The sequence below is a fragment of the Rana temporaria genome, chromosome 6 (genome assembly GCF_905171775.1).
Source record: "Rana temporaria chromosome 6, aRanTem1.1, whole genome shotgun sequence".
Classification (NCBI taxonomy): Eukaryota; Metazoa; Chordata; class Amphibia; order Anura; family Ranidae; genus Rana; species Rana temporaria.
The window spans coordinates 40,004,602-40,292,959 of record NC_053494.1 but is presented as its reverse complement, the minus strand read 5'-3'; the positions used below and the strand labels follow the sequence as shown (position 1 = coordinate 40,292,959).

The 288,358-nt window shown below is 41.9% G+C and overlaps 2 protein-coding genes across 3 annotated transcripts in view; one reads left to right on the top strand and one right to left on the bottom strand.

Moving 5' to 3' along the window:
• Positions 1–1,861, bottom strand: part of LOC120944392 — a 4,712-nt gene extending 2,851 nt beyond the window's left edge. The window contains exon 1 of the mRNA XM_040358451.1: positions 1,392–1,861. Coding sequence (XP_040214385.1) covers positions 1,392–1,743 — 352 coding nt within the window. The 5' untranslated portion in view covers positions 1,744–1,861. The remainder of the gene's footprint in view (positions 1–1,391) is intronic.
• A 72,012-nt stretch (positions 1,862–73,873) lies between these two features.
• ELFN1 (extracellular leucine rich repeat and fibronectin type III domain containing 1) lies at positions 73,874–234,866 on the top strand. 2 transcript variants are annotated; one of them, XM_040356692.1, is made up of 3 exons: positions 73,874–74,004; positions 171,876–172,013; positions 231,011–234,866. In XM_040356692.1, the coding sequence occupies exon 3, from the start codon at positions 231,401–231,403 to the stop codon at positions 233,819–233,821; it is 2,421 nt and encodes an 806-aa protein (XP_040212626.1). In that variant the 5' UTR covers positions 73,874–74,004; positions 171,876–172,013; positions 231,011–231,400; the 3' UTR covers positions 233,822–234,866. The 2 variants fall into 2 exon arrangements, with proteins under 2 accessions (XP_040212626.1, XP_040212627.1); XM_040356693.1 differs by lacking the exon at positions 171,876–172,013.
• Positions 234,867–288,358: the final 53,492 nt, after the last annotated feature.

Here is a 288,358-nt window from a genome sequence, read left to right as displayed (position 1 = left end):
TTACCGACCCCCCTTTCGGAAATGAGAGGTGGTGAATGAGTCTGAACTTGTTTGGTTCCTTCTTCGGTACCACCCCCAACGGTGATACCACCAGACCCTCCAAAGGGGGGGATTCAAACGGGCCCCCCATGCGGCCTAGCCCCACTTCCTTCCGTAATTTCTCAGAAACCACTTCGGGGTGTTGGAGAGCCGAACGCAAATTCTTGGACAGCGGCGGAACCACCGTCAAGCTACAAGGAATACGGAACCCCACAGTAAAACCTTCCTCCAGGAGCTGAGCCGCCGCTCTGTCCGGATACCTACAGAGAAACGGCAGCATCCTTCTCACCATCACCGGGGTGCTCCCTCTTACCTGAAGAATCCCCGGGACGTCCCTTGCCCTGCTTGAAGCAGCGGGAAGAGGGGTGATTACCCCCACACCCGGAGCACTCATGCTTGTATCGGCACGACCCCCCAAACTTGCAGCTACCCTCGTTGAACTGCCAACAAACCCCTTTTTTCTTTCCGGCCGACTGTCCCAGAGAAGAGGCTCCGCCGCCCCCCCCCCCCCTGAAAAAACGGCGCCGACGTCCTCGGAGCCGTCATAAGCCGCATCCAAAGGCTAATGTCCTTGGCGTCCCAACGAATTTCCGGCCTGATCGCCCGACATTGCCTGAACTGTTCGTCATATCTAAGCCAACCTGTGCCCCCATAGCACCTGTAGGCCTCACTGATCGCCTCCTGGTAACTGAAGAGCGCCGAGCAGTGCTCGGGGTTCTTCTCGCCAATCACACTGGCCAAAATGGAATACGCCTGCGACCAGTTTGCAAACGTGCGAGGTATTAGCCTGTACCTCCTCTTCTCCTCATCTTCCTTCTTAGAATCCTCTGGTTTTACCCTGTCCAAATTGAATTTTTCCAGCGGTAACAGCGCAAATATCTCCACGTACTCGCTCTTCCAGATCTTTTCCCCCAGCGGCGCATCGTAACAGGTGTAAACCTGTCCCCTAGCCTCATCCGCTAACCGTACTAAATCCCGTTTTTTTGAAGCGGCCCCCGCTGACTCGGCGGTAACCGCCGGCTGCACTGATGCCCCGGCCCCCAAGCCGCCCCCACTTGCCTCCTTTCCAGCTACCACCAACGGCGTAGTGGCAGCCGCCACCGCCGCCGCGGCCACCCCCGTAGCTCCCCCGACCGGCCCCCAAGCCGCCGCCGGGCTTGCGGGAGGTCTGTCCCCCCCTTTTAGCTGACTGACCAGAGCCTCTAACCCCGACAAAAACCTTTGCAAACCCACATCACCTCCAGCAATACCCACCTGTGCATCCGTAACCTGGGACGCCGGTGCAACAACCACATTCCTCTCAACCACATCAACACATTGCCTATTAGAAACATCAGTGTAAAATGACTTACCGGGCTGCGTGGAAGCAATCCCATCAGCCGACCGTCTCGAATCCCTCGTTGCTGGTACCGTCCTGGGCAAGACCTCGTCCTCAGATCCCGACCGCTCTCCCTCCGACCGATCCTCCTCCTCCGATGATGACCCACCGGGCGGCTCGGTCCCGGAGGCCGAAGGCCCAGGGCCGGATTCACTCCCCCTGCGGGCCCTGGACCCGTGCGGCGATTTTGCCGAAGCTTTCCTGCTTGGCGTAACCCTGTTGCTGCCGACGCGCTCCACCTCCTGCAAGTGGCTAGCCGAGGAAGCTGGGGGGCTAGCCACCGTGGCCTGCGATCCCACTCGCCGAGACCCCACCACCGGGCCCATCACTGCCTGATCCACACGCCGGGCGGGCAAGGCCGCCGCATCTGAGCCCCCTGGCCGTCCCCCCCTTGCACCCACGCTACTCCTGGTGCCCCCGGCTGGGCCTTCCGACACAATACCCGCCGCCCCGAAGGGGCCCTGCTATGTCCACTATCCCCCCTCTGCCGTCCCGGAGATATACTGGGCGAATACCGGCGGGGGGGCGGGACGAGCGCGTCCGCAAGGCCCCCCGGCCTATGTGACTAGGCTCCGACGACGCTGCTCCCACGCCTGTGTGATCAGGCCCCGATGCGGCCTGAATTGTGTCCCCGTGTGCCCGCACTGCTCCCCGGACCGACCGTTCAGGCCCCGACTCCGCCCGCACCACACCTGTGTGCTCCGGCCCCGATGCTGCTTGTCCGGTCTGGACGCGGCTAGGCCCCGACGCCATGCGCCCCATGTCCCCTCCATCCTGCGATAAAAGCGCCCCCAACTGCCTCTGCAGCCAGTCCTCACCCCGGATAGCCGCCTCCGCCCTCAATCTCCCGAATAAATCCTCGATCGCAGCCATCGCCGTGACAATTTGGGACAAGCGAATTCCCTGCAGGCTGAGCAGACACAGCAGCAACTTCGCTCCCCCACGCTGCCTCTGCCCGGGAAACTGAGAGTAAGAGATATCTGTGATCTCTCCTCCCCTCCTCTGCTCCTCCCCCCACAGCTACTAGGGTTTCTGTTAACCCTGTCATGGCCGGCCCTACACTGACTTCCAGTTGCTCCGGGCCTAACTTTCCTCAAGCCACTGGGTTGCAACTGCAGATAAAGGGGGAGTTTGGCTAGTGGACACCAATGGCCCCTTCTTGTAATTAGCAGTTGTTATATTAATTACTTGGTATATATTAGTTTTGGTTATTGTAAATTGAAACTGTGAATTGACAATCAGGGGAGAATAAAAGCTCCTCCTACAAGCTTTAACCAGACTTAAAGGGGTTGTAAAGGTAAAAAAAAAATAATCCCTAAATAGCTTCCTTTACCTTAGTGCAGTCCTCACTTATCTCATCCTTTGATTTTGCTTTTAAATGTCCTTATTTCTTCTGAGAAATCCTCACTTCCTGTTCTTCTGTCTGTATTGCAAGGCTTTCCCCCTGGTGTGGAGAAAGCCTCTTGGGGGGGCGAGCAGGAGTGTCAGGACGCCCACTAACACACAGCTCCTTTCTCTATCTGCAAAGTAGAGAGTGTCCTGACTTGCCTGCTCACCCCCTCCCCCCTCAAGAGGCTTTCTCCACACAAGGGAGAAAGCCTCGCATTACTGTGTGTAGTTACAGACAGAAGAACAGGAAGTGAGTATTTCTCAGAAGAAATAAGGACATTTAAAAGCAAAATGGAAGGATGAGGTAAGTGAAGGAGGACTGCACTAAGGTAAAGGAAGCTATTTAGGGAAAAAAATTGTAAATTTACAACCCCTTTAACCTGGGTTTAGTAACACTTAAGGCTTTCTGATATTGGCCAATGGGGCAAAATAGATATAGTGAATCGTTCTAGTTGGGGATGCAAGCAGTAACAAAAAAAATTTTTTTGGCCAGAGATGCACTATATATAATACTGATATTTATTTTAGTACAAATCCTTTATAAATGCCCTTATCATGTACAATAGGGAGTAAACTATCCCATATATATATAGTAATGCACAGAGTACCCCCCCCCCCCCTCCATCTTTGAAAGCAGCTTTTCTCTCCCTCCCTGTTTTTGTTAGAACAGCAGAGCAAAATCAATCTTCATTGACAATCACTGCATAACATTTCTCGTGTGGCTGTGGCCAATGCACCTGGAGCCGATCCCAAATGTCTCTCTGCGTATTAATGCCCCCTCGGCAGCTTTCGCAGGTCCTGCTTTCATCCGCAGGAGTCAAACTTTTCATTTCGGTTTGATGGATGGCCGTGGATCCATGCCAGTGGGTGTGAGGAATGACAGAGCAGCAAAATATATTCACCATTGCCTTGCGCTTTATGCCTTCCTCCATTTCTAATAACTATGGGAATCTACGCAAATAATTCACTCTTTATAGTGCTGACTATGTACACAGCACTGCCCAAAAGCCTTTAAAATCTAATTGATGATGTCTGAGACAGACTTCCTTATAGTCGCAAGAGGTTAGGACATTTTTTTCTGCAGAAAATGTGATGCTGTTTTTGCTCACCTTTTATGAGAGAATAAACACAAGGTGCTCTGGCCAGCAACAACCAGGGGACACTTTCATAGTAGTTGTTTCTGTAAATTGTAGTAAACTGTTGTCTTATTTAACCACTTAAGCCCCGGACCTTTAGGCAGCTAAATGCCCAGGCCAGGTTTTGCGATTCGGCACTGCGTTGCTTTAACAGACAATTGCGCGGTCGTGCAACGTGGCTCCCAAACAAAATTGGCGTCCATTTTTCCCCACAAATAGAGCTTTCTTTTGGTGGTATTTGATCACCTCTGCGGTTTTTATTTTTTGCGCTATAAACAAAAATAGAGCGTCAATTTTGAAAAAAATGCAATATTTTTTACTTTTTGCTATAATAAATATCCCCCAAAAACAAATATAAAACATTTTTTTTCCTCAGTTTAGGCCGATACGTATTCTTCTACCTATTTTTGGTATAAAAAATCGCAATAAGTGTTTATCGATTGGTTTGCGCAAAATTTATAGCGTTTACAAAATAGGGGATAGTTTTATTGCATTTTTATTAATTATTTTTTTTTACTACTATTGGCGGCGATCAGCGATTTTTTTCGTGACTGCGACATTATGGCGGACACTTCGGACAATTTTGACACATTTTTGGGACCATTGTCATTTTCACAGCAAAAAATGCATTTAAATTGCATTGTTTATTGTGAAAATGACAGTTGCAGTTTGGGAGTTAACCACGGGGGGCGCTGTAGGATTTAGGGTTCACCTAGTGTGTGTTTACAACTGTAGGGGGGTGTGGCTGTAGGACTGACGTCATCGATCAAGTCTCCCTATAAAAGGGATGACTCGATCGATGCAGCCGCCACAGTGAAGCACGGGGAAGCCGTGTTTACATAAGGCTCTCCCCGTTCTTCAGCTCCGGGGAGCGATCGCGACGGAGCGGCTATAAACGAATAGCAGCGCCGTCATCCCGGATCGCTCCCCGAGGTAAGCCGCCCACCGCACGCAGTGGGGGGGTCTCGATCGGACCCCCTACCCGCTAGAAGGCAAGGACGTATATATATGCCCATCTGCCTGTCCGTGCCATTTTGCGGACTTAAATAGTCGTGCGGCGGGCGTTAAGTCGTTAAAAGAGTTCTTATGGATGTTTAAAGCAGAACTAAATTGTATCTGAGCACCACAAACCGAAAAAGCTATTTAATTCATTTTTAATATTTAAAGTGAACTCCTTCATCCATCTATGTCTCCATGCTTTATTTTGTTGAGAAATCACTTTGAAAAACATCCCTCTAGCAATTTCTAGTCATGGTCATCTTGAGTAAGGGCAGATGACTTATGTAGCATTTACCTGCCCTTAGCTCAGACATGCAGGTGTTCTGTCAGATTAGGAAACCCGTCAGGTCAGGTTAACGGAAGTGACGTTCCCTCAGCTGACTAACCACATCGGGAGTATTCTGTCCAGTTCTGGTCACCAGTCCTCAGAAGGGATGTGCTGGAACTAAAGAGAGTCAAAAGAAGGGCAACAAAACTAATAAGGGGACTAGAGGACCTTAATTACGAGGAAAGACTACAAGCACTAAGGACCAGATTCACAGACAATTACGTTACTCCGCAGCGGCGTAACGTATCCCATTTGCGTTACACCGCCGCAGGTTTACAGCGTAAGGGCCTGATTCACAAAGCTCTTACCTGTAAACTTGCGGCGGCGTAACGTAAATGCGCTCGGCGGAAGCCCGCCTAATTCAAATGGGGCGGGCACCATTTAAATTAGGCGCGTTCCCACGCCGAACGTTCTGCGCATGCTCCGTTAGGAAATTTCCCGACGTGCATTGCGCGAAATTACGGCGCCCCGACGTTTTTTTTTTAAATGCGACGTGCGTTACGGCGTTTTGTATTCCCGGACGTCTTACGCAAAAAAAAATATCGGAATTCGACGCGGGAATGACGGCCATACTTTAACATGGCTGATCTAAAGATAAGCCATGTTAAAGCAGGTGTAACTTTGCGACGGGTAAAAACGACTAGCGACGACGTACGGGATTGCGACGAACGCGCGGATCTTCGTGGATCGCCGTAACTAGTCATTTGCATATTCTACGCCGACCGCAATGGAATCGCCACCTAGCGGCCGGCCTAGAATTGCATCCTAAGATCCGACGGTGTAAGTCAATTACACCTGTCGGATCTTATGGCTATCTATGCGTAACTGATTCTATGAATCAGTCGCATAGTTAGGACGGGCGGATCACAGAGATACGACGGCGTATCTCTTCTGTGAATCTGGCCCTAAATTTCTTCTCACTAGAGAAAAGACGCTTGAGAGGGGACAGCGATTTACAAATACCTTAACCACTTCAGCCCCGGAAAAATTGGCTGCCCAATGACCGGGCATTTTTTTGCGATTGGGCACTGTGTCGATTTAACTGACAATTGCAAGGTCATTCGACGTTGTACCCAAACAAAATTTACGTCATTTTTTCCCCCAAATATAGCTTTCTTTTGGTGGTATTTTATCATCTCTGTAATTTTTTTTTTTTTGCGCTATAAACAAAAAAAGAGCGTCAATTTTGAAAATAAATAAATATTTTGTACTTTTTGCTATAATAAATATCCCCAATAAAAAAAAAAAAAAAAAGGCAAATTTTTTCTTAGTTTAGGCCGATATGTATTATTCTACATACTGTATTTATTGGCGTATAACACTCACTTTTTTACGCTGAAAATAGAGGGAAAAGCTGTGCCTGCGTGTTATACGCAGGGGGCTGTGGAAAGTTTTTTCCTGAAACTTCCCTCCTAAAGTTAGGGTGCGTGCTATACGCCTGTGCGTGTTATACGCCGATAAATACAGTATTTTTGGTAATAAAAATCGCAATAAGTGTATATTGATTTGTTTGTGCAAAAGTTAGAGCGTCTAGGGGATAGATTTATAGCATTTTTAATATTATTTTACTAGTAATGACGACGACAGTGTGAGGGGACCGCCCTGTCATCTGCCGGCTCAGCGGGGGTCAACAGAGCGATCACCGCTGAGCAAGCGGAGGTTCACGGGGCGGATCATTACTGATCAGCCCCGTGTAAAAGGGGCCTACGAGGGAATTCACCTCACATTGTAGAAATTTCCTATCACTTCCTGTTGCATCCCAAGGGCAGGAAGTGAGGGGAAAGCTCCACAACAGGACATAGAGCCGAACAAAAATTAACTCAGAAGAGGGTCTCTGAAATCTGGTACCTAACTTTGTTTCTGAAAACTGGTATTTAACATCTTCTATGTAGGGCCTCGTTCACACGTGTGGTAGTTCTAAAAACACCTCTGAAAATTGATCCCCTTGAATGCCTTTCTTTTTCGATCCCAAAGGTGGTTTTACATTGAAATACCATCTCGCAAATGCAAGCTAAGCACTTGGCACATGGTTGCCATGTGATCCCATTAACTTCAATGGATGTGTTTGGCAAACAGCCCCGGTGCCTAATGCAACATGCTATATAAAATTTGCAACAGTGTGTAAAACCTGAGTCGCTGTCATGTCTGCTTATAGATAGACGGTACAAATGTTAATCAGCGGCCTGTTTTTATCACACCCTTTGTCTAACAGTAACACTCTGGGGTTGATTTACTAAAGACAAATAGACTGTGCACTCTGTAAGTGCAGTTGCTCCACAGCTTGGTAAATGAGCTGAAGCTCTGCTGACTTCCATCATCCAATCATGTGCAAGAAAAAATGCTTATAGGAATAAAGGGATTGATTTACTAAAGGCAAAAAGGCTGTTCACTTTGCAAGGGGAATTTTCCCAGAGCTTAAAAAATGTGGTGAAATTTCACTTTCCAAAGAATACCCAACCACTTGCAAGGAAAAAAAACAGCATTTTGGCTTGCACATAGTTATAAGATGGAAGTCAGCAGAGCTTCACTGTATTCATTGACTGCTTGCCGATCAGCCGCTGTCATTATACTGCAGCAGGTCGGCTCGTTCCCATGAATCGCCGTACTGGTGTGGTGTTCCCTTTAACAGCTACAGCTGCACAAAGTGGGATCTGATGCACGTGGCCGGCGGCAACAATGTCCACCAGCCACCCGCGATTGCTTCACAGAGAGCCAGAATGGGGATCTGTCAATGAGAACAAACAGATCCCTGTTATGTCAGGGGAGTACAGAGTGATCATCTGTTCCTAGTGATTAGGAACACCGATCTCTTTCTACTCCCAGTCAGTCCCCTCCCCCCACAGTTAGAAACACCTCCCAGGGAACACTTAACCCCTCGATCGCCCCCTAGTGTTACCCCCTTACCTGCCAGTGACATTTATACAGTAATCAATGCATTTTTATAGCACTGATCACTGTAGAAATTTCACTGGTCCCAACAAATTGTCAAAAGTGTCCGATCTGTCCACCGCAATGTCCTGCTAAAAATCGCTGATCACCTTCACGAATTTTTAGGTAGAAGAATACATATTGGCCTAAACTGATGAAGGAAGTTGTTTTTTTAAAAGAATGGGGATATTTATTATAACAAAAAGTAAAAAATATTGGTGTTTTTTTTTTCAAAATTGTTGGTATTTTTATGTTTATAGCACAAAAAATAAAAACAGCAGAGGTGATCAAATACCACCAAAAGAAAGCTCTATTTGTGGGGTAAAAAAGAACATCAATTTTGTTTGGGTACAATATCCCACAACCACGCAATGGTCAATTAAAGTGACGTAGTGCCGTATCGCGAAAAATGTCATTGCGGGGGAAAATCTTCCGGGGCTGAAGTTCTTAACCACTTGACCACTGGGCACTTAAACCCCCTTAATAACCAGACCAATTTTCAGCTTTCGGTGCTCTCACATTTTGAATGACAATTACTCAGTCATACAACACTGTACCCAAATGAAATTTGTGTCCTTTTTTTCCCACAAATGGAGCTTTCTTTTGGTGGTATTTAATCACAGTTGGGTTTTTAATTATTTACGCTATAAAAGAAAAAAGACTAAAAATTCTGTAAAAAATGAATTTTTCTTTGTTTCTGTTATAAAATGTAGCAAATTTTTCATTTTTCTTTTTAAATTTTGGCCAAAATGTATACTGCTACATATCTTTGGTAAAAATAAGTACAAATTGGTGAATATTATTTTGTCTTTGTGAAAGTTATAGCGTCCACAAACTATGGTGCCAATATCTGAAAATTGTTCGGGGGTATTGTTCGGGGGTATTGTGCAGTGGTATTGCAGGGTATTGCGCAGGGGTATTGCAGAGTATTGTGCAGGGGGTATTGCAGAGTATTGTGTGAGGGTATTGCAGAGTATTGGTGCGGGGGTATTGCAGAGTATTGCGCAGGGGTTATTGCAGAGTACTGCGCAGGGGGTATTGCAGAGTATTGAGCAGGGGGTATTGCAGAGTATTGTGCGGGAGTATTGCAGAGTATTGTGTGGGGGTATTGCAGAGTATTGCGCAGGGGGTATTGCAGAGTACTGCGCAGGGGGTATTGCAGAGTATTGTGCGGGGGTATTGCAGAGTATTGTGCAGGGGTATTGCAGAGTATTGCGCAAGGGGTATTGCAGAGTATTGCACAGGGGGTATTGCAAAGTACTGCGCAGGGAGTATTGCAGAGTATTGCGCAGGGGGTATTGCAGAGTATTGCGCAGGGGGTATTGCAGAGCATTGCGCAGGGGGTATTGCAGAGTACTGCGCAGGGAGTATTGCAGAGTACTGCGCAGGGGGTATTGCAGAGTACTGCGCAGGGGGTATTGCAGAGTATTGCGCAGGGGGTATTGCAGAGTATGGGTATTGCAGAGTATTGTGCGGGGGTATTGCAGATTATTGTGCGGGGGTATTGCAGAGTATTGCGCAGGAGGTATTGAAGAGTATTGCGCAGGGGATATTGCAGAGTATTGTGCGGGGGTATTGCAGAGTATGGGTATTGCAGAGTATTGTGCGGGGGTATTGCAGAGTATTGCGCAGGGGGTATTGCAGAGTATTGCGCAAGAGGTATTGAAGAGTATTGCGCAAGGGGTATTGCAGAGTATTGCACAGGGGGTATTGCAAAGTACTGCGCAGGGAGTATTGCAGAGTATTGCGCAGGGGGTATTGCAGAGTATTGCGCAGGGGGTATTGCAGAGCATTGCGCAGGGGGTATTGCAGAGTACTGCGCAGGGAGTATTGCAGAGTACTGCGCAGGGGGTATTGCAGAGTACTGCGCAGGGGGTATTGCAGAGTATTGAGCAGGGGTATTGCAGAGTGTATTGCAGAGTATTGCGCAGGGTATTGCAGGGATGGCTGAGCAGGGATGGCTGGATCTGTGACTGCAATAGTCACAGATCCAGCCCAAGTTAAACTTCCCTTACAAAGTGAACAGTCTGTTTGCTTTTAATAAATGAACCCTAGAGGATAGATCGGTCACGACTCCGACTCATTCACTTATGTGTGTAAATTTCAGCTAGAACTCTGTGAACAGGCTACTTTTAACAAAGCAACTAAGCAGATGGAGGAAAATACGTGAAAAGTAATTGATAACTCCCCCTGCTGGCATCATATGCAAATACTGACTATTCATAAGCAATATTTCATTTTACCTAACTGAAAAAAGATTTAAAAAGAAACAAAATGTTTCCAGACACCATAATACAAAAGACAAGGGGTTTTCATCTAAAAAAGTAGTTCTAATTTAGGAAAACAGGTGTAAAGGGAAAATAAGGCAGCTGTCCTTAGTATCTAGTTAGCTCTAGTGTTTAATTTTTAATTTCTCTCTAAACAATAAGCAAGGAATCTGAGTGGTTAATATGGGCTATGGCCCTGCTTTGCAAATTATAGCATATATCCAATCTAAACCATTTCCTATCTGCAAATGAATACTAATGGAGGTCGCATATGCCGCATGTATTAAGCATGCATGCGGTGTGTATTAAATGTTTAATATACAGTAGCCGGAGGACACAGTAGTAATTATCATTTCCTCCACTTTTTCCATGGTATGCAATCTATATTTTAATATATGTTGCAGCACACAAAAAAAAAAACACACCGTAAAATGCTGCTAATATGTTAATCCTGATTTATAAAATGTCCACTATTTATTGTACTTTTGTTACTTTGATCCTCTTTTGCTTGCTGAGAATCAGCTTGGCACGACCTTTGTTGGCCCTTGCGGTGCCAGCCTTCAGCTGAGTTCCTGGTAATGCCAGTTTACGCATCATATGCTGCCTTGCGCTGGTAAATAATCCAGTTTTATCGGTTGTATCAACATGATTGAAAGGCGCCAGGAGCTGCAGCTTTCCCACAACAGGGCACAGTTGGTGCTTTGTGAGATTTCCGCAGTCGGAGCTTCCCCTCAGCTGCTTCAAGTCAATGCCAGTTTATAATTCAGCTGTTCAACCCTTCCAGTTTAGGAATGCCATCAATTGCTGCTAAGGAGAAGTGAGAGCAGCTTCACAGCGGCACAATATGGGGATTGCCCCAGGTAATATTCCAATAAAGTAAGATTCCGTGCAGTGGTGCCCTTCTGCTTGGCAAGTGGGATTCTTGCAGAGGCATTCAAGGCTTGTTCCAGCTGCCTACCTTCCTGTCATCGTTCCAAGGACGGCATCATCGCTTAACTCTTTACTGATGGGAGCCTGAAAAACATTTATTCCATATAGCACATGTACACCATGAGCTGCCATTCAAATAATGGCTAGACCAGGTTACAATTACTAATGTACATACACTCTAGGGGGGAAAAAAACACAATTTGATCCAACATTTTCTAAAGCCATTTTTAAAAACAAGCTTTGTTGTAAAAAAATAACAGCTACATAATGAAAATACACATATAGGAGTTGTTTTAACTACCAAAGGACTTGTATTTCTGTATAGCCAGTTTGGAGATTTATGCAACTCTACACTACAGTACAGCAAGTCTCTGATCTGCCTTTCCCTACTACAGTTGACTTACTTATGGCAAATAGGCTGTTGAATTTGCAAGTTAAAGCAGAGTTCCGGCCACAATTTCACTTTTTAAATATAAATACCCCTGTAATACACAAGCTTAATGTATTCTAGTAAAGTTAGTCTGTAAACTAAGGTCCGTTTTGTTAGGTTGTTACAGCATTTAGACACTTTATAAAATAGAAATTGACTGGGGCCATCTTAAGTGTGGGCATCATGAAGCCAGACTGTATGACTTCCTGGATTTCAGCCTTGCAGATCTCACACATGCTCAGTGCTGCACAAGCAGTGTAATAGGTTTCAGATCAGGTTTCAGCACCTGTACTGTCCAAGTCACATGATTATTCGAGACTGGGGAGTGCACAGACTCCTGGAAAGTTACACCCACTACATTCCCAGGAGTCTGTGCGGTGTAGGTTAAGCACCTAGGTGCAGGAAGAGGGAAGATTAACTATTCTGCCTAGCAACAACACTTTGAAGGCATCTAAAAAAAAACAATTTTCTTAAAGGACTAATGACATTTTTTTAAAACTACTGATGTAATGTTATATTTATGGGTGGAACTCCACTTTAAGATGTAGTTTACAAGGAAATTTTCCTTAGAGCTTAATGAATGGTGACAATTTACTGTGCAAAGAATATCCAATCAGGTGCAAATAATAATAATAATAATAATAATAATAATAATAATAATAATAATAATAAAAAACAACTGAATTGTATTTACACTTGATTGAATGATATAAGTCAGCAAGGTTTTGCCTCATTCACTGCTTTTGGACATAACTCCCTTGTAAAGTGCAACTTCCCTTGCAAAGTGAACAGCAAATTTGTTCCTAGTAATCAATTCCAATGTGTCTTTCTGTGTAAAAAACACACAATATAAAGTTTGGAAGAACAAAGGAGCCTTTAAAAAGTCCCCATATGTGCTCATAGTTGCAATTCCATTGAAAGAGCTTGTTGACCATTCTGTTTCTCTATTGATAATGCACAATTCCAGTGCCTAGGTGACAACGTATCTCTGTATCTACCATTGAAGGGTTGAATGGCTTATGCCGTGTACACACAATCGGAAGTTTCGGCAAGAAAAGTTTGATGTGAACTTTTGGTCTAAATTCCAATCGCGGCATTAGCGTTGTGTTTTACTTGCATCTATCTAGCAAGGTTACTTTGCGGTATAAGCAAGGAAGCTCAGACCTCTGCAGTGTACAAATGTGCTTTTAATGCTGTACATATACAACTATTACAATATTAGGAATACAAATAAAGACTGACAGATGTCTATAGCAAGATGCCTAGCAAATAAGCAGAAACTATGGTCTGTAACAGTAGAAATACACTTAAAAGTTACTTAACTCTGGTTACTGTGTGTTTGAGATCTCCGTTGACAACTAGGACTCAGGCTTGTTCTTTGAGCGATCAGGTACCTTCTTCTTGGCTGATTACAGATTGTCCTTCTGGTCTTAAGGTACGATGCAAGTCTTCTAGTCTTACAGATTGACTTTTTTTTCTGGTCTTAAAGTGGATGTAAACCCCCCAAAAAATGTTTTTTATGTCACAATGTAGAGTATAAGATTTCCTATCATCTGTGCCCAGTCATGCCACACAGAGTTAATCCAGCTCTGAGCAATCCTCTTTTATTGTTCAGTGAAATACAACAGACTTCCAGATAAAAACCAAAGTCCTTGCTTCTGAAAAAAAGTGCACAATTCACATCCCCTCCCCTGTGTTTTGATTAAATGTTTTCGAAATATGGGGTGAGTCACAGTTCAGTGCCATGAGAAAATGCAACAGCCATCAGAATATACATAGAGCTGGAGGGAAGAGGGGAGGGGGGTGTGAATTGAGCACTTTTTACAGAAGCTGTGTATGTCTGCAAGCAGTGCACGAGATATGTAAATAAACTGTCACTCAAGCAAGGACTTTGGTTTTCATCTGGAAGTCTGTTTTATTTCCCTGAACAATAAAAAGAGGATTGCTCAGAGCTGGATTAACTCTGTGTGACAAGACTGGGCACAGATGATAGGAAATCTTATTCTCTACATTGTGGGGTTACATCCACTTTAAGGCATGATGCAAGTCTTCTGGTCTTACAGATTGTCCTTGGTTCTAATGCATGATGAAGTCCCTCATGTTTAAGGCATCATAAGTCCTTTTAAATGTCAGGTTATTTACCATTACAACCGACTAACAGACATCTCTTTAGCTTTAGGCCCCTTTCATACTGCAGCAACTTAAAAGTCGCTTGATTTCACCATGATTTTGCAGCGATTTCAGGAAATGCCTGTGTAAACTTGAGGTCTATGGACCTCAACTCACATGCAAGTCAGACCAAAGTAGTGCAGGTACTACTTTGAAGTCGGCACGACTTAAAGTGGAGTTCCACCCATAAATATAACATTACATCAGTAGTTTTAAAAAAATGTCATTAGTCCTTTACGAAAAGGATGCCTTCAAAGTGTTGTTGCTAGGCAGAATAGTTAATCTTCCCACTTCCTGCACCTAGGTGCTTAATGCTTCCTAACCTACACCGCACAGACTCCTGGGAATGTAGTGGGTGTAACTTTCCAGGAGTCTGTGCACTCCCCAGTCTCAAAGAATCATGTGACTTGGACAGCACAGGTGCTGAAACCTGATCTGACACTGCTTGTGCAGCACTGAGCATGTGCAAGGCTGAAATCCAGGAAGTCATACAGTCTGGCTTCATGATGCCCACACTTAAGATGGCCCCAGTCAATTTCTATTTTATAAAGTGTCTAAATGCTGTAACAACCTAACAAAACGGACCTTAGTTTACAGACTAACTTTACTAGAATACATTAAGCTTGTGTATTACAGTGGTATTTATATTTAAAAAGTGAAATTGTGGCCGGAACTCCGCTTTAAAGTCACACCTATATGAATGGTTATCATTGGAAATCACGGGGAACGAATTGTCATGTGACTTTGCAGTCCCAAGTCACAGGATAAGTCGCACAAATGTGAAAGGGGCCTTACGTTTGAGAGACACTCTCTTACCTATAGCTATAGAGACAATAGACCGTTCAAGCTGTCAACTGAATACAATAATGGTATCTACATTCCCATTGTATCCAACAGCATTTGTTTGAGAAGTTCTGTGTCTGTAAAACCAGAATGCTGTTCCAGTCTTATAATAAAAAATCATATTTTAAATCAAATGCAAAACACGTTGTCAGCACTCAGAAGCTTCCTGTCCCATTAAGATTTTCACGTGTCGGATACTTCATTCTTGTCATTCCTGACAACCAATCACCAACCAATGGTGCCAATCACAACAGTGCCTTGTTGTGATTGGCACCATACAGCTTATGTCACTTACAGGTCGTGCTGATGGTAGTGGGACACATTACCCAGAGGGTAAAAAATATAAGGTTAACTAACACACTACAGCCTCCCCACCCCATCGGTTCCTGCTGTACTTACCTCCATGGGTGATGAGCAGTCTGAACCTATGCAGATGATGCAGCAGTCCGGGGATGGAAAATCCTCAGTCTTCTCCCCCTTCTTTCTGCAGGGTTTCTGGATTGAATCAGAACAATTCAGATTGGTTAACGCTGGCACAGAGCATTGCTCTGATCCCTCCCAGAAACCCTGCAGAAAAAAAGGGGGAGAAGAGTGGGGATTTTTTTAAATACCTGTACCACTGAACCAGCTTGGTCATTGGCAGCTGATCACCCATGGAGGCAAGTACAGCAGTGATGGGGTGGGGAGGAGATAATGGGGAGACTGTAAGGTGTTTGCCTTTTCATATTTTTTGAGATAGTGAACTACTGTACTAACCCTTCAAGCAGTGTAGCTGGGTCAGCTTCCTTAGAGAAGGAGCAACAGTAGACTAATGCCCTCTGCTCTTTCCTTCTGCCAGTATGGAAGATTGCGGGAGGCTGAAATCAAATAAAATTCAGGTATTTTCAGTAGTTATCTTAAAAAAAAAACAAAAAAAACAGTTAATGATTTATGAAAAATACACAACTGCATTCATTGTTTTTTGTTTTATTTTATCTGCCTTGAGTTTAGATTTAAGCTACACTGTGTACTTTCCTTTTGTCTTTCATTTTATTCTCATTCTCCCCTAAAAAAAACAATAAGGGGCTCTAGGTCATAAAGTGTTTTAGGGATGTCATTGCTTTTTTGTGAAATTAAGGCTGTTCTCTCGTAAATATTAGCATAAAAAAGTATGAAAAGGCTAACTAAAACTATCTGAGAGCATGCACAGTAGGAGGGGTTGTTAATTACACACCAAATGCAAAGTATCCCAGCCATTTCTCCGTTAGAGCCAGCAAGAAATATAATTAAATATGTTAGTACAACAACAGGTTTTAGCTGATTTTTGAAATTTATAGGCAAACTCCATGCCAACTGCAACGTGCTTCTGTTCAACATTGATCTAGGTTGGCAATGTATGGAATAATGATTACATTGAAGTGGTTATAAAGGCAGAAAGTTTTTTACCCTAATGCATTCTTTGCATTAAGACAAACTTCAGTATGCGCCCCCCCAGCCCCCCTTTATATTTACCTGAGCGTGATCTTTTGGTTCTCTCCCTCTTCATTGACTCAGACCCAGCAGCGAGCGCTGTCAATCACAGTCAGTGAAGAGGGACTGTGGGGAGCAGGCTCTTAGCCACACTTTGTGTGTCTATGGACACACAGAGCCAGCTCGGGATCGAACCAGCAGTGAATGCCCCCATAGCAAGCAGCTTACGAGTGGGGGGCACTCGGCAGGGGGAGGATCCAGAATCAAGGCTGCTCTGTGCAAAACCATTAGGCCGCGTACACACGGTCGGTCCAAACCGATGAAAACGGCCTGAAGTCCAGTTTCATTGGTCCAAACCGACCTCGTGTATGCGGCCTTACACAGAGAAGGTAACTTTGGCCAAAGTAGGTAAAAAAAATGTGTTTGTTTTTTAACCTGAATGGTTAGAATGGCGATGAGTATAAATTTGCCTGTATGCCTGTTAAATTTAAATTAAATTTAAGTAAAATAAAACTTGCTTTTTTTTTTAAATACTATAGAGAATAGTTATAATCCCTTTCTAATTATGATATGTTGCCTAGGTGCCATTGGGGGGATTTACTGTTGCCTTTTCTCCCACAGACACAAGAGACACAGACACAACAGGAAGGCAGAGGGATGCTTTATGATATGAGAGAAATCCTCTTGTATATAGCTGTCACTGCTACAGGTGTCTTCAATGGAAAACTATTTCTCTATTCCTGTTTTGGTGACAACTCATAATTTTGTATTATCATCTTCAGACCCACTGCCAGTGGAGATCACTGTGTCCCTTTGAGATTTGGTGACATATCAAATTCTGGAATTTCCTTAAATTTCTGTCCTGGTGACAGTTTAGAGAGCAAATCTCCCCAGCGTGGACACAGACGGCAATAAAAACAAATCTGGGACTCCAAGCCCTCTGTCTTAGAGCTCTTGTACATGGCCATATCTCATCATATAGTGTACATTCTAGCATTTTTGCCCATCTGGGTGCCTACAGGTGCTGTGTACCTATAGAGGTCAATGGCTGGACATAGCACTATGCATGTGTACAAAAGTAGTTGCAAAAAACATGTGTATGTGTATGGGTGTACGGGTGTACAACCCTGTATGCAGATTCATTTATCCAGGTAAGATCATGTTCAACAGCTGTATACAATAACTAAAAAAAGTTTTGACTTTAAATTCACTTGCAAAGACCAGGCATTCTTAAAAACAAATTTTTAACATTAGAGCCAGCATAGTAAGGGCATATACTTTCGGCAGGTTTTTTTTTTTTTCTCCGTACTTACCTTTATATTCTGATTTGGTCATGGGCTTCCGCGTTCTGATGACTCCGGGACTGGGCGTTCCTATCCTTCGGTTCGATGATTGATGGCTTGTGAAACAGGTGACCTGTCGCACAACGCGCGTCACCAGATTTCCGGAAATAGCCGAGCTGCGAGTCAGCGCTATACGGCGCCTGCGCCCGCCGTGTAGAGCTGACTGCTCAGGCGCCGTAGTGCCGACTCGCAGCTCGGCTATTTCCCGACATCTGGTGACGCTCATTGTGCGACAGGTCACCTGTTTCACAAGCCGTCAATCATCGAACGGAAGGATAGGAACGCCCAGTCCCGCAGTCATCGGAACCCGGACGCCCTGGACAAAAACAGAATATAAAGGTATGTACGGAGAAAAAAAAAACGCCGAAAGTAAATGCCCTTACTATGCTGGCTCTGCTAGATGTAATATTAGAATTTTTTTTTTGGGTGAACCCCCGCTTTAAAGGGGAAGTCCACCCTAACCCTAAAATCTGGAAATCTATAGGCATCCACAATCTAAGACTAACTTATCTAACCCTGTAAAGAAGAAAACGGTATACATACCCTTTTTGAAGCCACTCCAGCGGTGAAAGCTCTGCAGAGGAGACAGCCAACAATGGCTGAGAAATTAATGGGAAGTGACGTCACCCGTAGACTTACTATGGGGCTTCCTTTATCCATTACCTCTGCACCCACCTCCACAGCGAAGCCACCGCTGACAGCTCAACGCGGGGCCTGACCGAAGCGGCTTAAAAAAAAGTATGTATATCGATTTCTTCTTTACAGGGCTAGATAGGTTAGGTCTTAGATTGTGGATGCCTGTAGATTTACAGATTTTAGTGTTAGGGTGGACTTCCCCTTTAAGTTTTCTTCAAATGTTACACGTATATGCATCTGATAAAGTGTTTTATTCATACACAACTAACCTGGGAGGTGCACAGTGCAAGGGGTTTTTATTTTCAGAAATATCAGCACAGGCCTGTCATGACAGGTTCTTCTTAATTATCAGCATCTATAAAGTTTGTCCAGAGCTGTAGTCAGTCTCGTGCTGACTGTCCCTTAAAGCAGATGCTTGCAAGCTTTGTGCATTGCTGTTCGCTGATTATGTTAACATATAATAGCCCAGTTTAAAATTATGCATATAAAGTGTATGCTTATCAAGGCCTGCAGGGTAACGACAGAAAAGTCCTTAAATAAACTGCATTACTGTGGCACTAAGTAGCTTGAACTATACATCAGCTTTAATCAGTTTCTGGTCTAATGCAGAGTAGTCAGTACTAAGCACAAGGTTGCTTTTGAAAGCAAGCTTCAGAAAAATAATTAACATTCCCAGAGTACACGCTGGGCTGCAGGACTTTGCCGTAATAACATTTTCTTCTACAGAACAGTAATATAAGGTGTTGTAGCCTCACCTTGCTGCAGTTTTATTATTTTACAGGGCTGAACTGCTCCCGCAATGTTTGTACAATGCAGCCAATGAAGTCTTGCTGTACTTTGGCCAGTACGTTTTACCCGGGGCTGTAGAGACTGTTCTAAAAGAGTTCCTACTTCGTAATCACAGACATTGAAAAAGTTGGACTGAATTCAATATTTTATATTTTTTCAGTAGAACCGTTACAAAGTACTAAAAAGTCAATGGTGCAACAAAGTTGGGTTTATTTATTATCCCAACCAGGGACGCCATGGTCATGGTTCCTATACAAGCGTTTGCAGTATATACAACAATCTCCTTAGGCGATGCTTAAAAAAACATTTACAGTTACCAGTTTAAAGTTACAAAGAAAGTCTAGAGCCAGAATTATTGATCTTGCTATAACGTTTGAGGCAATACCTCACATGTGTGTGAACATTGTTTACATATGCATAGGCAACCTATGTTTGTGTTTGTCTCTTATCACGAGCTTGAGGGGGGGGCTTTAAAAAAATATATATTATTTATTTTATTTGAAAAAAAAGTATGTATACACTGTTTAAATTCATTTTTTTGCTTAATCACTTTTAATTGCTCCTCTGTCCTTAAAAGTATGAGATAAAAAATAAAAAATCATTGAACTCACCCCCCCCCCCAAAACAAATAGCTCCCAAACTCAGTCCTCAAGTACCCCCAACGGGCCATGTCTTCAGGTTTTCCTTTAATTTGCAGAGCTGCTTTAAATCAATATCAATGGCATGGTATTGATAAGAACTATTTTATCTAAGGGAAGTTCCCAAAACATAGCCCGTTGGCGGTACTTAGGGACTGAGGTTGAGAACCACTGTCTTAAACCATAGAGAACATCAGAGACGATCTGGTCTCTGGTCACCTCTATTGTCATTGGCTGCAACCGCCGGATTGTATTCCGGGCTCCGGGTGCACTGGAAAGCAAGGTATGGGCACCTGTAAGCTGCCACTTTGATCACTTTTATAGTGTAGGGAATGGCTGGCTGAATTTTTTTAGACCGGGGTTATGGCTGACAGCTTCAGCCAAAACACCATTATAACCACTTGAAGTCAATCACAACATGTGGAAATAAGATCTCGCGCCAATATAAGAATAAATAAAGTGAAAAATTAACTAAAAATCTAAATATATAACCAAGCTGCTCTCTGTGAAATTACATAAATGCAATTTAAACAGTGGAGTGAAATATAGAGGCGCTAGGTAATGGTGTGTAAACACTAAAAATATTATGCATACATGCCTAAATATAAATGAGTGAGTGTGAAGTAAAAATAAACATATAAATAAATAGTGACCATATATAACAAAATTAGCCACAATAATTGTTAGAACAATCAATAGATAATAATGCACAATAAAAAGTGAAAAATGTGCCAAGAAATAAATTGAAATAGAATAGAGTCCATATATGTATAAATGATGAATCTTCAATAATATAGACAGAAGATCTTCCACCTTCACCAAGATATAGAAAGACCACCAAAAGTGCTCATGGATGGCACCTTACCGCAAATAATGGACCACTTTAACTAAAAAGAGGTCAATTAGGCAGATTGGAGATAATTTTCCAGGCTTAGATCTCTCAGTCTCACAGTCTTGATAGAGCAACACTCCACGCCACATGAGGTATTAAAACAAGAGAAGGAAAAATCGCCATAGAATAATATTGTTTTTATTGTATAAAACAGAAGAACAAACGCCAAATGGCCTCTTACTTGATGGGGTGCCTAGCCCCGGCACTGAGGTTGAAGGCGTGGGTATTATGGGGAGAAGAGATGGAGTCCTGTCACCGGCATAAAACATGCAGAGCCGCAATCGCGTTGTTGGCGTGCGTTCCACCCTCCAAGGTTGGAGAACCAGCAGGACCAGGAAGTGGGTGGGTCGAGCGTGACCTGTAAGCCTCGACGTATGTTTCGTGATGATGTCACGTCGTCAGGAAGCATAATTATAATTATTTTTGGGCACAAGGTAGCTACTATAAGCAAATAAAGGGGGTAGCTATGGGGGCTCGCTATGCCCCCAGTGTAGCTAATTTGGTTCTCAACAAATGGGAGGAGGAAACCATTTTTAGAGACAATAACCAATCTATGTTACTCTACAGGAGATACATAGACGACATTGTAATATTATGGGAAGGGTCTAAACTAACACTGGAAATTTTTTTGGCTAAAATGAACATCAACGTATATGGTCTCAGTTTCACTGCCGAGTGCAGCCAGACCTCCATTAATTACTTGGACCTAACTATAACCAAAAATGGTAACCAACTGACCACGAAAACGTTCTTTAAGTCCACGGACCGGAATGGCTTTGTCCCTTTGAGTAGTTGCCATCACCCTAAGTGGTTGGGGGCGATACCAAAGGGACAATTCATGCGACTTCGACGCAATTGTGATCAAATTGCAGATTTCAAAGACCAATCAGATCTGTTGACGGATAGATTCGTGGAAAAGGGCTACTCACCATCTGTTTTATCTAATATTAAAAAAGAAGTGCTTGATATGGACAGGGAATCCTTATTGGTACCTAGAGAGAAATTGTTACGGCATGATGAAGTAGCCTTTCTCTCAGGATTTCACCAACAATATAGGAGTGTTGAGAAGATTTTTAAGAAGTTTTGGCCGATTCTATTAAAAGATGGGGATTTGGCCAAAATTTTACCGCCCAAACCTTCTTTTATCTATAGAAGGGCACCAGGGTTGCGAAATAAGATCGCAGCAAATGTACCAGACCCTCCGGAAAGACCCTTGACATTTCTGGATGGGTCAGGGTTCCACTATTGTACCCGCTGCAGATCATGCAAAACCACTTATAGACAGGGGAAAAAGAGATTAACCTTTAAATCAAATGTAACAAATAAAGAATTCACCATAGAGCCACTAATTACATGTCACTCCAGGTATGTCACATATGTCCTGGAGTGCCCTTGTAAAATGCAATATGTGGGTCGCACCACAAGGGAACTCAAGGTGCGCATAAATGAACATGTGGCCAATATCCTTAAAGGGTACCCAAACCATAGCATGTCCAGGCACTTTGATGAGTGCCACAATAGAGACCCACGAAAAATGACTTTTTATGGTATTGACAGGATATCTAGCCACTGGCGGGGTACAGATATGACCAAGAAGGTTTCCCAGAATGAGACCCAGTGGCTGCATAGATTGCGTACGATGCGCCCATTGGGTTTAAACATCGAGTTAGACCTAAACTGTTTTTTAACCAATGAATAGAGTCTTTTCTGATTAAATGGACTTTATCCTACTTATTTTATGACTTTTATCTTATAATAAAATTAAAATTTATAAATATACCCTCTGGTTAGGCCATAAGGATAATTTTAAATGTTTTAATATATAAATATATTTTTAATATTTCTAATTATTTTTTATAAAGTTTATAACTTGATTGGATTAGATTGACACTTATCTTTTTTACATGTGTCATGGGTTTATGTATGGGATAGACACACTGTCAATTAGACATAGCTGATTACTAATATATGTGCATATTTTGCATTCTTGGGGTTTTTCTAGCATATGTCTAATGGCTATCCCTTTTGAAAATATCATGTCAATTTTATTCCATGCATCGCTTGATTGCGACAATTATTGTTATTATTGTTTTCATTAGTTTTTGTTTATATCTAGTTTGCTGGCATATACGCATTGATTAGTATAATGTCCAGGTTTGTTTGATCCGGGACTGAGTGTTGCCGCCCCTCTGATCCCCTCCCACTTTAGTTGATTGATGGGCCTTTAAGACAGACCCTGAGCGCGACGCTGTATGCTTACTGACGACGTGACATCATCACGAAACGTACGTCGAGGCTTACAGGTCACGCTCGACCCACCCACTTCCTGGTCCTGCTGGTTCTCCAACCTTGGAGGGTGGAACGCACGCCAACAACGCGATTGCGGCTCTGCATGTTTTATGCCGGTGACAGGACTCCATCTCTTCTCCCCATAATACCCACGCCTTCAACCTCAGTGCCGGGGCTAGGCACCCCATCAAGTAAGAGGCCATTTGGCGTTTGTTCTTCTGTTTTATACAATAAAAACAATATTATTCTATGGCGATTTTTCCTTCTCTTGTTTTAATACCTCATGTGGCGTGGAGTGTTGCTCTATCAAGACTGTGAGACTGAGAGATCTAAGCCTGGAAAATTATCTCCAATCTGCCTAATTGACCTCTTTTTAGTTAAAGTGGTCCATTATTTGCGGTAAGGTGCCATCCATGAGCACTTTTGGTGGTCTTTCTATATCTTGGTGAAGGTGGAAGATCTTCTGTCTATATTATTGAAGATTCATCATTTATACATATATGGACTCTATTCTATTTCAATTTATATCTTGGCACATTTTTCACTTTTTATTGTGCATTATTATCTATTGATTGTTCTAACAATTATTGTGGCTAATTTTGTTATATATGGTCACTATTTATTTATATGTTTATTTTTACTTCACACTCACTCATTTATATTTAGGCATGTATGCATAATATTTTTAGTGTTTACACACCATTACCTAGCGCCTCTATATTTCACTCCACAATCACAACATGTACTATGCAATTTGGTGGCAAGTGGATAATATCCTAGACCAAAACAGAGATTAATAAAAATGCAGAGTTGCGTATCTAAAAATGTAGTCAGACCATAGATGCCAACTGTACCAGATTTGCCCCACACTTGGACCTCTTTCAAATTAATGCTGTGTCTGGACGATGTCCTTAGATCACTACTTGAGTTTCTGTGGATGTTTAGTTACACAATAAGCCATTCATTGAGATGATTGGAGACCATGAGTGGGCAGTTCCCACATAATTAGAGGCAGGGCTTGGGTAGGCCCCTTCAGAAGGTGGGTAGTCCTGGGTAGGCCCATTAATCACTATATATATATTTATATATAAAATATATTATCATTTCCAGCTTAGAAATAAGTAAAGATGATTCATTCTTTAAAATACTCCCCAGGCATTTCAGTAAAGGCAGTTAATAATTAATGTTTTGTCTTTCCTCACTATGATAGACCTCCTTATTGGTTTGAAAAGTGCCTGGGGATTGAAAAAATTGATTTGATACCAGCCATTGCAATATCATTAAATGCATTAATAATTCAGCCACATTCCTAGAAATTAATATATGATCAAGTGACGCAGCAAAAACATCTCTTATGACACACTCTGCAGACAGAGAGTATTAGCAACTATGAGCGGATGCCAGTGAGATCTAAAATATAATCTTTTTACCTTAAATAAATAAATATATCCCTGTATATTAATATATGCCATATTAGGCTATATCATTTAGTAATAAGCTTTTTAAATTAAAGCCACAACTAGTTTTCCGCTTTTTAGCATTACAAGTGATTGCTTATTGCCAGAGGAGACAGTCTAGAGGTTTCCACTTTTGAAAACAGAATACTTGCACATGCTATGCATTACCTTTTTATGTACAGTTCCACAGGGAAAGACATTAGTACAGCTGTGATAATGAAATGGGGCCCCAAAAATACAAAGGAGAAACCATGTTAAGGGCAAAGCGGTAAAGAATGGCATGACTAAACTCAACTGGGGACCAATGTAAAAAATATAAGCCAAGCATACATGACTTTTGCTCACGGCCAATATTAACCACAAAATCCACTAATACCACACATAACAAAAAAAAAGCATTAAATTAAAGAAGCCTTGATGGATTTAGAGAATTGTGCAGATAGAAATAGTATTGATGTTCAGACATCTTATGATGCATGCAAGTAACCCTGTTAGTCATCATATAGATCTATGTATCCCAATGGAATAATTTTGATTCCGGAACCAGGATGCACACAAGACCTCAAAATTTTTCCAAGAATCCCCAACTTTGCCCTATTGTTTAGATGTCAAAGCCTCTATTGTCTACTGGGGTTCTGGCATTTGACAAACGAAAATAACAGGGAAAGAGCATATAACTAGTAAGGTCAGGACATATGAAGGACTGTGACATTCCTACACTTTCTGGCAGGCTGGCAGGATGGCAAGGAGTGTGTATGTGTATAGAAAAACAATGAAAAGCCAGAGGTGCGTTAATTGTTTCTTTATACAATGCCTTCTACAGTTTTTGACAGCCTAGCTCCAAGAACAAATAGGCTACACTGGTTCTTTTAAGAAATTGATCACTGCCAGTGGACACTGATGAACTATCAACATAGAGATAATAAAATAAAACGAACATAGCAATTATGATGAAGGATGAGGTAAGTGCTGAAGTTTACAAAAAATTGAGTGTAGAAAATAGTGGCAGATGCCGTGAAATCTTAAATTGGAAAACCATTGCTCCAGGATCTCATGGTGGGTAGTGTCTACATATCTGGTGACGTAAAAGGATGACCATAGATTGACTGATCCTCTCCTTTATCAGAGATCACTTGGCATTTGGTCACCACAGGATCCAAGAGCAGCAGTATGTCAAGCCAACATAACTATAGTATTGCCACTGTTAACATTTATATTTTAGCGAGTGATACCAATGGGTTTAGAGATCTTACTTTGCCAACAGGTTCACCTTAAGGTGCACAAAAAGAAACAACATTTTCTAAACTTTTCCGAACTCCTGCAATGTTTTTTTTTTCTTTTTTTGGGTTTTCTGCTCAGACAAATAAGCTTCCTAGAAGTGATAAGAACAGTCAGGCTCTGGATCAAAATGAGCTCATTGAAAACTGATGTGATTTTTCATTTCCTAGACGTTCGTAATTCTCTAGAACAGGCCTTAAAGGAATTTCCATGTTTATTATACGAACATTCATAACATTGTAATAGCCTTTTTATGCCGCCGTCCTGTTGGAACGTGTTGAGCATTGTTCGGCTAATTGCATGCACCTGGTTGGGTGTTGCAGGAGAGGGGCCATTGGCACTCTCTGACATCATTTCATTACCAGAGAATAATAGACTCCATTGAACTCAACACATTCTTGCACTCAGCTATGAATAAATATTTCATACAATGAAAAAGAAAAATATTCATTGCTTCGAAGAACTAACTATCAACAGTGAGAAAAAAAAACGCACACAGGTCAATCTAGGAAATATACCAAAGAGCTAAATATTGAGAGCATAATAACGCACACAGGTCAATTTAGAATGCGATCAGAGACTTATGTACAAAACAAAGCAGATCTATGTACTGTGTAACAAAAGTTTATATTTGCATTCCTAAGCGCGTGCTGCATTTTCTTTTAATGATAATTATTTTCACTTAGAAAACATGATTTTTTTTTTCTCTCTCGCTCCTTAGAAAACAATTATGTATTAGTTGCTTCTAATGGAGCTCCAGATTACCATAAAATACCAGTGGATGCTTTATTTTATTTTCGATTTTTAACAGTGGGAAATGGTATAATAGTGCCATTATTATCATAAGTGCTTTTTTTTGTTTGTAGTGTTATTATTTCTGACGCTGCTGTTAATGAAAATGATACAAGCAGTCGGAGTATAGAAGAATTTAGAATGTATGGAAAGGAGGTAGGGAACAACCATGTGTGAATGGAAGGCGTAGATTAGCACAACGCTTACATAGGAAGCTGTTTACACCATCCACAAATAGAGTGTGGTTCCTTTTACAGATCTTTATGATCAATGTACAGCAAGTATAAACACTTTACTATAAGTGCACATGAGTATAGCTTAAACCAGGGGCCTGCAACCCGACAATCACAATCTACCAGTTGATCATGGCCAGGTGACTGGTAGATCATGCCCTTGACTTAACTACCCACCTTCCACAGAGCCTCAAACACAGTGGAGTCATATAGAAGCAGTGGGACTATTTCTTTATTTGCGCCAGAGCCGGCCGTGGACAGATCTGGGGGCCGCATAAAAAAGAAACCAATGCTTTTTTTGTAGTTCTTTTGTAGTTCTAGCTGTAGTTCCAGGCGGAGTGATATCAACTGCACTGCACCTCTGTCAGGGACCGATGTGACCAGAAATATGTGGACTGTCACAGAAAATCCAAGCACAGGTTTAGTATAAATAGAATTTATTAAAATGTAAGTGAATATACAAAGTAAAACGCACGTCCAATATGGCAAACAGTGCACAAACCAGCAACCAAAACCACAGTGACACACAACAAATGACTACCAAAAACAGATGTATATATATATATATAGGTGTGGGATACAATCGTTATCGTAACAAGCCCAGGTCAAACATGGGGCATGAAGCAGATAGGGTTGGGAGGAAGACTGGACAGGTAGAGGGTAACAGGAGACAGAGAGAGCAGGCGGGAAGGGATCCGGCTGCAGGGCAGGGGTCACGGAATGGATACAGGGTTCAGGAACAGATGCAGGGTTCAGGATACAGGATTCAGGCTACAGGAACACAAGTCTGGGCACATGGATAAAATACCAAGGCGAGGTGTGCTAGTAATCACCAGGTTTAAATGTACTTCCTGCAATCAGTATCAGGTGATGCCTGATTGCAGGAGATGATGTCAACTCCAAACTGCCGAGATTCACCCATTGGTGGACGCTGGAACTGCAGCCCGTAGGTTTGAGATCCACAGCACCACCAGCAGGTGAAACCTTTTCCTGTCAACCTCTCTGTATCCTTGTCAAGGCAAGGATACAGAGAGGTGGGGTGCAGTTGACATCACTCCACCTGGGACTGCAGCCAGATCCTTGCTAGCAGCAGTTGCAAGAGAGAAAATATAAGAGCTCCATGGTGTAATCACAGTGGACTCCTGTATTATCTTGTTCAAATTAATGTGTCTTACACAAACAATACTGAACTGAGAACAATACCATCTATAACAGGGAATGCAACTATTATAGGGGGCTTAGGACAATAGACACTTGAGTACATTTACGAGTTGGGGGAGGTAAAGCCTCCCGTTGAGCTGCAGCAGGGATTATACTCCATGTCACACTTGGCGGGTTCAGTAGCACCCGTCAAGCATTCCCCAATTAAATTAAATAGGGCAGCTCTGCAAGTGCCCTGCAACCTTGTGCAGTACAGCGAGAAGGGTTAAAACAGGCAGTGATGAGGTGTCGTATCACCTCCTCACCCCCCCCCCCTCCACCACCTCCTTTAAACCCTTGGACCCTGCTGGCGCAAGCTGCGGGGCTCTTGCAGCGTGGCCCCATTAATTAAATAGGTTGCAATCACCCGCCCAAAGTGACAGGGGGTATAATTCCTGTGTTATCTTTGACTCCTCCTATGTTAATCAGGCCGATGTCCACCTCTCTAAGGTTGCCTACTCTTGGGTTAAACAATTCATCTTGTATTTGAAGTGAGGAAGGGTTAAAATGTGTCAGTTCATTTTTTCATGTGTCCCATAAGGGAATATATAGTGTAATGTCGGGCATTATCTGAGGACAATTTTTGTAGAAACAGTTATCTGTAAAATTATCGGCGCCATCTACAAGGGCCACCTGCAGCCATGGATTTGTGTTGGCTTCATACCCCATCACAAGCACAGGGCAAGAAGGATCTGATCTCTCAATTATATACTGCATCGCACATGCCAGTTATCACTACCACCCTGCTACTGTTCAAAGCTAATGGTCGCAAAAAATGTCCCAGTTAACTGAAGAAGTGAATGGGCAGAGGCACTTCAGTTCAATTTGTTACTTTCCCCTTCTCTAACTTATTTATCCCTAAAATATTTTGATAGCCAGTGAATGCCAGGATATGTGACCATGATTCCAAATCTCACTGGTAACATAAGTAACATTAGCTCCTGCCTCGAAACTTTGTTTATTGCTCAACTTAATGAGTCACTTAATTGCAGCAACGGTACAGCACTAATATTGCCGCTATATATATATGCATGTGTACATATTGTTCTCGACGCGTTCAATGGAATTCTGGTGTGAAGCTAATTCCACAGCGGAGACAATTTACATGTCTTCACTGCAACATGCTGTGGCTTGTAGATTTTATAGTCAAGTCGGCATCTTGAGATTTGTAATGTAAATGAGAAATTGCGCTGCTTCCGTAATTGACTATATATGTTTATGCATGAATAGAGGGACACTTAGATGGATAAGTCCACGGGGGTTATTTGCTATGAGCAGAAAAAGTAGCCTGCAAATTAAAGAAATAATTTTTGTAGAGATACAAGTTCATTCCCACCGTAAGGCAAAGTGACTATTTTGTCCCCAGTGGCACCCCCTAGCTGATTGCTGAGGGTATGCGAGATGTGGGAACTGCAGAGTAGCAGGATCCATAGCCCTACACTTATGGCTTATGTATTAACCTGTTATTTGCTGGAAAATGTTGTGGGGACATTTTTAAAGCTGAACCAGGGAATTAAGAAAATTCACCCTTGTATGTTTGCCCTGGCACTGTAAAGCCTCGTACACACGATCGGTCCATCCGATGAGAACGGACCAATGGACCGTTTTCATCGGTTAACCGACGTGCTGAAAAAAATGAAGTTTAATGCTTCCAAGCATGCGTCGACTTGATTCTGAGCATGCGTGGATTTTTAACCGATGGTTGTGCCTACTAACGATCGTTTTTTCCCATTGGTTAGGAATCCATCGGTTAAATTTAAAACAAGTTTTTTTTTTTTTAACCGATGGTTAAATAACCGATGGCGCCCACACACGATCGGTTTGGACCGATGAACACGGTCCATCAGACCATTCTCATTGGTTTAACCGATCGTGTGTACGCGGCATTAGAGGTCTGGTGCTAGAATTATTGCCCTGACGTTCACAGCAATACCTGCTCCTGTGTATTGCGATTGCCGTTTACAGGACCAACACATGCGTTCACTTTGCGCTCCAGCATGGGGGGAAGGGGGTGTTTTAAAAAAAATTACATTTTATTATTTTTTTTACTTTATTTTTTTTATTTTTGCACTGCTTCTTACCTATTTTTTTTATAACTTGTATGGCTGTTTACATTCCTTGTGACAGCAATAGGCAGTGACAGATAAGTTTTATAGGGAGATCTGGGGTCTATAAAGACCCCAGATTTCTCCTCTGCCCTTAAAAGCATCTGATCACACCAAGAACAGTGTGATCAGATGCTTTCACAATTAAAAAATGGCACTATTTACATCTGGGGAAACCAGTAGTGATAAAATACTAGTCGCTTCCTGTTTCCTATACCATAAGTAAATTCAGAGATCCAGGGCCGATCCTAGGGTCACAGGCGCCTGGGTGAAGAAATATTTCTGGTGCCCCCACGTGGTCATTTTACTAACTCCTCTCCTTTAAAAATCTTTCTATGGCAATGACTCAACCACAGAGATGCTCCCCCACAAAGTCTTCATTGCATGATCTCTGAACAATAAACAAAATACGGGAAGAGAAGCAGAGTACTTTTTTGGGACCTGGAGGGGGGCCTCTCTAATGGACACAGAGAGGGCTTCTGTTAGAAAGAGCCCCCAGACATACTACAGACATGATACAGGAGATGGTCAGAGACTGCAGACATGATACAGGAGACGGTCAGAGACTGCAGACATGGTACAGGAGATGGTCAGAGACTGCAGACATTATACAGGAGACGGTCAGAGACTGCAGACATGGTACAGGAGATGGTCAAAAACTGCAGACATAGTACAGGAGATGGTCAGAGACTGCAGACATAATACAGGAGACGGTCAGAGACTGCAGACATGATACAGGAGACGGTCAGAGACTGCAGACATGGTACAGGAGACAGTCAGAGACTGCAGACATTATACAGGAGACGGTCAGAGACTGCAGACATGGTACAGGAGATGGTCAGAGACTGCAGACATAGTACAGGAGATGGTCAGAGACTGCAGACATAATACAGGAGATGGTTAGAGACTGCAGACATGGTACAGGAGATGGTCAGAGACTGCAGACATAATACAATATATACAATAATATAAAACTGTCAGTGTGAAAGGGCTCTTGTTACATCTCATTATACATCACATCTGTAGATGAACTACTGAGTCGCAGGAATGGGCAGGGGCTGTGTATCCTATGCAATCTATCATGCCATAAAACATCTAGAGCAGGGGCAGCCCAGAACACATGTAAAGGGATGCTGGGGATGCCATCCCCCAGCATACAGCACACCGAACACTGTGATTTACCTTGGTTCTCTCTCTGTGCAGCCCGAAATAGAGATGGGAGGGGAGGCATTCCAATTGGAGTTGGTGGAGACAGTGCAGGATCCAAGACTCCCAGTGTGAGGAATTCATTCCTGCACATCAGCACTCAGCAGCCACTGAAAACTATAACCCTTGTGTCAGGAAGAGGATCGGTCCCTCCCCCGAGCACTGCCAGGCTGGACGGGCTGCCCTATGCTCACACATCAGTTTTGGATGGACACACACCTATGCTCAGAACACTAGTTCGGGATGGACACAAACAAGGAGAGAAGGAGGGAGGGGGGAACTCTGGCACTTCGGTGCCCCCACCTCTGCAGGTGTCTGGGTGCAAAGCACCCTGTGCACCCTGCCTAGGGTCTAAGTATAACCAGGAAGGTCAGAGGACAGATAAACAGCAGGGAGAACAATAGAGGAAGAATCATAGTCAGGAAATGTAAGGGGTCTCTAACCAAGAAGACAACCAGAGTGAGGTATAAAATAAAAACAAAGTGAGGTCAAAAGCTAGCGAGGGTCAGTGCGGGCAGCATTCAGGATAAGGTCAGGTAAGAAAGTAAGGTCAGCAGCAGATAATCAAATGAAACATACCCTTAAATCACTGAATGATGCTTTGTTACCAGTAGTGTTCACAGGGCAAAGAGTCCTATGAAGTCCACGGCAATCACATTGTGTGCGTAAGGCATAAATGGCATGGTCACATATGGCTATGCACCCATAGACATGTTCCCAGACGCCAATGGGTGAGCGTCGTCTGATGCACTATTTATTTCAAAGGAAAAGCAGCAGACTGTTGGAGAAGAGCCAACTGTATAATGCCATGTGACAATGCATAAATAATAAAAAGGTAGCATATGTTGACAAAGCGTTGTGACAAGTAATACAGTAGCAACTGTTCCCACGGTGTAGATGATGACAGGAGTGACCATGATCATGAGGAGCAAGCTTTAAAGCCAGTGTAATGGATGGCAATTTAAGTGCTGCCTTAGGCAGATCAATTTCTGGATTCAGTGGAGCAAGGCGTTGGTACTACACCCCTTATCCTTGTAGGAATATGGCTGCCAAAGGTAAGACTAATAATATTATATGCAATGGTGTTATTAGTGGAGGTGGCTAAATGTCCGTTTCCTGCCATCCAAACATCTCATGCCTGCGGGTGATTGAAGGCACTGCTGACCAAGAATTTTAAGAGAAATATTGATCAGGCAGATTAGAAAAAATGTCCAGTCACAACTGTTTTTGGTCTTACGCAGGGCCGTCTTTAATGTTGATTGGACCCTGGGCAAAAATTGTCTTGGGGCCCCTCCCATGCAATTTTGCTCTCTGCCTGCTCTGAGACATACAAATAATATCAGCTAGACTTAAAGTCAGTTTACTGTATCAGATCAGGCAGTGATTGCGATTGGTTGCCAGAGGCTACAGCATATCATTACCACTTACTGACTGGTTGCTAGAGGTTACAGCACACATTACAGCTCACTGATTAGTTGCTAGAGGTTACAGCACATGATTTCTTCTTGTTGATTGGTTGCTAGAGATTACTGTACAGTAATACTGCTCACTGATTGGTTGCTAGAGGTTACAGCATATCATCTCTTCACTGCAGAGGGGCATGATATACATATGAATGCCACCTTTATTTACATATTAATGCCGCCGGCCACAGCTATTTACATATGAATGCTGCCGCTATTTAAATATGAATGCTCCTATTATTTATATATGAATGGCGGTTATTTACATGGAAACACAGGGTCTGCAGGTGAGTCATCTGAACACAACAATAGGGCAGAGTTGGGCAACATTAGTAGCAGCACATCACACTGAGATATCAGGACACAGCACAGAACTATAACTTCAAGGGACAAGGGAATTTAAACTGGGATAGTTGGCGAGTATGGAGCAGCTGCTTTGGGCCCCACAACAATGGCAGGGCATATTCCCCCTTTTTCCCCCTGGTCTTATGGCTTGTCTTGGACACTGGTCAAGCAGTGTCTCTCCTAGATGGCTTTTAGTTTATGATGACTGGACTCATGGGGGCAGATCCTCGTACAGCGGCGCATTTTTGCGCCGGGCGTAGCGTATCTAAGATACACTACGCCGCCGGAACTTACTTTTTTTTCAAATCCTGAAAGAATCCGCGCCGTAAGTTACGGCGGCATAGTGTATCAGCATAATGGCGCCTAATTCAAATGGATGTAATGGGGGCGTGTTTTATGTAAATACGTCATGACCCGACGTAAACAATGTTTTTTTTTAACTGAGCATGTGCCGTCCGTAGGGGTATCCCAGTGCGCATGCTCGAAATTAACCCGGAAAAAGACAATGCTTCTGACGGTGTCGTCATTCTACGCAAATCCCTATTCGCGAACGACTTACGCAAACGACGTAAAAATTTAAAATTTCTACGCGGGAACGACGGCCATACTTAACATTGAGTGCGCCTCAGAACAGAAGCTTTAACTATACGCCGGAAAAAAACGAACGAAAACGCCGGAAAAAAATGCGCCGCCGGACGTACGTTCGTGGATCGCAGTAAATAGCTAATTTGCATACTCAACGCGGATTTTGACGGTAACGCCACCTAGCAGCCGCCGAAATATTGCACCTTAAGATCCGACGGCGTACTAAGACGTACGCCTGTCGGATCCCTCCGAGATGCCATTGTATCTTGTTTTGTAGATACAAAACAAAGATACGACGCAGGAACTTTAAAATTACGCCGGCGTATCAATAGATACGCCGGCGTAATCCTTTTGTGGATCTGCCCCGTGGTTACTAAAATGGAAATGGAAATGTAATGCATTGCCGCTAACTAGTCCTTATATATAGGGTCTGCATTAGCTTACTTTTTCAGGCTCTTTTTCCTTATTTCCACCTGGTGATCTGATTAATTTATTAATTTATTCTGGCTGTGTTTTTTTCAGCTCATCGGCTCCTCCCCTAAAAATTGCCTTGATGGGTTTTTTTTTCAGCCTGTACATGCCTATGTGTGCATGGACACATTGGGCTAGATTCACATAGATCAGCGGATCTTTAGATCGGCGTGATCTATGTGATTTAAGATCCGCTGCCGCAAGTTTGAGAGGCAAGTGGGTAATTCACAAACCACTTACCTCCAAACTTGCGGCGGCGAATCGTAAAACCCCCGGCGGAATTAAAATTCCGCGGCTAGGGGGAGTGTACTATTTAAATCAGGCGCGTTCCCGCGCCGATTTAAATGCGCATGCGCTGTCCCCGAAATTTCCTGGCGTGCATTGCTCCCACTGACGTCGCTAGGACGTCAGTGGTTTCGACGCTTACGTAAATGACGTCCATCCGTATTCGAGAACGACTTACGCAAACGACGTAAAAAAATTCAAAATCGACGCGGGAACAACGGCTATACTTAACATTGGCTGCGCCTCATAGAAGCAGGGGTAAATATACGCTGGGAAAACTGCTACGGAAACGTAGTAACAACACTGCGTCGGGTCCGCATACGTTCGTGAATTTGCGTATCTCGCTGATTTACATATTTCTCAGCGTAAATCAGCGAGAACGCCCCCCGCGCCATTTTTAAATTGCAGGTAAGATCCGACGGTGTAACACAGTTACACCTGTCGGATCTTAGGCATATCTATGCGTAACTGATTCTATGAATCAGGCACATAGATACGACCAGCCTAACTCTGAGATACGACGGTGTATCAGGAGATACACCATCGTATCTCTCTCTGAATCTGGCCCCTAGGCTAACATTGTAAAATGATGAGAGTACCCGCCCTATGATTGTGTGTATCCCACTAACTATAAATGATATTGTATAAATGATAATGATATAGCAATAACAAAATGATAGTTGAAGCTGCTGCTCGTGTAAGGTCAAAGACCCCCTAATTGACAATAAACAAAATTAAACTTAGCGCTGCTTCTATATGAAACATGTGTACTATAATAATGGAAACGTTCATCCATGGGGAATCCCATCCAGAAATCTATTACGTTTTGCACTTTGCTTGCATGGATGAACATTTCACTTATTATTGCACTATGATGGACTAGAGATTGCACAGGCACTTTATAAGTGTTTATTTAGTACACATGTTTGATACAGAAGTAGCACGAAGTTTAATTTTGTATATTGACATAGGCTAACATAGAAGTGCTTTTATGAGCTGAAAACGCTCAATGCCTGTAATCAGGGCTGCTGTTGGAAATCAAAGGCCTCATTCAGCCTACTTGACAGGGACCTCCTCCACAGCTGAAAGTGACTGGGGACTTATCAGTCCCTTTCTCTGCAGCCTCAGCTGTACAGATAAATAAATAGGAAACGCTCTAAGGCTTCAAGCTCAGTAAACACGCTTTAATGTGTTCAGTGATGAATGGAAAAAGCAGTGATTGATACCAATCGCTCCCTGTGTTCATTCAGGAAAACAAAGGACCAGTAATTGACATATTTACTGGCCCCTTCCCCCGCTCTCCATCCTGAAACATCTCCCTGTGTGCCCACAGAAGCTGCCTGCGGGAGAGGAGGGAAGCCGGCTGCGCTACTGGGGAATGAGGCACACAGGGGGGGGGGGGGTGGACAGCAGCTAGAAGCACTCCTCTTGCAATGCAGCCGAAGGGAAAATAGGAGGAGAAGCTGGCAGCACTGCAGGGGGAGGCAGACAAGGATGGTGTCTGCAATAAGAAGGTACAGCTGGTCGTTTAGCTCAGCAGGTGCCTGGTCCCCCCTTTTTGAATGATGGGGCCCTGGCCCAGTACATGAGGGTTGGCTGTACTGTCGTTTCAGCAGCCCTGTCTATAACAGGGGCATTTTGTAAGCTCTGTGGGGCAGATCCACAGAGATCTGCACCCGCGCAGCGTATCAGAGATACGCTACGCCGCCGTAACTTTCCCGGCTTTGGTTCGAATCCTGAAAGATTGCGCGCCGAAAGTTACGGCGGCGTAGTCTATCTCTGGCGGCGTAACGGCGCGTAATTCAAATCGGCGATTAGGGGGCGTGTTTCATTTAAATGAAGCGCATGCCCGCGCCGAACAAACTGCGCATGCTCCGTTTCTAAATTTCCCGCCGTGCATTGCGCTAAATGACGTTGCAACGACGTCATTTTTTTTAACTTAGACATGAATTACATCCATCCCGATTCACGGACCACTTACGCAAAAAATAAATAAAAAAATTAAAAATAAACTCGCGAACGACGGCCATACATAACATGGCAGATCTAACTATACGCGACGAAATACCAGCTTTAACTATAGGCCGGAAAAAGCCAACTAGAGACGCCGTAAAAAAAAGCGCCGGCCGCTCGTACGTTCGTCGGAAATAGCTAATTTGCATACCCGACGCGAAAAACGACGTGAACGCCACCCAGCGGACGCCGAAGTATTGCATCTTAGATCCGAAGGCGTACGAAGACGTACACCTGTCGGATCTAACCCAGATGCCGTCGTATCTTGGTTTGAGGATTCAAATCAAAGATACGACGCTGGTAATTTGAAAGTACGCCGGCGTATCAGTAGATACGCCGGCATACTCGCTCTGTGGATCTGGCCCTGTGTGTATAAGGACTTATACTTGTTTTTTTTTTTCCAAGACAAGCTTTTGGAGAACTACCCCCTTTCTCTAGGTCCAAGCTATAGAGCGTATCAGCTTGTCTTTACCAATTAACTGTTACTAGTACTAATAAATATAGAATCACCAATAGTACTCAAAAGCATTGTAGAAAAAGCTGTGTTGTCCCTTACACATTACTGGCTGCAGCACATTTCTGTCTCTAGCTGGTGAACTCTCTATGACTGCCTACGTATTATTTGGGGGGGGGGGGGGGGGGGTAAGAAATGAACACAGGCTTCACTCCCCAGCACTCGATGCACAAGACATGCATTAGGCCAGAAGGCTCATTACAGACAGGAGCTCAGTGAAGCATCTGCATTGTGCTACTTTACATTTTATTTATGACATCCTCTGATGCTCATTCACTGGTGTTAGTTACTCCATTGGAATAAATGTCCATATAGTATATGTAGGGGATGTGCATCTATATCCAGCACCTGAGTGCGCTCAGCCAGAATTATGGTTATGGTTCACATACACAAATTTTGCAAAAACAACGGAATCTTTGACCAGTTTAATCTCTTAGGCCGGGTACTAACGAGCAAACATGTACGATGAAACCGGTCCGTCGGACCGTTTTCACCGTACATGTCTGCCAGAGGGCTTCTGTACGATGGCTGTACTAACCATCGTACAGAAGTCCCCGCGTAAACAATACGCGGGCCGTGTCCGCGTCGTCGCCGCGACGTGGGCGGGCCTGCCATTTAAAGGCTTCCACGCATGCGTCGAAGTCATTCGACGCATGCGAGGGACGGCGGGCGCTCGGACATGTACGGTAGGTCTGTACTGATGACCGTACATGTCCGAGCGGGCAGGTTTCCAGCGGACGGTTTTAAAACACGTCCAGGAATATTTGTATGCTGGGAAAAGGCCCGGCGGGCAAATGTTTGCTGGAATTCGGCCCGCTCGCGCCTTCACACGACCGAACATGTATGCTGAAACTGGTCGGCGGACCAGTTTCAGCATACATGTTTGGTCGTGTGTACGGGGCCTTAAAGCCCAACACTTTTTTTGTAAAGGGAAGGAAAAAACATCTCCTGTTTTATCGTGGACTCCGCATTAGGAAGATATATCCTCCCACCCCATACCAATCATAGGGCATCGCAAGGACAAGATAAGATAGGATATCTCTCTGATGGCAACAAAAGCACATTTATTTAGTAGAGTAGAGAATGGAGTAAGAGCAGCCTTTAACATGAAAGAACACTTGATACACTATAAAATGCCACGTACACGTGACCCTTTTTTACTGACGGAATTCCGCTTAAACTGTCTTGCATACACACGGACACACCAAATTCCGACAAAACGCGTTGACGTACAACACTACGACGAGCCTAGAAAAATGTAGTTCAATGCTTCTTAGCATGCGTCAAATTGTTTCAGAGCATGCATGTTTTTTTTCTCCGTCGGAATTCCATACAGATGAACGGAATTTCGGACATCATTTTTTTTTTACGTCGAAAAAAAAAAAAACATGTTCTCTTTCTCGGTCCGTCTGAATTTCTGACAGAAAAAGTCAGTTAGGGCATACATACAGTCGGAATATCCAATGAAAAAATTCCATTTGACTTTTTTCATCGGAAATTCCAACCGTGTGTATGCGGCATAACTTTTAGGTCTCAGGGATTCCCTGCTAATAATTACTATAGCTCATGATAAAATAGTATAATCAGTAGGGATGAGCTTCAAATTCGAGTTGAACCTATGTTCGACGCGAACATCGGCTGTTCGACCGTTCACCGAATTTCGAACATTATGGGCCGTTCGCGACAAATTTGAGTGGCGCGTCACGGCCCATAATTCCCTGCGGCATCGCAGTGCATTGCTGGCTGATGATTGGCCAAGCATGCACTATGACCCGCATGCTTTGGCCAATCACAGCATGGAAAAAACGGAGAGCCATAATTGGCCAAAACCAGGGTGGCAAAAATCACTGCTCCCCAAAAAAATTAAATTTTTAAAACTTTTTTTTGCATTGATACATGTTCCCTGGCGCAAGACCAGGGTCCCCAAACCCTTTTTAGGACAATAACTTGCATATTAGCCTTTACAATTAGCACTTTTGATTTCGAACGTTAGAGTCCCATAGACTTTAATGGGTTCTAAAGTTTTCGCAAACTTTCGGTCTGTTCGCAGGTTCTGGTGGGAACCTAACCGGGGGGTGTTCAGCTCATCCCTAATAATCAGTAAGTTGCAATAAAACAATAAAAAAAGAAATTAGGAAATGTTAGGTACTTAGGGCCAGATTCACGTAGAAGTGCGGCGGCGTAACGTATCGTAGATACGTTACACCGCCGCAAGTTTTCATCGCAAGTGCGCAAGTGCTTTCATCGCAAGTGCCTGATTCACACTTGCAATGAAAACCTACGCTGGCGGCATCCGGGGTAAGCCCGCGTAATTTAAATGGGCGTGTGCCATACTTTATACAGCACATACATGAGCTGTGTATAGTTAGGGCACCCAAAACGACGACTAAATTTGTGACGGGAAACTAGACTAGCAGCGACGTAGCGAACGCGAAAAACCATTGTGGATCGCCGTAACTCCTAATTTGCATACCCGACGCTGGTTTACGACACAAACTCCCCCCAGCGGCGGCCGCGGTACTGCATCCTAAGATCCGACAGTGTAAAACAATTACACCTGTCGGATCTTAGGGCTTTCTATGCGTAACTGATTCTATGAATCAGTCGCATAGATACTCTGAGAGATACGACGGAGTATCTGAGATACTCCGTCAGATCTCCTTTGTGAATCTGGCCCATAGCGCATTTGACACACAATATGATAAGTTATTTGCAGTAATATTAATTAAGTTAAAGAAAATATTATGATGTCCAGAAAAGAGATTTAGGCATTTAAAATTAAAGTGCTTCCTAACATCGGTGGTCAGTTGAGGAGTGTTGTCTTGTTATGATGGTGGCTTCTCATTGGTCAGTGAACTGCAACCTTTCTTTGGTAGTCAGTGAAATTAAACTTTGCATGGGTTGTCGGTAGAAAGACACCCTCACCTATTAGTGATCAGTTGGGTAATGCATTTCAGTGCAGCAGAGCGAACAGGAGGCTAGGAGAATATTTGATTTCAGAGAAGGTCAATGGGTATTTTTTCTTCTTTTTTTTTTAAACCCAAGGAAGTGTTCATATATTGGAAAGATTTATCAAATATATGTTTTTTTTCTTTTTCTTTTGCTCTGACATACACTTTAAGATATAGAGATGTAGAGAAAATCTCTTGAATTACTCCTTGTAACACATGTGCCAGCTTGTGTGGATTTTTAAACCCGCCTTGCAGAAAGCTGACCCTAATACTTTATCAGACTCTTCCACACACGCTCATATCTCATGTAGGATCTAAATGAAATACATGATGGTTTGCTCTTTGCTGAAGGATCTGATTACAGGCAGAAGGATCAATCGGGAGACGTGCTTATCAAGGTGCTAAGCTTTGTTAGAGCCTTCAGTCCTATCTCTGTATGTGGTTCAGCAGGGCACTGTAGTCAAGCTAAGGCCTCGGAGTAACATACAGCCTATACTTTTCTCCCTGTCCCTCCTCACAGCATAGAATGTGAAGCGTTAAAGGATAAATCTATGATGCAGCCACTTAAATCCAGTTGGCCTGGGGACAGAATGCTGATGTTGTATCTAGAGAATAGAGTCATAGACAACGCTGACTCAGCAATTTGAGCAGATTATGCGAATGTGACCATTAGCAGGATTAATATACACTAAATGCGTGCGCTGGTTTGGGTAATGCAAACAGGCTTCATAATTGCTAGGAAACCCTTATGGGGAAATTGCAAAGAAAGAAATAACACTGGCCCCAATTTGTATTATTTACAAAATACATAGTTGCATAAATAGGCAAATTTTCAGGAATTGTGCAGAGCAGAATAGTTATTAAAGCAGTTCTTGCTTACAGCATTTCGGAGCTAATAGAGGAGCACATACTATTATAATATACAAGTATTTTGCCGCATACACACGACCGTTTTTCATGACAAGAAAAATGCCATTTTTTTAATTGGGTGTGAAAAACGGTCATGTGTATGCTCCAGAGCATTTTTCTCAACGAGAAAAATGCCCGTTAAAAATTTAGAACCTGCTCTATTTTTTCTTGTCGTTTTTCATGTCGTTCTTTTCACGTTGTAAAAACAGTCGTGTGTACACTTTAACGAAGGGGGGAAAAACACGCAAGCTCAAAAGCAAGTTATGAGACGGGAGCGTTTGTTCTGGTAAAACTAGCGTTCGTAATGAAGATAGCACATTTGTCACGCTGTAACAGACTGAAAAGCACGAAGGCTGAAAAGCGTGAATCGTCTCTCACCAAACTTTTACTAACACGCGGTAACACGTAATCAGCAAAAGCAGCCCAAAGGGTGGCGCCATTCGAATAGAACTTCCCCTTTACAGTGCCGTTGTACGTGTTGTCGTACGTGTTGCTTTTATATATATATATATATATATATATATATATATATATATATATATATATATATATATATAAAACATTGGGGGGTATATTAATCTTTTTAATGGATGGTTTGTTTTCAGCTCCAATACAGACTACAGACACGACTTCCAATCATTTAGATCAGGGATCTCCAAACGTTCTAAACAAGGGGCCATTTTACTGTCCTTCAGACTGCACTGTTGTCAGAAACCATGAATCAGACGGAGACAGAAGTACAGTTAAATCACACTTGTTTAATAATAATAATAATAGTATGGCCTCGTACACACGATAGGATAGCCAGAGGACAACGGTCTGAAGGACCGTTTTCATCGGTCAAAACCGATCGTGTGTGGGCCCCATAGGTTAGTTGACCTTCGGTTAAAAAAATTGGAACTTGCTTTAAAATTTAACCGATGGACGGCTAACGATAGGTCAAAACCGATCGTTAGTAGGCACGACCATTGGTTAAAAAACCCATGCATGCTCAGAATCAAGTCGACGCATGCTTGGAAGCATTGAACTTAATTTTTTTAAGCACATCGTTGTGTTTTAGGTCACTGCGTTCTGATACGATAGTTTTTTTAACTGTAGGCACATCAGACCATCAGTCAGCTTCATCGGTTAACCTAAGACAACGGTCCTTCAGACCGTTGTCCTCTGGCTATCCTATCGTGTGTACGAGGCCTAAAAGGTAAACAGAGCAACATAGTCAAATCATAGTTCGGTAACCGGAACGTATAGTCAGACAAGCTGGGATGTCAGGGAGCCAGAGATCAGCGTATTTCAGGCCACTCCAGGAAATCATTCTTTATAGGGCTTTAGTCCTATTTGCAAGCTCTATATAAAAGATGAAAAGGAAAAAAGTGCAATACAAGCGACCAGATTTAAGCATATTATATTTAATGTTGGAAATGGAAAGCTGGCAACCCGTTCATATGACTATGATGATTTTATTAATGCAGGTAGAGTACAATAAATTCTGTAGTTAAAGAACCAAATGTACATTTAGTTTTGCAAATTCTTACAGTTTATTTCAAATTACTGTTTGTGTTATTAGTTTCTGTAAGCCAGAGAGTACAATAATAGACCATCACAATTTATCAATTTGTTTGATTTACATTGAAACAAACAGTACACGGAATTAAATTTAGCAATGTTGGAAATGTTCCCCATATTTATCACAGGACTTCTAAATTACTTTTGCAGTGCGTGACGGCCATGTATTTTTACTAGCTGAAAAGTGCAGCTTATTTGTTTCAAACATTTTTCTTTAATGCACATCTACGATTCTTACTAGGGTTATAGTGAAAAGCGTTTAAACGTAGTAAAGACTGCCTATATACACTAAATAAAATCCATATAACATATGAATAATATTACAAGCTGTAGGAGAGGATATCTTAACATTAGCTCTGTGCTTTTCAGTTTATAGAAGCCATTAAACACGTGACACTTGATAGATGAGATGCCTGGCTGTACATGGTTGTCTCCACAGCACAGCGGAAAGCACATTTGTGATCTCAGCCCTGTTTGCAGGATGGTCATTTCAGCATGAAACTTTGGATATATTATTATCGTAAAGTAAAAGAGTAATTGGCCTCTTTTGCGGTGCTAAATAATATGTTACTTCACATTAACTTCCCTGCAGGGTCTAGGTATGAGCTGTTATTGAGAACTGGGCAGCTTATGGACATAAATTTAGCAGGAACAACATAAAGTGAAATAGCACAGCTTTGTGCTCACTGATGGTAAAATAGAATAGACAACAGAAGGCACATTAAAGGGCCAATCTAGCCAAAACTAACATTTTGGTAGATGCTGGAGAATTAATCATCCTATTATTTTTTTAATGACTCTTGAGGTCTCCAGCAGGGAGATCAGTTGAGTTTCCAGTTCTGTACACCTTCCATAGCCACTGTGATTCAATCACAATCTCCCTGTGTTGTTGAAAATGTACTAACAAGCCAGGTTTTATGTATTACCTTGGGGAGATGCAGACTAGAATAATGCAATCACTGAGCAGCAGATGATATCACCTGTGATGTATTTCAGTTATCTTGCAAACCTGGCCTGTTAGTGGGACCTGAGGACAGGGTTGATGACCACTGGTCTAAAGTATATGTTGTTATTTGTGTGATAAGGCGGTGAACATCCATGAGAAGGGTTGAATTAATGAGCACCACCACCATATATGTAACAGTGGGCCCACGCCTTCCTTGCATCGCCAACATTTGGACGAGACTGAAGGATAGATCTTGTGTAACCTAAGGGGGGTCCTGTACCATCTGGAGAAGATTTTAAATCCATTTTCCTGTGTTGAAACATTAATTGTTCCCTTGTGAATGTGTGTGTAAATCTGTTCCCATTCCTCTTTCGTGAGGTCCAAAGATAGCTCTTGCTCCCATTTATGGCTCGCTATTAGATTGGGGATTATGGTCAGAAAACAGCATTGATTATTAGAAATGAAATGTCTTTGCGGTTCATGTTTACTACATATCGCTTCGAATGCCATGCTTTAGCAGGACCATGTCGGCAGTAGTTTAGGATTGCTTAGGAATGCATTAAGATCAGGGCTCAAGTCCTGCGGGAACTCGTGGGAACGGAGTTTCTGCACTTTTTTCACAGCAGGAACTCAGTTCCCTTTGCAGGACTAGAGCTGCCAAGCCGCCCGAGCCAATCCTTCATTAAGCGGCGATGCCCAGCTCGAGTCACTGTCAGGGGCAGGCGAACCTTAGTAATCCTTTATGTTAATGGCCGCTTCCTGTATATGGAATCATCAGGTAGTGTGCGGGTATTCCGTCACTTCCCCGATGTCTCCTGAGAGCTTTTGTCATTTTCTTATTTCTAAATCCCACGATAACTTACGGCAGACCTCCGCAATGTCTCCTGGGAACAATGACAAAAGCTCCCAGGAGATATTGCGGCATCGAGGACGTGACGGAATACCTGCACACTACCCGATGAATCCATATACAGGAAGCGGCCAGTAACGTAAAGGATTACTAAGGTACAGTGGATCGGAAAAAAAAACATGCGGTTTAGTAATTATGCATATGAGCGTATCATTTTTTTTTTTCGTGGGGGAGTGGATCTTGGGTGGGAGTTCCCACACTTTTTTCCCCAGGACTTGACCCCTGATTAAGATACAAAGCCTTCTGTGAGCAGCAGCTCCCCTAATACTTACCTGAGATCCATCTAGATCCAGCGATGTTGCAGGAGTGTCTCGGCTGCCCGGGACTCCCCTCCTCATTGGCTGAGACAGCAGCATGATGCCATTGCTGCTGTGAATCAAAGTCAGTCAGCCATTGAGGAGAGAAAGGGGCGGGGCCAGGCCGCAGCTCTGTGTCTGAATGGACACACAGAGCTGTGGCTCGGCTCGGGTGCCATCATAGCAAGCTTATTGGCACCGACGGGGAACTCAAGAAGAGGATGATCTAGGCTGCTCTTTGCAAAAAACACTGCAAAGAGGAGGTAAGTATGACTGGTTTGTTATTTTTAATTAAAAGAAAACAAGCCTTTAGTATCACTGTAATATGCAAAGCTACTTGAGTTCTTTCATACCAAACGTATCAGATTATGTCTTTATGGACCTGGCTTTGTGCACAGAGGCACAGTCATGATGGAACAGACAGTCCTTCCTTAAACTGTGGCTACAAGGTTGAAAGTGCACAATTGTCTATGCAACAGCATACAAAGGATTTTTTTTTTTTCCTAATTTTGTCTTTGGTCTTAGGCCTCGTACACACGACCGAACATGTCTGCTGAAACTGGTCCGCGGACCAGTTTCCGCGGACATGTTCGGTCGTCTGTACGGCTGACCGGACAATTTTCCGGCAGATCAGACAGGTTTCCAGCGGACAAATGTTTCTTAGCATGCTAAGAAACATGTCCGCTGGAAGCCTGTCCGTCGGACATGTTCGGTCGTCTGTACGACTCACCGGACATGTCCGCTCGGCCGAAAGCCCTCGCATGCGTCGAAGTGATTCGACGCATGCGTGGAAGCATTGACCTTCCAGGGTCGCGCACGTTGCCGCGTCATCGTCGTGGCGACGGCGCGGCCACGTCACCGCGTTCGCTGTCCGCGGGAAATTTGGTCTCATGGTGTGTACAGCCATCAGACCAAAATCCGCCAGCGGACAAGTCCGATGAAAACGGTCCGCGGACCGTTTTCATCGGACATGTCCCTTCGTGTGTACGAGGCCCAAGTGTTTCTTTTACTATATTCATATACTGTACATCTGATTTTGATAAGGTTTTTAAGGAGAATGTAATAAAGATTTAATATCTAAAATATACTTTTAAAGCAGGATAAGGAAGAGACAATCAAAACGTTTCTCTTTTTTACATTTTCTTCAAACTTTCTTTTTTTTTTGTATGTCATTATGCAAATATTTTATTAAATATAATTATATAGGAATAAAAAAATAGTACTCTCTACTGGAAACACTTGAATTTAACAATTTGGACAGTGTTCACATAATTTAGGCCATAAAGAATAGGTGTGATGGTTATGTGTGTGCAAACTTTTGGTCGTAGGCATTAACTAAGGGTTCTATTTATAAAAAAAAGCTGCTTAGCCATTAATCTGCATGTCCATCTGTGTAGATTTAGACATAAACTAATGTTGCTTAGGCTAATTTATCTTCAGAACAATTTTTTTTTTTCAATAGAATTTATTGAAGAAATCAAGTTTACAAGAGATAAGGTGCATGAAAAATCAAAGGGGGGGTTCACACTGGTTTTCAGCATTTTTACAAATACAAGAAAAATTAGCAAACAAGTATGAATAGAGGTAAATCATAAAATCATACTAATAATGTCAGTACATGTGTAGATAAACACCTTGGTAAACAAGAGAATACGACAAAACAGGCAAACTGGATGGATCATTTCTAGCGAGCAAGTAGGGGGGAGGGGGATTGAAGAGGAGATATAGGGGAGTACAAATGTTTTGTTGTAGGTAGTAGTAAAATACCACATGGCCACTAAATGGAGCTTAGGAGCATAATACATACAGTACGTCCTTATAACAAGAAATACAACATAACAATTCTAGAGATCATCATTGAGACCATGGCCTGGTATATTCTTTGAAAACAGTTCATGCCCAAAAAAAGTTTATGCTCAATAAAAGTATGGGAATGCTGGAGGGCTCTGGATGGGTATGAGTGTCATTGTGGGGTAAATGGGGAATTTGAATAGGATTAGGGGTCTCTGCTGTATACTTAGTGGCCCTGTTTGGGAAGAGGCTTTTGGAGGGGGGTAGGGTCTCTCCAGGAGGTTAAGGACTTTACTGGGGCACTGTAGGAGACTGGAGGGCGAGGAGGCACTGAAGGACACCATATGTGGTTGGGGTTCGTTGTAAGGGAATTGGGGGCTGGAGGTTCTGCAGCAGGCTGGATGGCAACGTAGGTGGTTGGGGGCATTGTGGGGGTTGAGTCGCACTGTGAAAAATTATAGGAGGTTGGAGGCACTATGGGAGCTGATAGAAACTGTGGTAGGTTAGGAGATCTGCAGCTGGCTGGAGGACCAGGAAGAGGGAGGGCACAGTCGACAGCTGTCACGGCCCGGTGGTTGGGAACCACTGCGCTGGAGAATATTAGCAAATAAATGTAACCACTAGCAAATCATCATAACTTTCGTAGGCAATGAAACATTGGGAATATTCAAAGCTTGTTTCCTGCAGAGATTTGTAGCTCCCCAAAAGCTAGAGAGCCATGCTTCTTGCTTTATTTAAAAAATGAAGGTCAAGGCATTTCATCCGCACAGCCAATCAAATATAACTCAAAGATATTGCAGTAGTGTATGTGAATCCGTTTGACCTAGTCAGACAGCACTAATAAATTGTGCATCTCTGCTCACTAAAGGAATAATGCAAAAACTAATATAACCAAGATGTCGCCCACTGCATTGCCGCTCTTCTTCATATCATATAGAACTTCTCGCAGCTGCTAAATCCCAGAGATCAAAGTTCACATCTTCTGCCTAACCTTTTTTCTTCTGCACAATAATAGAACGGGTATAATAGCGACAATAGTTACAACGGCTTCACACAAGAAGCATTAATTATAATAGGAAGTAACTCTTCTGTAGAGAATGTTGAAATTGTAGCTCTTACAGCGCAGTGAAAAGAAAGAAAATCACTCACAAGCACATTTGAATGTCTCAAAAAGACTGAAGAATACTTAGAACTTGTAGAAACATACTATAAACTCGAGATTGCAATACGACTGAGGATTCTGGGTAATACTTTACACAGCTGCCAGTTTCAGGCCAAATGAAAGCAGCCGTGCCAAAAAACCTCAATAGAACACTTTGGATGCACACAACTAAATATGTTTTGTTTATCACCAAGGCACGTAGTTATAAGGAGCCTGAGGACTTATGGGAGTATAATAAAATAAAGCAGAGAGCTACAGTGTACAGCAAGTCATGACTACCAGTTACACTCACCTTTTATCACTAAGCCTAAGAAATGTTAAAACGGATTTTGTTTTGGTTGCTGAGGGATACAGCAGTGAATTAGTGAATTTAAACATTTAAAGATTTTGGCAAGTCAAGCCAAAAATCCCAATTTTTAATGCTTTACCAATTCTGTCCTCTTCCACTTTTCGGAACCCTCCGCCTCCCCTCCGGTGTCACATTTGGCACCTTTCAGACGCAGCAGATACCTGTGTAATCCAGGTATTTACTCCCACTTCCAGGTATAGGTCGCCACAGCGACCTACGCCACGTCCGGACCCTCCTCCACCCCCCGCTGTCTTCTGGGAGACACACGGGTCCCAGAAGACAGCAGGGACCAGTGGGATCGCGCAGCGTGACTTGCGTATGCACAGTAGGTAACCAGGAAGTGAAGCCGCAAGATTCCTTTACCGAAGATGGCGGTGCCTCCACCCGAGAGCCGAGGGACAGATCGGCTTTCGGGTGCCGACATTGCGGGCACTCAGGACAGGTAAGTGTCCATGTATTAAAAGTCAGCAGCTGCAGTATTTGTAGCTGCTGACTTTTTGGCGGAACTGAGTTTTAAGAACTAATTGTACTTTTCAAGGTCAGCCCACCCAGAACTGATGTTTCCGCATGTAGTAAATGGTGAATAGTTAAATTAATATTAAACTCAAAGCATTTTTTTAAAGTGGTTGCACGGGAGCTGCCGGTAACGGCACACTGACTGAAGCTACGGCACATACAGGGGACAGGGGATATCTCCTAAACCGTGCATGTTTAGGAGATATCCTGGGTAGCTACAGGTAAGCCTTATTATAGGCTTACTTGTAGCATAAAGTGGTTGTAAAGGGGTTAGGGATTTAGGAGTATAACAATTTTGAGTATTTTGGCCATGCATTATAGGTGACAGAAATAGCCTACAGATATGGTATTCGCATCAAACAATATTTTTACAAAAGGTACAGTGTATTCTAAACTACTGGGGGCCCGTTGCTTACATGGGCAATTTTATGTAAAAAATTTGAACTAAAGCCTAGTACACACAGGTCAAATGCCCATGTGTACTAGGGCGACATTGTCTGGTTCAACACAAACCGGCCAACATTCGGCCTGTGTGTATGGCAGCAGGTCTGACAGAAGTCAGCCGTTTAATCAGCTTCTCTCGGTTTTTTTCTGCTAGTTTTTTTTTTTTTTCATTCAACCCGCTGGGCTGAACGTGAAAAAAAAAACTAGTGGTGTGTACCAGGTTTTAGGCTTTAAAATTTGTCAATAATTAGAAAAATGTAATAATGAGTTGCCTCTGCTAGGGAAATGACATTACAGAAAGTATAAATTCCCAAGCACAGCCACCCATATCCCTCTTCTTTTCACATATAGTCCTTTTAGATGAATATTGCAAATCCAAAGTATGAAATCCTAGCTGTGCAGTTTTCACACACAAATGGTGCCGTAGAGGCCCTCCACCAAGAGTACAGTACACACTGACCCTTACCTTCAGTAATGGACCATTCAATATAATGGTCAAACACGTTCAATTAAGCCAACTCCAAACCACAAGATCCATAGGATCCACAGATGTCTTTAACCACACTTTTTCCAAGGGAAAGGGGACCTCAACTCATGCAGGGTATAAAGATAAATAGAGGATGCTTCTTTGTGCAGTATTACTGACACTCAAAAGGTTTATGAAAAATAATCCAATGTTCTCACAAGCATAGGTATAAAACTCATACATCAATCCATAAAAAGCTGCAATAAAGTTTCCAACCATAAAGATGGCTAATTTCCACAGGGCAGCGACGTCACGTGACCAAGCTCCACCCAATGCGTTTCGTCATATAGACGTTATCTGTACTGGTTGATATTACAAATGCATTGCAGGACTCTCCAAATACATACATTTATTAAGAATATGTAAAGGAAATGTTGCAATGGAGTGTTGCAAAATGGCACTTGAGCATCATTCATTGGTACTGCAACGTCATTAACAGCCCCACCATTCACCATAAGGACTTGGTTCAATTGTGAATGCCTTGTTCTAAGTACAACTCAAGCATTATCTATTTAACATGGTTAAATAATCTGTCTTTTGATAAAGAAGCTTATGCGCAGTGACTGTGTGCCTTGGCTGCTTTCTTGTCTTTATTGTTTGTGAGGTTATTTGCAGATCTTTGTCAAATACCCAGTCACCTAAGATCTGAGCATTTTGGTTATATATGAAAACAACATTATGTTAGAGATAAGAATAAAGACATTCCGGAGAGAAATAATGGTTTCAGTTACATAGAGCAGATTGACTTTCCTAGTCGCTACAGATACGCCAGTATCAAATAACATGGAATAAAGTCAATGAACAGTGGATTTTATGAAGCATTGCTTTTATTATTGAGATAACATTAAGGCATTTTCATTGTCAAGCAATATCCTGTTTGCTCAGTCTGTACACTAATGCAGTTACTACTTACTGCTCTCATTTGACAAAACTAACGGAGCCCAGAGCTCCGAAGGTCCAACAAAGGACAGGATATCCTGAATTTTTCCTTTTAGAGTCTGAGAAATAGAGCTCAAGATTATCAGGCCTCAAAGGACCCTTAGCAGTATGCTTTGTCATAGCTGAAGGAAATATCATCAATGGTTACTGTATATTCAGTAAAAATAATAATTTTTACAGGCATAGCGTTCCTTTTGCCAAAATCCCTAAAAAAAAATTTGAGGCTAAATACAAAATAAAGTATACAAAATACAGATTGCGACAGCATTTGTATGTTTTACTTAACAACATACCCTCACAATAATAGGGAGCTGTTTTAACTGCTAAAGGGTTTGTATTTCTGTCCATCTGCCACAAAGCACAGCTCAGTTAAGCAGGGGAGGAGACCTCCTGTAATTCAGTAACACATATAAGTCCCCCCCCCCCATCATTTGACTGGATGGTGAAAGGAGAGTCAGCAGAGGCTCATCTCCCTGTCACTCTGCTCTCCTCCTATCAGCATAATCCTTGCACTGTAGAATAACTAATTGGCTCCTTGTGCTGTTTCCCCCTCTACCTATCTATGCTATGTTGTTCAGGGTCTGCAAAATACCACACTGAATTCAGAACTACTGGCATTAAAAAAATGAAGGAGGTATTAACCACTTAAGAAGAATTCTCCCTCTTAATGACCTGCCCATTTTTTGTGATATGGCACTGCGTTGATTTAATTAACAGTTGCGCTGTCATGCGATGTTGTACCCAAACAAAATTTACGTCCTTTTTTTTGCCACAGACAGAGCTTTCTTTTGGTGGTATTTGATCACCTCTGCGGTTTTTATTTTTTGCGCTATACACAAAAAAATAACAATTAAAAAATGTTTTAATTATTTTTACTTTTTGCTATAATACATATCCCAAAAATAATATAAAAATGTATTCATCAGTTTAGGCCGATATATATTCTTCTACATATTTTTGATTAAAAAAATCACAATAGGCGTATATTCATTGGTTTGCACGAAAGTTATCGCGTCTACAAACTCTGGGATAGATTTAGGGACTTTTATTTATTTTTAATTGTTTTTACTGGTAATGGCAGCGATCTGCAATTTTAAGCGGGACTGCGACATTGCGGCGGACAAATCTGACCCCTAATTACACTTTTTTGGGGCCAATGTAATTTTTACATTGATCAGTACTATAAAAATGCACTGATCAATGTAAAAATTACACTGGCAGGGAAGGGGTTAACACTAGGGGGCGATCAAGGTGTTAACTGTGTTCCCTAGGTGTGCTCTAACTTTAGGGGGGGTGGACTGCCTGGGACATGACAGAGATCACTGTTCCCGATCACTGAGAACAGTGGATCTCTGCCATGTCATCTGTCAGAATGGGAAACCGCCTTGTTTACATGGACAGAACCCCATTCTGCCTCTCGAGTCCGCCCGACCTGCGAGAAGCTCCTGCTTCGCCCGCAACTGTGCCTGTGCGAGCCGACTTAGGTCTCGTACACACGATTTGTTAACCAGAGGAAAACGGTCTGATGGACCGTTTTCATCAGTCCAAACCGATCGTGTGTGGGCCCCATAGGTTTTTTAACCTTAGGTTAAACAAAAGTCACCTTGCTTTAAAATGAACCTATGGATTCCTAACCGATGGGAAAAAAACGATCGTTAGTAGGCACGTCCATCGGCTAAAAATCCACGCATGCTCAGAATCAAGTCGACGCATGCTTGGAAGCATTGAACTTAGTTTTTTTCAGCACTTTATGTTTTACGTCACCGCGTTCTGACACGATCGTTTTTTTAACTGATGGTGTGTAGGCGTGACGGACCATCAGTCATCTTCATCGGTTAACCTAAGACAACGGTCCTTCAGACCGTTCTCATCGGAGGCTTAACAAGGATGTTGATTTGCGCAGGGGAGTACAATTGCGGCGGCTGGTCTTTAAGTGGTTAATAAATACAAATCTGCATTAATTTTTATCTGTTATGTGAGCTGAAACGAAAGCACAAATATCCTTATTTTTCTCATGTAAACTACTAGTCCCATGAATCCACTGTTTAATGGAGATGAACAAAGGCAGAAATGAAGTTCAGTCTATGTGACAACCATGGCTGCCTTCATAGATACAGTTAAGAAATTAGTGTAGACACAATGGAACAGGAAGTGTGTTATTAGAAGGATCAAGAGGTGGAAATAAGGGGGAAATTATTTAATGCAATATATTCAATTTATTTTTGAATTTTTGGGCTTAAAAAAACTATTTAACTCTGTAAATTTCTTGAAACAAACTGGACTCATTCTTGGACTTCCAAAATAAATGTCTTTATTTTTTAGTTCGTATTTTCCACATTTTATAACGCAAGAATAGACAGATTTGTTAGTTACATACAGAAAGTACAGAAAACAAAAGTAACAACCCAGAGCAGATTCCCAGGTGAGTTACATTTCTAAAATATTTTTGATGCACTTAACCTCATATATTTACTAGCTGAAAAGTTGAAGTTTTCATACAATATTGTACAATTACCGGTACATTTCTTTCTAGTCTCCTAGGGAAGAACTTACAAATTTTGTATGTGAAGTTTATATACACTTAATGAAAGCCATTTACTATAGAAATTACATTACAGGCGGCCGTAAAAGATCTCTAGACATCGATTTTTTGGATTTCTGTATATTAAAAGCCATTAAACAATACTGTATACACATTATAGATGAAACACAATGCATTGTCTACTTTAAAACTTTAGGTCCGCTTTAAAGCAAACCTACGTTTTTTCCATTCGAGATAAAGTAACAGGACCACAGAATAGTAGATATGATAAGGAATTTGTACATATCTTCATATTGCTCCACCACCACTCACCAGCAGTGTTAATTTTGTCAACTAAAACATTTTAGTCGACTAACTTAATATCATTTTAGTCACCTAAAACTAAAACAAGTGAGATTACTAAAATACGACTAAAACTAAAATGGGACTAAATCTAAAATGCCATTCTAGCCAAAAGACTAATGCCTTGTACACACGACGAGAAAACTGCCATTTTTTATATTGGTCGTGAAAAACGGTCGTGTTTCCCGTCATTTTTTTTCTTGTCGTGAAAAACGGTTGTGTGTATGCTTTTCCGAGGGGAAAAAAGGCGCATGCTCAGAATCAAGTATGAGACGGGAGCGCTCGTTCTGGTAAAACTAGCGTTCAGAATGGAGATAGCACATTTGTCACGCTGTAACAGACTGAAAAGCGTGAATCGTCTTTCACCAAACTTTTACTAACACGAGGATCAGCAAAAGCAGCCCAAAGGGTGGCGCCATTTGAAGAGAACTTCCCCTTTATAGTCCCGTCTGTTTTGTTGTACGTCACCGCGCTTTGGTCGGACGGTTTTTTGAACGTGTGTATGAAAGTCAGGCTGGAGAGGAATAAGGTTGGGAAAAACTTAGTTTTTTTTCCTGCCGAGAAAAATGGTCGTGTGTACGAGGCATAAGACTAAAACTAAATTGAAATTTGACATCAAAATTAACACTGGGTAGTGCATGTTTATACCTCAATAACATATTCGATTTTTTGGAAATTGTAATTGAAATTGTAGAAAAATGCTTAAATAATGCATTACAATGTAACTATACCCATTAAATTTTAGATGACTAAAATAAGTTATAGTCAACTAAAATTATTTTAGTTGACTAAATACGACTAAAGCTAAAACAATTGCGGAAGACTAAAATGGGACTAAAACTAAAATGCCATTTTAAGCTGCGTACACACGATAAGTAGATCCGATGAGAGCGGACTGATGGACTGTTTTCATCGGTTAACCGATGAAGCTGACTGATGGTCCGTCGCGCCTACACACCATCAGTTAAAAAACGATGGTGTCAGAACGCGGTGACGTAAAACACAACGACGTGCTGAAAAAAAACAAAGTTCAATGCTTCCAAGCATGCGTCGACTTGATTCTGAGCATGCGTGGATTTTTAACCGATGGTTGTGCCTACTAACGATCGGTTTTGACCTATCGGTTAGGAATTCATCGGTTAAATTTAAAGCAAGTTGGCTTTTTTTTAACCGATTGTTAAATAACCTATGGGGTACACACATGATCGGTTTTGACCGATGAAAACGGTCCATCAGACCGTTGTCCTCTGTTTAACCGATCGTGTGTACGAGGCCTTAATCCTAAGACTAAAACTAAATCGAAATTGACTGCCAAAATTAACACTGTGTACCAGGCTACATATCCTAATTTTGTGGAAAGCAGCATAGAAAGTCAATGCTCCCCCCCCCCCCCAATATCCCAAAGTCCTGGAATTTTCTTAGGGCTACATCGGGTAACTGGGAAAGAAGTAAAGGATTTTTTTTCATACCTGCTATCAGGCAAACCTATTACTTTGTCCTGAATGCCCAGAACAAAGCAGGAAGATGACTATTTTATAAAGCCTTTTCAGCACGCTGGCCAGCTCCATAGCAACTATGTGACCTTGCGTATTGCCCTTGTATGCAACTAGTGTATATATTGGATGAATGTGCTTTTTGTTTTAATAGCACATGTTTTGTACAATTCAGTGTTAGTTGGTATTCAGTGTTTAACATTATGCATAACTCTATCGTTACATGATCTACTCCATGTAATTTCTTTGCATTTTGTGCAGAAAAAAATCCCACAGAACTTCTTCTGGTGTGAACTGGCCCTTAGAGAACATTGGATTGATTTGCTGCATTTAATATTTACAGCATAACTTGTCTTTTTTTTTTACAAAGCAACATTTCTTCCCCCCCCTCCAACTCATCGGTCACACAAGACTACAATTGTTCTGGCTACCAATCATGGTAAAGCCTCGTACACAGGATTTTTCGACAACAAATGTTTGATGGCAGTGTTTTGTCGGACCGTTTGAACGCTTCGACAACAAATGTTTTATAGCCTGCGTTAAAAAAATGTCCTCTGTTGTTACCTGGTGGCCCACCCAGTAACATATCTTCTGTATTTGAGTGCCTAGTGAATGAGCACTGGGGCACCTTTGGACAACAATTTTTTTTGGGGGAGGGGAAGTGTTAAGCCTCAAACACACAACCTATTTTCCCGGCAGGAAAACTGCCAGGAGAGCTTTTGGCCGGGAATCCCGGCCGTGTGTATGCTCCCTAGCAGCTTTCCCGACAGGGAACCTGCTGGAAAAACCTGCTCTCTATTTTCCTGTCGGGATTCCCAGCAGAGTGTTTCCTACCGAGAAAACCGGTCCTCTTTATGCCTAACCGAAGGGGAAATAAACCGTGCATGCTCGATCACAATTCGAAGCATGCACGGTAGCATACTGTAGAACGCAATTTAGCCGGCTCATGGTAGGCTTTGACGTCACCGCGTTCTTGCCATTCAAAAGAACGGCGGGTCTTTTTGTGTGGCTGTGTGTATACATGTTTTTTTAAGGCAAGCTTGGCAGGAATCCCGTCGAGATTCCTGGCCGTGTGTACAGGGCTTGAGATGTACTAGCAGATTTAGATACACTAACAAATTGAAGCCAAGTTCCAGCTCAAGCTTTACAAGCAGTAACAGCATTTTTGTGGCGGTGGGGGGGGGGTGGAATAAAGGTTTTACATAAAAAAATAAAATAAATGATCATTGTTAAAACTCCTGTCAGTGGTAAATGGTCATCTTACAACTGCAAGAGGGTTGTTCTTTTGAAAAACGACAGACTTACTGGCCAGATCACCAGGTGAAAATAGAGGAAAGAGCCTAAAAAAAAGAAAACAAATGCAGCCATCACATCTAAAACTGAGGGCGCTTTCACACGTACAGATCCGGTATGGATCTGTACCTTTAATACTCGCTTGCTCAGCGGGGATCACTCTGTTGATCTCCACTGAGCTGACAGATGACAGGGCGATCCCTGCACACTGTGCAGGGACCACTCTGTCAGATCTCTGCTCTCCTCTATGGGGGGGATTGGATGAACACGGACCGCCTGTCCATGTTCATCCGATCCGCAGACGGATGGAAAAATAGGACTTTCCTCCATCTGCAGAATCGGAGCATAGCGGACACCGATGAGATCGGATGTGAGCGGACATCCGCAATCCCATAGGGATACATGTACAGTTGAACCTCGGATTACGAGCATAATCCATTCCAGGAGAATGCTCGTAATCCAAAGTACTCGCATATCAAAGCGAGATTTCCCATTGAAGTTAATGGAAACGAAAATAATTTGTTCCGCATTGACTTCTTTGGGGTGCAATACCGAATGCGACCAGAGGTGGGGGGCGCCAGAGAGTGCTGAAAACATCTGAAAAGGCCAGAGGACACTTCGGCTCGTATCCTGCGCCCCCGTACCTCAGGCCAAATGAGGTACTGCAGGCCAATGTTTGGCTTTTCTCGTTCCTGCGCCCCCGTACCTCAGGTCAAATGAGGTGCTGCAGGCCTATTCTTGGCTCTGCTCGGCTTCTGCACCCCCGTACCTCAGGCCAAATGAGGTACTGCAGGCCAATTTAGCTTGAATTCTGCTCGTCTTGCGCGTCAGCGCTTGCAAACCGAGTCAGAATTTAAAAAAAAAGTTGCTCGCAAATCAAAACGCTCTTAAACCAAGTTACTCTTAAACCGAGATTCCACTGTATGTCCGTTTTTCATCCGAAAACAGTTGGATGAAAATGGACATACGTTCCGCAGGTGTGAAAGGGGCCTTAGTAAGCTGCAGTATAATAAATATTTAGTTTTTGGTTTAATATTGTTTTATGAATGAAGGTTATTGTGTGTAGTTTTGGCACACTATATTGCAATACAGTATTATATCCTTAAAGTGCATAAAGTGTACTGATACATTCCAAGTAGTAGTCTGTATAGGAATCTATAGCTATGAATTCTCCATAAGACAAACGTCTATCCTATTTATTCAAATTTTCCTCTTCTCTCCATAGCAGAAGATGCAATTATTTCCAGATTAGCACTTTTATGGAGTTGACAAATGCAAATACAGTACAATTTTATCTACTGTTCCGAGCTATTCAACCTGGAACTGTGCTTACAATGTAACTTCTTTAGAAATATTTCCCAAATAGAGTACTGGACTCACATAATCAGGTCTGACCACATATTGATTCAGCGCCAGGCTTTGTTTGGAGGTAATTCTGTATAATCAGAGCTGAAAGTTTCATCTATTTCATAGTCAAGTCAAAAGTCAAGATGCTGCAGCAGGATATGGGACAGTTTAGTCTTAGCATCCAATCCCAAACTGTAAATTAAGCTTTGCATATTAAAAGCCGAGCTCCCAGAAAACACCAATATTGGTAGTCGTATACTACTTTCATTTAAAACATTTTTTTTTAATGCAACTAGTGTAAGTTTCTGAATTTAAAGCAGAACTAAACTCTCTCAATTAACATTAACTATTTTTAATCATGTTGCTAGCCTTATTAGATAAGAATATATTATATTTGCCTGTTTTAATCTTTTTTTTTTTAATTTCTTCAGTTGCTTCCTTGTTTCTGGCCTAGGTCAAATGGGCATTTTGGGCCAGATTCACGTAGAAGTGTGGCGGCGTAACGTATCGTAGATACGTTACACCGCCGCAAGTTTTCATCGCAAGTGCCTGATTCACAAAGCACTTGCAATGAAAACCTACGCTGGCGGCCTCCGGCGTAAGCCCGCGTAATTCAAATGGGCGTGTGCCATTTAAATTTGGCGCGCTCCCGCGCCGGACCTACTGCGCATGCTCCGTTTCGAAATTCCCACCGTGCTTTGCGCGAAGTGACGTCCTTTTTTCGAACGGCGACGACGTGCGTAGCAGACTTTCATATTCCCGGACGTTTTACGCAAGACACAATTTTTTTTTAATTTCGACGCGGGAACGACGGCCATACTTTAAACAGCACATACGTGTGCTGTCTAAAGTTAGGGCAGGTCAAACGACGCCTAAAATACGCCTAACGACGCTGGAATACGACGCAAACTCCACCCAGTGGCGGCCGCGGTATTGCATCCTAAGATCCGACAGTGTAAAACAATTACACCTGTCGGATCTAAGGGCTATCTATGCGTAACTGATTCTATGAATCAGTCGCATAGATACTCTGAGGCCCCGTACACACGACAGAGGAACTCGACGTGCTTGGCACGTCGAGTTCCTCGTCGAGTTTTGGGATGAAGCCGCCGAGGAGCTCGGCGGGCCGGCTTCTCCCATAGAAGAACGAGGACAACGAGAAAATAGAGAACATGTTCTCTATTTTCTCGTCGAGTTCCTCGGCGGCTCCATCGAGCCAAAACTGTACAGACGACAGAGTTTCTCGGCAGAATCCGGGTTTTGACCGAGTTTCTCGGTGAATTCTGCCGAGAAACTCTGTCGTGTGTACGAGGCCTGAGAGATACGACAGAGTATCTGAGATACTCCGTCGTATCTCCGCTGTGAATCTGGACCTTTGTTTTTTTTCTCCTGGAGGAGGGGAGGATGGGCTTTCGACCTCCTGCTTGCCTTGCATGTCTTAGCTAAGGGCAGATGGATTCCAGCAAGTAAATGCTACAAGAATCGTCTGCCTTTACTCAAGATGGCCATAGCTAGAAATATTTGGGTGTTTTCCAAATTGATAAAAAAAAAAAGCATGGCGACATAGATGGATGGGGGAGTATGCTTTAAAACATTTAAATTGTTCTTCATATCGATATATATACAATTACAAATACTTCATTGTGTGTAAGGTTTTTAATATACAGTTGCAAAAAAAATTGTGGTTTGCATACTGTGCTACACATTGGGGCAGTGGCGGCTGGTGCTTAATATGTTGTGGGGCGACAAACGAACACCCCCCCCCTCCATGGGAGGGAGGCGGACAGTGACGATCACCACCCCCTCGCACGGGAGATGGACAGCAGAAATTCCCAAGGCCCCCCCGCAGAAATGTGTATGTGCCAATCAGATATGCCTTACCTTATGGAGGTGGGGGAAGGAAGAGTTGGGCCTGCTTTCTTATAGGGTTAGTGGTAGGGTTGGTAGTGTTTCAAGTAGGTCAATGTTAGGACTACAGGTAAGTTTAATATAAGGGTTACAAGTGGGTTAGTGTTAGGATTATGGGGATGGTTATTGGTTGGGTTAGTGTTATAGTTACAGGAAGTAGTAGGGTTATGGCTACAGGGAGGATCAGTGTGCAATTTAGTGTTACAGTGAGAGTTGGTGTTAAAGTACATTTTGGATAAAGTAGAGATGTATTAGAACATCTTTTAAGCATTACGTCATTTAAAGTGAAAGTAAAAGAAAATCACAAATTCTGGTTTGTCCCCAGAAAAGTAATAGAGGGGAAATCTTCCAATGGAGACACTAGTTCTGGTGACTAGGGGGTCCTCAAAAAAGTTCCATTAACTTGCAGGGATTTCCTCTCACTTTCTGTGTTGGCTATGGGACAGGGTGTAAAGGTAAATGTTAGGTACCTTAGGTGTGAGCCTGATGCGCAGAGGGAGACCTCCCGTACAACCCCGGGTTTGAGACCACTGGAGTGGAGACAGTGGTGGTAAGAGCACGGTGAGGTAAGGGTGCTTTTTCAGTCCTCACTGCTTGGAGTAGAGAAGCCAAGAGGAAGCTGGAACCGCTGGAACAGGGAGCAGGGGATGCAGGTCAACAGGTGCAGGTTTGCAGAGCAGCGGATGCAGGTCAGCAGATTCAGGTTAGCAGAGCAGCAGAGTCAGACAAGCCGGGTCATACACATCAGGACAAACAGCATAAACGACAGGCAGAGAATAATCAGAGTCCAGGCTGGGTCTTGGCAACAGACAATCAGGCAGGAAGCCGAGCAGGGTCAAACAAGCCAAAGTCAGGACTGGAGACAGAAGCAAGCCGGGTCATACACAGGAACAGGATACATGCACAGAAACACAGGGAACAGAAGCAGATCAAGCCGCAAGGTGCAACATCCCTAGAGTATCTTTCATAGGCTGTTGGGCGCCAAAGCCCGCCTAACGCGCATGCACATATGCATGCGCAAAGTCCGTTATTCGCGCATGCGCATAGGCGCACGCCTTCTGAAGCGGGCAGTATGTCCCTGACAGTAAATCTCTATAATGGGACAAAAAGGGCAAAAATAAACCTTACAGAATTGTTTTGCCTATAGTTCTACTTTGAGGTTACAAGAAGGATAATTGTTAGTGATAGTTCAATATATCACTTGATATGCAGTTTATTTCCCTGTAAATTCCTGTATAAGTAAGCATAATTTTAGCGGTACAGTATGTGATTTTGCAGTAAAACACAAAGATGAATGCTAAAGTCTGTGCTGAGAAGTGTAAGAAACACAGAGGACATCTAAATTAGCTTCATGCACCGTCGCTCCAAAATTGTGGATATCCATGCGCAAATAGATTCTGGTATATCAAAATGCCTGAACATGTTGGGGTCACTGTGGTCTTGATGTTTTTTAATAAGAAACAGCTGCTTTCCGCTTCCTCTACCCTTTCGAATTACCTTTTGCAACTGTCTTCAGAACAGCAAATTACAAGCTTCCCCTTAAATCACCATACAGACTATTTAAATTAAACATTTTTTTTTTGTTTCTGCACATTCACTTGTTATAATAATATATTCTACTGATATATTATGCAGAACCACGTCCTAATCCTTGATAAATCCACAGCCAACAAGACATAAATGTAACAAAACACCCAAAAATACAATTTTTTCTCTCTGTCTGCTAATCCTCTAGCATAAGCAGTTTATGCACACTGGGACCGGATGGAGCGGTGACATTGATCCCAGAATCCTTTGAGAAAATCACTAGAGAACAAATTAATAGCATCCTGGTTATGTTTCTTCTTACAAGAACATGTTGCAAATAAAGTAAGAGAAAGACCTGCAGAACTTCAAACAAAACCGTCAAGCAAATTGGGTCCTTAAAAAAAAAAAAAAGAGAGAGAGAAATGAAAAAGAATATGTTGTAGATAGTAAACCAATTAAGGGCAGAGTTTGTGCTGAATCTTTGTCTAGAAGGCACATTAAGAACATTCCATTTATCTGCTATATAGTTCCATCTATTAGTACTGCATGACTGGTAATGCTATAAACAGATCTCCTGTACGTATTAACTATATATTACCAAGACAGGTTGGATTGAATGCCAATATTATTTTAGTATTATTGCTTTTTCTATTTAAAGATTGCCATCGTGTTTTCTTGTTCTTTAAAATAAGGTATATAGTACACATACATATATTGATAACAATACAGTGCATATTGAATGAAGGTTCTAATTGTTAGATAGAGCTTACAGTTCATAGTTTTTCCTTTATGTATACGCTGTATCCAGTTTTCACCCCTGAGGCAGCAAACCACCACTACCCCCCTAGCGCCAATCCTACCTATGAGGCTGATCCCTGTCTCCTCTCCTCTCTATATCCTGGAGGAATCCTAAAACTCCATGAAAAATCAAATGCTTTATTCTAAGTGCTCCTAAAAACAAAACATTGTCCATAGAAGGCAAAATAAAAAATGTACATGCACAGTACACAGCCGTAATAATCGACTGATGTTTTTATGTAGGATCTTGCTGGCTGAAAGATCCTGAGTAAAATGCTCCATAAAGACCATACATATACAAACATAAACATGCATATGTGTGTACATGCAAAAAAAAAAAAAAATGTCATCCTCTCCTAGTAGCCAGTGTTGCAATACACGCGTGTATACGCACAAATGCACATGTGTCACACACGTGACCGCATTCTTAACATTCCAAATTTCCGACAACATTTGTGGATTTTTTTCCGACGGAATGTTGGCTCAAACTTGTGTTGCATACACACAGTATGCAACACAAGTTTGAGCCAACATTCCGTCGGAAAAAAATCCACTATTTTGTTGTTGGAATTTCCGATCGTGCGTGCATTAGTGTTTTGCACTTTCATGAGCTTTTTAATTCTTTGTTAAAGCCCCAGTAAAAGCTTGAAACTTACATTGGCAATGCATGTGACAGCATCTGAACCTGTTGATTGGCTGCTTGGCAGTGTAGTATGGGAGACAGCGAAGAGTACCTTTCGTACCTAAAAGTACTGGGAATTTATTGGGTGTCTGGAGGCAAACCAGGGAGGCAATGAAGTGCAGGAAGGTAACTACAACTTGAATAATGTGCCCACTTTTTGTATCACAGTAATGTGATAGTTTATGTTTTTTTGGGATTGTATATTGTACGTGCAAAGAGAGATTACAGAAATACTTATAAGTATACCACTTATTAAAAGTATTGACAGATACAGATAATATTAGAAAATATAGCAATATTATTTAACTTAAGATGCTGTTTCATCACAGAGTCCCCCCGTGATGGCGTGGCCAGATAATCAGACAAATGGCTGCTCTGTTATGAGATTGAAGTCTTCCAAGTTTTAACTATGGTAATATAGAACTTGAATGTAAGGAAATGATCAATCGTTAAGAAGAAAGTGGGCTTGGCCCCATCCTGTTCAGTTAACAATAACATTCCTTTGAAATCAGGTAAACCCATGCAAATGTCCTTATATGGCCTATTTAACCAAGATTTGGAGGCTTAGGATTTATTAGTGAGCCACAATATTAATAAGGAAATATGTATTTTGCCTTTTCGGATGAATCTGTCACTTTACCTTCTATCTATTGGCATTGTAGAAATTGCCTTTAAACATATTTTAGAATTCAAGTAGTAATGATAACCTACATATCTCTCATGGCTTTTTTTTTTGTTAAGGTGCTGCAAGGTGACTTTTAATATTCTGTAAATACTTACATTAAAATGGAACTGAATTTAAAAAGTAAAGAGTTGTTGAGTTATAGGGAATATCCAGAAATGGTAATTGTGACAAAGCAGAAAAAATTAGCTTTTATATTGAATTCCAGTTGAAATATAAGAGAGCGCGTCCTGGTATGTGAGTGTGTCTAGACACTTCAGTGAAGAATTTTTGCAGTGTAAGAATTAAGGCATTTCTGCCTCTGACTGCTAGCCTCAGGAGATTTGAAGTGAATTGGATGATGTTACTGCTGTGCTGCTCACTGTTCTCCTTGCTGGAGGCTCTGACACAGGGAGGCAATGCCCTGCCACTATCAAGATGGCTTTCTTCACACAGAGACACAGTGTATAAAAATATGCATTTCAACTAAAGTGGGTGCCAAACAAGAGTTTAAAATTGTATTTTATTGACTCTACAAATGACGAAACAAAAAAACAACAGGCATTCAACTAGTTTAGGGAGCTCAGCACTCCCCCTTCATCAGGGCTCTAAAATATACTAAATATTAGTTGGAACAAGAGCAAAGCTCCTGGAAAAAAAAAATCCAAATCGAGAGGCTAATCTTTAAAAATGTGTCGTTGTCATGCCTTTTTAAATATTAGCCACCTGATGAAAGGGGGGTGCTGAGTGTCTTTTTTTTTTTCTTGTTTTCAATTGTGGAATCTATAAAATACCACTTTGAATTCTGGAAACTTTTATTTGGTGCCCTCCTTGGTTGAAATCCATATGGACTTCCCAAATTGGTTAACCTCTGATATGCCCCAGTTTTGTGGAGGGCTAGTGACCACAAGCTCTCTGGCTTCTAAGGACTTCTCTAAATATATATATCAGGGATTTTTATCTAGAGCATCATCTTCATCTCTCTTTAGGACACTATAGAACAATGCATGGTAAGTCGTTAATTGGGAAGAATCAGGTGCATGGATATCATAGGTGATACCGATAACTACTCCTTTGCTGGGGGGGGGGTCAATTGTTGCTGGGAGGGATCTACAGTTGAGGGAGTTGAGGGAGTGATCTATTGTTGCTGGCTGCTGGAGGGTCAATTGATGCTGGCTTCTGGGCTGTTGGAGCTATCGTTGCTGGAGGAGTATTTTGCTGTGGGGGTCTTTTGTTGTTGCGAGAGCTCTGTTGTTGCTGAAGGGTCTATTGTTGCTGGTTGCAGGGAATCTATTTTACTGCTTTTATTGTTTTTTAGATTGTTTTCTAATTACCAAATTTCAAACAAATTACTTAGCACCACAAAATGATACTTAGTGCTGTATTCTCTAAAAGAGGCAGCACTGAGTGGTGGGTAAGGGTGGAACGAAGGGACAGTGCTCTGGTGGTGGGTATAGGGAGGAGACGAGGAGTGACTTGGAAGGGGATGAGTATCTGCACCTTTTCTCTGAAAGAAAAGCTCTGGCCATGCTTCATATTTCTGCAGGCATACTAGTGAAACATTAATATTGACTGATTGTCCTGGGTTACTATGTAAATTTCTCATTGTACTATTAAACCACCACTTGTTATTATTACTATTATTACTAAATCTCCACTTGCTATTTTATATTTTCTATAGGAGGCAATGGCCTAATTCGCATCAAACAGTTTGTAAAAGTAGCAGTGGCAACATTGGTAGAAGAGAAATGGTGGAAATGGCTCATGTTGAATAGTTGATATGATATATTCTATTTATGGTCTAGTTGTCCTTTAGCTGTAATGTCAAGAATAACTCAAACCAAGTGTAACATGTAAAAAAAAACTCAATCCAACGTATTGAAGTCAGCCACAAAATGGTAGTGAAGTTAAGCAGATCCAGATGTTTATTCATCGTTTTAGATCCCCGAGGAGGTTTTGTCAGGAGTCACCAGTGAATCTTGGCATTGGCTCCTCAGGGAACTCAAAGCTCAGATATACGTCTCTGTCTGTTTACATTTAATATCACTGTGCGGTTGGCGGTTGCTTTTCACTGTATAGAATGTCTGCTTCATCATACAAGACTAGGAGAACTACTAATATGACTGCAGAACCGAAGGCGACTTGTGGAATTGTGTTTTTTTTAATGACAGTCTTAAATTACTTATAAAATATGTTTTTAATACTATTTTACAGTGGCATAATAAAGATTTCCTAAATATAGTATATTTGTCTTTGCCTATTTGCTTTCAATGTGCTGACTCCTTTGGGCCCATTCACTTATCCCCCTTGCTGATTGCCTTGGGTGATCTGTAGACAGAAAGGGCACCAATGTCGACAAGCAAAATGACTGCTAAAATCTCACAGACCTGAATGTAGCTACCAATTATGCATTGCCTAAAGAGTATAATAATAAAGCCATAAATGTGATATTCCCCAAACTTTTACTGCAGGGTGTACAGTATATTCCAGCTGCATGTGTTAAATTTACAGTAATTGATTCACCTGTAGTGAATGTACAAATATTCCTCTAAGTGTATTAACCACAAAACATGATAATGTATGTTAAATGCTTTTGTTATACATAATTAGGATGTTACCCTGGCTGGTCTTAGGTTACATGGAATTCTGGGTGGCCTTTCGCCCTGTACACACAATCGTAATTTCCGATGGGATAAAATCCGATGTAATTTTCCATCGGAATTCAGTTCAAGCTGTCTTGCATACAAACTGTCAGACCAAATTCCGACCGTCCAAAACGCGGTGATGTAAAACACTACGACAAGCTGAGAAAAATGAAGTTCAATGCTTGCGAGCATCCGTCGACTTGATTCTAAGCATGCATGTTTTTTTCTCTCCGTCGGAGTTCCACACAGATGATCGGAATTTCCGATTTTTTTCCAATCGAAAAAAAAAAAAAATCAATTTCTAAACTCCGACGGAAAAAAGTCAGATGGGGCCCACACACAGTCGGAATATCCGATGAAAAAATTCCGTCTGACTTTTTTCATCGGAAATTCCGATCGTGTGTACAAGGCATTAGTATGCAACCTTTCTTTTTTAATCAGAAAGTAAAATAAATGTAAACAATTGTATGTCCCCCAAATTAAGATTAATGTTTTGGTCGCACTTGAAAAACCGTCCCTTGACCCAATATCCCTAACTTCAGCTCTGGACTAGAATTTGCTTTCGTTAAAGCTGTACTGAGCTGGGAGCTACATAAGTTCATGCCGAGGGCTTCACGCCAATCATCTCTAATGGTTAGAGCAGTGTTTCTCAACTCCAGTCCTCGGGGCGCACCAACAGGTCATGTTTTCAGGATTTCCCTCAGATCAAACTGCTGTGGTAATTACTAAGGCAGTGAAACTGATAAAATCACCTGTGCACAATAATGGAAAGCCTGAAAACAAGACCTGTTGGTGCGCCCCGAGGACTGGAGTTGAGAAACACTGGGTTAGAGGATGAACATCTTTATTGGCCACTTCTCTCATGGTCACCTGTAAAAGGATGAACATAGGTCATTGGAAACAATAGTTGGGCTACAGTATGCATCCTACTTAATTTGTTTTTACCTAAGTGTCATAGATTTAGACCACTCCTGTAATTTTATGGAAAGTATTAAATCATGAAAATAAGGAGCAACCTGTGATTAGTATTGAGTCAATGCTTGTAAAAGAGATTGCCCAATGTGTAGGCAACAAACCCTACCACACTATGTCTTCTCAGTCATCAAAGATTTTGCTAGTATGGCCATTGGCAAGCTGAAGGTCTTAAAGCGGATGTGCCACTAAACAAATATATTAAAAGCCAGCAGCTACAAATACTGCAGCTGCTGACTTTTAATATAAGGACACTTACCTGTCCTGGAGTCCAGCGGTGATCACAGCAGATGACGAGCCGATCGCTCGTCACCCTGCTGCTCCCCCCTCCATCCACGGTGAGGGAACCAGGAAGTGAAGCGCTCCGGCTTCACTGCCCGGTTCCCTACGGCGCATGCGCGAGTCGCGCTGCGCCCGCCGATTGGCTCCCGCTGTGTGCTGGGAGCCGAGTGTTCCCAGCATACAACGGGGGACGGACGGGAAGCGGAGAAAAAACCCGTCCTTTGCCCGTATCGTAGGGCCGGAAGTGGGTGCAGATACCTGTCTGTAGACAGGTATCTGCACCCCCCTCCCCCCTGAAAGGTGTCAAATGTGACACCGGAGGGGGGGAGGGTGCCGATCAGCGGGACTCCACTTTAGAGTGGAGATCCGCTTTAAGGCTTAGTGAGAAACGTGTTTCTTGTGGCCCTGAGATGACATAACCTGAGACAAAATTGTATATTTCCACATGGTAGAAATTACCCTGTTGGGAATGTATCATTTCTCCTGTATGATAAGGAATCACACAGATCATTGGGTTTTCTTCATTAGCCACGGGGGGAACTGGGAACTGTACATCCCCAATGTAACCAAATGTATGGTACACTTTCTAATCAATGCTTTAATCCATGCCTGGTGTTCTGGACAAATATCCTGGAAATTAATATTTTGTTTAACCACTTGACACCCACACGCCGTCATATGACGTCCAAAACGGGGACCTGTTATCCTGGGTGGACGTCATATGACGTCCTGGGCTTTGCGGGGGGGATATCTCAATGATGCCTGCACCCGGAGGCATCATTGAGATATCATTTTTTAGCGGCGGCGATCCTGCGCACCGTAAGAATGATCATAGCGGCGGTTCCGCCGCTAGATCGTTCTTACAGGCGGCAGGAGGGGACATCCCCCCCTCCCGCCGCCATCCGGTGCTTCTCCGGGCTCTCCCGTCCCACCGGGGGCCCGGAGAGATGATCGCCGTCCGCCGGATGTTTGCGATAGAGAAGACTGGTGACCAGATGGTCACCAGTCATCTCTATGACCGTCGGAGGCCCGGGCGCGATGTGATGACGTCACGCCCGGGTCCCCGTAAGTAAACAAACCGCAATTGCGGCTAGTTTGAATGAGATCTGTGAATTTTTTTTCACGATCTCATTCTTTCCAGCCTGGAGGAGAGATGTGAGGTCTTATTGACCCCACATCTCTCCTTAAAGAGGACCTGTCACACACATTCCTATTACAAGGGATGTTTACATTCCTTGTAATAGGAATAAAAGCGATTAAAAAAAAAAAAAGTGTAAAAAAAAGTGTAAAAAATAAAGAAATATGTAAAATAAAAAATAAAAAATAATAATAAAAAAATTAAAATGCCCCTGTCCCCGGTAGCTCGCACTCAGAAGCGTACGCACGCGTAAGTCCCGCCCACGTATGTAAACGTCGTTCAAACCACACATGTGAGGTGTCGCCGCGTGCGTTAGAGCGTGTGCAACAATTCTAGCACTAGACCTCCTCTGTAACTCTAAACTGGCAACTTGTAAAAATTTTAAAGTGTAGCCTATGGAGATTTTTAAGTAACGAAGTTTGGCGCCATTCCATGAGTGTACGCAATTTTAAAGCGTGACATGTTAGGTATCTAGTTACTCGGCGTAACATCATCTTTCATATTTTACCAAAAAATTGGGCTAACGTTACTGCTTTGTTATTTTTTAATTTATGAAACCATTTTTTTTACAAAAAAAAGCCGTTTGAAAAATTATTGCGCAAATACGGTGCAAGATAAAAAGTTGCAATGACCGCCATTTTATTCCCTAGGGTGTCTGCTAAAAAAACATATATAATGTTTGGGGGTTCTGAGTAATTTTCTAGCAAAAGAATGATGATTTGTACATGTAGGAGAGAAGTGCCAGAATAGGCCCGGGAAGGAGGTGGGTTTTAAAGCCCGGTATTGAAGTGGTTAAAAAGGAAACCAGACAAGAGAATGCTGTTACAGCATAATTTCCCCCTAAACAAGTCGATCATGTAACTTCCTGTGTCTTTTTCACTTTCATTGTCTTGTTCAGTTTTAAGACAAAACAACCAAATGGCAAGCATAGAGTATGCGGTGCACTTTGCTAAATAGTTTTAATAAACAAGTACTGGAACATAGCTACACAGTCTTGTTGCTTCGGGCCAAATTTTATTACAACATGAATATTTTAGATGTAATATAAACACCAATAACGTCATGGTTATACAATATTCGTGATGCTTAACAATGATCCAGGAAAGCAGTCTTTAAAACCAAACTCACCACAAGTGCCGGTTTGACACTTTAAAGAGCTACCAGCGATTATGTAAAATTTCCCTTATTGCCCATAGCCTATATACAGTATATATTTATTGAAAAACTGCAAAACAGAGCCTGCCAAAAAACAAAAATTTAAGCTACTGTTGTTAGCTTGTTTTTCAAAAGCTTAGCAACCTAATCGTTGCTTCCCAACATAACAATTAGACTGTGCTGGAACAAGCCTGCCGAGAGATCTGACTTTACTGGTTGCATACTTGTTTTGAATTAGGGACTCGCTAAGTGGTGTTACAAAAGATAAAATGAGCTTGCACTCCTAGGCCTCTTGCACACTGCTCCCTAAAAACTCAGTGGGCCAGATTCTCAAAGGAGATACGACGGCGTATCTCCAGATACGCCGTCGTATCTCTGAGTCTGAGCGGTCGTATCTATGCTCCTGATTCTTAGAATCAGTTACGCATAGATTTCTATTAGATCCGACTGGCGTAAATCTCTTACGCCGTCGGATCGTAACTGCATATTAACGCTGGCCGCTAGGGGCGTGTACGCTGATTTACGCCTAGAAATATGTAAATCAGCTAGATACGCGAATTCATGAACGTACGCCCTGCCGACACTGTACAGATACGCCGTTTACGTTAGGCTTTTCCCAGCGTAAAGTTACCCCTGCTATATGAGGCGTACATGCGGCGTACCAATGTTAAGTATGGACGTCGTTCCCGCGTCGAATTTTGAAAATTGTACGTTGTTTGCGTAAGTCGTCCGTGAATGGGGCTGGACGTCATTTACATTCACGTCGAAACCAATACGTCCTTGCTGCATACTTTGGAGCAATGCACACTGGGATATGTCCACGGATGGCGCATGCGCCGTTCGTAAAAAGCGTCATTTACGTGGGGTCACACAACATTTACATAACACACGCCCACATCTTCCAAATTTGAATTAGACGGGCTTACGCCGGACTATTTACGCTGCGCCGCCGCAACTTACGGAGCAAGTGCTTTGAGAATACTGCACTTGCCCGTGTAAGTTGCGGAGGCGTAAAGTAAATAGGATACATTACGCCCGCACAAAGATACGCCGATCTACGAGAATCTGGGCCAGTGTTTTTAGGCATACAGGAGGTGTTTTTTTTTACAGGTCTAAATGCAGCCCATTGTTTTCAGTCTGCATGTACACATACCTGTATCAATGTATCGATGAGTAAAAAATAAATCTGAGTTGCTCGTCAGTATTTTTCATGCGTATGCTCATAAAAAAAATATTTGAAAAGGTTAAAATTGCACTCTGGGAGCTAAAATTTACTTTACTCATGTACGTGCATACGCACAAATACCAGCAAAATAAACACAAGAAATTTTGTCCAGTTGGCAAGTATCCAACTTTTGTAATTCTATTATGGGTTCCCATCATTTAAAACAGAGATTTAGACAAAACAAATCATGCTTAAATACACAAGGGGCCAGATTCACAAAGAGATACGACGGTGTATCTACAGATACACCATTGTATCTCTGACTTACACTGGTCCTATCTATGCGTCTGATTCATAGAATCAGATACGCATAGATAGGGCTAAGATCTGACAGTGTTACACTGTGTTACACTGTCGGATATTTTTTTCCATTTAAAAATGGCCCCGCTGATTTACGATAAATAATATGTAAATCAGCGAGATACGCAAATTCACGAACGTACGCAGACCCGACGCAGTCTTCTTACGACGTTTCCGTAGCGGCTTTCCCGGCGTATACTTACCCCTTCTTTTATCAGGCGCAGCCAATGTTAAGTATAGCCGGCGTTCCCGCGTCGAATTAGAATTTTTTAACGTCGTTTGCTTAAGTCGTTCTCGAATACGGACGGACGTCGTTTTCGTAAGCGTCGAAACGACTGACGTCCTAGCGACGTCAGTGGGAGCAATGCACGCTGGGAAATTCCCCGGACGGCGCATTTAAATCGGCGCGCGAACGCGCCTGATTTAAATAGTACACTCCCCTAGCCGCTGAATTAGAATTCCGCCGGGGGATTTAGGATCCGCCGTCGCAAGTTTGGAGGTAAGTGGTTTGTGAATTAGCCACTTGCCTCCTAAACTTGCGGGAGCGGATCTTAATTCACGTAGATCGAGCGGATCTATAGATCCGCTGAGCTACGTGAATCTGGCCCAAGATGTGCCTTCTTACTTGCACCTTTGTCTATGTCCTCCAGATCTGTGCAGTAATCCAGAATGAAAAAGCTTCTACACTATGCTTCTCTGCAGGAATTTCGTATAATAAAGACTGGTCCCTGCAGTCGCTCTCTCCATGTGCAGGGTGACTGGTCTTGTATGCCTCCCCCTGTAGTTTTCTGTAGACGATATGTACTAGGTGGTATTGCTGTGTCCCTCCTTTTGCCCCATACACACAGGCGGCAGCTGCCAGTTCAATAGAACCTTTCTGACATTTGGCCCGTGTGTACTGCAGCATGTTCTGTTGAAGGGGTATGGAACGGTAAGGTGTCCAAAATTTGTAAGAGAAACGCCCCAGTCTTACCACATCCCTAAACTAGAACTGTCTGTGTACACCACAAGTGGTATGTTTTCCTCGACGGGACTTTAAATTGGTAGACTAGGTTTGTTGAGTGACATAAAAATGGTCAAAAAGGTACCAAATTTGTATAAATGTATTAATTAAATTAAATGACGGCCAGGACTTGACATAAAAGACAGCATCCAGATGACCAAGGGGAATAAACATGGGAAATACACTTGTCGACGGCAAAATTATTCAATCAGAAATGATAACAAGACATAAACAACAAAAATTTGGATTGAAAAACCTGAGAAACTGTCTGTACAGTGGAGACAGATATTCCAACGTTTCAAGGCTTCTTTATTTTGTATGGCCTCTTCTTCAGGGGAGAGGTGATGCAACTTGTGTTGGCAGCATAATCAATTTGTGTGCTTATGGCTGTTTTCAAGGAGAGATAATCTGCCAGTCATGAAAGGGTGTCCACGTTCAAAGAGTTGTTTGAACAGGGAAAAGACGAATCTTCAGGTGAATCATGCAGTCTCTGTAGGCGAAAAACTACATTGACGCAACAGACGGTATGTGTGAATGCATGATCCACGATACAGGCGGCACCTATAAGGAGTAGATACCTGGAAACAAACCAAGGCTGCAGGTATATGGCTTGATCATCTGTCCTATAAGGTGTACTGACTATGCCTGGTATAGAGTTTTTTGGCCAGCAGGCGGCAAGTCAGACAGGATTGTGCCACTGCTGCAGCGTTGAGGGGCATGACCGAAAAAAGGCTGAATATCCATAAAGGATAAAAGGTGTGGGCCAACTCTATATTGAACCCTACGGACTAAGACTGGGAGACCATTAAAGCTCATGTGCGTGTAAAGACAAGCATCCCAATACTTTTGGTAATATAGTGTATATACACTATTCTACCAAAAGTATTGGGACGCATGCCTTTAAACGCACATGAACTTTAATGGCATCCCAGTCTTAGTCCGTAGGGTTTAATATTGAGTTGGCCCACCCTTGGCAGCTAAAACAGCTTCAACTCTTCTGGGAAGGCTGTCCACAAGGTTTAGGAGTGTGTCTTTGGGAATGTTTGACCATTCTTCCAGAAGCGCATTTGTGAGGTCAGGCACTGAAGTTGGACAAGAAGTCCTGGCTCACAGTTTGCACTCTAACTCATCCCAAAGGTGTTCTGTCGGGTTGAGGTCAGGACACTGTTCAGGTCATTTAAGTTCCTCCACCCCAAACTCCCTCATCCTTGTTTTTATGGACCTTGCTTTGTGCACTGGTGCACAGTCATATTGGAACAGGAAGGGACCTTCCCACACTGTTCTCATAAAGTTGGGAGCATGAAAATGTCCAAAATGTCTTTGTATGCTGACACCTTATAAGTTCCCTTCACTGGAACTAAGGGGCCAAGTCCAACCCCTGAAAAACAACCCCACGCCATAATCCCGCCTCCACCAAATGATTTGGACAGTGCACAAACCAAGGTTCATAAAGACATGGATGAGCGAGTTTGGGGTGGGGGAACTTGACTGGCCTGCACCTGACCTCAACCTGATAGAACACCTTTGGAATGAATTAGAGACTACGAGCCAGGTCTTCTTTCCAACATTAGTACCTCACAAATATGCTTCTGGAAGAATGCTCAAACATTCCCATAGACACATTGTGGATATCCTTCCCAGAAGAGTTGAAGCTATTATAACTGCAAAGGGTGGGCCAACTCGATATTGAACCCTACGGGGATTGGGATGCCATTAAAGTTCATGTGCATGTAAAGGCAGGTGCCCCAATACTTTTGGTAATACAGTATATATATATATATATATATATGTATATATATATATATATATATATATATATATATACTGTATATATTTCTCATAGTTATAATTTTTTAACACCAGTTGACATACAGTATATTATCGTATTGACACAGAATTGACAATCATGAAAATAATCTACTGTCGAAATAAGACCTCCAGTAGCCTAAGTATTTGGTCACATGATTTCTCTGTTGAACGGGAGACACAGCCAGATCTGATCCCTCCCTACAGCATAAATTGCATGCCCAGGTCACAATCAGGCCAACATGGAATTTGGGAGCAGTTCTATAACCAAAGAGGTTTTTTGAAGCCTTTTGTTACCGATTCAAATAGCAAAAACAGTAGTATTGATTTAATGCACCTTTTTTTATTTGTATAGTTTATTTGTTATGGTATGAATTATCAGTTATTCATGTATTTAGATGTGGGTAGCGCCGTATGTCGCGTATAACTTTTTTTTACCTATTGGCAGCCAGGATTACTGAGCTCTGGTTTTGATTACAACTTTGCATTAACATGTTAAGAATGTGTATGATATTATAAAATTGTAGTTTACACTTTATTTATTTTGTTGCTTTTATGCTATTTTGAATCAATGTTTATATGTTATTGATTTAAACTTTAAATTGTCCTAAATTCTTTCTTTTTTTCAGCTCAAACTTTGTGTACCAAGTTACTAAAGACAAGTCCCTGACCTTTATACGAAATTGGAACATCGTTGTACTCTGTTCGTTGTTTGCCATCAGCGACTTTGTGAATTTATACAGTCTGAGCTTTCCGCTTTAACGGTAAGTGGAGTCTCCTTAGGTCCCATTGCTCAGGGAGCTAAAAAATGCCATGAAGATTTAATTATCCTCTTTTGTTTCTGTTCTTCCTTTTACCCATCGTTTAGTATTTTTTTTGTTAATTAAATATAAATCTTGGTTCTGGGAATTAACAGACATCATTTATTCATGGGTTACTTACATTTAAATTGGCTTTCCGACCTGACCCTCATTTAGAGTCTCTGATGGCTTTGAAAAATCTGTGTTTTGGGACATTAAAATCATTTGATTTTGAGGCAATGGAAATTTGATGGTTTTATACTAAAATTATGTGTCTCCAGTTACCATTTCTTTACTATCTGCGGGGCTTTGAAAGTGAAGCTTTATTTTCCACTGAGCCTTAGTAGTTGTCATGGAAATTGCAAAACCAGTGATAAGTAGAGGCTGCAGGAATAAGGCCTAATATTCGCCTTTCTTGTTTAGGACTGGATGGACCATTGGAGGGTGTGATGGAAGTTATACACTTCATCTTAGATAAATATAATAAGTTTTGGATGGAATTCATAGCTTTGTTTAAACTTACACTCCAGTCAGACATGAACATTTTGCATTTGAACTCAGTCACCTACTGAGAGAATATCATTTTCTCCCTGCCACTCATCTTCTGCTCCTGGTCTTCCTACTCAATAAATTCTATTATTTATAAAAATGGATCTGAAATGGAGTTTAAACAAATGCAGGTCCCCATGGCCCTAAGCTTACACAACCAGTTGCAAATTTGAACAGTTTGATGGATTGCATTAAAATTTTGTGGAAGGGCTTGTGGAGATGGAAAAATGCAGCGTGCGTTCAGGTGCATGCAACTTGCATTTGAAATCAATTTGAGATGCTTCTGAAATCCATTTGAATTCTTGCACGGGTGTTTTGATCTTCATTAGGCTTTCTTCGTAAGCTGCATCAGACTTCTTTAGCATTCATTGTACATAGAGTAAAGCAGTGCTGATGGAAACAACCCCCCCTGTACGCAGGCCCTAATGCCTCGTACACACGATCCGATTATCGTACGTTGCATCGTTTGCATTTTATTGCATAAAACTAATATCGAATACAACAGTGCAAAATGTGCTTTACGAAAAGTAAGATTTTTGTCTTACGATTCTGAAAAAACTGTGTAGCTACTTATCTGAAATTATATCAAATACGTATGACCCCTGTGTCCTTTTGGTTTATTTTCGAGTTTCTGATCATGCATGGTGTTTGTCTATCGATTTTTAGTGGACACATACTGTACTGATTAAACAGTCATCAAACAATGGGCTGTAGTTCGAGCAAAGTTTTTGTGTTTGTCCCTTTGGATTTTGAAATTATTTTTTTACGCTTTTTGGGTGGCATAGGGACTCCCGTAACATTTGTTTTGCTGTTTGTGCCCCTGTTCAGAAGATTTCACCTCACTTTCTGTCCCAATGACAATAAAGTTTTGAAAAATTTGGGTTGTTGTAGAGACAAGCCTTGGTGATGAAGTATCAGTGAAGGTACCTTTTTCCCATAATAACTCTTAAGCCTCGTACACACGATAGGTTCACCAGAGGACAACGGTCTGAAGGGGCGTTGTCCTAGGTTAACCGATGAAGCTGACTGATGGTCCGTCGCACCTACACACCATCGGTTAAAAAAACGATTGTGTCAGAACGCGGTGACGTAAAACACAACGACGTGCTGAAAAAAACGAAGTTCAATGCTTCCAAGCATTGACTTGATTCTGAGCATGCTTGGATTTTTAACCAATGGTTTTGCATACTAACGATCGGTTTTGACCTATCGGTTAACAATCCATTGGTTAAATTTTAAAGCAAGTTTTTTTTTTTTTAACCAAAGGTTAAATAACCTATGGGGCCCACACACGATCAGTTTTGACCGATGAAAACGGTCCTTCAGACCGTTGTCCTCTGATTAACCTATCGTGTGTACGAGGCTCACAGCAGGGGTCCGGTACGTCTCTGTTCACCGTTTCAGGTCCGATTTCAGCCCGAATTTTGGTCTGAATTCGGACCTGAAATGGACCAAAAGCTGCACAGGAGCCACTTGAACCCAGCCTAAGAACTATCCATCAATGAGTTGTTGGTCCTTTTTTAGTGTACAGACCTGAGATTACAGACAGGGCACATAAGAAAATGTGCCTCAACAGTGCTTCAAGCATGGTTTGTTCAAGTAGATGTAATCATAATCACTGAAATATCATTTAAGCTTTAGCATGATAACATCACCTGAAAGTTTTTTTTTGTAATCATTAGCTTTCATGAAAATAACATCTTTTGATACTGGAATGAAGGTCCTTGTTTGGGCACTTTATATTATGTAGTGACAACACATTTCCCCATCTCCCACTCTCTTCTGCATCGAAATCACCCTGTGGCTGCTCTCCCAAACGAACCTTTAAGCTGCTGTGCTAATGCACATCACCCAGGAATATTTAACTGTTGTCATAATTGCAGCCAGCAACAATTAAGAAATATACCCTGTGAAAAAACACATGCATCATGTTATCACTGTAGTGCATGTGAACAAGGACATGGTTTTATAGAGGCTGCGTGGCATCCACTGCATTGAAATGTAACACAGAATGAAAAAGTGTCCTCCCCTCTAGTTCTCCAAGATAACACAGTTCCAAAGTCAGGGCTGGTAGAAATAAACATACTCCAATTAATAAAAAAAAGAGAGAGAAAAACTATGTGCTAAACCCACTCCCACGTGAGGACAAAAAAATTGGATGTAAGACTTCCAAAAACAGAGGATAAAAAATATATAAATAAGGGGAAGTTGCTGCCCATTCAAAGCTTAAACACTTTAACCTCAAACACATACAGTACATACAAAAAAAACAGGCACTCAACCCCAACTATTATCTGTGCAAACACAAATGTGCATAAACCTAAAACAAAATCATAAAAAGTAAAACACTAAATAGAATATAACAATGTACATTCTGTGTCAACTGAATCAAAAACCAAAAAGTGAGAGAGATCTTTCCTGTTTTCCCACCAGCACACAGAGCGTTAATGCTAATGTGCATGAGTTGATTGGGGTGTTCCCAGGCACATCTGGCACACCCTGTGCGCATGCCTATGGCTGTCTTGCTGTCAGTCTTAATCAGTGTAATCATGGCTTAAAGAATGGACAGACTGTTCGCAAGCTTCTTACAGTCACATCTACATTTTATATTTGCCTTTTATTTGTTGCGCAGTGAATTAGTCCAAAAATGTTTTTTGTTCTCAGTGAAGCTTCACATACCTGTGTTATTTAGTGTGGTTAATTTGTGTTGCTGTCTCTTTTTAATGCAGCATGTCGTTTTTGCATCAGCAGAGAGGAGACATGAACAGTGAATAACAATGAGACCCACTTTAAACATGCCCACTGTGTGTTTGAAGTGCCCTTAATTACTTTACTTTGTGATTTGACCATATGAGCACCTATCAAATGCAAATCATCTAAAACACAAGATAAAACATAAGCTTGATGAAATGCAGGTGAAGGCATTTAGCTGCAACAAAGAAGAACAGATGCATTATAAAAGAAGTTGTGTTTTTATGATGTTCTGATTGATAAATGCCAGTGTGTATTATATACCCCAACTGAGAAACATATCCAAAGGAAGAGATTGGCTCAGATTTTGATTCAGTGTCTGATGCGGTATCAATACCTGAGCAAGCTTTTAGCTAACACAAGGCAGAAGTGCTCTGGTCAAATCCGTTATTTTCCTAGGCAGCGGGCTTATGAAAAACCCATAGTGATATTACACTGCAAATTGCCTTCTATTCCCTGTAATTTCACCAGATACTTGTCTGCGAGGCCGCGCTCGGAATGCTGCATGACTTAGCTATTTTATCTCATTTGGGTTTTATTACATTCCGTAAGTAACTAACAGGCCTTTTCCTCCTCTCTCCCGGAGGTGGCTACTCTGGCAGAAGCACTGTAAATTACTTAGTCCAGTGCAAGATTATTGTCATAGAAAGGGTTGTAAAACTGATACAACAAATTAAGAAAAATTCATGTTGGCAGCACTGTTATAGAAAGTAGAGGGACTGGTGCATGGCTTCTTTGCCAATTTTCTGTAATTCGGGCCCACAGATGAGTTGGACACCAGCAAAACAGGCTGTTCCCTCAGCTGCTGCCAGCAAAGCTTTAGAAGGATATTGAGCAGCAATTTATCACAGGCTGCAGCTTAAACTGTGAGACTGGCAGCCATTGTTTTATGAGCAATCCAATCGGAGAGGGAGTTGTTAGGGGACCATCTCTGCCGCCAACGTATTACTGCATTCGCACCCCTGCGTTTATTGTGCGTTCAACTGCATTTACCAGTGCCTTATGAATTTAGCCTTAAGTATGAACCATCAGATCTTTATTATTATTATACAGGATGTATATAGCACCAACAGTTTGCGCAGCGCATTACAATATAAAGGCAGACAATAAAGCAACAATTAAATTCAATACAAGAGGGTTAGAAGGACCTTGCTTCTGTGAGCTTAAAATCTTATAGGAAGGGGCTGGTGAAACAAAAGTTAGTAACTAAGAGGGATGAGCCGATGAGGGAAGTAGAAGTTTTGGTTGTTAGCTGAAGGCAGGATAAGCCTCCCTGAGGAGATGAGTTTTCAGAGATCGCCTAAAAGTGGACAGAGTAAGAGATAACCGAACAGATTGTGGTAGTGAGTTCCAGAGGGTGGGATAGGCTCTGGAGGAGTCCTGGAGATGAACATATGAGGAGGAAACAAGGCAGCTAGAGAGCAGGAGGTCAAGGGAGGAGTGGAGAGGATGGTTTGGGTGAACTTTAGAAATAAGATTGGTGATGTAGATTGGGGCAGAGTTGTAAATGGATTTGTATGTTATTGTTAGTGTTTTTAATTTTATTCGTTGGGCAATGAGAAGCCAGTGGAGTGATTGGCAGAAAGGGGTGGCGAACTGAATGGGTGGTAAGGGGGATGAGTCTGGCAGCGGCATTCTTTACTGGACTGAAGAGGGCATAGCTTGGGGAGAGGTAGGCCAATGAGGAGTAGACATGTGCACACTGAAATATTTTGTTTCGGAATTTCGTTTTTGTCCGAAAAATAAATGTATTTAGTTACTCCCGAAATTCGTTTTTTTTTTTTAGTTTTATTTTTTAGAAATTGCATTCGTCTGAAAATCTGAATTCATTAAGGTTGAATCTGTCATTGGAGGTTTATGGTGTCTGTCGAATGTTCAAAGAAGATTCGACGGAGCAGCGAAAACTGTACGACACATTTTCGATCTAATGTTCCGCCTACAATCTAGCTATAATAGAATTCTAATGTTGTATGACTAGTAATAATTATATTTATTAATTATTATTACTAGTCAACCAACATTCAAATTTTTCTATAGCTTATGGGCCGAGCATTTGACCGGAAATGTATGATTGCAGCGTCGTACAGTTTAGCTGCTCCGTCGAATCTTCTTAGAACTTTTGACAGACACCATAAACCTTCAATGACAGATTCGACATTTGTATGTTTTTCGATGATTTGTCGAATCTTCGTCGTTCATGTTGAATTATCAAGTTAGTTTTAGCTATTTTACTGCTCCTCCTCTTTGGTTACAATAAGCCAATAACATTCATCATCATCATTATTTTTATTTTACTTCCCCCACCCAATTCCAGCAGCAATCTCTATAATGTCAAATCTTTTCTCTCTATAATGTAGAATAATCTTGGACTAATAGAGTTAAGGTTAGGCACATTCGACCACAGGTTTGTTAGACACAGATTACTATTGTCAGCATTATGTCGAATCTCCCATCTATATTGAACTGTTGTTGCAACGAAAATAAAGCATTTATTTACGTTGGATCTTTCGTTTTTCGTATTCTGCGCCTTAGTTTTCGTTTGTTAAAACGATAACGAAAACACCTGAAATTCAGACGAAAATGCATTCAGACGAAAACGAATGCACATGTCTAATGAGGAGGGAGTTACAATAGTCAAGGTGAGAGATAACAAGGGAGTAAATAAGTTGCTTAGTGGTTTAAACGGTGAAGAAGGGGCGTATTTTGGAGATGTTTCAGAGGTAAAGTCTGCAAGATTTTTTGACAGTGATTGGATTTGGGGCTGAAAGGACAGGTCAGGATTTACACCTAGAACCCTGGCATGAGGGGAGGGACTGATGATTGTATTATTGATCTTGATGGAGAAGTCAGGGGAGGCGGCATGGGCCGGAGGAAAAATTATGAGCTCAGTTTTATAAAGATTGAGTTTGAGAAAGTGGTGTGACATCAATGCTGATATGTCAGTTAATAAGTTAGTTATGCGAGAGGAGACTGAGGCTGGGTTCACACTAGTGTGAATTGGATGCGTTTTCCCTGCATCCAATTCACAACAGCAGGAGATTGTGACTGGCTCTCTATGGAGAGTCAGAGTCAGAGTCTTGACCGAGGAATACGACATCCTAACTACCCAGGCCTGAGGTGTGCCATTGGCCTCGCTGGACAGCACGCCTATAAGTGGGCATACCCTGAAGTGATAGTGAAGAAATAAATGATGAAAAAAGACAAAATTGAAAAAGTGGAGAACAGGTGGGTGGGTACCCAGAAACCCCACCGACGCCGGAGATTAGAGGGGAGGAGGGATAAATAGCCCTCTGACTCCTCCTACAAATACAGGCTAGCCTGCGGCTAGCCTTCCCACTTGCACCAACAAAAGATTGAGAGCTGGTTCTCAAATTTTCAAACGGAAAAAATTCCTATAGGAAAATCTGATCGTCTGTAGCAATTCTGACGCACAAAATTCCGACGCATGCTCAGAAACAATTTGACGCATTCTCGGAAGCATTCAGCTTAATTTTCCTGGCTCGTCGTAGTGTTGTACGTCACCGCGTTCTTGACGAACGAATATTCAGAGAACTTTTGTGTAACCGTGTGTATGCAAGCCAAGCTTGAGCGGAATTCCGTCGGAAAAACCATCCAAAGGTTTTTTCCGACGGAAAAACCCATTGTGTGTACGCTGCATAAGTTATAGCGATAAGAAGAGTGGCAAGGTTTGAGGCATTTAGGAAATGAGAATTGAGCAGGACTGACACCATTTATTCTGCAGCAATGCTGTTGCAGATCAACAGGTATTTTTCGGGACTTGTGGGGTTTTAAAAGCATGGGAAAATGTGAATGTATTGCACTTATACAGCATTTGTTTTTGTTTGTTTTTTGCCTTAAAATACATTTTAACAGTTACTTGTAGCTGGAGTTCCCTGTGGCCTGTCAATCTACCAGATGTTGAATCTGTACACCTTCCTTCCATCCCTTTCCTTGATAAACTTATATCTATGCTCTCAATCATTCAAATTAATTAAGATATGATTATCTTGCTTCCCTCACTGTGCAGTGGTTTGTATTGCTGAGACGCATATTACAGATGAGAAACAGGCAAAATTTATCACTCTAGATGCTAGCGAGATATTTGTTATCAGCCAGGAGCATGGTTTTTGTTAAGAAAGATTTTTGGAAATTTAAAGTAGTAATATGTGTAATTTGATTTTTATAGTGTGCTGGGATGTAATCTGTTGTGCTTTACGCTGTATAAAGGAAGGTTGCACTCTAATGACCTGACAAGATCTCAAGATCTTTATTAAACTGACAGTGCACAACAAGGTCCCTGCCTGAGAGACACCCTTCTGTAATGTATTTCACCAATATGGACCTTATCTTAGAGAAAATCTCCATGATTAAGCCCAGAGGGTTTCTCAGGCAGGGAATCAATTGTGCACTGTCAGTTCAGTAACGAACTTGAAAGACATGACGTCACCGGAGTGTGTCTTTATATAGCGTGTGTACGGAGCTGGAACAGGCTTCAGCAGCAGAACCTGGCAAGTCCGCGGTGAGCTGTGACTTTGTTTTTTAATACACCATCAAAAAGTAGACCTAATCATATTTACTAAATCTTAGTCCTGTAGAAGGAAACTGTGGGTTTAGGAAACGGTTGAGCAAGTGAAAAGTGCCACATGCAGATTCTTTTTGTCATAAAAAACAATTGTATTTCAGGAGTTTAGAGGGCCCACTTGATTAAGGCTTGTTACTGTTAACCATTTCAGCCTCGGAAGATTTGGCTGCCCAATGACCATGCCATTTTTGCGATTTGGCACTGCGTCGCTTTAACTGACAACTGCAACTTTGCACCCAAACAAAATTGACATCCTTTTTTTCCCACAAATAGAGCTTTCTTTTGGTGATATTTGATCATCTCTGTGGTTTTATAAACAAAAAAAGAGTGACTAGCAATATTTTTTACTTTTTGCTATAATAAATATCCCCCAAAAATATATAAGAAAAACGATTTGTTTCCTCAGTTTAGGCCGGTATGTATTATTCTACATATTTTTGACAAGACATACAATAGTACAAAATCAATACATACACTTCTTGATACTACAATCCAACATACAAATGTACAGATAAGGCACATACAGTACCTTCTCTGGCTGAGTCAGAAGAACATGTACCAGAAAAGCTCCCCTAGTGGGGACACAACCTGTGATAAAGACCCAAGAGCAGTCCTAACCCTTCCCCTTCTATTCAAAACAAAAACAAATTGGACTGGACTTGGCAGTTACAGGGGTTGGCAGCAACCAAATAAAATTCCTAAGAGGGCTTATGCCTCATACACACGATCAGTTTTCCTGAAAGGAAAAGTGCGATGTGAGGTTTTTGTCAGGAAAACCTACCGTGTGTATGCTCCATCACACTTTTTCTGTCAGTTTTCCTGCCAAGAAAAGAGTGAGAGCAGGATCTCAATTTTCGTGACAGGAAAAATTCCTATCGCCAATCACGATCAAAATCAAGCAGAAGAGCCGAACTGCCTATTGAACTTCTTGGATCTCGGCTCGTCATACGTGTTGTACGTCACTGCGTTCTTGACGTTCGGAATTTCAGCCAAGATTTGAGTGACCGTGTGTATGCCAGACAAATTTCAGCCGTTTTTTTTGCTGAAAAAAAACGCGGTTTCCTGTTGGAAATACTGATCGCGTGTAAGAGGCATTACAGTGGTCAGCTTTTATAATAATATAGTATAGAGTTGGGATTACATTTACAGTGGAACCTCAGTTTAAGAGTAACTTGGTTTGAGAGCGTTTTGATTTGCGAGCAACTTTTTTTTTTAATTCTGACTCGGTTTGTGAGTGTTGACTTGCAAGACGAACAGAATTCAAGCTAAATAATCCTGCAGTACCTCATTTGGCCTGAGGTACGGGGGCGCAGAAGCCGAGCAGAGTCGAAAATAGGCCTGCAGTACCTCATTTGGCCTGAGGTAAGGGGCGCAGGAAACGAGCCAAAGTGTCCTTGGCCTTTTCGGACGTTTTCAGCGCTCTCTGGAGCCCCCCACCTATGGCCGCATTCGGTATTGCATCCCATTGAAGTCAATGTGGAACAAATTATTTTCGTTTTCATTGACTTCAATGGGAAAACTCGCTTTGATATGCGAGTACTTTAGATTACAAGCATACTCCTGGAACGGATTATGCTCGTAATCCGAGGTTCAACTGTATTTGTATCTTACTCAAATTCTATTTAAAGCTATCTACTTCTATCCTGTCCACCCGGCGTCCTGACGGACGCTGGGTCCCGGATCTCTGCCGCTTTACCAAGTGCCCAGTTACCCTGGCTACAATGTCTAGTCCCAGGTACACTTGGTTGTGCTATGTTTGCACCAAGAAGTACTTTCGCTGCCTTCAACCACCATGTTGTCTCAGCACCAGTTCCGGCTGGGTCCCCTTTCCCGGGGACCCCCTATTCCTGCTACTTACCAGTGCAGATTTTAAGTCCATCCACACATATGTCCCCCGTCGGTCGCCGCAGGAGACCTCACCTGGTCACTCCTGCCCCCGCGGATGATGGGGGTCGTAGATTGTTCTCCTGAAGAGGCCGCGAAACTAGTAGAGAAACTCCTAGCGACCTCTACTCCCACCATGACCTTCCCCCCCTCTTGGGGTCGTTTATTGTGGTGATACACATAGAGTGTCACCTTTTTAATCGTATCTTGTCTGTACTTGATTGTTTTATATCAATAAAAATTGTATTTTCCTTTATGTGCATCTTTTATATTTGCTTACCGTACCGCAATAGTCCAATCGCCCACAATCCCCCTGTTTTTTTGGTTTGGGACCCAAAATTCCAATCTTTATCTAACCTCTCCACATGATGACAACACTGCTGTGGGATTTCACTGCAGATCGAAGATCGTTGTCACCGTGTTATAGAAAGTGTAAAAATCATGAATATACTGGCAGGATCAACAGGTAGTAAAAAAGAGTGTTAGAGCGGACGAAGAGAAACAAAACTGATATGTTAATGTTAGTGACAGGCTGCATCATACAGTGTCATTTTATATTTTTCCCATAGCTGTACTTTAATTCAGCCCCAATGGACGCAGCCCGTCCTCTGAGTGAGGTTGATCTGCATCTCAGTGTGATAAAGCCCTATGGGACAGTATTCACATTCCATTATTGTTCATTGTAGCCCAGTACACAGCATGAAAGAGAGGTGGAGCAGCATGGAACCGCGACTCAAGTGCCTTCAGACCGGAGCTGCTCTTTGATATCCCTTTCTCATGCTAACCTATCCATTGGCTAATGTAACACTGCCAGCAGCAGCGTTAGAAATAAAATAACTATCCTATAAAGAAAAAGATCATTTATAATAGGCATGACCTAGGCTGAACTTGGAACATGAATAATAGAGTGTTTTGACATCTCCACTGCAAATGCATAAGGATTTCGGGACTAGCTTAAAAAAAAATGCTGATCTCTTTTAAATCTGAAAACCTGAGAAATGTAATGCCTGTAATCCTTAGGAACCAAATAAGTTCCTATCCGTGTTGAGGATTTTAAATGAAATATATATCAGCAATGAAAATGGAAATAAATCTATGAGTGGTTATGATAAAGCCGAAGAAGCATCTCTTCAAATCTGCAAGTTATTTTCTTATAAGAATGGGATTCCACGGAGGAAGGACGCCTTTCACCTTTGATCTGTATCAACTAGTTCCATCTTCTTAATTAAAAATTGCTGTATTACGTTATTTTAGTAAATGTAGATCCAAAAAAATAAGCTTGGTGTTATCTATCTCTCCAATCAATAAAATATTCATCCATAGGAATTTATAAAAGCCACCCCCCTACAATTATTACACCAAGATGCCCCTTATTCCCTATTTACTTGACCCTAAAATGTAATCCTTCTCCTACATTAACCTAACACTCTACCTAAGCCAAATCTCTAAAGCCCGGTCCAAACCGATGAAAACGGACTGAAGGACCTTTTCATCGGTCCAAACCGATCGTGTGTGGGCCCCATCGGTCAGTTAGAACTTGCTTTAAAATTGAACCGATGGACGCCTAACCGATAGGTCAAAACTGATGGTTAGTATGCAAAAGCATTGGTTAAAAACCCGTGCATGCTCAGAATCAAGTCGACGCATGCTTGGAAGCTTTGAACTTCATTTTTCTCTGCACGTCGTTGTGTTTTACGTCACCGCATTGGACTCGACCGTTTTTTTAACTGATGGTGTGTAGGCACATCAGACCATCAGTCAGCTTCATAGGTTAACCGATGACAACGGTCCTTCGGACCGTTCTCATCGGATGGACCGACCGTGTGTACGCGGCCTAACATTAAAGTTACACCAAAACAAACAAGTCATACTTACCTGCTCTGTGCAATGGTTTTGTACAAAGCAGCCCCAATCCTCCTTTTCTTGGGTCCCCCTCTGTGGTCCTGGTTTCTCCCCCCTGCCGAGTTCCCCGAGTAGCAAGCCTTTTTCTAGGGGAGAACTTGAGCAGGCTCACTCCCGATTCTTGCCCTGTGTGTCCATTGACACACAGAGTGTGGCTCGGTACCCTCCCTCTCTCCTCATTGGCTCACTGGATGTGACTGACAGCATCAGTAGCCAATGGCTCCCACTGCTGTGTGAGCAAATGAGGAGAGAGAGACCCCGGAAAAAGGTGCTGCTCTCATGCAAATTGCTGGATCGAGATGGGGCTCATAAGAGGGTAATGGGAATGGGTGGGGGAGCTGCACCCAGAAGCTTTTTTACTGTAATGCATCGAATGCATTTAGGTAAAAACTTAAGCCTTTAGAACCACTTTAACTTTTAACCCCTAACCTCACCCTTAAACTTTAGCCTTAGAGCTGAATTACAGTCAAGCAAAAAACACTCCCCAGGGTCTCCGTCATCAGCTTTTAAAGTGTAACGATTGGCAAAATGTAAAAAGGGACATGTAACGAGACCCTTGCTCGCTCGCTTCCACTCTCCCGACACTCATCTGCTACTATTGAGTCAGCTTGCAGATTGCAACGTCTGATGGTTCGGTCATCCAAGGCTCCGGGATCCAAACTACAGCTATGTGCCGTTCGGGATCCATTAGAACAAACACCAGGCAGGCTGTATGTAAGTTCAAACAGGAAGACCTTTATTGGAAGTACACAACACACTTTTAATCAGAATTTGGAACATCCCGCCCCCAACAATCGCTTTCCTATTGGTCAATTATAAAGTACATGGAGTTCTCCTTCAGGTCCTCATAAACCATGCAAATGAGGACTTGAAAATTAGTTCAGCAGGGATTGGTCCGATAGCTTGAATGGAGGGACTGTTATGTGTATTGAGACAGAAGCCCCAGGGGGCAATCAATGTACACAATAGCCAGACACAGAACAATGGAGCCGTCTGGAGCTTTAAGACAGGGAAGAAGACTGTGTAACAGCTTTCAAGGAGGCACACTTCTGCATTCCAAGGTCCATGACAGGACATATTATATGATACAGCCTATCACTAGCACTATCACAGCAGTTGGTTTGTCCTAATACTCCCTGTAACATATTTTGTTAGAGGTTAATCCTGCCAGTAGATTCACTAACTGTACCAAGCCAAGCTGTCCAGGAAAAGGTGCAGTTACATTAATATGCCAATCAACCAGAAGTGGGCATGGACGACAGTGGATTGGATGAAAGCACAGGAGATCACCATCCTGCAGAATCGGCAGTTGGTGGTCACCCTATTGAAAAAGGCAATGTCAGGTGGCAACAGGATTGTTACTTTCAGAATCAGGATCAGGTAAACTATGCAAAAGACAACAAAAAATATGCTTAAGAAATGTTTATTCGGCGAGGCATGTGGGAAAACAAGGGGGATTTTAAAGTGTCAAAAACAATATAAACTACTATAGTATAGATTGAAAAAGACTTTCCTCAATTTTATTTATTCAAAAGATATTTAAAAAAAAAAACACGTATGATATCAAAATTACAATGACTTGAACAGTATCATTCTGAACAAACAAATGTGTGAGGAAGAATTAATGGATCATGGATCAATGTGTTTCGATCACACTTGATGAGAGGGCTTCTTCAGGATCCAGATTGTAATGTTGGCAGATCTAATGACCAACACATAACATCATATTATTGTTATATAAAAAAAGAAAAACATAGAGTACATATCAAAAAAACAAAATTAGCAATAAACATATATTATTATTACATGTGTTTGTGACTCATATTCAAACGGGGGTATAAAAAGAAGGAAAGAAGGGAAGGGGAGGGGAGAGGAAAAATAGAGTGAACCATGCGGGGGATGATCATGGAGTCAAAATGTTGGGGAATCAGAGGCAAGAAAAGACAATGGAGGAGCTAGTATTTATAGAAGAAAAGATGATATCAAGTACCTTTTAAGATGATCAAATACATTTATATCAGCACATGCCATATGCTTGACACAGGAGTGTCCAATCAAAAATGCGTGTCCAAGATCATAACTCATGAATATTAAAAACAAGGAAAAGTGAAAAGTCGTCCGCAAATGTGCACCATCTAGTATACGGTTATTCTAAACAAACAATGCGTGAGGAAGAATTAATGGATCATGGATCAACATGTTTCGCCCACACTAGAGGAGAAGGCTTCTTCAGGATCCAGTTTGCAATGTTGGCAGATCTAATGACTAACAGACAACATCATATTAATTGTACAATAAAAGAAAAACATACAACATACATACATATAAAAAAACAAAAATTAGCAACAAACATATATTATTATTACATCTGCTGGTGAGTCATCAATCATAATTTATGAATATTAAAAACAAGGAAAAGGCAAAAGTCGTCCACATATGTGCACCATTTAGCAAGTAGAGATCACTGGAATAGTGGTGTCTACGTCAATGATGTCCAAAGGCATCAGCCAGGTATGGTATATACCAAGGGTCTTCAAACTTTTCAATCGAAGGGCCACTTTATTGTCCTTCAGACTTTAGGGGGCTGAATTGTGGCCAGCAGGGGCAGAAAATGTCACGGGCCCAGCATCAGTGAGAATAAGGCTTCATTTCCATGGACGTTTTTACAGCCACTTTCTTTAGCCTTTTTTACAGCTTAAAAATGCCTGTCCATGTTATTTTTTTTTTTATTTAAATTTTTTTGAGCTAGAGTGTTTTTGAGTGTTTTTGCGCGTTCTTGAGCGTTTTTGAGCGTTTTTTACATCTGGCGTTTTTACAGCTCTACTCTGGAGCTTCAGAACGCACTGGTCCTGTTTTTTTTTTGCAGCTTAAAAATGTTTTAGCCATCTACAGAAAAGAGAAACGCTCAGAAAAGTGGCTGTAAAAACGTCCAAAAACGTCCAATGGAAATGAAGCCTTAATATGGCCTCAGGGTTGGTGGTCAATAGGAGGAGGAGTATTCCCCCTATTAGTAGGAGGAATGGTATCCCATCATTGGTATCCGTGTAAGATAGTGCCCCATTGTTGGTGTCAGTGGGAGGAATAGTGCCTCATATCAGTGGAAGGAATTGTGTCCCAAGGGCCGGATTAAGGCTAGCAAAGGGCCACACCTGGCCCTCGGGCCGCAGTTTGGAGACCCCTGGTATATACAGTACATAGTTACCTTGGCCCAAGCTGGAGTAATGTAACTATGTATAAAATATCCATACCTGGAATTCAACTTTATTTTGTCTTGTACATGCATTTGTTCTGCGTTTAAAAATGCGTTTGACTGCATCTGTTGTAAACAAGCCCTAAATAGAGATTTTCAGCGGTTGTTTGCCACAACAAATGTTTCAAGTAACTATTCTTTCCATGAGAAATGAAAAACCGAATCCAAATTTTATCCATGTCACGGGGAATTTGTAGACACAGCTGTTTGCAGTTATCTACAGAGCGCTTATATCAACACGATATTCTTTGTGTGCGTTTTTTTTGTTCATGGCATTAAGCGGAATTTGTACATTTTAACTGGGCACAATGGTATCTCCAAGACTCTGCCCAAGTAAATAAACAGGGAAATACGATAACGTGATTATTTATTTTTGCCTTAGTTGCTTAGGATGCCGCCCTGCTTTCCTTTATCGAAAACAAAGTGGAGAATTAACATGAAGAAATCGGAAATTTTAGTGCTCTATTATGCTAAATTCTCCTGCGGTACTTTGGATCACAGATTTCAATTAGAATATCTTTTTAACCTTAGCAAATGGGTTACAGTAAAACATTCGCGACAGATTGAAATGCCATTTTAATGGACTCCAATCCTATAAAATGTACTTTTTAGCAGCTTTAAACATGAATTGTAGAGAACACAAACAGTATCTATAAAGAGATTCCTTTCTTTCTTTTTTTGTCTACCTGTCTGTTTGAGCGTTAGAGATATATAAATTAATAGCTGCTATTTGCTTTATAGGAAGATAATAGCTTTGCTCTGTAAAGATTAATTTGGTATAACATTATTTCTGAGGATAAATGATTAAACATAAAAGATGGTCCAGTTATTGAAAGCGCTTTGTTTGCTTGTGTCAGATTTAAAGATGGCATTTGTAAAATTCGCTTTTATGGGAAGACGTTAAAGCCCACTGCTGAAAAATGCTAATGAAGGCGATGGAACGTTATGATTACGATCGGGATTTTTTTTTTTTCGCTTTCATAAAACAAGCGGCAGATTGAACACAGTTTCAAACTTCTGCTTTACAGTCTTAGATGGCCGTTGATGGGAAAAGTCCCTGTGGATTATAATACAAATACCAACAGAGGAACGTCGCTCTAAACAAAAGCCGCTCTGTGCTTTCTAATGGCAGAGCTCTTTAGATCTTTAAATATAATCATTTTTTACAATATTTTTCCATTTTTGAATTTTGGGGGGTGGCTACTGACATGGAAATGAGGTCTCCTAAGCCAGAGATACTTTGTTGTCTGGGCCTGAACTCCTGGCAAACAGCTAAATACACAGATGAAATACACACAGTAGAAGGGAGCTGTTTTACATTCCAAAGGATTTGTATTTCCGTCTATCTAGTCCTGAGATTTAAGCAGCCCTGTCACTCGACACAGCATGGAGGATGACACCATCATGTCTGCTGCAGTCAAAGGCGTGCGCGCAGGGTGTGCCAGGTGTGCCTGGGCACACCCTAATCCCCTTGTGAGGTGCTGATTTTCCCTGCTTCCTGGTGCTCCCCGTCCCCCCCCTGCAGTGCAAGCAGCTTCCTTCCTCTCCTCTCCCACTGGCTGCTGCAGGTGGATGTACCAGAGTGAGTGAGTGAGAAACTTATATAGCGCAACACATGCGAACTGAATCGCCTCTGGGCGCTTAGTATCCTTTCCCTACTGTACTTTTGCCTTCAGAATAGATAGGTTTTGAGTTTTTTTCTGAAGGCCAGGTGATTCACCTCCATTCGGATGCTGGTTGGTAGTGCGTTCCATAGTCTAGGTCCTTGGACTGCAAATCTTCGTTCTCCTTTGGACTTGTATCTGGCTTTGGGTATCTGGAGTAGATTTTGGTCGGTGGATCGGAGAACGCGATTGGGGTTGTGACTTTTTATTTTTTCGCATAGATATTGGGGGGCATTTCCTTGAACACACTTATGCGTCAGACAGAGTGTGTTAAAAGTAATTTTGTCTTTTACTGACAACCAGTGAAGGGTTCTCAGTGAAGGTGAGATTGATTCCCATGTATTTTTCCCAGTCACGAGTCGAGCGGCCGTTTTTTGAACGACTTGCAGACGAGTGATTTGGTATTTTGGGAGTCCGAGGTAAAGGGCATTTGCATAGTTGAGTCTGGAGTTAACAATTGTTCCCACCACGACTGCTATGTCTTCTTTCGGTATAAAGGGAGTGAGTCTGCGTAGTAGGCGCAGCAGATGGTGGGATCCGCTGACTACTGACCCTATTTGTGCATCCATTGTCATGTGGGTTTTAAAAATGACTCCGAGACTTTTGACTTGGTGCTAGGGGTGATGAATTGTCCCAGAATGGGCGGGGGTGTCCATGTAGGTGCGGGAAGTCTCTTTCGGTTGGCGTGAAACAGGAGAAGTTCTGTTTTTGAGCCGTTGAGTTTAAGGTAACTCTTCGTCATCCAATTTTCTATCAAAGTAAGGCATTTCTCTAGTCCGAGATAATGATCCTTATTGTTGCAGATGCGAAAATATAGTTGCGTGTCATCCGCGTAGGAGTGGTAGAGTAACTTCTGGTTACTGATGATTTCAAAAAGAGGGCGGAGATAGATATTGAATAATACAGGCGACAAGGGGGATCCCTGAGGCACTCCGCATGACACCGTGCGTTTTTCAGAAGTGAAAGGACCTAGTTTCACTATTTGTGATGGAGCACAGTATTCACAAAGCACTCGCCCCCAGTCGCTGTTAAAGATACACTGGGTTTCCTCAGCGTAAGCCAGCGTAGGTGGAAGTGGGCGTGAGCCATGCTAATGAGGCAAGACCCCATGTAAATGAAGGACTGAGCGTTATAAAGTTACAAATAACGTACGTCGCATGCGCCGTCCCGTGGACGCATTCCAGTGTGCATGCTCAGAATCACGTCGAAACAACTGCTTAAGATACGTCAAATCACTGCCTACGACGTGAACGTAACCTACGCCTAGCCCTATTCACGTACTACGTAAAATACGACGGCTGTGTTCCCTGGTCCATACCTTTGCATGACTTGCGCCTCCTATATGGGGAATAACTTTACGCCGGACGTACGACTTACGCAAAGCGCGTATATTATGCGCCGGGCGCAAGTACGTTTGTGAATCGGCGTATCTCCCTCATTTGCATAGGTGAATAGGAAATCAATTGGAGTACCACTTGCGGCCAGCGTAAATATGCGCCAACGATACGCCGGCGTAGGAAAGTTACGTCGGTCGGATGAAGCCTATTTTCAGGCGTATCTAGTTTTGTGAGCACGGCGCACAGATACGACGGAGCATACTTACACTTACGCAGCGTATATCGAGATACGTCGGCGTAAGTGTTTTGTGAATCCGGGCCATAGTGTGTATGGGGCTGTAGGCAAACATCATGCAGAAAATGTGGATGTTTGGCAAACACCAGAACGGGCCTGTAATTTTGCACTTGATAAACTGTTGGGTAAATATCCTGTGACATAAAAAAATTGGAACTACCACCATTTTATTCTCCAGGGTCTCTGCTTTCAGAAAAAAATAGAATGTTTGGGGGTCTCAATTAATCTTCAGGCTTAAAATGATTTGTTAAACACGTGTGCAAAAAACACAAGAATGGCAGCAAGAAGGTTTATTTTTTCCCAGTTATTTTTAGCATTAATGCTGGATTCTAGTACGGATGCAATCCATGACTCGTGGTCTAGTTGTCGGGACAGTGACTCAGTGAACAGAACTAGTATACAGCACTCAGAGCCGGCTGCTTCCATCAGAGCATTGCAGGTGTTGTGATTTGTGACAGATTTCCTTTTACTCTGAAGCATCAGGCCACCGCTTATCATTTACCGACATCTAATTCTGTCCCTCCGCAGTATATTTCCTGTATGAAAATAGGATATTTCATCGGCGCTCGAGTCCTGTTTGGCAAGCGGCTATGTGGGAAGCCCAGCGCTGAGACTCCGTTCCGTAGGCCTTTTAAGTAGGTGGATCTGATTGATGTTGTGATTTCAGCTCTCCTGTCACCCACGAGATTACTTTTCAAAGAAGTCTTTTGTTCCTATCCATTTTGATAATTTTCAGCTGACTCTAATGTACCTAATTAAAGTCTGTGTTATCTGCTGCAAATCTTCCACTATTTTGAATATATATTAAAACTCAAATAATTGCCATTGTTAATGAAAAAAAAAATATGATTTTTTTTTCTAATCAGATACATTCGGCTCATAATACAAGCAAACTCCTCTCGGCGTTTGAGTGGTGGCCTGGAAAAAAAAAATAATGTACAATTTACAACTTCTATAGAAGAGCGTAAAGTTGTTGGCACATTTAAAATTACTTTGTAATTTAATTTATATTATTACATTTGTATGAGGCTGATTAAAAAAGGAAGATGGTATTCAAGAAAATTTTCTGCAAGTACATTATTTGCTCTTTAAAGCGGTAGCAGGGGCGGACTGACCATCCAGTCAGTCGGGCGTTGCCCGAGGGCCCGTGGTGGGAGGGCCCGGGTCGGCTCAGTCCTCCCCTGGAGGTGCCCGCAGCAGCGCAGCTTATTATACACAAAATAAAAAAAACTGTACCCCAAGGAAGCAGTGCCATTGAACCATTGGCTGTGGCTGTATGAGCGGCTCGGAGGTGTGAGCTGGCCGGGATGGATGGCTCATCAAAGCCCACGAGCCGTGCAGTGATGTTCAGTGACAGGCGCTCCGGCCACCTCTACCCCTGGGGAATTCAGCTGAGGGGGCGGGGCCATAAGTCACTGCCGTGGGGTACAGTCTGTGAAGGAGCTGGAGGCAGAGAGCACTGCACATAGAGCTGAGTGGACTTACTCAGCTTGGAATTTTCCAATGGCATCCACACTGACCTGCCTTGTGTGCAGCAGCAGGTCAGTGTGATAATGAAAGCACTGCAGTTACTGTGTCTGTGTTATAAGAGCCATGCTGAGTGTTACTTCCTGGTAGGGTGACCACGTGTCCCGGATTGCCCGGGACAGTCCCACATTTTGCAGGTCTGTCCCGGGTACCTTTATGCCAGGACCAGACAGTGTTCCGAAACAAAACTGACACAGCCACCCCCTGGTCTGATCTGATGGCCCAAAAAAGGCTGCTACATCACCACTTTACTCACTGACATTACTTCTCCTGGCCGGGAATGCCTGGAGGAGCACAATCCCCGCCCCCTGCTTGTGATTGGAGAAATCATAAATCTTGTGATCCAATGACTGTGCTGTGATTAGTTACAGCACAAGCTGATTTTTGGGAAGGGGTGATGTCCCTGAATGGTAGTTTGGAAATGTGGTCACCCTACTTCCTGGTTCCTTCCTTCTTGCCCTTTGGTGTGTGCCTATTTACCAGGTCAGGTGCTATTCACTAGTGCACACTGATATCTGGTACACTGAATGCCACTCCATGCACTCAGTGTATAGATGTCAGTGTTATATATAGGGAATAGCACTTAGCCTTGGTTCACATTGGAGCAATTTGCCAAATCGCATGGCAATGGCACTACCCGAATCAGTGCGATGCCCCATTTGTGCGCCGCACCGATTCCCAAATGAAGTTTCTGTACAACTTTTGGTGACTTCTGGGTGCGATGTCCATAGACATCTGTGCAGCAACCCGCAGAGATGTCTCTGAAATCGCCCGCCAAACTGACATGCGGGTATGAAATTGTGCGAGTTTAGCTGAACTTGCACGATTTCATTCCCGCTGTCAGTGTGAACCTGGGCTAAGTGAGTATATATAAAATCATTGAAATGTATACACTGAGTGCTTTTCCCTAAGTCCCCTTTCACACTGGGTGTTTTTCATGCGCTTTTGGGCTAAAAATAGCGCATGTAAAGCACCTGAAAAACGCCTGTAGTGTAAATGTGAAAGCCTGAGTACTTTCACACTGAGGGGATGCGCTGGCAGGATGTTAAATGTCCTGCAAGCAGCATCTTTGGAGTGGTGAAGGAGCGGTGTACACACCGCTCCTGCCCATTGAAATGCAGCGGCGCTTTGCGGGTAGTTTTATTTACAGTATTTACAGTATTTTACAGTAAAGCGCCGCTAAAAATACCGGCACTTTACACTAAGATTGCGCCTTACATTAGTGGTCAGTGAGTAGAATGTCCCTTACATTGGTGATCAGTGGGAAGAATGTCCCTTACATTGGTGATAAATGAGAAGAATGTTCCTTACATTGGTGATCAGTGAGAAGAATGTCCCTTACATTGGAGATCAGTGAGAAGAATGTTCCTTACATTGGTGATCAGTGGGAAGAATGTCCCTTACTTTGGTGATCAGTGGGAAGAATGTTCCTTACATTGGTGATCAGTGAGAAGAATGTTCCTTACATTGGTGATCAGTGGGAAGAATGCCCCTTACATTGGTGATCAGTGGGAAGAATGCTCCTTACATTGGTGATCAGTGGGAAGAATGTTCCTTACATTGGTGATCAGTGAGAAGAATGTTCCTTACATTGGTGATCAGTGGGAAGAATGTCCCTTACATTGGTGATCAGTGAGAAGAATGTCCCTTACATTGGTGATCAGTGGGAAGAATGTCCCTTACATTGGTGATCAGTGAGAAGAATGTTCCTTACATTGGTGATCAGTGGGAAGAATGTCCCTTACATTGGTGATCAGTGGGAAGAATGTCCCTTACATTGGTGATCAGTGGGAAGAATGTTCCTTACATTGGTGATCAGTGGGAAGAATGTCCCTTACATTGGTGATCAGTGGGAAGAATGTTCCTTACATTGGTGATCAGTGGGAAGAATGTCCCTTACATTGATGATCAGTGGGAAGAATGTTCCTTACATTGGTGATCAGTGAGAAGAATGTTCCTTACATTGGTGATCAGTGGGATGAATGTCCCTTACATTGGTGATCAGTGGGAAGAATGTTCCTTACATTGGTGATCAGTGGGAAGAATGTCCCTTACATTGGTGATCAGTGGGAAGAATGTTCCTTACATTGGTGATCAGTGGGAAGAATGTCCCTTACATTGGTGATCAGTGAGAAGAATGTCCCTTACATTGGTGATCAGTGGGAAGAATGTTCCTTACATTGGTGATCAGTGAGAAGAATGTTCCTTACATTAATGATCAGTGAGAAGAATGTCCCTTACATTGGTGATCAGTGGGAAGAATGTTCCTTACATTTGTGATCAGTGAGAAGAATGTTCCTTACATTGGTGATAAATGAGAAGAATGTCCCTTACATTGGTGATCAGTGGGAAGAATGTCCCTTACATTGGTGATCAGTGAGAAGAATGTTCCTTACATTGGTGATCAGTGAGAAGAATGTCCCTTACATTGGTGATCAGTGGGAAGAATGTTCTTTACATTGGTGATCAGTGAGAAGAATGTTCCTTACATTGGTGATCAGTGAGAAGAATGTTCCTTACATTGGTGATCAGTGGGAAGAATGTCCCTTACATTGGTGATCAGTGGGAAGAATGTTCCTTGCATTGGTCATCAGTGAGAAGAATGTCCCTTACATTGGTGATCAGTGGGAAGAATGTTCTTTACATTGGTGATCAGTGAGAAGAATGTTCCTTACATTGGTGATCAGTGAGAAGAATGTTCCTTACATTGGTGATCAGTGGGAAGAAGGAGGAGGACACACCCAAGGAGCTCTCTGAGAGATCCAACCTTTTTCAAGCCTGGGCCTTGCCTGCTAGCTTGGCCCAGGAATAATGCCTGATCCTGGAGAAGGCCCCGGGACGGATCCCCCTGATGATACGGGGCCTAGTGAGGAGGAGGTGGAGGATCTGTCTGTAGGTCCAGGCCCTGCTGTGGATGCAAATGTCTTCAGTCAGAAGAGCATTGATCATTTTAGGGCGATTGGAAGAGCTGAAGAAAAACTTAAAATTTTGAAGGCTGAACACAAATCCTTCAAAATTAAATATTTCCAGGCCTGGAGTAAAAATCGTTTGGCCATGAAGCCTGAGTTGCAGGAATTGGAGGAAAAGGTAAAGGAACAATCTTTATTATTGGAAAAGCTGAAAGATAAAAGTGGAGAAAAGTTTGATAATGAGAGGAGATTTGCCAGCCAGACAGCAAGTTCCAGGGACCAGCCTCAGATAATGGATGACCCGGGTCCATCTGCCTCTGCACCTCTCCCTCCATGTCAGGGCTTGGAATCGCCGACGGCAACCAACCAGGGGGTTGAGGGTGAGCATGGCACCCTGAAATGTATCCAGGAGATGGAGTCACCCCTGAGAGCAAACAAGCTTGCTTTTACAGAAGTCCCTGAAGCCAAGCCAGTACAGGTGGAGAAACCTCAGCACACCTCACTGCCTTCCAACATGTCTGCCCAACATGCTGTGGTGGACGGTGTCCTGACTAAGGAGCAGAAAGGGAAGGCCTTGTGCAAAGCACTGCCTGGAGTTTCTGCTGGGACCTGTAGTTCCTCTGTACAAGGTATGCCTGTTACCAGCAATGAGATTGCCTCACCTGAGCCTCCCTGTGGTGGGGGAGGGGATCAGCATATTGCACCATGTGCAGTGGAAGAAGCAATGGAGGTTTCACCTGTTGCAGTGTCAGACCAGCCTGCACTATCCCCTGACGACAACCCTGTCCTGACAGAAGAGAACCGACCAGCTGAAGCTTCTACAAGCACAGCAGTGGGAACTAACACTGCTGGGAAGACTGCAGGAACTGTGAATATTCCAGCAATTACTAAGAATGACAGTAATGATAATACAATGGATGTGGTGGGTGGTGAAGGGGTTAATACTGCTGGGAAAAATAAAAATGACATTCCTCCCCCTGCTCAGCAGAGGAAAGACTCACCGATTGTTCAGACCAAATCTGTGCAATCGATATCTGGTTCAAAACAAACCAATGTTTTATCTGCTGGGAGCTACGCGTCAGTTTTGGGGAGTCGCACCAAGGAGGGTGGGGGAAATGGTGCAAATGTTGGTGGTCACAATTTGGGGGGGTTTAGTGGGGGGATGGTTGGTGGGTATAAGCGGAGAAATGTGGTCCAGTTGAAGTGGGAGGGGGAGGGGACCCCACCAGTAAGGGGGAGGGTGGCAGAGTTGATCCTGGAAATGGGATTTAAAGTCGCAGACATTTTTGCTTTGATTTGTCCCGTTGGGAGTTGGGAATTTGATTTATCCTTTGTAAAACCTGAGGGTCTGGATTTATTTTGGGAACGTTTTAGGGGGCGCAGGGACCTTCCGCAGTGGAATGGTTGGATGCCAAAGGTGGTTTCCAGGCAGCCTCTAATAAAATCAGTGACGATCCTTGTGCGTAACGAATCCATCCCAGAGGCTGATTTGGTAGTATGGTTACGCCGATATGGTGAGGTCCTCGCTCCACTGCGGAAGGTCCTTGATCAGCATGGGATATGGACAGGGGCCTGGACAGTGTCACTAAAATTGGGGGTGCAGGGAAATGTTGTTCAACATCTGCCCTGTTCAGCCTTTCTGGGGAGGGACAGGCTGACCATTTTTTACCAGGGTCAGCCTAAGGTGTGCAATAAATGTGGTGACAAGGGCCATTTTGCCTCCACCTGCACCCGCAAGAAATGTTCTTTGTGCCAGGAGCTTGGCCATTTGGCTAAAGACTGTACTGACATTCGGTGCAATTTGTGCCAAAAACTTGGTCACCCCTACAGTCAATGTCCGGAGGCATTACATAACCTGCCAGGGTTGGAGGCTGAGCTGCAGAGGCTGGATAAGGAGGATGAGGCCACTGAAACTCTTGTTGTCCCTCCTGTGTCTGTGACATCTGTTTCTGTTCCCCCTAGTGATGTGGTCCCTGAGATTGTCCCTTCTGTGTCTGTGACATCTGTTTCTGTCCCCCCTAGTGATGTGGTCCCTGAGTCTGTCCCTTCTGTGTCTGTGACATCTGTTTCTGTTCCCCCTGGTGATGTGGTCCCTAAATCTGTCCCTCCTGTCCCTAATCCATCTATTCGTAGATCCTCCAGACTGGCGGAGGCTGCTGGGGGGGCAGGTTTAGCGGATCTTCCCACTCAGCCTCCAGTCCCTGTCCCTCGGCAGCGCAAGCGTGGTCAGGGGAATGTGGGGGTGCTGGATGGGGGTGGGGCTGATGGAAGGGTGTCCATACCCCATGTCTCACATTCCGTTGATGGGGATTCGGATGAAGAGGGGTGGGAGAAGATTAGGAGGAGGAAAAAAATGAAGAGAAAGACAAGAAAACCGGTCGTCTCTTCCTCAGAGTCGGATCCAAGAGGGGTTCCCCTTGGTAACACCTTTTCTGTGTTGTCGGGTGATGAGATGTCTTTGTCTTCTCCCTTATCATCTATGGATGAGGGGGAGTCACATAGTTTGAAGAGAGCGGTTTCTGGTGATGAGAGTGTGGTGAAGGTCAAGAAACGACTACCCCAATCATCCTGATGGCAGTTCCCCCTCCGATAAAGGTGGCGACCATTAATGTCGCCAGCATTAAATCTGCAAGAGCTCGTGATATGGCCTTATTTTTGCTCAGTGAGTTTGATGCTGAGATTTTATTTTTGCAAGAGACCTGGCTCCATACTTTGGCCGATGTCCATCTGGCAAAAAGGGAGTGGAGATGCGGTCCCTCCTTTTGGTCTCTTGCGGCTGAGCCCTGCAGCGGAGTTGCGGTACTTTTTGAAACCGATATGGTAACGCGCCGGCGGGTAATTGAGGTAGAAATAGGTAGATGTATGGTGTTGGACGTTTCTTAGAAGGGCTGCATGCATATTGGGTGCGGGTTTGTTTCTTGACCTTGCAGGTTTGTCTGGTGTAGTGGTGTGAGTTTGTATTAAGATTTATTTTCCCAGTGATTACATGATTTTTGCTTTGCTGTAAAGTCTTTTGTTTGAGAGCAGATTTGCTATATTTATTTTCCTTTATGTAAATATGTGAATATTTATGTATATCTTATAGTGATTTTATGCTTTTTGTTTGCAAGACTTTTAATAAACAAAATTGGGAAGAATGTTCCTTACATTGGTGATCAGTGAGAAGAATGTTCCTTACATTGGTGATAAATGAGAAGAATGTTCCTTACATTGGTGATCAGTGGGAAGAATGTCCCTTACATTGGTGATCAGTAAGAAGAATGTTCCTTACATTGGTGATCAGTGAGAAGAATGTCCCTTACATTGGTGATCAGTAGGAAGAATGTTCTTTACATTGGTGATCAGTGAGAAGAATGTTCCTTACATTGGTGATCAGTGAGAAGAATGTCCCTTGCATTGGTGATCAGTGGGAAGAATGTTCCTTACATTGGTGATCAGTGAGAAGAATGTTCCTTACATTGGTGATAAGTGAGAAGAATGTCCCTCACATTGGTGATCAGTGAGAAGAATGTCCCTTACATTGGTGATCAGTGGCAAGAATGTTTTAATTCCTATAATAAACATTTATTTTGAACATTGTGAAGAGAAATTTTTGAATGCATGCAATATGTAGGTGGGACTTTGTGTGGATGTAGCTTTAACGTGGGCGGGGACACATGGGCGGAGACACAGGGGGCCCCATGATCTCCTTTTGCCCGGGGGCCCCATGAGCTATCAGTCCGCCCCTGAGCGGTAGTTAAAGTATTTCTAAACTAAAGGTTTTATACCTTGAAAACCTTCAGTATGCAGATCCCCCACAGCCCCCTTAATACTTACTTGAGCCAAATCGTGATCCAGCAATGTGCATGAGAATGGCTGCTCTCCTGAGTCTAGGCCTCCTGATTGGCTGAGAGACAGCAGTGGGAACCATTGGCTCCTGCTACTGTCAATCACAGCTCACAGCCAGTAAAGGGGGAGTGGAGGCTTGCTATAGGAACACTCTGAGCAAAGGAGGGGCCAGGAGTGCCAACGGGGGATTTCCGAGAAGAGGAGGATCGGGGCTGCTCTGTGCAAAACCACTGCACAGAGCAGGTAAGCAGGGACGGTGCTACCACTAGGCAAGCTAGGCAGCCACCTAGGGCTCCCTGCTGCCTAGGGGAGTCCGGCCACTGGTGTTCCTACTCTCTTCTCTCTGGTTACAGGATCAGTGAATCAGCAGTGGGGAGAGACTTATTAATTTGCATGCATGCTGGGCAATGCAATGGTACTTTTTGCAAGACATCCCAGGGGTGCTAGATGCTGAATTAGAATTAATTGTATTTTTTTTATTGTACATCTACTGTATATATACTGTACATGTAAAAAATAACAAGGTGAGCAAAACTCAGAATCTGTGGTGCAAGGTTAAGGTGTTATAATGAGTGTAGATGCTAGACAGTGCCTGGCGCACAAGTCATTTATTTTCAGTACACTGCTTCCAAAAAACAAGTCGAAGTTATATTTTACCAACCAGAGCCTATTCTTCTTGCGAAGCTTGGACTCCTTCCAGCACAAAGGTAGAGGGAATTTAGCCTGTCAATACCCCGTAGATTTTTTTTTAATAGCAGAATACCAATAAACAGGATTTCTTTAAATGAAACGTTCTGTGCTGTAAATGTTTTCCCAAGGTATTGAAAATGCAATTTTCCTTTTAACTCTTGTTTTAGGTAATTTCCACATCTGGTACAAACATATTTACTCGATCTGTGACAGCTAACAGGGCAAGACTTGAATTGGGAGGTTGTCATGTGATCACTCTGTGTGGGTTGATGTTGTTGGTGGGTTTAATGGATAACATGGTCAGCCTGCCTTGTATTCCAGTATGTGATTTTCGATATAGAAACAGTCTGGGACATGGGGCTTACTTTTATAATTGAAAGAACAAAGTGTAGAGTGCAGTAACATGTAGCAACCAATCAGAATTCATCCTACATTACATTATTATTATTGCTCTTTAAACAATTGGCCTTATTTAATGGAGAGCTTTTATTAGGGGCAATTTCTGAAAGTAGGGTTAGCACAGCAGCTTAGTGGTTAGCACTTCTGTCTTTTGGCACTAGGTTCATTGGTCTTAATCCCAGACAAAACACTACTGCATGTTTGTATGTTCTCCCTGTGCTCTCCCTGAAATTTCTCAGTGCTATACTGTAAATACCTGTAATACATAAATTGGACGTTTCAGTAACTTTGCATCATAATCAATTGCTAACCTCACTGTATGCAGTAACAGTATAGTTATTTTTTTCACAAAAGCTCTACCTTTCATTATTCAAAGCACTTGAGCACCCTTCCACTGACATTGCCCAAGCCATCCAACCTTTTTACTTGAAGCCCTTCAAAGATTTCAGTGGGAAACCTGAGGAACGAAGAACAAGGGAAATCCCTGCTAAAAACTATTAACTGGTGGTCAGTTGGAAGAATCCCCCCCTTATGCCCCATACACACGACCGGGTTTTCCAACAGAAAAACTGCAAGGAGAGCTTTTGGCCAGGAATCCCGGCCGTGTGTATGCTCCCTCGCAGTTTTTCCGACGGGAAAACTGCCAAACCCACCGAGTGACTTTTGCCCTTCGGAAATCCTGAGCGTGTGTACGGGGCATCACAGTTGTGGTCAGAATGCCACCCTTAAAAACAGATAAAAGATCACTGGTGTCGTGCCAACTCTTTCAGGTGGCAATGGGCCCAGAACCATTCAGGCCCCTTCAAATGGGAAGTCAATCAGCCTCATCTCATGAAACCCCAAGCAACCTCTAGAGGAATCCTTGTTGAGAATGACTGGGGGATGATCTCAATAGTCCACTGCAACAAGGAGGATTTTATTGGTCTTCTGCCCACAGTTGTTGGTGGGTATGAACATCTATGCCTGTGCATATGGGGAAACCTGTCATGCGGAGTGCGCTCATCATTTCCGAGGACCAGGCAGAGACTGCAGTCATGTGAAAAATCTAACATTAAGGCAGTTCCCCGACTTAGAGATGAGCGTTGACTGTGTGCAGTAATAAAGTGCACAGTTCCTCTGAAAAGCGACTTGTCACTACACACTGTAACTTGTATGTTGCATTAGGAGGGATATGCTGAGCCCATGCCCTCTCCTCTGTTACCACCTTGAGTGGGCCTTGTGCATGCTCTCACTTAACTCTTCCCTTCTCGTACCATAAGAAGATTATAATTTATGCACTTTTCGAAAACACGTTGGACTTTCCTGCTACTCACCATGTTCAGCAATCTATATGGATGGTTTAGAGCTATGTAATAGGAATATACCACTTCTATCTACTATTGTGTAATATTCAAGATGCATGTACATGTGTTCTTTCTCGTGGTATCATCCATAGGAAATTTTTCATTATGATGTATTGTATTAATACATTTATATTTTTTATATATTATTTTCCTTATCTTTTCAAAATTGCCTTTAAAATCCCATCAAGAGGTTTCATATCTTCCCTTCTCGTACCTCATGACCAGGCCATAGATCTCCCTAATGCGGGTTTAGAACTAGTTGCCTTTGGATACGGACCATTAGGGAGGGAGCCAGATCATCTGAGCCAGAACAATGTATTCCTGCTTCTCCTCGCGGCCAATCAGAAAGCGGGTCCTGAGACCCAATTGGCCTTGGAGTTTTAGAACCCCCAGTCCAATTGGGTCTCAGGACCAACTTCCTGTTCAGCCAAGAGGAGAAGCAATGGCCCCTGCTCTTCCCCCAGCAAGCTGGAGCGAGAAACATCGGGCGAAGGGCCAGCAACAGCCACATCGAGGAGCCCTCCCCACGGATCCAGCACCACCTTGTCATGGGAAGGTAAGGCCACGGACCGCCTCCTTCCTGCCCAACCTGCCCGGGGGTGTTGTTTGCTGCCCCCCGAAATATGTGGCACAACCACCACTGTCCCTAAATTAAGTACTTTAAATGACATTCCTAGAAAGCATCTAGACACCTCCCTTGACTGGTTTTAGCACATTGATTTACGACAATGTAAACAGCTCAAGACTAATCATGGACTGTAAACTGTGGACGATGTGCCCAAAAAGCAAACAGAGTGAAATGCATTAGTTACCAGTATTGCCTGTGGTCCCCCTGTAGGGGATCTGTACCCTATACCTACCTATCTCGACAAAGGGCAATTTTTCAGGGTACTACTTAGGCACAATTAACATTATCAGATTTCCCCCATAAGATAACAAATAGCCAGATTTGTATTTCAGGTCCACACTAGATGCTAAACAAAGGCAGTTATTTTTTGGTACAATTTTTGTCCCCCTTGGTATAGAAAACCCTGGCCATATATCAGCCCCCATGTGGAGGTTACCCTCTCACCCCAATCCCACCAAAACTGATGATTCTGTCAGTCTCAAGAACTGAGCCAGGCACTAGAGCTCTTTCCCTTAAAATCAATCCTTTTCGATGGTCTTTCAGCTGTAATTAATGTTCCCTGTATAATTAGATTGATTTTTTATGTACTGTGCAAGAGGAAGAGAATTTATGGACTAAATGCAGCGGGACAGATGCTGAGAATGCAAAGCTGTAGAGAACAAGCTTTCTGAGGGGGGTGCATGTAAGGGGCAGGGGGACCTTCCTCCGGCTTCTCATTGTCTGCCACAGACATCTGTCTCTTCACTGGACTATTCCTGCAATAGGGAAACCGCAAAGATATTGTTAGCCTGGAGGGTTAACAGACTATTACTTTTGGCAATTTTCTAGTTTTATATTATGCTTGCAAGTTCAAATCTGTTAGCTTGGGAAGCTTAGTCTGTTTTCTGTCTCGTCTATTTTATGTCCTACAGGATTAGAAAAACGGAAATAATTGTTAAAGCTGCACTCCTAGGCACACAAACTTTAATTTAAACAAATTCCATATATTTCCACTTTTGTGCGCCAAATGCCTTTGCAGACCAAGGTATTACCTTGTAAAAGTCAAATGAAATATGAAGTACAATCTGTTAACATGGCGCCACATCCAATAGGAAAAAATGTACAATACCTCAATAAAGATAGAGCAAGAAAGGACTTTAAAGGCTGCCACTCATAACCCCAATGTAAAGGGAAAAGGCACTATGTCATATAGTAAAACAATATACACAAGTTTATTAAGCATACATTAAAACATTTAAAAAAAATACTTTTAACATTCATACAGGATGTGTTACAACATCCCAAAAGGGGTATACTGAACTCCTATATCCTCCATAACTACAACATCTAACCCAGACATTTACATGTGGTACATGAATATTGAAGATCAAGTTTTCAAAGTGATGTACAGATATCAATGGACTGGATGAAAAAGGATTCAAACAAGGATCTTGATCTCTACGCGTTTTGCTAAATTTAGCTTCCTCAGGAGATCATTCACATGAAATGAAAGGGGGTTCAGGGGTGCTCACTCTTATGTTGAGAGGCACAGAGCAACCCAGGGGTTTATATAATGCAGCACCTGGACCACACACCAGGTTGTGGGGAAAACCCCCCAAAAAAGGAAGAGGGTAGTATGTCACTTTTAATTGAAAAGGTCACAATAGATAGTTTAATGCTCAGATCAGACCAGTGCTGGTCTTTTCTTTCACCATATTTTAATTGGACGTTTTCAGAAAATGGGTGTTACAAACAATCAAAAAGGACAATGTCCAGATTTTGTCAAAAGAGGGGAGGGAACATGGGAGCGTGGCATAACATAGTTAATGTAAGTAATACAAAAACAGTAAAATCAAGCTATATAAACATTAGGTAGAATTTAATCCACAACGGGTCAATGACAATGCCCACAGCACTTCTGGACACCACTAATAAGACCAAACTGTGTCTGGGTGGGGGCACAACCAGCCCCCCTCCTCCGATTCAGATCCATATTCCACCATATTACGAGAACATTTGTACAAAAACATAAAGAATTCTGTGTATTTTTTCAGAGAAGGTTTTCTAAGCAGAATTGTGAAATGTCGGAAATTAAGAACTCTTTTCAAGAGAAGGGTTTTCAGATTGAAGAGGTTAGTCTAAGGCCGCGTACACACGATAGGATTGCCAGAGGAGAACGGTCTGAAGGACCGTTTTCATCAGTCCAAACCGATCCGATCGCGATCACGTGGAAGGTTCTTTAACCTTCCGTCAAAAAAATGAGAACTTGCATTAAAATTGAACCGATGGACGCCTAACCGATAGGTCAAAACCGATCGTTAGTATGCAAAAGCATCAGTTAAAAACCCGCGCATGCTCAGAATCAAGTCGACGCATGCTTGGAAGCATCGAACTTCATTTTTTTCAGCACGTCGTTGTGTTTTACATCACCGCGTTCTGACAAGATCGTTTTTTTTTAACCAATGGTGTGTAGGCGCGAAGGACCATCAGTCAGGTTCATCGGTTAACCTTCGGACCGTTCTCATCGGATGGACCGATCGTGTGTACGCAACCTTAGATTTCAAGTGTCGACATCCTAGTGTTGGGATCTGTAGATCAGAGACCTACAGTTGTGTATGACATTGAATTGAGATATGTTCTCATATAATCTAACTATGTAACTATGTAACTATATCTTGGGATAAAGGGTTCCAGTCACCAGTGATGGTCTTATATCGATAAAGAGTCCAGACTTAGTGGAAACCAAGTCTCTGTGCACCAGTGACCATCTAAAAGAGTATTCGCCTAGGTGCCAGTTTCCTCCTTAATGTGATCATACAAAACCCCAAGATGTGGTTGAAAAACCTTGTAAAAGTAGTGATGACAGCATCACTTTGCAGTACATAGCCTGTGCAGAAAGCAGAGTTGTGGTAGGTGTCCAGCAGACTCCAACCACTACAGGCTGCCTGTAAAAAACTACAGGGGGAGGATACAAGACCAATTACACTGCCCAAGAAGGATCTGCAGTGACTTTGCACAGAGGCAAAGTTTTATCCCGGATTACTGCCCATATTGCCCATATCTGAAAAAATAAATTAATTACATAAAAAATTCAAGTAAGAATACATGTGCCACTTGTATTTAGACATCATTTGCTTTTCTTGGAGTTCAGTTTTAAGAGAAAATGGTAGTCATGATGAAACTGCAATCTTGCATTATAATAAGCAGTGTGTGTTATTGTGTGTATGTGTGTGATAAAAAAGCACAGCACCCACACTGAATGTTGCAAATATTTTCTCAGTAGCTGGAAAGTACCAAAAATGAAAAAAAAAAAGAAGCTGCACATACGCTAAATCATATGCTTTGTCACTGAAATAAAATGAAATTAAAAATCCTTAATTGCTAATGCAGGAGCACCTTCTTGTGGTATGTGGATGGAGTACTAATTTTTCCCAGGATCCTTGGAGCATGCCTAGTCATTGGTGACTACTGGAAACTGAAGTTAAAGGTAAGTACCTTTTACTTTTTTTTTTTTTAATACTTTCGAGTTTCTTTTTCTTAAATCTGGGTGTGTGGGCTCCCAATAAATGGACCTTTGAAATACTTTTAGCTAACTGAAACACACACTTCATTCAACTCAAATTAATGGGCAAACAGCTTTAGCTGAAATAACATGAATCTGCTTTTTCAGATCTCCCCTTGTTTTAGAAAGTGGAAAAACTAAATTAGTTATACAAGGAAAAACTGTGTTGAAAAGGCAAAAGTAATTAAGATTTGTAAGTGCCGATTCACACTACCGCGACTTGGCATCCGTCTTGTGTCGCCTCAAGTCGCGCGACATGAGAAATTCAATTGAAGTGAATGGGAGCCATCTTAATGTACACTACTGAAGTTGCTCCGACTTCAGAAAAGGTTCCTGTACTACTTCAAAGCGACTTCAAGGCAATTTGTACCCATAGATTCCAATGGAAGTTGCCTCCAAGTCGGATCTCTGTCTCAAATGAAGCAACTTTACAGGAAGAGAACATAGTTTACTCAGGCAGACCCCTCCCTCCAACAGAGCTGATTATTCTGTGATTGGCCACAGCCAAAGTCGCCTGTCCTGGAGGCAACTTTAAGTCACGTTGTAAGTTGCTCCAAGTCACGCTGAAGTTGCGCTGAAGTTGCCCTGCAAAGTCGCGCTGTAAGTCGGGTTGCCCCTGTGTGAACCACCACTTAGAGACCAGCTAGTGTAAGTTGGCAAAGTTCTTGCCTATTAATGAAGCTAGATGGAATTCATAACCTGAACGTTCAATAACCATGCTCACATTTGACAAATCACACTCCAAACCTATTTTTTAAAGTGTGCCACTGTTCAGTAGCAGTCTACTCTGAGTTTTATATTCATCATATATTTTGCATAAAATTATATTTGAAAACTTGTCATCTAAGGAATACTAAGACCAATAGCTTGTCATCTAAGGATTACAAGACCAAAAGCCATTTTGTATCCTGTAAGATATACATACATTTACAATTTATACAGTGAGCAAATCTCTCCAAAGTAAAGACAGATATTACTAAAACAATTCTGTTCGGAAGATTCCCCATCACGTTCTGGCTTGATGTCAATGGTCAAAGAGGCAAACAGAAATAGTGAATCTTCTCGACTTAGGCCTCGTACACACGACCGTTTTCCTCGGCAAAAAAGCTCTCCCACCAAGTTTCTTGATGGATTCTATCGAGGAAAACGGTCATGTGTACGAGGCCTAAGACACAGACAGCAATAACATCCTGGTAGAAGTTCTAACCCTTCTATACTAATGCAGCAAACAATGACAATATCCTTTCATTTGCAATGGATGTAAAAGGGCCAAAGAGTGTGAACGAGCAGCTGTGCCTTCTTCCTGTTGTCAAGTACCCATTTATAGCTGACAGTCCAGCATACTTAGATAAATCTATATATATTTAAACTTTTTTTTTTTTTTCATCAGAGTAGATTGGACACTTGGCCTTAGGTCCCATCTGGAGATTTACAACATGCTGTAGTGGAAAGTGGATCCATCCAAGAAGGAAAAATGCCAGTAATGAAGATAGGGAGGGACAGTCTAAAACTGCATTGCAGTTAAAGAATAAGGCTTGTTAAGGGAGTATTTCTAGGCAATGCAAGGTGAATATTCTGGCTACAGACGTTAGCTTAATATTTGTCTAGGGCTGGGTGCCCAACAGTAAGAGATTTAGGACTTTGGATATAAAACTGACATTTTAATGGAATAGAGAAGAGTATGTAGATTTTGCAATGGTGCAAGATTAACATCTGCAAAGGACTAGTACAGATATCAAGGTTCTGATAGACACAGATGTAAAGACTGAAAAGAAGTGTTTATGCAATGCTGATGATTGCTGATGCATTGCAAACCAGAAAACACGGCATCTCACATCTTTTGGTGTAATTATAAAATATTTGCTCAAAAACCATGATGACTCTGACCCCTCTATGATTACCACTCTACACAACTCTAGGTGTCTCTGTCATACAACCCTTTGACAGGTTTCTTCTTTAAATTATTCTGATGTTTCCCCATAAGGACCTAAAATTGGGTCTCCAAAGGCACTGAGCGCCGTATCCTTCTTTCTCCAAAAGTCTACCTGGATTGTTGGGTTTACCATTACATCTGGTCATTTGCAACCTCATCAAATGCAAGTGGTTTTTTATCCTATTTTTCGGAACACCACATACAGCAAATGGCACTGTCAACTTACTGCATCATAAGGGTTCAACCACCACTCCCCTTTTTTCTTTTTTCCGATAAATACAGGGGAACTTTTACCTCCATAAACCACTTCCAGGACTATCATCTTACAGATTCTACTTAAAGCTACTTTGTCACTGAAATAAAAATGAATTCTTTGTTAAGGAAGAGGTCTATTTACCTGTACCATCATAAGTGCTTTACTACACCAGCTGGAAAATCTTCAGCATCTGACACACTTCTAGGTCCCGAACTGAGTTGTGTGATTCCATTTACCAATCCCTGCTTCCCTATTATATCCTCTAGTGTAAGAATTTGAGGCACGAGATGTAAGTGCATAAGACCTCTCTTCTTTTAGAAAGTTTTTTCTTATGATAAATGATTTTACTTACAGGTCTTGCTCATTAAAGGGTCACTCAAGGAATTTATTTTTTTAGCTAAATAGCTTCCTTTACCTTACTGCAGTACTGGTTTCATGTCCTCATTGTTCGTTTTTGTTTTGAAGTAGCTATAATTCTGATCTCCACACTTTAAGTAAACTAAAACCACACAAGTGTGTATAGTGTTTGCTAGCAACACCAAGTTGGATATTTATGGGTTGGGTTGGGGTGCCCAACAACATAACATAACTTCTTAAAATCCTTCCACCTCATTTTACGCTGTTTAGAAAGAATCCTTACTTTGTCCTTTACATCTCTTTTTACCAAATGTATACATGGAGTTGTATTCATGAAGGTATTAGAGGGAAAAAAAATTGTACTGTGGTCCATTGTGTTTGTGTTTTCATTAAAGGGATTGTAAAGGTACAATATTTTTTTTCCTAAATAGCTTCCTTTACCTTAGTGCAGTCCTCCTTCACTTACCTCGTCCTTAGATTTTGCTTTTAAATGTCCTTATTTCTTCTGAGAAATCCTCACTTCCTGTTCTTCTTTCTGTAACTCCACACAGTAATGCAAGGCTTTCTCCCTGGTGTGGAGTGTCGTGCTCGCCCCCTCCCTTGGACTAGAGGAGGGTCAGGACGCCCACTAACACACAGCTCCTTTCTCTACCTGCAACGTAGAGAGCATCCTGACTCTCCTGTAGTCCAAGGGAGGGGCGAGCATGACACTCCACACCAGGGAGAAAGCCTCACATTACGGTGTATAGTTACAGACAGAAGAACAGGAAGTGAGGATTTCTCAGAAGAAATAAGGACATTTAAAAGAAAAATCGAAGGATGAGGTAAGTGAAGGAGAACTACACTAAGGTAAAGGAAGCTAATGAGGGAAAAAAATTGTACCTTTACAACCCCTTTAAATATGATGGTGTTGTAGATCCAGTTGTGTTACTATAGACCAAAGTCTTTGGGGTAAACTGCATATAAATAGCTATCCATGTCAAATCTAAAAACTTTCTAGATTAGCATATGTTGATAAATCAATCAAATGTATCATATCCTAATTATTATGAGAGTTTGACAACCTGATAAGCTGCCATGGCAACCAATCAGATTTTATTAGCTTACAACAGGCAGATAATCATTTTTTTCCACATACTTATGAAAAATGTAAAAATAGAGCATAAGGATTGACATGAAAAATGACAGACATGTTGTCAAATATTCAGAGCAAGTCATAAGACAACAGCCTAATATATTTATAAATTATGCATTTTTAATGGGGTTGTATGTATTCATTTTGCTCAAGACAGCCTACATGTAGTCTAAATAATTTGGAGGAGGAGGGTACACTGAAGAATAACGTTGGTTTGAATAATGCAGATTAAATTATTGTTATACTTTATTCGTATGGCACTAAATAAGTTTAGATAGGAGTACAATTGGTGTTTTTGGCTTAGGTGCTATTTTACTGCAAGAGTTATTGAAGTAGTCTCCCAGCACTTTAGTATACATAACTACCTGTGGGTATCAGATGTAGATACTCTCTCCCACCATTATCTGCTCCTTGCAAGTGCTAGATCATTTTTTTCCATCTCAGTTCCAGTTTTTATGTACTACAGATTGTAATCTTAGAACATCTAGTCTTAAATACAATGGTTTACCAAATGTAAACAGATTATTGGCAATACACCTTATACATATGGAAATGTCACGTGTCATTGAGCAGTGTTTCTATTTTAAATTTGCCCAATTTATAAAGCATTAAAGTGAACTATTTGTTCTTATAAATCACTGCATACAGTATATCCTGCATTTTCAATAGTAAAGTCATTCAGTAACAAGGTCTTTGCAGGTCACACATGGCTATGTATCTAGGGAAATTGTAAGCTGTCCCTAGATCCCCCACAGGTTTACTATAGCATCACACAAATGTAAAAAACTGAACAGGTCTGTTATTACTTAGATTGTAATAACTTATTATTATTATTTAGATTATTATTTAGATTGTAAGCTCTAAAGCCTCGTACACACGATCAGTCCATCCGATGAGAACGGTCTGAAGGACCGTTGTCACAGGTTAACTGATGAAGCTGACTGATGGTCCGTCGCGCCTACACACCATCGGTTAAAAAAACGATTGTGTCAGAACGCGGTGATGTAAAACACAACGACGTGCTGAAAAAAACGAAGTTCAATGCTTCCAAGCATGCGTCGACTTGATTCTGAGCATGCATGGATTTTTAACCGATGGTTGTGCCTACTAACGATCGGTTTTGACCTATCGGTTACGAATCCATAGGTTAAATTTAAAGCAAGTTGGCTTTTATTTAACCGCTGGTTAAATAACCTATGGGGCCCACACATGATCGGCTTTGACCGATGAAAACGGTCCATCAGACCGTTGTCCTCTGGTTAACCTATCGTGTGTACGAGGCCTCAGGAGCAGGGCTCTCTGATTCCTACTGTATTAACGTGTATTGTATTTGTACTGTCTACCCTCAAGTTGTAAAGCGCTGCATAAACTGTTGGTGCTATATAAATCCTGTATAATAATAATAATAATTACTATTTTAAGTGTAAGTGGCTATTAACCTCCCTGGCGGTATGATTATTTCAGATTTTAGGTGCTGAAAGCGGTACCATTATTTTGCAAGGAAATTTGGCGTTTTACATTGTAGCCCTGTAATTCTTAGGAAAAACTCGCTTAAATCTGTCCAAACAAGAGTCTAGTAGACATCTCGGGTATGATAAAATTTAAAAAACAAAATCATAAATTATAATATAATAAATAACTATAAATAATTATAACACATAATAATATAATTATAATAAAAATTATTCAATAATGTAATCAAATCAAAAACACTTAAATTTGCTCAGTTGCAGAATTGTCACTGTCATTAGTTTTATTTGTTATGACGAATTTCCCCACAAATCGCTATCGCACAATTCTGCAAGTGATTATAATTTATTATCGCTGTTTTCTAGCTGGTCTAAACCCACTTTTGACATAAAGGGACACTTTTGGTTGCTATGGACAATCTACAGTTTGCAGGCAGAAAGAACAGTTTTTATTTTATAAAAGTACATGCAGGACACTGGGCAGACCACTAGGGACAAGGGGGGTGTGTATTTTTTACATACAGTACTGTAATTTATACGATTACAGTATACTGTATGTAATGTGTTTATTAAATGTTTTGAATTTGGCGCCGATCTCTTTGGCGCCAATCTCCGCCCCGTGCGTTGTAACGTCGCAGGGAACTGAGCTCGGTGGGACACAGGCACTGTGTGAATTGAGCGAGGACACCGCTCGATCACACAGCGGAGAGGCATCGCAGGATCCAGGGACAAGGTAAATAAACTATGCCTGTGGATGCTGCGAGGCGATCCCGAGTCTGGCTCGGGGTTACTGCTTTTGGTTCTGAAATTCCACCCCGAGCCAGACTCGGGAATACCACCAGGGGGGTTAAGTACATTATGGGGCTAGTTTTCCTCCCCATCTCAATGTAATTACCATATTTCCTCTTAGTTAATTACTATATTGATGGGTATCAGGAGGTAGGTGATCATGCCCCATAATGTACTAAGTGGCCTATTCACAAGTTACAATTGTCATAGGATGTATACAAACCCATTTCCATTACTAAGTTACTATTACTGGACTATTAAAACAGCTTTCTTTTATTGTTTTTTAACGTGTATTGCTGCTACAAGTAGTGTTTATTGACAAAGTCAATGTAAGAACCTTTACAAAATGTAATATGATCACACAATAGTTTGGGTCGTGTGCCTGAAACTGTTGTGCAATTTTACTTAATTTTACTTGTGCAATTTTACTTAACTATTTCCTTTCAGGCAGGTTGTTTCTTATTGAAACCTTAGACAGAATAGTCAATAAATTATGACTCATTCAATAATCTATGTAAATTGTAGCTTGCGCTACTGAGCTTTGTAAACAACAGGATTTTTTCAGCAGGAATTGAAGACATGGGGGAAAATGGGATGAGAGCTGTCTGTAAATTAAATTAAATTTACTTTACTGATTGAATTTTTAATTCTGATATCAAAGAGAACTCAAAATCACTACACATTTCTTTTAAATACTGAAGAAAAAGACTGGGATCACTTAATTCTAACAAACAGGTGGACAAACTTGGTGAAGACATCTCACTAACAGAGGGCCAGATTCACAAAAGAGATACGACGGCGTATCTCCTGATACGCCGTCGTATCTCTGTTTTATGGCCGTTCTAACTATGCGACTGATTCATAGAATCAGTTACGCATAGCTAGCCCTAAGATCCGACAGGTGTAATTGAATTACACCGTCTGATCCTAGGATGCAATACTTCGGCCGCCGCTGGGGGGAGTTTGCGTCGTAAACCAGCGTCGGGTATGCAAATTAGCAGTTACGGCGATCCACGATGGTTTTTCCCGTTGTTACGTCGGCGCAAGTCTTAGTTTCCCGTGACAAAGTTAGGGGTACTTTAACATGGTGTAAAATTACTCCACCATGTTAAAGTATGCCCGTCTTTCCCGCGTCGCTTTTGAATTTTTTTGTTTTCCCGGCGTAAGTACGTTACGCACGTCGCGATTCTCAACACGTCGGCGCGTCGTAATTTTGCGCAAAGCACGTCGGGAAATTTGCGAACGGAGCATGCGCAGTACGTCCGGCGCGGGAGGTGTGTATTTTTTACATACAGTACTGTAATCCGTAAGATAAGGTACCCGCCCTATTTGATTTGGGCCGCCTTGCAACGGACGCGTTTAAGATACACCGCCGCAAGTTTACAGGTAAGTGCTTTGTGGATCGGGCACTTAGACTGAAAACTAGCGGCGGTGTAACGTAAACGGGTTACGTTACTCTGCGCCGCAGGTACGAGAATCTGGCCCAGAGTCCTCAAGTATAAATATCTTGTAGTTGAGCATACCAGCATCTGCACGTAATTGAATTGTCCATTTTAGGTGGCATTAAATAAGGAATTCACAGGACTCTCATTACATTGTTATCAAAGGTGAGAAACAATGAAAGACAGTAATGCCATCTATCAAGCAGCAGACCAGGATAACACAAAAGAGAAGAGCAGAATTTCAAGGAGTTAATTAAAATTCCCTTCTCTGCTCATATTTGCATTTTCAGGTTTGAATGGTTCCTCCCCTTAAGCTCCTACTTCACATATAACTTACATGGTATTCTGTGCATAAGTTTAATATGTACTGAGGAACCCAAGACTTTGCAACCTCCAGCTGAATGCTGATAAGATGAGAATCCATGATTTAATGAATGCACACGGTGTCTAGTACAATTGCACAAAGTCATAAATATTTATCTGCACTGCAGTTCCTTTAGAGTCATTCAATATGGAAGGTTCGCCTCCTGCGTGATTTACAGGCTCAGAAACAATATGTAAATGGAGGAATGGAAAAGCTCATTCTGTCATTTAACATCAAATGGAAATCACTTGCTTTTTGAACCTGTACACCCACTTACTTATCTGGGAGAAACCGAGGGTGGCCATCAGCGCAGAGCGGGGTTCCGGGAACGTGACAGCGTGCCAATCAGGAGATTCAATATCTGCCACCTGTATCTCCAACATTATTCCAGGAGAGTTTTTTTCTTTATTTTTTTGTAGACTTTTCCCGAAATGCTTCTGCTGCTGATTTTTCAAATAACTGAAATCTCCTGCTATATCAGCAGTTATTGTATAATATGAACATTTTTATTCCATCGACGTTCATTTTACATAGCTATTGATCTCAGTAATGTAAAAATATGTAATGGCTCCAGTCAATTCCTGATTTAATGGGATGAATCACTTGCCAAGTGTTCACGTACATATTCAGCAGCACTTTTTCAGGATCTTCTGTCTGTGTGCTGGTTAGGGATTTCCTGCAGGAGTCATCAGACTCCATTGTAATAAACCGATAGAGGGCTGGCCCCTTCTTTGTATTTAACCTACAAACACCAGGTGGCCTATTCGTATTTATGCGTAGCATGTAATAAAGTTCACCTTTTGCTGCAACGCGTGGAGTTATGCCAAACCACGGTGCCTTTAACCACTTAAGACCCGGACCAAAATGCAGCTAAAGGACCTTGTCCCTTTTTGCGATTCGGCACTGCGTCGCTTTAACTGACAATTGCGCAGGCGTGCGACTTGGCTCCCAAACAAAATTGGCGTACTTTTTTTCCCACAAATAGAGCTTTCTTTTGGTGGTATTTGATCACCTCTGCGGCTTTTATTTTTTGCGCTATAAACAAAAATAGAGCGACAATTTTGAAAAAAATGCAATATTTTTTACTTTTTACTATAATAAATATCCCCCAAAAATATATAAAAAAAAATGTTTTTTCCTTAGTTTAGGCCGACACATATTCTTCTACCTATTTTTGGTAAAAAAAAATCGCAATAATCGTTTATCGGTTGGTTTGCGCAAAATATATAGCGTTTACAAAATAGGGGATAGTTTTATTGCATTTTTCGAAAAAAAAACATTTTTTTACTACTAATGGCGGCGACCAGCGATTTTTTTCATTACTGCGACATTATGGCGGACACTTCGGACAATTTTGACACATTTTTGGGACCATTGTCATTTTCATAGCAAAAAATGCATTTAAAATGCATTGTTTATTGTGAAAATGACAATTGCAGTTTGGGAGTTAACCCATTTGCATGGGGTCGCGCTTCATTTAAATGCATCACGCCCACCTTCCACCTACTTTGAATTAGGCGGGCTTACGCCGACGGATTTACATTACGCCGGCGCAACTTTGGGAGCAAGTACTTTGAGAATACTGTGCTCGCCGCTCTACACTACGCCGGCGTAGCGTATATTCCATACGCTACGCCGGCATAACTATGCGCCCAGGTATGAGAATCCGGGCCATAGAGTTCAGGCAGTTGTGAGAGAGAGAAGTGACCACAAAGAGAAACAATTTTAGACTCAGATATATGCTCACAGTAATAATATTATGTAATATATAAATAGGGTTCCTAAGCATTCTGAGCAAAAACATGAAAAAAAAAAAAGATTTTGCCGTCTTCCAATTAAATGATCTATTACAATAATTTCACAGAACAAGGTTTCATAAAATTACCCATTGTGGGTAACGTACATTTAATTAATCTGCCAAATGAGTTTCAGCCATTCATTAAAATTTAAGCCGTCCAAAACAATTTCCCACAAAGCCGTGAGCTATTTCTGTGCATTCTGTGCATGCACCCTGCTATTAGTTTGGGGGTCATCTGCAAGCCAGACCGTACTGCAGGGTGAGGGTTCACTTCACTTTGTTTTTGTATTTTAATTACAATAAGTATTTTGTATCTGTTTGTATGTCATGATGGTGTCAGCTTAGGCTACATTCACACCTGAGCAGATATTTCTGGCGTATTTTTTTTTTGCCATTTTGCATGTTTTTTCCATGTGTTTACGAGCATAATAACCACTTCCTTACTGGGCACTTAAACCCCCCTCCTGCCCAGTCAACGCTTTCAGCATTGATGCACTTTCAATGACAATTGCGTGGTCATACAACACTGTACCCAAATTAAGTTTTTATTTTTTATTAAAAAAAAATTAAAATACCGAATTTAAAAAAAATTATATTTTTTTATATTTTGTTATAACATTTTGCAAACGGTAAATTTTTCTCCTTCATTGATGTACGCTGATGAGGCTGCTCTGATGGGCACCGATGGGCTGCATTGATGGGCACTGATAAGGCGGCACTGGTGGGGACTGATAGGCAGCACTGGTGGGCACTGAGAGGTGGCAATGATGGGTGGCACTGAAGGGCATTGGTGGGCACTGAGAAGTGGCACTAATAGGTGGCATTGATAGGTGGCACTGATAGCTGGCAGTGGTGGGCACTGATGGGTGGCAGTGATGGGCACTGATGGGTGGCAGTAATGGCCTTCGATATGTGGCACTGGTGGGCATTGATAGGTGGCACTCATGGGCATTGATAGGTGGCATAGGGTCTGGTAATTGAATTTGGGGGGACCCCCATGCATTTATTTTTATTTTTTATGAATGACTTTTCTCTGTATTGCCGGGAGCCGACAATTCATTATAGCCATGAGTGATTTTAAATGACTTTTTTTCCTTCAGAAATGACACTTTGTGCAGGGACAGTTCTAAACATGGGAAACAAGCGCTACTTCACAGGCATACTATACACCCCCCCATGTACGAAATTTAAAGGAATATTTCACTTTTATTGTTTCACTTTAAGCATTATTAAAATCACTGCTCCCGAAAGAAGTGTCAGTTTTTTTTACTTTTTTTTTGCATTGATACATGTCCCCTGGGGCAGGGCCCAGGTCCCCAAAAACTTTTTAGGACAATAAATTGCATATTAGCCTTTAAAATTAGCACTTTAGATTTCAAATGTTCGAGTCCCATAGACTTTAAAGGGGTTCTAAAGTACACACAAACTTTTGGTCTGTTCTCAGGTTCTAATGTGAGACAATGTTCGAGTCGAACATGAGTTTGACTCGAACTCGAAGTTCATCCCTACTCTGAACCATACCTGTAACCACCTGGAAGAGGTTGTCTGGGGCACGGCTCATTTGTAATATAATACAAGAGCGCAAACCATGCCTGAGTCTAGAACTCTCCATAGATCATTGACTGCTCACAGAGCACAGAAGAAGGGATCACTGTGGTCTGACTGCCAGAAGTGATCACTTATGCATGCCCGGAAACTCTTCTTTTCAAACACTGCATGATGTAATACAGCAGGGGGTTGGGAAGGGGGGCAATTAAACTTGGACATGGTTTGGTTCAACCATGCCTAGTGTACAATATATATACATCTAGTACACCCTTATATGTATATTCCAGTCTCAATCAAAACTGAAGCTTTGATATGCATACAGAAAAACCCTACTTGGGCTCCAATTTTTCATCCAGGCATTGTGCAGTCCACCAGTTTGCCCCAGTTACTGTACTACTGGCTGGTTAATAGGGGAACCCCATTTCAGGAATTCAATAAGTAGTCACACCCACACCACAAATCTGCATAGAATGGGTGACATAGGACCCAGATTGAAGTAAATTGAGAGAACATTCTGGCTCCATACAGCAGCAATATTTCCATTTCAGTATTAGCGGTGCACTGAGTGATTTCACTTGTTGCCTGAAATAGCTTGTTTTAGTATCAGCCCATCCAAAACTTGTATTTTAGTCTTGGCTAGATGTTGGAGAGTTGAATAATTTATCAGCAAATTACATTCCTAACGCTCTGTGTTCCAACAACCAGCACCTGCTGTCATTTTGCAGATAGAGACCCTTCAGAGGATGAGGGGTTGACCAGTTTGCCCCCACTCACAAAATGGCAGCCCTGTCTAAGGGACACATAGAAATTTCAGCATTAGAATTCCTAGCTCCACATACTTATAGGAGGATATACAGTATTGCAGTCTATTTTGTACACAGTCATATGTATTCTTTTAATTTGAATTATTTGGAAAATGACAGGAGGAATAAATGCTAAAGGTGGTCAAATACAAAAGTGAGAAGCCAATAGAAAATGAAAGTTGAACTCCATGTAAACAGCTTAATACATAGATAAAGTACACATAAGCGATCTGTTTTATCTACCAAACTATTTGTATTTTTGTCCATCAAGTCCTGAGAATGAGGCCTCGTACACACAACCGTTTTCCTCGATAGTGTGTACGTTTTTCATCAAGGAAACTGTCGAGGAACTCGACGAGGAAAAAAGAGAACAAGTTCCCTTTTTTCCTCGACGGGAGTCTCGATTTCCTCGTCGTGTTCCTCGTCGGGCTGGTTTTCGACGAGAAACACGTTTGTGTGTATGCTAAGAAACCCGCGCATTCGCAGAATAAAGTATGAGATGGGAGCGCACCTTCGGAAAAAGTAGCGTTTGTAATGGACATTTGTCACGCTGTAACAGTCTGAAAAGTGCAAATCGTCTCTTACCAAACTTTTACTTAACACGCAGTAACATGAGATTAGCAAAAGCAGCCCCAAGGGTTGTGCCAGTGGAATTAAACTTCCCCTGCCGTTGTATGTGTTGTACGTCACCGCATTTGAGAACGAGGAGATTTGGTCTTGACCGTGTGTACGCAAAACAAGCTTGTCGAGTTTCTCGACAAGCCTAACAAGGAACTCGTCGAGGAAAACGATGTGTCTTTTCCGACGACAACTCTGCCATACCACATAGCCCTGTCAGTGTTACGGAACCATGAACCAGACGTACAACAAGAGATAAGTGAAAATAAGAAGGCTTTATTGAAAATCAAGCTGTAAAGCAAAAGTCCAAACGGATGGTGAAACCGAAGCAGAGTCTTGCGAAGCCAGAGGTCAGGAACCAGAAGGGTAGTCAGACGAAGCCAGGATCAGGAACCAGCAGGGAAGTCAGACGAAGCCAGGATCAGGAACCAGCAGGGAAGTCAGACGAAGCCAGGATCGGAACCAGACGCAGCAGCAGTCTTAGAAGCATGTGAACACAGGAGGACCAAGCAAGGAACTGAAGCCACAGACCTCCTATATATATGAGCCAGGCATCCAGCTCCTTCCAGTGGGAAGGAGGAGCCGCAGGGTGGGAGGCTACAAGAGACCCAGAAACCAAGATGGCCGCCAGCACATGTCAAACGAAGGAGACAGGAGAGAGGTAAGACCATGACAGTCAGGCAGGACAGAAGACCCGATTTTTCTACTGGGGTTAAGGAAGAGCTATCATGATATTTTTCACAGTTCTCTCCCCTATGGATCAAAGTGTATGTAGTACATTGTCCCATGTTGCTAGGTGCTTACTAACCCTAGATTTAAGTTTCAAACTGCATCCCTCCCCTCTTGCCATGGCCGATCCAACAACAGGAAGGAAAGAGATGGATACTTCATAATGGCATAATTGTCTCAGGAAACTACTGAAACAAGCTACAGTTATGAAGCATCTGTCTACTTCTGAAGCTTCGCACACACAACCAGTTTTCCTGTCGGGAAAACTGCCATGAGAGCTTTTGGCCAGGAAAACCAGTGGTGTGTATGCTCCACCACAGCTCTCGTTTTTCCTGGTGGGATTCCCATCGGTCTTTAACCCGGTAGTTTTTCTATGGGAAACACTGCGATGGAGCATACACATGGCTGGGATTCCCGACCAAAGCTCTCATGGTAGTTTTCCTGTCGGGAAACCTGGCCATGTGTAGGGGGATAAAGTTACCAAAGAGGTTCTCGGCTTTCCCCTCGGCTTTTCTGGCAGTAAAAAGTCAGCTGGGAAACCTGTACGTGTGTACGAGGCTTTATTTGTTGTCAGGTCAGCCATGGCAGGAGGGGGGAAGTTCAGACCTTATAACTAGGGTTAAAAAGCACATAACAACATGAAACAAAGTCCTAGAGAACTGTAAAAAAAAATATGATAGTTCTTTATGTAACCCTTACAGGCCCTGTCCCTCCCTTAGCTTGCGGCTGGACAGTGAAAGGAGAAGCAGCAGACTGATATCCTCATCAGTTTTTTCCTGCTATCACAAGGGTCAAATAGTGCATGAGCACTGCAGCACAAATGGCTGTCTCCTTCTCATAATTACCTCCAAGTCTCAACATGTACAGGGACTACAAGAGACTGATATCAAGTCAGCCCTAGGTACTATATCTAGTGCTACCTGGAATTCAGCTTTACGGCAACCGACATGAAGCCATAACTGTGAAATACATTTCTTTATAGTTGTAGAAAATGTGCATTTAGGGAGCAGAGAAGTCTTGTAACTCATGATTTAGTACAGTAATAGCATCTTTACTGAGTTGTCGTTTAATTTGAAACACAAACCCATACTGTCATCACACTCTTCCTGTGACATAAGCATTCATTTACATATAGGAACCCACTGGCAATCCCCAACCTCCAATGCAAGCTCTTTCTATAACACAACATGGTCTTTTGTTCCCTTTTTATCCCTGGAAACAAAAGAAAAATGTTGATTGTGCTTCACCAATGCAAAATGACAACAATAATGAAAAGTGTTATTTGTAATTACCATAATTTTCCTGTTCTTCCCGCCACTGGGGTTTGCTTTACTCTTCGCCCGTCTTTTTAATTACCTATAGCAGCTCTTGATGATGGAGTGGGCTGATGCCTGTTCTTTTTATTCTCTGGCCCGTTTTCCACCTGTTGCCCATTTGATGATGTCATCTAGGGTCTGTCTGCCCAAAGAGACATTTACTATTATAGAGAATTTAACACAATTCCTGCCTGGATAATAATACATTGATCAACCAACGTTTAAACTAAAGAGCTCTCCTCCCTGTCACTGCATGTGCCACAAGGTGAGCGGACAGTCACACTGGATCCATTGTTGCCTCCATCACAAAGTTGGCAGTCAGATTCAGTTCATCTATAATCGATTTTCATTCCACGTTAGATCAATGTTTCTTTGACATTCCCTGACTGATATTTTAAGGACTCTTACTACTGATGTTAAAGTGGTTCTAAAGTCTTATTTTTTTTTTACAATAGAGCAATAGGTAAAATATATTTAGCTACCTATTGTTGCCTCCTACCCCTAAACACTTACCTGTCTCCTCTGATCGATCCAACCCTGTGTCCTGCAGCTGCAGAACCTCTTCTCCCTTTTGCTTTGTGGCCTCACAGGAGACTCTGGCAGCAGAGGGAGCCATAGGCTCTTGCTGCTGTCAGTCAAATTCTGTGAGGAGGGGGTGGGAAACGTGGCCAAACTGTCTATGGATGTACACAGCCTGGCTTTGGAGCGTGCCCGCATGAGTGCCTTCATCACACAGGGCTTGTAATGGGGCACTAGCAGGGAGAAAGAGAGAACCGACCTGCGGGGGACCTCTAAAGAACAGGTAAGGGACCGCAGGTCAGCATATATATCTGTTTTATTATTTTAATCAGAACAAGATAAGCTTTGGTATCACTTTAATGCCACTGAAGGTTTGCAGGCTGATCCTGAAGCTGAATAAATCTTCTTGAAAATGTAACTGATACAGTGATTCATTGCATCTCTAAGGCCTCGTACACACGACCGGACATGTCCGCTAAAACTGGTCGGCGGACCAGTTTCAGCGGACAGATCCGGTCTTGTGTACAGGCTAGCGGACAGATTTCCAGCGGACAAAAGTTTCTTAGCATGCTAAGAAACTTGTCCGCTGGAAAGCTGTCCGTCGGACATGTCCGCTGGTTCGTACACCTAACCAGCGGACAGGAATCCCCCGCATGCATCGAAGTGATTCGACGCATGCGTGGAAGCGTTTTACTTCCTTGTTTGCGGACGTCGCGGCGTAAACGTCACCGCCACGTCACCGCGTTTTTTGTCCGCGGGGATTTTGATCTGATGGTGTGTACAGCCATCAGACCAAAATCACCCAGCAGACATGTCCGATGAAAACGGTCCGCGGACCGTTTTCATCGGACATGTCCGGTCGTGTGTACGAGGCCTAAAGGGGAAGGATCTTCCAATAGGAGAGTGACATGTCATGAAAGGCTCTAAAGCAACACATCCATTCCAAGGGGGGTTTCCCAGACGGTGGAGTGTGCAGCGTGGATTGGGTGAAGCTTGGAAAGTGGTTTTGGAATCCCACCTTGTTTTTAGTTTACGCCCATTCATCTAGAATTATTTCTATTATCTCTAATTTTATATATACATATATATATATATATATATATATATATATATATATATATATATGAGATCTCAAATATCATTGGGAAGTTCCAGTTGATGCATTATTTCCTAAGCACTTTAAGCAATGAGAGATGTGCTACAAAAGGTCCCAGAAGTGCTTTTGTTGCGGAGGCTTCTTGTATTAGTGGAGACAATCAGAGAGCTCTTATGTCAGCATTAAAAATCTATTTTACTGCTGTAGTCACATTAAAACAATTTTTAGTCTTTTTAGGCTTTTTAGGAAACCTGTGCTCGAGAAATGCTTTAGTATTTTTCTTAGCCACTGATCTTAACCAAGAACAAGTATGCAAATTGGGTCTTTTGACTTCACATTGACTTTCTCAGCCTGCTTGTTCCAGGTCAGTGGCTGAAAGTAGTGAAGCCTTTGATAGAATTTTCAGAAAGAGGTCAGTAAATGCAGCCTACACATTTGTCTCCTATAAAATCACCATTACCTTGAAACTATTGTAGTTTTACATCAAAGTCAAAGACTAGCTTACTTATTCTCCTTCTTTACATAATATCTTTCTCCAAAATGACCTGTGTACTTTAACAAGAGCAATAGCTTTGTACTATAATAGTGTAAGGTATTTTCTGATTGGTTGATTACTGCATGATGCTCACTTTCTTAACCTCCCTGGCGGTATGATTCTGTCTGGAATTACGTACCAAAAGCGGTACATTTATTTTGCAAGGAAATTGGCGTTTTATACTGTAGGCCTGTAATTTTTAGAAATAACTCACTTAAATCTGACCAAGCAAGAGTCTTGTAGGCATCCCGGGTATGATTTTTTTTTTAAAACAAAATTATAAATTTTAATATAATAAATAATTATAAATAATTATAACAAATAATAATATAATTATAATAAAAATTATTCAATAATGTAATCAACTCAAAATCACTGAAATTTGCAGTTGCAGAATTGTCGCTGTCATTATTTTATTTTTTTTATGATGAATTTCCCGGCAAATCGCTATCGCACATTTCTGCAAGTAATTATAATTTATTATCGCTGTTTTCTAGCTGATCTAAAACCATTTTTGACATAAAGGGACACTTTTGGACAATCTACAGTTTTTAGGCAGAAATGACATTTTTTATTATATAAAAGTACATGTAGGACACTGGGCAGACCACTAGGGACAAGGGGGGTGTGTATTTTTTACATACAGTACTGTAATCTATAAGATTACAGTATACTGTATGTAATGTGTTTGTTTACTTTTTTGAATTTGGCGCCGTTCTCCGCTCCCGTGCGTCGTAACGTCGCAGGGAACGGAGATCGGCGTCACACGGGGACTGTGAATCGAGCGAGGAGGACCCGCTCGCTCACACAGCGGATGGCATCGCTGGATCCAGGGACAAGGTGAGTAAACCAAGCCTGTGGATCCAGCGAAAGGTAAGCCCGTCCAGCCCGAGCGTGACTCGGGTTTGCCGATCCTAACATGTAAAACCAGCCCCGAGTCACGCTCGGGTTTACCGTCAGGGGGGTTAAACTTGCATGTTTTTGTACCATATATAAACCATAGTCTATCTATCTATCTATCTATCTATCTATCTATCTATCTATCTATCTATCTATCTATCTATCTATCTATCTATCTACTGTATGTATATATAGACTCACTGGCCACTGTATTAGGTACACCTTGCTTTTACTTGGGTTGGACCCCCTTTTGCCTTCAGAACTGCCTAAATTCTTCATGGCATAGATTCAACAGGGCGTTGGAAACATTCCTCAGAGATTTTGGTCCATATTGACATGATAGCATCACTTAATTGCTGTACATTTCTTGGCTGCACATCCATGATGTGAATCTCCCATTCCACGACATCCCAAAGGTGTCATATTGGATTGAGATCTGGTGACTGTGGAGGCCATTGGAGTATAGTGATTTCATTGTCATTTTCAAGAAGCCAGTTTGAGATGATTTGAGCTTTGTGACATGGTGCATTATCTTGCTGGAAGGAGCCATCAGAAGATGGGTACACTGTAGTCATAAAGGGATGAACATGGTCAGCAGCAATACTCAGGTAGGCCGTGGGCCCCAAAGTATGCCTCACACCATTACACCACCAGCCTGAACCATTGATACAAGGCAGGATGGATCCATGCTTTCATGTTGTTTACGTCAAATTCTGACCCTACCAACTGAATGTCGCAGCTGAAATTGAGACTCATCAGACCACGCAGCTTTTTTCCAAAGTTCTATTGCCCAATTTTGGTGAGCCTGTGCTAACTGTAGCCTCAGATTCCTGTTCTTAGCTGACAAGAGTGGCACCCGGTGTGGGCTTCTGCTGCTGTAGCCCATCTCTTTCAAGGTTTAATGTGTTCTGCATTCAGAGAGGGTAATCTGCATACCTTGGTTGTAATGAGTGCTTATTTGAGTTACTGTTGCCTTTCAATCTGCCCATTCTCCTCTGACCTCTGACATCAACAAGGCATTTCCATCCACACAACCAATATCACTGGATATTTTTATCTTTTTTGGACCATTCTCTGAAAACCCTAGAGATTGTTGTGTGAAAAATTCTCAGTAGATCAGCAGTTTTGGAAAAACTCAGACCAGCCCGTCTGGCATCAACAACCATGCCACATTCAAGGCCACTTAAATCCCCATCCCCCCCCCCCTTTTTATGCTCAGTTTAAACTTAAGGAAGTAGTCTTCACCACGTCTAGATGTCTAAATGCTTTTAGATGCTGCCATGTGATTGACTGATTAGCAATTTGTGTTACCAAGCAATTGAACAGATGTGCCTGATAAAGTGGGCAGTGCGTGTATATCTTCAGTGCGTCTTTTTATTTTGCTGAATTGCTGTATTTAAGTCAATATTGGATACCTTTGTGCAGCTAACACCTAAGAAAGGTTCACTTCTTCAATATGTAATACATTTGCTATCATTTTCATAGTACAGGGAATAAGATCGCCCCAAGTTTAATGTGCTAAGAATGGTAAGGAAAAGCCCACAGTCATCTTGCACTGTATTCAGGGCGCGTAGACTGTTTGTAAACCCACTTCACGTCCCCGGCCTGCAATTGCTCACAACCACATTAAAAACAGACTAGAGAAATAGCGAAGCAATTTATCTTGTGATTTATGCTGTGGTGGAGTCTGGAAAGAACATTTCTCTATCACACAAAGGGTTATTTACGCTAAGAGAGGGAGGGAGGAAAATCGTCCAACGTATGCTGTACTCGTATTACAGGATTTAGGATTAGAGCGCTCGACATTTGGAACCAAATTCAAAGAGACAGATGTAGCCAAGTCTGGTTATTGAAATTGGGCAGGGAGCATTAAAGTCTCAAACTGGCTTGTCACGCCATATGGTGCTTTATATGGTCCCTTTAGCATTGCATGGGTTAAATGGAGAGCAGAACTACCCACTGTTTTTTTTGGTGTGGCTGTTTGGTGGCCCCAAGGCTTTGTAACATAACTAACTCACCTTTGTGTTTCTTTATTATATGTAATTTTACCTATTTTGGTTGCCCTTGTTTTTAAACTGTACCCCTAAAAAAAAAATGGCAGTGGTGTGTATTGACCCAGTAGGTCCATAAATATGGGTTACAATGATTTAAAGGGCTGCTGTTCAGGGTTCCTTGGTTGCACCTATACCACTTTAGGATAATGCACATGGCCATAAAACATCACTGTCAGTTACTGATACAGGGGTTACCTGTAATGTCAAAAATTACAATTGTTCAACATTTTCCACAAATAGTCAAACTTATTCTAAAAAGCAATCCAGGGTTACACATATTTGAACTCATACAAGATATATGAAGATGTTTAACTATTCCCTAATTTTACAATCTAGAAAAAAACTGCTAGTAAGCAGGGAAGGATCATTTCTGGCAGACGAGACATACAGCGGTTGAATTACTAAAGACAAAGGGCCAGATCCACGAAGCACGGCGCTTTCGCCAATGACTAATGCAAACGACGTAAAATTTTCAAAATTCGACGCGGGAACAACGTCCATACTTAACATAGGATACGCCTCATATGGCAGGGGTAACTATACGCCGAAAAAAGCCTTACGGAAACTACGTAAAAAAATGCGCCGGCCGGATGTACGTTCGTGGATCGCCGTATAAAGCTAATTTGCATACTCGACGCGGAAATCGACGGAAACGCCACTTAGCGGCTAGCGTAAATATGCACCTTAGATCCGACGGGGTACTAAGACGTACGCCAGTCGGATTTAGCCCAGTTTTAGGCGTATCTTGTTTTGTGGATACAAAACAAAGATACGCCCGAGCAAACTAGAAGTTGCGCGGCGTATCAATAGATACGCCAGCGTAAACGCTTCGTGGATCTGGCCCAAAGACTGTGCACTTTGCAAAGTGCAGTTGCTCCAGAGCTTAGTAAATGAGCAGAAGCTCTGCTGACTTCTGTTATCAATTATGTGCAAGCAAAAAATGCTGTTTTTTATTTTCCTTCTATGTGATTGGGTATTCTTTGCAAAGTGAAGCTTTTTCCCATTTACTAAGCTCTGGAGCAACTGCACTTGCAGAATGCAACTGCACTTTGCAACGTGCACCGTCTAGTTGCCTTTAGTAAATCCACCCTAGTGACTCTTTTCTGGTATAAAAATAAAAACGCAAAAAGGATAAAATCATTCAACTATTTTATATAATTTAACATGTTAAAGCTGTAGTAAACTGTCACAAAAAAAAAACTTTCCACCTGCAAATTAAAGTCATAATGTGCTAGTATGCATCTCATACTAGCACATTATGACAGATTTACCTTAGAATTAAGCCCTCCAGTGGTGTGCTGTCTCCACTGACAGGGCTTCTATTTTAAACCGGTCTCTGGCTGTTTGAATGACCAAACTGCGATGACGTTGCGCCCACGCATGCACACGGGAGCCACAGCTGTGGCACAGAGCTCTGAATGGATGTCATGCCGCCCCTTCAGAGCACAGTGCGGTGACATCATGGGCCGCAGAAGTATTGATTTTCTCTTTAACGGTGCACATTTAGGAGAAATTCCTTGTACCTATAGGTAAGCTTTATTATAAGCTTACCTGTAGGTACAAGTGAGCAAGCGGTATTTACTACCACTTTAGCCACTTAAATCCCCTTCCTAACTAGAACAATTTTCAGCTTTCAGTGCTCTCACATTTTGAATGACAAATATTCAGTCATGCAACACTGTACCCATATGAATTTTGTGCTTTTTTTCACACAAATAGAGTTCTCTTTTTTGATAGTATTTGATCACCACTGGGTTTTGATTGTTTTGCGCTATACATGAAAAAAGACAAAACATTTTGTTTAAAAATACATTGTTCTTTGTTTCAGTAATAACATTTTGCAAATTTGTTAGTACAAATACCTCCCAATGACCCCTATTTGGAAAGTAGACATTCCAAGGTATTTAGTAAGAGGCATGATGTGTTTTTTGAAGTTGTCATTTTTTGCCACAATTCTTTGAAAAATTAAGATTTATTTTTTCACAAAATTGTCACATTAACAGGTTATTTCTCACACACAGCTTATGCATACTTGAAACGACATCCCAAAACACATTCTACTACTCCTCCCGAGTATGGCACAGCGTGGCCACATACAAAGGCCCAACATGCAGGGAGCACCTTCAGATGTTCTAGGGACATCAATTACACATTTAATTTCTTGACAACCTATCACACTTTTGAAGGTCCTGGAGCACCAGGACAATAAATACATCAAAAAATTACCCCATTTTGAAAAGTAAACACCCCAACGTATAATCTATGAGGGATAATGGGGTTGATTTACTAAAGGCAAATAAACTGTGCACTTGGCAAAATTAAGTTTCACTGTGCAAGAGCAGTTTCTCCAGAGCTTAGTAAATGAGCAGAAGTTCTGCTGACTTACATCATCCAATTATGTGCAAGCAAACGCACTGTTTTTTAATTTTCCTTGCATGTGATTGGGTATTCATAATATACATAAAACATAATTTACTAAGCTCTGGAGCATCTGCACTTTGCAAAATGCACCATCTATTTGCCTTTAGTAAATCAAGCCAAATCATGTATAAACAGAAGATCAGTCATTTCCCCTAGTGAGGCCACCCCCCCCTACAGTTAGAACACACCCAGGGAACATACTTAACCCTTCCCGCCCCCTAGTGTTAACCCCTTCACTGCCAGTGGCATTTTTATAGTAATCCAATGCATTTTTATAGCACTGATCGCTATAAAAATGCCAATGGTCCCAAAAATGTGTCAAAAGTTTTCGAAGTGTCCGCCATAATGTCGCAGTGCCGAAAAAAATCGCTGATCGCCGCCATTACTAGTAAAAAAAAAAAATATTAATAAAAATACCCCCTATTTTGTAAACGCTATAACTTTTGCGCAAACTAATCAATAAACGCTTATTGCGTTTTTTTTTTAGAAAAATAGGTAGAAGAATACGTATCGGCCAAAACTGAGGAAAAAAAATGTTTTATATATATTTTTGGGGGATATTTATTAAAGCAAAAAGTAAAAAATATTCATTTTTTTCAAAATTGATGCTCTATTTTTGTTTATAGCGCAAAAACTAAAAAACGCAGAGGTGATCAAATACCACAAAAAGAAAGCTCTATTTGTGGGAAAAAAAGGATGCCAATTTTGTTTGGGAGCCACGCCGCACGACCGCGCAATTGTCAGTTAAAGCGACGCAGTGCCGAATCGCAAAAAGTGCTCTGGTCTTTGACAGGCAATATGGTCCGGGGGTTAAGTGGTTAAAAAACAACCTATATTTTCTGCCCTTTAAATATCTAGAAACACACAAAGGACATCTAGCAGGCCAATAGGTCTTCCTGATCATGGCTAACCTTGAAAATATAGAAAAAAGTGATCCTGGTCACCCATGATAAAAAATAAATGTTCTCCATATACATATAAATATAAATCATTATCTCATGTTGGAGACAAAGCAGCGAGCCTGGTAGTCTGTGCATGGCAGGCGTTTGCATACACGAGTCTGAGTAGGCTGGGATTGCTATCATAGGCAAACCCTGTCATAATTATGGCAATATAACACAGCATTCTAGGATGGAGACAGCCTCGCTGCATACTGTAACATGGGGCCGCTTGTGCCTCATTAAGTGGTAGAATGCAAGTCTAAAAGCAAATAAAGCCAAGCGTCTCTCCCCACGCATGTGACACGCTCAGCACAGGCGACCTCCTCTCCCTAGCTGGAAATAAATGAACAGAGATGTACAGGTTGTGGCGAAGAGTAAAAATGAATGTAAATCTGAGTACACAGGGCTGGGAGAAAATATCTCTTCCAAATAGATATAGAGCAAGTAGAAGAGCGATACGCTCCCAGAGGTGAAAAGGAATTGCCCTTTAATCAGTCTATTATTATCCCTATTGTTTCAGTCTGTACAAAGCATCAGACTAATTGTCCATGATTTGGATCATGTATGGTTAGTTATGAATAGGGTTATTATGGATTTGTAAGGCTTTGGGATTGATTTACGAAAGGCAAAGACTGTGCACCAGGGATTTATGGTGAGGTCAGTGGCTAATATCAGAGCCAGATACACACAGGTTACATACGCTGTGAACGCTAGAGTGAGAGCAATAATTCTAGCAATAGACCTCCTCTGTAACTCTAAACATAGAGGGGCAGATCCAGAAAGAATTGCATGGGCACAGCATATGTGAGATACGCTACGCCGCTGTAACTTACTTGTTGTAGCTTTGAATCCACAAAGAATTTGCGCCGTAAGTTACGGCGGCGTAGTGTATCTCTCGCGGCGTAACGGCGCCTAATTCAAATCGGCGAGTACACTTCAGCGGTGAGTATGGTTCAAAACCCGATGGGTGCAGGCAATGCACAAAGCATAAATAAGAGGGAGGAGATGATCGGCGAGTAGGGGGGCGTGTTTCATTTAAATGAAGCGCGTCCCCATGCCAAACGAACTGCGCATGCGCAGTCCCTAAATTTCCCGCCGTGCATTGCGCGAAATGACGTCGTAAGGACGTCATTGTTTTGACTTGGACGTAAATTACGTCCATCCCGCGATTCACGGACGACTTACACAAACAAAAAAAAATTCAAATTAAACGCGGGAACGACGGGCTACTTAACATAGCAGGTTTAACTATACGCCACAAAACAGCAGCTTTAACTATACGCCGGAAAAAGCCGACTAGAGACAACGTAAAAGAATGCGACAGCCGCTCGTACATTCGTGGATCGTCGGAAATAGCTAATTTGCATACTCGACACGGAAAACGACGTGAGCGCCACCCAGCGGACGCCGAAAAATTGCATCTTAGATCCGAAGGCGTACGAAGCCGTACGCCTGTCGGATCCAACCCAGATGCTGTTGTATCTTGTTTTGAGGATTCAAAACAAAGATACGACGTGGGAAATTTGAAAGTACGCTGGCGTATCAGTAGATACGCCGGCGTACTCGCTCTGTGGATCTGCCCCAAAATCTGTAAGAAAAAATTAAGCGTCACCTATGGAGATTTACTGAAATCACCTATGGAGTACTGAAGTTTGGCGCCATTCCACAAGTGTGCGCAATTTTAAAGCTTGACATGTTAGGTATCAATTAACTTGGCGTAACATCATCTTTCACATTATACAAAAAAATCTGTTTTTTTTGCGTTTTTTTTTTAATATATATTCATAAACGTTTTTATTTTTATTTTTAAACGTGTTTAAAAAATTGCTGCTCCCTAGGGTGTTTGCTAAAACAATATATATAATATTTTGGGGTTCTGAGTAATTTTCTAGCAAAAGATTATGATTATTACATGTAGGAGATAAGTGTCAGAATTGGCCCGGGGGGCAAGGTGTTAATTACCATAAGTAATATACAAATAATTATTATATATTTTTTTAAGGTAATTTGCTATATTTTCAAAAACTGTACTCAAGCAGGGGGCCTAACGGAGAAATTACTGAAGTATAACTCAAACCAGTAATTTCACAGTAAATAGATAAATAATAAATTATGTTATAACATATAGCATAATAATATATGATTTAGCTTGATTATAACAGTACCTTTTTTAACAGCAGCAGATTCTCATTCTCCCTCTTAACTGTGTGAGAAAAACATGGGATTGTGGGTAAATCTTATACACATAAACCCATGTATTTCCTTGTTGTCAAGAGGGATGGATGGAAGGGAGTATTTGTCGACACATGCCCCTTCTATGACACTTCAGTGAAAGGCATGCCTCCACTGCAGCATTTTTATTGGACAGCTGGGGTTAATGGTACTTTACCATTGGTCCAAGACTCCAAGCTGTCCATTGAGCTCAGTGCCTCTAACAAGAAGTGAGGAGAGGCACTGTGAGCTCAGCCTCTCAGTCTACTGCAAACAGAGTGTGTCGGCTTGTATTTAAACTGGCCGCTCTGTATGTAGCTTCTGACAGGCTGCACACAAAGCCCCTTATCTCCAAAACCATAGGTCATAGGAGCCACAAATTACCAGTGGTGGGGTAGGACTTAGGCTGGGGTCTCTGTGACCTTCGGTCACCGAGCTGCAACCCTCAGAACTATGTTTGTTGTTTATTTTTATGTTCCTTGACTGCACTACCTGCTGTGCACGTGCAGTTGCTCCATGGCTTAGTAAATGAGGGGAAGCTCTACTTCCATCATCCAATCATGTGCAAGCAAAAATGCTGTTTTTTTTTTTCCTTGCATGTTATTGGGTATTATTTGTAAAGTGAAGCTTTAGCTCATTTTCTAAGCTCTGGAGCAACTGCGCTTGCAGAGTGCTATTTCACTTGCAAAACTGCACAATCTATTTGCCTTTAGTAAATCAACCCCTTTGTGTCACTGGGGTTGATTTACTAAAGGCAAATAGACTGTGCACCTTGCAAGTGCAGTTGCTCCAGGACTTAGTAAATGAGGCAAAGCTTCACTTTGCAAAGAATACCCAATCACATGCAAGAAAAATACAAAATAAATGCATTTTTGCTTGCACATGATTGGATGATGGAAGTCAGCAGAGCTTTTTCTCATTTCCTAAGCTCTGGAGAAACTGCACTTGAAGATTGCAACTGTCTATTTGCCTTTAGTAAATCAACCCCACTGTCACTATATTCGAACGGCAGTGGTAGTTTTTCCTGTGTAACCAAGGAATGAAGGCATGTTTTTGAATAAACCCTTTTGGCTACATTGTACATTTTTAAAATCTGTTAATTGAAAGAGGTAGCATGGACTTCATTATTAATACATCAGTGAAACTCCAAAAATTGGCATGAAGATACAGAAGGGGACATAGCCAACCAGCATACAGGCTACTCTAAAGATAACCTGGCATTCTAGACATTTTTAATCAAGAGCCAATCCTGTTGGCCCAAGATTTACAGCTTCATCCACACACGTCTCTCTGCAGCCAAATTTTGTACACCCCATGTTATAATAGGCATCTCTGAAAAAATTAAAAGTCAGAAGAAAAAAAAAGATTAAAATTGATGTTTAGGTATGGTGATTTTTACATACATCCAGCTTGGACCAATGTTAGTATGTGCCATACCTGTGGGATTTCCCTTTAGGCTGGAAATCACTGTAGTAGGCATTACTATTACAATGGTTACCTAACTTGTCATGCTTTAAAATTGCATACACTCATGGAATGGCGCCAAACTTCAGTACTTAAAAATCTCCATAGGCCATGCTTTAATTTTTTTACAGGTTATCAGTTTAGAGTTACAGAGGAGATCTAGTGCTAGAATTATTGCTCTCGCTCTGACGCACACGGCGATACTTCACATGTGTGGTTTTAAAGGCGTTTACATGCACGTTCGCTTCTGACCGCGAGCTACTGGAAACAGGGGCATTTACATTTTTTTTTTTTTACTTAATTTTTTTATTTTTGCACTTTTTTTACATTTTTTTTTATTACTTTTATTCCTATTACAAAAAAATTTAAACATCCCTTGTAATAGGAATAGTATGTGTAAGGTCCTCTTTATGGAGAGATGCGGGGTCAGTAAGACCCCCACATCTTTCCTCCAGGTTGGAAAGCATGAGATCGGGAAAAAAATTCACCAATCTCATGCTTTCAGCCGCGATTGTGGCTTTGTTTACTTCCGGGTACCCCGGCGTTACGTCATAACGTTGTGCCCGGGCCTCCGACGGTCAAATAGATGACCGGTGACCAACTGGTCACCGGAAATCTCTGTGCTTTTCATTCGGCGGAATCTAATTCGTTCTCTGTGCCTCCGATGGCACGTGAGAGCCCAGAGAAGCACCAGATGGCAGTAGGGGGTGTCCCTTCCCGCCGCCTGTAAGAATGATCAAGTGGCGGAACCGCAGAATTGCTGCCTGAAAAAAAGGATATCTGAATGATGCCTATAGCTGCAGGTATCATTCAGATATCCCCCACTGAAGTCCAGGACGTAATATGACGTCCCACAGTACGGAAGTGTTTAATGAACAAAGATGGTAACTCACTCGGCATGAGCACCATTCAGAGAACACTTTACATTTTCTCAATTAGTGCAAAGTGTTGTCTTATCAAACAAGGTGGAGATCATGGCATCACACCCCCGCCTTTTCAACTTGTCCACTAAGAGAACACTTTGCATTCATTGAGAAAATGCTATTCCTTAAATGGCGTATGTGCCGAGTGGGATATCTCCTGTGTTCTACTTCAGCAGGGTAGCTGCTCAGTACAGGAACGGGAAGGTAATGGAGATTTTTGTAGTAGTGATGACTACTACAGTGATTTTCAGCTTTCACAGAGCTCCCACAGTTATGGCACATACATACTTATATTGGTCCAAGCTGGACTAACATAACTATGTTGGCAGGTGCAGTCCATACTCCCCACTGTAGGTGGTGCTCGACTGAAGCAGAAATGGAGAAGGAAGTCGCAAGGAACTTGGTATCGCCAATGATACAGCTGTCCGTTTTGATGTTGGTGCCCCACATGACCTCTGTAGTCATCTTGGGTGAGGATAGAGCTTAATTAGGGCCCTAGCCCCCTAATATTATGCACATTCTGTGAGTAGTTAATAGTTCAGGGGTGTCAAACTCAATTTCATTGTGGGCCGCATCAGCATTATGATTGCCCTCAAAAGGGCCGGTTGTATCTGTAAGATTAGATGTCCAGCGCATCCCCTCCCCTTACATTTGATGTCAAGAGCCACCCCACCACCAGAAGTTGAGTCCCCCACTCTCCCTTACATCACAGTGCACCCCCCTTTCCTTATGTTGCTGCTAAAAAGAAGCTGGATGCATTGCTTGAAAGCAGAAAGTAAGGGTCTGGAGTAGGACCAGAGGAGGGCTGGAGCTCTCTTGCAGCTGCAGGAGAGGTGCAAGGGCCACATGAAATGGCCTGGAGGTCCGGATTTGGCCCACGGGCCTTGTGTTTGCCACCTATGGTGTAGGGACAGGTTCTTCGTCTGGCAGGTACAGCACTTAGTGACAGAGAGAGGTTCCAGAGGTGTAGGGAAAGTGCTGGGACTATGCCATCTCCACCTTGGAAGCCTCCCAATTGTTTAGGACTGGCCAGGCCGCATTCCTCATTGCAGAAGCTGTCACCATCGTTCCTAGCTACAGGACCACTGCTACTGACTCTGTAAATGACTCCGGTTGCACCGGGCCTAGTTGTAACCTTATGAATTATTCTACAATATACGGTCTACTTTATTCGCCCTCTGTTTATTCTGTGCCGCTGGCACAACATGGTCATTCAGGTGCTAATTTAATATTTTTTATATATATCGATGCTCCCCGCTTAAACCACTGCTTGTGGAAGAGAATTCCACATCCTTACCTCTCTTACAGTAAAGAACCCTCTACGCAGTTTAAGCTAAAACCAATTTTCTTCTCATTTTAGTGAATGTCTGCATGTCTTATTAAATTCACTTATGCAGAAAAGTGTTATCCCTATTGTGGGGTCACCATTACGGTATTTGTACATTGAAATCATATCCCCTCTCAAGCGCCTCTTCTCCAGAGACAGCAGTGCTCGTAACCTTTCCTCATAACTAATGTCCTACAGACCCTTTTTTTCATTTTGTTGCCCTTCTGGGGACTCTCTCAAGTTCCAGCACATCTTACCTGAGGACTGGTGCCCAGAACTGGACTGCATACTCCAGGGGCGTCCGGACTTGTAGAGCAGGAGAATTATCATGACAATTTTTTGTCAGCGAAAATCTAACACAAGTTAAATATAACCTTGGCAACAATACTCATTGTATTTGGAATGGATATATGGAAAAAAGCTGCGAGAGTGCCATCATCCCAGACTTCAATAGAAAGAAAGAATGCCCTCCATAATATAAGGGACTATTGTAGGCACAACAGACAATATGGACACTTGAACAAAAGTAGTATAAAACAATATTTTATTACATATCCAATTTATTATCATATACTTAACTAACGTTACCATTTGTTGTAACTATTTATTACTAATTTGAACTGTCTTTATTATTTAATATTCAATAAACAATATTGACAAAAAAAAAACAATATTTTATTACATATCAAAAAAGGTTAAAAAAGTACAATCATAAACTGAATAGCGGCGTGTGAATAATGCATCAGCAACACAATATTGGTTGCCAAAAGAACCATGACAATGTAAAACACAATATTGAGACATCTGAAATGGATGTCTCAATATTGTGTTTTACATGATCAAGGTCTTTGGAAACCAATATCATTCTGTTGCTTATGCATTATTCCCAAGCTGCTATTCAGTTTATGATTGTACTTTTTTGACCTTTTTTGATATGTAATAAAATATTGTTTTCTTGTCAATTTTGTTTATTGAATATTAAATAATAAAGACAGTTACAATTTGTAATAAATAGTTACACCAAATGGTAACATTAGTTAAGTAATAAATTGGATGGAATTATACATACAGTATATGAAGATTAGATATTTTACATAAACAGGTAATCAACTCGAAAATGAAATGTTAAGTTAAAGTGGAGGTTCCGCCGTTTTTTTTTTTCCTTTTAAGTCAGCAGCTACAAATACGGCGGCTGCTGACTTTTAAAAAATGGACACTTACCTGTCCAGCATGTCCGCGATGTCAGCAGCCGAGGCTGAGCAATCGCTTGGTCCTCGGCTGCTTCCGCCGTCATCCTCGGTGAGGGAAACACGGCTTCACTGCCCGATTCCCTACTACGCATGCGCAAGGATCGCGGCGCGCCGTCACACACCCCGCTCTCTCCTGGGAACAGTATTTCCCAGAAGACAGCGGGGGGAGTGACGTCACAGGCTGGATTCCGCACTGGGATCAGACCCGGAAGTGGTGCAAATCCCTATCTCAGACAGGTATCTGCACCCCCTCCCCCCTGAAAGGTGCCAAATGTGTCACTGGAGGGGGGGGAGGGATCCAAAAAGCGGAGGTTCACTTTTTGTGTGAACCTCCGCTTTAATATAAACAATTGAAAAATTTTATATGTAAATATGTGCTCATACACTTAGTTCCAGGCATATTCAATTAATATATAGTCACTATGGAAAGAAAGCTAATTGGAAATCAACTAATTCAAAAAGAACTTAAAAAAGTTATAATTTTTGTAAGTAATAACTAAATATAGTATTTATGTAATAAAAAATTGTTTTATACTACTTGTGTTCATGTGTCCATATGGCCATTGTAATTGGAGGGCACCAATATTTCCCAAGATGTCAGCACAACTACAAATCTGTTGTTCCATTTTCTTACTTTCCCTAAGATGGAACCCGGTTGCAATGGACATCCCCTCTACTTGCCAATAAAATGTACAGTATATCTATTGATATTTATATATTGATACCTTGATATCTATTGATACCTATTGATACCCATTGAGCATTAGATTCCTGATTCTTAACGAGTGATATATGTACTGCAGAGAGTACTTGGGACAGCTTTTGCATAACTAGTTCATCATTTATGAATGTTATTAAATAAAAGGATATATTAAACACAACTGATTATTTAATTGCATTTACATCCTATTAAATGTATATTTGTCGAGTAGAACTTGAGAATAGATATCTAAAGGCCCATACACACGATCGGATATTCTGACAACAATTGTCCGATTGACGTGTTTTGTCAGACAATCCGACCGTCTGTATGCTCCATCGGACAATTGTTGTTCCATCGGATCATCCGATCGTGTGTACACAAATCCGTTGGATTTGTGCATGCGCCGAACCAATGCTAAACATCAGACAACAATAGCAGAAGTTGCCCAAAGGATGGCGGTAAAGATCTGAAAAACCACATGATTTGATGTATGTTGGCTGAAAATTTTCTGCAGTCTGTATGTAGAACAAGTTTTGCCCTTCGGACAAAAATCTACGGATTTGTCCGACGGAAGTCTGATTGTGTGTACAAGGTTTTACACTGAAGGTAGTCATTATATTCAGATTTTGTTTAAAGAAGAACATTTTGCTGATTGGCTGCAAAAAATCATGGAATTTGACGAAGCAGCCAATTGATAAAGGTTAACGCAAGTGGGTTAGTCTAGAGCCGGCATGTCCAAAGTCCGGCCCGCGGGCCAATTGCGGCCCCCCTGGTGATTTAAAACGGATTTGGATATATATATTGTTTGTGGCCCCCAGGGCTACAAAACATATATACCGTATTTATCGGCACTGCCTCGGAGGGGACAGGGAGGGGGCGGGACAAGTGCCATCAGATTACATGAAGAGAATCTCCTGTTTACTCAGCGGCATCTGTAATAGGAAATCCAGTCTCCTGGGATGCCATTGAATGACCGTTCTGTCTATCATAGGAGGCGGGATTTTGTATTAAAGAGGTAATCGAGTAAACAAGAGATTCTCCTGTTTGTAATCTATCGGCACTCATCCCCCCTCCCTGTCCCCTCCGAGGCTGCAGATGGACATCAATCAGGCTGCACTGATGGCAATGGTAAGGCTGGATCCATGGCACATGTGAGGCTGCATTCATGGCACATGCAAGGCTGCAATCATGGCACATGCGAGGCTGCATTCATGGCACATGTGAGGCTGCATTCATGGCACATGTGAGGCTGCATTCATGGCACTGGTGAGGCTGCATTCATGGCAACGGTGAGGCTGCATTCATGGCAATGGTAAGCCTGTGCGTGTTATACGCCAATAAATACGGTATATCCAAATAACACACCCAAGCTCATCCTTATTCCTGAGCAGCGCTCTGGGATTAGTTGGGGCCACAAAAGAGATATATACAGTGAATCCAAATAACACACCAAAGCTAATCTTTTCACCACACACAGTCACAAAGGCAAGAGAATTCTTGTTGGGCAGTGTATTAGTGATCGGACGAACACCGAATTTTAATGGTTCAATGAATGTCAGGCAAAATGGTCGAGCCTCAAGCATGTTCACTTCATCAAATTTGGCCCTCTTTGAAAAAAGTTTGGACACCCCTGATCTAGAGTAAGGTGGCCTTTCCAAGTAAAAATGACGCATGTCTTTGAGTATCCCTGGGTAATAGTGAAAACACTGCTGTTTAAACATTTAGTCAAAGCAAGACAAAAACCAGATATCATTAATGTACGAACAACCATTTCCCAGAAAGATTTGAATTCAATTTGGTAAGTTAGTCACTCGATGAACAGTTACGTCTAACAGATGTATGATTCCTATATTTGGATACAGCGACAAAGAAAGCATTTACTTTCCACTGCAAGCCAACAATAGCTCATGTAATAACATTTGGAATGACGAAGGGAACAAACACTCTTGTTTTTCTTTCCATACCTGAAATTTATAATAATCACCATATTATTATGATCTTGCTGTATGATTAATGCTCATTGTACATTTGCATCCAATGACTCCGCTGGGTATTGTATGCATACAATATCATTGCTCCGCTGTGTATCCCAGATTTTGCAGAATTAACATTCAGCCGAAGCCGCTGTACATATCTGGAACGTCATATTATTTTCAGCCTTTTCCCAGCCATGTCTTTGCATTTACCTGGCATTGCCCTGCTTGCTTCATCCTTCAAGCACAACCATTAATATCAATTGTAAGTGAGTGAGAGGCGAAAGTCTGTTTATCAAAGAAAAACATAGAAATTCTAGGGAAAATGGCTTAGAAAATGTGATTCCAAAAAGTACCCCATTTGCCGGCGTATAAGACGACTGGGCGTATAAGACGACCCCCTAAATTTCCAGCTAATATGTTGGTTTTGGGATATACTCGCCGTATAAGATGACCCTCGTCTCACTGTGCCATTACATGCCTCACTGTGCCATTACATGCCAGAGTGTGCCACCATTACATGCCAGACTGTGCCACCATTACATGCCAGGCTGTGCCACTACATGCCTCACTGTACCATTACATGCCAGACTGTGCCACCATTACATGCTAGACTGTGCCACTACATGCCTCACTGTGCCATTACATGCCAGACTGTGCCACCATTACATGCCAGACTGTTACACTACATGCTTCACTGTGCCATTACATGCCAGACTCACTGTTCCCCATTACATGCCTCACTGTGCCATTACATGCCAGACTCAATGTGCCCCATTACATGCCTCACTGTGCCACTACATGCCTCACTGTGCCATTACATGCCAGACTCACTGTGCCCCATTACATGCCTCACTGTGCCACTATATGCCAGACTCACAGTGCCCCTACATGCCTCACTGTGTCACTGCATGTCTTGACGATACCTTATCCTAAGACATGCAGTATCTGTCAGACCGCGGCCATCCATTTTTTCAAAAGCCGCGCCTCCTTCTTCCGCTGTTCCGTGATAGGCAGAACACTCAGCTTCCCAGGAGACACTGTGTTCAGTGTTCACCTATCATGGAAGCCCTCTCGTCCTCGGTCTCGGACGAGAGGGCCTCCGTGATAGACGGAACACTGAACACAGTGTCTCCCGGGAAGCTGAATGTTCCGCCTATCACGGAACAGCAGAAGAAGGAGGCGCGGCTTTTGAAAAATGGACGGCCGAGGTCTGCATGTTAGGTTACCGGCGTATAAGACGACCCCCGACTTTTAAGAAGAATTTCAGGGGTTAAAAAGTCATCTTATACGCCGGAAAATACGGTAGTAAAGACTTCATATTATTCCATAATGAATGACATAGAAATTCCCTTATGCTTTTGTAGTATTATTTTAGAATAATGGCATTCTTCCATTAATATTAGAGGAAAAACACACTGGAAGTGCATAGCAGTAACATATAATACATGTGCTGTTAAAATAAAGATACACTGTTGTTTTTTTTTTTTTTTTATATAAAAATAAAAAACATGCCTTGCCTATACTTACCCTTATACAAAACAATTGCACAGAGCAGCCCCAATCCTCTTCTCGGGTCCCCCGCTGGCACTCCAGGCCCCTCCTCTTCATCGGGTGCCACCACGGAAAGCCACTTTCCATGGGGGCACCCGTGCGCAATCGCTCCTGAGTCCCACTGCTGCATCCCTTGACACATTGAGACTCGGCCCCCACCCCCTCTGTCACAAGATTTGATTGACAGCAGCGGCTGGAACCTCGGCGCTCAAGCACATCGCTGGATTGGACCATGCTCAAGTTAGAAACAGGGGGGTCTGAGGGGGAACTGCAGCACAGAACATTTTTTACCTTTATGCATAGAATCGAATAAGGAGAAAAACGTTAAGTACCCTTTCACACTGGGGCGGTGGGGGAGGTAGTGGTAAAGAGCCGCTGTTATAGCTGCGCTTTGGCGCCACTATTCGGGCAGGAGTGTGTGCTTTTAGCCCCGTGGAAGAGGTTAAAAAGGGTTCAAAGCACCGTGTAGAGCCGCAGTCGAATCGCTTTGCAAGCGCTTTGGCAGCACTGCCCATGCATTCCAATAGTTAGGGGCGGTGGAGGAGCGGTGCAGCTTGCAGGACTTTTTCTAACGTCCTGCAAGAGCATCGTGCCAGTGTGAAAGCACTCAGGCTTTCACACTGGGACTGCAGATGAGGCATTTTTCAAGCGCTTTACAGGTGCTATTGTTAGAGCCTGAAAAACGCCCCTGTGTGAAAGGGGTCTAAGGCTTTATACACACTCTAAGGCAGGTCAACCATTATACATTTTTTTTTTCATTCAACCAGCTGGCTGAATTAAAAAAAAATTGCTGATTCCCCCATCTGCACGTTCAATGTGGATGGGGGAGTCACTCCTGTTGTGCTATTGTGTTCTCATGGTGGGGAGCCTTCCCCACTGTAAGAAAACAATGATCCATGTTGCTGGTTATAGCCGGTGGCAATGATCGAGCAAAAAAAAAAAACGATAGGCTGGTTGTACCGTCGAGAGATTAAAGGCCCAGATTCTCGTAGAATCGCCTATCTTTAGGCGGGCGTAGCGCATCTGAGATACACTACGCCGCCGTAACTTAGAGCGGCATGTCCCGTATTCTCAAAGAACTTGCGCTTTAAGTTACGTCGGCGTAGTGTAACTGGGCCAGCGTAAGTCGCCTAATTCAAATGTGGAAGTGTGCGTGTTTTATGGAAATTAAATGCCAATGCCTAGTCGACGTGAACGTAACTTACGTCCAGCCCCATTCACGGACGACTTACGCAAACTACGTAAAACGTGAAAAATTTGACGCTGTTCCGACGTCCATACCTAACATTGGTACACCTCATCTACGCCTCATAGAGCAGGGGTAACTTTACGCCCGAAAAAGCCTAACGTAAACGACATAAAAAAAGCGCCGGCCGCACGTACGTTTTGAGAATCGGCGTATCTATCTCATTACCATATTCGACGCGTAAATCGACAGAAGCGCCACCTAGCGGCCAGCGTAAATATGCAACTTACATACGACGGCGTAAGAGATCTAAGACAAATCTATGCGTAACTGATTCTAAGAATCAGGAGCATAGATACGACGCCTCAAACTCAGAGTTACGACGGCGTATCTGGAGATACGCCGGCGTAACTCCTACGAGAATCTGGCCCAAAGTCTGTACAACCAGCCTGCCCACAGATAGATTGAAATTCGTCCACTTCCTGCTAAACTGGATGTAATTAGGAAGAATTGAAGCGTCCTACAGAAAGTGGCTCAGGGGGCTCTTTATCTTTTGGGAAAAGCACCTTTATAGCACAAAGCATATTGATATGACAATGGACTGTTGGCACAGAAAATTCAGAGAAGTAGAAGCCATTATAGCTAATCGAAAATACATTTTTTTCCTTTCTTTTTACTGAATTTTTTATTTCTATAGAAATAGAACTTTAAGATCACATCGGTGTCAGACTTGCTCCCTGTGATATTTAGAAAAAGCACTTATCTCCAGCCAATCATGCACAAAAATACATTTTAAAATAATAATTGTTTTATTGCACACCAGGACATGGTGTGATAAAGCACACGCTTTTCTTCTCTTAGATCTCATTCTGTGCTTAACCTTTTGTGGCTGCAATCTAACTAATGAAAATACGAGATGTCTTTGAAAACTAGCCCCATGCTGTATGAATTGCACTTAATATTTCCACTCCATAACAATCACCATAGGTGGAATTCATGAGAACAAAAGTGTAAGGTAAAGAATTGATATCAGCCTCATCTATGTATTATAAACAGTTCAGCTTATTTAAAGAAATCCATAGCCTTTTAAGATATACTGATGGGGTTCAAGTAAATAGTCACATCGATAGGTTTTATGCTGTTACTGTAAAAATTGTAAAAAATTTTTACAATTATATGTAAAAGAGGACAGCTTCATGGAAAAGAACTTATCAATGTTAGAGTTTGGAAATCTTATTTGTTCACATATATTTTTTTCTATATTGTATGTCCATGGGGTCAGCCATATTTACTCATTACATAAGCAAGACCAACATCTTGTTTTGTAGTGCTACACAATAGCTGTATCTTTTTCGTAATGGAGATAGCACATTCGTCACGCTTCAAATTATTTAATCTTTTAATGCAGCGCAAACTTATTTCTCAGAGACTCCGAGCGATCGAGCACCACAGCAGATGACATATAAGCACGAATTGTCTCTCACCAAACTTCTACTAACACAAGATTAGCAAAAGGAGCCCAAAGGGTGGCGCCCTTGGTATTGAACTTCCCTTTTCTAGTGTCGTCGTACGTGTTGTACGTGACTTCGTTCTTGGCGATCTGAATTTCTTATTTATTTCTAATTATTCCTCCTGTACATTTCCAAGGACCTCCATGGGATCTCATCCTGGTTCTTTTGGTTTTTGAGAAACCGCCCTTTGACCCTTATAAGGATATTCCCCTGTTGAAACTTGCTTACCACCATCACTCCTGCTGGGTGAGCTTCTGAGTTGATAACCTTAACTTGTAAGGAACTCTTTCTTGTGCTACACAAAGACAATTTTTTGGGGACACAGGGTCTCTTTTTTTCCCATGTGGTTCCTTTTATCCTAACCAGGACATCTAACATCTCTTTGCCCAACTAGGGAACATCCTAGGGAAATTTCTCCCCATTGTCTGAATGTAGTTCGAGGTTATCTCTCAGCTACAGCTCCCTTTAGACAGTCTGACTCACAGTTTTTCATTCCTGAAAGTTTCTCATTCTACTATCCCCAGATGAATTTAACAGCTCCTGTTTCAAGCTTATGACCCCCAAGTGCTTCTTGGGCTCACTACATCGGGTGTCTGTACTTCAAATTGCAAGGTTACCACATAGTCTTCTGTTTACACTTTAAATACGTTTTAACAGGTTAACGTTTAGGCCTCAGTTGATGTTGGCTTTGGCTGTAGGACCTTTCACGTGGCTCTATAGACTCTGTTGAGCTACCTCTATTAACCTGTTATTGTTATATGTTTTTTTGTGGCCCTGTTATGCCGCATACACACGATCGGAAATTCCGACAAGAAAAGTCCGATGTGAGCTTTTGGTCGGAAAATCACATCGTCTGTATGCAATTCCAATGCGCAAAAACATGCATGCTCAGAATCAAGCAGAAGAGCCAAACTGCCTATTGAACTTCATTGATCTCGGCTCGTCATACGTGTTGTACGTCACTGCGTTCTTGATGGTCAGATTTTCTGACAAGATTTGTGTGACCGTGTGTATGCAACACAAGTTTGAGCCAACATTCTGTCCACGGTTTTTCTTGACAAAATTTCCAATGCATTCGAGTTTTGTTGCTGTGCAACACAACCAACCCCTCAGTTGGACTATTTTTGGACACCCCGATGTATTTGAATACTTCATCCTGTGCCCTTTAATGTACATGTAGGAAAATAGGATTTTTAACAAACCATAAAATCTTTTTGTTGATGTACATTATGTCCCCTCTTTTCTTGTGATCTACTTCTAATTTTGCTTGCTACAAAACTAAGAAAGACTTGGAGTAGGAAGGGTTATACTGTGCTGTCCTTACAGCTTTGTTTTGCCAATGTCAAATCTCTTAAAGGTAGCAGCATAACTTAATGTACCTGAATATTTCCTCCTTTGTCCCTTAAAGTAGAACTATGGGCAAAACTGTTATATTTCATTTTGGATAGAGCAAGGGAGGGTTATACAGTAACCCCTGTCAGATATGTTTTCGCCATCTGTGTCCCATTGTGGATATTTCCATTCACTTCCTGTCCCATAGACTAACAGGAAGTGAGAGGAAATCCGTGTAAATTAAGGGAATTCCTTGGGGACACCCAAGTCCCCACTGGAAGATTTCCTCTCTATTACTTTTCTGGGGACAACTCAAAATTCAGGATTTTCTTTTACTTTCACTTTCATTGATAATGGTAAACAGGACAAATACAGAGGGGGGATTTCTTTAACGGGGGGCACAGACAGTAATAAAAACTGACAGGGTTTCTAATCCCTCTCCACTCTATCCAAGCTATAAAAAAAACATGTTTGCCTTTAATTATACTTTAATGTACTGCAAGAAAGGATTTTATCGTAAGTCAAAAATCCTCTTCACTTGCTGAAAAATCCTACCTAACTTCCCCTTGCTATGTAATGCTAAGGAAGAGGCTGGAGAGTTAAATATGTTTGCCATAATTAACGCTGTTAGATTTTCATTATCAGATGTAAACTAAATAGGTACATTGTCATAACGAGGGTTAAAAGTTTAAGGTTTTGGTGACACAATGTGTGTTAAAACATAAAAAAAAAACTTCCTTGGCCTGTCTCCTAATTGCACATTGCAAGCTTTTTTTTTTAACAATAGAAGCTATAGGACACTTTCAATTTATATGCAATCAGGCAAACCCTTGCACTATGTAGTTGAAGGTAAATCTAAAGGAAAAAGAAAATTGTACAATATATGGCCAGCATCTTGGTCTTTAACCTTTTGTTGGGACAGACAATGCTCAAATCTAGTTTATAACTGTTAAGGAGATGTGCCAGGATAGTACATACAGAGTTAATCACAGTATATATTAACCCCCTAATCCTCTCACAAACATCACATACAAAGGAGAACTAGTATTTTTCCAGCCAAGAGTTTGCAGAAATGAGCATACGAAAGGTAAACAGCATTTTTTTATTTTTTTAAGTTATGTTATGCGATTGAGAGAACTTATAGCATATATAAAGTAGGTGTTATCCCAATTTGTCTGCAAAAATGGAAATACACGTTAAGCCTCCATTCCTTTCTAAATGTATTGGGGCAGTACCTAATTTCCTCCTTTTAATATTATGTTAGCAAATGACATTCCATCAGCAGAAATCCATCAGTCGATCAGATTCATTCCATTACGCAAAAGGGGCAAAGAATGGTGGGGAAATGTGAAAGAAAAATCCTATATTTCATGATATTTTATTTCAAAGGATGAGACACTTCCATTATGTAAATCAGGCCCATAAGAAGTTTAAAAGTCTGGAAACCTCGTATTCCTTTATTTCATTAACATAAATACAAGAAAGAGAGTTAATAAGACAGACTGGAGTAATTCAGAGTGTTCGGAAAGCTGTTCCCATATAATTTAACAAGATGGGTGATTACGGATGGAGAATGTTGGGACGGCTGAACAGAGAGATCGCTGAGTCACCGGCTCACATAGACAACGCACGTCTGCCTAGATCAGTCTTAGATTATGCCAAAAAGGATATGGAAAGTTATGCATTGAAATCTATCAAAACTATCGGTTTCAGAAAGTAAAGCAACAAATTTGAATTTATCACTCACGGTGAACTGAAATGTGGCTGCTAGTACTCTCTGGAACCCCACTTAATACCTGTTTGTTTAATGTTGGTTTTCTTACTTAGATGAAGCAATAGTCCATTACAATACAGGTACCCAAAGCTCCTTAGTTGGGTGGCAAAATTTCAGTGTCCAGCTTACTGATCCCAGCACAACCTCCTCAGGCACCGCCAACCTGCACAGCCGCAGCCCTCCAGGACAACTTTTTTCCACGGTCCTCCAGACTGACACCCACCAGCCCACCTGGCTGACTCTCAGGAGATCTCAGATGTGCTGACCTGCTCCTGCTGTCCTCTCTCCTTGCTCCCACCGGTGGTCCCCCCTATCAGCAGCCCTGTGTATATACCATACTCTGCAAATATCGCTGAAAATCACTGAAGTGGATACCACTTCTCCAGTGATCTCCACTTGCTTCCGGGTCCTGTGCTGAGTTGCTGCTCCGCATTCTGAACACAGAAGACTTGCCAATCGGCATGAATGTCAGTTAGAGAATACTTTGCATGTTCTGAATGAAGGCAAAGTGTTCTTTGATTGGATGAGTTGCAGAGCATGACGTCATTGCCCCGCCTCTCCACCTCATCCAGGGGATGCCTGAAACTAGACTAAAAACTAGAAACCAAGTGCAGATATCAGAGAAAACCCAACAGCAGGATATGAGATTTCTTGGGATGAGATTTCGTGTTCTGTATACCAGTGTTGTAGAGAAGGTTAAGAAAAAGAAAGAAAAAAGGAGAGCGCACCAACCTAGTGCATTACCACATAATTTTTTTTTATTAAAAATAGAATAAAAGCAATGGTCCTACTCACAAAAGGAGTCAAGGTAAACGCTTTTCTGACAGTCAAGCTGGTCTCTTGGCACCTGACTTGATGACTGGGAGGATCGGGTGATATCACAAACGGCTGTACAACTGACGCGTTTTTCTGGGGTCACCAGGTTGGTGCGCCCTCCTTTTTTCTTTCTTTTTCTAGCCGTATGAACACCCAATGCTCTGAGGAGGGCTGCAAGACTCTAGACCTTGCTTTGAGACTGGACTACACTGCCCGTGCTTAGCGAAACACCAGTGCGCAGGAGATTTTTGTTCTATTGTAGAGAAGGTTGCCATATTACAGGGAAGCAATATTACATTGTTTTATATATATATATAAAATTGCCATGACAGCAGAATTAAATTGAAGAGTTTTTATTCAATAACAGATGTCCAGGGAAGCAGTGCTGAAATTTGTAAAGTGAAAGTTCTTGGGTAAGAACTTTACCAGTTAACTGTTTATTGTATTTTGCTCGATGTGCTAAGCTAAAAAGCACTGACGGTTTAATACTACTTTTAAAAAAAATGTAAGCAGACAGGCTCCTTGTTGCACAAGATGCATTGTATGCTTGCAATCTTCTTTAGAACGGACATTGGTAAAACACTAGATGGAATCACCAGCTCATTCCTATGGGCCCCTAAAACACATAGGGCTCAAGGTGTTGCAAAAACTATGGGGTTAAGGAAGTCTGGCTTTAGAGGAAATACTATCTAGCTAGTCAGATGGCGTTTGCACAATGCTGGTTAACGTCTGATGATGGGGATTCAGCCACAGTAGTGGAGGCGGTTCATTTGGGGTCATATGAGTCCCTGCGATTGAACCTCTATAGAGGGCCCAAGTTTAATTTGCCACTTACAATGTCTATGAAGGCCACTATCAAAGCATGGGATGAGGCGTTCAGGCTGGAGTGTCCAAACCATTTATAACTGTCACCGTTATCTCCTTTGTGGATGAACCCTAGACTGCCCCACTTTTACTCCTATTCAGGTCCCATGGTATGGGTCATTAAAGGAATCAAGCTACTTAAAGATATTATGAAGGATGTGGAATTACTAACTTTAATCAACTCAAGGCTAGGCATGTCCTTCCTATCTCATATTTTTTCAGGTTCCTACAACTTTGCCATGCCTTTCAAGTACAATTTAGGGACACCTTTGGGTTTCTCCCCTCTGCTTTAGAAGATTTGCTCATGGTAGATGACCTTTCTAAAACTCTATCTGTAGCATATAAAGAGCTGTTCAAGAAGAGGCTTCTAGGGGTAACAAAATGCAGGGATCACTGGGAGAATGAGGTATACGACATTCAATGGGCTGAATGGGATGACATGTGGGAACACCCCTGTCACATCTGGTTTCTGCAAGGGATGACTGATACATTTCAAATTTTTGCACAAAATGTATTTCACACCATTATCTATCCATCCTTTCCGGCAGACCGCTGGAGATGTTCCTTTTCACTGGCAGAAGCAGGCCATGTTTTCTGGGAGTGCCCCCAGATCCAACTTACTGGTCTGGGGTTACATCCTGTATAGCAGAGGTTATAATGGTGCCAATTCTACTATCAATTAAAGTATGTCTTCTTGGCCTGGTAGAAGAGGTGGTCCCGTTCAGAGCACATAGAACGCTTCTGAACATCCTTTTATTCTATGGGAGGAAGGCCATTTTCTTAAATTGGAAGAAGACGGGAGCTCCCAGTTTGACCTTTTGGAAAGGGTTAGTGAAGCCTATGATGCCTTACTATAAGGCAACATTCTTATCCGGAGGTTGTGGGAAAAAAATTGACAAGGTGTGGCAGGCATGGTATAATTCTGATGTAACAGTGGGATAGCGGGGCTAGAGGTCCCATGTGTCTTTATTCCATCAATTCATGAGTCATGGTAAGATAATCTCTTTTAATATAAGCACTTTCATGCACTGGTTTTTCAAGCTTTTGTTAATGATAATGTAAGCTAGAGAGCAATAAGCTTTGCACTATTGACATATATGTTTCAATGGCACATTTGGTGTATATCTTTCTTTCGTTCTCCTTCCTTAGGTTATAATGTCATATATGGGCTGAGGTGAACAGAGCTGGGGTTGTTAAGGGGAAAAAGGGTGTTAGGGTAGGGAATGTTCTCTATACTCAGCCAGAAGACTATGTTAATTACGATTGTTATCTGTAATGGTAGGCCATGTTTGGTCATTGGAATGGTTGCTGTTGTGTCAATGCCACTCTTATCTACTTATCTATGTCTTTTATAAAAAATCTATTAAAACATAAACAAATTAAAAAAAAGAATGTACATTGGTACCGGGATAAATGAACTCCCATACACCTGAGTGAGAGTTACGTCATACAGTTCTGGCCAATCAAGACACCCAGAAGAAGTTAGGAAAAAGATGCTGGTATTGGCAAGTGAGTTCACAGACATTGCATCGCTGGAGCAATGGTGAGTATTTGCAGACTTTAGTTCTGCTTTAAAGTTCAACATATATAAATATACGCTCAAGAGAAATAAACAGTACTCAAGACTGAGAGGATGTCATTATATATATCTATAGAGAAAGAGAGAGAAAGAGTGCTAAATGTTAATGTAATAAACACAGGTTGAATTAGATGGACTGTTGTCTTTATTCGACCTTACCAACTATGTAACTATACAAATACTATAAACTTATATATACCTTATACAGTGTATATACACTATATGGTCAACAATAGAGGGACACCTGCCTTTACACACACATGAACTTTATTGGCATCCCAATCTTAGGCCGTAGGGTTCAATATTGAGTTGGCCCACCCTTTGCAGCTATGACAGCTTCAACTCTTCTGGGAAGGCTGCCCACAGAGGCTATTTAGGTGTGCGTCTATGGGAATGTTTGAAAATTATTGGACAAGAAGGCCTGGCTCTCTGCTCTTCCATTCTCCGCTCTCTGCTCATTCCAAAGTTGTTCTCCCGAGTTGAGGTCAGAACATGCTCATCCATGTCTTTATGGACCTTACTTTGTGCTTTGGTCCAAATCATTTGATAGAAGGTGGATTATTGTGGGGGGTTGTTTTTCAGAGGTTGGGCTTGGCCCCTTAGTTCCAGTGAAGAGAACTCTTAAGGTGTCAGCATACCAAGACAATTTATTGCTCCCAACTTTGTGGGAACAGTTTGGGGCTGGCCCCTTCCTGTTCCATGGATGAGCAAGTTTGGAGTGGAGGAACTTGACTGGCCTGCACAGAGTCTTGACCTCAACCCGATAGAACACTTTTGGGATGAATTAGAGCGGAGACTGTGAGCCAGGCCTTCTCGTCAACATCAGTGCCTGACCTCACAAATACAGTTTTTAAGAATAATCAAACATTCACATAGACACACACTTAAACAGCGTCTGTGGGCAGCATTCCCAGAAGAGTTGAAGCTGTCAAAGCTGTAAAGGGTGGGCCAACTCAATATTGAACTCTACGGCCTAAGATTGGCATTCCAATAAAGTTCATGTGCGTCTAAAGGCAGGTGCCCCAATACTTTTGACAATATAGTGTATATATATATATATAATATATATATATATATATATATATATATATATATATATATATACAGTATATCCATATATATAAATCAGCACTGCAGTATGAATTGTTGATGGTTTACCATTAGTACAATGAATAGAGACATTACTTATAATTTTCAGCCAATTCCAACTTTTTTTCCTTTTTCGCCAAGCTTTATGCGAGGAAAGGTCAGCGGCATCAATCAGGTTTTATCAGCTCAACTACATCCAGCCTATTCCGTGTGCGAGTCAAAGAAAATATCTGCCCCAAAGACGGGCTTTCAGTCTGAGTTTGTTTCTAAATGGATTAAATGTGTTTACAGAGATTTCTCTGGCAAACACATCTAACGGAAGTAATTTAGCGGCGGTGACACTGCCGCGGGGAAGAGAGGGGCAGGTGGCTGCAAGAATGTTAATATTGAGTCTGTTGTCTGCATATAATTTGAATTTTGAGTTGTGATTTGCCATCAGTGAGAATGAGTTCTGCCTCTGTGGAACATATGTATATTAGAAGGCATTGTATGGTAAAAGCATTAAAGAGAAACTCCAGCCCAGTATAAAAAAATCATTCACTAGACAAAATATTTATCAAACATATTTAAAAATGTTTTCTAATATTATTAACTGACATTTATATAGTAGTGGCTGCCTGATTGCCAAAAATCATCCTGCATTTGTCAGAATTAGCACTGCAAGCCATATACTCTGTTCCACTGCTGTCTGTCTAGTACAATAAAGCACTGGTAGCTGGGGGCAGTTTTTTAATATGGGCTTATGAGAGTGGGAGAGCACAGGGAGGACTTTAGAAGTGGACTGATGTTTATTTACAGTCCATTGAGCCAGTTAGAGGCAAGCTGTGGATGGCATTTCATGAATTATATGCTACTGTATGAATTCTAGTTGTGGGTTTTAGATATTTTGGTGAAGTTTAGCTTTCAGAATTGACTAAGCACAAGCACAATGCTATATTATAGAAAGTTGCCTTTGAGCAGTGTTGCCAAGTGCCAACCTACCAGATTTAAATTTACTGGCACGACACCCCGAAATTTACTGGCGCAGCCACGTTTTTACTGGCATTTCACAAAAGTTACTAAATTACATTTTTAGGTGCAGATGTCAGTATTTAGGCTACAAACAAGTACGCTAGGCAAATAGCAATGTGATTTAAGGGAGATATTAAGATAAAAAAAATATTTTTGTTATTTTCGATATAATAAGGGCAAATTATTTAGTCCCATCACCCCCTGCTTACATCACCCCCTGCCTTTACCCCCCTCTGTGGTGCCACAATCTCCCTCTGCCTCCAATCTCCCCCAGGCCCCCTGCCTCCAATCACCTCATGCCTCCATCTTCCCCTGCTTCCACCCCCCTCTGCGGTGCCACCAACAACCCCTGTCTCCATCCCCCACCCCCTGCGGTGCCACCATCCCCCTCTGCGGTGCCACCAACACCCCCTGCCTCCAATCACCCCCTGTCACTAACACCCCCTGCCTCCAATCTCCCCTTGCCTCCAATCTCCCCCTGCCTCTATTGCCCCCTGCCTCCATCCCCCTCTGCGGTGCCACCGCAGCCACCATCACCCCCTGCCTCTAATCACCCCCTGCCTCCAATCTGCGCAGTTCCAAGCCGAACCTATCTCGACTATTTTTACTGACACATTCCCGCAACCACGGACATTTACGAACGGGGGAAAAAAGTGCCTTTTTTTTATAAATTGTCCGTAAAAATACGGACGGTTGGCAACAATGCTTTTGAGGCATCTACCTGCTGCATTTATCAAGCTAGAGTCAACTGTTTCCCTTCCTGTGTCCCAGTATGTGCATTCTATTTATGCCCTCAGACATACTTTACCTATGGGAGCATGATGTAGCATGGACACATATCAGCGGGTCTTGACATGTATACTGATTTCCTTTCAAAACAGAACGCATTCCATGCTCTGGCTGCCCATTGTAGAATAAAGTTAGGTCATTCAGTAATTCAGCAAATCAGTTTGCTGTTTCAGATTGCCCTAGTTGCTGGCCTTATCATTTCTTGGCCTCACTTGAGCTCTACTTACCCTTTTCTTGCTGTAACCCCTAGCTTTGCATTTTGGGTATCACAAGGCAAAAAGCCCAAGCACAATTGTTGACTATATGCTATAACACCCTTTGTTACTTTGTGGACTCCCTGATCTAGGCAGTTCCTGCCAACTGTTGCTCCCATACTTGACTGAAATAAGTTTGGCCACTCCCATGATTCTAGAGCACTAGAACTTACTTAGAACATCCTACCTAGATTCCCCCATCTGTCAGACTTGGAAGAAAGGAATTGATTGCACACGTGTGTCCAAAAGATACTGGGCTAGATTCAGACAGCCCTGCGTAATTTAGTCCGATACATTACGCCGCCTTAAATTAGGGCGCAAGTTCCGTATTCATAAAGAACTTGCGCCCTAAGTTACGGCGGCGTAACGTATGTGGGCCGGCGTAAGCCCGCCAAATTCAAATGGGAATGATGTGGGCGTGTTTTATTTAAATTATTGTTGACGCAGTGTATTTTACGAACGGCGCATGCGCCGTTCGTGAAAGAATCCCAGTGCGCATGCTCGAAATTCTGCCGCAAATCGTCATTGCTTTCGACGTGAACGTAAATTATGTCCAGCCCTATTCGCGAACGACTTACTTAAATGACGTAAAAAATTCAAAATTCGACGCGGAACGACGTCCATACTTAACATTGTGTACGCCTCATAGAAGCATGAGCAACGTTACGCCGGAAAAAGCCTTACGCAAACGACGTAAAAAATTCCGCCGGGCCCACGTTTGTGAATCTGCGTATCTAGGTCATTTGCATATTCTACGTCGAAAACGACGGAAGCGTCACCTAGCGGCCAGCGTAAATATGCACCCTAAGATACGACGGCGTAAGAGATTTACGCCAGTCGGATCTTAGCCTAATTTCAGCGTATCTTGCTTTCTGAATACAGAAAGAAGATACGCCAGTGCAGCTTTGAATTTAAACGGCGTATCTATACTGTAGATACGCTGGCGTAAATTCTTGCTGAATCTAGCCCACTGTTTATTGTCATAAGCCAGACAAACTTGCAAGAATATATAGTTGACGCGTTTCACACGAAAGAATTGTGCAGGATTGTGAACAAGCGTGGTTCTTTCATGTGAAACACGTCAACCATATATTCTTGCAAGTTTGGTTTATTACAATAAAGAAAACTTCAACAGTATCTTTTGGACTCAAGTGTGCAATCAATTCCTTTCTTCCTTATGCTACTGATGGTGGTGAGCCGAGATTAGCACCTTGAACCAGGTGTGTCCATTTTCGTTGCCAGAGGCGGTGCGTGCACCCTTGTTTGTATCCTGTCAGACTTGATTGGGGGAGTGGTCATATTCCTCCTATCCTTCCAGCTGTTGGAGAATATTCACCTTAGCCAGAAAATATAATTTGCAGTGAGAGTCCTGGGGACACCTTAGCACAAAACAATGCATCCAAAATGTGCCTGCAGCGGTGAACATAATATCTCTGTTAAGAGATGACCCTCGTATTTCCACTATAAATTAAAAAAGCTGCTATATAGTACATTCAAAAGCTGTGGTTAGAAGTTTTGCATGTTATAGTCATTTATTTTTGAAGACACATGTGGCCTGGTCACCTATTTGCTCAGACCTGAATGCAAATCCCAAACTCTGGAGGAGATAGTTAACTAGAACTCAATTCTGTCATTGCAGGCTCTTGTTATTCGCAAATTTACTAACTGCACACTTCCAAAAAACATATTAGGCTCCACTTTTATAAGACAAAACATAAATACTTTTATCAGTTTTCAGCCATGTCCCAAACATGTTCTTCCTTTTTCTGGGACTTGTAAATTGGACAATGCCACAGAAAACAATTAGAAACAAGAAGTGGCTTACAAATGGAAATCGGAATTAAATATTTACCCTGAGAAGAAATGTAGGAGGTAGAGATCGCTGGTGGATCACCTAGATGATTGCGTCAATGATCTCCCTACATTTACAGTTTTGGTGGCCTTTCTTTCAACATTAAAGGAAAGAATGTATTGATGATGGTAATACATCTGCTGATATTGAGAACCCACCATAAAAGATAATTATTCATTTGTTTACCTATATTGTCTTAGGCCCCGTACACACGACCAAACATGTATGCTGAAACTGGTCCGCGGGCCAGTTTCAGCATACATGTTCGGTCGTGTGTAGGCGCGAGCGGGCCGAATTCCAGCAAACATTTGCCCGCCGGGCCTTTTCCCAGCGGGCAAATATTCCTGGACGTGTTTTAAAACCGTCCGCTGGAATCCTGCCCGCTCGGACATGTACGGTCGTCAGTACAGACCTACCGTACATGTCCGAGCACCCGCCGTCCCTCGCATGCGTCGAATGACTTTGACGCATGCGTGGAAGCCTTTAAATGGCAGGCCTGCCCACGTCGCCGCCTCATCGTCGCGGCGACGACGCGGACACGCCCCGCGTAGTGTTTACGCGTGGACTTCTGTACGATGGTTAGTACAACCATCGTACAGAAGCCCTCTGGCAGGCATGTACGGTGAAAACGGTCCGACATGTTTGCTCGTGAGTACCCGGCCTGAGTGTTATTTGGCAGAGAATGATGCTTAAAGCTGTGGTACCTATTGAGATTCATGGCTTATAAAAATAATCCAAACTGTCCTAAATTTTATAAGGAGGCACAAGAGTCAGTGACTTCTGCAGACTTGATGCTGAGATCGTTGAAAATGCCTAATAGTAATGCGCTTAAATTAGTGTTCGAAGCTCTGGTAAATCATCCACAGGAACATTATGCCTAACGATATTCATCAATCACTTAAACTCTGGATATTCAGCTGGGTTATTGAGCAACTTATACACAGAGCTTAATTATTTCCTATATATTTCATCTTGCTCTAAGATACATTGGCTAAGAAACATTAAATTCTTCTATTTCAGAATGTGTATTCCATAGAGAAATGAGAAAGGTATAATTTGTGAGTAACCATTTAACTATCATTTTGAAGACTTAATGAAACTAGTTTCTAAAGTTTAAATACATGCAGAGGTCTCAGATGCATACAATAGTAAATATATGTGGAGGCCACATGTTAAGGTGCCCTTGGGGTTCTGTTTTCCATTGGAACAGCAGCTTTAGGACACATCGAGCAAAGCACAGAGTAAAGACAACCTTACTTGGAGGTCACCCCATCCACCTTAAAGGAACACAAAGGCCCTGTACACACGATCAGTCCAAACTGATGAAAACGGACTGAAGTTCAGTTTCATCGGTCCAAACCGACCGTGTGTGGGCCCCATCGGTCCGTTATCCTTCGGTCTCAAAATTTAGAACTTGCTTTAAAATTGGACCGATGGACGCCTGACCGACAGGTCAAAACCGATGGTTAGTATGCAAAAGCATCGGTTCCAAACCCGGGCATGCTCAGAATCAAGTCGATGCATGCTTGGAAGCATTGAACTTATTTTTTCTCTTCACGTCCCTGTGTTTTACGTCACCGCGTTGGACTCGATCGGTTTTTGAACTGATGGTGTGTAGGCACATCAGACCATCAGTCAGCTTCATCGGTTAACCGATGAAACTGAACTTCAGTCCGTTTTCATCAGTTTGGACTGATCGTGTGTACAGGGCCTTAAGGTTCGTTTTTTTATTAGATCAATTGATTGCTGTAAGCAAGAGCATTTAAATATCACTTACCTCGTTTTTCCTTTTGACCTCCAAAATACAGTAATCCAGATTTGAAAATGCCATTTCCTGTCTCTCCTCTTCTTGCTTTCCACCAGCATCTGAGCCGTTTTGCATGGTGGAAAGCAGAATGTGCTCACCCCCTCCCTATGGCTACAGCCCTGCGTGAAGATGCTCTCTTGTCCCTCACAGGCATGGAGGCTAAGCCTAATGGGAACTGTAGTTCCCATTAGGCCGTGATGTAGCAAGAATGAATGCGCACCGCAAACCAGGAAGTCAGTGAGAATAACGATTCAGGAGTGCTGGAGGTGAATAAAACAGCTCAATTTCAACAGGTATCAAACTAGTTATAATGCAAAACATTACTTTTTACTTTATCAGCTACTGTCATACTTTAATTTAAGAGGAAAATATGTTTGTCTTTACAACCCGTTCAATGTAAACCTTTCAAGACAGAATCTTGGGAGTTGCCTCTGATACTCATTTTATGAAAATAGTGGTTTCTTGGCTTTTCTTGTTCAATATGTTTATTGAATTTTACAAGCTATAGAGAACAATAACTTGAAGGTAGTTGGGTGTCAGGATGTGCAGGAAATAGGTACAGTCAAATGCGTATTCAAATCAGCATAGGAAATTGGGTTTATCAATTGCAGGAGTTCTGATTTCCAGAGAGCAGAAGCACATGGGTACAATAGTGAGCAAAAGAAAAACATATGTAGCGCCTGGCTTCTTTTTTAGCAGGTGCTGTTGTAAATTTAGAAGGGGTTTAGAGAGTTAATTGGCTCTGACCATGTTGATTTGGCTAAACTTAAGGCCTCTTTTCCAGCCCTGGCTGTGCTGTATGCCTATCCTCCTGTCTGGGGACTTCAGTCACCCCCGGATTGGCAGGTGGCAGCAGTGGAATCAGGGTTGTGTGGATACTTCTCCTCAGCAGCCAGTCAGGAGGGTTGGTCGCCTCGCTGTGCATGCTGGGGAGGGGTATTTGGGGGGCAGACGCCATTGGTTCGGGTTGTCGCCACCCCACGCCTTCCACCTGGGCAGTCGTCCCACCACCCCCGTGTGTGGCCCTCCTGGCCGGGGTGTGTGTGTGTTGCTGTGTTCCTGGCTCCGGACCACGTTGGCCGGGGGCATTAATCTACCTCGTAGGCTTAGTAAGCAGACTGAGTCTACAAATTTAGACTGGTCCTGTGCTGTCCGTCCAAAGTGGAGAAAGGTGGTCGATGGAGAACCTGTCTGGGGGACACCGAGCACGAGGCTGGTGTCGCAGGAGAGGCCTATCTGCTCATCGAAGGACACTTCGTATCTGAGAGGCTGGACGATGGTTTGCCTGTCAGTTCCTGATGTAACTAAAGCTGTTTGACAGAGATCCGGGTGCTGAATCCTGTTGAGAAGGATTTTGGACCGAGATTGTCTCCACCTTTAGGAGGGTATGTGGCAGAGACTTTAACCTAAAGTTTCCGAGTGACACTCTGGCTGTTAGGCTGGTAAGAGAAGCCTATCCAGGTGCACTATACCCACTCTGGCTAGAGTGGTAAATAAGTGTATCATTGGAAGCAGGACTGTTTCTGCACCAGTTAACCCTGAGTCCGCCATTTCCATTTCTTCTGTCCCTTCACCTACTTCTACTTCTATCGTTTTTACCCAGCTGGGTAATAAAAGCACAGAAAAGACTTTGACTTCATTGCAGCTCTCATCCAGTACCCTAGACGGTGAGAAGACAGAGGTAACGTGCCACCCAAATCAAACCAGCAGCTCCTTCGGGGGTAGTGCTACACATATATAGTGCCCACTGAGGTTGTTACTTGACTTTTATGCTTATCATTGTCTTAGTTTCCTCTAGAATATTTGTCACTGACAAGTACGCTGATCAGAAAAGTCTGAGCTAATTTATCTGCAAAGTCTGGGATGGTGACTAAAAGTATTGATGCAAGGGGATCAACATTGCAACTAGGAAATTTGAGTATTTAAAGGGAGAGATCAGCAATGGATGCCAGGATGTCCCCATCATGACATTTTTCCCTTTAAAGTACACCTGTGCCCAGGCTATGAGTATTAAAGGGTAACTCCACTTTCATCTGAAAATAAATAGAAAATAAAAAAATAAAAATAATATAGCATTTACAATTGCGACACAAGTCATATTGCATTGAATGTTATTAAAAATGACCTTTCCCCTTTCAATCCGTAGCTCAGTAATTTTATGTAAAGTGCAATGCAATATGGCTACCTGTAGGTGTTCTATACACAGAATGTATACAGAACTCACCCCAAAAACATAATTTCCTGCCTGTGTGATTAACTCACTGACACACAGACAACACTAAAATAATTTTTAGAAGTTCTAGCCCAGCTTTTTTCAACCAGGGTGCCTTGAGGTTTCTTCAGTGGTGCCTTGGCAAAATGCCTAAAAATTGCCAACAAATTAAATACAAGATTGCGTGTGGATGAAGGCCGCCTTTTAGTTACACTAAGTCACAGGTTTTCATTGTGCACTTTAACAACTTTACTTTTTAATATCCTTATAAATGATATAGTGTCTGGGATTATAAGTACCATTTATGACTTTGCAGATGACACTAAGTTATGCAGTGGAATAACAACGTCCTTACAGGATGTCTCCAGCTTACAAGCTGACCTCAATTGGGCAACTTATGCCTCGTTTCCTCTGAGCGGATCGGTTTGGTACGGTTCGGTACGGTACGCTATTTTGGGTGTTTCCATTAGGAAAGTGTGCCATAAAACCGAACCGTACCGCACCATTCTGGGTTCTGCTTCAGATGTGGGGCCAAAGAAAATGGAACGGTTCGGTTAGGGCGGAGCTACAATACATTCCACTGATTTGTGGACATGCTAGGCATTTTTTCTAAGCCCTGTATGGCCCCTGATGGTTCGACTTGCAGTGGAATCGCTCACCAAAATAGACCGGACCATTCTAACCATTCCAAACTGCACCGACCAGAACCTTTTAGCTCAGTGGAAACGAGGCATAAGTGGCAAATGAGGTTTAATGTTGATAAATGTAAAGTTATGCACTTGGGGGCTTAGAATATGTATGCATCATACATACTAGGGGAGTACAACTGGGGGAATCAGTAGTGGAGAAGGCTCTGGAGGTTTAATTAGATCATAAGCTCAATAATAACATGCAATGCCAAGCTGCAGTTTCCAAAGCGAGCAAAGTCCTTTCTTGTATTAAGAGAGGTATGGACTCCGGAGACAGAGATATCATTTTACCCCTGTACAAAACATTAGAAAGACCTCATATGGAATACTGTATGCAGTTTAGTTTTGGGCACCAGCTCTCAAAAAGGATATCAGGGAAGTGCAGAAAAGGCAACTAAACTGATAAGAGGCATGGAGAAGCTGGGCATTGAGGAAAGATTAGAGGAACCAAATTGATTCCCTCTTGAGAAGAGGAGATTAAGGGGGGATATGATCAACATGTTCAAATACATAAGTGGTCCATATAGTGAACTTGGTGTTGAGTTATTCATATTAAGGTCATCGCAGAGGACAAGGGGGCATTCTTTATGTCTAGAGGCAAAAAAGATTTAATCTCCAAATACGGAAATGTTTCTTCACAGTAAGAGCTGTGAAAATGTGGAATAGACTCCCTCCAGAGGTGGTTCTGGCAAACTCAGTAGATTGTTTAAAAAAGGCCTGGATTCTTTCCTAAATGTACAGAATATAACTGAGTACTGACATTTATAGGTAAAGTTAATCCGGGGAAAACAAGATTGCCTCTCGGGGGATCAGGAAGGAATTTTTCCCCTGCTGTAGCAAATTGGATCATGCTCTGCTGGGGTTTTTCGCCTTCCTCTGGATCAACTGTGGGTATGGGATTGTGTATATGGGATTGCATTTTTCTTTTTTTGGTTGAACTGGATGGACGTGTGTCTTTTTTTCAACCTGACTAACTATGTAACTATGTAACCTTCTAGCTGCCAGCATCCTAAAGACCAATGGCATCATCAGTTGATAAGGAGGATGTAAGAGACTTGCATAGCATCCTTGTCTGACCCTCCCCTGCCCCTCTTCATCAGTGGTGAGATCACATTAGCTGAGTGATGGAGAAAAATTGGAATACTAGTTAAAAGCAGTTTGCAAAAGTGTATTTTCTTTGGGAGAATAAATCACTTTTAACGTTGGGTGTCCTACCTGGACTTGAGGATGTTGCTGCAATATGTAAAACTATTAGAAGAGTTTTTACATTTTAGAATGGGGTGCCTTGAGATTGTCCATAATTTTTAAAGGGTGCCTTGACTGAAAAAAAGTTGAGAAACACTGGCCTAGCCTTTGCTTATCATTTAAAATTGTGCTATTAGTTTTCTCCCATTTGAGAGGATATCCATCTCTTTTTATCCTTATGCCGCGTACACACGATCATTCTTCATGTCATGGAAAAAACAACCTTTTTCTCAACGTGATTCTTGTCAAGCCTGCCTCGCATACACACGATCGTGATAAAAAATGCTCGAGCATAGCGCGGTGACGTACAACACATACAACGGCACTATAAAGGGGAAGTTCCATTCGAATGGCGCCACACTTTGGGCTGATTTATGCAAATTTCCCGTCTCATAACTTGCTTCTGAGCATGCACCTTTTTTTCCCCGTCGTTAAAGCGTACACACAACCGTTTCTCACAACGAGAAAAACGATGTTCTAAATTTTTAATGGCCATTTTTCTCGACGAGAAAAATGCTCTGGTGCCTACACACAACCGTTTTTATAGACCAATTAGGAAATGGCATTATTCTCGTCGTGTGTACGCAGCATACGAGGAAGTGTAATCTCTTCAATGAGGGTTACACACAGCAATTGAATCTTGGCATAGTTTCTAACTCATTCCTATTCTAAAATTTCCAGGTCTTGTAAGTAACCAAAGTGGTTGGATTTCATCTGCACAGCATCGCCCGCCTGTGTCTAGGGGCACACTAAGACCAAACTTTGGCTTCTCATTATTGAGGTGACCAAATGCCATGTACAGTATTTTTTTTATTTAAAAAAAAGGTGGGGCTTTCCAGTGTGGAAGGCAGATTCAATTTCTGAGTGTGTTCTGAAAAGATAAAACCACCACTTATTGTCTGTAATGCCGCGTACACACGATCGGAAATTCCAACAAGAAAACTGTGTTTTTTTTTCAAACGGAATGTTGGCTCAAACTTGTGTTGCATACACACGGTCACACAAATGCTGTCGGAAATTCCGACTGTCAAGAATGCGGTGACAAACAAGACGTATGATCAATGAAGTTCAATAGTTTGGCTCTTCTGCTTGATTCTGAGCATGCATGTTTTTTTTGCGCATTGGAATTGCATACAGACGAGCAGATTTTCCGATAGGAATTTTTTCAGTGGGAAAAATAGAGAACCTGCTCTTAATCTTTTGTTGGCGGAAATTCTGACAGCAAAAGTCCGATGGAGCCTACACACAGTTGGAATTTTCATCCAAAAGCTCACATCGGACTTTTCTTGTCAGAATTTTCGATCGTGTGTACAGTATGCGGCATAAGACTCTTTAAAGAGACACTAATATTAGGAAACATGTATCGTTATGACATTGTCTCTTTAAAATATTAATATTACGGTTATCTAAAATTTACCAGTACCTCCACCAGTAAATACAATCTTCACTCTCCTGCAACGCTAGAAGCACCTGGATCTTCAGTGTTCATCACTGTCTACCGGCTGTAATTCCACCAACTAGGTCACTAGTTTGTCTCTGTATATCAATTTTGGTAATTTCTTTTATGGATGACTCTTCGTGATTTTCAGCACCAATGTTACAACTTTTTTACATAACACACAAAAGAAAGAAGCTCAATCAGTCAATCAATTAGTCAATCAATATTACACTTTGATCAGCCATGCTCAGGAATTAACACTGAACTCTTTGCCAAAAGTCATATTAAACCAACAATACAGCTCAAAACCCTATTTGTATTAAATGCTTTTTGTGAAATAAAGACTAATTTTATATTCAGTGACTCCTTATTGGGAAGTTTTCGCATTTTCTAAAGCATCGAGCCATCACTAATTACTGTCTGACATTTGCGTACTGACATTTAAAACATAACTGCTTGTTAGATAAATATGATATTATAAAGTGGGATAGTGAACTTCTCCAGTTTATAAATATGTTCTTTATCTATCTTATGTCCAAAAAATACATATATAGCTATATATATATCTATATTTTATATATAGATATTTATATATATATATATATATATATATATATATATATATATATATATATATATATATATATATATATATATATATATATACTGTGTATATATATATATATATATATAGATATATATAGATAGATAGATATCTATATCTATATATCTATATAGATATAGATATATATCTATATAGATATAGATTTATATCTATATAAAATTTATTTTTTATTATTATTATTATTATTATTTACTTCAAATGCCATATTTTACAACAAAATTCTGTACATTATTGTACATTGCAATAAGGCAGCCTATTGAAAATAATCACCAAAATGTCCCAAAAATTGGACGCTTTACATATTTTTGCCTTAGTGGGTTGGGGTACTATTTAAAATGAATGGCACCACAACACATGTAGCCTGTGTTGCTGTGCATTGTGGTAATGCACACATTTCCACAATGCATAACTATAAATCCTCAAGCATTCTCTCCCAATTCCAGTTTATAAAAAGCAGACATGGATGTTGTGATGTAAAGATGGCATTGCATTGCACTTCTCATGCGTGTCTGATGAATATAAGCCGCTCTGTGATTAGAAGAGGTGCAAATTAATGTCATGATCTCAACTCTCCTCCATGATTCCCTAAAAAAAATACTTTTTTTTAATGAATTGAGAAAGTGTTGACGACATCACGGAGCTGGTGGATGTTAGAGACCTTGCGCTCCTTTACCTTCCGTCTGAGGATGCCCCTTAGATGCTCAATAGGATTTAGGTCTAGAGACATGCTTGGCTAGTCTATCACCTTTACCCTCAGCTTCTTTAGCAAGGCAGTGGTCATCTTGGAGGTGTGTTTGGGGTCGTTATTATGTTGGAATACTGCCCTGAGGCCCAGTCTTCGAAGGGAGGGGATCATGCTCTGCTTCAGTATGTCACAGTACATGTTGGCATTCATGGTTCCCTCAATGATCTGTAGCTCCCCAGTGTCAGCAGCTCTCATGCAGCCCCAGACAATGACACTCCCACCACCATGCTTGACTGTAGGCAAGACACACTTGTCTTTGTACTCCTCACCTGATTGCCGCGACACACGCTTGACACCATCTCTAGTAATACATGTCCTTAGTCTGCTAGTCTGTTTGCAGGCTTTCTTGTGCATCTTTAGAAGAGGCTTCCTTCTGGAATGACAGCCATGCAGGCCAATTTGATGCGGTGTGCGGCATATCGTCTGAGCACTGATAGGCTGACCCCCCAACCCTTCAACCTCTGCAGCAATGCTGGCAGCACTCATACATCTATTTCCCAAAGACAACCTCTGGATGTGACACTGAGCACATGCACTCAACTCCTTTGGTCGACCATGGCGAGGCCTATTCTGAGTGGAACCTGTCCTGTTAAACCACTGTATGGTTTTGGCCACCATGCTGCAGCTCAGTTTCAGGGTCTTGGCAATCTTCTTATAGCCTAGGCCATCTTTATATAGCGCAACAATTCTTTTTTTCAGATCCTCCGAAAATTCTTTGCCATGTGGTGCCATGTTGAACTTCCAGTGACCAGTATATGAGAGAGTGAGAGCGATAACACCAAATTTAACACACCTTCTTCTCATTCACACCTGAGACCTTGTAACACTTACGAGTCACATGACACCGGGGAGGGAAAATGGCTAATTGGGCCCAATTTGGACATATTCACTTAGGGGTGTTCTCACATTTGTTGCAAGCAGTTTAGACATTAATGGCCGTGTGTTGAGTTATTTTGGAATGGACAGGAAATGTACACTGTTATACAAGCTGCACACTCACTACTTTACATTGTAGCAAAGTGTAATTTTTTCAGTATTGTCACATGAAAAGATAGAATAAAATATTTACAAAACTGGAAAGGGGTGTACTCACTTTTGTGAGATACTGTATGTATACACACACACACATACACACACACACACACACACACACACAATTTATAGCATATAGGGGGTTATTTACTAGAGGCAAATCCACTTTCAAGTGCACTTGGACCTGCGGTCACTGTAGATCTGAGGGGACATGCAAGAGTATTTTTGCTTGCACGTGATCGGATGATAAAATCAGCATAGATTCCCGTAATTTTTCCCTCAGATCTATAGCGACTGCGCTTGTAGTGCAGAGTGGATTTGCCTTTAGTAAATCAACCCCATAGTCTCATTGGTATTTAGATTACGGCTGCTGTTTGTTTTTCAAAGTTTTCATCTCAATGATTGGTTTGCCCTTAACAAAGTTCCCCCGAGTCAAGAGATAACTATAGTCAAAGACAGGAACCCAGTGTGACCACGAGAGGTGCAACCAGTCTCTGGTTATGTGGGGACAGGTGCTTTATCTTCTTTACCATTCAAGTCACTGGATCACACATCGTAAATCTGCCTGAGGCTAAGCACAGTAGGCAACTAGATGTATTTCTTTCTTCGCCTCCTGATTTCAAAACTGAAAAATAAAAAAATAATGTGTTTACAGCTCACCTCTCCTTTCTGAAAGGAGCAGTGACATTTTTGTAGCAGTGGATCATTCAGCGACACAAAGAAGGGGACTTCTTTTGTCAATCAAAAGCAATATTTTACAAGCGTTCTAAGCTGTGAACACATGTAGGATACAACCAAAGCTTTTTCATGGTCCATTGTGTTTGGTGGACAGCAGGGTTTTGTCCTGAGAATCCAAGGTATATTATTTACTAGAGCAGCTCTTGTATTTACTAGTCTTGTTTCTTTGATTGTGTGTTACATGAAAAAACCCTGTGGTGTAGCTGTTGTTTTGTTCCTACAGGTGAGCTAATGTTATTCTGTTGCAGTCATACTAGATAATAAACCGAAAACATGTTGCACATTTTTTTTTTATACATGTTAAAGGGGAGGTTCACCCTAAAACTACTTTCTAGTATTACAATGTCCCGACACATTACAATACAATTATGCCTATTTTGTTTTTTTTTATGCTGTACATACCTCGGTACAGCTAATTCACCCGCGGCTTCCGGGTTGCAAATCCCGCGGGAGTGGGCGTTCCTAACTTGCTGGTGATTGACGTGATGACCAAAAACGAGCTCCCCCCGTCACGTAAGCTGCGCCATGATTGCCGAAAGGAGCCGAACAGCGGTGCGCAGGCGCAGTATAGCGCCGACTCGCCGTTCGGCTCCTTTCGGCAATCGTGACGCAGCTTATGCGACGGGGGGAGCTTGTTTTTGGTCATCACGTCAATCAACAGCAAGTTAGGAACGCCCACTCCCGCGGGATTCGCAACCCGGAAGCCGCGGGTGAATTAGCTGTACCGAGGTATGTACAGCATAAAAAAAAAAAATAGGCATAATTGTATTGTAATGTGTCGGGACATTGTAATACTAGAAAGTAGTTTTAGGGTGAACCTTCCCTTTAACTTTTCTTGTGCCCTTAACCACTTGAGATCCGGGCTATAGACGAAATACGTCCGCAGCGCGGCTCTCAAGTGCCAAGTGGCCGTTTAAACACGGCCTTTTATGTGCATTACCCGCGCGCGCCACTGGGTGGCGCGCGGCGGGTAAAAACTGTCCCGGCGCATCGCCGAAGACCCGATGCGTGTACCTGGCGGCCGCGATGTCCGCCGGGTACACGCGATCGTCGGTGACACGGCAGGTGACAGCAGGGACGTGGAGCTCTGTGTGTAAACACAGAGCTCCATGTCCTGTCAGGGAGAGAGGAGACCGATCTGTGTCTCTTGTACATGGAGACACAGCATCGGTCCCCTCCCCCAGTCACCCCCCTCCCCCCACACAGTTATAACACACCCAGGCTACACAGTTAACCCCTTCCTCACCCCCTAGTGTTAACCCCTTCACTGCCAGTCACATTTATACAGTAATTCGTGCATTTTTATAGCACTGATCGCTGTATAAATGTGAATGGCGCCAAATTTGTGTCAAAAGTGTCCGATACGTCCGCCGCAATATCCCAGTCCCAATAAAAATCGCAGATCGCCGCCATTACTAGTAAAAAAAAAAATAATAAAAAAAATCATAATTCTGTTCCCCATTTTGTAGGCGCTATAACTTTTGCGCAAACCAGTCGCTTATTGCGATTTTTTTTTTTTTTTTTTACAAAAATACGTCGAAAAATACGTATCGGCCTTAACTGAGAAAAAAAATAGTTTTTTAAAAAAAAAATTGGGATATTTATTATAGCAACAAGTAAAAAAAAAATATATTTTTTTTAAATTGTTGCTCTTTTTTTGTTTATAGCGCAAAAAATAAAAACCGCAGAGGTGATCAAATACCACCAAAAGAAAGCTCTATTTGTGGGAAAAAAAGGACGCCAATTTTGTTTGGGAGCCACGTCGCACGACCGCGCAATTGTCAGTTAAAGCGACGCAGTGCCGGACGCTGAGATTTCGCCTGGGAACGAAGGGGGTTTATGTGCCCAGTAAGCAAGTGGTTAAAGGGGTTGTAAAGGTACAATTTTTTTTCCCTAAATAGCTTCCTTTACCTTAGTGCAGTCCTCCTTCACTTACCTCATCCTTCCATTTTGCTTTTAAATGTCCTTATTTCTTCTGAGAAATCCTCACTTCCTGTTCTTCTGTCTGTAACTCCACACAGTAATGCGAGGCTTTCTCCCTGGTGTGGAGTGTCGTGCTCGTCCCCCCTCCCTTGGACTACAGAAGAGTCAGGACGCTCTCTACGTTGCAGATAGAGAAAGGAGCTGTGTGTTAGTGGGCGTACTGAATCTCCTGTAGTCCAAGGGAGGGGGCGAGCACGACACCGGGGAGAAAGCCTCGCATTACAGTGTGTAGTTACAGACAGAAGAACAGAAAGTGAGGATTTCCTCAGAAGAAATGAGCCCTTTTAAAAGCAAAATCGAAGGATGAAGCCTCGTACACACGACCGAGGAACTCGACGGGCGAAACACATCGTTTTCCTCGTCAAGTTCCTTGTTAGGCTGTCAAGGTACTCGACAAGGCAAGTTTCTCCATTCCCGTCGAGGAAATAGAGAACTTGCTCTCTTTTTGGACAGTTTCCTTGACGAAAATGTACACACGACCGGTTTCCTCGGCAATAAAAATATCTCCCAGCAAGTTTCTTGCTGGTTTTTGCCGAGAAACTCGGTCGTGTGTACGAGGCCTGAGGCAAGTGAAGGAGGATTGGACTAAGGCAAAGGAAGCTATTTAGGGAAAAAAAATTGTGCCTTTGCAACCCCTTTACCCACTTAGAGCTGGTTCACACAGGCCGCCTGACAAGTCGCGGTCATCTCTATTCAATGGAACCGTTCTAATAGGAGTAACGCAAGTCGCTCCGACTTAGAAAAAGGTTCCTGTACGACTTTGGGGACGACTTCAATACAGAAGTCATTTTGCCTCTAATGATATCCATTTAGGATGAAACATGTCAGGCTGGCTGATGCAAGCACACTGATGCCGCGTACACACGATCGGTTAAACCGATGAGAACGGTCTGATGGACCATTTTTATCTGTCAAAACCGATTGTGTGTGGGCGCCATCGGTTCGTTAACCATCGGTTAAAAAAAAGGCAACTTGTTTTAAAATTAACCGATGGATTCCTAACCGATAGGACAAAACCGATCGTTAGTACGCACAACCATCAGTTAAAAATCCACGCATGCTCAGAATCAAGTCGACGCATGTTTGGAAGCATTGAACTTCGTTCTTTTCAGCACGTCGTTGTGTTTTACGTCACCGCGTTCTGACACGATCGTTTTTTTAACCGATGGTGTGTAGGCGCGACGGACCATCAGTCAGCTTTATCGGTTAACCGATGGAAACGGTCCTTCAGACCGTTCTCATCGCATGGGTTGATCGTGTGTACGCGGCATGAGAGCCGCAGAGTTTCTATGAACTATGATGTCCTTTTTTACCTGTAAGTAGATTACCAATAAATCTTGTGTTTTTACCTTACGGGCTTCGCTATTATTTGCTTTCCTCTTCATATTGTTGTATGCCCTGTTGATGACTGCACCACACATCTATCCTTTTATGTGGGTTCTGATGATCTTCTGGTACCGGTGTTTTTGGATCAACCCAATCCTGCATACCAAGTTTAGAAGTGTTGCCATCCACCATTGAACCTCTGCACCATATGATTACATGCTTGTTTTCATATCTATCTGGTAAGCGGATTGATTGCACTGGGTGTTGGTGTGCTTTTGTCTCTGTGCACCCCAAAGCTTGGTGGAAGTTTTTCATCTTCACTTTTCATTGGAATCCGTTATTATTTGGACTATTACATATCTATCACTATTTTCAAGCACTGCACTTTGGACTATTAATGTTGTGTTTGATTTATCTACAAACTGTGCTGGCTGCTTTCCATTTGTATTTCTATTGTTAGCGCAGATATTTGTTCACCCTGCTTTACATTTTGCAAGTTGCCTCTCAAGTCGTCTTGAGATCGCCTTGCCGAGTCGCCCTAAAAGTTGTGCCGCCTGTGTGTGAACCGGCTCTTACTCCTTTCACTGCCACCTATTACACTGCTTATAAACAATACAGTTAAAGTAGAATTAAAGGCACAACCTTTTTATTCCATTTTAGAAAGGGAGGCTCATAACCCCGATCTTATTTTTGTCATCTGTGTCCCATTGCGGGAATTTCCCTTCACTTCCTGTCCCATGTCCAAAACAGGAAGTGAGAGGAAATCTCTCCATGGTAAGGGAATCTTTTGTTGTCTCCAGGTTCCCCAAAACGACTTTCCCCCTTATTCCTGTTCTGGTAACAGCCATAAATGTGGGATTTTCTTTCGCTTTCAGTGATAATAGTAAATAGGCCAAATAGAGAGACTGGGGGGATTTTTCAAAACTGGGGCAGCTGTTCATGGCAACCAATCAGCTTCTATCTTCAACTTGTTCAGTTAAATGCTTGCCGACCACCCACTTAAGTTTTACTGCGGCAGGTCGGGTCAGCTGCGCAAAATCACATAATATAACATGATGTTGCTCTGTGACCACTAGGAGCCACTGCTCGCCCCTGGTGCCGATACGAGTGCCCGGTGGGCGCGATCACCGCAGGGCACCCGCGATCGCTTGTGAGCAAGAATCGGGAGCTGTGTGTGTAAACACACAGCTCCCGGTTCTTTCAGGGGGAGAAATGACTGATCGTTGTTCATACAAAGATCCATATGAACAGCGATCTGTAATTTCTCCTAGTCAGTCCCACCCCCCCTTTCAGTTAGAACACACTTTAGGGAACATAATTAACCCCTTGATCGCCCCCTAGTGTTAACCCCTTCCCTGCCAGTGACATTTTTACAGTAATCAATGCACTTTTATGGCACTGATCGCTGTAAAAATGCCAATGGTTCCAAAAACTGTGTCAAAAGTGTCCGATGTGTCTGCCATAAGGTCGCAGTACCGATAAAAATCGCAGTGACGTCACATGCCAAGCCACACCTCCACAAAGTAAGAATCCCTCCCTTAAGGCACACTTAACCCCTTCACTGCCATTGTAATTTTCACAGTAATCAGTGCATATTTATAGCACTGTTCGCTGTATAAATGTGAATGGTCCCAAAATAGTGTCAAAAGTGTCCGGTGTGTCCGCCGCAATATCTCAGTCACGATAAAAATCACTGATCGCCGCCATTACTAGTAAAAAATAAATAAAAATGCTATAAAACTATCCCCTATTTTGTAGCCGCTATAACTTTTGTGCAAACCAATCAATATGCGCTTATTGCGATTTTTTTTACCAAAAATATGTAGACGAATATGTATCGGCCAAAACTGAGGAAGCAATTTGTTTTTTTATATATTTTTGGGGATATTTATTATAAATAATTTAATAAAAACCTGCAGAGGTGATCAAATACCACCAATAGAAAGCTCTATTTGTGGGGAAAAAATTATTAAAATTTAATTTGGGTAGCGTTGCATGACCGCGCAATTGTCATTCAAATTGTGACAGCGCTGAAAGCTGAAAAATGGCTTGGGCAGGAAGGGGGTGAAAGTGCCCGGTATTGAGGTGGTTAAACTTTGAAAATTAAAGATAGAGGCTGATTGGTTGCTACAAACAACTGCTACAAATTCTGTCTGCTGCAGTTTTGATAAATTCCTCTATGTGAAATTCACTTATATGACGGGGGGCTCCTGCAGTGAAGGGGGAACTAATGTTATATGGTAGGATTCTGATGTAAGGGGGTCTTCCTGATGCACGTGGGATGCCTGATTTGAAGGTAAGGACTGTGATGTAAAGGGGGGATTTGATTCTAACGTTGGCTTTAACTTTATTCTTAACACTTTTTGGCTTTAAAAATTTTTTAACTGTTCATATGTCAACTTATTTTACACTTTTGTTTGTTTTGTTGCAGTTGGCTACTGCAGAGAAACCACAGCAAACATAGAACAGTCATATCTACCAGAATCTCCAGAGCCAACCAAGTTCACATCTCATCCCACTCCACTCCTTTCTCCACGAAATCTCACTGTGCCTACTGCATTCTAATAATGTAAGTAAAGAAATTCCCAGTTAGAAAAAAATACACCCTTTGTATAGTCTGTGGATCTTACCAGGGCCAATCCTAGGCAGGGTGCACGGGGTGCTCCGCACCCAGGGGCCGCAGAGCTCCAAAGTGCTCCCATCCCTCCTCATTGTCTGTGTCCAGAGGCAGAGCACATGTAGCGGGTGCTGCGGTTCCCCATCCCGCCTGCTCTCGCCACTGGCAACTGACAAGAGCGCATACCTCCCACTGTCTAATGGGGGAAACCTGCTGGGGGGACTCTGATGGGCGACACCTGCTGGGGGGGACTCTGATGGGGGACACTAATGAAGACTTCTTAGGGGAGCATCTCTGTGGTTGAGTCATAGCCATAGAAACATTTGTAATGGGGAGGAGTTAGTAAGATGACCACGCCCATGTTGGGGCGCCAGAAATATTACTGCACCCAGGCGTCTGTGACCCTAGGATCGGCCCTGAATCTTACCTGTGTGCTGTGTACCTTGGTAAGGTATTCTTCACCTTTGTAAGAAAGAAGAAGCACCAAGCTTGCTTGCTTTCCCGGTATGGAACTAAAAGACAAGCAGAGCAGCAGAAAATGCAAGTAAAAACGTTGCCTCTGCTGCCCCCAGTGGGAACTGCCTAAGATTTTCTACTACACTGACCAGATCTAGCTCTTCTTTTGATCTAAGTTTTGATCCCTACTTTCACGTAGGGTTGCGCCGATACTGTTTTTTATATAGGCGAGTACGAGTACTGATACTTGTGCTCAAGTACTCACCAAAACTGATTACCTTTGTGGTGCAATTTGAGCCCATACAAACTGAATGGGCTCAAATTGCATGGCAAAGAATCAAATGTGATTTGATCAGGAATGCTGTGCGATTTCTGTCTGAATCACAGGCAGTTTCCCCCACTGCTCCTGTGGCCCAGGGCCGCTTTAAGACAGGGCAAAAGGGGCAGCTTCCCTGGGCCATGTCATTGTTGTGAAGCCCAAAGCAGTTGCCTCATATTTGCCAACTATACCAGTTTAAATTCCCTTGTCCCTTGAAGTTTTAGTCCTTTGCTGTGTCCTGATGTCTCAGTGTGAAGTGCTGCTACTAATGCTGCCCAGCCCTGCCCTATTGTTGTGTACAGATGACTCACCTGCAGACCCTGTGTTTTTATGTAAATAACCACCATTCATATGTAAATAACGGGATTATTAATATGTAAATAGCGGCGGCAGTCATATGTAAATAGCTGAGGCCGGCGGCATTTATATGTAAATAAAGGCGGCATTCATATGTATATCATGCCCCTCTGCAGTGAAAAGATGATGTGCTGTAGCCTCTAGCAATCAGTGAGCAGTATTACTGTACAGTAATCTCTAGCAACCAATCAACAAGAAGAAATCATGTGCTGTAACCTTTTACCAACTAATCAGTGAGCCGTAATGTGGGCTTAACCTCTAGCCACCAGTCAGTACGTGGTAAGGATATGCTGTAACCTCTAGCAACCAGTCAATAAGTGGTAATGATATGCTGTAACCTCTAGCAACCAGCCAGTAAGTGGTATTGATATGCTGTAACCTCTAGCAACCAGTCAGTAAGCGGTAATGATATGCTGTAACCTCTATCCACCAGTCAGTAAGTGGTAATGATATGCTGTAACCTCTAGCAACCAGTCAGTAAGTGGTAATGATATGCTGTAACCTCTGGCAACCAGCCAGTAAGTGGTAATGGCATGATGTAACCTCTAGCAACCAGTCAATAAGTTGTAATGATATGCTGTAACCTCTAACAACCAGTCAGTAAGTGGTAATGATATGCTGTAACCTCTAGCAACCAGTCAGTTAGTGGTAATGATATGCTGTAACCTCTGGCAACCAGTCAGTAAGTGGTGATGATATGCTGTAACCTCTACCAACCAGTCAGTAAGTGGTAATGATATGCTGTAACCTCTGGCAACCAATTGCAATCATGTCATGGATATGCAATAAAGTCTGACAGCTTACCTGATCTCCATGTGTTTATTAGAGGCCTGACCCTCCTTCTGACTGTCTTTTATCACCTTCCTCCCTGTATTGCTCCGCCCTAGGCCATCCCAGGAAGCCTATATTAACCACTGCACTGCTAGTCTGCTTTGCTGTTCAACCGTGTTGTTAGCTTAAGTTCCTGTCTGCAGTGTGCTATGATTATCTTCTTGTGTACCGTTTTTGGCTCGTCCCTGACTTCTCCTGTTTGCCTGTGATCCTGACCTTTTGCCTGTCCCTCGGTTACCCTTGTCTGCCTGTTGCTCTGACCTTGGCTTACCCATCACTACCGCTTGTCCTGCTTGCTGCTTCCCCTCTCTCCCTGCGGAGCGTGACCTAGGGGATCCCAGGGGTCGCGACCTGGATCCAGCTGCGGCGAAGGCCATCCTCACCACTAGAGGCTCTGGTGAACACAAAGCTGGGTCTTAGACTTCGCGCCCTGGGTGATCTTGGGTTCACGTTTCCTCTCTAATTGCAGCAGTCGGCCATAGGGTTCACTACCCTGTGGTGCATATCTGACCCCAACGGGGTGCACTTGTCACCTGGCCACAGGTGACCTGACAAATCACTGCCTGATCTGATACAGTAAACTGATTTTAAGTCTAGCTGATACTTATTGTATGTCTCAGAGCAGGTGGAGAGCAAAATTGCATGGGGGGGACCCCAAGATTTTTTTTGTCATGGGTCCAATCAATATTAAAGACGGCCCTGGAGGGGCTTCTATTACTGCAATATAAGTCAGTATCTGCACAGCCCTGATTGGTGTTGTGCCAGTCACATGAAAAAAAAATAATAGTTTCAGAAGAACAATTTAAATTCAATTATAATCATAGTTTTTCCTTTTCTCGAATTCTAGGCTAATGAGAATAAAACAAAGATACATTCTTGCAAATTCTGCAGTAAACCACTTAACTTGGATCCCCATAATCTGACAAAGAACATTGTACTTTTTATTTGATTAAGTGCCATGAAATTTCAACCATAAATTTGTTGGTGCTAAAATATCGTTTTTGTGTTTTTGTTTGGTTTTATTTTTCATTTTTTTGCAAAAAAAATGAAGTTATTACAATAGAAAGAAAAGGCTTTAATTAAACGGAAAAATAACTTAGCAGGACTTTTCACTTGCCAAGCTGAGGTATTCCTAACAGCTTTGCCAGCTAAACACATAATGAGACCTCTGCTACAACTGATTTCTCCTCATTATTCAGTCAGTGAGAACTAATATATAGTTAGCCAATTAGTGTCAAATCGGTTCGAATTTATAGTCTTTTTTTTTTTTTCTTGAACTCAAGTCTTTTCCTATTTAGTAGTCAATGTGTTACACGTCTGCTTTACAAAACAAAACAAAAAAAGGCAAAGGCAACTGTTTTTTTCCGTATCAGCTGATAGTCTATTTCCCCCGAAACCATTCATGTTTCACATTATGTACCTAAGAATTTCTTCTGACAAGTGTTTCCCACAGGAGCAGGTCCTTGACGTTACAGCAGCCATCTTGAGCTCTGAACCATGCATTCTATTACCTTGCAGTGTGCAACCGTCTCAGTCGGTGCAGCACAAAACATTGCAGCGCTAGCAAAAGAAGCTCTATAGTAAGAGAACAAAAGACCAATAAAAGAACCAACACAAATTCAAACAGACAGGATGAGTCAGTCTCCTTTTTTTTTTTTTTTTGCAAAGCGGTATTTTACCTTTCTCAGGCAGTGAGTAATTCTCTTAGAAGTCCCTGTAAAGAAAGGACCTGGCTTTTAATGAAATACAAAATAACTTGTTTCTTTTCTCATGGATGCAAGTCAACCCAACAGCCTACTTCTGACAGTTGTATGTCTTTTGATATGCCATAAATAATAGAGCCACATGTTCAAAGATCGCCTAAAATTTTAAAGAGAGGTGTGTGATAGGCATAAAAAGAAACAGTTTTATATATATATATCATACTCAGGCACGGATTTACTCCCTTTGCCGCCCCAAGGCCGGGTCTTTCAATGCCGCCCCCCCCACACACACACACCATTACATAGGGGGCTTCTGATCCCCCCCATGTGATAGAAATGAGGTATAAAAAAATATATACCGTATTTATCGGGGTATTGCGCGCTCCCCTAATTTTGACCCTCAAATCCTGTAAAAAAACATTTTATTACATTTTACTACTTACAGTTTTAGTGTCTTGTCCATCGGCGGCCTCGTCCGGTCCAGCGTCCATCTGCAGCCTCGGTGGTGTTCTCCCGCGCTGTCTTCATGTCAAATCCCCGCTTCCCGTGCTCAGTTTGAAGCCTCCGCCGACGTATACCGAGCGCAGTACACTCGGGTATATTCGGCCAGGCTCGGCTTCTCATGCATAAACGTCACAGAGCGTGACTACGAGCGAAGCCGAGCCTGCCCGAATGTACCCGAGTGTACTGCGCTCGGTATATGTTGGCGCAGGCATTCAAGCACGGCGCGGGAAGCGGGTATCAGCATATATCGCGCACCTACGATATAAGTGCGCGGTATACGCCCACACTCACCTATGGCTGTAGCTGCTTCCTCTACCCGGCTAACTGAGCGATTAAATAGAGCTGATCGCTCAATCCTCCCCCTTCACTCCGAGCAGAGAGCCATGTCTGTCAGTCACCAGCACCGCGCTGTGCTGGCACCCTTGAACCTCTCGCAAGATGTTTCTTTTAAACTTACCTGGAACTGCTATTTTGAACTTTATTAAATCCCTGTATTGTACATAGATCACTCAGAGGGGATTGTATTTTTTTCTCAACAAAAGTGGAGTTACTCTTTAAGGTCATATGACAGTGGTATTCTGAGTCTCCACTTATCCATAAGTGTTCCCATGTAAAAAAAAAAACAGGCGCCATGTGGAGGATTTCCAGCAATGTACTGCATTGTGCACCCCTTCTTAAATACCATTGGAAGGAATTGTGTTCCATCACTGGTGTCATTGGAAGAAATTGTGTCCAATCAATGGTGTAATGGGGCCCCATTGTTGGTGTCATTGGTAGAAATTGTGCCCCATCATTGGGCGAAATTACGCCCCATCACTGGGAGGAATTATGCCCCATTATTTGTATCAGTGGTTGAAATAGTACCTCCAGGCCGGATAAAAGCAAGCAAAGGGCCACATCTGGCCCCCGGGCCGCAGTTTGGAGACCACTGCTCTATATCATACATTTTAATTTTCAGCAAGGAGATTAACACCCTGTTATAATTACTTATTTAAATAATGGTGTCAACAACAATTCCTCTTTGATATGAAATCTACAATAAAATCCTGGAGTCCCGCTTTAAGATTGTTTGTTTTAGGTTATTGCTAGTTCCTCTATTTTCACCACCACATGGCAGCTATTTTGGAAAATGATAAAATGTAGCTGGAAAGTTTACCTGCCAGCTGAAATCCATATTTGTCAGCAGTGTGTTCTCTTCCCGAGTTATCATCAGCAAACATATTGAGTCAAAGCATGCCGTCTGTGTGTTACACTGTAGAAGCTTCCCCACGTCTGCTAATAACACATAAACAGTAACTAATCAATGATTTGTATCAATAAATTACACTTTTCCATTCATATTAAATATAAGACCGTTTTTGCATTTTGCATACGCTTTATTAGCAGAGACAGGAAACCAATGCCGGCTTATTTTCTCACCGAGTACAATAACAAAATCTATTTCCGCTTGCAAAAGAAAGTCGTCTTATGATATTTGGAAATGACAAAGACAATTCCATGAAAAAAATTAAATAAAATTGCAGCGTGCTAAAAAAATGTTGGCGTGAATTATGACAGATGGATGTGAGATACTCTTTGAGCTCTGCTATGTCTTAACTGGTTTTATATTAAAGGGGTTGTAAAGGTTTGTTTTTTATTTTCTAAATAGGTTCCTTTAAGCTAGTGCATTGTTGTTTCACTTACCTTTTCCTTCCATTTCCCTTCTAAATGTTTGTTTTCTTTGTCTGAATTTCTCACTTCCTGTTTCTCCTCAGTAAGCTTGCCCCCATTATCCGAGCCATTCTGGATGGGGGTTAGTCCGCATGCTCGCTCCCTCCTTCGTGACTACATCCTTGCGGGCAGATGACAGCATCTCTCCGCAGGCATGTAGTCCCAGTCGTCTTCCCACAGGCATGTAGTCACAAGGGAGGGGATGAGCACGCTGAACCCCCATCCAGAACGGCTCGGATGATGTGGGCAAGCTTACTAAGGAGGAACAGGAAGTGAGAAATTCAGACAAAGAAATAAAAAACATTTAGAAGGGAAATCAAAGGAAATAGTAAGTGAACCAACAATGCACTAGCTTACCACTTAAGGACCGCCTAACGACGATATACGTCGGCAGAATGGCACCGCTGGGCATAAAGCCCAGTGGTGAGTCGCGGGCTCCCGCGACCCAGTCCGAAGCTCCGTGACCTCGGCCGCAAGACTTGCGGACCCGATCGCCGCTATAGTCCCGCGATCGGTCCCCGGAGCTGAAGAACGGGGGGAGCCGCGTGTAAACACGGCTTCCCCGTTCTTCACTGTGGCGCTGTCATCGATTGTGTGTTCCCTAATATAGGGACGCACAATCCATGACGTCAGACATACAACCACACCCCCCTACAGTTGTAAACACACTTCAGGGAACACATAACCCCTTCAGCGCCCCCTTGTGGTTAACTCCTAAACTGCAACTGTCATTTTTTGCTGTGAAAATGAAAATGGTCCCAAAAATGTGTGAAAATTGTCCGAAGTGTCCGCCATGGTGTCGCAGTCACAAAAAAAAAAAATCGATGATCGCCGCCATTAGTAGTAACAAAAAAAATTTATAAAAATGCAATAAAACTATCCCCTATATTGTAAACGCTATAAATGTTGCGCAAACCAATCGATAAATGCTTATTGCGATTTTTTTTACCAAAAATAGGTAGAAAAATACGTATCGGCCTAAACTGAGGAAAAAAAAATATATATGTTTTTGGGGGATATTTATTACAGCAAAAAGTAAAAAATATAGCATTTTTTTCAAAATTGTCGCTCTATTTTTGTTTATAGCGCAAAAACTAAAAACCGCAGAGGTGATCAAATACCACCAAAGGAAAGCTCTATTTGTGGGGAAAAAAGGACGCCAATTTTGTTTGGGACCCGCGTCGCACAACTGCGCAATTGTCAGTTTAAGCGACGCAGTGCAGAATCGCAAAAAGTGCTCTGGTCTTTGACCAGCAATATGGTCCGGGGGTTAAGTGGTTAAAGTGCCGTCGTACGTGTTGTACGTCACCGCGCTTTGCTCAAGCATTTTTTTTTTCATGATCGTGTGTATGCAAGGCAGGCTTGACAAGAATCACGTTGAGAAAAACGTTGTTTGTACGCGGCAATAGTGTGAATTAACTCTTAATCAAAGTTTTTATTGTTACTTAGATTTCATTTCTACAGTGGGTTTTTTTTTTCCGGCACTTCAGAATTTGTAGCAATAAAACAAACAAAATGAAATCTAGATGACAGCTCAATAATAAAAACATTTTTTAGCAGTAAGTAATATTATGGAAGGAAAGCCATTGACTTATACATTCTGGACACACATCAAGCACTGTATAAGCAACACGAACTGCAGACAATTATTTAAATATCCAGCTCGGAAATCTATGGGCAATTAAATAACTGCCACATTTGATAGCTGTTTCAGAGAGACGTTCAGTGAAGCAAGGAAAGTGAAACAAATGCCTGTAGAGCAAGTTAAAAGATCTTTCCAAACCTCCTTCATTTCGGAGTACAAGTTAATTTATTTTTACAGAGTGGAAGCCATAGCAGGCTGAGCAAAATGCTGAGGATCCAGACAACATGCAGGGGCAGAACCTGGAGAAACAGACCCTTCGGTATAGGTCTGCTCAGTCCGCTAGCATATAGATTTACTCAGGAGATGATGGAATTAGGCAGCGGCTGACATTGCTACACATTGGATGTATAGTTCTGATTCCCAAGGCTGCCATTTAAAGATATCATTTAGTGAAATTGGGTTTTCCTATTAAAAAAAAAAGGCACTCAATCCTCTTCTTAAACACTCACATATACCCAGTGATGTGAACAGCTTCAGATGATACACAGAGATGAAACAACATAAGTTTTACATGTATATCTGCTGTCTTCAGCTGTATATATTCTTTAAAAGAGCACATCGTGTTAGAGATTTTCTCTTCCTGCTAAGCACTGGGAGTGGGTTCTTTTGCATACAGCCAAGACAGCTGATTGGAGGAAAGGCAGACCCCCCCCCCCTTCCTCCACATAGGTGAAGACTTGCAGAGCTGTGCTGTGACAAGTCAAGCTCTCTGCTAATCTATTTATAGCAACCTCCCTCAACACAAATTTCAGGCAGCTTTTATCTTGGTTGACCAAGAACTTGTCAGAAGTTATCATGCTGATAGCAGAGCAAGGAAACAGCAGGAACACACAGGGCTCAGGGCTTTGGGGAGAGATAAGAAAACACTATAGATATTTGTGCTTAGGTCAAATTTCATGAATCGAGTTTACTTTGACACAGTTTAAAGAGATGTAAACCCTAACCATAGTAAATGTTATTAAAGCAGAACTATAGATACAACCCCCCCTCTCCCCACAAACCCAGGGGGCATGTAAAAGATATGCTGGGTTCATAGGTAATAGGCAAAATTACACAACTGCTTGAGAAAACCTGAGCACCCTTTTCTCCAGTACAACGTGGGGAATAACTCACCAACTTAGGCTTCATGCACACTGGAGCAGATAAACTGCAGTTTATTGGAGTTTGGGCCTTTTTTTTAAATCCCATAAACTCCACTCCATGTTAGCCTATGTGTCCATGCACACATGGACGTTTTTCAGCTTTAATGAGCAGTGGAGTTTATGAGCTTTTTTCTGAACGCAAGAAAATCACGTTCAAAGTGCCGTTTTTTTAGCTCGCAAAACGCTGATAAAAGCTAAAACATATTTTTTAGCGCTTTTGATCCATTGAAAAAAATATATAAAAAAAAGCTAACAAACGCTATTGCAAAAACGTTAAAAAATGTTGAAAGATTTCCTGCAAAGCTACTGGCGTTGTTATAACATTATTTTAGCATCCAGTGTTCATGGAGTCTGAAGCCTCATACACACGTCCGAGGAACTCGACGGGCGAAACACATCGTTTTGCTCGTCGAGTTCCTTGTGAAGCCACCGAGGATCTCTGTGAGCCAAATTTTCCCATTGCCGTCAAGGAAAAAGAAGAAATGCATTCTTTTTTGCCCAAAGAGATCCTCAGCGGTTTTCTCGTTGAAAAGTGTACACACGACCGGTTTCCTCGGGGAAAAAAAAAACCCAGCAAGCTTCTTGCTGGTTTTTGCCAAGAAACTCGGACGTGTGTACGAGGCCTAACAGTAGGAGGACTTCCCATGGGTCTATCACTCTCACCCTTTTACATCCTGATATTTATCATTTCTCCCCTTAAGCACTGCCTTTGTATTGTTTTATCTGCATAATGCTTATCCTCTTAGGTTTACCCCTTTTATTTAGTTTCTTTGTTTTACTTTTTTCCTTTAAAAAAACAAACCTACATTATACCTGTTTTTTATTTCATTCTGTACATTTACCTTGTAGTTGTTAATATTTTGTATTGTATATTTATTTATTTTTCCTTCTTTTAACTATTTAAAAAGGAATATTGTTCCTTTTTTTTGTATAACAAAATATTAAAAAAATAAAAATAAAAGTGCAGTTATATTTTAGATTTGCTAAAGCACCAAATATCATAAACAATAGCCTTTCTAAAATATTGCTTTTTTTTTAAATGTCATCCTTTGTTGCACCTCTTTGTCATTTTTTCCTGTCTATTTTTATATCTATGTACTCCAATGATGGCTTCATTGCATTTCTAGGGGTGGGCTTAAAGCAGAATTTTATCTTTTAAAAAATCTAAAAGTCAGCAGCTATTAATACTGTAGCTGCTGACTTGTGATAAATAGACACTCATCAGCCCATGCAGTCCAGCAATGTCTTCCTTAGAGCCAAGTCTTCATCAGGCTTTGCCTCTCCGGCTCTTGGCTGCGGCCATCTTTGATATGAAAGCTGGCTGTGAATTCCTGAGGTCTCACAGCCAGCTCCCCACTGTAGCAGTCTTGTAGGACTGGTCTTTCAGGATTCTGGAATGCGTGACCTGCCCCAGGAGGTTGACGGCAGGGAGAGCCGGGCCAAGCTGTCACAGGAAGGTACCTTTTCCCATGAAAAAAAACACTGTAAAAGTGAATCAAGGCTTGTCATAAACTCATATAGACCTCCATAGATCACCATGAGGCCGCAGAGTTTTGCAGGCATGTGGCACAACTTTCAAATGCATGCACATTTCCTTTATAGATTGTCTTTTTGAAGTATTGCAAATTGCGGACAAATAATTGTTGATCCTGACAGAAGTCCATTGAGCTCCCAGCTTCCTGTAGTGGGCTGACAACACTGCCTCTGCTACATCCCTGCATGAGTTATCCCTCTGAACTGCTCTTCTCATATCTATATCTCCTGGTTTACATTCTCAATACTTGCTCCCTTCCCACAATAGCTGTCTGCTCTTTTTCCCCCTCTCCTGGCATTTGAGTGCAACAGATGCAGCGCTGTCAGCCCCCTACAAAAAGCAAGGTGCTCAGTAAATATCTGGCAGGATTACTAGGTATTTGTCTTTTTGTGGCATTTTTAAAGAGAAAAAACTTGTGATAAATTGCATGTATTGAAGAGATGTACTCCATATGTTTTTTTTTTTTTTTAATCATGCTGTGATTTATTTGTAAGAAAAAAGATTGGCCAGCCATAATTGTTTGCTTATTTGACCTCCCCTTTGAAAGTGCTTTGCATGAATGGCAAACTACTATGCCTGGACACTGTTACATGGGGGGGGGGCAAAGTGTGCCATGATGACCTTATTTCCTTGACTATGCTCCATCACTGTTCAAGACCATAGCTTAAACAGGCAGGGATGCTGCGGTTGGGGATGGCGAGGTGGACCTATCAATAGAAAAACATGAAGGCCTCTATTGCTGCCTAAATATTTCATAAACAGGGAAACCTGCTAATGCCCCTACATTAAATTTGTAATAGTAACAAATATACATATTGTGAAATATAACCTGAAGCAGTGACTAAAGGACACCATAAGATGCCAGAAAGTACCTGTCCTAATAGTAAACTTACTCTGCAAATACTTCCAGAGCCCCTTGTATTCCAGTGTATAGAAAGAGAAAGCATGTCCCCCTCCCTGTTCCCAAAAGTACAAGTGATTGGTGGATGAGTAACCTATTGTCAGGCACAAGTTCAGTCATGTGGGGTGTTGGATTAAGTATTTAAGCCCTTCTGACATTAACTGCACAGGAACTTCTATAGTGGTCTGCCAGCATTATCAGAGATAATTCTTACACCTTTGGGTGCCTACTGTTCTGCATTTACAGAATATTTTCTTCATGTTTCTTTTTAGTAAGCAGCGGGGGGACATACACCCTTACATATGCCGTAGGTAGAGAAGGAAAATATCTGCTATATAATAGACATCTTTGTACCATCCCACACGTAAATCACACAGTGGCCATCCATCATAAATCTCCCAAGATGAATTTTCTGTCTGACACCAATGTACTGCATGGTAATCCATTTTTAATACAGTGCTAGAATGTATCCTATGGCCAGGAGACACGAGCAACCTTTCCATTTGAAATTCACTCTCATGAGTGCCACTTCTTTGTTTTATGTTCTTAAAAGATGCAGCCATTTGCAAAATTTCTGCATAAGTAAAAATGTCCGTCAAACCTTCTGGTCTCTTGATATTAAGGGACAACACCACCCGGGACAAAAATCGTTACTAAATTTACTATACTGTTTTTTTTCTCAGACATATCCACAATACAGTTTATAATTCGTGTGTAATATACAGTACAGCGCTCAAAAAAATTAAGAAGAGCTAAAATAAATTGATCTTAAATATAACTGTGATAACAGGTAAATGCTGAGAATAAATTCTCACAATAACAAATTCTAGTGAAAAACAATATGAGTGACACAAAGATGTGTGAAAAAAGAAAAAGTCCCACTGCGTTGAATAAATAAAGGAACATGAGAAATATCCGAAAAATCAGTCCTTATAGGGTTAATCAGTCCTTATGGGGTTAATCCAAGTGGACACCCAAAGGAGAGGTTGAAAGATAGAGCCAACTTCACCCACCAGGAAGGCACCCAGAAGTGGTAATGCAGTCTCCTTACCCTATCTATGTCTCCTTCCGGACCCTCTGTGGAATGTCTGAGGTGATATCTGTTATCTTTTAATAATGGTCCATCCTATACTGACTTCCAGGTATAGTCAAGAAGCAGACACAAAGCTTCCTATGTGTCAAATTAGTTATTTCTCCCTGAGGCACCTTAAAGTAGATCCAAACGCTAACTTGGCGTATACCTGGAAGTCAGTATAGGATGAACCATTATTAAAAGGACAAACAGGAAGTGAGAAATTCAAACAAAGAAAAAAAGCATTTAGAAGGCAAATCAAAAGAAAAGGTAAGTGAACCAACAATGCACTAGCTTAAAGGAAACTATTTAGAAAATAAAAGATGAACCTTTACAACCCCTTTAAGCCAGGGCCAAGGACTTTCTCCTCCAACCTCATCTAACAGCACTGAATACTATCTATGACCTCTGCTTTTCTGATTCCTTCATCAGATACATCTGGAATATGGTAACCAATGAATCCCAGAATTCTTTATTCCAATATATGCAGCGCTTCACATATATATTGTACATTCACATTTGTCTCTGCCCTCAAGGAGCTTACAATCTAAGGTCCCTACAGCTGGGACTTTCCTGCAATAGACTATTGACTGTTGAATTCTTCAGAATTAAACACTTCTGGGAGTTTCAAATGCCTGTTTTTCCTTCAACCCCAATGTTGTTTCCTGTAATGATGTAGAGTTGGAATAAGTAACCACAGTTTGTGACGGGACACATTGGCATATGTTGAATCCAATGAATGAATGAAGAGTCCAATGGAGGCTGCAGCATTGTAACTGAAGGGACGTAAGAGACACTGGCCACTGGAAAGGTGAATATAATTCCCCTTCTATTAAAGGAGAGCTCTAGTTAGATTGTTATAGGAACAATTGGGTCACATTAAAAGTTAACACCATCTACATATACATGAATGATTTTTTTATTATCCATGCACATAACCCTATCATCTGATTTGTCTATCAGTGTTACATGATTTCATAGCTAGAAAAAGATAACAAAACCTTCCAAAGCTTGCAATTTCAGAGTACTGCTCTACTTCCCGCCTTCACTAGCTACTCCCAACGAAGCTCCAGCATTTCTACTGTACGACTGATTTGAGCTTTCAACTCATGTAAGACAGTTAAATTATGAAGACATTATTATATTTAATTACATTAGCTTAACTATATACAGTATACTGTATATATATATATATATATATATATATATATATATATATATATATATACACACATGCACACAATATATTACCAAAAGTATTGGGACACCTGCCTTTAAAAACACATGAACTTTAATGGCATCCCAGGCTTAGTCTGTAGGGTTCAATATTGAGTTGCCCACCCTTTGCAGCTATAACAGCTTCAACTCTTTTGGCAAGGATGTCCAGAATGTTAGGAGTGTGTCTATGGGAATTTTTGACCATTCTTCCAAAAGCGCATTTGTGAGGTCAGGCAGTGATATTGGAAGAGAAGGCCTGGCTCGCAGTCTCCACTCTAATTCATCACAAAGGTGTTCTATCGGGTTGAGGTCAGGACAGTCAAGTTCCTCCACCCCAAACTTGCTCATCCATGTCTTTATGAACCTTGCTCAGCATAGGATCAGTGTTTGTTATCACCCCCTGCACTCACTAACTGTTTTTACAGTTGTTATCCTTCAATTATTTTCTAACATTTAATGTACCGTATTTTTCGGACTATAAGGCGCACTTAAAATCCTTTCATTTTCTCAAAAATCGACAGTGCGCCTTATAATGCGGTGCGCCTTATACATGATAGGTTTACAGCATCCACTTACATGTAAATAGTAGAGATCCGGCATGTAGATCATGGAAATAGTCTCTACTGTAATGTCCTTCCGCACCAGATGTAAGCTGTAAAATGCTTCTATGCCCCTCTATGTCGAACCGTCTGTATAGCAGTGAAACTAGCTGGTACGGTGACACTGTTGAAAGCGAGGCATGGAGCGCAGCGTGAGCCACGGTGACGTCACTGGAATGCGACGGCATTTCGGAGCTGGCGCTTGCGTGTGACAGAGGTGTGTGCATTCATTCATGAATTTTCTATACCCGCGTGCGCCTTATAACCCGGTGCACCTTAATGTATGTATGGAAAAAAAACTGTTATTAGGCGCTCAACGATAGTGCGCCTTATAACCCGGTGCGCCTTATAGTCCGAAAAATACGGTAATCCAGAGAATATCTGACACAAATGCACAGTGTCGCTTTACACAATTAAGGCTGTTGTCATTTGAGAAGAGGTATTCCTGGGATGGTATTACAAGAGTTTGCATCCAATCATTGTGAAATCTCCATAAATTACAATCCATTTAAATATCATGGACTATTTAATTTTCTCATCCTGCATGCAAAAGAATTCTTACATTCTTGATTAAATCTAGCCTGGCTGATTTATGAAAGGCCTGTGGCAGGCTCCCTTCATTTCCTCCGAGCCCAAGCTTTTTAATTATAATGAATTCATCCCATCTTTCTGTACTTTACACACTGTAATCCATCCCTGCTTCCTCCGCTGTAGACTTTATTAGAAGGGAAGCCGCCTGTTTATAATGCAGGTTGCAGAGGTGATCTTACTACCCAAATCATATCAGGGCAGCCTTGCTCTCTGACACACCATATGACTTACTGATGATACACTGAGAAGAACACTGATGGACTGGCTGACGCTGATATGAGGAACTGTCTGTTCTGATCTTACTAGACGCCTTGCTGAAAACAAAGGCTGAATATATTGAACAGACAGACCGTTCATAGCAACCAATCAGTTTCCCCGGTTCATATTTCAAGTGCACTACGGAAGAATGCTACGAAAATACCGATTGGTTACAACAGGACCAAAAACAGTTCTTTCCAGTCATGGCTGCATTTCATTTTTATAATTCACATTATTGTATGTTTCGATAGTTGATAAGAAACACAAAGAAAAATCTTTAGTTCTATGTAAAAATGTTAAAATGAAAAGTGGTATTCTGGTTCTTACGTGGTAGACCCTGGAGCCAGAATAGTTCAGCAGCAGCACAAAAAGGGGTCAGCTTCGAAATTAGTAGGTAGTCAAACAGACTGTGATCAAACCTCAACGAAGTAAGAGAATATCAGTTTAATGCAGGATAACTGCAGGTCAAGCGAAAGATCAAATCATCTAAACAAAGAAAAAAGCTAAGGGAATAGACTTGAGTGTAGTCAAGGGTCAAGCCACGGTCAAAAACCAGAAGTTCACATAGAATATTTCAGAGCCAAATTGGAGAGCAGGATGAGAGCTTGAAGCAAACCCCATGGTAGGCAGATTTCAATCAAGATTGGATAAGAAAACTAACATGTAACAAATTACAACACAGTTTGCTGATCAAACAAGGGGCAACCAGAGTCTAAGTCCAGTGTTCTTCAGTAAGCCATTCTGAATGGGCACAATCAAAACTAGGTTGGAGGCTAAGGGCCAGATTCAGGTAGAAGTGCGGCGGCGTAACGTATCGTAGATACGTTACACCGCCGCAAGTTTTCATCACAAGTGCCTGATTCACAAAGCACTTGTGATGAAAACTACCCTGTGTAATTTAAATGGGCGTTTAGTAACTCCCGCCGTGCTTTGCGCGAAGTGATGTCATTTTTTCGAACTGCGACACGCGTAATTCCGTATTCCCGGACGGCTTACGCAAACGACGTGAATTTTTACATTTCGAGGCGGGAACGACGGCCATACTTCATACAGCAATACGATTGCTGTGTAAAGTTAAGGCACCAAAAACGACGACTAACTTTGCGACGGGAAACTAGACTAGCGGCGACGTACCGAACGTGAAAATCCGTCGTGGATCGCCGTAACTCCTAATTTGCATACCCGACGCTGGTTTACGACGCAAACTCCCCCCAGCGGCGGCCGCGGTACTGCATCCTAAGATCCGACAGTGTAAAACAATTACACCTGTCGGATCTTAGGGATATCTATGCGTAACTGATTCTATGAATCAGTCGCATAGATACTCTGAGAGATACGACGGAGTATCTGAGATACTCTGTCGTATCTCCGCTGTGAATCTGGCCCTAAGAACCTAGGAAGGAGGGAGCTACTAACTGGTGAAGCCACCAGGAACTTATATGAAATAGGTACGTTTTGTACAACAGTACTAACAAGACTAATAAAACTTTTTTAAGTTTGACTAGAGTGTGGAAGACCTAAGATTGCACAGTAATAAGCTGAGCCTAGGCTGCATGATAATGCCACCTCACTAAGGAGGTCCATGAGAGTCCATTCTCAGAGGAAGTGGATTGATGATGCTGGCTTCCATTCAACCCAGAAAACAGAACATCTAGCTATGGAAGAAAGTCCTTTGTGAGACAGCTATGAATGTGCAGTGCTCTCCGTCTCCCCCTGTTGCATCAATGCTGAGGTCAGCCACTGCTACGACAGGGATTGAGAGAAAGCGTATTGTCCATGGGGCTAGAGCTCAATGTATGCCACATACTAGTAACTAGAGGATTGAGCACTGACCTGTCACTGAGGTCTGGTTCACACCAGAATCACATAGGAACAAGATCTATGTCCCTGTGTATTTCCTGTGCTACTCAATGAGGTGTGATTTTCAGCCCATTCATTTCAATGAGCTGAAATCTCACTGGAACGGTCAAAAAAATGCGCTGCCCTAAATCTCATGGTACTGTGGTACCCTGTAATCTAGTGCAAGCAAATGCACTGCATTTGTGATCTACATTTGGGGTGTCTTTAGGAATAAATTGACATTCACAGCAGATGGCACACTCAGTGCATGGTATACACGGTGCAGGAAAGCACAGGCTTCCTGCACTGTGTTCTGGTGTGAGCTAACCATTTAGACAAAATCTAGCATTTAACCCTTGCAGTGTGGGTTCAGCCCAACTGTAAGATAATGTTTTTACCGTTGTTGAGCGTTAAAGTGGTTATAAACCTCAGACCAGGGCTGGTGCTAACACTAGGCTAACTAGGCAGCCGCCTAGGGCGCACTGCTGCCTAGGGAGCCCAGCCCCTGGTGTTCCTACTGTCTTCTATCTGCAGCAAGCAACTAAGTCTCAGCATCCGCAGGCAGCCGCTGCTCTGTTCGCACATAGGCCCAGATTCAGGTAGATCGGCACATCTTTCTGCCGACGTAGTGCATCTCATATGCGTTACACCGACGTAACACAGAGAGGCAAGCAGAGTATTCACAAAGCACTTGCTCCCTACGTTGCGCCAGCGTAACGTAAATTATGCTGACACAACATGTCCCCTCCTGAGTCCCAGTGACAGTCTCTCTTCAAGCCAAGTGTTCCCTCCAGTCCACTCCAGTCTAAACAGCACGGTTCCGGGTCCCAGCTTGCCTTGCTCCCATACCTTGCTCCCATACCGCAGACCCGCACACGAGGCTTTGGCTACTCTGCTTGGCTCCATTACACCATGACATCACACAATATGCTCAGGCACCGCCTCCACCAGCGCCGCCTGATCACACTGTAGCAGATACTTGTATGGTCTCAACCGGCTCCGGACCAAGCCGAGCATCACAGCGATATTTTTTACTGGCAACCTTTTACTGGCAAGAGAAAATTGCCTGTTTTTTACTGGCTGCCAGTAAAAATACTGACGGTTGGCAACACTGAGCGGAAATATTTTTTTGCTGGATTTCTCCTTGAATGTTACTAGCGTTTGATATACCCTGACAATGATGCTGAATGATACCTTGACTGATACTACAGCACACCACCAATGACACCTAACATGACTGCAACCTAAACAGACCATCATATAACTATTCTAGATGTGTCTATGTGCCGTCACAAGACCTGCTGTATCCTCACTGATATTAAAGGCATAACTACTAATAACAAGTCATTGCACGCTGTTGTATAAAATGAATAGGTCGTTTTTAATAACATTAAACTGCCAAACGGCAATTATACGTGTTATATCATTTATTTTTAAATTTTTTGTTATGAAATCCAAGTTTCCCTTTAACACTGCAGCAGAAATAAACCGTGTGTCTAAAGTGCACAGAGTGCCAATTAATACCTATTAACAAGATCTCAAGTCACCAGCCCTGATAAATTCTCAGAATAATATGAGTATTAAACGTTGCGGTGAATATTATTTAGAGAGCGGACATAAAAAGCTGCATGCTATTTCAGGTGAACGGCTTCCATTTGCACAGCAAAAGGCTTGCAGTCAGCACTTTATTAAACTGCGATGGTAGGGTGCAGTATTATTGATGTATGTATATAATAAATACGTAGTAATAAATTGGACATATGGGTGCTTGAGTGCTGCTGCTGATTGCTATTGACGAATTAGTTCTGAGAGATATTGTAAGAAATGGCAGCCATTATCCCTTCCAATAATAATCCAAGTTTAAGCACTTTAGATAGAGCCTGAAATAGCCTTCCTCCTAATATAAAATAATATAATCCTGAAAAAGCAGTTCCCGGAGGAATAAAAAGATGTTTCTAAATTCTGCAGGCTGGGAGATGAAAATGTCCACTGAGCAAGTTCTTTTACAGCCACTCACAATGACATGCAGTCTCCCCCTCCTCGCCTTTGCAGCAAACGCTAGCCGCTGGCCAACTGTTTGTGTAATACAAAGGTGATAACACGGGCTCAGACTTTATAATCCTCCTTTGACTTGGAGCCGGGCCATGTGGAGCAGGAGATTAAAGGTGATTATCAATGTTCCTGGAGAACGTGATGGCTTTAAATAGGGGGCTTGTTGTGACTAATTGAAAAGCCCTTGTAAATAGCTACTTTCTTTCTATGGTAAAGCTTTTGCATTTTTTTCTCTTTTTTTATGAACAGCTATAGGCAGCATGTAAAATCAATAAGTGGTCTGAAAATGCTACCCAGGAAACATTACTACTGAGCCTAAATTGGAAAGAACTCTATGTTTACTTTTATCTCTCCGTTATATATTCATTTAGATGCATATAAAAGGGAGGCTTTATTGGTTTTGGGTCAGTCTGTCATTTTTATAAGTTTGTTTAAAGGTTATAAGTGTTTAAGCTAATGCCTGTTTTCTTTTCTTTCTATCTTTTTTTTTGTGCTATATGCATAAAATCTTAATTTTCAAAATAAACATTTAATACATAACAAAGGATTCCCAGAGCACTTTGGGTTATCTTAAAGGAGAAATATAGCCAAAGCTATTTTGGCTATACTCCTCCTGTGGATCACAGGAGTGCAGTTTGTTCTGTACTCCTGTGATACGTTTTTAAGGTGACCGGTTTTCAGTTGACAGCTTTCAACCGTTCCAAGCTTTGAAAAGATCTGACCACATGGTTGGGATCCACCCAGAAGTTTGGACCAGCATCTGGCTCTGGTTCTCAGCCACTGAGCCAACCACCTTTGCCCCTTCAGCACCAGCGCTCCACTGAGCACTAGAGAGGAAGAGTAGAGCACTGGTGACTCATAATCACCACTCTATGCTCAGAGCAAAGGGGAGAACTGAGCGGTCAGCAGTATTTGATCACCCAGTTATCAGTGCAGAGCCAGCAGGGAACAGATGCAGGATCGGATCCATGCTGCATCCATCTAGGTGAGTATACATGTTTATTTTTTTTCAAAAGCCATACGTCTCTTTTATTACTGTATTTATTGGCGTATAACACTCACTTTTTTACCCTGAAAATAGAGGGTAACTGTGCCTGCGTGTTATACGCAGGGGGCTGTGGAAAGTTTTTTCCCTGAAACTTCCCACTTAAAGTTAGGGTGCGTGTTATACGCCTGTGCTTGTTATACGCCGATAAATACGGTACTTTGCACAGCAAATTAAAGGGGACGTACCTGTACACCCATCTGCCTGCCGTGCCATTCTGACGTATAAGTGCGTGCGGCGGTCCTTAAGCGGTTAAAAGAAAAGAGTAGGTTAGAATGAATTAAAAAAAAGATATAAATATAATTATGAATATGACATATAACATTTATTGAATTAAAGAAATACATGACTTAACCTATTAACAGGAAAAACAATATATTTGGTTCTGGTACAAGATGAGTGATCTTCAAAATTCAACAAGTCAGATCCTCCTACGTAGCAATGAGTGCTGGAAGGTGCTGTCCATGGTGCTGACTGACAAATTATCTGCAGTTCACAGACCATGGTAATAGAAGGAGAACATAAAGGACCATGAATGTCCCTACGGAGATCTGTCTATTGCATGTTTAAATTAAGGGTGCACGCCAACCAGAATTAATATAGCATTTTACTCCAGGTATACACCTGGCTCTAATTTACTTCTTGCTCTGAATATGACCCACTGGCTAAAACTCTTATACTGATTTATTTCTAATCAAAATTGCACTGAATGTTAGCTGGAATTTTTTTTTAAAAGACAGGCTTCAGCATGCCACCACTACCACCAATGCATCCTCTGGTACATGCACTGCAGCATAAGAGAGAATGCACATCACAGAGCCATGTGAGAAGTTGCTTCTAGACATGTGCATGACGGAAAAAAAATTGTTTTGTTTTGTTTAGATTTGTTAATTTGGTTATTTCGTTTAAATAAATTTGGTTGGTTCGTTCAATTCGTATTCGGGATTCATATTTGGGATTTGTATTCAGAATTTGTTTTATGTCTTTTTCAAATCTTCTTTGAATTTACCGATTTTTTATTTATTTTTTTTCATTCAAAACGTTCCAACCACTAAATTTTGAATCGGTCAAATGGAAAACTTTCGATTTTTTTTTTCTATCCGAATGTGGCAAAGTGAACAAACAAAAGAAAAATCTTCATCAAATGATTACAATGACTCTTTAAAGCGGAAGGTCCACCCTAAAAAAAAAATACACAGGCTCCTTAAAATCTATAAAAACATTGAAAAATTAAGCTTTTTTACTTCCCAGAAATGCCTGTTGCTAGGCAGTCTTCCTAATCTGCCACTTCCTTCTCAGCGGAGCTACTGGTTCTTCTCCCCTCTCGAGTTGTCTCCTGGAAAATGGGTCGTGCTGGAGGCGGGCATTCATAAAGTGTCGCGCGACTTGTGCAGTAGGAAACGGGCAGAGAAGCCACAAGGCTCCACTGCCTGTTTCCCTTACTTAGAATGGCTGCGCCGGCACCCAATCAAATGGACGGATTGGCCTGGGGGGGGGGGCAACCTTGCAGGCTCCCTGGACAGGTAAGTGTCCTTATTAAAAGTCAGCAGCTACAGTGTTTGTAGCTGCTGACTTTTAAAAAAAAATTTTTGGCTGGAACACCGCTTTAAATTACCTTTGGCTTAACAAAAACAGCATTATTTTGAAATGGTACTCTAATAACACACACAGTCTTTGATTTCAGAAATAGGTTTACAGTTAGAATTAGACTGAAGTTCTTTTTTTATAATTACTTATTTTCTTTATTTTCCAAATTACATCACATACAATAAACAAATAACAATAACAAAACCAAAAAAAAAAAAAAAAAAAAAGGACATCTCCGTACATATTTAAGTAAAAATACATTCATACATTACATTATCCCCCCCATGGGCACCATCGGCCTCCCCCTCCCTCTCCTCCAATCCCCCGTCCCACTCCCCACCTACAAGAGGCGGGAGGGACGCCAGGGAGAGAGAGAAAGAGGAGGAGGAGAAAGGAGAGACGAGACCCCCCCCCCCTCCCACGTGACCCCCTAGACCCCATCACCTTATGACCTCCCTACGGCACAAAAAGGAGGAGCTCAATACCACCCTAATAATAAAAAATAAAAAAAGCAAAGGGATTTTGTGCAGGGCTTAATAGTCCTTAATTTCGTGACTTTAGTGGAAAAAAAAAAAAAAAAAAAAAAAAAAAATTAAAAAATGTTTTCTTTGTTTCGTGCCTCTTTAACTCCCCATCACCTTATCTCCCCCCCCCTACCATGCGAAGGGGAGAAGTTTCATAACCACCTCAAAAAAGAGGAGTGGAAAAAAAATAAATACATAAATAAATGAATTTAAAAAAAAAACAATATTGAGTGTGTTCTTCTCCATTCCCTTATTAGTGATCTTTCTTTTGTGACTATAACCTTCCTTTAAAACCCCCGTTCCCATTCTTATGACTCCCAAATAAAGTCCCTTAAGGGGAGCCTCTATACTTGTCCTCCTATATTGACTTAATTGATTAATTATTTCCTCCTCTTTAGTGATCCACTGAATTAGACTGAAGTTCGATGTAAAATTTGATTCAAATGTAATTTTGAATTTTGGAAATTCGGACAAATTTCGTTTCATTATTCGGAGCATTCGGTAACTTGGGTTTATAATGTATTTTGGGTATTCGGATATATCTGAATAACGAAAAAGTTCTCTGAATATTTATTCAGAACAAAACGAACTGCACATGTGTAGTTGCTGCCATCCTACTTGGAAGCATGATGAAATTCACTACCAGAATAGCGTTCAACAAGTGATCTTGCTTATTGCATGGAGTTGTACTTTAATATTTGTTTGGCTGATGTGGACAACCAATAGACTGCACTTCTTCTCGTTACTATTGGCTAGGTGGATTGCATGTTCTGGATGCAGAGCAAACAGCTGAAAGCAAAATGTTTTATGTCACCAGAAACCTTGGGTTGTCATTGACACATGAGTGCCTTCTTTGAGTCTATCCTGTTTCATAAGAAGTTGGATCCCAGCATCTAGTTGCTTGTTTATATACAGCAGCTCAGGCAAGGGTCTGATTTCCACATTGCTTGGCAGAAGCCTGTTGAGAAGAGTCTAAAGGATCTTGCGCACATACGTATCATAAATACCTAAGGCTAACATTTTCTCTGCAAACTCCGCTAGGCTCAAATCCATCTGCCACTCTGGAAATTAATAGCAATCATTAAACAAAGTGAGCTGGCTAAAAGATGCCTGTGATGTGAAAAAAAAAACAGCTTTTTCTGCCAAAACAAAAATTAAAACTATTCAGATGCAGAGCAATTCATTCATTACTACATAGTATTCCCCACCTGGGGTTTAAATCTCATTACAATTTGTCCAAAACAGATGTTACCCTTTTAGCAGTCGATTATTAACGATAAACTCGATTTCCCGAGAGACATGTTGGATTTTTTTCCTCTTTATTTCAATATGCCCTTAAGAAATCTCAAAGGGAAAAATATGTCTGAGTTATTCCACATATGTTTAGTAAATAAGCCTTACAACACATCATGCTCTTTACCTGGACAAAACATCCTTTATTAATTTTTCTCTCTTTCATCTTGAGCGCAAGAGTGTAACATTATCCTGGTTCTTTTATTTTAAATAGGGTTATGCAGTGACAGGTCTTTTATGGCTTATTTCAGCACCATTACTGTTTTCCATCATGTTTTCAAAGACTGAGATGGTCTGTTTCCTGTATTGCTGACCTTTATATGTTTAAATGTGAGAAAATATGACTTTAATGGAGAACTCAGTGTTTGTTAAACAAAAAATATGTATGTGTTGGTATGTATAGCCAAAACATCTTTTTGGGGATAGAGTACCTGGAAGACTTCCACGTTCTCTGGTCCACCATTTCTTACTTTTATGGCTCAATCACAGTTTTTTTTAAAAGCTTACTACATATCAAAAGTACTTATTCCTAAAACTGGCCTTACATCTGTAGAATTTTGTGTGAAAATTAAAATTTTCAGAATGTTTGATTATCTAACAGTTAAAGGGGAAGATTCGACAATTGGTTTTGACCAGAGCAAGTGAAAAAATTGAAGGACAAAGATGGGATTTTCTTTTTTTGGCAATTCCAATGGGAATGAACAAATTATTGCTGAATTTGCTGAGTGAGTGAGTGAATAACTTGTATAGCGCTACAAATGCGAACTGAATCGCCTCAAGGCGCTTTTTTCCATCCGGTGTCCTTATCCTTCAAAAGAGGTGGGTCTTAAGTTTTTTCCTGAAGGCCCAATGGTTTTCTTCCATGCTCCATAGCTGTGGTCCTTGGACTGCAAATCTTCGTGCTCTCTTCGATTTGTAGTGGGACTTGGGGATGTAGAGGAAGTTTTGATTAGACGATCGGAGAGTGCGTTTGGGGGTGTAGTGTTTAACTTTCTCGCATAAGTATTGATGAGCCTTTCCTTGTGTGCATTTTGGGTAAGACCCAATCCTTTACTGTTAACCAATGAAGGATTCTCAGGGATGGGGTGATAGATTCCCATTACAAGCCTGGCTGCTGTGTTCTGGACGACTTGTAAATGCGAGATCTGGTATTTTGGTAGTCCTAGGTAGAGGGAGTTTGTCGAGTCGAGAATTGATGATTGTTCCGGCTACTACCGCTGCATCATCTTCCAGGATGAAGGGGATGAGTCTACGCAGTAGGCGGAGAAGGTAATGGGATCTGCTGACTACTGATCCTATTTGCGCATCCATCGACATCTCTGAGTCAAAGGTTACTCCGAGGTTTTTGACCTATTTACTTGGGGTGATGATCTGTCCAAGGATGGTGGGTGGTGTCCACGAGGTTCTAGCTTTAGTCTTTCGGTTTGCGTGGAGGAGAAGAAGTTCTGTTTTGGATCCGTTGAGTTTGAGGGAGCTCTCAGTCATCCACTTGTCGATCAATGCCAGGCATTTTTCAAATCCGTGATATCGGTCGTTTTTTCAGGTGATCCGAAAGTAAAGTTGAGTGTCATCCGCATAGGAGTGGTAGCACAAATCCTGTTTGCTGATGATTTTGAGGAGAGGGCGGAGGTAGATGTTTAAAAGCACGGGTGACAGGGGTGATCCCTAAGGGACTCCGCAAGAAATGGTGCGCGTTTCCGAGGTGAAAACTCCTAGTTTCACTGTTTGGGAACGATTTCCTAGGATGCGAACCATGCTCCTGGCCAAGAAAAATTTGTAACTGGTCTTTTGCACGTGCAATTGTCAAAGCTAATCCAGAAGTAAAACATGCATTCACTTCTGAAATTTGGCTTATATCCCCTCTATACACAAATTGAAAAATTTACTTGGTACTCGAACAAAAAGTAGTTGAATCCATGAAGGCACCGTTAAATGTTTGGAGGAGCGATTTTTATACTTTATTGTCCAAATGTTTGAACTAAATTCTATAGGTGTTAGGCCAGCATACGTTTTAACTTGCTGTTCCCCATAAATAGACCTTTTCATTCCATTACCCTTCTACTGAGATTCCTGATACTGTGAATCAATATTGTTCCTATCCATTCCTGTTATGGCATGGTGAGAAGACCCCCCATTTTGCACTCTTTTCCCCTATCCTATCACCCATTTCCCCCTTCATGCTGTACATTAGTCCTAACTGATCTCCTTACCCCCACCACAGTCTGTAGATGGTTAGGCAATGGGCGATGCCTCTTTACCATTCCCATCTCTCAAACCTACTCATCTCTACATCCAATAATGACCTCCATTGTACACTATTCTACCCTATGGTCTGACTGTACCATTGGCACAAACTACTAATAGACTACCAGCTGGCAATTATGTTGAGTTCAGACATCCTACTTGTTGTAGCCTATGTTCCAATGCTGTGACTTTACTGATTTGATTGTAACCCTGTTAAAACAATAACAATCTATTGGGTGAAAAAAATTCTTTCAGGTTGTTATGGCTAACTGTGTCCCCTCTGGAGAGAGTCTTGTGTTTGTCCTGGTGACCATTGTCACCAACTCAAAAAGCAATAGAAAACCAAAAATGTTGCAGTTGTCACCAGAACAAGAGGAGAGGGAAAATCGTTCCCCTCACTTCACAGATATTTCTCTTTCAGTTCCTGTTGCACCTCCAGGACAAGAAGTGAAGGGAGTTCTTCCCATAGGGACATGAACAATAAAAAGTAAAGGGACAAAGGTTTTATTCAATATATCTTAAAAGCTTCTTTCCATTTAGTCTGCAGCAAGCTATGGGTTTCTCACACTGTCAAAAAAAGTTATAATCGTTGGTAAAACATCACGCAATTCCTATCTCGTTGCTCAGGTCATTGGATCACTGCTTTTCTCAGATGTTTACACAGAACTTGAAGTCAAAGGCATTCATGCATTAAGAGATTCATCTTTTGTAAGATACATTTAGCCCATAAATGCAATCCAAGAAGCTGGGGCTGCAGTCTTTCTTGTTGCAACAGTGAGACTCTGTAGCAATGGCAACAAATAACAGTCCATATTCCCATCGAACACATTCCTGGAATGTGCTCTTAAAAGAACTGGGTGCTGTAGCGACCACCAGCTGGATACTGGCACATGCACAACACAATACATACTCGCCAGCACACCATGGATCTTCAATTAGGTCCAAGCATTTTATTTATTAAAGAAATATCACATCACAAAAAGGGAAATGCAACATTTTCGGAGCAGGACCCATTAATCAGCCATACAAATTACAAAAACAAATTCTTGTGGTGCCCCCCCCCACCTTGTATTTTTATAATTCCTGGAATTCAGGCTTAAAGAAAGTGCAAACCTATTCACTAAGATATCATTGCTTGTTAATCTAGGGAAGTGGTCTCCAAACTGCAGCCCGGGGGCCCCGATGTGACTCAAATGTTTTCTTATTATCCAATACAAGTGTATTTTTTAATGAGGCCTGGAGTTGGGCTTTAGAAGGAACTTAAACATAGGTGTATACCATAGAAAAAAATAAAGATATTGGCCCGGATTCACAAAGCACTTATGCCGACATATCTCGAGATACGCCGCGTAAGTGTAACTATGTGCCGTCGTATGTATGCGCCGTGCCCACAATCTGAGATACGCCTAAAAATAGGCTTCCTACGACCAACGTAACTTGCCTACGCCGTCGTATCGTGGGCGCATATTTACGCTGGGCGCATTTGCCGCTCCTATTGATTTTCTATGCACATATGCAAATGAGGGAGATACGCCGATTCACGAACGTGCTTGCGCCCCGTGCATAATATACGCGGTTTGCGTAAGTCGTACGTCCGGCGTAAAGTTATTCCCCATCTATGAGGTGCAATCCATGCAAAGGTATGGACCAGGGAACACAAGCCGTCGTATTTTACGTCGTTTACGTAGTACGTGAATAGGGCTGGGCGTAGGTTACGTTCACACCGTAGGCAGTGATTCGACGTATGTTAGCCAGTTGTTTTGACGTGATTGTGCGCATGCGCACTGGGATACGTCCACGGGACGGCACATTCGACGTTCGTTTTAAGTACTTGTCTGGCACTCGGCCCAGCATTTGCATGGGGTCACGCCTCATTAGCATGGCTTACGCCCACTTCCACCTACGCCGGCTTATGCCGAGGAAACCCAGCGCAGTTTGGGAGGCAAGTGCTTTGTGAATTCTGTGCTTGCCTCTCTGCGCTGCGTCGGCATAGCATATATTAAATACACTACGGCGGCATAAATATGCGCCGATGTATGTGAATCCGGGTCGTAATCTTTAACAGCCAGTGAAATGCTTGTTACCTATATCAAAAAATGACAGCTGAAATGTGGCATGGAGACCTGGGAACATCCCGAATGTGAAATCAGTTTATAGAACAGAAGCAAGGTGAATTGTGAACTCATGAAGGTTGTCCTCAAAGGACGCTGCCTGAGACAAGATTTTTACCTTTCATATAGCTGCACATTCCAATAATCAGATTCTGATGGATGCTCTAGGAATTTATGAACTGCCCAATTTCTATATTTCAGTGCAGGTTTCCCCCCAACACTTACAAATACATGCAAATTGCAGCCATAGATTTGAGAGCTTGCCGTTATTTGATAAATTGGGTCCTTTGAAACAAATCAATATTGTGCACAAAACTATTACTTTTTTAACTGTAGTGTGAAAAATGCACTTCTCTTGCATCGTGTCATTCATTTCACCTTTCTCCAGAGAGAAGCCAAACTTTTTTTCCCAAGCTAACATTTTTCAGTGAGGTAAAAACAATCCGTTACAGGTTGAAGCGTGCCTGGCGGCTGCCAGCTTTCCATAAATAGGTATCTCAAAAGCTTAGAGACTGAACACCGCCACTGTCCTATGACATCGGACTCAGAAAAACATTTACTCAAATTAGAGCACTGCTACAAAATTCAGAATGTGTGGAGGATCATTAAGGCTGTAGGCAGGTCTTAAAAGGGGATTTCAGAACAGGAATTCTAATGGGCTCAGCCAATAAAGCAATACATAGAGCTCTGATAATGAGCTGAGTGCAGTAACCCACAACAAGCAATCAGACCATTACAATATGTAGCACATTGTTAGTGTATTTTTAGTTTATATTCATGAGTTTATCTTTAGTTCTCTTTACAACTGAGCTCAAGTGAAGCAGCTAATTTTTTATACATCTGAAATAAATACTGTATATGTAAACTGCTTTACTTGCTTAAATATTTGTGATTCTGTTCAGCTTTTAGGTGGAGTGTAGGGTGGTGCGGCAGCAATAAAACACACAGTCCAAGTGTGATGAAAGAACTTGTGTTGAAATAATGCAGAAAGTTCAAAATAAACCCAAACGGGAACACTCAGGCCTCCTTTTGCCAAGGAAACCGGTCGTGTGTACATTTTCGTCGAGGAAACTGTCGAGAAACTCGACGAGCCAAAAAGAGAGCATGTTCTCTATTTCCTTGACGGGAATGGAGAAAATTGGCTTGTCAAAGTTCCTCGACAGCCTGACAAGGAACTCGACAAGGAAAACGATGTGTTTCGCCCATCGAGTTTCTCGGTCATGTGTACGAGGCTTCACAGATCCAGCAGCATGTAGAGGGCAGGTTGCAGCCTAACTGACAGTGCCTGTTAGGAGGGGAAGAGTGCAGTCTGGCCTTCTCGTGCCCAAATAGGAGAATGTCCAGAGAAGTTACGAGCCCTATGCTTTCCTTCCTTGTCGGAAACCTTTCCCTGACACTAGTTCTCTCCCTACCAGGCAGGGTACCTGTCCCTACTCTACCCACTCACAAAATGCATGCCAAGCCTGGGAGCCAGGTTCCTAAACAGGCTCTGTCTGACCCAAGATGGATGCTAGAGTCACATGGGGCGGCAGCATCCAATTGGATCACTTTGCCAGTGACCCAGCAAGCCATAGAGGAACCTACGTCACTACGAAATAGTGCCACCTATAGTGGAAAAAGTGGAATGCACTAGCCTAAAGCTACTTTTGTGATTGTTTATCCAGGAGGGTGATATCACGTGCTCATTGATTTATTTTTAAAGAAATGCTGCAGCAGTGGAGGGGCAGTAGAAGTGCAGCCAAACCATAAATATAATAAACATAAATAAAGCTGAATGCCTGGCAAGAAAGCAAATACATTTTTGCAAGAGGTGTATACATAAAAAAGTTACTTATACTAACTGAATTTAAAGCTATTTTTTACTATTTTCATGAATACCTAACTGAATTTATTGATGTTATTTTCTATATGCATAGAATTCAGCTTCAATGTTTTTAAATGGAGAACCCGTCCTTGTCATTACTTTTATGTTTAGATTTACATGGAAAATACATTACCATAATAAAGACAATCTTTTCAATTTATATTAACCACTTCGGGCCCCGAAGGATTTGCCCCCTTAATGACCAGGCCATTTTTTGCGATGCAGCACTGCATTGCTTCAACTGACAATTGCGTGGTCGTGCAACGCTGTACCCAAACAAAATTGACATCCTTTTTTCCCCACAAATAAAGCTTTCTTTTGGTGGTAGTTGATCACCTCTGTGTTTTTTTTATTTTATTTTTTTTGCACTGTATACAAACAAATAGCGACAATTTTGAAAAAATATTTTTTTACATTTTTGGTATAATGCATATCTAGAAAAAAATGTATTCATCAGTTTAGGCCAATATTTATTCTTCTACATATTTTTGTTAACAAAAATCGCAATAGGCGTATATTGATTGGTTTGCGCAAAACTTATCGCGTCTACAAACTATGGGATAGATTTAGGGACTTTTATTTTTTTATTGTTTCTACTAGTAATGGGACTGCGACATTGCGGCGGACAAATCTGACCCCAAATGACGCTTTTTGGGTACCAGTAACATTATTATATTAATCAGTGCTTTAAAAATGCAGTGATCAATGTAAAAATGACACTGGCAGGGAATGGGTTACCAGGAGGGGGCGATCAATGAGTAAACTGTGTTCCCTGGGTGTGTTCTAACTGTGATGGGCTGGCAGGGACATGACTGAGATTACTGTTCCCGATGACTGGGAAGAGTAGATCACTGTCATCTGTCAGAATGGGGATCCACCTCGTTTACAAAGGCTGATGCCCATTCTGCCCCTGTACTAGGTGATCGCAGGTCTCCAGCGGACATCGAAGGCCGACCCAACCCATTGGTATGCTGCCGCAGTGTGCACCGGATGCGAATCCGAGCCTGCCCGCTATGGCGTCTGCTCTATTTTACCGTACAGCTATAGCGGTTTGCGGAAGAGAGACAACATGTCGCAGTACAACGATGGCGGCTGGTCGGCAAGTGGTTAATCTATTACCATTTTTCTTTTTAGAGCAATTTACAATTACCCACTGTATGTACATTAAGTGGGCGTTTGGATTTAGCATGATACAGTTTAATGGCTAACTAGATAGATTGTAGTACAAGGTTTCAAATCTAGGGGCCTCTTCTTTGAGCAATATGAATTGACAGTAGGGCTAGCCTTACATGTATCCATTTCTCCAACCATGTTAAACAGCACGGATGAAATGGATAAACTGCCCTGCCGGCTATTGTTTTTTGTCAGTCGGCAACTGTGGCTGTCGGTTTTTGATTGGATGCAGTCATTGTTCTGCCAACATTTTTCCTGCTGGCTGCTTTGGCAAAACTCAATTGTTGAGCCAGGTGGTGCCTACAGGCCCACCCATGGCTGGAATGTCTGTCAATTTAGCAGGAGTTGGCAAAAATTCTATATACAGTCTAGTTGTTCAGCAAATGGTATCACCCTAAGTCTACACTTATACTTTTGTTGATGACTAACATGGTACAGCACTCTGCTCCTATGTACATTGAGGAGCATCTTTGCTCCCCCTAAAGCAGAACAAAACTGCCATCTTAGCCTGTGTTTGTTCTGCAGTTGCTACGGTGCTCCACATGTGATCAGTTATTACACCAAACATTTGATGGATTGACAGTTCAATTGAGAGCAAAAACAACTGTGAAGCCTCGAACACTCAACCGTTTTTCAAGAAAGCTGCTGGGAGAGCTTTTTGCCATGAAAACCGTGTGTGTGTGTATGCTTTCTGGTCGAGAAAACTGCCGGGAATCCCAAAAAGAAAAATAGAGAACCTGCTCTCTATTTTTTCGTCAGGATTCTGGGCAGAGTGTTTCCTGCCGAGAAAACCGTTCGTCAGTATGCTTACCTGTCCCCAGGTAAACCCGCTCATGCTCGATGAGACTTTGACCCATGCCCGGGAGCATACAAGGGTAGTGTAGGGTGTAGCAAGATGGCATCGACGGCATCGAATGTGACGAGCGCTGGCTTGTCATAGTCGATGACGTCACCGCGCTCTTGCCATTCAAAAGAACAGCGGTTCTTTTGAAAGGCTGTCTGTATGCACAGCAAGCTTGCCAGGAATCCCGTCAAGAAAACCAAAGTTTTTTTTCCTGACGGGATTCCCGGCCGCGTGTACAGGGCTTGATAGTTGTCATTCACAGCATGCCTTGAATGTAACTGGTAAATGGAGGGGTTTCATCAACTTTAGTGCCCCAATGACAGAAACCAGTAGAATATGGTAAATATGTGGTTATACAGAACACTGTAAATATATGGCACCAGCATCCCTAATATAAGTAAGTATATGGCAACAGTAGAATGTTTTAAGTAATGATTGGTGGCCAGAGACTTGTGGTGAATAAATTGATTAAACCGTAAAATCAGGCAAAACAAATTGTTTTCATTGCCTGAAAATGGTGAATCGGTCAATTACATTTTCTAGTCTCCTTAATATATGCCAACAGATTTGTAAACTGTGTAGATAACCATAAAATTCAAGAATTATAAATGTCTGAATTCCTGAACTGTGAACATCTTCATAGATCATAAGACTCGCATGCAAATATTCAAGCAAAGCAGAAATCAGCAAATCCTGAATCAAAACCACGTGATATAGGCTGTCTAGTCTAGGAGCTGGACCATCATTTTTCTATACATGGCAGGAAAAGGTTTATTTTTTTATTTAAATTTGTTTACATTTTTGCTGGCATTAGCCCCATTGATTCTTGTGAACTGTGTACTGTAATAACAAAAATACTACAAAAGTTGTTATAGATTTGTGGGCACCATCTGACTGCTGGACGTGTTTTTCTTGTGGCTGTGTTAGGGCATTCATGTAAGCTTCACAAATGGGAGAGGAGGGTTTGGATTCTTCACTTTGCACCCCTCAACAATTGGGGAGTGGTCGGGTACTACATGATCCAAGGCGAGAATGCACTCCAAACACTGCACCATACCGATGGCAGTAGAATGCCATGAACCTCACTAAACCTCACTAATTGTTGAACAATCCTACGAATGATGAACGTAGCCACCCTCTAGCAGGAATTTAGATCACATCAGTAAACAGACAGGTGTGAACAATAGAATGGGCTTTTCTGAGTTAAGAATCCATACTTCTTTTTTTAAATGAGAGTGCATTAAGAGGTTCCATAGACATTGCATGTTTGTCCCATGGTGTTGCAAATAGGGGTGAAGATCAGGCATTTTTCCATCTGATGCTCATCTCAGAAAAAAAGAACTCTCTGACATGGTTTTCAAATAAAAATTGATCAAAATACCTTTTAAGAGGTTTCTGTTGGTGCCATAGGCATAACACAGTTGCCCAGTCAGACCAAAAATAATGTACATCTTATGTCTGTGGTCACATCAGTGAAGGATTAATTATTATTTATATGGGGGGTTCTATGTTAGTTCTCTTGCACATAGCTTGATAAGTGGTACTAGTTGACTTGTCTAAAATACTCGTACATTTTAGACATGTGTATTCGTTTTCGTCCGAATGCATTTTCGTCCGAATTTCAAGTATTTAAGTTATTGTTTTAACAAACGAAAACGAACGCACAGAATACGAAAATCGAAAGATCCGACATAAATAAATGCTTTATTTTCGTTTTTGTTGGTCGAATGTGCCTAACCTTAACTCTAGTAGTCCAAGATTATTCTACATAGAGAGAAATAATTTGACATTATAGAGAGAAAAGATTCAACATTATAGAGAGAAAAGATTCAACATTATAGAGAGAAAAGATTGCTGCTGGAATTGGGTGGGGGACGTAAAATAAAAATAATGATGATGATGAATGTTATTGGCTGATTGTAACCAAAGAGGAGGAGGACAATTCAACATTGAACGACGAAGATTCAACAAAGCATCCAAGCGTCGAATCTGTCATTGAAGGCTTATGGTGTCTGTTGATAGTTCTAAGAAGATTCGACGGAGCAGCTAAACTGTACGACGCTGCAATCATACATTTCCGGTCAAATGCTTGGCCCCTAGGCTATAGAAAAATTCTGTTTGTTGACTAGTAATAATAATTAATAAATATAATTATTACTAGTGTCATACAACATTAGAATTCTACTATAGCTTATAGGCGGAACATTAGACTGGAAAAGTATGATTGCAGTGTTGTACAGTTTCGCTACTCTGTCGAATCTTCTTTGAACATTCGACAGACACCATAAGCCTTCAATGACAGATTCAACCTTAATTTGTTCGGATTTTCGGACGAATGCAATTCCCAACGAAAAACAAAATAAATTAAAACACATTTCGGGAGTAACTAAATTAATTAATTTTTCAGACAAAAACGAAATTCCGAAACAAAATATTTCAGTGTGCACATGTCTAGTACATTTAGTGGTGAAATGCTTTCCCAAATATATAGTAAAGAATTAGACAGTTGAATACAAGCTGGGTTATTATTTCTGCAAAAATGTTGACACTATGGGGGTTATTTACTAAAGGCAAATTCACTTTGCACTACAAGTGCAAACTACAAGTGCAAAGTGCACTTGAAAAATAAAAACAGCATTTTAGCTTGCACATGATTGGAAGATAAAATCAGCAGAGCTTCCCCTCATTTCAGATCTACCCCTCAAATTTACAGCAACTGCACTTCCAAGTGCACTTTCAGTGCAATTTCAAGTGCACTTCTAGCTTGCACTTGTAGTGCAAAGTGGATTAGCTCTTAGTAAATAACCCCCTATAAAAATAACTGTAATAATAATACAATGTTTTTTGGTTCCAAAGGATTTACTATGTAAAGACTTTTATCTCAGGTAGCCCCCTCTGAGGAGCAGATAAATCACAGCCTTAACGGCTCAGTGTGGCTCTATCCCCTGTCACTGCCAACCCTTCAGATTGTGCATATAAAAGGAGAACATATAAAGAGGGGGGGGAGACAGGACAATAATGGTTACATGGGGGGGTCGGGAAGAGGGCATATATCCTTGCTAGCCCAGGAAGCAATGAACAACCCAAGCTGTTTAATACTACATATATTGGACAGTAATTGACTATAATGTTCGTAATAAATTAGGAAAATACTTTCTAACCTCCTCTGAACTAAAAACACCACAATTTACCTCAGATTTTTTACATAGAATAGACTGCAACATTACTACAGCCTAAAATGGCCAACAAACACAATGTACAGGATCATTTTCTGCTCTAAGGTGAAAAATAGTACAGGTATGCATGATGACTTTTTTTAAAAACAAAATGTTGCAAACAGCATAATTTCCTACAGTGTTTCTGACAAATATTATTATAATATATGCATTTTGGTTTCCTTCATTTGCATGTTCATTAGCATTTTGATTATGCACACCTGCATGGAAAGATATATCAAGAGCAACTAGGAGACCTGAAACACAGTTATTAAAGGCTGCTCTGGTGGAGAGGACGGAGGAGCGAGTTAACAAATCAATTCTTTCTTACCCGTATTGCAATGCTTTATAAATCTGTGCATAGCATGGCTTTTCCCTCCATAGATCTTGCTAGCAAAATGTACTTGGCATGTCACACAGATATTAAATAACATTTTATCACTGGAATGAGCAACACACTGCTACAAATATATCAACATGTGAGGGGAATATTTCACATGTGTGCCTCTGGAAAAGGCAGACTTTATAGGTATTCACACTGAGGCAAGAAACATTATGGCTCTTTAATCTACAAACCCCCAAACACTTCCATTTTATTTAGGAGCCACCTGGGTCCATCCATCAAAATACCGTATTTGTCTCATGCAAGGCTGAGGGAACTTTTTTGGTCTTCTGTCAAGTTTTTATCTGAATGTATATTAGTCATTGGTCCACTGTTTTTAGGACAACCGGACCTTTGGAAGATTCTTCCTTGGGGATTTTTGTCATTGGAGATGTCACCAGCCCTAAAGTAAATTGGTAAAGATCAAGAAATTTCTGGCCCATCGCCCTGGTTCACACTGGTACGATTTGAGATGCGATTTAAGATGTCAAATCGCATCTCAAATCGGCGGCATTTGCCGCCAATTGTCGGCAATGGCACCGTCCTAATCGGTGCGACGCCGCATCTGCGGCACTGCACCGATTTCAAAAAGTAGTTCCTGTACTACTTTTTGCGATTTCGGGCCGTGATTTACATTGACATCTGTGCAGAAACCTGGTTATTTGTCTCTGTACTTATGTCTACTTTGTTACATCAGCCTTTTCCGCCCCTTTTTGGCCAAATGTTTTGTTATTTAGAATGTTAGGTCGTTTTTTTATATATTTTTTTAAAAATTTTTGTTTATATTTATGTTAATATTATTTGTGGTGGCTTGCTGTGTGTGCAATTCATGGGCAATTTCTTGTCTGAGGAACCTTCAAATGGAGATTTCACCTACTAGAACAGTAGAGTATCATCCACACATCTACTAATTTGAATACACACATTGTTCTATTAGTTCCCTGTTGAAGTGTGTCTGCCGCCATCCGTTGCATTCCTATGTTTCCATTGCAGCATGGCGGACATGGCGTGGATCTAGCTGCAGTACTGGGAAACTTGTAACAGCATCCAGCTATAGATCCTCATGAACCACTCAGATACACCTGGTGCAGTGTCTCCTTAACTAGATTGGCATGCCCTGCCACAAGGAGAACAAACTGGAGGCTGGATCCACTTCCCTGGCAGTAGGCTTTCATCAGATTTATGGAACTTTCAAGCCAACATTCAGATACGTAAATATGCTTCACCACTGCTGTGCATTGTTTCCCCTGTCTGCATAGGGCATCGTTTATCTACTTTGTCCATGCAAAGCTGCCTGTGTACTTTGTGTACTTGGAGTTTCTCTGACCAAGTCATCTAGCCAATACAATTTGGCCCTCCTCAAAGTCATTCACATCCTTAGTTTTGGCCATTTTTTCTGCTTTTAACACATCAACTTATCAACTTCTGGGACAATGGGCCAGATTCACAAAAGAGATACGATGGCGTATCTCCTGATACGCTGTCGTATCTCTGTGATCCGCCCGTCCTAACTATGCGGCTGATTCATAGAATCAGTTACACATAGATAGCCCTAAGATCCGACAGGTGTAATTGACTTACACTGTCGGATCTTAGGATGCAATTCTATGCCGGCCGCAAGGTGGCGAGGCCATTGCGGTCGGCGTAGAATATGCAAATGACTAGTTACGGCGTCCGCGTTACCCGTCGCTCTAACTTTACGTCGCTTCCGTCGAGATACGCGTCGTAAAATTAGGGCTGAGCCCTAGGTGTTCTAAGCCATGTTAACCTCCCTGGCGGTATCCCCGAGCGTGACTCTGGGTTGGTTCTCAATGCTAAGATCGGTATCCCCGAGTCACGCTCGGGGTGGACGTGCAGCGGCGCGGCTTACCTTTCGCTGGATCCACAGGCAAGTTACTCACCTTGTCCCTGGATCCAGCGATGCCAACCCGCTGTGTGAGCGAGCGGGTCCTCCTCGCTCGATTCACAGTGTCCATGTGCCGCCGATCTCCGTTCCCTGCGACGTTACGACGCACGGGGACGGAGAACGGCGCCAAATTCAAAAAAGTAAACAAACACTTTACATACAGTATACTGTAATCTTATAGATTACAGTACTGTATGTAAAAAATACACACCCCCCTTGTCCCTAGTGGTCTGCCCAGTGCCCTGCATGTACTTTTATATAATAAAAAATGTTCTTTCTGCCTAAAAACTGTAGATTGTCCAAAAGTGTCCCTTTATGTCAAAAATGGTTTTAGATCAGCTAGAAAACAGCGATAATAAATTATAATCACTTGCAGAAATGTGCGATAGCGATTTGCGGGGAAATTCGTCATAAAAAAAAAAAATAATGACAGCGACAATTCTGCAACTGCAAATTTCAGTGATTTTGAGTTGATTACATTATTGAATAATTTTTATTTTAATTATTTTATTATTTGTTATAATTATTTATAATTATTTATTATATTATCATTTATAATTTTGTTTTAAAAAAAAAATCATACCCGGGATGCCTACAAGACTCTTGCTTGGTCAGATTTAAGTGAGTTATTTCTAAAAATTACAGGCCTACAGTATAAAACGCCAAATTTCCTTGCAAAATAATTGTACCGCTTTTGGTACGTAATTCCAGACAGAATCATACCGCCAGGGAGGTTAAGTATGGCCGTCGTTCCCGCGTCGAAATTTAAAAAATCACGTCGTTTGCGTAAGTCGTCCGTGAATGGCACTGGATGCCATTTACGTTAACGTCTAAACAAATGACGTCTGTGCGACGTCATTTAGCGCAATGCACGTCGGGTAATTTTCCCAACGGAGCATGCGCAGTACGTTCGCCATTTGAATTAGGCGGCCTTGCGCCGATCGGATTTACGTTACACCGCCGCAAGTTTACAGGTAAGAGCTTTGTGAATCAGGCACTTACGCTGTAAACCTGTGGCGGTGTAACGTAAATGGGATACGTAACGCTGCCGTGGAGCAACGTAAATGTATCAGAATCTGGCCCAATATGTTTACTTGCTGCCTAATATTTCCCATCCACTTTCAGGTGCCATTGTCACATAATAATTAATAATATTCACTTTAAAAATCAGTGGCCATAATGTAGCTGATCTGCGTGTATTTTATGTATTTCATCTGTATTTAGCTGTCAGCTGGGCACTAAGCTTGAAGCATTTTCAGTACATGTGGCATTAGCATGTTAATTCAATTGCCTTCCGCTTTATTCTCACCAAAGGTATATGAACAAGGTTTATTCCTTTTATCCTTATCGGATTCATACATTCACATGTGGTAACATTCCATTCTTTTTATACTGCTACCATTTCATCCTATTAGTAGGAGCCACATGAAAAATGTCCAATTCTGTGTGCGTTTTATGCTGCACATTTAAATATCAGTCTTTAAGTTTAATTTAAGGAGATTACATCACAGCATCCAGAATTAAACATGACTTTACCCTTTTAATGCTAAATTATAAACATTCAGTTATCAATGTAATTACCTCCACTAATCTACGGATTAAGGCTCACTGCACACGGATATCTGTGGCAGTTGGGATGGGATGTTTGAGTCAGCCAACGCAATGTAAATCTGTCTTCACCTGTGTATAAGCAATGCCTTGAAATGGGCTTAGCTAGTACTTGTATTCAAGAAATTCATTTACACAGAAACACAAGGCCAAAGCTACAGCCTCCACATAATTGCAGGGAGAAGAAAATGATAAAATACCACGCATCATTACAGAAACACTATGTACTTTCCTTAATTATCGGACTACGCATTTATGTATTTACTTATTTCTAGAACATAAGTATCGGGTATACAAAGAGAACTTTATATGAGGTATAGATGGACAGGTGTAGCTCTGTTAAACTTAGCAATGACGTTCTCTCTTTTAAAGTAGTTTTAATCGTTACTAATTTACTTTGGCTCTAAAAAAAAAAGACAAATCTCAAATGCTTAAATATAAATATATGATGATGTCAAGACTTTCGAGGCACTCTACAACACCAAATTGTAATATAAAACACAGAGGCCCAGATTCACGTAGAGTGGCGTATCTTTGTGCGGCCGTAGCGCATCTCATATGCGCTACGCCGACGTAAATAGAGAGGCAAGACCAGTATTCACAAAGCACTTGCTCAGTAAGTTGCGGCGGCGTAACGTAAATTGGTCGGCGTAAGCCCGCCTAATTCAAAGTAGGAAGGTAGTGGGCGTGATCTATTATAATGAAGCGTGACCCCATGTAAATGAAGGGCCGAACGAACGGCGCATGCGTGAGCATGCTCAGAATCACGTCGCATATACTCCCTAAGATACGACGGCTCAATGCCTACGACGTGAACGTAACCTACGCCCAGCCCCATTCACGTACGACTTACGTAAACGACTTAAAATACCACGGCTGTTCCGACGTCCATACCCTAACATGACTTACACCTGCGTTTTGGTGGTTTATCTTTAAGCCGTACGTACGCCTTACGTAAACGGCGTAGATTACAGCGACGGGCGTAAGTACATTCGTGAATCGGCGCATCTCGCTCATTTACATATTTGACACGTAAATCAATGGAAGCGCCCCTTGCGGCCAGCGTAAATATGCGCCCAAGATACGACGGCGTTTGTTTCTGCTCAAAAGCTCTTATCCTTAACAGAGCAGCTATTCACTTTAAATATATTTTTGGGAGAATCCAGCACTTTTTTTTCCTCTTTTTTAGTTTTGACAATTGAGTGCTCCCACTTACGTTTGGATCACCTAGGTGATCTGAGCAGAAGTTCTCCTCCCCCTCCCTCCACGCAGTTTTCTGGGATACATCACAGGCCCCAGAAGAGTTCAGGGCCATTCACAAAGCACAGCACTGCTAACACATGTGCAGTGGGCACCCCCGGCTGTGAAGCTAAAAGAAGCATAGCCGGCTGCACACAGTTATGATGCCGGGAACCAAGTGAAGAACTAGCCTGGCTTTATCCCTGGATACGTTAGTGTCCTTTTATTAACCACTTGCCGACCAGCCGCCGTCGTTTTACGGCGGCAGGTCGGCTGCCCTGCGCGAGAGCACGTAATATAACGTCGGCTCTCGCGCAGGCCACTGCCGGGCACCCGCGATTGCTCGTTACAGAGCGGGAGTGGGTCAAAACACAGCTTCCGGTCCTGTCAGGGAGAGAAATGCTGATCTTCTGTTCATACAATGTTCATAAAAATGTGTCAAAAGTGTCCGAAGTGTCCGCCATAATGTCGCAGTACCGAAAAAAATCGCTAATCGCCGTCATTACTAGTAAAAAAAATATATTAATAAAAATGCCATAAAAATACCCCCTATTTTGTAAACGCTATAACTTTTGCGCAAACCAATCAATAAACGCTTATTGCGATTTTATTTTTACGAATAATATGTAGAAGAATACGTATCGGCCTAAACTGAGGAAAAAAAATGTTTTTTTATATATTTTTGGGGGATATTTATTATAAAAAAAAGTTAAAAATATTAATTTTTTTTAAAACTCTATTTGTGGGGGAAAAAAAGGATGCCAATTTTGTTTGGGAGCCACGTCGCACGACCGCGCAATTGTCAGTTAAAGCGACGCAGTGCCGACTCGGAAAAAGTGCTCTGGTCTTTGACCAGCAATATGGTCCGGGGGTTAAGTGGTTAAGAGTCAGCAACTACAGTATTCGTAGCTGCTGAATTTTTTCTCTAAGTCTGGATAACTGCTTTAAATACACAATTGGATTACCTATATGTGACTTGTTTAGACCAGAAGAACTTGATAAACTCTGCTCTGCAAATGTTTCAGTTCATAAAACCATGCATTATATGACTTGCCACATTCAATTTTGCAGAGGCAGAATTTTAGAAGTGCTTGCATGTTTTTTTTTTTGCCAATGGTAACAATCTGACAGTGAAGTGATCTTGGAATTCATAAAATTGCTAATAGAGATATTAAGACCAAAGATGATGACGTTTTCCTTTAAATTTGTTTTCAATCTGAATTGTTTTCAGCAATGAGAGTTGAAAAACTGAACTTTTTCTTTTATACATTCAAATTAGAAAATATAAAAATGTCGTAGAAACATTTTGCATATAATACCAATATAGCATAGCGATATAAAAAATGTTAATTTAAATAGTATTTCCATTCAGCAACCGAGCAAGAATTTAATATATTTTGCGTATACTGACAAACCTTCATAAAAACCCATTACAATCACCAGTCAGGCCTGGAATAAAGTCTGCAATGTCAAAATATTTTGATCTTTCCCTTGTAAAAATAAGTTCTCATACATATTTGAGAGACACGAGCTGTAATATTACCATGCCTTCACCAAATGTAGTTTTTATATTTGATTGCCCATTAACAGTATAATAATTTAAAATTGAATTTTTTGCAGAAGTTGTCAGTATAGATATAAAAAAACAAAAAAGATATTACATTGCATATTTTTTTTTTTCTGACGCAGTAGCCAGAGATTGTCTTTGGAAGGCTTAAATGTACAATGGTCCTGCAGAGGTCCTTTGTTGTCTGAAAGGGGGTTTAAAGGGGGTTTCCATATTTTTTCAGGGATTGGCTCAGACACCACTATAAAGCCGTTTTATGGCATTGGCATTGGCATTGTATTTCCAAAACAGCTTGAGCCCTCAGAAAAGTATAGACATTTTGGTAAAAGAATCCAAGAATCCAACTTAAAAAATGCACATGCACTTGTTGGAAGCCAACTAACTTTTCAAAGGGTCCATCTAAAAATAAAGTTCTCAGGGCCAGATTCACAGTCATTTACCCTGGCGCAGCGTATCAGAGATACGCTACGCCGCCGTATCTTACCTGGCGAAATTTCGAATTCAGGAAGATTTTGCGCCGTAAGTTACGGCGGCGTAGTGTATTTCTCTGCGTGTATTTTAAATTGGGCGGGTAGGGGGCGTGATTCATTTAAATGAAGCGCGTCCCCGCGCCGATTGAAATGCGCATGCTCCGTTTCGAAATTTCCTGCCGTGCTTTGCGCGAAATGATGTCGCACCAACGTCATTTTTTGAACGTAGACGTGAGTTACGTCCTTTCCTATTCACGGACGACTTACGCAAAAAAAAAAAATTCAAAGTTCGACGCGGGAACGACGGCCATACTTTAACATGGCAAGTCTATCTATACGCCACGAAATAGCAGCTGTAACTATACGCCGGGAAAAGCTGACAGCGACGACGTAAGAGAATGCGACGGCCGCGCGTACCTTCGTGGATCGCCGGAAAAAGCTAATTGGCATACCCAACGCGGAAAACTACGCGAACTCCACCCAGCGGGCGCCGAAGTATTGCACCTACGATCCAAAGGCGTACAAAGCCGTACGCCTGTCGGATCGAAGCCAGAAGCCGTTGTATCTTGGTTTGAGGATTCAAACTAAAGATACGACGCTGCAAATTTGAAAGTACGCAGGTGTATCAGTAGATACACCGGCGTACTTCTTCTGTGAATCTGTCCCCAAGTGACTAAACCCACTGCTCAGTCTCAGTCTTCAGGCTGCAGAGAGCTGGTGACTGTCAGGTGGGAGCTGCTGGCTCAGGCTCTCAGCTGCTCACTGAGAGGCAGAGCCAGTTGCCAGTTCAGGTATCTGGGTGGTTGGGACCTTTTCAGAGCTAAGAGCGGCTCTGTGACGTCAGCTGACAGTGGGCTTTAGCCAGCTGTTGGCTGAAAAATGGGTCACAGCAGTACAGAACAAACTGCACTCCTGTGATCCATAGGAGAAGTACAGCCAAAAAAGCTTTGGCTATACTTTTCCTTCATAATTTTTTTTTTTTTTTCATTACTCCACTTAGATTGGCACCCTCTTTTGTTCAATTACATTTACAGAGATTTCTTCCGTCTCTGAGGAGCTGCATCTAGTGTGTTTAACCACCTATGCACATTTTTGGACTGTTATCCTCAATTTACCTACACAAGGCAAGTGAGAACTTGCCATTTTGTATTTTGTTTTGTAATGTTAAAGATATCTGTGGTTGAGTCTTTTGAAAAAGACACTGGGCAGACATTGCTCTGTGTTATCAGCACACAACAGGGTTTAAGAGCTGAATGCACATGTAGAAGATCGACAGGTGTTTTTATGTGCTTGCAGGTTTTTTAAAGGTTAAAACATGGGGAAATATACATGTAATGCAAAGTGTGTGTTGACATAAGCTTCGGTTGTCTATTATAAGAGAAGTTTGGGAAAGAGGACTTTATAATGCATACTTATCTTTTACACAGTTTGGCTACCTGAAGCTAAACTAAAGAGAAGATTTAAAGAAACTGTGAGCAGGCAGACTTTTTTGCAGATGAGGCTTACCTACCTTCAATTGTCTATAGAATGTACAGCCCAGTGTACATTCTTAGCATACATTGGTGCCAAGATGAATGCATTTCCATGTGCATTCCCCATTGGCTAATTAAGATGGCCAAAGACCCAACACCTTGAAGAAGCCAGGGAGAAGTCAGCACCAACAAGTTGGCTTGTGTACATTGCATCGCTGGACCAGAGGTGAGTACTTGCAGACGTTCTGCTTTAAAAATAATTCAGCAAGTAGTTCAGTCTGTATAAAATGTGTAACAAAAATCTTCCTTTAATGTTAGTCTGCTGTCCCAAAGTCAGTTGGAGACGGAGGTGAAAAAAATAGGTTTGTGGCGGTTAGGAATGGAACATCAAAGTGTCCCAACTGTGCATATGAAAATATTTATAGGTATGCTGGTGGGGTTTTTTGTAGCAATGCCGCAGATACAAGAGTTACTTGTGATTATTGGGTCATGTATGGGTTGAAATGCATCCTGTCTTTTAGAGTCTGCAACTTTTGCAGTCACATATGTCTTTCTAAATGGAAGAAATGTCTACCCTTCAAAAAAATGTATTGAAGATATAAGTAGAAGATAGTTACAGAGCAAAGCAATATATGACCACTAGAATTCACTTTACCGAAGTCAGGGCAGTTCAAGTACATTGCTGGAAATCATTGTATGGATATTTATTCAGCAAACCTGGAACGTATTGAGAACCAAACAGGGAATGAATAGTTGAGTCAAAAACTGATTCCAAGAGTGGAAAGCAGTTATTGGAACCAGTGGCAGCTGGTGCTCAAATTTTCTGGGGGTGCCCCCCCCCCCCCCCCAGCCAGCCATCCATCTATGAGACCACCACCAAACCACATCCCCCGTCGCTCAATCGATTGTCGCTACCCACCTCGTCATAAGCCACTTCGATTGCTTGCCTGTTGCCCTCCAGCCCTGAGCCTAGGTTCACACTGCTGCGAATTCAAAATTTCGTGGCCGCGATTTTGCCGCGATTTGCCGCGATTTCGGCCGCAATTTAATGTAAATCGCGGCCCGAAATCACAAAAAGTAGTACAGGAACTACTTTTTGAAATCGCAGATGCGGCGTCGCACTGATTAGGACAGTGCCATTGCCGACAATTGCCGCCGATTTGAGATGCGATTTGACATGTCAAATCGCATCTCAAATCATTCCAAATCGTACCCAGTGTGAACCAGGGCTGCACGTACCTTCATCCATGTTTCTCTCTTCCCGAGTCCCGCCCCCGAGACCTGGTGGTCTCCTCCCGGTCAATAAGGAGTCCAGGAATCTGGCCAATGGTTTCTTAGGACTCCCAGCCAAATGGTGCCTCAGGGCCAGCTGATTGGCCAGGAGGAAAAACAGGAAGACATTAGTGAATATTAATTTGCCAATGTCACACAACTGGGTGGGCTCAGGGTGCAGTGCTCTGTGCCCCGAGCCCACCCTTTTTTTTAAGCCAATTAGAGCCTCAGGAAGCCTTGTGTGCTTCCAAAAAAAGGGAAAAAAACATGTGTACAGTGCATGTAGATTAGGGAGCCGGACGCATGGATAGGGGGGCGCCGTCCGTCAGCCCTGCATGAGTGGCCACCACTGATTGGAACCTTTTTTTGTAATGGAGATTTATAGGTGACTTTATAGGGTATACATATTGTACAGGATATGTAGCTTTCGACCGAAGGTAATAACACTATCTGAGGTCCAAGTAAATTTATAAAGCAGCAGACATTCTCCAGATATCAGATGACCAGAAGGATAGATGTGATTGTTTAATGACTACATGCATACATGAATGTGACCACCATCCAACTTCTCCTCACCTCTGCCTCCCACTGACAGAATCAATAATTTGGCCATGCCAATGTAATTCTTAAATTGGGTTCAGTAGACTGATCTTTTTATTTGTGCGAGTTTGAAATGGCTGCATATGTCGTTGGTAAGGTGTAAACCATGTTAACAGTAATATGTAATTAACTCTCAATTCAGGAGGACATTAGAGATAACCACAAAACAAGCACACTGGAACTGTTTTAACAGGATGCAAATCTAATTATGTAAGAATAGGTGCTGGGGGAACATTCGCTTCACAGAGGTGATAGGACTTAAAGTGGCAGCAATATGCCAGAAGACACAAGAACACTTCAGAATCCAAGTATCTCGCTCTTCATCATGTTCAGTGCTTCATGTAAAAACCTTAGAACAAAATACTTGAGTTTTCTAAGTGTTGAGGCTGAGAATTGCTGTAGAGAGTAAACTTACCTTAAGATAAACAGAGTTTGCGTTTAGTTTGGACCAGCTAACCCAGGCCATTTAAAGTGAAACAATGGGTAAATGTAAACAATTACATACAGTATATGCAGTGTGCCAATAGCATTAAGACCTCATACACACAGTCGCACTGTGCAGAACCTCTCCTGGGACCCGCTGCTACTTCATACAGCCGCCCACTTAGATGAATTAGAAGATGCCGGTATATGCGGTTATGCCCCAATGGTTGTGAAAACCAAACGCATGCACACAAACGTAAGTTCTGAATGCACACTAATTGTATTCAGAGCATATGTCAGTGCACATGAGTGTTCTTTATGCAACCCTGGCACTTAACTGTGTACAGATGCATCTTCTAATTCATTTCTAATGGTAGACTGTATGCAATGGCAGCCAGTCCTAGAAAAGTGATTATGCATGCTCTGCACGCTGTACAGCATCTGTACGGCCTAGTGCATGAGGTCTAACGCATGATTTTTTGTTTTTCTGAGTCCCTCAGTAACATTATTTTATTACGTGTTGATACGGCCAGTATCATGCCTTGTACACACGACCGGTTTTTGTGTCAGGAAAAAAAAAAAAGTTTTCCCGACATGATTTCTCTCCAGTCTGCCTTGCATACAGATGATCATGCCAAATCCTGCCTGACCAAAGCGCGGTGACGTACAACGCATACGACGGCACTATAAACGGGAAGTTCCATTCAAATGGCGCCACCCTTTGGGCTGCTTTTGCTGATCCTTGTCTTAGTAAAAGTTTGGTGAGAGACGATTCGCGCTTCTTAGTTTTCGTGCTTTTCAGTCCGTTACAGCGAGACGAATGTGCTATCTCCATTCCGAATGCTAGTTTTACCAGAACGAGCGCTCCCATCTCATACTTGATTCTGAGCATGCACAGTTTTTTTTTCCCCTCGGAAAAGCCTACAGTACACACGAGAGAGTGCTGGTTCTAATTTTTTTGCGGGCAGTTTTCTCGTCTGAAAAACTGCTATGGAGCATACACACGGCCGGTTTTCCCGACAAAAATCAAACATGGCAGTTTTCCCGTCGGGAAAACTGGTCATGTGTACGAGGCGTGAGCCGCGCTCTTTGCAGTGAAATCACACAACAGTATTGTCATTGTTTTGATAGTGTCGCCTTGGATGGACATGTAGTTTTAGATATACTTTCATGCTTCTGTTTTGTAAAGGAACATGTATTTTGTGGACATTTGGAGAACAAGTCTAGCTAACACTATAGTTTAAATCATGTTAAATAAAGCTGACCATTGTAGAAACTTCCTGTAGTGTAATTTGGTTTGTCCCAATCCTATATCTGCAAATGTTGTTGGACAACTTGGTCTCCAAATAAATGAGGAGAAAAATATAAATTAAGGTGTAAAATAAAAAAAGGGAGGTCATTAACTAAGATACTGTCATTACAGGTATTTAGGTATTGGGCCTTTAACATAAAATACTAAAAACTTTGATGTATGGCTGTGTTTACCATACAAGCAGCCTAGACATATGTTACTAATTATACCTCCCAGGACTACAACACTCAGCCTTCAAAGGTGCACTCCAGTCAAACGTGAAAATGTTGGGGATACCACTGACCCGTTGAATGGCTAATGTTTGTCTGACATTTATCCAATGCACCTGGTTGCCTCTTTATCTAAAGAAATCTCTAAAAATGTACAGTACTTTTATCTGTTAAATGTATTTTTTTTTGGAAACACGTGCGTAATAAACTCCAAGGCCCAGATTCTCGTATGAGTTACGCCGGCGTATCTCCATATACGCCGTCGTATCTCTGAGTCTGAGCTGTTGTATCTAGGCGCCTGATTCAAAGAATCAGATACGCCAGAATTTGTATAAGATACGACCAGCGTAAGTCTCCTACGTCTTTGTATCTTAACTGCATATTTACTCTGGCTGCTAGGGGCGTGTACGCTGATTTACGCCTAGAAATATGTAAATCAGCTAGATACGCCAATTCACGAACGTACAGTATGCCCGGCCGATGCAGTACAGATACACAGTTTACGTTAGGCTTTTCCCGGCGTAAAGTTACCCCTGCTATATGAGGCGTAGATGAGGCGTACCAATGTTAAGTATGGACGAATTTTTCACATTTTACGTCGTTTGCGTATAGGGCTGGGCGTCATTTACGTTCACGTCGAAAGCATTGTCTTCTTGCGGGTTAATTTGGAGCATGCGCACTGGGATACTTTCACGGACGGCGCATGCGCCGTTCGTAAAAAGCGTCATTTACGTGGGGTCACATTAAATTTACATAACACACGCCCACATCTTCCACATTTGAATTAGGCGGGCTTACGCCGGCCTATTTACGCTACGCCGCCGCAACTTTGGTTTGAGAATACGGCACTTGCCTGTCAAAGTTGCGGCGGCGTAATGTAAATAGGATACGTTACGCCCGCACAAAGATGCGCGCTTCTACGTGAAAACCGGGTCCATGTTTACAGCACCATTCTCTGATTGGGGATACTTAAAGCGGGGGTTCACCCTTAGAGGGCACTTTTCCCCCTTAGATTCCTGCTCGTTTTTACTAGGGGAATCGGCTATTTATTTTAAAATATGTGCAGTACTTACCCGTTTACGAGATGCATCCTTTCCGTCGCTTCCGGGTATGGGCTTCGGGAATGGGCGTTCCTTCTTGATTGACAGGCTTCCGAGAGGCTTCCGATGGTCGCATCCATCGCGTCACGATTTTCCGAAAGAAGCCGAACGTCGGTGCGCAGGCGCAGTATAGAGCCGCACCGACGTTCGGCTTCTTTCGGCTACGAGTGACGCGATGGATGCGACCGTCGGAAGCCTCTCGGAAGGCTGTCACTCAAGAAGGAACGCAGCTCGAAAACGGGTAAGTACTGCTCATATTTTAATACAAATAGCCGATTCCCCTAGACCGAACGAGCAGGAAGCTAAGGGGAGAACAAATTTTTTTTTACAAATGGGTGAACTCCCGCTTTAAGCATCACATATGTTGATGCTGAAAAGGGAGGCTGTATATTAAAATGCTTTGTAGCAAGAACTGCAATCTCTACCCAAAAGCATTGTAAGAAAACCCATGAAAATAGTAAGCGACCTGTCCATCTTCAACATGCATCTGAGCTATGGCTTATCTCTGGGGATATGAAGAGATCTACTGAATGTAACTTCTGATAACCCCAACACCTCTAGTACATAGCGTTTTCTTATTTGTGCTGCAGATCATGTTTTTGCTATGTGCACAGCATGATCTAAAGGCTGAAGGAAAAATCAATGTCTATGGGGTACCAAAATTCATCTATTTTTATAGGACTCAAAGCAGCTTGCAATGGCTGCAAATAAATAAGTGGAGTAACAAATAAATGCCGTATATTTGAGGTTTTCTTCAGCTCAGCGAATTTTAGATCCATTGAGGTTCAAAAAGCTACCACCCAGATAGCAAGCAATTGAGCTGCAAGTTTGAAAATTACTTTTTGATTGCCTATAGGAGAAGCCGGCCGCACCATTGGATCATTTCTTGGGTGAACCGGCAGGAAATGGTAAGAGTGAGACACACCAGAGAGTGGCAGGGGGCGTCCCCTCCCAGTGCTTCAGAAACCATCCCAGCAGCTCATGAGCCTCTATGGCCTTGGAGGACTGGAGCGACGTCATGACATTACATCCGTTCCAGGCTGGAAGTAAATAAACATTTTTTTTTTTAAAGCAAAGATGAGATTTTAGGTCTTTTTCTATAACAAGGGATTTTTACATTCCTTGTAATAGGAATAAAAGTGATCAAAAAATAAATAAAATAAAGGCACAGTGTAAAAATCAAAAATTAAATAAATACGATTTATTTTTTTAAGTGCTCGAGTGCAGAAGCGATCGCATACGTAACTCGCACACACATATGTAAACGGTATTCGCACCACATATGTCAGATATCGCCACGAACATTGGAGCGGGAGTAATAATTCTAGCACCAAATGTCCTCTGTACCTCTAAACAAGTAACCTGTAAAGGCGTTTAACAACGACGTCTATAGAGATTTTTAAGTACAGTGTACTGTAGTATGTCACCATTCCATGAGCGTGCGCAAATTTAAAGCGTAACATGTTAGGTTTTTATTTATTTGGCATAAAATCATCTTTCATATTATACAAAAAAATTGGGGTAAATAATAATTGTTTATTCATTAAAGTGTATTTTTTCCAAAAAATAAATATTTGCAAAACCGCTGCGCAAATACCGTAGGAAATAAAAAATTGCAATGATCACCTTTTTATTCCCTAGGGTCTCTGATAAAAAAAATGTATAATATTTGGGGGTTATAAGTAATTTTCAAGCAAAAAAATACTGATTTTAACAGAAAAGGCCTGGTTAGGAGGTGCTTAAAGGGGTTGTAAAGGTTTGTTTTTTATTTTCTAAATTGGTTCCTTTAAGCTAGTGCATAGTTGGTTCACTTACCTTTTCCTTCTATTTCCCTTCTAAATGTTGTTTTTCTTTGTCTGAATTTCTCACTTCCTGTTTCTCCTCAGTAAGCTTGCCACCATCATCTGGCGGTGGGTTAGTCAGCCAGAACAGCTTACTGAGGAGGAACAGGAAGTGAGAAATTCAGACAAAGAAAACAAAGAAAAAAAAACATTTAGAAAGGGAGATTGAAGGAAAAGGTGAGTGAACCAACAATGCACTAGCTTAACTGCTTGCCGACCAGCCGCCGCAGTTCTACGGCAGCAGGTTGGCTCTGCTGAGCGAGAGCACGTAGCTATACGTCACCTCGCCCAGCAGCCAATAGTGGCGCGAAGCGCCTGAGGCACGCGCCCCCCGCTCGCCCTGCCGGAGGCGCGCGCGCGTGCCCCCCGCTCGCCCCCGACTCCCGTGCGCACACGATCGCTCGCTACAGAGCGAGGACCGAGAGCTGTGTGTGTAAACACACAGCTCCCGGTCCTGTCAGGGAGAGAAATGCTGATCTTCTGTTCATACAATGTATGAACAGAAGATCATTCATTTCCCCATGTCAGTCCACCCCCCCTACAGTAAGAACACACCCAGGGAACATACTTAATCCCTTCCCCGCCCCCTAGTGTTAACCCCTTCACTGCCAGTGGCATTTTTATAGTAATCCAATGCATTTTTATAGCATTGATCGCTATAAAAATGCCAATGGTCCCAAAAAATGTGTCAAAAGTGTCCGAAGTGTCCGCCATAATGTCGCAGTACCGAAAAAAAATTGATGATCGCCGCCATTACTAGTAAAAAAAAAATATTAATAAAAATGCCATAAAAATACCCCCTATTTTGTAAACGCTATAACTTTTGCGCAAACCAATCAATAAACGCTTATTGCGATTTTTTTTACGAAACATATGTAGAAGAATACGTATCGTCCTAAACTGAGGGAAAAAAAAGTTTTTTTTTGGGGATATTTATTATAGCAAAAAGTAAAAAATATTCATTTTTTTCAAAATTGTCGCTTTATTTTTGTTTATAGCACAAAAACTAAACACTGCAGAGGTGATCAAATACCACCAAAAGAAAGCTCTATTTGTGGGGGAAAAAGGACGCCAATTTTGTTTGGGAGCCCAGTCGCACGACCGCGCAATTGTCAGTTAAAGCGACGCAGTCCCGAATCGCAAAAAGTGCTCTGGTCTTTGACCAGCAATATGGTCCTGGGGTTAAGTGGTTAAAGGAACCTATTTAGAAAATAAAAAACAAACCTTTACAACCCCTTTAAAAAAGGAAAGTTAAAATTACAATATGGCTTGCTTAGTAATTGTATATGCTTTATTATTTTCTATTTTATTTGCTATATTTTTCTTCCACAAAAGCGGAGTTACCCTTTAACAGGTGGGTGTTATAGGTTACTATAGGTATGTACTGCAGTGTTATTTGTATGACAGAGTCAGGAGTCTTGAGTATTAAAGGGTAAAAGGGGCCTCTTTTTTTAAATAAAATGATCTGCATTACCTTTAGGAACTAATCAGAGCCTTTCATTTTCTTACAAGCAATAGACAAATGACTGCTGGAATCGCATAGCTTGCAAACCCAATGTTAGTATTTATGCCTCTCTTTATAAATAAAGCCCAATATCTCCCACCCAACTAGTGTTTGTACATGGTTGCGTCCTATCTCCATCTAGATAGTTCATATACAAGTTGGATACCATCCACTTTCCTGGCGCCTGACAGTTGATGAATGTACACTGAGCTGTTTCAGGTATATTTAATCATTAATAAAGGTTTTCTGTGCCATCTCAGAGCTGTCTGCTTGAATTATTGCAGGCAAATGGATGGCCTGTTCTTGCCTTTAACTTTTGGTGCCTTTTTACGATTAAAAAATATACAAATCCCCTCTCTTTGTGCATGCCTGATTAAACATTTATAATTTGTAATTCATCATTTTAATTTCTCTGTTACTCTGCTTGGGTGAGTCTTCCATTTTGTTTCTAATAGCAAAGCAGCAATTAGGTCAGAGAGTGGAGCTGGCTTTAACCATCTAACTTCTGCACAAGATTTTCAGTGATGAATTATCTATCTAAATAAACAATGGCTACGACTTCGAAATAGAGAAACCACTGAAAGAAAAATGATTTGGGGAAAAAAAGGCTGACAGACTGAGGCCAGCAGTGAAAAACTACAAGGGCCGGGTTCAGATCCGAACGCCTATCTTTATGCGCGGCGTAGCGTATGATACGTTACGCCGCTGTTACTTTGGGTACAAGTTCTGTATTCAGAAAGAACTTTCGCCCTTATTTACGGCGGCGTAACGTATGTGTTGCGGCGTAAGGCCGCGTAATTCAAATGGGGATGTTGGGGCGTGTAGTATTTAAATTTGTCTTGACCCCCACGTATTTTACATTTTTTTTAACGCCGCATGCGCCGTCTGTAAAATATCCCAGTGTGCATTGCGCCCAGGGCTTTTTTTCAGGGGGAACTTGGGGGAACTGAGTTCCACAACCTCTGGCTCAGACCCTTTGGTGCCCGCTCACCACAATCACTTGTAAACACAGAAGTCTGGTTACTGTGTGTACAAGTCACAGCTCTGCATTCTGTGTGTAACCCCCTGAACTCTGCACTCTGTATGTAATGCAATCCTGGTATTTAATGCTCCTTTAAGACCCTTCTACTGTTTGTGAAATCTGAACGGGGTCGTGGTTGAGTTCCTGCACCTATTTTCTAAGAAAAAAAGCTCTGATTGCGCCAAAGTACGCCGCAAGGACGTATTGGAATCGACGTGAACGTAAATGACGTCCAGCCCTATTCGCAAACGACTTACGAAAAACAACGTAAAATTTTCAAAATCCAACACGGGAACGACTGCCATACTTAACATAGGATACGCCGCACATACCCCTCATACAGCAGGGGTAACTTTACGCCGGAAAAAGCAGAACGCAAACGACGTAAAAAAAAAGCGCCAGGCGGTCGTTCGTTTCTGAATAGGCGTAAATACTAATTTGCATATTCCTTGCGTAAACAAACGGAAGCGCCACCTAGCGGCCAGCCAGAAAATGCAGCCTAAGATACGACGGTGTAAGACACTTACACCTGTCGGATCTTAGGGATATCAATGCGTAACTGATTCTCTGAATCAGGCGCATAGATACGACTGACCACACTCAGGAGATACGTCATCTTTCTCTTTTCTGAATCCGGCCCCAAGTGTGGTTTGGTAGATTGACTTTGGAAAGTTAGGTGCTGGTCAAAAAAACAGGAATCATGCATGTTATGGGCAACATTTAGGACTGTCACTTTGACCATTCGGATAAAGTGATGGGTTTTTCTAAAAAGCTCCAGAGCATTTTTCACGACGTGAAAAATGGGCATTAAAAAGGGCATTAAAAATTTAGAACATGCTCTATTTATTCTCGACGTTTTTCACGTCGTGAAAAATGGTCGTGTGTAGGCTTTAACGACGGGGGAAAAAACGCTCATGCTCAGAAGCAAGTTATGAGAAGGGAAATTTGCATAATCAAGCCCAAAAGGTGGCGCCACTCGAATGGAACTTCCCCTTTATAGTTCCGTTGTACATGTTGTACGTCACCGCGCTTTGCTCGAGCCTTTTTTTTTTCACGATTGACAAGAATCATGCAGAGAAAAACGTTGTTTTTCCCATGACATTAAAAATGGTCGTGTGTACGCGGCATTACCCTCTCTGCACTGTCCTGATGCTCTGTTTTCCTGCCCTAGCCCTGAGCCTAATCCGAGCTTGAGCTGTATGTCCGTCTGAGTTAGAGCTACCACAGGGTTCCCCTTTCCTTTTCCATCTGCAGCCGCTGTAAATTTCTGAAAATGCAAAATGGCTACCTGGAGGTGTTCTGTCTACAGAATGTGTACAGAATGCCCCCCAGAAACATAATTTCCTGCTTGTGTGATTGGCTCACTGATTTTCCCAGAATTCTGCACTTTAGATATACAGGCAGTCCCCAAGTTACAAACATCCTACTTACAAACAGAGGGGGACAACAGTAAGTGAGAGGATATCTACCTCTAAGGCCTCGTACACACGACCCAGTTTCTCGGCAAAAACCAGCAAGAAGCTTGCTGGGTTTTTTTTTTGCCGAGGAAACCGGTCGTGTGTACATTTTTCGACGAGGAAACCGTAGAGGATCTCGTCGGGCCAAAAAGAAAGCATGTCTTCTTTTTCCTCGTCGGGAATGGAAAAATTTGGCTCACCGAGATCCTCGGCGGCTTCACAAGGAACTCGACGAGCAAAACGATGTGTTTCGCCTGTCGAGTTCCTTGAACGTGTGTACGAGGCTTCAGAAGGAAAATTCAGTCCTGTAAGAGTTATCATGGGAAAATGGTGTCTCCACTGAAGGTTTATCACTAATCCTTGTTTTCACAACAACCCAAAATGTACCTGTTCCAACTTACAAGCAAATATACAGACGCTATCTTTTTTGTAACCCAGGGACTGCCTGTAAGTCCGATTTCAGGCATCCCCTGCAACAAAAATGTCATCCCAAAAAGGAAATCACATCTAAAGCGATGCAGGCCGATCAGATTTCCTCATTAGTGTCCTGCAGGTGCAGCAGCTGGTTGATAATTAGGAAACCACTCCCATTAGATTCCCTTTCCCACATGGACACTGGCAAACACACAGAGATTTCTTCATAATAAGAAAAGGTAGAAATCTGCAACGTTTGTTAAAATCCTACATAGATCACCCAGAGGGAAATGTTTTTTTTTTCTCAACAAAAGTGGAGTTATGCTTTAAGGAAACCTGTTGCTTTGTCCTGATTGGGCAAAGCACAGAACTGTTTTAGGTGAGCCAGGGGAGGCCTCAGCAGTTTCCACTGGCAAAAATATGCTTTAAGACACACCAGCCCTTCTGGTATATGTGATCACGGCCAGATGGGCAGTCAGGTCCTGCTACAGTGTCTCGTGGCAGCAGACCACAGTTTCATATATTATATTATGTTCATTCCATTGTGATGACAATTTACAGTCATGTACAGCTTGCTGTAATTAAGCTTAAACTTTTCCTGTGCTATTTAGCTTTAATACAGAAAGACAAATCCATTTCTTGCTGTCTGTGAAAGCAATAATTGCTGCTAGCTGGCTGGCTTCCCATAACGGCACGTAACAGATCTCCTCAGAGTATGTGTTCCTCGGCAAAACAGAAGTATGAAAGAAATATCCTTTGGTCTGAAACAAGGTCTGCACTCCCCAGACATGTCACAGCAATCCAGTAAACTGTGAGATTAGCCTTCTTATGTTTCTCTTTTCTTAATGCTACCATTCCATTCACACTTTGGAAAGCAAATAACCGTCAAATTGCTTGCTCTAATGAGCTGAAATTAAACTCTACTCCTGATCAAATGTGTTTATTACACAAGTCTGTGTGGCAAGCGAAAGTCATTTTGGGTGAGGGAGAGACTTGTATACACAAGACGAAGATATAAATGAATTGCCTAAGATTTGTAACGTTAGGCATTAAACACATTTATGTTAGCATTGGAGGTCACACTCAAGGTCATTCTACGTGGTGTTCATTAACCACATGCTTTAAAATGTAATTTTCTTTCAGTACCAGATTCTAGACCTCTCACAAGACTCTGCAAGGGCTATTGTAGACTCTTTAGGCTATTGTAATGTGGGATAGGCAAAGATTATCCTGGCACACTAATGCCCTGTACACATGATCGGAATTTCTGATGGAAAGAGTCAGACGGACTTTCTCCATCGGAAATTCTGACCGTGTGTATGCCCCATCCGAGTAATTCCATTGGAGTTTACATAGAGAACATGTTCTCTTTTCCTCCGATGGAATTCCGTCGGAATTCCGATGTGAATTTGGTTGGACAAAGGTCAGATCGTGTGTACGGGCATTACTTGCAGGTACAGATTTGTGTTAAAGTGTCATTAAACCCACATCATTAAAAACTAATAATAAATTGTGTTTTTAATGATGTTCATACTCACTTGGTCACTATAAGGCCGCGTACACACGGCCGAGAAACTCGACGAGCAAAACACATCGTTTTGCTCGTCGAGTTCCTTGTTCGGCTGTCAAAAAACTTGTTGAGCCAAATGTTTCCATTGCCCAATGAGGAAATAGAGAACATGCTCTCTTTTTGGCTCGACGAGTTTCCTGACGGGTTTCTCGGCGAAAAGTGTACACACGACCGGTTTTCTCGGCAGAATACGTCTCCCATCGAGTTTCTTGCTGAATTCTGCCGAGAAAACCGGTCGTGTGTACAGGGCCTAAGATACATTTTCTGTATTTTTAAAAAAAAATGGTTGACCCTGCTCTTCTTTTTGTCCCCCTCCTGTCAATGTCCCCAATGCAATTGGGGATTTTTCCGAGCAGTGTTGGCAGCTCTGCACATGCTCAGTCAGTTTTCAGTGTATTTTCTACCCTAAACATTTCCTCCCTATCACATCTGGGCAGCCCATGTGACTATAGAGTGGCACATGTGGGTGTATACACAGTGGTAAGTTACACTTCACCTCCATGCCCACTAACAAGCTCAACACAATGGAGGAGTGATATTACATCTTAATTGAAGGAGGTGCCATCTCCCTGTTATTCTGAGATACTGGCTGGAGGGGAGTGACACAGCCTGTGACTGGCATAAATCAGCCCACACCATGTTATTGCAAAAAAATAATTAAGATTTGATTTCAAATATTTGTATGACAATTTAAAACGGTTAATTGATATTAATTATTCATTTTAACTCTGTATTCCAAAGGCTGTTTTTTTTTTATTATTTTTAAAATGTAACCAGTAGCAGAGGACAAGAAGCTCCTCCTGCCACTGTTTCCCTACAGACAGACTGGCAAAGAGCTGGTTCATGGGACAGCTGTATATCAATTAGGAAAAAAGATACCTTGATGTTTATTTATTAAAAGAATTACAGTGCCATCATCCACATACAGAAAGAGAAGGGATAATGTAAATTGAACAGTGTGTGGTCAGTATCAATTTAAGGACACAGCCTAATACAGTACAACATCATTTGAAGGAAGAAGGCCCAACCTACTCTTATCCCAATATCTTACCATATGCAATACCTATCCAAGCATACAAGAATATAATAAAGTACAGTAGTTATTGGCTATTGTTATCAGCTCTTTAGGACAATTCCCTGACTTGTAAGGTACAAGGTGTCACAAAGAGCGGTTGCACTCTGAATTACTCATTCCTACAAGAAATAAAAAATGTGTAACCCAAAGATGTAGGATTTTTAATCAATTATTGAACAAATGCTCCAAACTACCCAGTTGTAACAACCCTTGTATGGTAATCCGGTACCATAAATGGTCCACTCCTCTAAAGAGGAATTGTAAAAGGGTCACTAAAGGCAGACATTTTTTTTTTTAAATAACAAACATGTTATACTTACCTCCACTGTGCAGCTCGTTTTGCACAGAGTGTCTCGTAAACCCTGTCTTCTGGGGTCACTCGGCGGCTGTCTCAGCTCCTCCTCGCAAAAGCTTTCTACCTTCATGCAAGCGATCTCCCATGGTGGAAAGCTTTTGCGAGCGCGCTCCCGTGATACAGCGGCAGGCATAGCTGCCAACTGTATCACTCGGCCCCACCCCTGGTGCGCCGCGTCACCCGCTGTGATTGACAGCAGCACCAGGCAATGGCTGCGCTGCTATCAATCCATCCAGCCTAGCCAATCAACGGCCAGGCTGGGAACCGAAGACAATCACATGGACGCGCGTGGGACTTTCGAGGGGTCAGGTAAGTAAAACGGTGGTTCGGGGGGGGGCTGGTACCATCGGATTTTTTTCCACCTTAATGCATAGGATGCATTAAGGTGAAAAAACATTTACCTTTACAACCCCTTTAAGATCAATGTTATATTGGTTATGATACTACTTACTAAAGCAGGATCAGCCTGAGGGGGTCTACTGCCAAAAGGGGTCTAGAAGATCAATAAAGAAAGGGAGGGCACTATAATAGAGTTGAATTACTGCCTTTTAACATAAGCCAAGCATACCATATTTTTGTTACATAGTACATAGTGAATTTGCATAAGCAACCTCTGGATTCATAGGTATATTTGTACAGAGGCAAAGCTGCATTTATTAGGGATTTCCAAGAATTCAATGAAAGGTTTACTTCTTACATCCAGCAGAGTACTATAGATTCCTGGGTGTAGAACTAAAGAAGGCTCAGGAATGTTCTGGCATAGTTGGATGTAGCCATTCACCATCTGACATAATATACATGTTTCTTTATACATTGGGGACATATAAGGTGATCAGTGAGGAGATTGAGTGGGATGGGGTTGTGCCAAAACAAAGTAAAGGGGGATCTCTGATGGCTGTGATTGGCAGTGGTGCAGTGCACAAAGTTTCAAGGTCTAAAGCCTCGTACACATGACCGGTTTTCTCTGCAAAAGCCAGCAAGAAAACTGCTTCTTGCCGAGATTCCCGTTCGTGTGTACGAGGCTTTCAGGTTTCTCGTCTGGAAATATGGCCAGAATCTCGACGAGAAAAAAAGAGAACCTGCACAGTGGAGGTAAGTATAACATGTTTGTTATTTTAAATGAAATTTTCTTTTCCTTTACTAACTCTTTAAACTTGTCTATCCATTCATTAAGCCTGGAAGCATTATATCAGCTATTATAACTTTTATTTTTTCAATTTTCAAAATTTTATCCTCCAGTGTGTTTTTACCTAGCATATATATGCTATGTTTGAACAAACTTTCTTTTTTAAAATATGAATACAACAAAGGAGCTGAAGGTTTTATTGTTTACTATAATATGAACTGCTAGGTAATTATCTTTATTGCAACAACTCCATCTGAATGTTAGATTTGCAATGCATCATCAGTTAATATCTGTACTGAGACTTTTCTGTTATTTTTCAATCACAAATGTTTTGAACGATAGAAAGAAACAACCATACATACTCATATATGCATTATTTTTTTATTTTTTTTCAGGAAGACTTTTGGAGCACTGTGAAAACTTCAGTTACTGAGAAGAAAAAAAGCTTGAATATGGAATGCCAGTGGCTGAAAAGGAAGGGCCTGCAAATTACTGAATAATTTTAGAGATCAACCAGCAAAAGTGTCTTCGTCTTTAGGGACTCCAGATTCAGACTTCAATATGCACAAGGAATTTGCTTCCAATGCACCTACAGAGTAGTGTTCGACTCATCCCAAGTCTTCCTCTGGCAAGAACTGACATTAACGCTCAATGTTCAGAACACTTTATATTGTACAGATGCGGAGAAAAGTGAAAAAAGGGAAATTCTCCTTCATTTTATAATTTACTGTATTTCACAAAACTTAAACATACCAATGAGTTTAGGTTCTGGAGCATAATTCACAATGGCAGTTCACAAAGAAATAGAAATGCCAGAACTCTGTTTATGGATGTTTGTTCTATTTGCCCTTTTATATACTGAACAAGTACAGGGAGACTGCTGGCTGATCGAAGGAGACAAGGGTTTTGTTTGGCTAGCTATTTGCAGTCAAAACCAGCCACCTTATGAGTCTATACCACAGCACATTAATAGCACCATTGTGGACCTTCGGCTCAATGAGAATAAAATAAAGAGCGTCCACTACTCTTCACTAAGCCGATTTGGTAACCTGACGTACCTCAACCTCACCAAGAATGAGGTGTCCTACATTGAAGATGGAGCCTTTGCTGGTCAGTTCAATCTGCAGGTGCTCCAGCTTGGCTACAATAGATTAAGAAATCTCACAGAGGGAATTCTTAGGGGGCTGGGCAAGTTGGAGTATCTCTACCTCCAAGCGAACCTCATTGAAACTGTGACTCCTAATGCCTTCTGGGAGTGCCCAAACATTATGAACATTGACTTGTCAATGAATCGGATCCAGAGGCTGGACAGTAACACCTTTGTAAGCCTCAGTAAGTTAACTGTGTGTGAGTTGTACAGTAATCCTTTCTATTGCTCATGTGAGCTTCTGGGCTTCCTAAAGTGGCTGGACATATTCACAAATATGACACGTACCTTTGACCGAATGCAGTGCGATTCCCCCCCGGACTACAGTGGTTACTTTTTGTTGGGTCAAGGAAGATCTAACTACCGCAATGCTCTTGGCATGCTGTCTGCTATGTGCAAAGACGGTTCATACACTATGATGCCATATTTGATATCTCCAAGGTACCAAGCCACCACTGGCCCTCCTGAAAGTCCTTGCTCTGAAGAAGACTGTTTTTCTGGAGATGGGACAACACCCCTCATTAATGTCTATACTCCTCCTGCCAATTCCAAAGTCAGCCTCAGTGTTAATTTAAACACAGAAACACATTCTGACGCAGTTCTAGTTGCAGAAATTCCATATCCTTACAGCAAGATGTACATCCTAGTTCAATACAATAATAGCTTCTTTACTGACATTCGGAACCTGAAGTCAGAAAAAGAGTCCATTAGGTTGGATGGGTTGAAACCCAATACAAATTACACTTACTGCGTCGCATCTATTCGCAACTCTCTCAGGTTCAACCACACCTGCATAGCCTTCTATACACGCAGCCATACCAAACAAGAACATGTGCCTACGCCTTCCACCGCCACTCACTATATCATGACTATCCTTGGCTGCCTGTTTGGTATGGTCATCATTCTGGGGATTGTGTATTACTGCCTGCGCAAAAGGCGCCAAAAAGAGGAAAAGCACAAGAAAGCCGGTAGTAATATGAAGAAAACGATAATTGAACTGAAATATGGTCCTGAAATGGAGACCCCCAGTATCAGTCAGATGTCCCAAGGTCAGATGATGGGTCCCGAAACAATGTCACGCATCCCCTATTTGCCGTCAGTGGGGGAAGTGGAGCAGTACAAACTTATAGAAACCAGTGGGACACCTAAGGCCACTAAAGGGAATTACATGGAGGTACGAACTGGTGAACAGTCTGAGAGAAGGGATTGTGAGTTGTCAATGGCCTCAGATACACAGAGTTCTGTGGCTGAGATATCCACTATTGCTAAAGAAGTGGACAAAGTTAATCAAATCATTAATAACTGTATAGATGCTTTGAAATCAGAAACCACTTCATTCCAAGGGGTGAAGTCTGGAGCTGTGTCTACAGCAGAGCCCCAACTGGTATTAATATCAGAACAGATACCCAGCAAACATGGCTTTCTTTCCCCAGTATATAAGGATAGTTATGGTCACCCGTTACAGAGGCATCATAGCATGGAAGGACCAACAAAACGCTCTAGCACATCTTCCAGTGGCTCTATCCGCAGCCCCAGATCCTTTCGGTCTGAAGGATCAGCACACAAATCCGAAACAAAATACATTGAGAAGACTTCCCCAACTGCTGACACCATCCTCACTGTGACTCCAGCAGCTGCCATCTTGAGAGCAGAAGCTGAAAAGATTCGCCAATACACAGAGCACCGGCACTCTTATCCGGGCTCACATCAGCCTGAGCAACAGCAGCAACAACAACAGCCTCCCCCTCAGCATGAAAACATGGGAGGGCGTAAAACTTCAATATTGGAACCTTTAACCCGGCCCAGACCCAGGGAACTGGCTTATTCCCAACTTTCACCTCACTACCACAACCTAAGCTACTCCTCCAGTCCAGAATATACATGCAAACCTTCCCACAGCATCTGGGAGCGTTTCAAACTCCACCGAAAGCGCCACAAAGAGGAAGAATACATGGCAGCCGGCCACGCCCTGCGCAAAAAGGTCCAGTTTGCCAAAGATGAGGATCTTCATGACATCTTAGACTACTGGAAGGGTGTCTCTGCCCAGCACAAGTCCTGAGTCCTCACCTCTTCCCTTTGCCTCCAGCTACCCGTGACTTAATTTTTTTGTTTTCTTTAAGAATTCCTAACCCTGCCCAAGCCAGAGAGCCCAACAGAGCATTGTGAGTACGGCCCTGTGCAGGGCTCTAGTGGAAAAGAGGTTAACAGGACCAAAATCAAACTAGCAGCAGCTAATTTTTATTCTAAACTGTCTTAAAGAACGGAAAGGAAAAAAATATATACATATATATGTCATATTATGAAAACAACAGAAAAAAACGTAACTCACTCTCACAAGTGAGAGTATGCACCAAATCAGAGAAAAATATATACATTAAAACTGTGAAGAGGAATTACATTTTTTTAAACAAAAGTATATATATAAAAAAAAAAACAACAACAAAAAAAATAAAGACTTAAAGAGTGTGCTAGCGGGAGTGGTCCGAACTGTACGCCTAATCGCATGTAATTTCATATTCCGACTTGCGTGGTTTGACTCGTGTGGAATTTCGTTCCTTCCCTTCATCTCTGCAGGACAAAGCAAAATTGAATACATTAAATAACAGCAACAGGACTGGAACATAACTCCTTTTGTTTACGTTAATTTTAATTTCAACTGAGTCTTCCAGTGCAGACTTTGAGGAGGCTCTCATTGAACACCTACAGCTGCATTTAAAACTGTGATCACTATTACACTGTACAGATACAAATTTCTATATTTGCAATGATTGCTGTAAAGAGAGAAAGAGAAATTAAATATGAGAATATATATATATATAAATATACTTATAGCTTAACTCTTTGGCAGCCTGCGGAACTTGAGGCTTCTTGACAGTCACTGCTAAAGGGTTAAAAAAAATACCCTGTTTGTATCAGGTTTTAATCATGGGTTTTAGAAACAAAAAAAGTTTTTTTTTATTATTTCACTTTATTTTGTTTAAAAAAAAATAAGAATTCTATGTTTGTTGTTTTCAGGGTTGGTTTCATTATCTCTTTGCTGAATGGCTGTTTTCTGAAAGAGGTAAACTGCAATGAGAAATAGATGACACTCTTACAAAAATGAATCGGTATTCTTGTGTGTTCTTTAACATTAAAAAACCTGAACTGAGTTGTGCCCAAAAGGCAAGCAGGGCGCAAAAGACAGGTACAGGGGCGGACTGACTATTCGGGTGCTCGGGCACTGCCCGAGGGCCCCATGTCACTAGGGGGCCCCATCAGGGTTGCCAGCCTCAGTAAAACCAGGGACAGAATGTAAAAATCTGTGTTTTTAAAAAAAATCACAAGATTGAAGCTGCCCCGCCTCTCCAGTACCTTTTCAGTGTGTGTATGTGTATTCTGTGTGTGTGTGTGTGTGTGTGTGTGTGTATACTGTGTGGCCCCATAATCTATTGCCTTAGGTCCCCATAATCTCCTATTGCCCAGGGGCCCCATAATCTCCTATTGCCCAGGGGCCCCATAATCTATTGCCTGGGGGTCCCATAATCTCCTATTGCCCAGGGGCCCCATAATCTCCTATTTCCTGTGTGGCCCCATAATCTATTGCCCAGGGGCCCCATAATCTCCTATTGCCCAGGGGCCCCATAATCTCCTATTGCCTGGGGGCCCCATAATCTCCTATTGCCCTGGTGGGCCCCATGAGTTGTCAGTCCGCCCCTGGACAGGTATTGCCTCTAGGTTACCTGCAGCTGAATTTTTTCCCATTACTGACTTGCCAAGCCTTGTTCTGCATGGCTTGTCCTTCTCATAGCAGAGATGGACAACTGATGAGAATAATTACTAGTGGTATAATAATCACAAGAGGTGGCGGAAGCACAGATCTACAGGATGAATAAAACACAAGCGGGGAGATCCTTATACTGCAGGTACAGCTTTCTCTCCAGCAGGAGAAAAGTGAGCAGCACAGTACTGACATGACCAAATCTCGCTTGAAATCTCATGAGATTAGCAGTCAGAGGCAACAGTCCCTAGGCACAGGAAGTGCATTGCTATTTTTCAGGAGAATTTCATGACAACGACCCTAAACATACAGCCAGAGCTACAATGGAATGGTTTAGATCAAAGCATATTCATGTGTTAGAATGGCCCAGGGAGCTCCAGACCCAAATCCAATTGAGAATCTGTGGCAAGAGTTGAAAATTGCTGCTCATAGATGTTCTCCATTCAATCTGACAGACAAAAATGTCACTCTCTAGATGTGCAAAGCTGGTAGAGACATCCCCAAAAAGACTTGCAACTGTAATTGCAATGAAAGGGGGTTCTACAAAGTATTGACTCAGAGGGGCTGAATATAAATTCACACCACACTTTTGACATATTTATTTGTAAGAAATTTTGAAAATCATTTATCATTTTCTTTCCACTTCACAATTATATGCCATCTTGTGTTGGTCTATCACATAAAATCCCCCAAAAAATACATTTACCTTTTTGGTTGTAACATGACAAAATGTGGAACATGTCAAGGGGTATGAATACTTTTTCAAGGCACTGTAGAAATGCAATGTAGTTTACACAAAGTGTTCTGATACGCTTGTACACATGCTATGGAAAATGATAGCGCCATTTTGTGCATTTTTTTTAAAGTTTTATTCTTCTGTACTTTTCCTTTTTTCTTTTTTCATTTCACATTTTGAAAATGTGCAAATGCATGTGTTTTGTTCATTCCAATTCAGTTCTCTGGGCCTGAAACCTCATATCATCATGGTTTCAGAACAGCAGGAACATTTTTTGATAAAATAGTCATTGCACCTCCATTGACTTTATTGTTCCCATTTTCCTGCCCCGGGGGCAAACACAAGGATTACCACAATTCGGCTAGAAAAATCCATCGGTGTTGTCCATACTACAACTCTCATTTTCCATTGTACACTGGCAGAATAGCTGGTAGATAATTGGTTGTCACGAGCAATGGGGGTTATTTACTAAAGGCAAATCCACTTTGCACTACAAGTGCAAACTACAAGTGCAAAGTGAACTTGAAATTGCAGTGAAAGTGCACTTGGAAGTGCAGTCGCTGAAAATCTGAGGGGTAGGTCTGAAATGAGGAGAAGCTCTGTTGATTTTATCATCCAATCATGTGCAAGCTAAAATGCTGTTTTTTATTTTCCTTGCATTTCCCCCTCGGATCTACAGCGACTTCACTTCTAGGTGCACTCTCAGTGCAATTTCAAGTGCACTTTGCACTTGTAGTGCAAAGTGGATTTGCCTTTAGTAAAAAAAAAACAATGTCTCCATGTTTTTTATACTACTTTTAAAGTGACCCTGTCAATAAGAATGCCAACATAAGTGAAACACAACTTGTAAAAGAAGATGGATGTATGCTTACTTTTCCTGAGGCCCATGTCTTAAAAACTCTGCTTTGTTGTAGAACTCTAGCCACTGCAGGTACAAGTGCCTGCTTCCCATTCACGTACTGTGGTACCTATCTCTTGCTTCCATGCCCTGTAGAAACAAAGGGTCAGATCCACAGAGCAAGTACGCCGGCGTATCTACTGATACGTCGGCGTACTTTCAAATTTCCCGCGTCGTATCTTTAGTTTGAATCCTCAAACCAAGATACGACGGCTTTTGGGTAAGATCCGACAGGTGTACGTCTTCGTACGCCTTCGGATCTTAGATGCAATACTTCGGCTCCCGCTGGTTGGAGTTTGCGTCGTTTTCCGCGTCGGGTATGCAAATTAGCGATTTACAACGATCCACGAACGTACGCGCGGCCGTCGCATTTTCTAACGTCGTCTTGAGTCGGCTTTTTCTGGCGTATAGTTAAAGCTGGTATTTTGCGGCGTATAGATAGACTTGCCATGTTAAGTATGGCCGTCGTTCCCGCGCCGAAATTTTAATTTTTTTTTTGTGTAAGTCGTCCGTGAATAGAGATGGACGTAACTCACGTCTAAGTTAAAAAAATGACGTCGTTGCGACGTCATTTTGCGCAAAGCACGGCGGGAAATTTCTGGACAACGCATGCGCAGTTCATTTGGCGCGGGGACGCGCTTCATTTAAATGAAACCCGCCCCCCTGATCGCCGATTTGAATTCCGCCGCCAGAAATACACTACGCCTCCGTAACTTACGGCGCAAAATCGTTGAGGATTCAAAATTCCGCCAGGTAAGGTACGGCGGCGTAGCGTATCTCTGATACGCTGCGCGGATCCAATTCTCTCTGGATCTGGCCCAAAGAAGCCAGCTAAAGGAATGACAGATAGCAGAGAGGGAGCAGGTACTCAACACATTTAGAAGTTTTGGTTACCTGCAGAGACCTCAGAAGAGTTTGGACCCACACATTAATTGTGCTTTACTACAGTACATGCCAATCCCAGCCTTTCTAGCTTTTAATGTGAAGCTATTAATTCTGAAAGATCCTCAAAGATCATACCAATACATGGCTGAAAAGGTGAGTTATAGTCCATTTCTAAAAGTTTAGAAACACCTACTATGTGTTGCTTTAGATGGCCGGCAGGCTGCCAAGATCTACTCTCATGGAACAAGCTGAGATCTCAGTGCATGTGTTTTGAACCTTGGAAATGAATTGCTCTTCAATGTCTATAGATACGAAGGTGAGTGGGGGCTTGTTTTAAAGTGCTTTCACTGCTTGTCAAAACATGTAAATACTTCAGTGTGCACTATCCAGGACAAAGGTTCACTTTAATGAAAGGTTCACTTTAAGGCCTTACTTCAACCAAAATGTTTTTTTTATTATTTTAGACAGAGCTGTAAATGGTAATACTCTGGTTTTTAAATGTTGTTTAATGGGACTTGTAATTTAAAAGCTTTACCCATCAACAATTTTTTGAGGTAGAATAAAGATGTTTTTTTCAAATATCCATTATTCTTTACTTGATCCAAAAGTGCACACCTCATTTTGTATTTATTATTAATGTAACCACATGAGGTGTCTGGATATATATATATATATATATATATATATATATATATATATATGTGAGTACAGGCATACCCCACTTTTAAGTACACAATGAGTTTTTTTTACTATCGCTGGAGAGTGCAAAATCAGGCTCACTTCTGCACAGAAACCAATGAGCTTCCAGGTTTTATTACCAGGCTTAATTGAACAAGCTGGGGTTAGAAGCTCATTGGTTTCTATGCAGAAGTGAACCTGATTTCGCACTCTCCAGCGATAGTAAATAAGCCCCATTGTGTACTTAAAAGTGGGGCATGCCTGTACACTCCTCACATGTTTGTAAATATTTTATTATATCTTTTCATGTGACAACACTGAAGAAATTATACTTTTCTCCAATGTAAAGTAGTAAGTGTACAGCTTGTATAACAGGGTAAATTTTCTGTCCCCTCAAAATAACTCAACACACAGCCATTAATGTCTAAACCGCTGTCAACAAAAGTCAGTACACCCCTAAGTGAAAATGTTCAGATTAAGCCCAAAGTGTCAATATTTTGTGTGGCCACCATTATTTTCCAGCACTGCCTTAACCCTCTTGGGCATGGAGTTCACCAAAGCTTCACAGGTTGCCACTGAAGTCCTCTTCCACTCCTCCATGATGACATCACAGAGCTGGTGGATGTTGAAGACCTTGTGCTCCTCCACTTTCCATTTGAGGATGCCCCACAGATGCTCAATAGGGTTTAGGTCTAGAGACATGCTTGGCCAGTCCATCACCTTTACCATGAGCTTCTTCAGCAAGGCAGTGGTTGTCTTGGAGGTGTGATTTGGGTCGTTATCATGTTAGAATACTGCCCTGCAGCTCAGTCTCCGAAGGGAGGGGATCATGCTCTGTTTCAGTATGTCACAGTACTTGTTGGCATTCAAGATTCCCTCAATGATCTGTAACTCCCCAGTGTCGGCAGCACTCATGCAGCTCCAGACCATGACACTCCCACTAACATGCTTGACTGAAGGCAAGGCACACTTGTCCTTGTACTTCTCACCTGGTTGCTGCCACACACGCCTGACACCATCTGAACCAAATAAGTTTATCTTGGTCTCATCAGACCACGTAGGAGATGGTTCCAGTAATCCATGTCCTTAGTCTGCTTGTCTTCAGCAAACTGTTTGTGGGCTTTCTTGTGCATCGTCTTTAGAAGAGGCTTTCTTCTGGGATGACAGTCATGCAGACCAATTTGGTGCGGCATATGTTCTGAGCACTGATAGGCTGACCCCCCATCCCTTCATCCTCTGCAGCAATGCTGGCAGCACTCATACGACTATTTCCCAAAAACAACCTCTGGTCATGACGCTGAGCACGTGCACTTATCTTCTTTGGTCGACCATGGCCATGTTTTGAGTGGAACCTGTCCTGTTAAACCGCTGTATGGTCTTGGCCACTGTGCTGCAGCTCATTTTCAGGGTCTTGGCAATCTTTTTATAGCCTAGGCCATCTTTATGTAGAGCAACAATACTTTTTTTCAGATCCTCAGAGAGTTCTTTGCCATGAGGTGCCATGTTGAACTTCCAGTGACCAGTATGAGAGAGTGAGATCGATAACACCAAATTTAACACACCTGCTCCCCATTCAAACCTGAGACCTTGTAACACTAACAAGTCACATGACACCAGGAGTGAACATTGCAAATTGTGCCCAATTTTGACATTTCACTTAGGGGGTGTACTCACTTTTGTTGCCAGCGGTTTAGACATTAATGGATGTGTTGAGTTATGTTGAGGGGACAGCAAATTTACACTGTTATACCTATATACTCACTACTTTATATTGTAGCAAAGTGTAATTTTTTCTAGTTGTCACATGAAAAGATATAATCAAATATTTTCAAAAAGTTGATGGGTGTACTTACTTTTGTGAGATACTGTTTATAGATACAGTAAAACCTTGGATTGCGAGCATAATTCGTTCCAGAAACATGCTTGTAATCCAAAGCACTTGTATATCAAAGCATTTTTACAGGGTATAAAAGAGAAGAGAGGCACCTCTTAGTGTAGCAATAAGTTGCTAAATGGTGTACCTTCATTAAATGTAACCATATTGCTACACTTAGAGGAGCCTCTCTTCTTTTTTATACTCAGCTGTGGCATGACGCTACTCTTATATCAAGACATCGCTTGTATATCAAGGCAAAATGTATTAAAACATTTTGCTTGTCTTGTAAAACGTTTTCAAACCAAATTACTCTCAAACCAAGATTTTACTGTATATGAGATACTGTCTATGTAAGAACAAAAATCTTAAAAGCAAAGATCTGTTAGAAATGTATATATTTTTTGTACAATTAAAAATAAATTAAGATGTACAGTGTGTTTTAAAGTAAATAAAGGATAATTGATTTCCTTGCATATGAGACAATATGTAAAAATAAATCTTTATTCTATCTTATACAGTACAGTCACTGATGGGTAACATAATTAAATTAGAAATTCCAATAAACTATAACACTAAACACACTGGGTTGGCGATCAATCCAGGCACCACTTTGCCAATGAACCATAATATTACATATATATATATATATATATATATATATATATATATATATATATATATATATATATATATATATATATATATATATATATATATATATATATATATATATATACTGTATGTGTGCCATAGTAACATCTAAATATAGTACATTATAACTAAAATACATTTTTTAATACAGACAAATCTTAAAATCACATAAAAGAAAAAGGCCAATGCAATTACATGTTTAGATGTTTCATGTATATCACGTTTATACCTCCATAAATAACCTCAACCGGAAAGCTAACATAGCTTTACAATTATACACAAAGTGGTTACCAGTATTTCTATTCAGTTGAATGGGGATAACTCTTAACTCATTTCCTAAATATACTTTATCAGGAGCTATGGGAGGTGTGTCTACAATATTATGTCAAAAAGAGACGTTTAGAAAGTGTAATATTTATTCATTATTTGTACAGTTGAGACATGATGTCATGTGTACAATATGGCTTACATACAGTATCGATAGAAAAAAAATATACAGCCAGTCACGCAATGTGGCAGGGAATTTGTCCCACCCAGGAGGACACTGCAGGGTACAAAAAAGGGTTCTGGAATGCCAATCTTATAATGAACTTAAATAAACTTGACTTGATATAACAAGTTGGTAGCCAAGATCAGGTACTGTGTAGGGATTCTGTCTGTTGAAGTTGAAGCCAAACTATGTATTGACAACATCGGAGAAGTTGGGCAGGTGGCATAGAATGGTACACATACATTGGCCAATGAGACAAGAACATGCCATTTCCCTTTATTTGCATACTAGCTCATTATGCCTTTCTCTTGCAGGTTTTTTTTTTTAGGAAAAGTTTCAGAGGGTTTACTTCCTCTTTAAAGCTCTTTGAATGCCAGTCAAAGCCCCTGTGATTAAACAAAGTGGTTAGCTTAAAGTCCTGTTTACACCTTGCTTTGCTTTGGCTTCGCTTCAAAAATGATACCTTATGTTCGCTTTAGTGGTGCTTCAAAGTGTCTTCACTTGAAGCACCTCCAGCTTTTGAGAGGCTTTAATTCAGCTTTAGCTTCGCTTTGTTTTGAAGGTAAGAGATATCGTAATGGAAAGACACATACAGTATGTGAGAGTCAGGAAAAGGCGGCACACCCCAATAATGGTAATTGAAAAAGTAGAAGGTTCCCCACTGTTTTTTTTAGCAGCAAAAGCAGTCAATAGATATTAGTTTGTAAAAATACAGGTTCTTTTGTTTGCAAAAAGTTTCAAATTTTCTCATACAAAAGGTTAAAATACGAGCTCTGGTTTGTGTACATACAGCGAGATAACTGGAATTGATGGAAACAAATACATTATAAAATGGTACATCTGTGAAGAGTATTTACACCATATGATGCATGAGAATACCCCAATGCAATTCAATCCCTATAATTACGGTCTTCTTCAGGGTTTTTTCTTTTGTCTAAAAATACATCAAAGAAAGAAATTCGGCATATTTGTGTTGTGTCATTTTATGCAATAGTAACAAATTTTGGGCCGGATTCAGATACATTGGCGTATCTGTCCGGCCCGCGTAACGTATCTCCGATACGTTACGCCGCTTTAACTTTGGGCACAAGTTCTTTATTCAGAAAGAACATGCGCCCTTAGTTACGGCGGCGTAACGTATGTGTTGCGGCGTAAGGCCGCGTAATTAAAATGGGGATGTAGGGGGCGTGTTTTATTTAAATTTTGTTTGACCCCGCGTTTTTGGCGTATTATTTGAACGGCGCATGCGCCGTCCGTAAAATTTCCCAGCGTGCATTGCTCCAAATGACGTCGCAAGGACGTCATTGTTTTCGACGTGAACGTAAATTACATCCAGCCGTATTCGCGAACGACTTACGTAAACAACGTAAAAAATTCAAAATTCGACCCGGGAACGATGGCCATACTTAACATAGGATACGCCGCACTTACCCCTCATATAGCAGGGGTAACTTTACGCTGGAAAAAGCCGAACGCAAACGACGTAAAAAAAATGCGGCGGGAGGTCATTCGTTTCTGAATCGGCGTAACTCCTCATTTGCATATTCGACGCGTAAAATATACGGAAGCGCCACCTAGCGGCTGGCCTGGAATTGCAGCCTAAGATCCGACGGTGTAACACAGTTATACCTGTCGGATCTTAGGGATATCTATGCGTAACTGATTCTCTGAATCAGTCGCATAGATACGACCGGCCGGCCTTAGAGATACAACGGTGTATCAGGAGATACACCGTCGTATCTCCTATCTGAATCTGGCCCTTCGTATTTAATTATCATGTCAGGATAGTAGTGGTGCTTCAAAGTGTCTTCACTTGAAGCACTTCCAGCTTTTGAGAGGCTTTTATTCAGCTTTAGCTTCACTTTGTTTTGAAGGTATTGCAGATATGAGATATCAACCCACACAGGGCATCTGCCAAGCTTCATTCAAGCCTTAAAAAAGCACCACCGAAGCAACACCGAAGCACCACCGAAGCATTGCAGAAGCATCAAAAACACATCACAAAAACATTTTGAAGCAAGTGGAAAGAGCCCGTATGGTTGTCTTATCTTTTGACAGGGTAATTTTAACACATGGTCCAGAAAGAGGCAAAACCAAAGAATCACCATGCCAACTCTGGTCACAGTTTTGTATAGCTAAATGTCCTGGGATTTGGGGATCCCAGGTACCCTGGAAGTAAGCTAAGCATGCATGCTTATACCCGGAAAGACTTGAAAACAGTTTACAGCTTTTGGCTTGGACACATGTGCATTTTAAAGCTGAGCAGCTTATAGTAATGACTGTCACATCAGCAGATTATACAACAAAAAACATCTTCAACAATCCTATATTTGCAATGTTGTGTGAAGGTGGACATGTACAGAAAAGCTTTAGGACTAGTACAGGCTTTTGGGAATAAGGTAATGTTTGAGATTGATGTGATAGCAGAGGCACTTCTGGATGTACTGAGCTCACTAAAGTGTGTAGAGCAAAGAATGAAAATTCAGATGAGTATTTTTGTGATGAACAGAAAGTTCAGTTATTTTATGTTGATCAAAACTTTTTTTTTCATCATGGGAACACTCTTTGGGAAATTTCTTCTTTCTTTGTGGTCCACATTTCAGTGAACCCAATCCATGCATGGGTGCATCTGCAAAACCAACCAATATCAGGATTTTTTCCACCAACTGTACTTTACCATTATGTTGTCCCCTAAGTGGAATTAGGCCTGGGTTCACTTGAGCATTGAGAGTGTCTATCTCTATTACCAGTGTGGAGAAAGATACTAGTAAAGGTTGCATATACCATTAGTTTATGGTTACTCAGAACCTCAACACATGTACGTTATACCATTCTTATGCTCCATTAATGGACAATTGCTTTTATGTGTTGTATTCCTATAAATTATTACACTAGAAGGGCCCACTTGTCCTCTTCCTTTTTCTTGTGGTTATCCCTTTGACTCTTCTTTATCTCACTATGAGGGCTACATGACCAATATTTGGATAGTAAACTTCTGAGGGTTTCTGTTACTGGACTGGACACTGAAAAAAGCCAAGCAGCTATTATATGGGACTACAGGGTGGTTAATGTAGTTTGTTTTTCGGGAAAGGAGATCTAAACCAGATATCAACAATCCAAAAGACTTAGGAAGTCAAGAATTTACTAGGTATGTGGCATGGAACACATCTCAAGCAAGAATCAGAAACAGCAGAACATGCAAAAAGTGTATGTAATAGTTGACTTTATCCTCTCCTGACAAAAAAAGGCCTCTCCTGTGAATGTGCCCCTTCCCTGTTAATGTGAATAGGGGCTTGCCAGCAGTTGGCATCGGCATTATACAGTATGCATCTTCCATGAACCCTGACTCTTCTTTAGAACTCCACCAGCCCTGTGATCTACTTTTTACCTTCTTTTGTTAGAACTCAGGTTTCCTGCTGCAATACTGTTTGAAGACGTCTGAAGGCTCTTTTGTCAGCCATCACAAGGAAATTTAAACCGACAGGGTCATCGAGGTATCCTGTAAAGCTCCCATGGAACAACAAGAGTACAGAAAAAAGGTTATACTTGCAAACTTGCTTAATTTACTAGGACATATTAAAGAAGATATTGTGTTAAAAAAAAAAAAAAAAATTCACTATGAAAATGTAAAGGCAAAACACTTTTCCTTTTTTATTTTGGTTTTGGTTAAATTGGAGAGACTGTGGAACACTTGTCAGTTTTTTTATTTTTTTGCTGTGCTCTGTTCAAAGTGCTGCAGAACATATTGGCATAGTACATTATTAACCTCCCTGGCGGTATGATTCTTTCAGAAAAAAAGGTGCTGAAAGCGGTACCATTATTTGCAAGGAAATTTGGCGTTTTATACTGTAGGCCTGTAATTTTTAGGAATAACTCACTTAAATCTGACCAAACAAGAGTCTTGTAGGCATCCGGGTATGAAATTTTTTTAAAAACAAAATTATAAATAATTATAACAAATAATAATATAATTATAATAAAAATTATTCAATAATGTAATCAACTCAAAATCACTGAAATTTGCTCAGTTGCAGAATTGTCGCTGTCATTATTTTAATTTTTTTATGACGAATTTTCCCACAAATCGCTATCGCACAATTCTGCAAGTGATTATAATTTTTTATCGCTGTTTTCTAGCTGCTCTAAAACCATTTTTGACATAAAAATACACTTTTGGTTGCTATGGACAATCTACAGTTTGCAGGCAGAAAGAAACGTTTTTTATTATATAAAAGTGCATGTAGGGCACTGGGGAGACCACTAGGGACAAGGGGGGGGTGTATTTTTTACATACAGTACTGTAATCTATAAGATTACAGTATACTGTATGTAATGTGTTTGTTTACTTTTTTGAATTTGGCGCCGTTCTCCGCCCCCCTGCGTCGTAACGTCGCAGGGAACGGAGATCGGCGGCACAGGAGGACGCTGTGTGAATCGAGCGAGGTCCCGCTCGCTCACACATCGCGGTGGCATCGGGTAAGTAAACACTCCCTGTGGATCCAGCGAGGCAAGCCCGGGTATGACTCGGGGGTTACCAATCGCAGCATGAAAATCTAACCCTGAGTCAGACTCGGGAATACCACCAGGGGGGTTAACAAGCAAAAATAAAATACATTTTTATATATATATATATTTATATATATATATACACACACATACATATACATTAAATTGTCAAAAGTATTTGGACGCCTGCCTTTATACACACATGAACTTTAATGGCATCCCAGTCTTACTCCGTAGGGTTCAATATTGATGCCTGACAACGTCGAGGCATGCTTCTAATGAGACGACGGTTGTTGTCCTGGGGTATTTTCTCCCACATCTGGACCAGGGCATCACTGAGCTTCTAAACAGACTGAGGTGCAACCTGGTGATGTCGAATGGACACAACATAATGTCCCAGAGGTGTTCTATTGGATTTATGTCAGGCGAGCGTGGGGGCCATTCAATGGTATCAATTCTTTCATCCTCCAGGAACTGGCTGCATCCTCTCGCCACATGAGGCTGGGCATGGTCGTGCACCAGGAGGTACCCAGGACCCACTGCACCAGCATAGGGTCTGACAACGGGTCCAAGGATTTCATCCTGATACCTAGTGGCTGTCAGAATGCCATTGTCTAGCCTGTAGAGATCTGTGTGTCCCCCCAAGGCCATCACTGACCCACCACAAAACTGGTCATGCTGAACGATGTTACAGGTAGCATAACATTCTCCACGGCTTCTCCAGACCCTTTTATGTCTGTCCCATGTGCTCAAGGTGAACTTGCTTCATCTGTGAAAAGATACAGATCCTGTTAATGGGTTAAGGACCTGCTACGGGCCTGTCCAGCTCTTCTAGAGTAACTGCCAGTCTCCTGGAATCTCCTCCATGCTCTTTAAACTGTGGAAATGGCACATATTGATGTGCCATGCTGGAGGAGTTGGACTGCCTGTGTAACTTCTGTAGGGTCCAGGTATCGCCTCATGCTACCAGTAGTGACACTATGACCCAACCAAATGTAAAACTAGTGAAAAACAATCAGAAAAGATGAGTATTTTTGAGATTTTGTTTGAATCCAGCCCTCTGTAGGTTGATAATTTTCATTTCCTACAATGTGGCATCCTTTCGTTCCTAACACATTAACCAGTCCATATTAGTATAGATATCCAGCATGATATTTTTCCCCAGTGAGATTTGATGTTCCTTTAATTTTTTGGAGCAGCGTTTATATACACCCACATTTGTAATTTCAGTAACTGTGAAGCTACTAACCCCAGGATACTGATGAACTACAAGCATGCTTTTCCTAACATGGTCTCTGAGGTTACATTGGGTCACATGATTGAAAGAAGAACTGTCTATCTTGCCCTCAGCTACTCCCTAAGTGCTCATGTCAATGAGCGTTGTTTTCCTGCATTTGATATGCATTTTGAAATTCACACCAAATGCAGGTCAGCAAAATCCCAATGACTCAATTTAAAAAGAATACATGGCAACTCAGAGCAGTGGCGTATCGGGGGGGGGGGGGGGGGCTTTCTGCCCTGTGTGCCGCACATTGGGGTGGTATCAGTGTGGGATGATCCAGAGAGGAGATCGCAGCAGGGCTGTCTTATCGAGCAGGCCAACCCTGCACTTTCCAATCTGGTAAACATCAGAAATCCATCGGATCGGCAGGGGACCCAGCGGTGTGGGGGAGGGCGGCTGCCTGTCTCCCAGTCGTTCAATCAGGCAGCAGGAGTTGGTGCGTTAAGCCAGGGATGTGGCTGCCTCCTCCACTCCTTCCAAAGACTCATTCACTGGCTAATCCCGCAGCTGAAGTAGGAGAAATAGGAGAGCACACAGGAGCCGTGGGTATCTGTATCTCCAGGCATGCTGTAAGTGACTAAGCCCACGTATACAACCCTAACCTGCCTCTATAATACCCTATACAGCCATAGCCTGCCACCATAATACCCTATACAGCCCTAACCTGCCACCATAATACCCTATACAGCCCTAGCTTGCCACCATTATACCCTATACAGTCCTAACCTGACACCATAATACCTTATACAGCCTTAACCTGCCTCTATAATACCCTATGGAGCCTTAGCCTGCCACCATAATACCGATACAGCCCTAACCTGCCTCTATAATACCCTATACAGCCCTAACCTGCCACCATAATACCCTATACAGCCCTAACCTGTCACTATAATACCGTATACAGCCCTAACCTGCCACCATAATACCCTATACAGCCCTAACCTGCCACCATAATACCCTATATAGCCCTAACCTGCCACCATAATACCCTATACAGCCCTATATCTGCCACCATATTACCCTATACAGCCCTAGCCTTCCACCATATTACCCTATACAGCCCTAGCTTGCCACTATTAAACCTTATACAGCCATCACCTGACACCATAATACCCTATAAAGCCCTAACCTGCCACTATAATACCTTATCCACTTACCCCCCGGACCATATTGCTGCCCAAAGACCAGAGTACTTTTTGCGATTCGGGACTGCGTCGCTTTAACAGACAATTGCGCGGTCGTGCGACGTGGCTCCCAAACAAAATTGGCGTCCTTTTTTTCCCACAAATAGAGCTTTCTTTTGGTGGTATTTGATCACCTCTGCGTTTTTTTTTTTTTGCGCTATAAACAAAAATAGAACGACAATTTTGAAAAAAATGAATATTTTTTACTTTTTGCTGTAATAAATATCCCCCAAAAATATATAAAAAAACATTTTTTTTCCTCAGTTTAGGCCGATACGTATTCTTCTACATATTTTTCGTAAAAAAAATCGCAATAAGCGTTTATTGATTGGTTTGCGCAAAAGTTATAGCGTTTACAAAATAGGGGGTATTTTTATGGCATTTTTATTAATATTTTTTTTACTAGTAATGGCGGCGATCAGCGATTTTTTTTTCGGTATTGCGACATTATGGCGGACACTTCGGACATTTTTGACACATTTTTGGGACCATTGGCATTTTTATAGCGATCAGTGCTATAAAAATGCATTAGATTACTATAAAAATGCCACTGGCAGTGAAGGGGTTAACACTAGGGGGCGGGGAAGGGGTTAAGTATGCCTGGGTGTGTTCTTACTGTGGGGGGGGGGGGGTGGCCTCACTTGGGGAAACACTGATTTTCTGTTCATACATTGTATGAACAGAAAATCAGCATTTCCCCTGCTGACAGGAACGAGAGCTGTGTGTTTACACACACAGCTCCCGTTCCCCGCTCTGTACCGAGCGATCGCGTGTGCCCGGCGGCGATCGCGCCCGCCGGGCACACGCACGGGAGTCGGGGGCGAGCGTGCGCCCCTAGTGGCGGCTAAAGGGTAGGACGTCCATTTACGTGGTCTCGCCTAGGAGAGCCACCTTGTGGACGTAAAATGACGGTGCGGCGACGGCAAGTGGTTAAACTACCCAGACCTGCCACTATAATACCCTATACAGCCCTTACCTGCCACTATAATACCCTATACAGCCCTAGCCTGCCACTATAATACCCTATACAGCCCTAACCTGCCACTATAATACCTTATACTACCCAGACCTGCTACTATAATACCCTATACAGCCCTAACCTGCCACTATAATACCTTATACTACCCAGACCTGCCACTATAATACCCTATACAGCCTAAGCCTGCCACTATAATACCTTATACTACCCAGCCTGCTAATATAATAATACCCTATACAGCCCTAACCTGCCACTATACTACCCTATACAGCCCTAACCTGCCACTATACTACCCTATACAGCCCTAACCTGCCACTATACTACCCTATACAGTCCTAACCTGCCACTATACTTCCCCGACCTTCTTAATGGCACCCCAATGAAGGTGTGATAAAGCGCACTGCAATCCCTGCAAATCACAACACGCGACACTGTTGCTCAAAATAAGCTACTGCTCCTTTTTGAGCGACAAGTTGCATGTGCTGTGATTTTGTCAGGGGGGTGCCAGATATAGGATCTGCCCCGGGTGCCAAATGCCCTAGGTACGCCCCTGGCTCAGAGGATGCATTTGACCTGTTTTGCTTTGGACACAGAATTTCCTATTGATGTATATTTGAAATGCAGGCAAAGCAGGTCAATCGCAGAGTTTTGCTGAAATTGCCATTCGAACACGTGCCTTTTGAAAAGAATGTCTGTCAGCATGAGCCCTTATGCTCCTGAAATGTGAAATTATGTAGCTGATTGCCCCCTATTATGGGAGTTGTAAATACTTTTTTCAGACACTTTGATAAATGGGGTCATATGAGGTAACGCAAGCACAAAACAAAATGACTGTTATGATGCTTCCAAGACAGAACTTAGCACAAGCTTGGTACAGCTGGAGACATAAGTAGCAGACAGAGTCATTATGAATTCTCCAGTTGGGAGCAGTCAGGACGGCTGAAGTGTTCTTATGGGAGACACGTTTTAAAGCTTCTGAAGTAATTTACCGTGTGACTGCTCGGAGGTGCCAGGAGCATCCTCCCTCTCTACCATGAATGTATCCTAAATTATCACAATAAATATCACATCAGAAGGCCCGAGCCTTTGGATCACTAAAGTCACTGCAAGCAGTACACGCAGCACTGCCCACTGCTTGCTCTATGATCTTTTTAGACAGGTTATTTAAATAAAAATTGCCATTAGGCAAATACCTTGGCTGCCATATTTGTCTGAAATGATAGCTTCCCAGCTCTTTTGCTTCCTTTCTTTGATTCTGTCGCTTCTGAAAAAAAGTATTAAATCTTCGAACAATCGAATAGACATAACGGCCCAGATTCTCAAAGGCGTTACGACGGCGCAACACCATTTGTGCCGTCGTAACTCCTCATCTGGCCCCGGGTATCTATGCGACTGATTCTTAGAATCAGTTACGCATAGATACCCATTAGATCTGACAGGCGTAAGGCTCTTACGCTGTCAGATCTTAAAAGCAATTTTTTTTCCCGCCGCTAGGTGTCGCATTGTCGTTTTCCCCGTCGTCTATGCAAATGAGGTAATTACGCGAGATTCCCGAACATACGCGCGGTCGACGCTGAGAATTTACGTAGTTTCCGTAGCGTACGCGACGCGTAAGGTTGCCCCTGCTATTAGGAGGGGCAACCAATGTTAAGTATGGCCGTCGTTCCCGCGTCAAATTTTAAAAAAATTACATCGTTTGCGTAAGACGTCCGTGAATGGCGCTGGACGCCATTTACGTAAATGTCTAAGCAAATGACGTCGGGGCGACGTCATTTAGCGCAATGCACGTCGGGTAATTTACCCGACGGAGCATGCGCAGTACGCTCGGCGCGGGAGCGCGCCTAATTTAAATGGTGCCCGCCCCATTTGAATTGGGCGGGCTTGCGCCGAGCGATTTACACCGCCGCAAGTTTACAGGTAAGTGTTCTGAGAATCAGGCTGTAAACCTGTAAACCTGCGGCGGTGTAACGTAAATCACATACGTTACGCTGCCCAGGAGCAACGTAAATGTATGAGAATCTGGGCCAACATCTCTTTCGATTGTTTTAGACTAATTTTCTAGCAGATCAGATGCAATTTACCTAAGTTGATCGTCCAGGAAGAAAAGTCATTGACTGTTTTGCATCAATCAGCAGCAATGAGATACTGTACTTTGTTCATAAATACAACTGTATTTTAAGGAATCAGATTATGAGAATGCATGATGGAAACCAGTGGCGGCTGGTGCTTCAATTATTTTGGGGGGGCGCAAACAAACTGAAAAATTCAGAAAAAAAACCCTTCAATTACAGCCTCACTTTGAGCATCAAACGCAGTCACTGTGCCCATAAAAAGCAGCCACTGTGCCATCAAACGCAGCCACTGTGCCCATCAAATGCTGCCCTCGTGCCCATCAAATGCAACCACTGGGAGTATCAAAGGCAGCCACTGTGCCCATCAATTGCTGCCATTGTTCCCATTAAATGCTCCCACTGTGCCCATGAAATGCTGCCACTGTGTCCATCAAATGCTCCCGCTGTGCCCATCAAATGCTCCCGCTGTTCCCATCAAAGGCTGCCACTGTGCCAATTAAATGCTCCCACTGTGCCCATCAAATACTGCCACTGTGCCATCAAATGCTCCCACTGTGCCCATCAAATGCTGCCACTGTGCCATCAAATGCTCCCATTGTGCCCATATAATGCTGCCATTGTGCCTATCAAATGCTGCCACTGTGCTCATCAAATTCTCCCACTGTGCCTATCAAATGCTGTCATTGTGCCATCAAATGCTCCCATTGTGGCCATCAAATGCTCCCACTGTGCCCATCAAATGCTCCCACTGTGCCCATTAAATGCTCCCACTGTGCCAATCGAATGCTGCCACAGTGCCCATCGAATGCTGCCACTGTGAAGACGTGCCCGCTCGCCGTCTGCTCGGCACTTACCCTGTCTCTGTGGGGCAGTGGATGATGGCGGCGATCGGTGTCCTCCATGCTCCTCCTTGTCTTCTCCCGTCCTCTTCTATAGGCAATTGCACGCCTGATAGGCGTTCAAATACAGCGCCTGTCATTTCAGCCAATCAGGTGATGGGTAACAGACCCGAGTACCTGAATGGCGGAGAGGCAGTCCAGTGTTAGGAAAGCGAATATCCATTCGCTTTTCTAACACACCTGGGTGAACTGCGAGCGCCAAGCATGGCGCTCGCAGGTCACCTTATTTGATGCCTATTAGAGCCTATAGCTCTAATCAGGTACTTCAAAAACACCCCCTGCCGCTGTAATTCAGGCGCCTGGATAGGGGGTGGCAGTGGCGGCCATAGATAGATTCATGCATAGCATGAATCTATCCATTGGTCATAGAGGGGGTGGCGCCCGTGCACCCTTATGAACGCACCGCCACTGATGGAAACAGAGGTGCCATCAATACTTTACGATTGTATCACGAATGTGCATTTATTATTTATTTATATTGAAGCCTGTAAAGCATTGCAGACCTGTCAGTGTATTTGTCTGCCCGTACATCCCGTAAAGACAAGCAGATACAATCACACAGGAAGAGAAAATGAACGTGCCGTGGTAGTTTATTGAAAACTACAAATCGACAGCCACGAAGGCTTCTGGACCTTGCAGTTTTCCATTCACAGGACACTGTAAATGAGTGACGGGAACAGGCCGACGGGCGGAGTCACGCTCGGCCATGTTTTTTAAATTGTGACAGTTGGGGGGGGTCCCCACTAGCTGTCAGATTGGGGAGCTGCAGGGGCTGGTCTGTTCATAACATGTTACATGTTACACCCTGAATATGTTACAAAAAGTGTTACAAAAGGTGAACTTATCCTTTAACTTGGATTGAAATCCACTTCCCCATATCTGGCATATCAGTCAATTGAGCTGTCAGCTCAATTTATCAAAGTGTAAATGGCTACTATTAGGTTGTATTCACACCTGAGCAGGTGTTTTTATTTAAAAGTTTTTGTGTGTGTGTGTATATACATTGTATTTGCACACATGTAAAATGCTTGTATTTCAAGTATTTTACATGTGTTAAAGCATCAGATGTTTTTCTTTTAGCCAATGGAAAGTACTAGGAGGGAGACTAAAAATAGACTAAGAAAGCCTGAAAAAGGCCTGGAAAAATGCTAGAAAATGCTCAATTTGAGTGTTTACAGGCATTCCCATTGAAGTCTAATGCCTCGACCGAGAATCTCGTCATAAAAGAAACGTTGTTTTCCTCGACGAGGATCTTGTCAAGCTTGACAATATTCTTGTTAAGCTTTCCTTGCATACATACTGTCGAGACAAAATCTCGTCGTTCTCAAATGCAGTGACGTACAACACGTATGACGGCACTAAAAAGGGGAGGTTAGATTCCACTGGCGCCACCCTTGGGGCTGCTTTTGCTAATCTCGTGTTGCTGCGTGTTAAGTAAAAGTTTGGTGAGAGAGGATTCGTGCTTTTCAGTCTGTTACAGCGTGACGAATGTGCTATCTCCATTACGAACGCTACATTTACCGAAGGTGCGCTCCCGTCTCATTCTTTATTCTGAGCATGCGCGGGTTTCTAAGCGTACACACAAACGTGTTTCTCGTCGTAAACCAGCCGAGAACCACAACGAAAAAAATTGAGACTCCCGACTTTCTCGTCGAGATCCACGACAGTTTTCTCAATGAAAAACCTACACACGACCGTTTTTCTCAGCAAAAAAGCTCTGCCAGCATTTTTCTTGATGTTTTTTGCAGAGGAAAACAGTTGTGTGTACGAGGCATAAGGGGCTAAAAATGGTCAAATCTGCCTCAAATGTAGTTCATGTAGGTTTTGGAGTACTATGTCTTGTACACACGATTGCAATTTCCGACAAGAAAGCCACATTTTTTTCAGCAGGTAAACAGCTGAAATTTGTCTTGCATACACACGGTCACACTAATCTTGGCTGAAATTCCGACCGTCAAGAACGCGGTGACGTACAAGACGTACGACGAGCCAAGAAAAATGAAGTTTAATAGGCAGTTCGGCTCTTCTGCTTGATTCTGAGCATGCACTTTTTTTGCACGTCGTAATTGCATACAGACGAATGCAATTCGCGATAGGAACTTTTCCTGTCACGAAAATTGAGATCCTGCTCTCAGACTTTTCTTGGCCGGAATTCTGACAGAAAAAGTGTGATGGAGCATACACACGGTCGGAATTCTCGGGAATCGCAATCTTTTCTACGAGGCATTAGATGTTAAAGCGGTGGTTCACCCTGCTGAACAACATTTCAGCATAAAATTTGGCATTGTAGCACGAGCTACAGTATGCCGGTCTTACATTTTTTAACCCCGTACTCACTGTTTAATCGTACATAGACGATTCCGTCTGCCGCGGGGAATGGGCGTTCCTAGCAAGAGGGAGGGTGATTGACGGCCGACTCTGGCATGTCACGCTCCCCGAAGACAGACGGAGTAGGTCTCGGCTCTTCACGGCGCCTGCGCACAGGCTATGCGCAGGCGCCGTGAAGAGCCAAGCCTATTTCGGCTATTTCCGGAGAAGCGTGACGCGCCAGAGCCGGCCGTCAATCACTTTCCGTCTGGATTGGAACGCCCATTCCCAGTGGGCAGACGGAATCGTCTAGGTCGGATTAAACAGTGAGTACAGGGATAAAAAATGTAAGACCGGCATACTGTAGCTCGCGCTACGATGCCAAATTTTATGATAGAATAAAAAAAAAAAAAAAAATTTTATTCTAGGGTGAACCCCCGCTTTAAGCTGCAGGTGCCTATACGCTCATATGTGAATAGCCACCATTAATATACGTGGAGTTTCGTTTGTTGGGAGATTGGGAGCTTTGAGTTACAAAACCCTCAGCTTCTCTGTGCCTCGATATAAATGAGTATATTATATATATGTGTAAAACCTAAAACAGCAGAGTTCCCAGTATTTAACCACTTCCCGCTCGCTGGACTTAATATGACATCCGGGACTTTGAGTGGGAATATCTGAATGATGCCTGCAGCTGCCAGCAATTCCCTGCACCTTAAAAACAATTATAGTTCAGCCACTTGATTGTTTTTACAGGCAGCGGGAGGGGACGTCCGCTGCCCTCTGGTGCTTCTACTAGCTCACCTGGAGAATGAATCGGCCGGCAGCGGTAGTTTACCATAGCGAAAACTGCAGACCAGATTGCCCCCGGCAGTCTCTATGAACTTCGGCGACAGAGCACGACATTATGACGTCACGTCAGGCCTCGGAAGATGTAAACACTGCCGTTTATTTTAACCGGTAAGGCTGAAATCTTTTTTTTATCTCAGTCTTTTCAGGCTAGAGGAGAGATGTAAAGAGGACCTGTCATGCCCCTTTCCTATTACAAAGGACGTTTACATTCTTTGTAATAGAAATAAAAGTGATCAAAAAAAATTATAATTTAACGCAGTGGTCATCAACCCTGTCCTACAGGGCCCACTAACAGGCCAGGATTGCAAGATAACTGAAATACATCACAGGTGATATCATTTGCTGCTCAGTGATTGCAGTATTCTAGTCTGCATCTCCCCATGGTAATACATAAAACCTGGCCTGTTAGTGCGCCCTGTAGGACAGGGTTTATGACCACTGATTTAACGGGAAAGTGTAAAAATAAGAAAAAAATTATGCTCACATGCAGAAGCAAACACATACGTACATCGCGCCCACATATGTAAACAGCGTTCAAACCACACATGTGAGGTTTCGCCACGAACATTAGAGCAGGAGCAATAATTCTAGCCCAAGACCTCCTCTGTAACTCTAAACAAGTAACCTTTAAAAAAATATAAAGCGTCACCTATGGAGATTTTTAGGCACCGAAGTTTGGCACCATTCCACGAGTGTGCGCAATTTTAATGCGTGACATGTTAGGTATCTGTTTACTCAGCGTAACATCATCTTTCACATTAGACAGAAAAATTATGATTTTTACATGGAGGAGTGCCAGAATTAGCCTGGTATGGAAGGGGTTAAAATGAATCACATTTATTAATTACATATTAAAAGTTCTACTAAGCACACTCAAAGGGGTTCGTGAGACCCAAATAGCTTTTGCATTGTTTTACATTTTTCATCTTTCATGTGTAGTTCTTTCCCCTTGGGAGCTGCTGAGTAAAATGTGACCCCTGTCTATTTCTGAGCCCTACTAATACCACTGTAAACCTGTAACATATCTCACGTTGGTTATTACACATAAGATTCAGATGAGTAGTAGTATAGGCACAACATTAAAGTCTGATGTACACAAAACAGAATCACAAATAATAAAACAAGCAATAAAACACTGAACAGTGACACTTTAAATAGACCCAATTGTCCTTAGCTCTCCCACTAAGAGAATTTTTCCCCAACCTAGTGAAAAAGGAGAAAGCAAAGAATGTAGGGCTAGCTCGCTTGTGGGCTCCCAGGGCCAAATCCACAAATATCGGGCGCAACTTAAATCTTCCGATTTAAGTTACACCGCCGCAAAATTTCTCCCTAAGTGCCCGATCCACAAATCACTTACCTTGAAATTTGCGGCGGTGTAACTTAAATGTGTCCGGCGCAAGGCGTGCCGAATCTAATGGGGTGAGTCCCATTTAAATTAGGCGCCCTCCCGCGCCGGACGTACTGCTCATGCTCCGTCGGGTAACTTACCCGACGTGCATTGCGCTAACTGACGTCGCTCCGACGTCATTTGCTTAGACGTTAACGTAAATGGCGTCCAGCGCCATTCACAAACGTCTTACGCAAACGACGTAGAATTTAAATTTCGACGCGGGAACGACGGCCATACTTAACATGGCTTAAGAGAACTAGGGCTCAACCCTAGTTTTACGTGGCGTAACTCGACGTAAACGATGTAGATTTAGAGCGACGGGCCCGTCGGAACGTTCGTGGATCGCCGTAAGTGTTCATTTGCATATTCTAGGCCACCTAGCGGCCGGCCTAGAATTGCATCCTTAAGATCCGACAGTGTAATTCAATTACACATGTCGGATCTTCTGCCTATCTATGGTAAACTGATTCTGTGGATCAGTTTCATAGATAGAAACAGGGATACGACGGCGTATCAGTAGATACGCCGGCATATCCCTTTTGTGGATTACCCCCCCAGTAACCAGGGTGTAACTCTCTTAGGGTTCTGGTAAGCAAAATGTCCCATATAGAACCTATCACACAATGCAGGAGAAACTCTTCTGCCGGTTTGATGGAGCTCTTTAGGTTGCACAATAGAGGTGAGAAATTATATTATGCCAGATATGGTGTCACAACAAGCAAAGTTCCCCTTTAATAAAGGCAACACACTGGGAATTTGCTTTAAATATGTCAGAAGGTTATAAAAGTTATTCAGCTGAGTCAAGGCGGGAGCAAAATTTAATAGAAGCGTGTCCCTCTAAGGGCAAAGCTTGGCTTGTGGGACTTGTTGCTTCTTTGGATAGAATAGGCCTGAGATAATATGCATTTACAGTTCCTTCCTATCAGGCAAGTAGAAAGTAATAAGTCTGATATGGGCAGCCAGTGTAAATAGGCTGACAATAACAACAAGTGAACTTGTAACGTGTGATTATGTGGTATGGGTTAGAAACTCTCTCACCCGGTCCTTCAATGTAGTGGTGCATAGCGATTGCCTTTCTGCTGGGCCCACTTTCTCGTTATCCTGCCTATCAGCAAGATCAACAATCTGGAAATCCGCTTCTCCACTCAATCCAATCTGATCTGTGGTCTCCTGGATCAGCACTCTGCTCTCACACACGTCCTCCTCTCTCACCCAAAGGTTCCCTGAATTTTCTTTTTAGAAGCTCCTATCCCTTTGCTCCATCACTTGGGAACTGTTATTCTATTCCAGCGTAACTGAATAAAGAAATCCTGCTTGCAGCATACAAGTCCCAATACAGTATTCTTAGCATTGCTATCCTGATTCGGATGCCAAATAAACTGCAGAGCACTGCCACCTTGTGGCCATTTACGAACCTGCAATCAGTAACAATGCAGTGTTTTACATATGTATTCCATTGTTTTAGCACCAATGACCAAAGTTCCAGAATTGTTATCAAGATTCGTTATATTGCTGTCAACAATCAGTTCCTGGACCTTTTGCTACTGGTTAATTCATATTATAAATTATTGTACATAATTGGAGTTTCCAAGAGGAGTATTTTTAACAAACTCCGGACCTATATCTAAAAGAACACAGTTAAAACCCATGTTTAGCTGCCTGCGTCATCAGTCTTCACCCTCTACCTCTGCCAGTGAATCTTGTGCATCCAACACACTTCCGGAGGAACAGAGGAACCACAGAGCAAAGAGGAACCACAGAGAAAAGACGAAGACTAGGCCTCCAACACTCCCAAAAGAGTCAAATGCAGACATTCTTCAGGCAATGGTACCTCTACAATGGAGTGAAGATTGGTAACAAGAACAGTGGGAGAGGTGTGTATTAATTGTGTTTTTTTCACAAGCACTACTTTGTTTAAAGTGACACCTAACAATGTCCTTATTCTCCAAATATAACATATGCACGTCCACTACTTTTGGTCATGTAATCCATTTTTCACTAAACAGTTTTGTGCTGTGTTTTTCTGCTCCTGTGAGCTCCTGAATCTCATCAACCCGTCCCCTTATCATGAGTCATCTGCTCTTCAGTCTTCTGGATCATGGAAAGATGCCACTGCTGGACAGCCAACAGGAAGTGGCTATGCATGCAGACAGTGACAGTGAAATGACCACCTGAAGAAGGATCCTCCCACTAAGGTTTGTAAGGGGGATGCATGGCAGTAGCAGGATTTTTAGCCACTCCCCCATAGTAATGGAGGTTCGAATGAAGTCAGGATTACATATTTGTTTCAGGTCAGTGACTCGGAAAAGAGTAGAAAATGAAGGATCAACATAATAGCAATGTAACTAGCAGTTGTACAAACAGATCTGGCAAAATCAAGACATATTTTTCTCATGACAGATTCCCTTTAACTACGGAACATAAATGCCACCTATCACTGGCCATAAGTGATGCACATCAGTGCTCATCAATGCTGCCTATCAGTATGCATCAGTGCAACCTATCAGTGCTGCCCACCAGTGCCGCCCACCAGTGCCGCCTATCAGCGCTACCTATCAGTGCCACCTCATCAGTGCCTCCTCAGCAGGAATCCTCCCTTCTACACGCGTATCGCCCTTTGATTGGGCTTTCTCAATTGAAAAAAAAACAGAGGGCGCTACGCGTGTAGAGGGGAGGAGCCGAGCCAGTGAGGTCACACAGCCACAGTGGTGAGCAGGACTATACAAAGCTGGTTTTAACTGAATATCTTGTAAGTGTTTTTTAATTGGGGCATTTGAATAAATGTTGCAAACAGAGAGCACTATGTATTCTCTATTTATTGTTGCATGAATGTGGAGCCATATCCTATCAGGAATACCGATTAATAATGCTGGTGTGGAGGAAGGAAAGAAGCAGTGGGGCAGTATATATGAGAGATCTTTCTTGCAATCCCCCTGGGTGGCTATTGATTGGAAAGTGGATACAAATTTGCTGGTCAGATGTGGAAGAAATGAGACCAAAGCTGAAAGAAAGGAATTGTTTTGAGTCTTTCTAACTATTGTATGAGGTGAGCAGGTATAACGGCTGGTGAAGGTGTGCACATTATCTGCTGAAGACACGATTTGCACAGTGGTGGATGATATATGAATTGAGAAGTCACAATACAGGCATACCCCACTTTTAAGTACACAATGGGGCTTATTTACTATCGCTGGAGAGTGCAAAATCAGGTTTTACTTCTGCATAGAAACTAATGAGCTTCTAACCCCAGCTTGTTTAATTAAGCCTGGCAATAAAACCTGGAAGCTCATTGGTTTCTGTGCAGAAGTAAGCCTGATTTTGCACTCTCCAGCGATAGTAAATATCGTATTTATCGGGGTATACCGCACGCCAGCGTATAACGCGCACCCTAAGCTTAGACAGGTAAAAAAGGAAAAAAAAGAAAACTTACATTTTTGCCCTGCGTCCATCGGCGGTCTTGTGGGTGTCCATCTGCGGCTTTCTTGCGCGGGGTCCGTCTACGGCTTTGGAGGTGTCCATCTGCGGCCTCCATCCAGGTGTCCGTCACCGTCCAGCGTGTCAGTCTGCGGCTTTGGAGGTGTCCATCTGCGGCCTCCATCCAGGTGTAAGTCTCTGTCCGTCATTTTTGGATTTGGCGCGAGCCGAGAGGAGCTGGATTTCCTGTGTGTTCGGCTCCTCTCTGCTTGTCTTGGCTTCTCTCGGCTCCTCTTGCGTGGCCGAGTCTAGCCGAGTGCGCAGTACACTCGGCTCGGCTGGGCTCTAGGCTAGCGGCTCAGAGACAGCGGGGATCGACTTATATCGCAAACCCACGATTTTCCCCTGATTTTAAGGGGAAAAAAGTGCGCGGTATACGCCGATAAATACGGTAAACCCCATTGTGTACTTAAAAGTGGGGTATGCCTGTAATTGAGAAGTCAAAATAATTCAATGCAAAAAAAGTTTCAGCATATGAACTTTAATATAGATTTATTTATTTATTTATTTATTTGAATATAATTTGATATCACTGGATATTTCACATGATAGATTAATAGCGCTACACTTTTTCATTTTATTTTATATGTTGTATGGTGAGGTGAATTCACTGAACGTGTACAGCAGCTGTGGAGTACTAATTACTTAGTAAACTTTATAGTTTATTTATAGCAAATAAGTAGGTGTCGCTAAATGTCTTTTATACACGATAAATTACACTTTTAACTGCTCTGTCCCCACTGACACACTGGGACATACACTAGGGTCACTTACACCTGTGGATTTACGGGTTAGTAGGCTACCACTCTAAGGATGCATAGGAATCGGACCACAAACAGCTAAGCGATAATTAATTAAATGTATTAAGGCAAGCAAACAAACAAAGAGTAAAAAAATAAACAAGTGTAAAGGGTGAAGTGGTTGATTAGCCACTAGCAGGTACTCAAATGTTATAGCAAGACTACATTAAAGGAGTTGTAAAGGAAAACATTGTTTTTGCTGAAATGACTGTTTACAGGGTATAGAGACATAATAGTTAACTGATTTCTTTTAAAAATTATTAAAAATAGATAAAAATCAATCATATATTGTACCTACAGTTTCTAGTTTAGTTTTTGCATGTTGTTTCCTGCCTCTCTGCTGTACAGAGCCACAGAGCCAATACAGGGCAGTGATGGAAAACGAAACTGATTGGTGCTGAGGGGTTTTAGACACACAGTAATCACACCTCCTTGATTAGTGACCACAGAGAGAAAGCTCCCAGTACTGTGGTTATCAGGAAACAGACAACCAGGAAGTGTGGAGATCAGAGAAGAATTACAGCAACTTGAGAGCAAAAACGAACAATGAGGACATGAAAACAGCACTGCATTAAGGTAAAGGAAGCTATTAAGATAAAAAAAATTCCTTTACAAACCCTTTAACTTACTATCGGTAAATAAAGTAACTAAACAATCTCAACCAGTTCAAAAGAAGAAAAGGGTCTTGGTGTAAATTTTGTGCTCCTCCTCCTCCCGCCCGAGCGGCCCGACTGCCTCCTGTCCTGTCTGAACCAGGAAAGAAGACCGGCGCTGGCTGAAGACAGCCCCTGCCCCACCAGACCAGAGTCACCAGACAGAGTCAGACTTCATAATAAAAGGTGAGCAAAGCAAATGGAACAGCACACTGGCAGCATTTGATGGGGCACAGTAGTGGCAATTGATGGGCACACTGCCAGCATCTGTTGGGGCACAGTAGCGGCAATTGATGGGTACACTGGCAGCATCTGATTGGACACAGTAGTGGCAATTGATGGGCACACTGGCAGCATCTGATGGGGCACAGTAGCAACAATTAATGTGCACACTGTCAGCATTTGAGGGGGCACACTAGTGGCAATTGATGGGCACACTGGCAGCATCTGATGGGGCACAGTAGCAGCAATTAATCGACACACTGGCAACATCTGATGGGCCCAGTAGCGGCAATTGATGGGCACACTGGCAGCATTTGTTGGGGCACAGTAGCGCCAATTGATGGACACACTGGCAGCATCTGATGGGGCACAGTAGCAACAATTGATGGGCACACTGGTAGCATTTGATGGGGCACAGTAGTGGAAATTGATGGGCACACTGGCAGCATCTGATGGGGCACAGTAGCAGCAATTAATTGGCACACTGGCAGAATCTGATGGGCACAGTAGCGGCAATTGATGAGCACACTGGCAGCATTTGTTGGGGCACAGTAGTGGCAATTGATGTGCACACTGGCAGCATCTGATGGGGCACAGTAGTGGCAATTGATGGGCACACTGGCAGCATCTGATGGGGCACAGTCGAAGCAATTGATGGGCACACTGGCAGCATCTGATGGGGCACAGTATCAGCAATTAATTGGCACACTGACAGCATCTGATGGGCACAGTAGCGGCAATTGATGGGCACACTGGCAGCATTTTCTGGGGCACAGTAACGGCAATTGATGGGCACACTGGCAGCATCTGATGGGGCACAGTACCGACAATTGATGGGCACACTGGGAGCAGGGGGGGGGGGTGTCTCTGAATGGCAGTTTGGAAATGTGGTCACCCTACTTTTGGGTGTGTCAAATATCTAGTCCCCTGCTACATGTTGTGATTCCTCCTACCTACTGCAATCTCACTACAGGAATAGGTATTCAAAACACCCAGAAGCCAGAGAACAGCAACATGGCAGAGTTTGAAAACATGGAAAACTTTAAAGGTAAGTATGTCTATTCTTCTTTTACAGGCCGGCCTTAGTTGAATGTGCCCCTTGTACTGACAGTGTCACTTTTTATATATATATATATTTTTTTGTCTGACAGCACCCATTAAAAACTTTCATTAAGGAGGACCTCTTTTCACACCTATCACCAGAATCTTGTGCCTTTCATATATGCCATTGGTGCAAAGCTGACTTTATTTAGACACAGCCTGCCCTAAAGCAATCCACCAAAATAATATTATTAGTTATAGGTGAAATAAATGTGAATATGCATGAGCACAACTGAATTCCTGATCTGCATGCATAGTAGATAAAAAAATATTCACATTGACTGCAAGCATAGACATGAATGGATGGAAGAGGTCTTTTGTCCACAAAATTCATCCTTCTTTAAGGTCTTTGGTTATTTATTTTTTTGGACAGAGGCACTAAAAGAGGCTGCTTTTGGCCTTCAATCTAGTTGCCTAGCAATATTAACGTCATCTATTTATTCTGAATGAGGAAGACAGCTATCTCACTAAGGTCACACTTTAGTCACTATACAAAGGCAGGTGACTTTACCCATTCACCCTACCTATTATTTTTATTAAGGTGAAGCTGCCATCTGTGCAAATGTATTGAGCCAACATTCATGTCTGTATTTCCGAACAGGAGCGTAAAGACACCCAAGGCACTATGAGAATTTCCAACCTCCTCCTTACTTATTGTTTAATGAAAGAACTGCTACTAAAGAAAGATCAATTGCCAGATTCTTCCCAAGTGCAGGATAAGAAATTAAAACAATCTGATGACTGCTTACTGCTATCATATTCCTCCAAAGGAAATACTACAACAATAGCTGCTTTGAGACCCAAGGTGGTTGGGTAGCAGAGCCATTCAGAAATCTCTTTCAGTGCTCGTCTCTCCCCAGGGTCCAGTCAGCTTTCGAATTGCACTTATACTGGTACATGTTCCTGGAAAGAGTGATATACCAGCACTGATCTTATCAGACATATCCAGCAACGGGACCAGAAAATAACCTTGTTCTTTCAGGAAGGTAAATACACATATACCAATGCTGTTCTAAAGTCTTTCTCCCACTGGGGACATTTTTCTACCCCTACCACCAATGTAACAGGGGGAATTCCTCTCCCATTGACCACTGACATGGAAGTGGAAGTGGTAGTGGCATTGTCTTTTCCCACTGACCACCAATGTTAGAGGGTATTTTACTCCCACTGGCTAATGTAAGAGTGGGTTTGCTGCTCACAGTGACCACCAATGTTAAAGAGGGTAGGCTAGTGCAAGTGACCACCAGTGTGGGAGGGAGCATTCCACCTATCGCCAACACCAACATGAAGAGACATTCTTCCTCCCACTGACCAACATGTAAGAAAGGGGATTTTTCTTCCCACTGACTATTAATCTAAGGGAGTAAAGGAAAGTGGGATTATCACGGTGCCACAGAAAGAAACCAAATTAGGTACAACATTTATAAAAATACATAAATTGTATTAAATTACAAAAAATAGATACAAAAATCTATTCAACATATGAACAGTACAATATAAAACAGGGGAGCAAGATGTTGTATGTACAAACGGTCAGGTCCTCCCGAGCAGTTGGTCTCAGGAATTTTTTTTTTTAGGTGTGTCTCTATGGAGAATGAAATGCTAAGTCAGCTTTTGGAAGGGAGATACTGAAACTTCTGGAATACGTGTCAATGCCTCTGTTCACTGGTCCTCGTCCAGGTTACCTATATCTTCACTCCATTTCTGCCTGCAATTATTCTGAATTTTTGAGCTGGCTGCCGTTAATAAGGCAAGTTCTGTTTTTTTTCATTCAAATTTAAGTTTATTTTCAATAAAATAAATACATACATTTGTATTAAATTAGCAAGAAATAAGTCAATAGCACGCAGAAATATAATAATTTAAATACATTTCAATTCATAATAATCATTCCTGTCTTATTAACTGCCACTTATATCTATCCATCCTATATGCTCTACACCATGTGGTGAAAGTAAGGCAGTTCACATAAGCTAAATTAAAAGACTATTTCAAAGTAATACTTTAAACTTGAAAGAGAAACAGAATATTTTCATATATCAAGGAATTCCTAGGTCTAGCGTTATCACACAATAAGTTATATAAGGGATAAAACTAATTGAGTGTACCAGATTAAATTACTTAGAATAATTAAAGGATAAGATATCCGGAGTGCATCAACCTCTCCGACACCCCTAACGGGAACTTTCTGTGTCCAAGAGGTTGAGCAAAACCTCCAATCCTCCCTCCCTCCCTCCAATAACTATTACTGGAACTCTCCGATAACCGAAAACAAATTTTCGGAATCCCCATCAAATCTAATTATTTCAAAGGTTTGGTAGAATCCTTCAATTACTTAAACATAAACTTATCTTTTCAAAATAAAACAAACTGAGGACCAAAAATCTTAAGGATTCTATCCCCAGAGATAAAATAATGAGATAAAACCTAAGAAGAATCAGAAGAAAAAAAGAAAGAGTGACAAAAGACAAGAGAGGAAGTGAAAAAAGAAAGCCAGAAGAAAATCAGGAGAGATAGAAAATTAGCCTGCCTGCCATCTACCAGCATCGTCCAAAAGACACTGATGTCATCAAAACCTTCACGGAGTATAAGTTATCCCCATGTATTCCAACCAAGGTTCCCAGATTTCATAGAAAAGAGTAGACTTATCCAACATGGAGCAGACCCTTTTCTCTTGTTCCATAATCCATGTGACCTTTCTTTTCATATATAGGATGGAAACATTAGTCTTTTTCCATGCAGCTGCGAGTGTAATCCTGGCACCCGTCATAATATATAAGATGAGTTTTCTGGTAACCTTAGAAGTTAGAGGTAACATTCCGTTAAGTAAAGCAATAGTAGGAGATTGATGCAGGTTACAGCCTGTGACTCGTCTGATTATATTGAACACCTTATTCCAGTAACCCCGAATTTTGGGACATTCCCACCAAATATGTATCATAGACCCCAATCCATGGCAGCCTCTGAAACATAGGGGAGAAGTTGTCGGATACATAGAGGTCAGTTTGACGGGAACTAAATACCATCTAGTATAAATTTTTATGTTCGCTTCTATAAGAGAGACATTCACATAACCTTTAATGGATCTGGTATAATTCTTATACCAGTTCGACAAATCCCATTCGTTATTAAGTTCCTTTTCCCATGCCAGCATATGCGGCAATTTGGTGTCATTAGTAGCAAGTGAATTATATATAATTGAAATATTCCCCTTCCTGGACAAACCCTGATCACATTTACTTTCATAGGGTGTCAAAAGTCCAGATATCGAGTCGTTATCCCATAGGCTTTGAGCGTAGTCATGTAGTTGAGAAAATCTTAGTTTATAAGGCAAGTTCTAACCAATCCTCTGACTAATGTGTGTGCCGGCAATGTAGGTATTGGAAGAATACACTATTAGACAGGTGGTACTGCTGTACAATATGGTCAAAAGGCAATAACGTTCCTTTATTTTACAATCGGTGAAGGCACACAAGACCAGATTGTTTCCAGTGTTTAAAACCAGTGAGTTTTTTTTATTTCCAGGAGATTAAGGTTATTCCAAATGGGCATATGCTGTGTGAAGCCTGTATGACCAAGTGATGGTACACCACTATTGTTTGTAAAAAAGAAGTGCCTTGACATCATGGCCACGTAAGCAGACACGTCCTGTGACTCCAGCATGCACACTTAGACAAGGCAGATAATTATTAGGTCTCCATTTTCCTTATGTTTAAAAGATATGCTTTATTTAATTTAAATGAAAAGGAATTATGGGATTAAAGACGTGTAAAGGAAATGTGTAAGTTCTGTATATAATTGTATTCTATTTTGTATGTACTCACTGTGCACACAGCACTAATAATGTTTTCATCACATGTTTGCATTCTTTCGAGTCTTGATTAGAATTAGCCTGCCTATGTTATGTCTCTTCTTACCATAAAAATACAATTGTAATATTAATGTGATATCTACGTAGTAAAGTGTATAAAAGCCTTAAATTGCATCATAATAAAGCAGAACAGTTATTTTGGAAAGATACTTAGTGTATCTTTTGTGTATGTTCCTTACTGCAGTAGTTATTATTAATTTGGAACCACTAATTAATATGAGGATAGGAGTTGGCTATCTCTAAAATATCCAGGACAGATGGCGAGCCAGCCAGGAGGGGATTTACAGGTCACCCTAAGGCCTCGTACACACGACCGAGTTTCTCGGCAAAAACCAGCAAGAAACTTGCTGGGAGATATTTTTTTGCCGAGGAAACCGGTCGTGTGTACATTTTCGTCAAGGAAACTGTCGAGAAACTCGCTGAGCCAAAAATGGGGTTACCTCAGGCTGGGTGCTCAGGAAAGCAGGCCTGGAAGAATCCTAACACGGGAGGCAGTGGGAGAATTTAATGCCAGAGAGGCAGTAGGAAGGAGCAAGGAGAGACAGTGAGTAGATCAGCACAGTGCAGAGACAAGACAAGGGGAAAGACTGTTAGATGTTACAGTGCTTTCTTGAAGACCGCATAGTGCCAAGTCTTCATCTAACCTTGCCCTGGAAGGTCTCCATGTGTGTTTGGCAGTTGGGCAGGACTGGGGCAGAAAGTCACTTGGGGGGACTGAGAGGAAGATCAGGCATGGCTGGTGGCAGCCAGGTGGGCTGGGATTAGTGGCCACAAGGAAGCAGAAGGAAAGATGTCATGCTTTTCACACAAATTGGGCTACTTTTATCAAGGGACTGAGAGTTCCTGTCTGTAATTGGCCTTTGGTGAACTAGCAATATCCTGCTAGTTTCAACAGGAGTGAGCATCAGGTGCTGAACAGTGGAAACCAAGTTTGTGCAGGTGGAAGGAATAGGAGGACCTTTGTAAATAGGGAGAAAGTTGTCCCTGGTTCTGTGTTTAAATTATCATCCCCTAATAAAAAATCAAGGAATGAAGGAAATGCTGTGTGACTGGCTGTGCAGCATTGGAAACCCAGGACATCAGCATAGTGCTACACTTTTATTTATATATGAGGTTCTCAGTTTATCACATAATTGGTACAGTATTAGCATTGTTGGTTCAAAAAAATTAGCAGAATCCAAGCATTAACAACTATGGCCAAGGGTAAGTACGTAGAAAGGGAAGAGGAATGTGTTGAATCAATTGGAAAAGCAGACAAACAGCTACATTTTCAATTGAAATATACATTAGGGAGATGGCTTACCTGCCAAATGATTTTAATTTCATGGCCATCCATGTATGAGATTTCTATAGCTCTGTAATACAACACAGCCCAGTCTGGCAGGGCAGCAGGCCTGCTTTTTTTTGGTCATCGAAGTTATTTCCCTGCCATAGTGTACTATGGGGATTTATGACAGATAAAGCTATATGGGGTGATTTACGAAAACTGAGCCCCATTTCACACTTATGTGAATTCTATGCAGATCAGAAGTGATACAAAAAGCATAGATTTCCATGTCATGTAAAAAAATCATTATTTCCAATGAAGGCTGTTCACATTAATACGGTGCGAATTTGACCTGGTTCAAAAAAGGGTCCTGTGCGAGTTTAGTGCGGAGGAGAATTTCAGCTCCTTAGGCTGGGTTCACACTACTACACTACTTTCATCCTACTTTGCTCTGTGTTCAATGTTTCCCTATGAGAGCGTCTTGTAGCATCCTACACAAGTCGGTCCGACTTTGAAAATGCTCCCTGTACTACTTTTGGTCCTACATTGATCCTACTTCAGGCCCATTGAATATCATTGAAGTGGGACCAAAGTAGTATCCTGTTCATGAAAGTAGGATGGATGTAGGACCAATGTAGGATAAATGTAGGACCAATGTAGCAGAGCAAAGTAGGATGAAAGTAGTGTAGTAGTGTGAACCCAGCCTGAAGCCTCGTACACACGGCCGAGGAACTCGACGTGCCAAACACATCGAGTTCCTCGGCCAGTTCAGCACTGAAGCCGCCGAGGAGCTCGGCGGGACGAGTTCTCCCATAGAACAACGAGGAAATAGAGAACATGTTCTCTATTTCCTCGCCGAGCTCCTCGTCGGCTTCCTCGGCCGAAAGTGTACACACGGCCAGTTTCCTCGGCAGAATTCAGCCAGAAACTCGGTCGGAAGCTGAATTCTGCCGAGGAAACTGGTCGTGTGTACGAGGCCTTAGACTTCTATGGGACAGGATTGAAATCGTAATCAAGTGTTTAAATTACTCTGAATTGTTTTGTTTTTTTTTGCCTAGATTTTATAGAACATAAAATCACAGATATGACCATTCTCCTCACAAATTTACACTAAATTTGTATGGGAACTGCACATGCTAAGCCTTCTACGCAGACTCACTCCCTTTATCCCAAAAAAAGACATAGCAGTCGTGGTGGGAACAATTATCAACTTCAGACATGACTATGCAAATGCCCTCTATCTTGGACTCCCAAAATACCAAATCACTCATCTGCAAGTCGTTCAAAATACGGCCGCTCGACTTGTGACTGGGAAAAAAACATGAGAATCAATCTCACCTTCGTTGAGATCCCTTCATTGGTTGCCCGTAAAAGACAGAATTACTTTCAAAGCACTCTAATGCATAAGTGTATTCTGGGAAATGCCCCCCAATATCTATGCGAGAAACTAAAAGCTCACAACACCAATTGCATTCTGCGATCCACCAACCAAAATCTACTCCAGATACCCAAAGCCAGATACAAGTCCAAAGAAGAATGAAGATTTGCGGTCCAAGGACCCAGACTATGGAACGCTCTACCAACCACCATCCGATTGGAGGAAACCACCTGGCCTTCAGGAGAAAGATCAAGACCCATCTCTTCTGAGGGCCCAGGGAATGGATACCAAGCGCCCAGAGGCGATTCAGTTCGCATGTGTTGCGCTATATAAGTTTCTCACTCACTCAGAATTCGCATTGCGATGTAAAAAATTTGCAATGCGAATTCGTACCTTCCCAAACAAAATTGACTTCCTTTTTTTTTCCCACAAGTAGAGCTTTCTTTTGGTGGTATTTGATCACCTCTGCAGTTTTTATTTTCTGCACTATAAACAAAAATAGAGCGACAATTAAAAAAAAATTGCTATTTTTTTACTTTTTGCTATGATAAATATCCCCCAAAAATATATATAAAAAACATATTTTTTCCGCAGTTTAGACCGATACATATTCTTCTACATATTTTTGGTAAAAAATATTGCAATAAGTGTTTATTAATTGGTTTGCGCAAACGTTTTTTACTAGTTATGGCAGTGATCAACGATTTTTATCGTGACTGCAACATTATGGCGGACACATCGGACATTTTTTACACTATTTTGGGGCCATTGTAATTTTTACATTGAAAGTGATATAAAAATGCACTGATTACTGTGAAAATGACACTGGCAGTGAAGGGGTTAACCTGTAGGGGGCACTGAAGGGGTTAAGTCTTTCCCAGGGAGTGATTACTACTGTGTGGGGGCGTGGCTTGGCGTGTGACGTCACTGATTGTCGTTCCCTATAACAGGGAACAGACGATCAGTGGCAATCACACAAGGAAGAATGGGGAAAGGTTTGTTTACACTTACCTCTCCCCATTCTTCAGCTCTGTGACCCGATCGTGGGACACCAGCGGCGTTCGGGCCCGTGGGTTTCGCGGGCACAGAGCACAGGACCAGGTCGCAAAAGCGCGCCGCCGGCGTACTCGCGACCCACGGCTGGGCACAGCTGCATCAGATTTTGCACTCTCCATTTCTAATAAATCAACCCCACAGCGGAGTTAAATACTTTTTAGCCAGTCTCCCTTGGTTTCCCAGATTAGTCCAGAAACAGATTCAGAAATATTAGAAGACATGTGCACATTTATGGAACAGTTGCATGATACAGGTTTACATGTAAATATAAAAACTGTCTAAAAAGACCACGTTTGAAATTCTACAGCTAGATTTAATAAATAAAAATGTTTGAGTGCAACTATTATTCTTCAAAATAGCTTTAATTAGGTGGATCAACTGAGATTAACAAAACAAATCTAAACTCTATATTGCGTCTGTTGATGATCTTCCTAGGAACAGTTTCAACATCACGAGAATTCTGCAGACCCCAGAGGAATGTGTTGAATACTGTGAATATTTTATATGTGCTCTGGCAGGTTTTCACATTTACAATTTTTTTTTCAGATTTTTATATCTGTGAGAAAGGAAAATGGGGCTGCTAATATAAGGTAAGAATAGCGTGATTCTATTTTACTATGATGGACATTTTCAAGTTAGACAACTTTTAAAAGTTTTGGTATATAAAATATATATACAATATGGCTAATAAACGCATGCAAAAAAAAAAATTGACATCATGTAGATCCATAGCTCACACTGATCATTAGCATCCTATAAATATATTTATTTAATCAGATGTACCATCTGTCATTTTTCTGGTGCTTGCTTAAGGAAACTCAAGATGGTGACATTTCGAGCTAATCAATGAGTGATAGTTCTGAACTTTACATGTGGATAATAAGATCATAGTTTGACTCACATGTATAAGCTCGAGAAATTACTGCACATAAACTGTAAGTTACGTTGTTGCTACTAGTTGGGTTTTAGACATTGCAGAAAAGGCAAAGGCATTGGCAATGTGGCCCAGCAGCCCTGGATCTAATTATATAGAGGGCTGGTATGCATAATGGGCCTATTAGACCCCTTTCACACTGAAGCGTTTTTTACAGCGTGTTAGCGTTAAAAATATCGCTATTAAAACGCTCATAAAACACTCTCAATGCATCTCAATGAACCCTTGGTCCTGCAAGCAGCATCTTTGGAGCAGCTTTTGGGGCGCTAAAAAAGGGTCTTAGCGGTTCTTTACCAACCTTTTTTCTGGCGCGGGCAGTGTGAAAGGGCTCTGAAAGCACTCGGTCTTTCACATTGGGATTGCAGATGAGGCTTCTTTCAGGTGCTTTACAGGCTTTTTTTTTTAGGCCAAAGCGCCTGAAAAACGCTTGAATAATGCCCGAAAAACGCCCCACTGTGAAAGGGACCTTATACCATTGTGTCAACAGGGAACCTGTTTAAAAAGCTATATTCCCTACAGCAACAGGCATATTACTTTAAGGCCCCTTTCACATTGCAGCGGGAGCCGCGGTGGCGGTATAGCGCTGCTAAAAATAGCAGCGCTATACCGCCGGGATTGCCGCGGGAATCAGCCGCTAGTGGTGCGGTATTAACCCCCGCTAGCGGCCGATAAAGGGTAAATACCGCCCGCAATGCGCCTCTCATTGCGGGTGGTATTGCCGCGGTTTCCAATTGTTTTAAATGGGAAGGAGCGATATACATGCCGCTCCTCCTACCGCTCCAAAGATGCTGCTGACAGGAGATTTTTTTCTCTCCCGCCAGCGCATCGCCTCAGTGTGAAAGCCCTCGGGCTTTCACATTGAGTAGGCAGTGAAGGAGTTTTTCAGGCGGTATAGCAGCGCTATTTTTAGCGCTGTACCGCCTTAAAAACGCCTTAGTGTGAAAGGGGTCTAACTCTCCCAAACTGCACTGAAAGAGAAAAAGGGGGAATACGATGCTCTGTATAGCAATATACAAAATATAGTGTATACATGCACAAGAGCTCAAATGAAAAATAATCATACCATCTGATTAAAAACATTTATTAGTGCCATTTGCAGAATAATCTGAATGCTAGGAGAGACACCAGAAACTGGTCAGGAATGGAGTTTATTATTACATGTAATGTGTTTGATTATCTAACATGTGGTGTTTTTCTCAGATGGACTGGCATCATGTCTGTACCTGTTAGACATGTGCACACAGAAATATTTTGTTTCAGAATTTCGCTTTCATGCGAAAAAAAAAAATTTAGTTATTCCCGAAATTCGTTTTTATTTTATTTTGTTTCATTATAAAATGCATTCCGAAAATCCAAATTAATTAAGGTCGAATCTGTCAATTGAAGGCTTATGGTGTCTGTCAAATGTTCTAAGAAGATTTGATGGAGCAGCTAAACTGTACAACGCCGCAATCGTACATTTCCTGGTTGAATGTTCCGCCTACAAGCTATAGAAGAATTCTAATGTTGTATGACTAGTAATAATTATATTTATAAATTATTATCACTAGTCTACTAACATCAGAATTCTTCTATAGCCTATGGGCCGAGCATTTGACCGGAAATGTACGATTGCGGTGTCGTACAGTTTAGCTGCTTGTCGAATTTTCTTAGAACTTTCGACAGACACCATAAGCCTTCAATGACAGATTCAACGTTTGTATGTTTTTCTCTGCTTTGTCGAATCTTCGTCGTTCATGTCGAATGGTCTACCCCAACACTGTCTCTATAATGTCAAATCTTTTCTCTCTATGTCAAATCTTTCCTCTCTATGTAGAATAATCTTGGACTAATAAAGTTAAGGTTAGGCACATTCGACCACAGGTTCGATAGACACAGATTGCTATTGTCAGCGTTGAATCTCCTATCTATATCGAACTGTTGTAGCAGCGAAAACTAAAATAAAGCATTTTTTATGTCGGATCTTTTGGATTCTGCGCGTTCGTTTTCATTTGTTAAAACGATAACGAAAATACCCCAAATTCTGGTGAAAATGCATTCAGACGAAAACGAATGCACATGTCTAGTACCTGTAGCCCTAGTAGAACATGTTCCTGCCATGGGGCCCAAAAGTACAAAGGAACACAGAACTCTCTAAATATATAGTGATTGATACAGAGTATTTCTTCCCCCTCCCCATTGAGTCAGAGCTTTGAGGTGGGGATAGGGAGCTTTGCAGGAAGGAGAGTTCTAACTCTGACTCACAAGGGGTGTGTCAGACCACTGCAGAGAGACTGCTGCTTCCTCTCAGGCCGCATACACACGGTCGATCCATCCGATGAGAATGGTCCGACGGACCGTTTTCATCGGTTCACCGCTGAAGTGGCCTGATGGTCTGATGTGCGTACACACCATCAGTTCAAAATCCGATCGGGTCAGAACACGGTGACATCAAACACACGACGTGCTGAAAAAAAATAAGTTCAATGCTTCCAAGCATGCGTCGACTTGATTCTGAGCATGCGCGGGTTTTGAACCGATGCTTTTGTGTACTAACCATCGGTTTGGACCGATGGTCAGCCGTCCATCGGTTCGATTTTATAGCAAGTTCTCTAATTTTCGTCCGAAGGACAACAGACCGATGAGCCGTACACACGGTCCGTTTGGACCGATGAACTGGACTTCAGGCCGTTTTCATTGGTTTGGACCAACCGTGTGTACGCGGCCTTAGAGTACACAGGTCAGTACACAGGTCCCTTTTGCAGCAGTATGCCAGGAGACCAAATTTGGACTGAAATAATGGCTCTATTAAACAACAAAAAAAAGACAATTAAAATTAGGCTTTTCTGAGCACTTTCACTGTATTTACACACTTTACCAGCGTTACCAAAAAGCTTCAATTACACTTTACATTTACTAAAGTTGGGTCAGAGAAAGATGGTTGATTTCTATGGGTTAGAACACATCAGAACCCATTTGTATGGGTCACTTTGGACTCTATGCAGGCACGATGAGAGCAAACTCTTATGTCAACAGCACAAACGTATCTCACAGTTGACAATGAAACATAAAAGACAGACAGCCCTACTTGCCAACTGGATGGATGGACACCTACTCTGCTATTGATGCCCAGAGTGGCAATATTGTTGGGGGAAATTGCAGGATCATTTGGCTAAACTGCATTGGTTCATTACTGACCATTTGCTATACAAGTATTACTGCTCTGCCATAGGGCCCTCTTCAGGCCGCATTAAGAAATTCAATTTGTCTTTCCTTCTCATTAATAAAGAGTTAACCTTAATGACGATGATTGCTGCCGTAATTCTGAAGTCTTTTGTAATGTTAATAAGACCAGTAATTGACATTATTACATTAATACAAAGGATAATGGTTCCCGAACCATGAATAATAGAGATGTAATTGCATGTAATAGTCACAGTGACCTATCCAACTTAGTACCAGATACAATGCCAGATCTCGAAAATGCAATTACTTGAGATTCCTTTCCCTGCTGGAGATTGGTTAAATAAAAAATAAATATAAAATGGATATTACACATTACTGCATACTTCCCATGAAATGTAACAAAGGGGAGCTATCCTGATGGCATCACAGCAAAATTACTGCTGTTGAAGTGCAGATAAGAGGTACTCAGACAGGCTCTTATAGTCCTGTACAAGATTGCAGTATGAATTCCTTGGGAAATGATCTATGTGATGAGTTGAAGGTAGACTTAGGGGAGCCAGTATCAGACATTACTTTTGGATACTGTACAACTTTTAAATGCAATCTTAACAACAAAACCTGAATGGTACTTTAGTATATTCTTTAAAAAGGCACATTTTTAACCCATCAAGTAAGTTTAACTTGGGTAAATCACATACCACAAGCTGATGTGTTTGTAGCTCTGTCATTAGCTCTGTCATAGTATTTAGGCTAGGTTCACATATGTGCGTGCTCATGCACGTGACGGGTACAGCAGCCTATTCATTCACAAGAAATTAGGGGAAAGAAGTCCCTAACCATTATTTTTTTTAATATTCCGCACCATGTGGTTTTGCACACATTAAAAAGTGCAGATGCCAAAGTGTGAGGGTGCCACTAAGAGCTAATGGTACCCCTATACATCTGATAAAAACCAGCATGTTTCTGAGTGGGTCAGGAATTCACACAATTATGCATGCATTCCTGACCTCCATATATGTGAACCTAGCTTCAAGATTTAAAGTAGTTCTAAATACAAATGATTTTTTTTCCTTAATGCGTTCTCTGCATTGTGGTAATAAAAAAAGCACTGCAACAACCGCAGCCCCCATTCCTAACCATTTACCTGAGTCCTCTCTCGATCCAGCACTGGGCTCACCTGAAGCCTTGATCTCCTTCTTTTCCTCTTCTCACAGAAGAGCTTCTGCTGCTGTCAGTCAAATCCTTTGAGAAGGGAGCGGAGGGGGGGCGGGGTTCACATGTGTATGTATTTGGATGCACACAGCCCTGCTTGGGAGCGTGACCGCACAGGTGCCCTCTCAGCATGCTGCTTACTAAGGGGCCACTCATAGAAGAGGAGGAGCAGAGAGCGCCAAAAAAAAAAAAAAAATGAGAGGCCACTTTGTGAAATATCCTTGCACAGATCAGATAGGTATAACATTTTTATTTAAAAAAAATTGATTGTAATACCAATTGAAAGTAAAAGTGGATGCCATTTGGTTTGCTATAGCACTGTGTATCATTTACATGTACTAGTTTAAAAAAAAAAATACTATTTTCAAAATAGTTTCCTCAACTTTGCATCTCAGCGTTGCTGATCTCCTCCATCATTTTCAGCCACTTTGTGTTTGCATGCATGCAATCCATTGTCAGCTCATTACCTGCCTTCTTAAGCCTCGTACACATGACCAGTTTTCCCAGCAGGAAAACAGCTGGGAATCCTGGCGGGAAAATAGAGAACCTGCTCGCTATTTTCTCATTGGGATTCCCAGCGTTTTTTGTTTTTTTTGCCATCTACTACTTACCTATAGGAAACACTGCGAGGCAGTGCCAATGGAGCATACACATGGCCGGGATTCACTGCCAAAGCTCCATGGCAGTTTTTCTGCAAGGTTCTCGGCTTTCCCCTCGGGTTTCTCTGCGGACTTTTAACCGCTGAGAAAACCGAGCGTGTATACAGGGCTTGAGAGTGATGATGATATGCGATTCCTATGCATTGGGCACTGGCACAGACATTTCTAGTCTCCATCATGGGAAAATTTGACAGGGTGACTGTAACAGAATGACCCGGGACAAACAGAGACTTTGTAAGGATGAGGGGTACTCCTGTACCGGCGTCATGGGTGATGGTGTTTTGTTTGTTATGCTGTTAATGAAGGAATGTGCAGTGATTAGGTCATGATAATTATAGCCCGGCGCCGAGATGTCTACAATGTTTAGCAATTAGCCATCTGAAGGTGTATTGAAGCCCCCCAGGGTGTGGGTGGAGAATTTGATTGTTCATGTGCCTTGAAAACTGTATAAAAGCTGAGAGTGAACCATTAAAGTTGTCTTCATTTTGGAACAAGTACAGAGCTGCGTGTCTCGTCTTATTCTGGGAAATGGGATGGATCGGGTCCTGTTGGTTGGAGTGTCGATAAGCTGTCGTGGGTTGATGGAAGGTCGTAAACGGTGGTGACCGTTACAGTGACAAAATAGTAGTATGATTAGGAGACAGTTGTCACCCTATGACAGTAAGTATCTAATCAAAGACCTTCATGGCAGGACCACAAAGTATTCTTTAAAATGTTTGAAATTATTTAAACCAATATTTGTATTGCAGTAAAATGTTAAAAATAATATGAGATTTTAGAGGTTGGATGTAGCTCAGCCTCAGAGGACCTACCTGCTAAGTGGTTGTAATTTTCATACTGACTAAAAAAGAACAAAAATGTACATGGAATTTCAGGGACCTCAAGAAAAGCTGTTTGTGAACCAAATAATCAGGTAATCTTCAGACAAATGGCATAATTTATTATTTGTAAGAACGGCTCTATATTGCCTTAAGGCCACCAATCAGATCACAGCCTGCACTGAAAAAGAAAGATGGAGAATTAAACTTTCAATCTGATCAGTGAGGCAACACAGTATATCACCTACTAAACCCCTTCCCGATTTCTCTTAAAGTGTAAGTAAACTCTAATAATGGACCTCTCTTATTTGCATCCTTATTTGAATTGATAAATATGCCTTTGAAAGCATTTTGTGATATCTGTTTGATAAGTACCTGTTCATTCTGTCAGACATTTTGAGCTGTCACTTGTCCTGATCCCTTGTTGGACTACAAAACACATCCCCCATGTTTTGGAAATGAGTAAAGGGAGAAATATTTTGCAGAAACTAACGATATCAGACCAGAAAATGTGCTCTGAAATGTGTTGCAGAAACACACTGTACATATATGTATATATATATATATATATATATATATATATATATATATATATATATATATATATATATATATATATATATATATATATATATATATAATATAAATGTATTTATTTATTTATTTGCTTTGACATATGTCCTCTTGGCAGTTCTCAGTGACAGAAGGTTGTTAAATATATTTTCTGTGTATCTCTACCTTCTGGAGATTGTTCTGATCTCCATGGATGGGTTGCACAGATTAGTGAAGAGGCAGCCAGGCACACAGCAACAGTACATTCACTCCAGTTTATTAATCAGTCTAGGGGATGTCTTCTTATTATTTTTTTTGCTGAAAACTTATAGAGGGTGTAGGGTTATCTGGGTTACTCCCGAACTACTGAATAATAGCAGGAGGACATTTCACTTTGATAAGCCTCACTGAACAGTCGTTATGCAAGAGCAAATAGAGATGACCAGAGTCTTTGTAAAACCTATCTCAGATAGAGCTACCACTGGCACATCCACCCAAAGGAAAACAGTACACAGTCACTAAGGCCCGGAGCTCAAGTCAGTACTCACAATGTCATAGAGTCACTGGGTGCCTCCTTCCAGTATCCACCAGACAGTGCGAGGTTAAAGGGGTTGTAAAGGTTAATTTTTTATTTTCTAAATAGGTTCCTTTAACCACTTAAGGACCGCCTAACGCCAAAATACGTCGGCAGAATGGCACAGCTGGGCACAGGCATGTACCTTTACGCCACCTTTAAGTGCCCAGCCGTGGGTCGGGCGGCGCACTCGCAACCCGGTCCGAAGCTCCGTGACCGCGCCTGCGGGACCGCGGACCCGATCGGGACACAGGAGCTGAAGAACGGGGACAGGTGTGTGTAAACAAACCTTCCCTGTTCTTCTCTGTGGCAGTGTCACTGATCGTCTGTTCCCTGTTATAGGGAACGACGATCAGTGATGTCGTACCTACAGCCACGCCCCCCTACAGTAAGAATCACTCCCTTAGGGCACACTTAACCCCGTAGCGCCCCCTAGTGGTTAACTCATTCACTGCCATTGTCATTTTCACAGTAATCAGTGCATTTTTATAGCATTTTTCGCTGTGAAAATGGTCCCAAAAATGTGTCAGAAGTGTCCGATGTGTCCGCCATAATGTCGCAGTCACGAAAAAAATCGCTGATCGCCACCATAACTAGTAAAACATTTTTTTAATAAAAATGCCATAAAATTATCCCTATTTTGTAAACGCTATAACTTTTGCGCAAACCAATCAATAAACGCTTATTGCGATTTTTTTTACCAAAAATAAGTAGAAGAAACAAGCACGCAACCAAACCAAATAATTAAGTGAAATTAACTGGCTCAATATGTTAGTGCATATACAATGTAAAAAACAAAACAGTGAAAAAATGTTATCAAAGTAACTATGTATGTTTGTACATATAATTGCACAAATAATCCAGTGAACAAAATGTTACCAAAGTAACTAAGAGCCGGTTTACACTGGGGCGACTCGTCAGGCGGCTCAGCCGCCTGACGGGTCGCGTCCCATTCTATGCAATAGAACCGTTCTAATAGGAGCGACGCATCTCGCTCCGACTTAGAAAAAGGTTCTTGTACGACTTTGGGGGCGGCTCGGGGCGATTTGCATTGACTTCTATACAGAAGTCATTTTGCTAATCGCCTCTGAAGTCATCTTCAGGACGACTTGCATAGTCACCCCTGAAGTCGTGCCGCCGCAGTGTGAACCGGCTCTAAGTGTTAAATAACCACAGTGTAAGAAAAATAAAGTAAAGTCCCAAACATGAAATGAGGAAATTGTTAACAATAGGACACCTCTAGGGATTAATCCCTAGAAGTGTCCCACCAAAAGAAAGCTATATTTATGGGGAAAAAAGGACGCCAATTTTGTTTGGGAGCCACGTCGCACGACTGCGCAATTGTCAGTTAAAGCGACGCAGTGCAGAATCTCAAAAAGGAGCAAGGTCCTGAATCTGCATAATGGTCTGGGTTTTAAGTGGTTAAGCTAGTGCATTGTTGGTTCACTTACCTTTTCCTTCTAAATGTTTTTTTTTTCTTTGTCTGAATTTCTCACATCCTGTTCCTCCTCAGTAATCTTGCCCCCATCATCCGAGCTGTTCTGGATGGGGGTTAGTCAGCGTGCTCACCCCCTCCCTTGGGACTACATCCCTGTGGGGAGACGCTGTGTTCACAAAATCACAAAATCAAGGGTCATCAAATGAAGAAATGATAAGAAAATGTAGAATATTCAGTATGGTGTTAAAACAACAGCAATCCAGTGGCAAATGGCTATTCTTCCTGCCTCTACTGACATGTTTTGGGGTATCTAACCCTTCATCAAAGCACAAAAGATGTCCCACTATGGCATATGGGGAACCCCTCTGTTGCTTTGATTAACTCCAAATAGGAAATGTCAATTTATTTTTCAGAAAACCATTTTACTTGCTCTCTAATATACAGATATACCTACACAGTACAAATGAAAAGAAGGCAACTCAGCCGTAATTATACTACTAAACCTGGATCCTGAAGGACAGGTAGGCCCTTCAGCAGTCTAATACTCTGCACATATAATTGTACACTCTTTCATCTCATTACCCGTACCACCTCTTCTAAGACAAATGATTCACAGGTCCCATTGTACTAACATCATAACAAATCTCAAAAGGTCTGCTCTAATAGAAAAATTCATAAAGGATAATCCCTTGCTTGAGTTGAAGTCATCTGGGAACATAGCTGGAAGCAGTGGGATATTCTGACATAGCATTTGTTTCTTTTATGAGAGCCCAAGTGTCATCGCACTTTCTAACTTCACAAAAAACTTTGTTCAAACACAGCAAGAGAGCGACGAAGAGGCAATGAACTTGAATAAAAGTATAAGGTGAACAGAAACTCTTAACTACAACACTAGTTTTAGGTCTGTAATGAATAATGTTCAAAAGGGTATATTTAATAGATTGCAGCAAATGTGTTACTTGAAAAGTGCACTCTAATCAAATATGAACATTTTTGAATTTAAGTGGATTCAGAGAACACAGCCTACTCCCTGAAGAGATGTAATTTTCATCATGGTGTTAATTTACACTGCTACAATCTTTAGAATGGTCCAATATCTCTGGCCTCGTACACATAATAGGTTAACCAGAGGACAAAAGTCTAATGGACCGTTTTCATTAGTCAAAACCGATCTTGTGTGAGCCCCATAGGTTATTTAACCATAGGTTAAAAAAAAGCCAACTTGCTTTAAAATTAACCTATGGATTCCTAACCGATAGGTCAAAACCAATCGTTAGTAGGCACGACCATCGGTTAAAAATTCACACATGCTCAGAATCAAGTCGACGCATGCTTGGAAGCATTGAACTTCGTTTTTTTCAGCATGCCGTTGTGTTTTACGTCACCGCGTTCTGACACGATCGGTTATTTAACCTATGGTGTGTAGGCGTGACGGACCATCAGTCAGCTTCATCGGTAATATACAGACAACGGAACACAAACTCCTGCGCACGGGTGGGACGTTCAACACTTAGTCAATAGTCTGCATGCAGATTTCCTCGAACGTCAAAAACAGTGGTAACACAAGCCTTGCTGCCCTTCATGGATGGGGAAATCCTGGCAAAAAACAAGAAGGGAAAAAGAAAGGCGCACCAGCCTCGTGTACTACTATTTGACAATTTATTGAATAAAAAATAGTATTAAAAACTACTCACCATTTGTTTGTGAGTAGTTTTCAATACAATTTTTTATTCAATAAATTGTCAAATGGTAGTACACTAGGCTGGTGCGCCTTTCTTTTTCCCTTCTTAGCTTCATCGGTAAACCTATGACAACGGTCCTTCAGACCGTTGTCCTCTGGTTAACCTATCATGTGTACGAGGCCTAAGATTGTGAAAATGCAGACCAAATGTGTTCAGTGGTTCTAGTGCGTCCTCATTCTAAGCTCCCTGCAATCTTAACTGCACACTAAAGTGAAATTTCCCAGATTTGGGTCATGTGACAAGAGGCTACAACCCCATCCAGTAGTAATGAGAGAAGCATGCCAGTTGTGGTTTCAAGGTTTTACATAAATCAAACTTGCTGATTAACAGTATAATGCAAAAAGTGTAATGCTGCGTACACAAGATCGGACATTCCGACAACAAAACCGTGGATTTTTTTCAGATGGATTGTTTGCTCAAACATACACACGTCTTGCATACATATGGTCACACAAATGTTGCTGGAAATTCCGAACATCGAGAACGCGGTCACGTACACCACTACAACAAGCCGAGAAAAATTAAGTTTTAATGATTCCGAGCATGCGTCTAATTGATTCCAAGCATGCGTAGGATTTTTGTGCGTCGGAATTGGCTACAGACGATTGGAATTTCGGACTAGAACTTTTGTTGTCCGAAAAATTGAGAACCAGCTCTCAAACATTTGTTGTCGGAAATTCCGACAGAAAATGTCAGATGGAGCATACACGCGGTCGGATTTTCTAACAACAAGCTCACATCGAACATTTGTTGTCGGAAATTCCGACCATGTGCATAAGGGTGCAATAAACATGGCAACCAATCAAACCAAACTACTATCTGTTACTGTGTCTTATAAATCTAGATGATTAGATTAATTAGAGTAATAGTGCACTAATGCCCCCTTTGGCCTAAAAGAGGGGTCCTTTGAATGACAGTAATGCCACAATTATAGTTATCATCCAGTTCTATTTTATTAGTCATGATGGTAAAAAATATATTCCAGTGGATTTCAGGAGCTTCACTGATCCTTCTTTCCTCATGAGGGCTTTAATGGTAAACTTTTTTTTTAGAATGGGAAGGGATTAGAACACCTGACAGCTTTTATTGCTACATGTGACCCCATTAGGGTGATTCACCCTCTCTGTGTTCCCTGTTTACAATTATCACCAAGAGTGAAAGAAATACAAAATTTCGGGTTGTCACCAGAACAGGAATGGAGGAGAAATTTTCCAATGGGGATACAAGTTCTGGTTACCCTGATGACAACCAGGGATTCCCTCAAATTTCAGAGATTTCCTCTCACTTCCTGATTTGGCGATAAGAAAGGGAGGGAAATCTCTTCAATGGGACACAGATGACAACGAAACCTGACAGATGCTATCATCAAAAGTGAAAGTAAAAGAAAATCCCAAATTCTGGGTTGACACCAAAAGAGTAATAGAGGGAAAACCTTCCAATCGGGGCACTAGTTCTGGTTACCCAGGTGACACCCTAGGATTCCCTCATTTTGGAGGGATTTCTTCTCACTTTCTGCTTTGGTTATAGGACAGGAAGCGAAGAGTGATCTCCCCCATGGGACACAGATGACAAAAAAACTGACAGGGGTTTTATGACTCCCTAACTCTATTAAAAAAAAAACTTTGCTCTTATGCGTCGTACACATGATCTGAATTTCCGATGGAAAAAGTCTGACAGAATTTTTTCATCGGCTATTCCGACCGTGTGTATGCCCCATCGGACTTTTTCCATCAGAAATTCAGACGGAGTTAGAAAGAGAACATGTTCTCTTTTTTTTATCGGAAATTCCGTTCGTCTGTATGGAACTCCGACAGAGAAAAAAACACGCATGCTTGGAAGCATTGAACTTCATTTTTCTAGGCTCGTCGTAGTGTTGTACGTCAAAGGCACAGGAAATTTGGTCAAAATTGTTGGCAAGATGAATGCTGTATGTTATCAAAAAATACTGGAGGAACATTTGCATTCAGGAAGCTGCACATGGGACGTACTTGGACATTCCAACATGACAATGATCCAAAACACAAGGCCAAGTCAACCTGGCTACAGCAGAATAAAGTGAAGGTTCTGGAGTGACCATCTCAGTCTCCTGACCTCAATATCATTGAGGCACTCTGGGGAGGTCTCAAATGTGCAGTTCATGCAAGACGGCTCAAGAATTTGCAGGAACTGGAGGCTTTCGGCCAAGAGGAATGGGCAGCTTTACCATCTGATAAGATAAAGAGCTTCAAATACCACAAAACACTTCAAGCTGTCATTAATGCTAAAGAGGGCAATACACAGTATTTAGAACTGGGGTATGTAAACTTTTAAACAGGGTAATTTGGGTAGTTTCAGTTGCCATTATGATTCAAAAAGTGTAAACACAGTTGATTGATAATAAATGGTTCCAGCCAAACACTTACCACGAGTGAAAGACAAGTTTTTGTGTTATTATTCATATTCTCTGAAAAATGGCCAAGAAATCGTAAATTCTGCCAGGGTATGTAAACTTATGAGCACAGCTGTATATAGACAAGAAACACAATTTAGAAGGTGTGGGACTTTAAGGGTGCTTTTCACTATAAATACATATAACACAATAGATGTGTAAAAAGTTACTCAAACTATGGCATTACAAAAGGTCATGTCTATTAACTAAATAGGGGTACAAATTTCTAATGATGTAAAGGATTGCATAGCTCTGAGCCTTACTCCTCCTTTGACACAAACTGACGTCAGGTTAACTGCATGGAGAAATTTATACCCATCCCTTTGGTACAGTAAATGTTATTAAAAAGTAAGTTATACCAATATTCCTTAGTTTTTTTCAGGAATGCCCCTGGATGTGTTTCACGGTTACTTTAGGAAAGTCAAACAGAATGCTTTTTGGCTTCATATGGGCAATTGCACTCACTAAATGAGCCTTGGCATGCTTCAATGACCATATCGGGAAGGAGGTTTGGTACTCCTGAAACTTGAGTCCTGCCATTCATGTGGATGTTGCTTGACATGTACCATATACCTAAACATTGTTGCTAACCAAGTATACCCCTTTATGGAAATGGTATTCCCTGATGGCAGTGACCTATTTCAGCAGGATAATGTGTCCTGACAAAATGCAAACATGGTCCAAGAATAGTTTGAGGAACACAACAAAGAGTTTGAGGTATTGACTTGGCCTCCAAAATCTAATCCAATTGAGCATCTGTGGGATGTTCTAGAAAAACTATTTGCTTAAAGCGGGGGTTCACCCGCACATAACACCTTTTCCCCTTAGATGGATGCTCGTTTTGTCTAGGGGAATCGGCTAGTTGTTTTTAAAATATGAGCTGTACTTACCGTTTACGAGATGCATCTTCTCCGCCGCTTCCGGGTATGGGCTGCGGGACTGGGCGTTCCTATTTTGATTGACAGTCTTCCGAGATGCTTCCGACGGTCGCATCCATCGCGTCACGATTTTCCGAAAGAAGCCGAACGTCGGTGCGCAGGCGCAGTATAGAGCTGCACCGACGTTCGGCTTCTTTCGGCTACTAGTGACGCGATGGATGCGACCGTCGGAAGCCTCTCGGAAGACTGTCAATCAAGAAGGAACGCCCGCTCCCAAAGACCCATACCCGGAAGCGGCGGAGAAGATGCATCTCGAAAACGGTAAGTACAGCTCATATTTTAAAACAACTAGCCGATTCCCCTAGACAAAACGAGCAGGAATCTAGCATCCATCTAAGGGGAAAAATTGTTTTATGGGTGAACTCCCGCTTTAATGAAGTTCCCACCTCGCAACTTATAGGACTTAATTTATCTGCTACTGACGTCTTGGGGCCAGATACAACAGCAACCTTTAGGCTTAGTGGCATCTATACCTCGAAAGGTCACGGCTGTTTAGGCGACAAAAAGGGGGGACCTACTTAATATTAGGTGGGTGGTCATAAAGTTATGGCTGATCGGGGTATGTAAAAGCATAACTTGTCAGCACTATATAAATACCTGTAATAAATAAAATAACCTATAAAGTTCAGCTACTCACAATTTTTCCCTTAGCTGCCTAAAGTATAGTGGCATCCGATTATGTTACTGCACCTTGCATGCCATCACAACTTTTGGCTTGTTGAATAAGCCTATTTCTGGTATATTAGGATGGTATAATTGGTAAAAAAAAATATATCATCCATTTAATCATCATTAGATCTCCGCACACATTTGAACACATAATGAAATAATTTAAATGTTTCCAGCAAGCATATTAGCATTTTTAAATTAATTCCATAAATTTTGCTAGCCAGCCCTGCTGTCTGAAACTGCTTCCTAATTTGTCTTATTATAAAAATCGGAAGCTAAGCACGCTTACAAAATTATAAAAGAGTACAGTAAACAAGTTCTGCTTCTCAGTAAGAAAGAGGAAAGGGGTTACCCATTCTCGAAGCAGAGCAATAATAAAAAAAGAAACCTTGATTACTTGCATCAGGTGCGCTGCTGCAATATTTATTTCTAAAGCTGAACTCCAGAAAAAACGCTAAATACAGTAAAACCTTGGTTTAAGAGTAACTTGGTTTGAGAGCAAAATGTTTTAATAAATTTTGACTTGATATACAAGCGATGTCTTGATATACAAGTAGCGTCATGTCACAACTGAGTATAAAAGAGAAGAGAGGCGCCTCTAAGTCTAGCAATATGTTTACAATTAATGAAGATACAACATTAAGCAACATATTGCTACACTTATGCCCTGTACACACGATCGGAATTTCTGATGGGATAAAATCCGATGGAATTTTCAGTCGGAAATTCCGTTCAAGCTGTCTTGCATACACACTGTCAGACAAAATTCCGACTGTCCAAAACTCGGTGACGTAAAACACTACGATGAGCCGAGAAAAATGAAGTTCAATGCTTCCGAGCATGCGTTGACTTGATTCTGAGCATGCATGTTTTTTTCTCCGTCGGTGTTCCACACAAACAATCGAAATCTCCAATAGGATTTTGTATCTGCCTTTGAGTTCAGCCTTTTAACAACAATGCAAGAATTTACCCTACCTGTACAATGACTGTCCTGCAAATTATATACACCAAAACAGAAATTTCTGATATCAGAATGTACAGTTTATAAAGTATCTGCAATGTCAGACTAAACCCCGCCCACCGTTGGGTTAAACCCTTAAATCTGTCTGCTTGATTACGGCTGTTTTAAAGTAGGTGGGGTTTTTCGGGGTGAGTGTGGCTTGTCATAAGTAGTGTGTCTGTCTATCCATCAGTGTCAGCTGGTGATGGTTTGTGTCCCTCCGCTATGTTCTGTTAATCCATCAATGTCATACGGTGCCCATCTGTCATTATTTATCACCAAGTTTGTAGTCTATGTCTGTTCATCAGTGTGTCTGTCCATCAGTGTCTCCCACATAGTTTCAATTCCAATTTAAATGCCATATAAGAAATAATGGAAGCCTTGGAACAAAATGTGTAAAATGTCAGTTCTTTTTTGATGCATTCTTTAATACAGAGAAGTGGAAAAAATCAGGAAACAATACAATGTACAGCAATGACAAAGGTCCTTAAAGCATAACTCCACTTGTGTTGAGAAAAAAACAATCCCCTCTGGGTGGTCTATTTTAATTGCAAGGATATTAACAAACTTTTTTGCAGATTCCTACATTTTATTATTCTGAAGAAATTTCTGTTTGTTCCTCTGTACCCCTGTGTGTGAGTCTACGGGGAGTGGTTTCATAATTATCAACCAGCTGCTGCAACTGCAGGGTCTTAATGAGGAAAATTGCAGAATCTGCATCCCTTTAGATGTGATTTTCTTTTGGGAGTATCTCACCAAAAATTACATCTTTGTTGCATGGGATGCCAAAAATGAATACAAGGTGGATGACTGACATGTAAGTGGGCGGATCATGGTATCTCCTGATGTTAGATTTTTTGTCATAGTGAAATGGGTGGGAATAGATGTACAGTAATTATCTGCTACCATGGATGCTGATGGAAAGGTAGGGAACTCAGAAGTTGATGGAGGAAATTAGGGGTGATCCTACTGGTGTGGCTGGTTGAGGGAAGTGGGGGGAGAGGGCTATCTAGGTAAGTCAATGGGCCTGAAGAAGGAATAAGAAAGGGGGGCATGCTAGATGGAGGGAGCCTGGACCAGCTTCGGTGTGGAAAAGTAGAGGGTAGGGTGAAAGGAAGATGGGAAGGTTAGGATGGGGTGGGAGGCAGAAAGAGGGGAGGAAGAAGTGAGAAAAAAGTGGCAAAAATAACCATGTGGATGGGA

Excerpts from the sequence above, each read along its gene's own strand:
- ELFN1 (XM_040356693.1), top strand. The coding sequence starts at position 231,401 with ATGGCAGTTCACAAAGAAATAGAAATGCCAGAACTCTGTTTATGGATG.